Raw genomic sequence first — 205,805 nt, 5'->3', positions numbered from 1 at the left:
ATGTATATGTACATATATATATAGTGAAAACTGTTTAATATCTCAACTTTTCTCACTTTTGTATTTTGTATATATAAAAATTAAATTGATCAATAGTGTGACAGGTTTTAATAAAATATTATTTCTGCCGCTAAGTATGGAAGAAAAAAACTAAAGATTGTATATAAATTAAGATGGTAAGAAAATTAACTCTTTAGATTGTGATCTATTCACAAGGTGGTAAAATATATCTTTTTCTTAACTCTAATATTGACATAGTTTGTCTAACCCTATATCTGAACATGGAAGAAGTGCTTCTGTCCTTTAATTAGTACTTCGATAAGGTTGGGAAACACATCAGCCCACCTTTTAACACTCGTTATAATATGCTCAAGGGCACTTTCGTCACTTTACTTGATGGCTAAACTCCTATATAAATCACCTCAATCATACTTTGAGAAGGAATCAAAGTAGAGATCGAGAGAGAGATAGAGACAGAGAGATGGGTAACAATCTTAGATGTTGCCTTGCTTGTGTCCTCCCCTGCGGTGCACTCGACTTGGTCCGAGTTGTACACCTGAACGGCCACGTGGACGAGTACAGCCGTCCGATCTCAGCCGGAGAGATCCTCGCCGCTCATCCTCGCCACATGTTGAGCAAGCCATGCTCGCAAGGCCTCGTCCGTCGGATCCTGATCGTGTCTCCTGAATCAGAGCTCAAGCGCGGACAGATTTATTTTCTTATCCCTGTCACATCAACGTCAGAAAAGAGAAGAAAACACATCCACAAAAGGAAGCACTCAAATAATGGTAAGCTAGTAGAAGATGATAATTACTTAGCCGAGATCTTATCGGAGAGAAAGCCCGCCCACCGACGGCATCAGAGTAGTCGGATCACAGTTTGGCGACCGCATCTCGAGAGTATTAACGAAGACTCTTGAGTCGATCCCATCAAAATCAGTAAAATTTTCAATTGATATCCGAGCAAATTCAGATCTCGAAAGTATTAACGTAAACCATTGGGTTTTTTTTCCCCTCACTTATGGAAGTGAGTGATGACTGGAATTATTTGTATTTTTACGATGGTCTTCTCTTTGATAGAAGAGAGATCGATCAGCTCGAGGTCTTCTAAAAGGAGAGACTTTTTAAAGGAGAATAGATATTAGATAGGGGCAGATATTAATTGTAATCATATGGGCTTGTACTTAAATAATGGCAAGTAGTAGTATGAGATCAAATTAGTACACTCGCCTCGTTCTAATGTGAGTATTTAGTATTAAATATAAACCTAGTCGTCCTAAAAGTATAAAGGATATTTTATACTAATTATCTCCTATATGGCTATATCAGTTAGCGAGAGAAACTAAAAAAAAACCTTATTATTTTATATTAAAAAAATTAATCACCTTTTAAGCCTATTATGAGAGTTGATGAGAGAGTTTTGCCATAGTCTCTTATCATTGTAATCAGATAGAATAGACTTAAATCTAATTAAAAGTTAATCTCTTGTTATTGGATGATTGTTTTAGATTCAAACAGGGAAATTAGATATGTTTTTAAAAAGGAGGACGTGTATATAGAACTAATTCTCAGTAATTTTTTAGTCTCTAAATCCATGATTAAAAGGGAATTGGAAAACTGGTTTTGGATATTAAAAAAGAAGAGAGAAAGTGACTATATTATATTGACCGTAGGATTAACATTAGAAATTAGAATGGGGTATTAAAGTATTTGCATTTGACTTGCATACTAGAAAGAGCTCATTATAAGTGAAAGACCAAGTGAGGGTATTTCAACTAAGGATAATATGGCAAATATTAATTGTTAATTAGATAGCAACTGAATAAGACTCTTGGATAAAGTATTCACAAGAAGTCATCCATAACATCCCTAAAGATGCAAGTAAGCATGTTAAATATCAGCTTGCACATCTTAGAAAATTTGTGGAAGGAATTGAATTGATCTTACTTATTTTTTAAGGGAAAGCTGATAAGCAGGCGAAGATGATTATAACTTTCAAAGGTTACAACGATAAATCTTAATACACAAAGAGTAAAGGAGATAGAATTATTTCTTTGAACACATCAATCGTCACCGACACTCAGATTTAATAACTAAAGTTGTATATTTTGAACACATCAATTGTCACAAAAAATAATTAACAAGATTTGACACTACAACTAAAGTGCTGAAATTTTCAATGCTTCACCTGATACTTTTAAAATGATGAGCTATATTAGCTTACCCCACCCCTAGCTGAGCCCGAGTGGAGTCCAAAAGTAAGAGCTTACATAATTCAAGGGGGATCGGTCCATTTGGTTCAATCCAAGTCCGACCACAACAAATACATCCCTGGGCACTGGGCAGTGACCCAGTCTGCTACCCTATTTACCTCCCGACCAACATGCTTAACCCGGACACATCGGATACCACGCATGAGACACATACACTCCTCGACCAAGTTTCTGATGCGCCATGGACTAGAGTTCTCGCCCCGAAGAATTCTAGCGGTCACGAGCGAGTCCGTTTCTAAGATTGTTGCCGCCGAATGATGCTTCACCTGATATACAAAACATTGTTTCTCTCGAAGCTTAATCTGTGCTCATGATTCAATCATAGATCTTATCTTACTACCGTGGCAAACACATCAAATCTTGATATAAAAAACACTGATTTATTCTATAGTTTAGCAGATTGTTAGCACTTTTAGATTCAAAGGTAAGATGCAATGCAGCTTCGGATTTTTTTTGATATGTCAGAAATAGACCTGTTTAGATATTTTGGGGAGGAGGCATATTTTGGTCAAATACTCATTAATTTATAGTAATAATGCCAAAATTTAATTGGTTACCCATGAAAAAAAGTGGAACAAACTTAGATGAGATCTTTCCTATATGTTGGATATCAGGATATGTGGCATTCTCTCACAAGGCATACACATATTGACCAATGGAGCTACTCCATGTGTCAGATCTAGCTCACGTTGACTTCCCCGTTCCTTTTCCTTCATTGATAAGCGAGCTAGATTCGTCCACCTCCTCTCCCTTCACAAAATTCTCTCTCTCTCTCTCTCCTCCGCTCTCTCTTCCCTTTCCTCTTCTTCTCTGAGGAATAGACGAATTCTAATCGGAAGAAGAGGAGGAGATGGGAAACAGCCTAATCCGATTCCTCTGTGGGATCTGCTCCAAGCCCACATCCACCAACGACTCACAATTCTTGGGCCCCCACGGCGTCACCGCCGCCACCGTCGGCGTCTCGGCCCTCGCGCAAGATCTCCTGCACTTTGATGCCACGTCTCAGGTAATAATGCTAGGCCCATGATGCATTATTCATTAAAACCATCATCATCATTTCTTGATCTCGTTGGTTTTGTGTGATGGATTCAAGGTCCCAGACGGGCTAACCCAGCATGTAGTCTCCTCAAAGAAAGCACAGGCTAACTGGTACTCCACCATTTCCAATCCTACGCCTCCTTTTTATGCTACTTGGAAAGATTTGAACGAATCTTTGCAATTTTTTTCAGGTACAAGAAGTTGCTAGAAGCTTGGCGGGAGGCTAATCCGCCGCCGAGGACGCCAGAAGAGGCAGCTAGGTTTGTAGTCCAGACTCTGAAGAGGCACCACAAGGCAGATGTGGAGGTCGAAGCTAACTTAAACTTAATTCCTCAATGCAATTAGATGTAATTCGTAGTTGTATACTTAACTCAGTTGTCTTCTTCTTTAGGGCCTCTTGGCTTTCTACGGTCTTCCTTCCTCACAAACTCTTGCACAAGGCTCAGTGATTCCACCACCATCATCTAGGCCTGAGGGAGTCAAGTATGAGCTGCAAACACTCCCTGTGAGATACTGCTCATCATAGCATAAACATCATATGATAGAAGTTAGAGAGAGTAAACACCAAGGAAATGTTGAATCTAATCAAACTCTTTGCTTGTATACTAATTTTAGGTGGATGCAAAGGCTGTTGCAGATGGTGATACAGTAACAGTGTATGTCGACGCGGCCAGCCCGCAAGAGTCTGGGAAAGTCCCGTTAGAAGTACACGAGGCGGCGATCGAGAGGGCTAAGGCCAGGGCAGTCAGGAACTATCAGAAGGCTGATGCACTTCAGAAGATCATAGTTAATGCTGGATATAGGTCAAGCTCAACTCATATACCTTGTCCTGAATTCATCTTCAGAAAATGCTCAAGATGCTTGATCTCTAACTTCTGTTGCAGGGTACTGCCCAACTCAAAGGGTGAAGACATCCTTGCGCGAAAATATCGTATCAGACTAAGGTATGCACCTTCTTTCTTGAATTCGTTATAAATGAGGAGATTTTTTGAGGTAAAATTAAGATGTGGGTAGTGATCTTGCAATTATTGATCATACTGTCTACGATCATGGGAAGGACACAGGGGAATTGATGCACCGGAAAGCTCAATGCCATATGGGCAGGAGGCCAAGGAGGAGTTGGTGAGACTGGTACAAGGGAAGTGCTTGAAGGTCTATGTATTTGGAGATGATAGATATGGCCGTAGTGTAGGAGATATTCACTGCAATGGAGTCTTTGTACAGGTAACAAAGAACAAAATGTTGCACAGATTGACTTGCATAGCCTGATGATTCCATAAACTTCTGCACACAGGAACATATGCTGAAGAAAGGGCTTGCTTGGCACTATCTTGCATATGATCAGCGTCATGAGCTTGCGACGGTAAGGATGATCTATGTAACTAATTTACTCGTAACGAAGTCTTAAACATATTAAATGCTAAAATTTGCTGGAATGATGAGATATTGTAGTGGGAGAAAGAGGCGCGTGCCGCTGGAGTAGGCCTGTGGGCGTCGAAGAACCCTGAGAAGCCATGGGAATGGAGAAAAGATCGACGCAATGGAGCTTAATCAGAAGGCAGATCAGGGGTAACTCGATCCAAGATGTAGAATGAGCTGAGATATCTGAAAGCTATTGTTGTTTATGTACAACTGGAATGTATTAAACGTCGTCATTCATTCGATATAAGATTGCAAGGAAGGATCATTAATGTTGTTGTACAAACGATTGGTATAACGAAAAATACATTTGTGTAATGATTTAACTAATCTTAGAACTTAGGCTTATTACAATGGGAATGAATGCATGTAAAGCTATAATAGAGTTCACTTTTTGTTTATTTCAGTTTGAGGTGCATCAATGTACTTCTAATCTTGCAGATGTTATGAGAAAAATATAGATAATTTACAAATGATGATACATCGTAGTAGATCGACATCTTATCTATTAATGAAATTTTCTAACACTTTTGAGGACCTTAACAAATTAAAAAAAAGGACATCTGCTCGAAAGAAGAGAAGACCATGTAGAAAATATAGGTTATTTACAATGATGATATCCAATTTTAATCCATGTAGTTCTATTGTGCATCTTACTGTACATCTTGGTGTTCTAGTAGACTAAAGTGCAATATTTCTTTCTTTTTGACTGAATGCAAGATTCAGTGTATAATTTGGAGGGTTAAAATGATATCCGACACCGACCGCTTGAAAAGATTTTTTTCTTAAAAAAACATGTCGATGTGATCGACGAGCGCGAGGTTTCTTCCTCTAGTGGCGTCGTAAAGCCTAATTGGACTTCTAGGGTTCGAAGGTAGATATCTCTCCTTGGTTTCTCCTTATCTGAGAGCTACCATTCGCCCATTTCTCGCGCGACGACTCCAGAATATAAGAGCGATTCGGCCTCGAGAAAGCCCCTTCGGAGGAACTCTATAAAGAATCGTCAGTTAACGGGTGTGGTAGATCCGTTGGGAGAGAGGGAGAGAGAGAAGAGAAAGAGAAGGTCAACCGTCGATGGATTTTTCCACTCCGGGGGAGAGCGAGAGAAGAGAATATTTTTCTTAGGTAATCGTTTCTTCTTTTTTTCTTTTCACTTTGTTTCTGTCACTGTTTTATAATGGCGGAAATGACGGCCGCCATGGCCGGGCGGCGCACCGGCCGCCCCGCTTAGCTGTTTGCGCCGGCGAATGGCGGCCATCCGCCTTGGCGGCCCGCCATTTCTTGATGCGGGTGGAAGTAAAGCGGGTCGGGTTTTAATAACCAACCTATATAAAAAAAACCCATCTGGTCTCTCTCGCTTCTCTCTCGATCCCTCTTCACACCAAAACCCTAGAAACAAAAAAAATTCTTCTTCGGCCGGCGGCAGCGAAGGCGGCGACCAGTCTCTCCCGCTGCGAAGTCGCGAGCGGCTGGCGGCGGTCTCTCTCCCATTCGCTTCTCTCAGTCTCTCCCACAACGGTACCTCTCTCTCTCTCTCTCATGCGCGCGCGCGCGCACACACACACACACACACGCACACACACACACACACACACACACACACACACACACACACACATTCTTTCTCTCTCTCCCACTCTCTTTCACTCTCTCTGTCTCTGTCTCTCTCACTCACTTCCGCTCCCTTACAGAGTTACATTTTCTCATTTTTACTGTTTTTAAATTTTAATTTTCCCGAGCTTAAATGTTCAAATACTCTTAATCTGCTATGGTAAGCAGCTAAAGGGATTAATTAGAGTAATTACTAATTACCGAGATCTCTTAATCTGCTATGGTAATCCCGAGCTCTCTTACAGTGTTTTGCTGTCTTGCAATATTAATCGGAGGAATTACTAATTACCTGCTAATTAAGTATATAGTTGCTGATTAGAGGATTTTGAAATGTGAATAAACTAGAGTCAGTCAGCAAGTAATTATCGATTACTGTTATTATTGTTTTAAAATCAGCAATTAATTAGTACTTAGTAGTTACTGTCTTCCTATTCTATACAGTAATTTTAGTTTTTACTTTTCAAAATGTGAGTTAATTGGTGGAGAAAGTAAAAGTGTAAAACAGTAATTAGTTAATTATATATGTTTATTTATTTTTTATATTAAAAATGTTAGATCACCTTGTCACCCGCCCTTCGCCTAGGCACTAGACCGCCGCCCGTGGCCGCCTTTCAAAACATTGGTTTTTGTCGTTTACAATCTGTTTCTGTTCTTATGTGTTGATATGTTGTTTTTCTAGTGTTTGCCTAGTCTGCTGGTGAATAGTGATTACTAATTATTTCTTTTTCTGGTGAATACTATTCGATCTTTTTTTATTTTTTTGGGTATTTGGTACGGCTCAAGATACAGAAATTGGTAGGCTATGCTTGAGAACCACTCTGGGCTCAAGTTGCATAGAACATTGGTTAAAGATGCCAACTTATGTTGAATATTGTGGTGTGATGCATCAGGCATTGAAAGGAGAGATTTTTTAGTGTTTTGGATCAGATCTTGCAATTGGAAAAGAATGGGATTAAATCAACCTTGAAGAATTTAAAGAAATTTTACAGGAACAAAGATTTTTGAGGTTTTTTTGTCTTATACTGGGTTACAACTCTATTAACAAGACGCATGGGAGAATATCTCTTGATAATACAATGTATAGGTCGCAGCATCTATACATTTCAATTTAATGAAATACTATTATTGGTTTACACATTTTTTCCCCCCTTATTGAAGAACCTACTACTTTGGAACTTGGAAGTATTATCACAATTTTTTAAGGAGCGCTTTTGTAAATTCTGACCAATGAATTGCCATCCATTTTATCTATGCAGGTCACTATTTACTTGAAATATAGAGAATTTTGGCATCGAGATATATTATGGGTCCAGAATCTCTTAATGGATACAGTTATGAACATCTTGGCCAGAAAGCTCCTCAAGCAATAGATGTTCACGAAATCTTCATAAGGAAGAATCGGTTGCGGGTCCTCTTATCATATGTTGGCACCATTACTTTTCTTGCAAGTATTTACTACTCAGTAATGGCAAAGGTATTTGACAATTTTTTTATGCTTTATTGTTTTTCTAATACTTTTTAATCTTTATATTATATAGCATATGTGTAATCTACATTTACCATACAAGTTGATGGGTACTAGCATTTTACTCTCTTATAATAGATAGGAACAGTCCTTCTCACATGCCAATGTAGTAGGCTATTAACTTCCATCAATTAAGTTGCAACTTAGGATATCACTTATGTGATGTTAACTTGTTACTTGACTTCAAAACTACAGGAACACGTGTGTGTCAGCTCCATATGGAGTATTCTTGTAGGTGTTCTGGTTGCAAAATGTTTGGAGTACAAGCCTGTCAAGAAAGGTGAGATAGTAAGAATTTATATTTCTTCTTCAGCTCTTGCATTTTCTTGCAACTTTGATTTTCTTGGGCCAATCAGTCATATTTTGAAACGAAAATATTTTTGCAAGTTCATTTTTGTGTATAATCTGCTATTTTGTTACTGTCTTATGATTAAATTCACCTTCCTCATGTTACCCAAGGGTCACTTGTCACTATATTACAGCAGATCAGTTTATTCTAAATATTTGTTACGGAATCGCTGCATGAGGATTAGCAAGTTCTAGATTTGTTTGAAATGGGTAAAGAATGTAGGAGATGAAAATGGCTTATATCTCTCCCATCTGAGAACTGCACTAATGTTTTGCAGAGTCAGTGGTGATTATGCCAGCATTTGGAGTGCAACTTGAAACTCATTTTTGGAGGTAATACAAAATAAATAGATGGTTTGGAACTTGAAATTGGTACAATAGTTGTTTTGCTTTTCTCTCTCTTCATCTTTTCTTTCTTCAAGTTAAGACTCTAGGCAAAAGAAATGTTGATTGTAAACTGTAGGCATTAAGTGTATAAAAGTTAACCAAGAACATACTATCCATGCCATTCTGACCCGACACTTGTTTAATGTGAGATCTTCAGTATACTAGTTCAATTACCAATTTACCAATTAGATCTCAATTTTTTTTCTTAAAATTCGTTTTAGGAGAAGATATAGTTACAATAACTATAGGTGGTGAATAATTTTCAGCTGTTTTATTGTTTATCACAATTAGTATATGCATATGTTCGGATACTCACTTCTTCAACATCATAAATTTTTTGTCATTGTCTTATTAGATTCTTTTCTTCTTAGTGGGAGAATAGACCGCCGATTCGTTCCCATTGGCAAGATTCTAAAACCAGTACTAAATGAGTGTGTAACCCCGGTTACTTGTTACTGGAGCTTGGCTTTGATCCTACGTGATGAAGATGAGCTCATGCTAGTTTTCATGGTAAATCCTACCCTATTTCAATGCTGCGGTAGCTTACTTAATGGAACAACTCTAATATGACCTGAAGAGCTTGTTGATTGGAACCTGCAGAAATTGCATCCACCTGTCAAACTATTGATTCCTGTGTGGAAGGCCTTGTGTGCAGCCTCAGATTGTGAAGATTAAGTTCTTCCATTGACGCTCAATTGACCTAATCGAATCTGAATTACAACAGTAAATCAAGTGATCATTTTTGCAGAGATTTTCAGAATGCGATACATTACCTTCCAATGTGGTGCAATATTTGATACAACTTTATCAGTATGGTCACAAACAATTTATTAATATTTATCATCATTAATAATTGCCTAACTAATGTTTACGTATAATGCTAATTGTTGTTGCATTTCCAATATGGCAGAAGGACAAGCAGGAACGCTAAAAGTGTGCTTATGGTATCATTTGATGATGCTATGTTAAAGCAGTGGCTTGGATCTTGCTGCCATCACACTAATGGCAATGGTTATTCTAAGGCAACAATTAGGTTTTGATTAACAAGGATGCTCTCTATTTGCAACTTCACTATTCTCTCCAGGTGTCACATTAATGTTCTGTGGCTAGTCTAAAGAGGCTCAATTGCTGGCCATGTCTCCATTTGTCTGGTATTCAAGCCCTGGACGTCTTAATAAATTTCTAGTATATAACAAAAGTTTGTTGTAAATTGTAATATACGAACTAACGAGTTCTTGCAATTCACAGATGGTGAACAGGAATTGATATTTATAGAGCTCAACTTTGCAAGTACCAAAAAAAAGTCTCCAAAATTTTCTCACTAAACAGTGCCAGTGGGCTTCACACCCACTTTATTTGTTGTTTGTTGTATTTTTTATTCCATTCGTTGGATGATTTCTTTGACTCTTGTAGATCTAATGCAAAATTCTAAGTTCCTTGTCCTGACATTTTGCCTGCACTTGCACTACAGGCACATCCTTAAATTGCAAAGGCCCTTTTCAGCATCGGCATACTGTTTGTGTATACAAACAATGTAAAAGCTTCCGTTAAAATATGGATATGATCTAATTAATAATAGTTAAAGTCTTCATATAATTGGGTATAAGCCTTTCCTTTTAAGAAAATTAACAATAGTCCAACACCTTGCGATGGACTCCTATGATTCTTTCCCTTATGGAAAATGCTAATCGTCAACAGCTTTCTGGAGTAGCATAAGCATTCAAGATAAACACCATCACCTCACGCATCTTCCATATATATAGAGAGAGTTATTATTAATGCATATAAGGAGCAAATACGCATGGACGTCCGGGTTCGAAGCAGTTGTAACAACATCAACGTGTGCAGCAAAAGCAAGTTCAAGAGGGTAAAGTTTAACTAGATTAAACCACTTGGATATAACCTTACTTACAATTATCGTCACAAATATGCAAGCAGTCATATCAATGTAATCTTTAGAACAATCGAATTGGCTTTTATCTTATGGTGCAGTGCCATGGAAACTGCGGGCAATGCATAGAGCAGTTTGATTTATCTACAACCATTCCTGACTATTATGTGATCCTTTTACTGAGATAATGTATAGACAAATAAACAAGATTGATCCAAATCCTGGAAATCTGTTAAAGAGGATCTCCAGGTTGTAAATATAAAATGGTGTAACAAACCCACAAAATGCCGGTACAAAGAACTTCACACATCTACACCAGTCTAATTGTTGCTTTTTCCAAATCTGTCTGTGAAGTGTTGGTTTTGTTCCATTTTCAGCTATTATATGAACAAAGACTGTCAACCTGCCAAAAGTTGGAAAAGATACAATATAATTAAATGTACTAAAGTTCTGGTTATTTTGCATATGTTACTGAATAGCAAAGCATAATATAAAGCATAGTGAAGGAAATTGTTTAAATTTACTCTACTAGTTATTACCAAAATCAGGGCAGCAACAATTTGCTAGAGAGATCAAATATTATATCAGGTCTTATCTCCTACAAATTTAAGCATCAGTTCTTTCTTTGTTCTGAACCATTGAATACAGGGAGTTACTGGGGAAATGAATTCTAAACTGTCAAAAATCCACACTTGGCCAATCACTGCATTTTCCAATACTATAGATTACACATCTTATTTTTGATACCAACTACAGCCAATTATACTTACATCACAATCCTAACATGTTCATCAACAATGTCATATCGCGTCATAATTCAGGTTGATTGTGGCAGATACAAATCTATCATTATTACATGAGTTTGACAAGAATATAATAAACTTAAAAAATAAGATATTGTTCTACCACAAGTCTTTTAATTTCACAATAAAGGAAGCAAGGAAATCTACAGCTTCAGTGTCATCAAATAATCACAGATATAAAGAGTATCTAGATCCATATCAATGCCAATCAGTAAATAATGATGCCAACCATTAATGCTTCATCATACCCTGCACAAAATTCTCTCTTGCAAAGAAAATTATCATAATTACTAACAGGATATCTCTAGCTATAACGTACCAGTGCTATGAGCAACACTTTGGTGGGGGTTCTTTCTCAGGTTCATCATCTATAATTACAATCCCCTTTTTTTGAGGAGTTGATGACAAGCCCTCAACCATGCTTTTCCTTCTCTGCAGTAGTCCTGCATGAAAGTATCACTTGAATAAGTACCAGTGTACTGCAAAAGGAGGGTAAGAAAAGAAACAATTGATACAGGAATACAATTCATAGTTTCACATATCAAGATCATAGAAAGACTAATTCCAGTTTTAACATGAATAAAGCATTACACTCCTCATATACGACCTAGGCATGAAATCAGGTTGGATAGTGACCAGATACGACCAACTGATATAATATTTCTGACCCAACCTTACTCATTAGTCATATTGATTGGTTTCAACTTTCAAGGTCAGATCTCACCTTGCATTTAGAGGAAATTCAACTGGACTTTGGCTGAGGGTATACATGTGATGATGTGAAGACCGGTATCCAACCTACACCTTTTGGGATTACAATCTGGACTTCCAGTCAAGTAGTTCATAATTTAACACCTTTTTGGAATTACAATCTAGCAACCCCATGAGCTCTCTCTATGCTCTCCAGCAGAGGGAGAGAGAGGGCTAACTTTGTGGCGGTGTGGAGGGGAGTATTTTTCAGTTTTCACTCTTCATAAGTGTATAGTTTATATTTTCCTAATTTTCTATCATTTCTTTTCGGGAGGCTGATTCCGATCCCAAAATCGATACTTAAAACCATTGATGGCAGTCATCCAATGTACAAAAGGAAATTAATCATTTTGTAGACAAGATTATGAACCTAAGCCGGTACAGATCAAGCTACCTTTTGGTATTGGGTGTTTCTACCAAGCCCACAACAAAACATTACTCCATGAGTGCGTAACTAAAACAAATCAGACCATACTTGATCGAGATGGGATTGCGACCAGCTCAGACCCAGGTACTTCACTCCAAATACTAGCGGTTAATGAACCACAGGATGACAGGAATTTTGTCATGATATTAGTCTCTTAAACTGTTAATCTATATCATATATAGTTTCGTTCATATTAAGTTAGGCCTCTAGAAAATCATTGCCCCACTGTTCAAAAATCATTTTAAAACATCCCTTTCCTGCAATATGCGGTTGAGAGCTACCAAACTAAGGACTGAAATATTTCCGAATATAAGAAAACCAAATGACTTTTCACAACACAATAGTGACTAGATAGGAATTTGCCATCTTTTATATTCTCCTGTGGGTTTGACAATAAGTTATGTCATTTCCTAGTAGAAATTTAGTCGTGTAGTTTGCTAGTAGAAATTTTCAAGAATTGAAGGACTCACTGATTAGACACATTATAGCATCCAAATAACTGGAACCATCAACATAAGCAATTGTTATATGTGAAGGAGCCAACTGTACAGTACTCTTAATGTAACCTAAACACAATCCATAATTTCATACAAATCAGAAAGATCAACAAGTTGGATATCTTCCAAAAAACAATTTGCATGTGTACCACATAAGCACAAAGAAGGAAATTTTCAAGGCAATGCACCAAACAACATGAACTTGTTACTATATATAAGTATAAGGAAGATTTTCAAAATTCCATACATCAGAGACAAGATTAAAAGTGACATTGCGAGAACAAAAATCAAACAGTTGATAAATTTCAGAACCAGAGCTCATATACAACAATATATGACAGAGAATTATGTATTGCTGGAGAATTTAAAAAAAAAAAATCTTATGCTAGTTACATCCTAACTTACGGTTTGCTAGATCAAGAAAGATATCATCTATCCCAGTTCCTGATTTAGCAGATGTGATAAAAAGACTTGCTCCAATAGTTGATGCATAGCTGCAACAGATGGAAAAATGACATCAACAACATAGTCTCAAAAAGAGCACTCTGATACTAAACTTTAAAACTCAAGGATCAAATACAGCACTGTGCAAAATCGGCTGCCCTAACTGCATGCAGAACAAACACAATCCAGAACAAAACACCAGTGTTTGGGCATAGAAGCACCAGGGCATCACATAATAGTATGACGACCTAGATGACAATCTTCATCTCATTAGAATTGTGAAATTCAAGCACAAGTACCTCATTCAACATCAATTCTTGCAATTTTCGATCAAGGGAGAAAATAGAACATCCAGTGTTCAAAATATTTTGTGGAAAAAGAATTATCGATTGTTTATCACAATACTCTAAGATGTAATATGGATAAATGTGAAAAATCAACTAAAGAGATAGATCTGAGCCCAAATTAACAATTATAACTGAATCCTGGATAAATCAGACTAATTAGGACATGCAGAATAGGAAAATGCATATAGAAAAAATGGTGTTTTGCTGGAGGTTGCTGTAAGTTGTAATTTTTCTGCATTTTCTGAAGACCCATGAATATTAATGGTCAAAATCACTTGAGCACATCAAACTACCATTAGACATAGCTATCATAATGGGCTCAGAAGCCATCTTCAAAATGCATTTGTAGTATGTAGGCTTTACTGACAGCAGCCTATTGAACTTTCAAAATTTGAAGATTAATGAAGCATGTGATGATTGAAGCATATATGACTAATTAGGAAAATAAGATTTCTTGACAAGCAATCTCATTGTCTAATTATGTTTAGATATTCCATAAGCTGTCTGCCCAACAGGATAACCACTCTTCATAATGCTGCGGGAGGAGAACATTTCCTGAATATTGGCAAAGCACCACAAGCAATATTCACAATGTAGTAGATGCAACAGACTACCTTGGGAACAGAGTCAAAAGAGCTTATTTTCATCTCATTATCTTACTAGTATAAACTTATGTTGTTGAACATATTTCATAAGCTTGACCACAAATATGAAGTGTCTTTTCAGGAATACAGCTGCCTTGCCTGCTTAGCCTATGAAGAGTTGAAGTTAAGCTTCTTATATCATATTGAAGCTAAGAGGATAATACTGGAATCTCAATTTGTAACATGTTGCCAAATAATGGTTTGTGAACCATACTGCATTCATTATAGTTTTCTTATTCTTTTGCCCTCGTTCACTTTAGGAATGACTTTTTCTTTATTTTAGAATACAACTACTATTCCAGAATAACAGTTAAACATTATGAAATTTTTATTCTAGAATATAAATACTATTCATCAAAATTACATCTTATACTACATAATAATCTATTGCTAATTTATTCTTGATATCTATCCTATCAACCTACTTTATATTAAATCAAAGAATATTTATGATAATTTTATATTAAAAAAATACTTTTTCTTATTTTTTTCTTCACTTTATATCACATTAAAAGTAATTATTATATTCTTATTCCAGAATAGAAATGAACATAAGAATAATTAATCCCATAATAAAAACCTCATTTTGGGAATAACAATTAACCTTATTCTTAAAGCAAACAAAGCCTTAAGGAATCATTTGTGATAATTGATACTGCTTAATCCCTTTCCTCTCTCATGAATATCGTGAATTACTTACCTCTACTACAACCGCCAATGCCACCAACTAGCACCACACCACCTAGCACCACCACCACTACCAACATTGCTATCTCTAGCATGATACCCCCATTGTTGTCACGGCAGCCACAGTGGCAACAATGATGGAGGTGGAGGTTGTGTTGGTGGCATCGATAGTTGTGGAGGAGGTGGTGGTAATGATGAAGGCAACGGTGGTATGATGGTAGATACAATGGCAAAGGAGGTGGTGGTGGCAATGGTGAAGGTGTTGGTGGCAATATTTTCAATTCTCAAATGTACCCATACCACAAACCGAACTAATTCAACATTACTAGTTCAACCCAACTAAAACACTAGACTGCATCATTCAAACATGAACCAGTGATTGGGAATCAACCGGCCCATATGATTCAAGCTACACGGTGATTTGAAAACTCGCCAACTAGCACCTGGCCACCTAAATATTATTAGGGTTTCAATGTTTGCTTGTCAACTACAAACTCCTTATAAAAATATTAAGATGAAACCTTCATATAAGTTAACACGAATCTCTCTTTGTCAATTTTATTGAAATATTCATTATTTGAAAGAAGAGGAAAAGGTAAGTTACAAGATCAAGATTCATAGAATATTTATCCCAAAGGAGATTTCAGATATGATGATTGGTTTTTTTCACCATCTATTGTAGAGAATTTTGCTTATATGAATGTCATTCTGTGTACATACATATACTTGAATATAATTTATTTGGTTAAAGAAACTAAGAATGTCTGAAACACAAATAAACCTATCATAGTAAGGTTAGGTTACATTAGATTTAATATTATAACAGTGTCAGCAACATTAGATGTAAATATGTGCATAGTTATTACTAATATTGGTCAGAGGAAACTTACGAACCTCTCAGCTTCCTGAATATTGAATTTTTTTGATCTAACCAAGTCACTTTTATTTGCGGCAATGGCCATAATCATATTCTTGGGTGCCATTAGTTGAAGCTCTTTGACCCACTTCGTAACGCGAAGAAATGTATCATTGTCCATTATGTCATATACTAATATAGCTGCTGCAGACATCAAGTAGAAGAAATGATAGTGGATATCAATAATCACCGAACATCATATACATAAATCATATACATAAATTAAGTACTGAGTCCAGCAACATCATCAATGAGAAGGATGTGAGTTGGCTAAGTTAGATACAGACCATCAGCATCGCGGTAGTAGATAGGGCCCAGTGCATGAAACCTTTCCTGTCCAGCAGTATCCTATGATAGAAAAGACACTCAAATTTGAGTCAACTATATGACAACCTAGAGTCATTTAGCTATAAGGAAAATAAGGAAATGCTAAGATCCAAGCAACTACTTTTATGAGCAACTTATCCATGAAAGCACATGCTATTAACTACAAATAATTCATTCTGACAACCATTAAATGATTAAATCAGGACATCAACGGGTATGTATAAGGATAACTTTTGAACAAGTATTCCAAGTATGGTTCGAAGTTTCAGTTTTGACCCATAGAAAAACTGAATCTTTTAGGCCGAAATAATAATGGTTTTAGCCTATTGTTGTCCAAAATAAATGTCAAAACCAGAAATCTTGCTGGTTGTGGGGCCTTAACCAATGAGTTTTGGCTTTAGTTCTCATTAAATTTCAGCCATTACTATTCCGTCTTGGGTGGAACTTCAAAACATGCAGTTCCAAGATCAGCTATCAATCTATTATACAACAACAAAGATGATCTATAAAGAAAATCATGAAGACCTGAACACAATAGTTTTATATCGCACGCATGTACTCAGTTCGCTTAAAACCACTATAACTAAGTTAAGCCAGTATTTTCCAATCAGCATTAACTGGAAACAGCAAAAGGTTCCAAACTGTAGCTGTAATTCTGTAAATTAGCAAGATGTCTAGTCATCCTAGTTATGCCAGCTGGACATTTTTCCAATCCTATTCTTTTAAGTCTAAATTCTAAACATTCTCCAACTTTCAGAAGGTACCAACATGTTTTCTGTTAAACAATGCATAAACACTTTAGCCTCGTAGCTACTGGCATATGCCCTGATGCATATATTTCTAAACCATGAATTTCTGTGGCAGCCTTGCCACTTGGAATATAGCATGTTAGTTCACCATCAGCATGGTACCACAGCACCTGCAGCACCTAACATGAAATAAAGCACTTTAAGACATGCTGGCAGGACAGGCCATGGTGCTGTACAGACTGGCCACCTCATGCACCATGCTGGTGTCATCTAAATCTTTGTCCCCTAAGCAGCAGAAATTTGCACAGGATTCTCTAACATCATAAAAGCCAACTAATACAAGAAGAAAATCATAATGAAAGTGATATCTAATCTTTACTTGAAGTGTATGGATGCTCACTCACAAACATATCATGACAGTTCTTAGTCATTGGGAGATTGTTATGACCGAGATTTTTTCGTAAGGTGATTCTTTTGGAGGGAAGGTAGTAGTCACTGTCTGTGATGTCATAGTTCTCAAAAGTAATTTAGGATGAGGAGATAGTCAAACTAAATTCAAACTGTTTTCTCCATTTTTCACTTGTTTCCTGCTTGTCCTTGTCTTCTTTTGACTAGCCAGTAGCCAGTAGCCAGTAGCCAGTATCCTCTTAGGTTAGGCATGTGAAGCTTTTCATGATTAAATGATAGAGTTCAGTAAATCTATCATATCCTCTTCATCCACTACCAAAAGAAAACCCAAATGTCTCAAGATAAATGGAAAACTTATCATGGCTGAATGCATTGGTTAGTATTGAACCAAGACATCTTTCATTTTTCGGATACTTCTTCACAAGGAAAGGCTGTAGCATCCTTCATAACTTAAAGACAGATTAATTTGGTATAGGATCTGTCAATGTGATACACCAACCAATTGTACACATTGATAAATTAATATCTTCAGTAATGAACTAATCAGGAATTGGATACAAATATGAATTATCTTGTATCAATAAGCCAATTAGCCATTTTATTATTCTTCTGTGCCTTTGCTGTTTACTTTCTTCCTGTTTGTTCCTGAGTTCTTTTTAGGAACTCTTTCCCTTTTAGATTAGTTTAACCGAGATCTTACAAAGATTTACTTATGGAGTTGGACTTTGTTATACTTTCGTCAGTCATCTTACCCTTTTCATTTGTTGTTAGAAATATCCACCATCTCTCAGAAGGGAACAGTCTTAAGTGCAAACCTTTTGCTAAGTCATATAGAGAAAAGCTGCAAAAACATAACGTCAAGCAAAAGTACAAAACAATAAGCACACAAATTGTTAATGACTTCTAATCTATCTAATAAGGATTTGTATCCACCATGAGTATGTACAGAAGACTATGACTGTGTAGAGTCCTTCTAAAGAAGGTAAGGTGGAACATCAACCAGTATTCATTATGACAAATCATCTTATTATCCACAGGAAATTTTAAAAAATTGGTTCCAATTTCCCAGTTTTAGAGTAAGGTTCTTTGGAAATTAATTTGTACAAATTTAGAAGATTGAAAGAGAAGATAACGCACCCATATAGACAAGGTAATAGGCACACCTTCAATAACAAGACGCTTTGTTAAATAGGAAGCTTGGATTGTAGCTTCTTGTTTCTCAGAGAAAGCATTAGTCACATATCTCAACACAAGAGAGGTTTTTCCTACTCGCCCTACAGAAAACAAATACCAAGCATTATCACAAGCATACTATTAACTCCAAGAAGAAATGAAAGAATATTCTATGACAAAAAGATGACATAAAAGAAAGAATATAACCCGCAACTACAAGAAAAAAGGAAAATGTCAAAAGGATCACAAGAAACATAGATAATGAAATAAAACAGAAAGGAAAAAAAAACAAAACCAAGGCAGTTATAACATTTCAAAGGAAAGGCTATGTGAGAACACCAGAAAATACTTCTGAGTTCTAATATTCCAACTTCTAGGACATGTAGAAAAATAAAGAGCAGAAAGGTCTCTCGCAGCAGTAATCTAGCCAATCATTTCATAAAATCTGTTCTTAGATAAGAAAAACAATGAAAATAGAAGGAAATATGGTAGTTTGGCCCAAATATTACGTCAACAAGCAGCCAGCCCTGTGGATAGGTTTTTAAATGGTTTGGTCTATATTCAGTTGAAACTGCATTTACCAGTCACATTTTATTCTTTTCATGATTGCCATTTATATTCTTTTCTTAATCAAATTTCAGTGTGTAGGCATTGAACATTGTCTTCTCAAGTGAACCACTTAAGTATAGTGCAGTACATAGCCTTTCTTGAACACTTGTGGTCTGTTTTATGTGTAATAATGAATTTAGTTTGAAGAAGAGTATGATTGTGGTGGTTAAAAGGGGAAAAGTTGCATAGCAAAATCTGGAACTGGCTTTGACAGTATATGGCCATGGAACAAGCACTGGAGGATGCGACGGATCTCTGAGAATGAATTCTTGATAAATTTCCCAAAATATAAATGATAGAGGAAGTTAGAAGGATGAATGAGATAGATTAGGGAGTTGCAGTTCTTTCATTCATGCCATGGAGTAGAGAGCATTGGGTAGACAAGATCATATTTGGATTAAACGTATTGGAATTCCTCTCCATTGTTGGAATTACTCTCACTTTACCAAATTGGTTGATCACTTTGGGGTTTTGATAACAGTTTTGATGAGAGGGCAAACAAAAGATCAATTATACATTTGCTAGATTAAAAGTGTTGGTCAAAAGTTCTAGTGATGTTCCTACTAGAATTGCTTTGGTGGTTGATGGGATATACAAAAACAGGAAGAGAGAAAAGCTTGCGCATGGGAAAGGAGTTCCTCTAAAGTCTGAACAATACAGTAATAACCAATGGGGACATTAGCCAGAAGAGGAGGATAATAGAAAGAAACAAAGAGATGCACAGGCCAACTTTACTTCTCCTATGGAGACTTGTCTAAATACTCAGGGGAAATATGTGAAAGATGATACGCATCACATCAGCTAGGAGGAGAAGAATAGTGAAGATCAAGGGGGGTCGAACAAACTTTCTCCATCTTGTTCTCCACCGGTGCATGTCTCAGCACCAGCAATCTACCCAACAATATCATCCTACTACACTTATTCTCTAAGTATAACTTTTTCCAAATTGCATGAATCTTGACCCATTAATGCCAGATTTGTTCTAAAGATACCCTGCAAAACTATCCTTCTACTTTATAAAGAACTGGGCCATATATACCATAATTAGAAACACTTTCTTCTTTTGATTAAACTACTCTACTTCCTGGTGCAACATTATTCAATGATCACTTGAACAATTGAACTAAGAAAGGAACTCCTTTTGTTTTGCTCTATTATTTTCTTGATCATCGAGATTAACCAATAATTCTTCTTCGTCTCATAGCAAACATTCATTGTCCGGATCAGATCTTTGTTCTCCTCATTATTAAAATATTATCGTTTACAGTTTATTGTCGTCTTTCAAGTTCTTACTTAGAATTCAAGATCATTTTGTCCCATCTAGTAGTATAACTACCAAAACAAATACACCACGGAATCTAATAATTAATCTAGTAAGTTCATCCATAAGGATCAGCTAACTGCCCATCAAGATTAAGTAATTACTTGTCTCACTACACTCTATACTCTATAGTGCTTTCAAGCTAGATATATTTGTGCCGTCCATGTCTCTATGATTTCTTACTAACATTTTACATCTGCTCTGTATGTGACTTGTCAGCAAACAAAAGTATGTATGAAGTATGACTCTCTAACTTCTGTCTCTACTTAAAGTTCTCAAATCACACATCTTTGTGCTACAACCAAGATAGACTTGTAATCAATTTGTGGATCTGATACAAAAATCTTAATCTAGAATGATTTTCAAACCAAAAGATTTTCAGTTGATCATTAGCTGCCCAAAATAAGTAATTAGTAATCCCATGCTATCTGACATATCCACCAATTTAGGCTGGACATGAATTATTTACAAGAAGAGTCATTGAATATTCTTGTCAATTCTACTTCCAAATCTAGATATGAAGCTCCCATGACTAATATAATATTTTTTGTTATCAAGTGTTTGTTTTCTTCATTAAACACTTGCATGCTGGAGCATAGCTCTTCAGCAAGACAATTTATAGTGCTCAATCTACCAGATCTAGCACACTGCAAGCCACTGTTCTAAAAAAAACCAACTTGGCCACATAGGCAGACTTGCCTAAGTGTTATCTGGGGCCATCTGGATCCACCTTAACGTTTTCTATAACCTAGGTGACATGCAGTTCCTTATCGCCCCTTTTGCTGTCTACAGTATTTTGAAATCTTGTTTTGAGCTAATGTAATATCACAGAAATGGCACGATCAATAGGCCTCCAACTCAATATCTCCTACCAATGATAAGCTTTCTTATCTAGAGCTGTTAAGCCATGTAAATTTAATAACCCAGAAGCCCATTGCCAAACCTATATAAAGAATCATCATATTTATGTTTATCTTAGATGACATTTTCATTTCTCTTTACCGTCAGATGAAAATGGATATTGTTCAAATCAGCTTCAGCATAGAGCCAGCGTTGCTTGATCACAATATAGAACCCAAATCACGCATATAATATCAGAAAAAATTACCACCTCGAAACCCAAGATAGAGTTCTAGTACCCTAAAATTTGTAAATTACTCCATCCAAGCAAACACCAACCTTAAATGGCATTCCTAATGAAATTAGTCTAATTTAGCATTTCCACAGCCAATTTAAGCCAGAGACAAACAGAATCAAAGGAAAGAATAGACAATCAGTCGATCCTACATAATTGAAACAAAAATTGAAGATTACCGTCGCCTAGGAGGACGACCTTGAAGGTGAGATTGGGAGGTTTCGAGCTCATCTTTTAGGGTTTTCTCCCGCACGAAAAAGAGAGCGACGCGAAGGAAACGACTCGAGATCTTTGGAAGGTGCAACGAAGAGTGATCGAAAGCCGAGAGGTCTTCGAACGGAGGAAGCGATTGGGATCGTCCCCTTCAGTTAGGGTGCAAAACGAAAAACGTGGACGTAGACGTAGTAGAGTACAAATAAGGAAGGATTAAATAGTTAATCTCCAGAAAAGTCGGCAATGCTTATAGACGGATCCTACCAGTAAGACGCCGACTTCTGCAGTACTATCGTTATATATATATCCCCATAGAATCCAGTTCATTTCTTTAGATATGAATTCTACTATTTGGAAAGTAATGGAGTTGAAATAAAATTCATATAATCTGTAGTTATTTGGAAGTATATCACATAAAATATTATATATAAAGCAAAGTACAACAGAGATCCCTGAAGGGAACCAGATGGGTCTTTACTAAAGTGGTCTTTAATAGCTAGACAGGCTAAGTTAGATTAAATGCATAAAAAGATAAGTGGCAAACTTAAATAGTAAAAGAAAATCTAGACTCTCCTTAGCTGACTTTAGCAAATCCAATTATATATTTTTTATATATAAGTGTTTTTTTTTTCAGAGAGAAGTAGTGTCACAAGTAAACTGGTACCAAAAAAAAAAATTGGTACCGCCAAAATTTAAATCTAAGAATATTCATACAATATGAGCATCTTTAACTATCTTAGCATTCTCCAACTTGCAAGAAGATGATTAGTGTTATGTTAAGCACAACATAAGAGTTGAAAATTTTAGGCCCAAACTGTGGAATTAAAGTATTTATATGAGTATATACTTCTACGATGTACTAAATAATGTTTGTAAGCGCAAAAAAATTTATATAATATGAGCCTCTTTAGCGGTTCGAGCAACGCCCCTTTTGACTTTTTATCAGTGAAATTAGTTATTCTCCATTTAGCTCTAAATATACTCTTAGAAGATGAAATATAATCCTAACATTTGATCATTCCCACTCATTTGTGAATAGGGTAATCCCACACATATATCCCTATATTAGATTTATGAACTCTTGCTGTGTAATCACTTACAGCCAAAATTCATAAGAATTCACTATGAATTTGGAACCATTTCTCCTTTTTTTACTTTGTTTGCTACATTAAGATTTAGCAGCCAACATAATGAAGAAATTAATCACAACAAAGAAAAATGATAACACAAAATATAGGCACCTCTGGTTCTGCAAAAAACTATGATCTATTTACATGCATGTCTCCATTTACGAGAGACAAGTTTTCCTAATGAGTTGAAAGTAGATAAATGTAAATGAAATCCATGAGAAGGACTTGCAAAGAATTAAAATCCCCGAGAAGCATCATCAATCATGGTGAAATGTGAATCTCTGAAGTGCAATGCAATGCCATTGCCATTTCACTTAGGAAGAACAATACATAGATAAGGACAACAGAATATACTGGCGTAACATCTATTATACAATTGAATAGACCAATTCCCCTTCTCTCTTTGTCCATTAACTCCCAAAAAGGTCACAAGCATAGCTATAAGAAGAACAGGATCACTTCCAGGATATACAGTAAATCGAAATTTATTCCTCGAATATATAACTTTGCGTAGTCTGTACAAAAGGTTGGCCTGCATAAAAAGAATATGTAGTTAGATACTTTTCCTCTTTTTCTTGACCAACTGTTTCAAATATTTATCCTTAAAATGAAGAAAGTGATAAGCTGAAATTAAACAGGTCAAATGAATTTATGAATAACAGTAGTTCTTTCAATCATGTGTTCTTGTATGCTACGATTCAAATATATGAATCCTAATTGTTAGTCATATCTCACATGAAGGAAATGAAATCAAGTAACTGCAATGAGTACATTACCTGAGCGACAATCGAATCCGCCATGATTATGGTGCATGATCTCCGAAATGGGCTGCCAATTAGCCTCAAACTTGGTTTTAACTCTTTTGAATCTCCAGAATTTTCACTTGTCATGAATACATTCAACTCGTTTTTAAATGCAGAAGTAGATGCCGTTCGTGCTGTAAAAACTATATCCTTCCAATCCATACTGTACCCTTTAAAGGCTTGCCATTCATCCTACAAGAAAATCAAACTCATGGCTGATGAGAAAAAGCTGACGTTATCACTTATGCCAGGTCAAATCTATAAATCTAGAATAATGACAAGAATCATAGGACAATGCTCTAGAGAAGCAAGATAGAAATAATGCAAAAAAAGCAATAGAAGATCAAAGTAAGAATCTTAGACTTTCATGAAAGAAAGCCACATGATTTCTTTTTATTTGTGTCAGTGAAGTTTAAATTCAGGGGCATCAACATGTCTAACATATTACATAATGCAGTGATCGATCATATTTCATTGTCGTGAAATAATCCGAAAGGTGAAGAGCAACGGAGGTGATCCCCAATCACTAGGGGTGTAAACGAGCCGAGCCTAAGCGAGCCGGATCTGGCTCAGGCTCAGGCTCGGCTCAGTTCAACTCGAGCCGAGCTCGAGCTTGAAATGAGCCTATTATCAAGCCTCATTCAAGCGAGCCGGATCGAGCTAGATCGAGCCCAAGCCGAGCACCATTGCAGCTTGAGGAGGAGGCGGCCAGCACCGCGGCATCACCGTCCTCTGGAACGCCGATCTGGTTACCCTTATCCCCTCCTTATTGCCATTGTCACCTCGGCAACGAGTCGGTTCCGGAACGGATCCATCTTGGCTAGCGGATAGAGGAGCTCTCGCATCCTCATCGTCGTTGCCGTGGCCCGATCGGCACTGCCTTCCTCGTCGGAATCTCCCTCGAGCTTGGCGAAGGAGGATAAGGTGGTCGGCACCGCGGCAGCTTGAGAAGGATGAGCTCATGAGCATGGGTGCCGAAGGAGGACGAGGCGACCAGCATCGCGGCAGCTTTAGGAGGACAAGCTCATGAGCACCGGTGCCGAAGGAGAAGGAGGCGGGCTAGGGATTTGGGAATAATGTTTTGTAGGAACCCTTTTATATTGAGCTTATCGAGCCGAGCCTGAGCGAGCTGACTCCAGCTCAAGCTTAGCTAGATATTAATTTCGAGCCTATTTCGACGACTCGAGCTCGGCTCATCTCTAACTGAACTTTAGCTGAGCTAAGCAGAGCCCGAGCTGCTCGTTTATTTTGATAGCCGTACCAATCACCCACAACAAAATGTAATAGAATAGCAATGGATAAAGCTATTCCAAATTGAGAAAATCACAAGTGTGATACTAATAGTAGAATAATATCTACAATGAATGAAACCACAAACAACAACGCCTGATATAAGCAATCCACAAAAAAGATAACGAAAGAGACGAGATTTACGTAGTCCGGTGATGTGCCTACATTCACGGGCGGTACAAAGCTTCAATTCATTAATAAAGATCCAAATACAAGAGTTTCCTCACTCCAATCTTTCCCAATATTATGGATTTTCTTCCTCTTAAGTTTTTCCCATGCTTATATGCTCTGTTATGACTTGAAATAGAAATTATAACTAGCCATATATCTCAATAGATTTGTGATACACGAAGCCTAAACTAATTATCCATAATATAATGAAATTCAAATTTTATTTAATAACTCCAATTCAAAAACTTTCAAAGACATGAAATATTTAAATTATAAAATCAATGTCTTCCAAACATTACTAAGGCAACATTTAGCTTTTCAATTTTAAACTAAAAACCACTATTATACTTAAAACTATAAGAGCCAATATCCTAAGTGGAGGTAGAGTTTCGGTGTCCATGTTTATTCGCTACGCTTACCGGTATATGAAATATTAAAATAGTTTAATGAGCTAACAACTTTAGCTCAGTGAGTGAATCTACCCAAATGTTAGAAAATTATATTTTATCTAATATAAAATATTAATAAAGCTCAATAATTAATAACAATAGACAGTATATCATAATATGAATACTAAGTATAAGCCATAAAAGATGTAATTAGCAACTTAATATCATGCTTTATTTTATTATGCAAACTTCCTCAATCTTAACAGTGCCGCCCACTTCCCAACTTGGGACTATGCCCGTGGATCCACACCAACCAAAAGTTACCTCGAGATGGCACTTGAGTCTTTTCCTCATAATTGATTTAGTTAGTTACAAGGAGGTGTCACTATGGGTTAAATACAACCTATCTTTTTCACTAAGCATAGAGAAAGATTAAGGGTCATCTCAAGAAGATTTTTGCTCTAGTATGAAACTATTATCTAATCGTGACAAAATCACCTAAACGGATTATGTATCGATCAAAAATAGATCTATCCCTTGAACTTTAAGGTAGATTTAAATCTTCATCGGGAGATACATGAAGAATATCTAGCATATATCTATTCCCAAAGTCCTACAAATCTTTAGCCAATATTTCACTATTTGCACAAAGAATATCTACCTTGTGCTTGTTCTCAAAGTCCTACAAACCCTTAGTCAATATTTTACTATTTGCATGAAGAATAGTAATGTACAAGGATCAATATTTCATGAACTAAAGTATTGCACAAAGTAGAGTAGGACACAAAATATAAAAAGATGACAATATATGGAGTATAATATGAGTCGATAATTATGTGAGTGAATTCACTCACCTAAAATCCATATGTAATGGATCAATCTGATAATCGAAGTAAAAAAAAACTCTTCACATGCGATTTGTCTGGTGTTATTCACTTACTCCGATGACTTCCCGAAGACCAACTCCGACAATGGTAGCTCCATCAAGGTAAGGATTCGATAAGGAAGTGGGAGATGACAGCCTCCTCATCTTGGTACTCTAGTACTGCTATAGTGTTGCCCTATAAAACCTAGGTTTTTTCTCACATCTGTAGCACTAATATAGTATTGCAGCTAAAAACTTTTGTTTAGATTTTTTTTTCCTTTTTGTAAGCCTCCCTTTTATAGATCAAAGATATAAGAGTCCAAATAGGATAGGAATTCTAATCTCTTTTCTTAATTATATATATAATATGAATATTAATTTAATTTAATCAAAATCCTAAAGTATTAAGGATTAAAGTAAATATCCCATTATCTAAATAATTATCTCAAATTTCTTATTTCTATATTTATTTTCGAATATGGGTTGTTGCATGGCTTAAAATTTCAATTAGTCTATTTATAGGCATGATTTAAAAGGAGAAGAAATCAACGGTTCATTCGAACGAATTGATGGCATTCAAATGCCTATGCTCCAATGGAACCCATTTGAACGAACTTTGAATACCGGCTTATTCGAAATTCTCAGGTTATCAAACGTCTGGAAGTCGTTCAAATGCATCTATCTTGTTCGAATAGAGGTGAGATCTTTCGAATGCTGGAACATGAATCTAGATAACTAGCAATCTGCAGCAAACTCATTTGAACAAATTCTCTATCTTGGCGGGAACTCTAAGACTTCAAACAAATTTCTCTACACCACTGCAAAGTGATTGAAATTTCCCAAAATGCACTGCTTGCAAGTTTGCGTACTAAGACGCCAAAACAAATGAATCAAAGAAGTGCGATATTGATCAAGTCCAAACAATTGGAACTTGACTCTTGTCATCACTTTTGTCAACATATCTGCAGCATTATATGCAATTCCAATCTTGCAAAGAGAAATATCTTCTTCATCAAAAAATTTCTCATAAAATAAAAATTGGACAACAATGTGCTTTTTTCTAGTATAAAAAACTGGTTCCATAGTAGATAGAGCAAATTGCACTTTGGTTATCATAATGTACTCTCATTTGCTCTTGATATACACCCGAGTCATTTATTAAACCAATCAACCAGATAGCATCTTTTATAGCCTTTGTCACTACCATATGCTCTGCCTCTATAGTAGATAGAGCAACCGTCGACTCCAACATTGATGACTCATTAAATGTGATGTCCTTGCTAATAATCACCTTCCTCAATCTGGTCTCCAAATACAAAATCCTTTCACACATGTGCTAAAGGCTAAGAAGATACCATTCTTAGCTCTTAGATCCAATTGCTTTCCCTAACATGGTAATATGCCAAACAACAAAATATGTGTAAGGAATTATAATTTGAAATAGGTTTGTAGACGATATCTCTAATGAGCTCTTCCTATTGTTAACAGGAAAATGTAAACGGTTGATAAGATGGCATGCATAGGTCACTGTCTCAGCCGGAAACTTCTTACCTAGCCAGCATTGGATAATATACGCCATACCTTCTCTAGTAGGGTATGCTTCAAGCGCTCTGCCATACTGTTTTGCTGATGTTTCTCTCTAATAGTAAGGTGTCACTCTATTCCTTCAGCTTGACACAATTTCATAAAAAGAATTTGATGTGTATTCACCACCACTATTTGATCTGAGCTACTTGATCATCTTGCCAGTCAATCATCTTCTCTCAATTCTAAAATAGTTCTAGCACTTCATGCTTATGGTGCATAGTATATACCCAAAACCTTTTCGAGTAGTCATTTACGAAGGTCGCAAACCAATAGTTTCCACCCAAGGAAGCAATTCTAGTGGGTCCCTAAACATCCATGTGAACATAGTGTAAAGTGCCTTTAATTTGATGCACTCTAGTAGCAAACTTGACCCTAACTTAAGACTAAACACATCCTTTATCAATCCTTGGCTAGCCAAATCTTGCAATGCTTTTTCTCTTGGATATGCTAACCTCATATGCCACAATCTACTAGTGCTCGCTACATCACTTGATAAAGCAGTAGCTACACTACCTATATCATCTATTGAGCCATACAAGAAGTATAAGTCTTTCCTTTTTATACTCTTTATTATAATAAGGGCTCCCAAAGAAACCTTCGATGCTCCACCTTTTAATCTAACAGTGAAGCTTTGCGATTCCAAAACATCAGGTGAGATGGGGTTTTTCTTCAATTTAAGTACGTACCGAACTTTTGTCAGCTCCTTCACAGATCCAGCATGAAGCTTTAAATGGATGGTGCCAATACCTTAAGCTCGACATTGGTTGTTATTGCCCATGAAGACAACTCCACCAGAAGTTTTCTCAAAAGTATAAAAACTAAACTAATTCCAGTAAGGACACATATGATAAGTGCATTCAGAATCCAAAATCTATTCATCTGTATCACATGCAAAAGCTGAACCAATCAATACACTCCATGAACAAAACGCCACTAGAAGTTTTCTCAAAAATGGAAAACCAAACAAATTCCAATTATGACACATATGATAAGTGCATTCAAAATCCAAAATCCATCCGTCTGTATCACATGCAAGAACTGAACTAATCAATACACTCCATGAACACAACTCCACCCAAAGTTTTCTCAAAAACGAAAAATCAAACCAATTCCGATTAGGACATATATATAATAAGTGCAACCAGAATCCAAAATTCATTTATTTGTATCACATGTAAGATCTAAGCCAATCAATACACTCTCTGAATCCTCATCATCATTCTGAATGTGTCACATTAATCTTTTGGAACAATTCATTTTCCAATGCCCTTTATTGCGACAATAGGAACATTGGTCCTTAGCAACTATTTTTCTATCTTATTATGTATCTCGTGTTTTCGAATAAAATTTGCCTCTTAACAAATTTTGGTTCTCCGATCTGCCCCACTATCAAAACATACGATAATGACTCATGAGTAGTTTACTTGTCCAATTTTCGATACTCATTGTTAATCAGTACATTTGTAACATCATCGTAGTGGATGAAATCCTTTCCATATCGTAAGTGATAGTGAGATGGTCATAGGTGTCCAACAATGAACTCAATAGCACCAACGCCTTATCTTCATCTAATATCTCAAATCCAAAATTTGCAAATCAGTAAGTAGTTTGTTGAAGGAATTCAAATGCTCGGCTATAGGTGTTTCAATCTTGTATTGAAATCGGAACTCTTATTCTTCCAAGTAGAGCCGGTTCTCGATACTCCTAGTGATAAATTTGTCCCCCAATTCCTTTCACAAGTTCTTTGTTTAGTTCCTTTTCGTTACAAAATACTTCTGATATTTTGCAAAAAAAGCCAAATTGTTGCACGCTTACCGATTTATCTTCTATCATTCCGTATTCGTTATCTTATCAAGTTTCTACTCCAATGTAATGTCCAATTTTTGTTGAAAGAAGATGTTCATTACTTCATATTGTCACATTTTAAAATTGTTTGTACCATCAAATTTCTGTACCCCAAATTTTGCATTTGACACAATTTTCCTTGATCTGAATAATTTTGACATTTTGCAAATTTAAATTTACCAAGTCTAATGCTATCCCCGAATCCAATAGCCTAGGTTTGAACTTTTGGCTCTGATACCACTTGTTATGAAATAATTCAAAAGGTGAAGGGCAACGAAAGCGATCCCCAACCACACACAACAAGATGCAAAAGAATAGCAATGCATAAAGCTATTCCAAAATTGGGAAAAATCACAAATGCAATACTAATAGTAGAATAATATAGGCAATCCACAAACAATAAAATGAGAGACGAGATTTAGTTATGATCAGAATCATCGAATTGTAGCAACTTCAAACTGTTTGAGTCTTTCGACCCGTGGTGACTAGTTGCCTTAAAAAAAGAAACTAAAAATAGAAAGAGATAGAAGACAGCTTTGTTAGAGAGAAACTAGATCTCCAAGTTTGACTAAACAATCTATTTTCCCCACAGTTACATAAGGGACTCTATAAATAGAGATGGTTATGTGCATGATCCTATTATAACAAATATGGACGTTACACCTCATGCAGCACTACTAGCACTACCCACCTATTCCTATTACTAAGGAAGGAGTTACACATGATCTAAACACACCATCAAGAGTAATAAGACTTGGTAAGCAAGCTACTAAAAATAAGATAAATATGGAACATGTAATGGGCTCCATGATAGTGGCCAAGAAAGTTATATACGTGCATGCATGCACTTACATGTGTGTATCAGATTTATATGGTTCAATAATGTGCCTATAGTTATGGTAGTACTAAGCTTCAATTCACTAATGAAGATCCAATTACAAGAGTTTCCTCACTCCAACCTCTCCCAATATAATGGATTTTCTTCCTCTTAGATTTTTCCCATGCTTACATGCCCTAAAACCTCAATTAATTTATTTATAGAAATGACTTAGAGGAGAAAAATCCATGTCCATTTAAACAGGTAGATAGAGTTCGAACGCCCGCACCCCATCAGAAACCCGTTTGAACAAACTTCAAACACTGGCCCTTCCAAACTCTCGGGTTATTGAATATCCGAAATCATTCGAACACCGGAATATGAATCTGGAACACTAGCATTCTGCAGCAAACCTGTTCGAACGGATCCAATCCCATTTGAACAATTTTCTTGATTCAAGTCAAACTTCAATAGTCATGACGTTATTATGATCATATGTTCACATTACTATGTATTTTCGAATATTTAAGAGCATCATACTGTCTTTTTTTTTCTTTATTAATTTGTCGAATTCTCATATACTACTTAGATATTAGCTAAAGCAACTGATCATTTAATAATAAATCCACATTGATGATGGCTTAGAGAAAGTAAGTTCCTTTACAGATCATTTCACTTACCTTTCTTCGCCAATGGCGCTAGAAGAAGGCGTAATAGCCTAACATTATATGAAATTTACAGTTTACCCCCTAGATTGGCCGGATTTCAAATTACCCCAGATATTAAAAATTTGGATGTGAAAACGTCAAAAGGTAGGGTGTTGAATGAAAATTAATTTAATAAAATAGACAAATAAGAAGCTAATTAATTGACGAGGAAATCTTCCTAGAATTAAAAAAAGGGAGATTACTTTGTTATGGACGATGGTGATCAAGGGATCGCCTGCAGCGTCGAAGAGGGTTCGGACGCGGTGGCTCGAGGAGCCGCTACCTCGGCCGTCGATCCGGTAGAGCAGGTCGCCGCGCGCGTCGTGGACCGTCAGATCGCATCCGGTGAGGGCGAGGGAGGATTTGGTGATCGTGTAGTCGATCGGGATCCGATCAGCCGACGGGAAGGTGGCGTCCTCCTCCATCTCCATGGCCTCCTCCTCCTCCTCCTCGTCGTGTACCGGGGAGGAGGGGCAAGGAGTAAGAAAAAGAAAAAGAAAAAGTTGGAATCTTCCATCTCCTGATCCGGTGCATTCCCTTGTGTAGGAACTCTCTAGGAAGCCAATCAAGAGCTGGAAAGTAACCCCCACATTTGACCAATCTCCAGCATCCCAGACGATCTGCTAGACTGCTCTACCTACCAATGAAACGGGTCAAAAGTCATAGTGTGGACCGAAAGAAAGAAAGCAACGTCTTTTAACCAAAATAAATAAATAATAATAATAATAAAATAGAGGCAAGCTATGGTTATGGGCCGAGCTATGCGTTACTTGGGCCGGCTGGGCTGAGCTGGGCTGGACATAACCTAAAATAATACTCCAGGACATATTTTTAATCTATTACCTAATAATTTAATCATATTATTTAATACGGTATGAGGTTGTGAGGGGTTTAAACCTCGTAACTCAACTCATCTTTATTCTCTATTTTCTATTCTAGCATGTAGTTTGGTGGTATGCACGTCTAAGTATCTACCATCTGTCCACGTGCTAATATATCATTACATGAGGATAGGATGCCAGAAAGTATTCTTAGTAATCAAATCAAATAAAATTGAAGCAAATAGGATGTAATTGCTATCAATCTAGCAAGTTGGATTATATAAAAAGTTTAAATAATAATAATAATAATAATAATAATAATAATAATTTGAAAAGAAATAGTAGCTACGTCCAAAATGCACAACATGGATAGTTATCCCTCTCCAGTATTTTAAGTTACTTGGGCTTTGTTTTCTATTGCCACAATTGCATGTGAATGTACTTTCCAATGCTCCAATCTCACGTGAGCTTTGGTAGTATATCGCTAGAGTCTGCGAGTGGTTCTCATGTCACTACTGCAAAGAGCAACAGATGGATGGGCACAAGCTTGAATACCAGTTCATAATGGTGGAGGATAATGATTTAAATGCCCATTTGTCTTAAAGATAATGAATGTTACATATGCATTCTAGATAACATAAACTAGTTTCAAGAAACTCCAAAAGAGGATTATATATATATATATATATATATATATATATATATATACAGAATTCAAATCTGATAACTATATGAATTGACTTCTCTTTTGCCTGTTAGGAGTTCAAAGAGATGGTGATTTGGACAACCATAATGATCGAGATATAAATTTATGACTAGATTTATTATGTGATTTGGATATATTATCTCTATGTTCTTTCATGGGAAATTTGTCACATTCTTCATTCACTTCGACTGTGCTAAATGAATCAATAAGGAGCACTCAAAATGCAATATCTATAGAGACCTAGGGGTTATGTTACTTTATATTGCCAAACGTATGTGTTATTAAGTTGTGCAATGATACAAAATTATCAGTGTGTATTAGTAGCAGCAGCTATGCTAACAATAATAGCTACACTATACATGATAATGACACTACAAGCAATAAAAAAGAAAGAAAGTTATTAGTACTATTTCACACAAGCAATGGTTGCAACAGAGTGAGAGGATTAATTTGCTTCTTGACCTACATATCGCCATTGTTTGCGTTGATCTTAGCCATCCGTCTATCATATCTAAATCGGAGAACTTTATATTACTTAATTAAGCCTTATAAATCCCTACTTTGAGTCTTGCCACTACCAATTGGCCTCCCCAATCTCTAGACGCACAGTCTAACGCTCTGCATGCACCAACAAAGTAGATCAGTTGATCTAGCATCTCAACCCTGCGTTGATGTGCACCTCACAATTCGAGTACATATCGTCTTTAGAGACCGAGAATGACTATCAGAGCAGGTGCTAGAGAACAATGATATTTTTATTCTTTTATACTCTAAAATTTCTCTCACTTTTGAATTCAAGACATTTTATTAGGTTTCTAAGCAGAGGACAGTGGTTTTATCCTTTTGTATTCTAAGAAGACACAATATATTATATTGATATTGAGGAACTGATATTTCCTGATTTTATTCCATAGAAAAGCTCCAAATTAAGGGGAGCGGGAGAAGGGTAAAAAAAAAAAAAAACCTTAAAAAAAAAAAGAAGAAAACTTTTGAATCTAAAACACTTGTGCAACAACAGGAGGACAAAGAGTTGGTCTTCCCATGGGTATGGGGAGCTTTCTTTTTGGTATCCTAAAGAACAAGCAGAGAACAGGGGGAGGACTCACGAGAGGTCTGTCAAAAATGCAATGCAGCCAAATTAGCATGGCCATGACTGGCAAATACATTGCCAGTGGAGCCATAACCTCTTCTGTAGATGGCTCTGATGGAATGAGGCAAGAGAGAAGAGAGGGAATAGAGCATCTTTCTCCAATAAAATAGGGGGTTGCAGCAACGCAAGGGTTCAAATAGTACCATATGTGATTCCACAAATAGTCTAGCTGGGCCAATGGATATATATCCTCTTAATTAAGCTCTACTAACTTAAAAGATCTCAATGTAAATGTTTCTGGTTAGCAACTTATTCACATTTTATTTGTCCTTGTAGATATATATATATATATATATATATATATATATATATATATATATATATATATATTGAATATTTCATACTAGTGCCATGCATGTAATCTTATTTGTTGTATATGTTTACATGCCTGGACACAAGTGCATGAATACTACTTTGCAATTAGCAGAACAGAATACTTGAGGTAATACTTTAACAGATGTGACAATGACTATTAAGTTAAGTGTATATCATAACCTTTAAAATTTAGAGATATTAGAAGCTTAAATTGTTAGATAACAGATTAATACTGTATGTTCATGCCGTTAACGCAATCCCCTAACATACGGTCCCTGATAGTGCATATGGACAGATGATAAATAATCGGATATGCGGCTCAATCTCTGATATCTAATACCATATTAGATAATCAATTTATTTAAAAATATAAGTTAATAGATAGAAGACCAACAATGAATATCATATCTTTAACATGAGTCCTTTGGATGCTCACTAAGTAATGGTGTTAAGAGATTTCTCCGCGTATGTATGTCGGAAAAGTTTACTACTAGTAGCATTCATAATTGTGTCTATAGTTGATGCTAATGAGGAAGTTAAAATTGCAAATTTGGAGAAATTCTCAAACATTTAAAGTTTTATTTTTCCTATGAGAATCATTAATTTTCTTTTATAAATTGTTTGTGGTGATTGATGGAAAGGAAAGAAGAAGAATGAAACCCTCATGCCAAAGAGCTATCCAAGCAACAGCTAGCAAATCCCTTGTCCATTGTTATGTCGATTGGGGTGGAGACAATAATGCATTATTTTCCGAGAGATGGGTCTAAAATACAACTGGATCCATCCATCGATCTCTATGAGGAAATATGAGGGAAATAGCCAAACATGGTGTCCAAGAGGTCTTTTATATGTCATCATACTCAGTGTGAGGCATCTTTTGGCCTATCCTCTTAATACCTTTTGATGCATGTGACGTACATCCACTTGAATTAGATGATATTATGCTACTTTAGGGAGTGAAAGTAAAATAAAAAACACTTGTAAATACTATGTTGCACAATCTAATGAATAATATTGTGTAAATGATTCAAAGATATTGAAAGTGTTGTAGAAAGATTAACTATAGCGGCATCAATTTATCAGCGACGCATGAAAATTTTCCACTCAGAAAACACGAGAAAGCATTTAATATGTTGTTTCATCTATCTATCGGTGGTTATGATTGTTGTTGTTGTTGTTGTTGTTGTTATTATTGTTGTTGCTATCACGTCTAGCTACCGCTAGAAGAGAGCCAAACGTAGGTTATCAACCAATTGGGACCTCGCTAATCTACAGACCAAGCCATCGACTGACACTCCCGCATCCTATCATTATGATAAATCTAAAAATCAAAAGAAATAGAAAAAAAGATAGATAAAACTTCTTCATCCTAATGAAAACATCTTCGGGTGATGAAAACCCTAACTAAAGATAGAGGACATGTAGGTGAGAACCACAAGGCAAGGGTAAAGAGACAAAGGGAAGAGGTATAGGAATAGAGTTGTTGGTTTGTGATTACTAAATGTACATGAAGGAAGAGAGGGTAGAAAGAGGTTTTGCATGCATGTGAACATGATGGTACATGGCCACAGTAGAAGCCCAGACCAAACCCTAATATTGCACCAAACCCAATTCAAGAATGGAGTAGTAGAGTAGAGTTAAGAACAAAGAGGTCACGAGAAGGCTCTTGGCAGAGAGGCCTCATTCAAACCTTGTGACCGTTAAGGCTGTTCTATCTGATTGGCCAGCAATTTAGAGTTCCAATGAATGTACTTGATGCATGGGGTCTTCTGATCACGATATTATCCTCTCTATAGATTAGATTAAGGTTAAATAGCATACATCTTTATATATATAAACATCTCATTATAATATATTTATATTAATTTTATTTATATTGTTTAATAATAGGATAATTTCAAAGTTTAAACTGCATACCAACAATATATATAATATCTCTAATGCCTTCTCATTATGTGTATCCTATGCGTCGCATTGCACATAGAAATACGATAGATGAATATTGAATTGGCTATATCATGGAGATTTCACAATTTAATTATTTTTTTAATTTAATATATAAAATTAAGTGCATAAATTTTCTATGTTTGATGTGCATTTTGTTATAATGGAGTGTGACTTTTAGAAATACTAGTTAAGTAGCAAGGGTTTAGAAAGTTTGGCTCTAATAAACTAACCCTAAACTTTTGTTGTTAGATAATCCCTTAACAAAGGCTAGGTTCATACCATAATTCTTATTCTAATCTTCTAAGTGTTGTCAAAATCAAAATGTTAGGGTTGAAGCAAACTTTGAGAGATAAATTAGCCAAATTCATTTAGAAGATTAGTGGCCACTAACTTGATTTCATAACCAAACTTAGTTTCTCTCCCCATTTGAAATAAGCTTATAGGTCTCAAAGAAAAAGTTACCATTTTACTCTTAATAAAACAAAATGGCAATATCTATCATTTGGTACGTAGAAACTTCCTTTCCATTCCTACAAACATGCATTTCATATCTAGAAGCTTATATTCGCACCTACTGATCGAGAGACATTGCTAATATATATGTATTCATTGTCTCTCTGAATAAAATATCGATGTATTCCATATCCATTGGCTAGAATTTACCTGACCTGAGATGTTCTCCATTCTCACTTTTTACTATAATTTTAGAACAACTCTAGTTTAAAATGCATATCTTATCACAGGTAGTGATAATATTATTTATTCATAGTTCATGACCAAACACTCAATTCAACTAAATGAGTTTAGAGGTACATCTTGAAGGATAAAAAGGAAAAAAGAAAAATGAGAACGCCACCTTACGTAGATATATCTAACAAGCCTTTTCTGTTTGAGGTCAGCAAACATAATGATAGGTCCTAGCAGCTCAACTAAAATGACAAACTTAGATAATGCTAAGTCCAATATAGATGAAATGGAATCTTGTCATGTACTGTTGTAGGGTGGCCCATCACAATGATGTAGACAAATGCTATGTGCTGGTGAAAATTAATGACCTCCAACAAGGAAAAAGAATGGGGTTGGACGATGTTATATTGAGATTGTGAGAATGTATGATAGAGAGAGATCAGAGGGGAGGTATAAGCAAAGCTTAGAATCATTGACAAATAGCTGAGAAATGATCAAAGGAGAGTGATCGGTTCTATTTCACTCTGATAGTAACTCTGATAGTAAAGTTCCTATTTTCTCCGACATGAACCCTGAGGTCGTTAAAGTGGAGAAGTGAAAGATGACAGTGGTTTCTCTCCCACTAGAGTTCTTCCCATATTGCTGCCATTGGCAGCTCTAGACTTCTGCTGATGGATGTAAGAGAAACTGTAGTCCTCTACAGCTGGGTGTAAATGTGTAGCTTAGTAGTAGCCAATCTGTTGTATAAATTTTGTATGAATCCAGCAAGTCAAAGAGAATGGACATGAAAGAGATATATGTATGTGGTGTTTGATTGTGCATAGATTCAAGCATAGCAATCTAAAAATTCCATTTTGTTTTTTAAAAGAGAAAAAGAGAAGAAAGACGTTACTTAGTTGTATTATTCTTTGTAAGAGAGTGGACAAAAAGGGTGAGGTGATATCCTCCCCGTGAGGGGTATTTTGGAGGCATTCACCACTCAATACTCACAAAATCACACATCCCCTATTAATCCCTGCGTTGCTTAACATATGATATAACCTCAAAGCCTACTTATCTTTTAATTTCTATACCCTTTTTTTAATTCTATATCTGCATGTATGTGTATCACTGTATGTACCACCCTTTTCTATCGAAACCATTCTTAGTTACTTTTTAATAACTATATGCTAAAATCAACAAATAAACAATGGATAAGAGATATTTTAATCTATTTTAAATATATCTAGATTTAACTGTGGGTTAACTTTTATAGGGCAGAAAACCTCGTTTGCTTTGACATTAAGTGAAAATATAGAATAATCATTTTAGATTCTTACTCCTAAAATTGTACCTCTTATCTAGAATAGAGTATTCTAATGTAATTTAGATTCTAGATGTAATAATAATCTTTAATGTAACATAAAGTTGAGATAAAGTAAAAAAATTAATTCAAATGTCATTTAACTTGATATATAAATTTAAATTAAATATATGCAATTTATATATTTGTAAGTATGTAATGAGATAGGCGGTAACAGAAGAGAGAAGATAGACAGAAAAATTGAGCATGAAATAATGAAATAGGTGGATGATAGGAGAGAGAATTTTTTTAAAAATAACTTTAGTTAAATAATGGATAAAATTATAATTGAGCTTATGTGTGTAATAATTTAAATAGTTGTTCTAATCTAAAGTATAGATAATTTGATATCTCTTTTTCAATCTATACTAATACTTTTTAATATCTAGAGCAGAGAGAAAGATAATCCCTAAAGCAAATGGGGAATGAGATTAGCGTAAATATCAACTTTAGAGGCGAAAATTTAGAAGGGTATAAACGAAAACTCATCTCTTTATTAATTAATCATTGCATATTAATGAACCCCACAGCTCCTGCTCTAAGATAATTATCTGGGATTGTTGGTCTGGATCTTCCCAACTTAGCTGGCATTTTTCCACACGCTCTTCTTGCTGTTTTGCTAAACAGGAGATTATTAAGGAGATAGGTATCGATTGATTAATTTAATGTGATAACTCATTAACTTATGGGCAATAGGATGATTAATCCAGTTTAATTTAGCTCAAAAGAGATATTTATGTATATCTAATGCTGTTACTAAACGCTAGCATTACTGGATACGACAAAGTACGCACTTCAAAAGTTGTTTAGAGGTAAAAATTTCACTCGGCATTGGAGGGTGGTTTGAATAATATCTGGCACATAAATTGGATAGTTTTTTGTGTTTTGAAGTTTAACTTGTGGCACTTTATGTGGGTGGCTATCAGGAGTTACATATAGGTTTGAGGCCTCCTTCCCTCTCTTTAAACAACCTAAGCCACCCCCAGACTTGAACACTGCCACAGAGAGAGGGAGAGAGAGAGGGAGAGAGAGGGAGAGAGAGATGGTGTCTAGGGAGCACAAGAGAGCTGATGATCTACATGAGAAGTTGCATCTTCTTCGCTCAATCACCAATTCTCGTGCAGTAATTTACTTCAAGTTTATATTCGTATTCATGGCATCTTAATCTTCTTGTCTAGACATTCGCATCGTTTCATAGTCTTTTCTCTGCAATTCGTCTTCTTCTTCTTTGAATTTTCTTTTCTTATTTCCTCAAACAGCTATACATGTTGTCTGTTTATTATCAATTACTCAGACATGTTAGAATATGAGAGAAGGTAGTGAAATTAAAAGGAAGAAAACAGGATGATAAGCTAAAACATAAACAACCATTGGTTCACAATCAGACTCTCTCCTTTTTCCCCTTCAGTATTACATCTAGAGTGCATAGCTTTTGATTTCCTTGATCTAGGCAATATATATATTCATCTGATTCTTATCTTCTATTTTGTGATACACAGCCAAATGAGATGTCGATCATTGTTGATGCATCGAGGTACATCGAGAAATTGAAACAGAAGGTTGTAAGACTGCATCAAGAGATTGCGTGCACGCAAAATATCGTCGAACAAGAACATGTACCTATGGTAGCATTGATATCATTTATTTCCTTTGTGTTCTCAAATTATTCTCATCTTCTGATATACTTCTACTTGCATCCAAACTCATGCCAGGTCACTGTTGAAACCCTAGAGAGAGGATTCCTCATCAATGTGTTTTCAGAGAAGAGCTACCCAGGGTTGCTTGTCTCCATTCTGGAAGCATTTGAAGAGCTGGGTCTCAATGTACTGGAAGCTAGGGCTTCATGCACTGACAAATTTTGTCTCCAAGCGGTTGGAGGAGAAGTAAGAAGAAACAATCCATGTATTGGCTAACAATTCCAACATATGGTTTCATCTACTTTTGTTTCTTCTTTTATCAAACATAAGATTTGAATATGTTAGTTTTATCCAGGATAAAAACTTTCCTTCATACAGAATATATTGATAGAAAAGAGAACTTGGGTAAAATAATTTGCTCAGAAGTTCTAATAGGTACTGCTTGCTAGTAGTCTTTATCATTTACTTTACAAAATAATGTCCATAATCTACCTGGAAAAATACTAAACTCCAACTAAATTCTTCAAATGCTTTTATCATAAATATCTAGATGTTGCTCACATTCTTAAACAAGAATAATTCTACATTGATAAGAAAACGTTAGTACAAGACTACAAGATTTAGCTTGTAACTAATACCTGTCTCTCCATGATGAATAATAATATTATGATATAAACATAGTTACATACGCAGAATATTCTTCATACAACATAAGTAGATGATTACCAAAGTTTTGTATTGCAGGAACAAACCGAAAGTGTGGATGCTCATGTTGTGAAACAAGCAGTGCTGCAGGCCATCAAGAATTGCTCTGGAAGTGGTTAACAAGATTGAAATGTTCAGCTTTTTTGTTGTGATTGGAAGTTCCCTTTACGAAGGCTATTAAGTTCTCTGTATAATTATCAGATAACTTAGCAAAATGTGAGAGCATGGTGTACCACAAAAAGGAAGCACCTGTGTATTAATGAAAATGTTGTATGTTATTGTACCCAACTGCTTTGTTTCGTTTCTGAAGGATATTAACAGTGAAGAACATTTCTTTAATAAAGTTATGACCCCTACAGTCTGCTGGATAGCAAACTAAGTCAAAAGCTTGTTCAAGCACCAAATAGTATCATCTGATGTGCATAGTAATCATAATTCATTTTGGCAAAAGACAAGCCTATGGTGAGAATAAATCTAATGAAATCAAGAAAGAAATGCTTTAGTAACTCAGGAAAAGAAAGAAAGATGGGATATGTTAATGTTCTTATGGTAGATTATCCCTCAGGTATAACATAAACATATATACATTAACAGGCTAGATTCCAGAAACCTAGTGGAAAACAGAAGCAACGTGATGTCTTTACCTGTGTACCAGCGTCTACACCACAAACTGCTAAGATGGCAGCATTTGACAGAACTCCTTATCTTCTCTGTAATCGAACCATGTAGTTGACAGTGCATGACTATAAGTTGCATCATCAGTAAAGCAAATAGCAGAATTAAAAACTAGGAATTGAAGTGAACTTACTAATATCTTGCCATATTTTTTTTCCACCCATGTGAAAAGGTATGAGTTCAAAGATGTACTTGAACTAAATAACCCTTAAAAAGTGTGCTTATGATAACCCTTAAAAGTGTGCTTATGATAACCCTTAAAAGTGTGCTTATGATAACCTTTAGTCCCAACGAGGCAATGAACACCTCTAATCAAATTGTGATGTGCAGTCGAATCTTGCCTGTCTGGCCTTTATATCTTGTGCTTAGCACCTGATTCTGACTTGTGTAATTGATATGTAATTGCCTGGTTCATGAATTGAAGCTTTTTCCACACGGAAAAAAATATAGAAACTTTTAAAGTTCAGGATTTTACCATTTCAATATGCTTACAACAGTAGCACTGTAATTTGTGAAAAGAATATATATCCAAAAAAGATTATAAATTCTACAAGAGTTCAAAACAAATTTATTGATCATAACTCCATTCCACATCCAGTTGAAGTCACGAGGAACATGAAATGTCATCCCAAATGCAACAAAATGGGGCTTTTATTCCAAGTTCATAGGATCTACGCTTCAGCACTCATTTTATATCCAACATTCCTAGATTTTGCAACATCCCTAGTGAGGCTGCTGTCAAAAAATGCTTCCATGCCACAAGGGAGAGAATTGCCAGGGTTCAAAGCTTGTTACTGCAGACATTGAGCTCATGCTTCCATGGCCAAGATGATCATTCTAAATGCAAATGGCATACATATGGAGGCCGGTCTTTTGTGGGTCCTCCTAAGTGAGATAGCTAGTGATGTTGCCACAGCTGAAGCCTAGAATATCCTGGAAAAACAGCATCACTCAGATGTTTGCACATAGACCTAGCATCATCGCCTGATTTTGGTAGCTTAAGAAGATAATAATAAGTGAAAAATGTGTCTCATATTTGTCTCTATAGATTAGCAATATTGTGCACCACTGGGTGGCAAATTCCACCTTGTTTTCTACTTTTCTTTCTTGTGTTCTTTTTTCTTCTGACGGAGGCATTTTATGAATCTGCATCCTAGATTATACTTACTCCTATGTATGAGGAACCAATTTCCCAAGAAACCACCAAAGGAAATTGAATAGAGAATAACCAGAGGAAACAACCTTTGGATAAATGTAAATCATCAACCAGCATGATGCATGAGACACCTAGCATCGAGATATTTTCCTTATACAGAAAAGTAAACTCAGAACTACATTGATAACACATGATGAGAAAAGAAAAAGATGTGAATCTCTCCAGTCACGTCAAGCCACTGGAGAGGGGAAAAACTTTGCACACTATTCAGAAAAAGGGAAAACGTGGGGGCAAAACATACCTTCTGCAGGTGCGAGATCAGCAAGATCTAGTTACTATTATAACTCAACCTCAATTTCTTCACTTGCACAAAATCCTCTTTCCATACTTTCCATGCCTTTCTGACTTCATCCAATTCTGTATCGGGAATGCTTGTGTATATATCTAAGTTATCCACCCATTCCTTCCATGGGGATTTGGACGCATCTAAGAATTGTGAAACCTGAGGCAACAACACAGTCGAGTAATATTCCTCAATTGCTTTCTGGATTTCTTCAGATTCAGCCATTGTTTGGATTTCAGGTCGTATGATCTTTCCAGGTCGCTTTCTCACAAAGAAGTGATTGCCCTTAAGGATCAGAACCTCTGAAGGGGCAAGGGGTAAAACAATGCGAGAGAACTTTGCAAGAGACAATTCTATGATATCTTTCGGTAACAATCCACGCTTCACTGCTACAGCAGTCCCAACCATTTTCCGGATCTGTGATGACAAGTTTGTTACGAATAATTGAGATATGCACAACCTCAGATCATGGTTGAATATCAATCATCACAATAAAATGACGCTGCTATGGAATGGATACATGGAACATAGTTAAACTCTGCCCATAATTTTGCCGTTATAATGTGTTATACAACAAAGGTTGTATCAGAAACCTACTTTCAAGTTATAATGCTCATCTTCGATAACTGAAATATACGCAAGATCTAGGTCAACAATTTGAACTGAGAAGGGTGATAGTTAAAAACATCGTAAAGAAAAGTAACATGGGTCTGAATACAAGCATAACTAGACTACAGGAAGGTCGAATCAAATCCACATACCAAAAATTTTACACCAAAATTTTTGAAGTTGACACATAAAGGCGTCAAAGAAAGAATGGACATTTAGTCAGGCATGCATAAGAAGAATAACAGAGAGGTTGCATCAAATAATTCAACCTCCAAATAAGGACTATTTAGTACCAAACGTTTAGCTTTTAAGCCTATGTTCTCCAACAGTAGTTTTATCTCTGTATATGATTTACACAGTATAATACTTCATTTAGGTTCATCATAACTACATAGCAGAAATGCAGGATTTGTAACAAATCATCTAAATCTCAAGTTGCTTTAGTTTAAGTTCAGTCCCACAATTTTGCAGATGAAAATCTGAAGTTCCATGTTCTTATCAAAAGAGAGCACAAAAATTTTGCCAGAATATATTACCATCATCTTAAAAGAAGAAAAGACTTTGCATTCTATATGTAGATATATGTACAACAAATTTTGCATATCATCATAGAAGGAGCTCATATTTGCTAGTCAAAAAGAAAGAACAAAAGTGATATGTCTACCTGATGTAGCATGAATGATTCCCCACATATAGATAATTCCACATAATTCATTCCTGATGAGTTCTCTATATTTCCACAAGAGCAGCTAAAGATCTTTCTGAAGTGTGATGCATTTAGTCTATCCAATTCATCAGGCTCATGAAGCCATCTTGCACGAACCACTTGACAACCCCATGAATCTCTCAATTCATCATTTTGTTCCATGGAATGTTCTTGTTCGTTGCAGTCAACATCAGACAGAAGATTTGACTGTTCTTCACAGTGATCTACTGCAGCTTCCTCATCTCCAGTGTCCACATATTGACTTTTCCCAACTACAGAGGACAAAGAGCTCTCTAAAGATATTGTTCTTATTTTTCGTCCTTTCCGAGAAGGCTGTTTCCTATACTTGGAACGAACTGTGTAGTTATGAAATGGATGTTCTCCCTGGATTGGAAACAAATAAGACATTATATTTTCTATCTGCCAATAGCTCAACCTGCACTGGTAATTTTATCACTTTAACACGTGAAGCTCATGCAAAGGCCCATGCATGTATTTCAACTAATTAATGTTAATCATGTAAAAGACTTTCAAAGATGCTGACCATGCAATATAAGCTGAAGAACCAATTACATACCTAAAGCTATGCACAACATATTTACCAACAAGCATTTTGCTACATGTATTGCAAGTCACCAATTGGTCGAGGAAGTTTCTTCCATGAGTATATTCGTTCATTAAAATTTTAGAATAGATGCTTATGCAAGGATTGTTGTGCTAGTGGCAAGGGGAATGTCGACCTTGGCTCAGCACGGTAAGTATCACTAACATATGCCGTGCCTATCTGTTCGCACACTGAATAGTCTTGACATGCCGAAAAACAATCTATGAACTTTTCTACTACCTTAAAATAGATTTTAGAAGCTAAATTTAAAGTCATTCAGTACCATATGTTAGTGTAGCATATGCAATTAGATTCGAATATCATGTTTTCCCCCAATTTTTCTCAAATCCTCTTTGTTGGGGCAAATAACTTGAGTAAAACTGAATTCCAATATTTGAAGTATGTATAGATCAAGCACCAAAATACAAAGAGGTATCAAAAGAAATGAAAGAGACCCCAAATTAGATGTTTTGTTTTAATAAGATATGTTCAATTCTAGTGGCGCATATTGATGAGTAGACATGAATGAGTATCAAGATACTCTCCCTATATTAGTGTCAATAACTTATTGGCACGATGTGTATCAACTTATGCAAACCAGCATGGTAATCCATGTGCTTAAGATTTCCACAACTTGTATATTTATTAAAATCAGGCCATAAAGGACTAGGAAGAGCATCTGAATTGATCCCAACGTTACCTCCTAAGAACTTATGTAAAACATGTCAACTTGAAACAAAGGCATATCTGCACATGTAAAGCCAATAAAACAAGTACCTCAAAGCTTTTCAGTATATTGTTGAAGTCAGCTAAATGATCATGGATTTCTGCAGAGCTGCAGTCACCTTTGATCCCAATAATTTCAGCAGGAAGGAGATAAGAGTACATCCGGAGAGAACACTCGCTTCTTGCATCAAAACCCCTAAAGTTAAAGGTAACATTCTCTTGCATCAAAACTCCTAAAGTCAAAGGTAACTAAGAAGAATATGAAGTCACTTAAAATTTTATTAGAGAGAGAAGTTAAAAACTTCTATTTAACCAGATAGAGAAGTTACTTGTACTTTTACCAGCGACGTTCATGAGGAAAAGCAACAGACCAAGCATCAGATTTTGCAGCTCATAAGGGCAAACTATGATTGAAAACTCACTATATGCCTCACTTATTAGGAACATGTCTTGAAAGGACAAAAATATATGAAACTATATCCGATTGATACTGAAAGATGAGAAAAATATGCGACATAAACAGTGATATATTCTTGGAAAACTGGACAACATCAGGTACTTGAGTGAAAGCCTTCCATTCTTGTGCATGCATCCATGCATATCTAGTTATGGATAAAGGCGGGCTCAAATTGAGGGGAACTTTTCCTTTCAATACTAAGGACTAAATGACAAAAGATAGTCTGGACCAGAGCTTTTCAGAGATACCATGAGATATAATCATTTAGAACTGTGCATGTTTCTCCAGAATCAAGCAAGAGTACAAGAAAAGCAATTAAGGTTTGAAATATAGGGAGTGAAACTGAAATGTCATCCTCAACAGCAACAGGCAATAGCTTTTACCAACAACAGCAAAGGCAGAACAGTTGCCAGCAAGGAATGGCACTGCACATCATATATACTTAGTTCATGATAAACCACGACTAGTACTAGGTGTCATCACCATTTTGATGTGTTACTTGGTTACATCAAAAAATAAGAAACAGATTAAAAGCACTTTCACAGTGGTTTGCACTTTGCAGTATACTTTTTATCATTTTCTATATGCAGTTAAATGTATAAATACTAAGTCGAATAAAACAAGGAATACTTTCTTACTTTTGGGAAGGTAAAATGCTGAAAATTTTGACATCTCTGGGTAAGTTAGAGTTAATATAATTTGCAAGATTAATGCCAGCAGGATCTTCTTTCCATGCATTTTCTGGGATTTCCATCTTCAATGATATCATGGTCGCCAATGAATGAACCTAGCAGATGGAGAATTTGGAACACAAAGGTGATTGCAACCTCATTTAGAGCATTTCATGTTAGTTGAAAAAGGTTAAAAAAAACAATAGAAATTTTCAAGCTTTAAGATCAAGAGAGACGAGAAAGACAGGAAGTGGTCTACAGAAATTTTGACAGACTCCAGCATGACTACATTCATCTTGTAGCAATATTTTGGCTAAACATCTTTTTAATATCTCCATTCTCTAGTTGCATAAATTGAATACAATAAATATTGATGACTAAACTGTGGATATCATCTCATTAATGAAATAACGATATTGAGATATCGAATTGTTATATTGCCAAACTACATAGGTATCTTTGTCAAATGTAGCTGGGATCCTGGGAGTATCTCATTGATTGGAATGCTACCTAGCAAAACTAGAAACATTCATCCAGATTTTTAGTAATGGCATACATCTACTTTGTGATTTATGTGCTCTTATGCATCATAAAGATATGATCTTACACAGATCTAACCAATGAAGGCTAAACAAGAATGATCGTTTTGGGTCAGTATGATGTTGATCTAAATGAGATATTCAGCCATAACAACTTCCCATGATTTATTCAGATGAGCCCAAATAGGATGGTCTGACTTCTGAGACTTCTGAGTTGTTTCAGATTCAAACAGGAAAGAAGACATAACAAGAAGGAATGAAAACATAAGAAGAGGAAGTAACTGGAGATTAAGAAAAGAAACAAATAAGGAGCCTGGACTAGTGGACTCTCTCTGGAATGCCACAGAACTGTCATTTCCTCACAATGAGGAAATGGAAAAGGTCTTAATTTCATCAGCTTATACGATAAAACCATTCGGTAAGCCCTCTAGTAGAGCCCTTCTAATCTAAATGCCATTAAGCTAAAAATTATGCTCCAACCACATTGAAATAAATCTAAGCATAGTCTAAACCAACTAACATTAGACTCAAACAGACCTAAACATATTGAATACCTAAGAAAATGAGTCTAAGGTGGAGACATATTATAAGAAATTTCAGATCTGAAACAAATCAATTCTAAACAGTACATAAGGTCTTCTAGTTCCCATGAAGCTAGGGGTGAAAACGGGTCGGATTAACTCCGACCCGACCTGCTATCCGACCCGACTCGGATCGGATTCGGATAAAAAATTTCTATCCGACTCGGATTCGGATTCGGATACGGATAGAAGTTTTGAAAAAAATTCGGATACCGATTCGGATACGGGTCGGATAAATTTTTCGGATTCGGATACGGATATCGGATATCCGTTTACCCGCATATTTTTTTAAATAATTTACAGTTTTTAGTTTACTTATTTAAATAGTAAGTATTAATATTATTACTAATAATACATTATATATTATTTATAGAGATTAATTTCTTTAATTTTATATATTTGACATACAAAAAAATTATTTGTTGTAAAACTCTTAATAATTTTGTGTTAATTATATTTAAATAAAATATTATAATTATTTTAAATTTAATCAATATCCGTTTAAGATCCGATCTTTTATCCGAAAATTATCCGTATCCGTTTAGTTAGGATATGGTTTTAAATTTTGCTATCCGTCCAATATCCGTATCCGAATCCGTATTCGAACTAAAAGTACGGATCCGGATATGGGTTAAGCACTATCCGATCCGTATCCGATCCGTTTTCACCCCTACATGAAGCGCCTTCTCTGAGTCCATGTCTGCCCATACTTCGAAGCCTTCTTTGAGTGACAATATAGGTGCTGAATCCATCATTATTATTACCACAATCTCCATCAGAGTCAATATTTGACATGATTTGGGAGGGGACATAGACTAAGACATAGACTAAGTTCAAATGTTGCACTAGCAAAACGTGGATATAACACCTAAATCTATTTAAACCTCAAAGAAATGCACTCAAACTCAAACAACAGCAATAAATCTATTTGCTGATTCTGATTAGGTAGCAAAGTTTAGTGCCAAGTGAATAAGTCAACTTTAAAGTGGATCTTCCTCTGATGTACTTGGAAGGCTATAGTTTATCAGTCTTAGCCATCAGTTTTTCCAATTAAATGGTATTTCTATAGCAATTGGGGCTATGGATTTTCAGTTCATGGGAGGTAGTATGGGATCGGTAGAAGGTGAGAAAATCACCTGTTTGATTATGCTACCATCCTCTGAAATAGAGACTCAATTTGTCGTCTAAGTAGTCTTATTATATATCTTTCTTCTATATCTCCTTCTCATTCTTGATATAAGATTGCTTAACACATTATACTATAAACCAATACCCATGAAACTAGCATGTGCCAACTTAATGATATACGACATGACCACTAAGAAAAGTTATGAGATATTATTGAGTCAGCTTTTTTATCATTAAAACTTTATACCTCATTTTTTATGGTGAATGTCCTGTCCTATCAAACTGGATAAGCAAAGAATGAAATGTCCTTACTCAATAACATGGCCACTTTGCAAATAAGAACCAAACTTTTATACAATTCCTCCCTAGATATTTCCTTTTTCTAGGTTGTAGACAACATGGCGGAGGTTTACACAAGAAACTAAATTGCTCAAAGTTATGGTGAGAAAATCCTTATAAGAATTTGATCCATGTAAAGCACATGTATAGACAAAGTGGCCCAACATACCTATCATTTACTCAAGTATGGTGAGGAAGAAGATCATAGATGCCTATTTAATTACTCAAATTAGGTACAGGAGATAAAAATTCTGATGATAGTACTCTTTTGAAAAATCAATGAATAAATGAGGAAGAAGGATAATTCATCTTTCATAGTATGTAAGAATCATTTGGCTAAAACTGATAAGAAATAACATGATGCTTACTCCTTTATCAGTTCTGCTACTCCTAGCCCATCCAATTTTATGAAGATATCCATGATTACTGTCAAGAATGCCACCTGCCTTAAAGATGCCAGATTCCAATTCTGCTTCAATTGCTACATTGGAAGATTGGAAAGCTTTAGCAAAAGCCCATCCACGCTAAGCTGATGAATTGCATAAGGACATTATTACCTTGGTAGGTTAAAGAAATAAATAGGCCACAAAAATGTGAGGTGTTTTCCAATAAAAGTATAAAACTAACATTTACCATTCAAAAATCAAATACCAACACAACAAAAATGTTACGACACCTATTGTACTGATTAGGTAACAACTTGCTCACAGAAGCAAGATTATGAATGACTGATACTCGGAGACTTTCGTGGAGTAAAAGTGAAACATGAAACTTGAAGTTCAAAATTTTCAGCTGAAACGGATCCAAGCACCCCAATTTCGGGATCTTCAGCCTACATTGCGTTTGCAACTTACAGTTGAGAATGAACAGCCTGCCGTCCTGAGTGGAACTCAATGAATGGACCACAAGCTCGCTACTTTTTTTTTTATATAATTTCACCGTTTTCAATAGAGAAGATTTTGATTCTAATTCATAAAAATTCGCATTGGATACGATATCCCAACCACTCTTATAAATTTAGCAAGCTAAGGCATCGGTGGCTCCTCACGCTTGCTATCTCTATCCATAGATGTATATGTAAACGTATAGGTATGCATCAGGATCAAGCCAAGCAAAACGAAGAATCCTAAACAGTCTTACTCGGACAGGAGTTGACGTCTCGCTGCTTCTGAAGGCCTACAAAACGAAAGCAACAGCCAAAACTCATCAAGAACACAAAAGATGTACTAAAAGCGAGGAAGTCTGCGCCTGCGTTACCTTTGTAGTTGGTTCCCACGTACCCGACGCGCATCACGACCTTCTTCTTACGGACGGGCTCCCACCTCAAGCCTCCACCATCGGAGGAAGGCGGAGAAGAGGGAGAGGAGGAGCAGAGAACGGTGAGGGTTCTAGGGTTTGGACGGCGAGAGATGGAAGTAGGGATCCGGAGAAGGGAGAGATAGCTAAGATGAGGCGAGAAGGGGAGACGAAGGGAAGAGACGGCGGCCATTTTTTGGACCGGAGAAGAGCAGAGTGGCGAGCGCGAGGGATGGGTATTCGTCCTGGACTCATGGATAGAGGGGGATTAGATTTGTTTTACAAATATAAGTAAAATAGAAAGACGAATTTGCAAATAAAACAAATATAAGTAAAATAGAAAGACGAATTTGCAAATGTACAATATAGAAGGAAATTAAGTTAATACTTTATTTTCTACGGTAAATACATAGAGTATGTAGCGTAATCTTACTATTACTAAAACTAACTCTTTCTCGTGTGCAAATGTCTCCAAAGAAATATGAAAATTTATATTTAATACTATTTTATAAAAAATATTTTTAGGGTATTTATAATATTAAAATTTTTCTCTTCACCTAAGAGAGAGAACGGCTAACTTAGCTCATAGAAGTTCTGATTAAAAATATTTAAACTTTAAACATTTCTAAAGACCCCGAAAAGATTATTTAAAAAATACTAAATAATTTAGGTTTCTTATTTTAAATTGCTATGCAAGGGAGCAATTTAAATCTATAAATATTTTAATATTAAATTTTATATGATTCAAAATTTGGTGACTTCTTAAATGTGAAATTTAATATTAAAAAATACCCCTATAAATTCGTTTTATCCATTAAATTTAATCGAATTAATATGGAAAATTAAATTAGTTATATGGTTCACGTTAATAATTTTTTCTAAAAAATGTTCGTAGATAGATACTTTTTTAAGCATTATAACATGATACACAAATAAAGGAAAGATAAGATGAAAGACTAAAAACAGTCTCACCTAAGTACTTGGGGTATCATTGTAATAAGTATGTAATTATGAATAACAGAAAGAATAGGACATATACACTAGAGCAAGGCTTCGACTTGGCCTTTAGTGGTTGTACAACAGTCGAAAGAGACTTGGACTTAAAGTGTTTTTCATTAAAAAGTCGACGTCCTATAGCTTTTTCGTCCAAACTAGACTCAATACGCACAAAGACCAACCGACACAAGGATGCTAAACAAACCAAGTCAACAAATCAAATAAGAAATAAGTCACAAGTAACCCTATACCAGCATGAACTCAGCAGCAATAGGCCAAGGCAGTGGATGTACCATTACCCAATAGCAAGACAACCAACCATTTTCAGCCTTAGTAGGTCTTCCACTGGGCAGTAGCCAAAGCACTAGAGAGTCAACCATGGGGTAGGGTGGCCGAAGAAAGCAGCAACGCCGAAGTAAAGCGAAATAAGGTTGTTACTTCGAGCTCTAATCCACTAGAAGACCAACGAACAATGCGGCTCAAGGGTTAGAAGCAACGATGGAGAGCACGATCGGAGAGAGCAACAATTGGAATTGTCAAATAGTATGCCATAGCTAGAGATTTTGATTGGCGAGGTGGTGACCAAGCTAGAGATTGTGGCATTGAGCGAAAAGAGACAGATCCCGACATATGAGGAGAAGAAGAGAGGTAGTGCAAGGAGCTGACGAAGATGAGAACGAGGGGGTAGCAGAGTGAGGTGCCGATGAGGTTGGAGACAAAGTTAGAGAAGAAAGGGGTGGCAAGGCTTGGCCTATGTGGCTTGGCTCTACCCCCCTAACACCCAACTGTGCTCGAGGCCGGCAAGCCCCAACATCGACAAATAAGGGGCAAGGGGGAGAAGTCGAAGTTTGTGGGAGTAAAAAAAACCTTAGTGGCGAAAGCTCTTTGGGAAGAAAAACCCCCTTCCCTCCCCTAGCATTCGGCTAGGAATGAGGAGGAGAAGGAAAGCAGCAAGGGGAGAAAGGGGTGACAAAACTTTAGTAGAGAGCTAGTACCGGGACTAAGAAAAGAAAAATGAGAGGCCTTAGAATACAAGACTACTCGTTATATTTAATATTTCAACCCATTCAATTAAACTACAAGTTTATATTTACTTGAAGTCAGACTTCAACTTGAGTCAACCTGGTCTCTCTTAGAACCACAATTTTTATGCTTAAGATTGGAAAAAGGCTTTGTGATTTTCTTTCGGTTGCTTGTATATGAGTCATTTATCTCATCAATTATATATATAAATTGGTTTAAATCTCTTACTAATTAGTCGATATGTCCGAGTGGTTAAGGAGACAGACTTGAAATCTGTTGGGCTACGCCCGCGCAGGTTCGAACCCTGCTGTCGACGAATATTTTTCAACTTACTTAAACTATTTCTTAATCTTAATAGCCGTGAAGAATAATTAAACCAACTCCTCAGTTTTTATACATTTTTCTAAATAACCACCTCTGTGAGCATAGGAAATAAACTCACTTTTGCGAAGACACATATACGGATATACCGAACTACATACAGTCGACTACGCAGGCAGAGATAGTCTTTTTGCAAATATACTTATATATATTAAAAAAAGAGAGTATATGTCTACAAAGAATAAATTCGAAACATAGGCAGTTATCTGCAAAAATACCATTCTATTTTCTTCGAATTATGTAATATACCACCAAACGGAAGGATAAAATTCCATACATTTTTATTACCTTCCCGCCCGTAGACGGTGAACGGTAGATGGCGATGTCAAAGTCTACCATATTAAATCTTTACGCTTCAAGCAAACGACAAAGCAAGAAGGAAGAATAAATCAGCAACCAATTTGGTGATGGCCCTCGCTCCTCGCCTCCCGTCGTTGTTCTTCCTTCATCCGTGGTAAAAGTCAACCTCTCCACCTTATCAGAACAAGAGGGAGGAGGAGTTGTCTTTGTCGCTGGTCAGCCAATTCTTCGATTCGTATCTTCTTTTATTGATCTCGATCTTGGAAGTTTTAAGTTCAGACCGGAGCGTTTGATCGAGTATTTTGTGTTTGATTTTGCTTGTATTTTCCACACGTAATCCGATTTCGAGAATTTTAGAGTGATTCTTGGGTCCAATCTTGCAGAGAACTGCGAGTAGGTATATGGTTAGAAACCATCAGGAGTAAGGTGTACACGATAAGCAGTGCATTAGAAATTATACTTTTGGATTTCATCAGCTTTTTTTTGTCTTTGAGTGGTTTTATTTGGCATTAGCTTTTTTAATATGATGTCCTTTGTGTTGTGGATGACTAGTTTTGGGATTATAGAAGACCTATGTCATTCATATTATGTTTGATGTTGTAAAATCTACAGTTGGATTGGTCTGGCAGTTTACCGTGGGTCAAATTAGAAATCTTCTTCTACTATTACATTTTTGACCAAAATCAGTTGGTAATTTCCAAATGGATTTATACTGTCCTGCACAGTTCGAGTACATTAGAGATTATGTAAATTTACAGATTGTATAAGATACTAGTTGCTTGACATGGAAAAGAGGAAGTGAGGGTATTTCCTGTTACGAAAGTCATATAAGTTTTGAAGCAAGTCGAATTATTCCATCACTGACGTTTTTCCTTCAGTTCTTGTTGAGTTAGACCTAACATATGGTATTGTTTGAGCAGAAACTTGAGAAAACAGGGTCTTTTTTGTAGATAGTGGAAGCAAAATTGTAATACGATAACATAACAAGGTAGAGTTGAAATGGAACTTTTTCTGTTATACAAGGAAATGGGATCTGTAAACTGATATTCTAAAGGTCACATACTTACACTGATTTGTGCATTCTTTTACTTCTAACTATGTATACGATCATACTCTGGTAAAAGTTAGAGAAATGGCAAAGTGAACATGGAATATCTATGTGAACTAACTTAATGCATCTTATAAGCTTGTAGTCCACTGTATGCCAGCTATAGTCATAGTGTTTCTTGTCATTTGTTAATCCAAAGTTCACAAAATGTGGTACCAATTAATTATTTCATGTAACAGGTGTTATGGGTTCACCAATAGGGTTTGCCTTTCTTCTTATGCTGGTGATTAGCTGTACCAAAGTGGGTGCCAGAGATTTGGTTGCCTCAGATATTGTGTGTAAGTTGTCACTATACTTTGCCAAACTGACCTTTGTCATTTCTCCTTCATGTTCATGTTTTGATCGTTTGATACTTGGATCCTTTTTCATCAGTATACTTATGTTCCATGACTTCCAGCAACATCTAAATTCCATGCTCCAGTTCAGTCTTACATTGTTTATTTGATGCACTGTGTGATTACTAGATTTTCACCAAAATGTGCAACATTTAAAGAATTTATGGTTGTGCTTCTTAAGTATGTATTGCTGGATTCTTTTAAAGCTTATATAATTGATGCAACTAAAAGATGACAGACTGTAAGTTTGAACGAGTCAGCATAGTGTCAAATTGTAAAGGCATCTTCTACACTGCTTTCTTGTTGTGTACTTTGTCTTGCGTCTTGTCATTAAGATACTTGTTCCTGAAGTCCTAATCTCAGTCTTTGGTTATTTTGATATGATTAACCAGCACTGACATCAATAACGAATTTCAGTCATTCACTCTTTAGCTTTCTGAAGTAAGATACTATGTAAGTGTAATCACTCTCTCCGTCTCGCTCTCTCCTCTTCTTTCTCTCCCACAGCCTTCCTCCTTTCTCTCCCTCCCTTCCTCTCTCTATCTATCTTATATATGTATGTGTATGCATGTGCATGTGTGTGTGTGTGTTCCATTAAGGTGAAGCCGGGTCTCAGGTATTATTCAGGCACCTACTTATGTAGTATGATGCAATGAATAGTGGGATCAGTAATTCCAATACTTGTGCATCTCTAGTCATTTCATATATGGTCCTGCATTTAGAATGATGCAGCAAATAAGAAATTGCAGCATTGCATATAGAATTTTAACTCATTTTATGCACCAGAACAATTGTTTTCCTTGTTTGAAAATTAAGTGTCTCATCATAAATTCGTCACAGATTTTATGTGTATGTACTATTTACTGAGAGGCACTTCTTTAACAAAACTTCATTTTGAGGTTTATAAGCTTTTGAAATATGGCTCACAACTCTCATTCTTTTCTATATTCAAGAAGAATGGTCTAGTTTGATTTAACAACGAGTTGATGATTTATCTTTGTGTTTCCAGTTATGCCAGTTAGTAACAGTAGACCAAGTGAAAGTAAAATATCTATAGGAATCGAAAGAAGTGAACTTTTATGCGAATTGTGTGAGGAGTTTACAGCTGAAGCACTCGTTTATCTCAGTGAAAATGAGACCCAGTCTGAGATTATAAATGCTCTTCATAAAGGATGTTCCAGACTACACACCCTTAAACAACAGGTATTCTTGCATTGACACACGTGAGACACATATTTATTATACGCATTTCATTCCAGTGTTGTTAACTAAGGTTGAATTTATCAAAATTTATCATTTCTTGCAAGTTTTCATCGGATTATTTCATGGCAGTGTATTACATTGGTGGACTATTATGCACCTGTTTTATTCATGGAAGTTTCTACGGTAAGCCCTGAACAGTTTTGTGGAAAGGTGAATCTCTGTGGGCCGATGACAATGGTTCCTCTTCCAACACGTGATGATTCTTGCACACTCTGCCATCACGTTGTTGCAGAAATTATCAACAAGCTAAAAGATCCTGATACCCAGGTGTTCTAGTATCTTTTTGAACTTCACAGTTTCATTCTCATATTCTTACAACTTACAGGCATCCCTAATAACTTTCTTCAAGGTCAAGAAATGAAATTAGCATACAGTCATTTTGTATGCATTATCATTTTCACTTCAGCTCAGAAAACTGTTTGCTAATCATACTTCAAGTCGATTTTATCTTCTTCCTTCCATTCTCTTGTAATAAATTCGTCTTCATCAGTCAAGAATCACCCAACATAGAAATAGAAGAATGCTTTGTTAGATTGTTAGACCAAATATCATCACCAAGTGTCTATCAGCTCCAGGTATGCATTGCAAACTATTATATCGCGTCACATAGTGCTAGGAAGATTCTTGATATTTTTTGCTGTGATTACTTTAACATGCTTTAAAAACTTTCAAAATCCCTGTTTATCTTCCATAGATGTGTGACTTCTCTTAAACCAGCAAGCTCGTGCCATTTGTGATACAATAGTGTACTTATGCTTATTTGATTGCTAGACATTGACCAGTTGGTGGTCTATTAACTTGAGGGGGAGTTTCCTATAGAGGGGAAGTTCCTTGGATGCATCCTTCCATGCTGTGGATTTATGTTGATATTGTGGATTATATCTTATAGGCATTTCTTACCTTTTTTAGAAACATCTCTCTGGCCTTCTTGGTATGCAGTCGCATGGAAACTTTTCTTTTTTTCCTGCTCTTTGTTGTGCTCTGTCATATATGTGTGATTTAAATCAGATGGTTATTCCAAATAATTCTTCTTCACAGTTTAACTCAGAGACCTTTCAAGTTTCAACTTTTACTACCCAATTTTTTTTCTTTACAGAAATTGTTCTTTTCTCGTATAAGCATGTGCAAAATAGTTGAACAAATTTCTCCACATTATGGAAGTATCATGATATTATCCTTGCTTTAAAATAGTCAGAAAGCCTCGTTCTGACAGCTATTCCTGTGTATGATTATTTGCAGCTTGAGATAATAGAGATACTTCTGAAGGGATGCAGCAGGTTGGAGAATTTCACGCAAAAGGTGAGCTATTAGTGCTCTGATGGAGGATGAAAATTTAGTAGATTCTCTATAATTTTAGACTTAAGGTTTATTAGTTATATTTTTATTTTTTCTAAATTTACTGCCCAAGTTCTGTAGCGCCATACTATTCACGGTACTATAGCAGCATTCCTATTCGTTGTGAACAGTAACCGATACATTATTTTATTAATATTTATGTAGGAATCATGGAGAATCTAGATTGGGGTTTGTTTAGGTTATTTAGATAGCCATATAGATGAGAGGTTTGTTTTCTATGAAATTGGTTGGGGTGTTCTTATAAAAGGCTATTTGAGGCTCAAACATATAAAAAATGGATGATGATTTATGAAGATGTTCCCTTTTGGGTCAGGTGTTTTCTGTTATCTCCCTCTCTTTCTTTCTATCCATTCTTTCTCTACAATATTATAATACCTCCCTCATTATCTCCATCTTCTACATTTTCTCATCTCTTTGTTCTTTACTTCTTTTGCTATCAGAAGGTCCATCATCATATCAGCATGCTCATATGCTAGGATCTAATTTTTGTGAACTCTATAACCTCCAAATTATCTCAAATGATTTCATGAAGTTACAAAGTTTCAATAGCTGAGTTTTATTTGATTGTTAAGCCAATTTTGCAGTTTGTTATTTCATAATGATGTCATCACTGTCTAAGATTAAGATTTGTCGAAGTTTCTGCTGCCTCGATTTCAATTAGTTTGAGTAACTTAGTTCTAGCTGAAGACTCTGGTCATGCTTGCTGGAGCTTTTCCAATAATTGCAATGATTAAAACTTTTACTTGTATGATCTAATATTTTTCTTCTGCAGTGCAAGAAGTTGGTCTTCCAATACGGTCCGCTGATCCTAGCGAACATCGAGAAATTTCTTGATGCAACGGACATCTGTACTTCTATTCATGCATGTAAGGCCAGCACAGAGGTTGTGATTGAAGCAGTAGGCTTGTTCACTGCCTGAAGCTTATCAAGCAAAACATTGGTTTACCAGAAAGAAGAATGCTCATCTTACAAGATGAACTCTTCACCTTCCATTGGTGTATCTGATTATCACACTGCGCTCTTACTTTGCTGTATTTGTAAGTAAACTAGTTGTCCAGTGAATCAGGCAGTGTAGACCTTAGATTTGTGCATCTGTAACATTAGGTTGCTACGCTACGATATTAAGATGTAAATTACTCCTGTATGATTTGTGCCATGTAATATATCAATCAAATTGCTCATCTCCAGCTTTCCATTCTTAATTTTTGCTGACAATTATCACAGGCTTTTGACCAATAATTTTTTTTATCATTTGTTATAGTTTTTAAATTATTTGCTAAAGTTCTATAATTAACGTTTCCTCCATATGACTGCTTATACTCGATAAATATTGTAATAATAAAAGTAATAAGATTTTTAAAAGTACTATTTCAAATTTTCAATTATACCCCTTTGGTTGGACTGTCTACATGAGTACACCCTCGTTTTGGCTTCTTAGATGCCACGGTCACCATCTCCACAGGAGTCAAATATATGCACTCTGATGATATTATAATTGACAATTACAGATAACTCCCTCTAATTTTCCAGATGGAGGCTTCGATCAGGGCATGTAGAGGTGGTTGCCGCACTTGCACCGCCACGCCTCCGGGTAGTACTCCGCCGTCACGGGCGAGCCGGGCGACACCGCCACGCGTACCGGCCGGCACGGGGTGCAGCTACCGCACTTGGTCGCGCACCGCGGAGGACGCGACCCGGGCCCGACTAGGCTCCTCCGCCTCCTGTACCCGCCCTGGCGGTGCGTCGGGGGGGGGGGGGGGGGGATACCGTCACCGGATGAGAACAGGTTAGTGGGAGGTCGTTGAGAACGCTAACGTGCGCCGAGAACGGTGCTTGGGCTAACGTGCACGAGCGCGCACGTTAGAGCACTCGGTCCCGTGCGCTTTGCCAGTCCCAGAGAGATTTATTTATTTATTTTTCAACTGATAAATTTGAAAAACTTGTTGACATGGAAACTGTTCGTGAATAATCCTCCTATGATTATTTCTATAAAGAAGTACCTCTTGTTAGTTCATAAGGGCTACTGTTCATGAATAGATAAGAGGTGGATTATATATATACTTAAAAAGAGGAGGTATTAATTGAGAATTGAAAAGGAAGAGCACCTCTGGGTAGGTTCTTAGTTTCGTTCTCCGGCTTCTAATTTCTGCAAGAAGGAAAGTAATAAGTTAACTCAATAATTTATTTTAAGAAAATTTAAGTTGTTAGGTAACAGGCCACTATAAATTGCACATAATAGAGTACAGCTACTGTCTCGTTTACTGCAGAGCATTGTGTACAAGAATCTGTCCAAAACTTTAAATGAATCCTTCTGTAACTCAACTCATTGGTGAATGCAAACATGTTTGGTTTGTAAACAAACAAAGAAGTGACAGAGGAAGAGTATCTGTGTCTATTGAGCAAGTAAATTAATGCCACTCTGTCAGTATTTTGCATAAATCTTATACTGGTGTTGAGTTACGAATTGAGAATCTGGGAGGAAGAAAGAAGAAGCAATGTAATTGCTCACCTGAACAAGCTTGAAAGCTCAGGGCACTCATGCTAACAGTACAAGCAACAAAGAACCAGAAGGCAACGCAGTAAAACATCACCGACGTTGGCATCAACCCTCTCCTCCTCCTCCTCCTCCATTCCATCCACGCCGTAGAATTGCCTCAGAAATCTACTCTCCTTCTCTCCTTCTCTCCTTCTCTCCTTCTCTCCTTCTCTCCTTCTCTCCTTCTCTCCTCAGAACAAACTACCTAAAGACTACAAGTTAGAATTGAATGACTCTCTCTCTCTCTCTCTCTCTCTCTGTGTTCTCTTATGTATCTCTTGTTTTGCTATTTGAAAGAAGAAAGAAGAATCTCTTGCTGCAGTAGTTAATCGAAAGCTCCTCCTGCCTTTTTCTTCAGAATTGAAACACAATTCCTTTTTCTTTTCGTTTCTTCTTTTCTCTTTGCAGACTTGGGTGGATGTGAAATGACGTAAATAACCTTGTCAGTGTAAATAACAATATCGATTTTATACCTCTGAGTTGCTGAAATAAGATTCTAAACTTGACAGTTTGTATGTATTACTTGGCCAACCAATTAATTTTAGCAGCGACTTTTTAAGGCCATATTTAGTGTGCAGAGCTAACTAACTTCGAAAGCTTGATTTGATTGTAATAACCAAGACTTTTAGTAATTTCTATAAAAAATTAGAGCTACGCGAGAGAAATTAGAGATAAATATTGAATGATTGTCTAGGCCTATGAATAAATATATACATTTTTTTTTTAAATTTTCCCCTCTTTTTTTAATGTTGAATAATTTTCTTACCTATGATATTTAATAATCTATGTTAATATATGAGTCTCATATTAACTACAAGAATCTAAGTCGCTATATTTTAAATCAAATCTCGCGTTTAATTTCTCTTCCGGTCGCCTCATTTGTCTCAAGAGTTTCACTCTTCTACGCTAAAAATTTACTCAAAACAAAATAAAACCCATACCAAAAACATATTCAAATCCAAGATCAATCATAAATTCTTGCACAAATTCTTGCACTAGTTCTAGGGGTTCAAAGGACTGGAAATGGGAAATCCATTCAAAGAAACGCATAGGGCAGTAGAGGTGGGAAAAGAGTGCAGCTTTCACCAGACCATCATTCCATGGACCATGGCAAGCAAAGCATCCTTTTCAACCCCCATCACCATCACCATCTCTGCCATTGCTAGTGTACAATTCTTTCCTCTCTGTTTTGAGAGATAATTACACTTAGAGATCTGAATGAGTTTAGTACCAATAGTGATATTTTGAATAATGTAGTAGTAATTATGTATTTAGTTGAAATAGGAATAATATTTTTTATTATCAAAATAAAGAATTTATTGTAAGAATAATTATTTATATATTTATTAATATTTTAGAATAAAAGTGTAATCATCGGCATTCTCGATCTCATAGATACATATAAGATTATGTGGAAAGTCCTTTTACTATCCCAGGCTTTGAGACATTTCGAAATTGTTATTATCGAAATGAAGAATTTATTTTAACAATAATTATTTATATGTTCACTAATATTTTAGAATAAGGGTGTAATAATTAAATTTGATATTATATAAAGTGAATAAAAAATAAAAAATAAATTATTTTATTTTTTATAAAATTATGAGAAATACCCTTTGATTTGAATTAAAGTAGTTTGATGAGATATATATTAAGTCTAAATTGGTAAAATAGTTAGTATGTGGCATAATATGGAATTTTATTGAATATTGTTTATATTCAAGAATAATACTATTATGATGTTTAGTTTTTATTCTATAATAATGAATTATATTTTATAATAAAAAAAATATTATTTCTGAAGTGAACGGGTACTTAGTGACTAAAGCAAGCTACCAACTGAACCTCGACATTATTGGAGGTCTACCTTACATATAAAACGCTAACTCTATTGACCTTTTGTTTGTATATAAATTATTTAAGATTTTGACATAATCATCATTAACAAAATCTAAATATTATAATTACCACCGAGTAACATTGCCCCTAATACCAATACTATTTTCATGTTATTATCTTATTAAGTTTCAAATATAGCCTAGAAAGTTTGGTAGGATATCTATTTTGGTCAAAAACTCTAGAGGATCCTAGGACGTCCTGATGCTAATCATATTGGAGGGGATCCGAGGTTGGATTTGCACTGCATCAGGTCATGGGTCATGAGTCATGGGTCATGGGTCATGCCTCATCATTGGAGTTGATAAGTATGGATTGTGTGCTTAATACTTCCTCCTGTTGGATTAGTGGAGCAGCCCAAATTCCAAGGCAAGCAGATGATGATATGGAATCAATTTGTTACCCTTTCCCTGTCAACATAGTACCATGCAATCATTCACTATTGGTTGATGAGATGTGGAAAGAAGTAGATGGATCCATTTGGGAACATGGAGATTAGAAGTTTCAACACTAATAATTTGACCCAATAATTCCAATGTTTGGTCAGATCTTGAGATAGGGAGCCAATTTATCTTTTCTTATTATGTTGTTATAAAGAAATTACAAAAATAAAACTATTAAAGACATGATATATATAAATTGTTAAGCTTCTTAACATATCACAATTTAAAGCCTATTCAGTTCAGTTTTTGCTCCTTAACATGAGCATGGCTTCTTCATCTAAGGATAACTATTTGATTACATCAGTACTCTTACAAGATGAGAACTGTTGGTCTTACAGTTTTCTAACAGGAAAAGTTGGATCTGAACATTTTTACAGAGACCCACCTTTTATCTCTATGATTTTTTTTTTCAGAAAGGCCTAAGATTATGTTTGAGTTTACATGCTTCAGATCACAACACATAAACCATTCCAACCTCAAGAAGCGATGCGGGGGGCACTCGCAATGCGACATCCGGCCCTCGACAATTTCTCCTTAAGAAGTTGTACCCAAAATCAATCGCCACCTTCTTCAGTATTGATGAACCAGGCTTTGTTTGCACATGAGAATGCCCAAGTATAAATGCAGTCCCAGATTCTTGTGCCATCCAAAGCTCCTCAAGCTCTTCTCTTACATGCTTGTTGAAATTTGAGTTGCTGTCGTTCTCTATAAAGAACCTAACCTTCTTTCTTGAATGTTTAGGTGCTAATTCTATTGCATCACGCTCGTTGCACTCAATCGAAACGCTTCTATGTTGGATTGTATGATCAACATCATAACTTGGACGGCCTTTGAGAGCATTACTGGCTATAACAGTTAGCCCATGACCATCTTCATGCATCAACTGTTCAGACTGACCACCGCCAGATGATGCATCAAGCTTTATGAAATCAGATAAACTAGCAATGAGCTCCGCTTCGAAAGAGTCAACATCCTGGTGGACATCACGATATCCATATCGCACAATGCAGCGGTATGACCGATGATCTGGCGGCCCAACTCTGCCAACAAGATATCTTTCAGCAGGAGGCACATAAGGTACAGGAACAGATTTGACGCAGACAAATACTAGGATGCGGTGGAAGGCCGGTAGATTGGTGACGAAGCGTGAGAAGTTAGCAGGTATGCCAGATATGAGATCAGTGTAGACAAGGCCAATGCCAGGTACGCGGGCAATACCGAGTTTGTCACCGAGCGCAAGAAGCCAGTCCAAGGTAACCTTGTTGTGAAGATCGAACTCATACTTCTTGATTGTGGCATAGTGCCAAACAAACATGATTGTCATGAGGATAAAGGCGAGGAGGATAGGGAGCCATGCACCCTCAAGAAACTTGATCAGGGACGCAGAAAAGTAGAGAACCTCAATGGAGCCAAAGAAGAGGAGAAAAGCAAGTGCAAGGAGTGGCGGCTTGCGCCAGCAAAGAATCATCACTAAGGATGTGAGGCATGTGGTAACCAGCATCACTGTGATTACGGCTAGTCCTGCAATATAATAGACATTTGCACAGTTACAAGGACAGGGAGTGATCTTATATAATAGCAGAAAGCATGAACAAGATAAAGGATTACTGAACACATCTATAATTCCAACTTCCAAGTTGTATTTGAATCCAAGATGCTTGCATTTATCAATTATTGGCACCTTTGGATGCAATCCTTTTATGTTACATGAGGAACTTGGTCATGATTTACAGGCAAGTTTTGCAAGTTAAACAGAAGCAGGCTAGTTCATTTAGGTTCTAGTGCTAAACTAGTACTCCAGAAATAAAGGATATACTTGCAGATTAATGAAAGCCATACCGAAGGAAATAACAAAGGACATGAAGTAATGTTGTTTAAACGCACCTGATGCATTCCCCATGTGTTTTGTATCTCTAAACCCAACAGTTACAGCTATGCAGAGAATCATGAGCATCCAGTTGATCTCCGGAATATATATCTGACCATGAATTCTTTCAGAAGTATGGACTACTTTGACTCTAGGAAAGCAAGCGAGAGACTGGCTTTGGTTTATGATAGAGAAAGTCCCGCTGATGATTGCTTGGCTTCCCACCACCGAAGCTAATATCGCTACTCCAAGCACGGGCCATCTTACACTCTCTACATCCAAAAAATGTGATTTAAGAATCAGAAAATTGTTTCTTATATCAAACAAAATTGGTAGCTAAATAACTGCATTATTAGACAATGGCTTCAGATAGTTAAAAGGCCAAGATAATGAAACTAGTTGAGACTAAAGCCACATTATTTTTAGAGAGATCAAGAGAGATTACTACCACATGTTTGTTCAGTTTGGTATGCAAAAGCAAATATCCGATAGCTATATGATTCAATTGATAGTTCATAGAATCTGGTATGAAGAAAGAATTTTGATGCAATAGCCTTATTATTCAGGTGGACGTTCATAATATACTTCTATATTTAATCAGACATACACAATTTCTTTTATGTTTCTATAAAATATTCTATGTACATCATTACCAGATACTGCTGCCTATAGCATGTGAAATTTTTTACTTGGATGCAGTTCCAAACTCTTATATAGTTATCCTGACTTTTTTTTGCTATTATGATTGTTCTCTTTATCTGATGAAACCATAAATATTCAATCCCTTCAAATGAGAAATGTAAGACAAACCTGGAACTGAGACATAAAAGCCAATCTGGTAACTTGAGTAAATCTTATGATGTCTTGACAAGTAAGCAGCTTGACCCATATATGCTAGAATAAGAGCCGGATAAACTGCTGAAGTGAAAGCAATCTACAGAAGGAAAACAACTTGGTCACACTAGAAACAAAGAAGAAAACTACTATCAAACAAATGAAGTGCCATAAAAAATTACCTGAATTGCAGTATAAGAGAAGTGCCCAAGATCTGCAAACATTGCCTCCGATCCTGCAACAAGAACATCAAGCATTTAGGTCATACAAAATTATGTGAAGTTCCTGAGAAGTTCTACAACTTTAGAGATACTTGTAATGAAAAAGAGAAAGAAAGATTTCTAAAATATCATAATTTACCTGTCATGCAAAGAAGAATTCCACCCAATGACATCCAACCATCCTTTTTTGTCTTCTTCAAGAACTTAAACATGTAATATGGAGAAAGTGCTTGATAAACATGAGGGTTCCAATGAAAGATATTGTATATTCCAAGTGCACTGATGCACAGTAGCCAAGCTAGAATTATAGGTGCAAAGAGAAATCCAACTCTTTGAGTACCATAGTGCTGAAGCGCGAATAGACATACTAGTATAAAGCAAGTTATTGGGATTACAGCATCTGCAATGTTAGTAGATACTAATCAGATACCAGAAGAATAAAGCATTATTGAAAGAATGAGCTGATAAAACCATATAATACTAGGACATTTAAATATAGCTGGTCATCAATGTTACTTGTTAGTTCACATGAGCAGTTTATTTTGCAAAAGTTAAATTAAACCCTGAACTAGATTTATATACAAATTCTTCAAACACTAACTAATCCAAAATTTTCCGCCTAAGGAGTTGACTCATCGAGACGATCTTTTTTTTTTATTGATTATGTTATTAAGGTATGAAGCTGTAAGTATAACATATCAGAATCTGAAAATGCTTTTCCTCCCAAGATCAGAAAGCTAACTATCTTCTCTTTCATGGAAGCCAGAAATATTACACTACTTTAGTGGTTTTGCTCATAATTTCAAGGGCATAGAAAGACTGATAAGTTTGCAAATCTCATACATTATATGATATATGTCTGTGGATCAAAACACTCCAAGTTGATCAGTTGGAAGCATGAATAACTAACTATTCTTTACCAAATAAACGAAAAGAAAAATAAAGTTCAAAAGTTATTTGTTATTCTTACAAAAGCTCTTAATTTCTTTTTAGATTTTATTTTCCAGAAAGGTTACCCAACATAATGAGCAGAGTTAGTCACATTGAGGAAATTACATGCCCCGCTCTCGTCAAGAGGATTCTCCCATGGGGTGCTGATGCTACCAATTATCAAAATAATCTACATTCAAGAAATTGCAGGAACACTTACATTCGTGGTGCTCTTTGGACATGGACAACTCAAGACCTGAAACTGCAGAGAAAACTGCGAAGAACAAGAAACCATAAAGATCGGCAAATTGTGCGAAATCATGATGATGAGGGAAGCAAGGGAAAAAAGACAGGTACCTGAAATAGCTGGAGTGAGAACACCATCTCCAATCACCATGCAAGTTCCAACCATAACCACTACTAACAGCGCGGTGTGCAAGTTCTTATGCTTCTCGAGACACATCTTGATCCTTGACCTGTCCTTCGTTTCAGGAGGGCATTCTAATTTGTATGTAGAGAGTTCTTCATCTGCAACCTGTCTATTCGGAAGAAGGCTCACATTGGCATGCCTGCATATCAAAGAATACAGCGCAAAAGTCCCCCCTGCCAAATTCCAAATAGAAAGTTAATAATCCAAGAAGCTCTTCACCTAAAGAACAAATCCATAATGAAGTTATAAATTCCCACCTTGGCCATTGTCATCAGCTCGCAGCACTATGAAGACGTATTTGAAGAGAGGGATAAGGGTAAGAGTCCAGAAAACGAAAGAGAGAACGCCGTAAATCTCCTCATTAGTCTCTGAATGTGTGATGTCTTCTGCAAAGGTGCTCTTGTACACATACAAAGGGGAGATACTCAAGTCTCCATATACAACCCCTAGACTCTGATACGCTAGAAGCAAGATGGTTTTCCATGAATCCTTCTGAAAGTTATCAGTATCGAATATTTCAGCAAACAACTACAATAAAACTTTGAAGAAAACATAGTATTATCTGGTACATTTGTTAAGAAACACCAAGATCCCAAAATATGCAAACCTTTGGGGATCCCAAAACATTTCCTATCTCAGGATCCATTATCAAGCTTGGAACTTGATCTTTTTTCTATACTTTTTTGCTTTCAGACAAATTCTGCAAAACATAAACGAGAATATTTCAGGCAAGGCTTAAAAAAGAATAGCAAGCAACCAAGCAGTCAAACAAAAGATTCCCACCACCCTTCATTAAAACCTGAAAAGGACAAGAAATCACTCCAAAAATCTCTCTATCCTCCTTTGCAAACTCGCGAGCTCATCCACTGAAACAGAAACCGAGGTGGCCGGTAGGAGCTCACGAATCCGAAAGAGCATGACACATGTAGAAGCAGACAAGCCACAAGGAGCACAAAGATATCATCCACACAACCCAATGCGAGTTAAAACTCACATGCCCAACAATCCTACCTCCCCCAGAGGACCAGATACACGTCAATGGCGGAGTTCAAGCAAGAGAGAAAAAAAAGAGGAGGAGGTGAAGGTGGAGCCCATGGAATATTAGGCAATACTGGGTAAAGGGAGAGGAAGCAAAGCCACGTGACGGCAAGTGCTTTTAACTGGTGAAGGCAGAGAGAAGTAAAACTTGGGAAGATCTAAGGAGACCAGAGGAGATTTACGACAAACCCATATGGAAATGGGAGAGACCCAAATGGGATATATGGGATTACACCTGAAAAAAGCCAAAAAGAAGCAACTTTTGACGCAGTTACCTTCACCAAAAGCGTGGGTAAGCAAATGAAGCACGCACAGCGTGAGGGCTGCTAAGGGAGGCTGGATTTGAGGATAGTAATGGTGTGGGGCCAAACCATGTGGGAATGCTCCAGAGCCACGAAAGGGATTGTTTCCCACATCTCTCTCTCTCTCTACCAACCTTGTTTTTACCAATACTTTCCGAAAAAATTCGACCAGCAACGCGACACTAAAATCGTGAAATGTGGCTGTTCCGACTTCATCTAATACGTTCAATCTAAACAAAAATTATTTTTTTTAGATACAGAGAACTATCTAATTTAGATTTTAAATCATACATATCGAACTATTATTCGGAACTAATTGCCGTCGAAATCTACTATAAGCCGTCACCTACCAAACTGCTCCTCTTAGACAACTGCATCGATAAATAATTAAATCAAACTACCGAACTACTAAATAATTTTTTTATTATTTAAAATCAAAATTAATTCTATTACTCGATAGTGATAGCTAAAAATTCCTATAGTTAGTTGGTGCGGAGAATCCAATAAAACGCGAGAGTTGGAAGGTGGGAAGATAAAAAGGCATCGGCTATCGTTTGATAAGCTGCAGATCGAGATGTTGGAATTTACTGTATTTAAAATACTTGCCACTCCTCGATTGGTTAATAGTAGGGAAAAGAGAATATTTAAGTGGTTTCGTGCAGTCGAGGTTTCGGGAAGTCCGAAGAAATGTCGGACCACCACTTCCACAAATGTCACGTTTCTAGATTGTGGGGCCCGAACACTAAGCCAATAATCTCAGTGGTGTATCACGCACCCCTCAGGGCTATATAAATATATATTTAGAGTAAAAATAATTTTAAATTTTAAATAACATCCTATATTATAATTATTTTTTTTCTAATTAATACACCATCTTCTAATCTGACTCCTAATTTTTCTATATAATTTTCATATAATGTGCGTAATCTAACCACTTTCAAACAGGGCGATATCAACCAAATAGAATCTATTAAAATAGAATCAATGATTTCTAAAATACATATTTAACATGTTGGTGGTAGGGTGATTAAATCTAAAAGAGGTTTTTAATTTGGTGTTTAAGGTGGAGTATGGTTTAATTAGACAGGGTTTGGCGAGTGTGGATCTAGATTAAAAAAAATTGAGCTCTTTTATGTGGCTGTTTAGCATGAAATATAAATCTAACCATTGATAAACCTTCGGGCATAAATGAGATTTTGTATTAATTGCCTCATAAATCAGTTAGAGAGAGTGATTAAAGAAAGATTATATTTTTTAAATACTGAGAGAAGAGAACATATTTAAATTAGAACATATTTATATTAGATTTTAATCCTATCTGTCAATATAAGATTTTGAATTTAGGTTTTAAGTCTATCACAGGACAAAAGAGAGATTTGAAGTAGACTCTCATCATTTAAAAACAAATGATATATTTGACTCTAATATCTTATTAAATAATAATCTTTTAAATTCAAATAGAGAAAGTAGAATTGTTTTGAAAAATTAAGTGTGTAAACTTACTTAACTACACATCTTAATAACTTTCTAGTTCTTAAGGCCTTGTGGCCTTGTTTGGTTTGAGATGCATAAAAGACTCTCTCCGTATAGATAAATATTTTAATAACTACCGACAATATATATATATATATATATATATATATATATATATATATATATATATATATATATATATATATATATATATATATATATATATAGTCGGTTTGTCTCTTTATTAATTTTGTTTTAGGTTTTGTTTGGTTTGAGACTAAGCTTTAAACTCGATTAGTTAGTCTCGTGTTTTAGTCTTCATTTTTTTAAGAGTAAACTTGATTAGATATAAAAAAAAGATAAAAGGATGTTTAGTTACTGAACCAGTTTAGTAATTTCTGAACCAATTTAAAGAGGTACTTAAACTCAAAACAAATAAAATATATATTATATTGTTGGTAGTTATTGAAGTGTTTCTATACCTAGATATTCTTTCATGTATTAAGTTTTTAGTATCATTTGCAATGTCGAAATGAGATAAATGTGGGTGGCAATCTTTTCCTCCATGATTTGTGGTTATGTGGGGGGTATGTGATTAATAATTGAGATGGTTAGTAATTAATAATTGAGATTAATAATGGAGGCATGTGATATAAGCAGTGGTAGAACCTCTTCCACTGCTTACTTGATTATATCTTCCTACCTACCTCTCAATTTTGGTGGACCTAAAGAAGAATTCTCCATGCATAAGCAATAGTACCATATTATTCTTCTGGTCTCATTCATTTTATGAATTTGGAATTTGGATAATTTTAGAATAAGATATTAATGGTAAATTTGTAATTGAGTTAGTATATAGTATAAGATATAATTTTGATAAATAATATTTATATTATAGAATAGAATAATTGTAATATTTTTTTAAAATAAGATATTGTTTTTCATAATAAGAAAAAAAGCTAATATTCCGATGATAAACGATATAGAGTCAAGTTCGAATTTGACTCCAAGAACCCTGCTACGATGTTATATTAATTAATTCATTAGATAATCTAAAAACTTAAGCAATTTAAAGAATAAGATATTTTTATCTCCTTCTCCAACCATTTCCAACTTAATTGCATCTTTCTTTATTATAATAAAATATATATCGACTATAAAAAATATATATTCACTCAGTTTTACTAATTAAAAAGAAAAAAAGCTACAATTAAATTATAAAAACCCTTCTCTTCTCCTAAGAAACAACTTCACCCTTGTGATGATGACATGGAAAATGACATAGAGGTGGTATCTCTTTCCACTACTAGAATTGTTTACACTAAATTATAAGTTCATCTTTTAACATGAGCCACAAAGTATAGAGGTGATCTAGATACTTTACTTAATCTATGATAAACTAATTGCTTTATCTAAGTATAGCTTTCCATGCCATAGTGCTCTTTTGTGAGCACTAGCTAGTATCTTGGATAATCATATCTTTTGATGTATAACAACAACCATTTTTGGATGAAGGAATTATCTTCAAGGTGTGACATTTTAGAATGGCTAAGCTTCTCCTTCTCAAAAGTCTCCTTGATTACCAAACATATTGATATTGACATATTAACAACAGAAAATGACATATTATCATTCGGCCCTGATGTTAGTCTTCTAGATTATCCTCACCTATTTTTTTAATATATTTTTCGCATAAATAAAACATAAAATTAATCTCTTTTAGACCTATTTACAAATTGATGATTTATAGCTTATCCTACAGGGTTTGATCTGATTTTAACTTAGCTCATATCATTCGCCTTTAATTTTAGGTTTCTAGGATAGCATCACTTTTTTCTTTTAATGAATAGAACATCGAATTGATGTTTTAATGCTTGTGGTTTGACTTGATTTCAATTTGCTCATATGTACTTTAAATTAATGCACTTAAATCTCCTATGATCCATACCAAGTTGCAACCATTAATTAACTATTAACAAAAGTATGAAAAAAGACTTAAATTATTCTCATAGAATATAATATGATTTTTAAGGATTGATTTTTTAACAAATTTCTTATGGCAGAAAATATTAACACCAATTAAGAGGTGCAAATGGAAACACTGTAAGATGCATTTAGTTGTGGAATAACTTCGAAACTAATTTATATATACTTATTTTTTTAACATACATAACAAGATTTGTATCGGTATAATTTTCAAATTAGTTTGGTTGTAAAATATAATTATTATATTTGATATGATATGAAAAGTAGAGATATTTTGACAAATAACAATAATACACTTCATTGTAGATGAGTGAGGAGAGAAGAGAGAGAGGAAAGAGTTGAATAGAATGTTTAAAATAATAGTTAATTAAAGTTATGTCTTTTCAAGAGTTTAATAATAATTAGTAAAATATAAAATATTAGATGGAAATATGAAATGATAGAAAATTAGGTATTAGTAAATCACTATTATAAGTTGTTGTTTAGTTAGTATTTCATATAAACCTCACTGTACTGGAATAACCAAAAGAGGCCTAATAGTTTAATGAGTCTTAGTATAATTATCAATACATCAAGCTTTCTACTTCCAACTAGTTATTAGAATTAAGAATATTACTTATTAGAGTTTTGTATTAGCAATTCATGTACAAAAATTCTTTATGGGCGTATTAGAATACTCTATAAGAGTATAACTTAGAAGATTTGAATTTTTTTTATGTATCTCACATTAATAAGATTGGAATCATTGGAAGGGCATTTAAATACCTTTATAATGTTTTAGGTAGTATGAAGATCGTTTTAAGTGTTTGAATGGTTGGAGCAGTACGAAAAGAAGAACAAAAAAACTGTTTTATGTTGCAACGAATACTCTGTGTTTAAATAACCAGATGTTTGAATGGATATTCGGGCGTTCAAACAGATACTCAACTGTTCAGATAGACACCTAGGCGTTCAAGTGTCTAAGATGGGACAGCTGAGTCCCAATCCGACTAAAAGTGGATTTTGAGTCTTTTTTTCTACACTTATATAAATCAAACAATCGATGATTTATAGTAACCCCGTAAGTTTAGCTGAATTTTCCACGTAAAATCTTATGGTGCTTATCATGTTTGCTTGGTTTTATACTTCTAATTATATATGTATTATTGAGTATTTGTCGTAGGCTCCTAGATTAGGATTAGTCTAAAAAATTAACATTAGTCAATGACGTCCTTTAGATTAGGATTAGCCTAAAAAATTAACATTAGTCAATGACTTCACTATGGGTCTCACTTGAGTTCACAAGAATCTCCTCCAAGAGCCAATCATGAGATTCGCTGACTTCTTGGTGGTAATAGGATAGCGTCAAGCCTCATCTAGAGTATCAAATTATGCACTTAGTCCTTGTTCAAATAACCCAAAGGAACTAATAAATAAAACCCTTAGGACTTTGTTTGGAATCACACATTCATTAGAAGATTCGATTCCCTTATTGTGAGGAACTCAGTCCTCTTGCACCATGCATTTATTTGAAGATTTTATTCCCTCATTTTAAGGATATGGTTCCCTATGGATTATGAAGATAACATCACCAAACTTCTTTTCAAAGCCCCCCCCAAAAAAATTGTCCGGTTAAGCAAGTGCCGTTAAAAATTTAAGCCAAAAGTATACGAAAATAACACCATTTTTATTTTGAATTTGATCTACGCGCGCGAGCTAAGTCGGACAGTGCTCATGTGTGTGAGTTAATTTGCATCGATATCTTTATCCACAATATATGTACTCCTTTTGATACTTATATACCATACTAACATTTCTCAAATATTTAATGTGATACTAAATTCACTTTTTTTTATTTTTTATTATCATGATACTCACTTTAAAATTAATTTTTATTCACTTTTCTTCGTAGATTTAAATAAAAAATTTACATTGCTCTTAAAATATACAACACATCAGGCATAAAATGAACGCACTACATAAAGGTAAAATAAACCCCCAATTGCCAGCAACAAAGGTGGTATCTTATAATTTATTCATTAAATGTAACAATGGAGAAGAAGGATCCTTTTTCTTTACATCCCATGACACTATAAATCATATAGTTTTAATGACACCTCTAGAGAAGATATAAAGTGGAGGTCTAAGAATAGGTAGAAGAACATCCTTTTGACATTTTTATATTAGTTTGTATACTACTTTAGATTATCTTCATATGTATATACTGCTATCTGACCAACTAACACTGTGGATATGCTTAGAAAGTTGGTGGCCTGCATGAACTAAAGCATCCCAGATGTCATAAAAGATCACCTTAATTCCTCTACTGGGGAAGGTTTGCTCCATGGATGATATCTCTGCAATGCATTAATAGTTATGAATTACGTATAAGAAATTAGTTGGACATTAAAAAATAGAAATAGAAAAGGAAAGAAGGATAACTAGGAATATGTTTGATCGCCTACCGGGATAGCAGTATCCATCTGGGGATATATGGATTCAGCCTGGATAAGATTTTTTTTAAAATATTTTATTTTACTAAACTAGCTTTTTTTATTTATTATAATTTTATATAAATAGATTATTATTTAAATTTAATACTAAAAAAATTATATTTAATATGAAAACTTGTCGAGAAACGCTGACAAGTTTAAAATTTTATATACGGTAACTAAAATAAAAGTAAGATAGGCTTAGCTGCATCTATCTATGTTATATTTAAAATATCTATAAAGTGTCGTTGATAATTTTAGTATTTTATTTCGTTAATTTACATATACAGATATTGTTTGTACTTAAAATTAATATTTTACTTGTAACTTTGGAGCAAATGGACTCCTTTGTATTGAAATTTAAGGATTAGTCTATTCCGAAAAAAAAGTGTGGGATAGGGCTAGTTGGATCAAAATCTCTTTATTCAACCTCGGATAAGAATCACTATTATAGCATAACATCATTAAACGTAACACTAGCTAAGAAATTTATGCCGTTTAGATTTGTGAATCAGATTACAAACTTATTTTACGATCCTGTGCATTTTTTGCTTTAATTTTGATTGTCGTCGGTCTCTAATTTTTAGCGTAGTTTAACATTTGCCTGCGATGTATGCATTTAACTACACACAAAATTTGTAATCTTTGTTAATTTTTATGTTTTAAATAATTGGAGTGCATCGGAATAAATTGGACACACTTAGATTGAAGCCCCTTTAGCATTGCACATAGTAGAAATTAAGATCATAGAAATATATATATATATATATATATATATATATATATATATATATATATATATATATATATATATATATATATATATATATATATATTGGGTTAAATATATTTTATCCTCTTGTATTTTTGTCTAAAATTATTTTATATTTTTGTACTTTAAAAAATCTCAAACCAGTCCTTATAGTTATGACTGTAGTTTTTGCTGCATTATATCAAAATTTGTATTTCTTCTCTAACAAATATGATAGGGTTATTTTAGTCATTCAAGAAATATAGAGACTAATTTGAGACTTTCTGAAATACATGGAGTATAATGATTTTGGTGGGGGGGGGGGGAGGGGGGTTTAAAAAATATGGAAAAGGGAGCAAATGAACTTCATTGGGCCTCCAGTAGGGCCCACTTCGTCGGCCTCAAGTAGGGCCCATTACGTTGGGCCTCCAGTAGGCCCATTACATTGGGCCTCCAGTAGGGCCCACTGAATTGGGCCTCCAATAGAGCCATGAGCCATGTAGAAATGGGGCCTTCGAAGGCCTAAAAGGAAATTGGTGTCGCTCTACGTTAGTTTATCAACTTGCAATTTTTTCCCAGTAGAAGAATTATAACGAAATAGGCTAAATATAAACTATCTTTTGAGTCAGGGACTGATATATAAATTTTAAAAATTACTAAGAAAATTAATTTAAATTTTGAATATTTAAAAACCGAAAAGTAATTTATAATTAAAAAAAGAATATCGTCAACAGTTTAGGCTGATGTTGTAGAATATATACTTAAGTTTTAAAATCTAATTAATGCGTAAAAAAAATGGTCAAAAACTCTCGTGTTATTGTCATCCAAATGGATTAATTAATTAATTAATTAATACGAAGTACGATTAGTCTTCACTGGCGGTGACCATAACCTGCCATTGCCAATGATCTTATACCTGACTCCATCCGTTTCGATCTCCTCGTTTCCTCTCGCTCTCTCTCAACCATGGCGGGAGCAATCGTTCGCTTCTTCGTATTATTCGTCGCCTTGATCTCATCCCTGTCTTCGATTACTCTCGCGTATAGACCTGGAGACATCGTCCCGATGAGCAAAGTAGGCCAATACCACGGAGTAAGAACCTCGCAACCAAAACCCTAGTTTTCCTCTCCCTATCTCCCCCTTAATGACATTTATTTTGGTCCGACTTGATCTATTTTGGCGCAAATTGCAGTCGAGAACCATGTGGTTTGATGTCATCGGCAAGCACTGCCCCGTCTTTGCGGTCAATCGGGAGGTGGAACTCGCATAAATTCTTTCGATCTTGTTAAATCTTGTGCTCTTTATTTGATTCTTTTGCTTCTCTTTTTGGTGAATTGTGCAGGTGTTGATTCCGATACCCAAACCTACGGGTTATACTGGTGCAGATCCGTATAAGATGTAAGCTTCATGTGATTTTGTTTTTGGATTTCTGCTCTCATTTGTCAAGATGATGCAAAACAACATGCAATGCCACTTACACTGGCTTGTTGTTTTGATCCGTTGAACTTAGTGACCTCTACTCTGCTTTGATTAACCTTTGATCTTACTCCTTAATTGCTTTAAATTTTCCTTTATCCAATTAGAAAAGTTGCAAATATAGAAGTTGGAAATTGAGATAACTTTATTTCTTGTTCTGTGACTGCAATATTACTACCTTAAGGCTGTGCTTGCGTCTTGACTACGCTCTATTTGCTAGAGCCTCATGTACATGAATTCCCTTTTTTTACACCAATAAAGATAAAGGCTTATGTCATTTAGTTATATGGAGGGTAGAATCCAAAATTCTTCAAAATGCAGGAATAGGCCTGACAAGTTATCTGCTTCTTAGTTAGCTTTTGAATGACATGACCAACTAAGGAACGATTTTCCATTTTAGGTTGAGCTGCGAGCACACATCTGAATGATTTGGTTGCTTAGTTGGGAGCTTAGTACAATAAGACAACATAACAGACTCATAGAGGTAACTAACTAGAGGAATAATCTTTGCTAACTCTCTGTTTGGTGAGGGCCTTGTAATTTGCCATGTTTGACTGATAGTCATCCAATACTAGTTGTGGCCTTGGACATTATAGGGCAGTGATCTATTTAGAAGATGAAACATGTGCTAACTAGTCCAATATCATCAACATAAACAAAGATGCCAAAAGATAGCAACAAAACAAATTTCATTTTCTATTTTTGATCATCAGATAGAAACAAATGTTGAATGACTTGATGCAATTATGTCCTGAAACTTATTTATTAACTGAATGGGATTAATTATTTGTTCTGCCCCTCTATTTTGTGCTCATTAAGTTGACATTCTCAAGAAGCATTCATATAGATGTTCTATTTGATCATTAATGTGCAGATCTTTTCAAGTTGGTCATGAAAAGTTTCATGTTCCTTGGCTTTTTGTAATAAACCGCAAAAGCTCTGAAGTTCCAATGATAGATTTTCATTTGGTAAGGATGCCTTAGTTTTCTATCCACTATTTTATAGCCATTCCAAATGTCTGATTTAATTGTCTTTCCCTTAGTGTACAGAACTAAGAAGGGGAAATCATTATAAATAGATTGTTTGGGTGGAAGAAATAATTCTGCAATTTGATATTTCCTGCAGAGGTACACTGGAAGCGATTTACATGGTGTCACAGCTAAAGTTGTGGACATGCCTCATCATTGTATGCAATATCATCAGCTTCTCTTATTTTTCTTTTGTACTTTTCACTTAAGACAGTTGGTTCTATGAGTTTTATTCCAATAATTTGCTATCAGGTAATAAATATGGAGCATTTGTTCCTTTTTTGCTTTTCTTTTAAACTAAAGCGATCAGCATGTAGTAATGTCAAGTCTTATTTGTTAGATTGTCCATGAGTTCCCTTGTGTGACCTTTGTTTACATGCAAATATATGCTGCTAGAATGAAAGGTCACTTTGAACAACTGGTATCTTTTGTAATGGACATACTTAGCTAGTCACTAGTTGCTAGAATATTCACCTCTCTTGTCGCACTCAGTTTAAAAATTTCCTTTCTTCTCCATCTTACTATTGCAAAATATATGCTTTTAAATTTATTTAAGTTTGTCTTTGCCGCTTGGTCCCTGCATTTAGAGAGATTGAGAGTCAGATGACGTCACGGCTAGTTTGGGGGTTGTAGAGTTCTATTTCAAATCATAGGCAGGAGGTAAAGGGAGAGAGATTGAGAGTGAGATGATGTCATGGCTAATTTGGGGGTTGTAGAGCTTTGTTCAAGATCATATCATACCTAAAACCTTTTTACTTAGGTTTTCATAGCTAATGGGCTCTGTCCAGATTCTTAGTTGCCCCTAGCCTAAAACTGACTCGTAAGCATTTTCTTCCTCACAAATCCCTCTGTCATGCCATTCTACTAATTGCCACCTCTCTCTCTCTCTCTCTCTCTCTCTTATGTAGACATGATTATCGGGTGGGCCGGGCCAAGTTCAGGTTGGGCTTTTCGGGCTAACTGAGTTTAAATAATTGTTCACGGCCCGACCCACCAATCACTCGGGCCAGGCCGGGCTAGAATATTCTAGCCCGTTACTATCCAGTAGCTCATTAAATATTGAGCTTGGGTTGGGTATAATTGGTCTAACATAATGGATTAAATATAAAAAATTATATCTTATTGGGCCGAGTTTAATGAACTTATATGAAGGCATTTTAGTTATCTTTCATGGGAACATACTTATATATTAATGTATAGTTTATTAAATATCTAATGTGGGACTAAAAACAATATAAAAATATGCATGCATTATGTGTCGGGTCATAGATGAGAGTAGTAGATCAGGTTTTCGGGCCTGGCCAGGCGGGTAAAAGCTTAGCCCATGCTGCCTACTACCATCTCGGGCTCGAGTCAGGCTGAGCTTAGCTTGATTAAAGTCGGGTGGGTTTGGGCGGGTCAAGCCTAATGATCATGTCTACTCTTATGTTGTGCCTGACCATAGCTAGGATTGGCAAATATTGACCTGATCCGATAATTCGACACGATAACCCGGCTCCTAACTGGTTTTGTGTTTAGTTTAATTGAGTTCGAGTCATAAACGAGTTAACCCGCCTAACCCGATTAATAATCGGGTCGTATTCGGATTTATACCAATGGCCTGTTTTAACTCATTTAACCGGTTTAAATATATGGGTTGGGCCAAATCAATCCGCTAACCCGTTAATATGTATAAACTAAAATTTTAACATAACCTACCCTACCTTACTCTCTCACTTCTCTACCGATCGCTCTTTGGTTCTTTCCCAAATCTCTTCTCTTCCCTATCCCAAATCACTATCTCCACGCTCATTCTCTCCCATAGGCCACAATCGGCAATCGACTCTCCAGTTGCGCCCGTGTCCCTTTCTCCGCCCTCCGCTACCTCTCACTCTCCTCCAACCAACTCTCTGGCGGCGTTGACCTGGTACTTCTGACCTCGAATTGCCTCTTTGACCACTTGCCACCACTAGATTTGAAGATCTGGGGGACGCTAGAGGAGCAACCTCCTATCCAACGACATCCCTACCCTCTTGCCTCGTCTTCCTTGACCTCAGCATTAACCTCGGAAGATCCGGAGATCTCAAGGATGTTGGAGACAATGCTTGCACCGAGAGTGATAGACGATATGATCTTGCTCTCCAACGGTGAGGAATTGCTAATCATCAACGTCGCAGCAGTGGGGACAGCTGGGTGGGAGCTTGGTAAGAATCCATCCCTCGCGTCAGTAGTCTACCACGTTAGAAATTGTGCAGGAGAGCGCTTTGACATGCGAAGTGCGGCGGTGACTCCTCGGTTTTACCGCTCTTCGGGGTTGTTGCTCCACGATGGTCGTGTGCTCGTTGGTAGAAGCAACCCTCACGTGTACTACGACTTCCCCCGCGTCGAGTACCTGACGAAGCTTAGTCTCGACATGTTCTCGCCTTGCCGCCATAGAGGTCCACTCCTGGAGCCTTGTCATCGGTACCTCAATCTTTTCACTGCTTTGCCAATTTCGACGACACCTCGATCACTGGAAGTCGGTGTTACTAAATATTGTTACTATATATTGCCTAATTCTGGTAGATATGTGTGTGTTATATTCTTTTTGTTAGTTGGGTCAAAAAATGTGGTATTAATTTGGTAAATTGGTGAATCGGATCAGTGTAGTACTATAAACGGGTTAATCGGGTTGTGTAAACGGGTTGACCATGTTGTATAAAGAATACAACCCATTTATCAAACGGGTTAAATGAGTCATGTCGTGTTATCCATTTAATGAACGTGATCCGACTCAAATCTGATCCGACCCGAACTCGACTATCCCGACTTGATTTGCCACCCATAGCCATAGCTCATGCTGGCTTGGTGCTTTCATGGCAGCATGGCAGCACTTAAACCTGGAACCATTACACTAGTAGGAATAGAAATTGTAATACACTACTAGGAATTGGATATAATCATAAGATGGAAGATATGCTTTTTTGCAATTACAGAAAAGCATATAATGACAAAGATAGGGTCGATAAATATGTCGAACCTAATGACAGGTAGCAACAGGCTAGTTGATTGGTGTTGGCGCCATATATTAATGGATGCTTTTGGTTTCAGAACAGTAAATTTGGCATACTCTTAGGCATGCATTACAAACTCTTAAGACAAAAAAAAGTGTATTTGCTTTCTAGCTTCTCTTTTCATATTAATTTTGATGCTGATTGTTTACTTCCCTCTTCAAGTAGATCAAGATGCTTCCTTTTGTTAGCATCAGGGAATCCATTGCAGTGACATAACTATAAAGAGTTTTGAGATATCGGAATTGCTCTGAGGTAGACAATTGTGATGGATTTTGTGAGGAAGATGTTAAGGTTCTGGTAAATAAACTATTGGTCTGGAGCAGCTTGGCAGGACCATGCTTTAAACATATGTTAATCCCTTACTAGAGAGTTTTTGGAGTCATGGGAGTTGTGCAATCTGAAGGTTCTGATAATTGATGTTCAAGATTTAAAATGATATTGCATTATTACTCAAGAGCAGCTTGGCAGGACCATGCTTTTTATATATGTTTTCTTAAGTCTGCAACTCTTCTATGAAAGACTGGAATGAAATATTACTGGATAATTCATTATTTCTTGTAATCGATAAACTCAGACCAAATCTTTTGAACATTAATATCTTAGATAACTAGTTAATTAATGTTGCCTTCATATTCTAACTCAAGGAACTGAAACACATTTTTTTCTTCAAAATTAAGGATCTTTTTGTGACACTTGATGTAATTCTTTAAAAGAATTTCTTTTGCAGTTTCTTTTTTCAGTTAAACCATCTTAAAACTGATTAATTCTATGCTGCATTGATGCTAAGATCTGGTTGCTTGCTTTTTCATTTGTTGTTGTGAGCAGATATTGAGGTTCATCCAGACATCCGCAAGAACTTCTGGAATCCCCAGCATTGGCCGAAGTATGTACTTGTTAGATACACATGGTGAGTGTGGTTATCTTCTTTCTTCTAAAAAAAGTTCTCAAATTTCAATCATTTTGTCAGCAGTTGTCACCAAAGTTTGTATACCGTGTTATGTTAGTGTATTAAGATATCCTACTATAAATAGCCATAATTATAATGTTTTACTTGATATTCCTTCATTATATGAGGAAATACATGGCATCTTTGAATGATTAATTGGTCTCTGTCCTTTTGATTATATTTGTTCAGCTTAAAATTCTATGAAAAATAATAGAAGCAATAGTATTATGATATCCTAATTATCTAGATCTCTCAGCCTAATATTTATGCCTGCGAATGCCCACATACTGCTTTTATGTTCTATTCTTCTGAGAATATTCTCTTACTTTTTGTAGTTACATTCTTAATCTTTTGTCTATGATTTAACTTATAGTAAAGAGCCAGGTATTGTGCATTTAGTGGCAAATTTGTGTGATTCTATGTGAAAGTATCCTGTGCGGTTATATTGATGCCACTCTTTAGTGGGAATTTGTGGAGCAAAAAAATAGAGGCTCCAGTTTTTACCTTTTCCTGAATTCTGGTGAGGTTACATTGGCGCCACTCTTTAGTGGAATTTTATACGCTGGAAAAAGAGATATGTTACATGAGTACAAATAGATGGAAATGTCTTCTCTGGTTACTCTTGTTATTCCAAATGCATCTCCCTCAAAATTGTCCTCTACTTTCTTTTAAATTATTGTATCTTCAGAGCGTAGTAAATGTACAGTATACATATCTTGTCTGGATGTTTGTTGATACCAAGAAATATATTTTATGACAGGGAGGAGCAATCAGAAATAGATGTTGCAGGGGGATTTTACGTGATATTTGGATCAGGTATATTCTCTATCTATATAATTTTTGTTTGCCCTTATCATTTGGCCCAACTCTCCTTTGCTATGTTATTTCTTAGCTTTGCTATCATGGATTTGACATAGATGCACATTTGTTGACAAAAAAGTTTTATTTTGCATTACTGTTCAGGCAAATGTACTCTCTTATTTCAAACTAAAAAGTTAGTCCCCATTTATTGCAAACAAAATTAAATGTTCTAGGATAGCTGTATGGTGTTGATATGCAATTTAGATTTAATATTGTGCTACCAGTTTTATATATTCACAGTATAAACACATTTTCCATGTAATATATAAAGAAATTATACATACATATTACATAGTATATACTATACATTAATCATGGAACTAAATAGTTTTACCCATTTCAAGATAGGGCTCTTATAGTTTCCTTTCCCATGGCAACTAAATTCTATTGGATTCTTCTTATAGCATTTCTAAACCTACCAATTTAACACGGTTATTTCTTTTTCTATTAAATAGATTATGAGCCTTTAGGTTAGTTAATTGAGCCAACTCTAAAGATGCCACAATGAACCTAAACCATACGCACATAGCCCCTATGTAGAATTTCTACTATAGATCACCCCTTATGCCTAGGTAGAATTTGAATTTGTGACCGCTGTCATGGTAAGGTTGAATTGTAACCATTTGTACTAGCGGTTGAGCCTATTTAACAAGGTCAGTTATCAATAATGCTAAGTTATCTTGTAGTTCTATGTTCTAGGCTTCTAGCATGGTTGTGCATTCCTTCAATTGATCAAATGCGACTGCCAATAATGAGTTGACACCCTTTATTTGCTTTATTTTTGTAATAAATATTTGTCTTTTCTTTTTTGTACTTTGGATGCAGGGCTTGTTTTGTCTTTTATTCTGGCAATTTACGTCCTGCAATCATCTCAAGACAAGTTAGCAAGGTATTCATTCCTCCATTTATTACATTTTGGCTGTTGGAATCAACAATATGGTTCTCCAAATTTTCAAGAATTGAAGAACATAAAAGCACTAAAGAAAATTTCTCTGACCTCAGCAAGCACAAGGTTGTCTTTGCCCAGAAGTGCTGATTTCAACTCAATATTTGCAGGTTTGTCAGGGAGACTGTTGCAGAAAGCAGTATGCCAGAGGGAGGAGTTGCAAAGGTTGAGTGATCTTTCCCTGGAGTTGCAGAGAAGACTTCCAATTTTTGGCACATGGGAAGAATGAGAAAAAGATCTGTTTCATCTCCAAATCTGAGCTTCGCAAGCAGCATAGCTGTTACAGAATAGCAGCTTGAATGTTTCTCTCCGTCGGTTCTTCCCTGAGTATCAACCTTTCATTTAGCAAAGGATCTATAACCTAGAAAAAGACCTTGTAATACTAGTAAAGTGAAATGTGCTAACAGAGGCAAGCATTTAGAACGCATTGCCAAGAACCTCTCCACTTGTTTGATCCATAAGTGTCAATTCTTCTGAAAATAAATCTGTTTGCGTGGACCCTTAGAATTTTAACTTGGTTTAGAGCTGCAGTACCTTCAGTAGTATGACAGGAATCCTAGAGTAGTGAGATTGTATTTCCTAGCTTTTTTTTTTTTAAAAAAAAAAAATTTGTTGGTATTCTCCTAGCCTTGCAAATTTTTTTTTAATCATTCGATGAGCTCGAAGACTATATATAGGCTAGATAAAGAGTAATTCTTTTTAGATACAAAGTAACTTAGGTTCTATTAAGGTTGTTTACTAATATAGTAAGTTGTATAGTTTAAGTTTTAAGCTATATGTGTTGTTGAATAATTATTCTGAACTAAATAGATATGTTCCAAGCTGTTATGCTATCTAGATGTTTCTCTAAGCCAATAGCACTGTCGAGTTATTAACTGAGTCGAGTTGTTAAGTTAAACTATCAAATCACTAAATAATTTTTTAATAATATTATTTAAAGTTGAAGTTAAATTCTTGATTATTTTCATCATGAGAAAAGTACTATCAATTCTACTAGAATCAGGTGGTCCTAGCCTTCTAAGTTCTTACTCGGTTTTACACTGCTGTTTAAAGCTTCCTCCAGGATCTAACATTATGCCGTTCGTGTACCTTTTAACTGCTGGGCTGGACATATGAGAGATGTTCTCTTTTGAAAAACTCAAAAATTCAGATGATGACAACGATGCTAGTTCATACTGCTACGATTCCCAAGTTATTTATTATAGCCTCTTGTAATAATGGCCATGCATGATGCAAAGCCCTATTGGGCCATACCATTAGGCCTAGACTTCGGTGCATTAGTACCCAGTTTTGTCACATAAATTCTTTACATTATATGCCTCTTGCAATTTCAATATATATATATATATAAAGATAGTACTCTTTGGCACACGGATTATAAGAAGGAACCGGACGAATGACTGCTTCCAAGCTGCAATATATCCTCACGACTTCACAGCCTCGGATACCATGCCACCCCTACGGTCAGGTCCTCCCTCCCCAGAAGAATTAGTCTCATCATCCTACCCGGGATAATGAAACAACTTGGTAGATTAAAACACGACAGCCCTCAAATCTAGTTCATTATTGATGTGGTCCTTAGAGCAAATTAAGGATTCTGCACAAAGATACATAGCCGTCGTCTTAAGATATCCTCCCATCGTGACCAAGTGGCTCCTAAATTAGCACCTCTACGGAGGGCTGCTGCTTTTCCACGTATCGCAACTTAACTGACCTAATATATCTCACGTACTTTCCCATCTCAGATTCAACGTGAACCACTAGATACTCTGTCAGAATCTCCAAGGTAAACAACACGATTCGACTTAGATCCCAGAGCCAATGAAGGATTCGCCCTCCCTCTTTCTTTTGATATCTACAATGAGGTCCCTCACCTTTTCTTTATGTGTGTTCTTTGCATGTCTACCTAGCTACAAATTTTATACACTGATGCTGTTTAACTAACTTAAGAGTTCCACTTACGTACTTTTTATTTCATTTTTTTTCTACTTCTTCTTCTTCTTCTTCTTCTTCTTCTCTCTCTCACTCTCTTTTTTCTTTCTTCCCGTTTTCGGGCACACCGAACAGTGCCTCTTATGGTTGTCATTATCCAAAATTTTCTTTGTTGATAGTTTTGGTTAAGTAATCATTTTAATAACTTCACCTTGAGAGTCATGTTTAAATAATATATGCAAACATTTACTAACTATATAAGCCTATGATGATGTTGTGGTCCAATAACTCAACTAACAAAACTTGGAAAAGTTCACAAGGAAATTCCACCATGGGATATTTAACTCCCAACCTCTCATATAGACTTGGGACATCAGTAAGGATATGTAATTATTTTAACAAGTAGGCCTTTCGGGATTCCAACCCAGGACTATTTCTGAGTCTTTCGGGATCCAAATCCAAGACTTATATTCTAATATTAACTCATCAGTTAATCTAATGGCTTAAGCTTAAAGAATGGTGGTCTTTATTGTTATACTCTAACTTATAGTAAACAGAAAGAAAATAGAACAAAATAGGAAGAATAATATGAGATATAAATTATTACCTAAAACAGGGAAAAAAGACTTTCTAGATATATTTGTTAGATAACCAGCTTTATGGAACAATAATGTATATTATACTTTAAACACACTTCTTAATATGGTATGTTGGCAGATGATAAATACCTCACATAGTATTACTATAGAAAAGCTTGTTCAAACACCATATTAAATAATTAATAGATTCATAGCTTAAGAGGTTTATATATATCTATATATATACACATGTCATTAAAAATATTAATATTAAGAAAGTTTACAAGTAAGGATTGACAAAAGGGAATGCAACTCTCAGGAACTGAATTAAGCTTTTCTTTGCCATTTTCTTCTAAAATATTCCAAGCATGGAGCTCTCAAGAAATGTAGCATACTTAGTGGGGCCTGTAACCTATCCAATAAGCTCATCTAATCGGAAAAAGAATAAGAAAGAAATATTCTATTATTGCCAACGAAATTATACTCAAATGGTTATAAGAGGCATGTTGCATGAGTATTTTGGGGTTCGAATCTTTATATGCTATAATACTTTGGTGCAACTCGAGCTCAATAATGCTTCTATTTAGATATCCCAATAATGCATAGCTTTGCCCCTGGATTATCCTCACAAGTTTTTTTTTGTCTTCTCCATCTCACTCCCTCGTCTCCCTAACAAAAATACTGAATTTATAGCCCTCGCCTGATTCATGCATTAAGGTTTTTGAGAACAGCATTTATACGTTCTCTTTAATATAAATTAGGTACATCTATAAACGTTACTTATATTGTATTATTTAGTTTTAAAACATAATAATTAACTCAAATAAGTTTATGTAAGAATTGGTATTTGATTACTAAACTGTGAATAAGTATGTTGACAGCAATGAAAGTAAGTTTTTAGTTATAAAATATATTTAAAAAGATATGATTTCTAAATAAATATTTCTTATGCACGAACCAAACGACGGTACTTACTTCGCTCTCTCTCACGCCTTTATAACTTTCCCCTGTAGTTTTTTGTTCCCCTCTCTCAACAATTTCCTAGAGAGCCTCTCTCACTCTAAAGTTTTGTCACAAAGGAAAGTCTCACCATCCCTCACATTAAAAACCACCACTTTCCTTTATCTCTTCTTCTATCCCCTCCTTTATTCAAAGTCTATAAAACCAACGCTGAGCCCTTTCTCTCACTTGCTTTTATTGTTCTCTCGATCTCCCTCTCTCTCTCTCTCTCTCTCTCTCCCCCTCCCCCCCTTTCTCTTCTTCCCTTCCCCAAAAAGGAGAGAAAAACCACCTACACTTCTTCCTAGAGATCACCATGGGCCATATATACAGCAAGAAGCCCGAAAGAGCCCCATGCGACGAGTCCTTGGTTGAGAGAGCAAGGGATGAGCGGGAAAAGAGTGAGGCAGGAGAAGAGGAGATGGTGGTGAACGAGGTAACCCAATGCTCATCTCGTCTTTCTCTTCTACTTGTTATCTCTTCTCCTTTTTCTTTCCATCTTACTCCCTCACCAGCCTTTTCTTATCATCTTTTTTCTTGACTTTTATGGCATGTTTTAGTTTGCATTTCCAGTTGTTTAGCATGGAGATGGAGAGAGAGAGAGAGAGAGAGAGAGAGAGAGAGAGAGAGAGGTAAAGTGGCAGTCATAACAAGGGGTGACAACTGCCAAGAGAAGCCTCCTCACGTAGGATTTTTGGCTCTTGTCTTCTCTTGTGTTGCAACTCTCGTTTCTCTGATGGTGCTCCTTTGCACCCCCACCAGTGCTAGAAGCATCGACTAGCGATACACCCGAAGCTGCACCCACGATCTTGCATACGTGGCAGCCTCGTCAGCACGGTCATAGGAGGTTTATATAACACACACACACACACACACAGATTTGTGAAGCTCTGGGTGCATGCATGTACCTGACCACCATGGAATTGGGCCTAATTGGCAAGTGAGCTATTGGGCCCATCTTGCTAATTTCGAATTGCCTTTGATAGGTCAAGGGCTTGGTTGATGGCATTTATATTTTGTGTTATTTTAGAAACATGTGGGCTTTTATTGATTCATTATTTTTAGCCAGTACACATGCATCGTGTGCGTTACACGACACGCGGCCGTGCTCTCACATACACTCATGACATGCCTAGAAAGTTGGCGTTACAACTATACCAGTCACTACCACGTGTAACCGCATATTTGCGAGAGGTAGAGGCAGAGAGAGAGACAAAAAATTTGTTGGATTCTTACCTGAAATCGCGCATATAAAAAACGCAAGTTTCATTAGTTATACTTGTTTGTTTCCATTCATAGGATTAATATCCAATTTTAGATCTAGTAATATAAATGAAGTGAAATAATTTCCCTTTCTTATGGGGCATAATAATATAGATATATAGCCTTTGACATGCATTCTTGAGTTTGAGAGTGTTGTTAGACATATTCCTTGACATGTTTCTCAAGTTAGAGAATGTTCTCATACATATTCGTTGATACATATTTCTTTAAGTTTGAAAGTTTACTTATACAATAGACACATTTGAACTTGCAAATCGCTAGGTCAACTTTAGTCTATTCTTTGACATAATTGGTGTATTTCCTTTAGTAGCTAGTACTGAGAAGATGTAGGTAACGAAGAGATCGAAGTGCATCCTACTAAGTATTGGCATCAAAACACTTCTTAATTGTTGAGAAACAACCTCCACATTGTAGGATTATAGTTAATAAATATGATTATGCAACTCTTATTCACCTCCTTTGTTATAACACCAGTACCTTTAGGTCAGTACACCAACTTTGTTATTATAGGACAATGTTATTCTCGTGCATGTAACATGCACGTAGGTTTGCGACATAGAAATAGTTACACTTTTATGGGCTATGGCCTGTGGGGTGGTGGGGGGCCCATTGTAACATTGTTCGTATCTTTTGCTATACGTTAATATCATCATTTATTATGGATTATGGCAACATTCGCATTGATGTTTTCTGCCCCCTCCTCTTTTTATTATTTTACGTAGATGTTTCCCAATGAATTGATACTATGCAGGTGGTTGAGGAGCTACATCTACTGGGCCGAATAGTGTTGCCCATAATGATCACCAGCTTTCTCCTCTACTCCAAGTCAGTCATCTCCATGCTCTTCCTCGGCCACCTCGGCGACACCGCGCTGGCCGGCGGATCTCTCGCCATCGCCTTCGCAAACATCACCGGCTACTCGCTCCTCAAGGGCCTCACCATGGGCATGGAGCCCATTTGTTGCCAGGCCTATGGTGCCAAGAGATGGGCCGTCCTTAGCCATACCTTTCAAATGACCCTAATCCTCCTGCTCCTCTTCATAATCCCCATCTCCCTCCTCTGGATCAATCTGAAGCCCATCCTCTTGTTCTTGGGTCAGGATTCAGGTATCACTGGTGTGGCCCAAGACTACATCCTCTTCTCTCTGCCAGACCTCTTGGCCCAAGCCTTTCTCCACCCATTGACGATATTTCTCAGGACTCAAAACCTCACCAGGTCCATCACCTTCTGTGCCGCCTTTGCTCTCATGCTCCATATTCCTATCAACTTCTTTCTTGTGTCGTACTTGGGGTTTGGAGTTAGAGGAGTGGCTCTGGCCTCAGCTTGGAATACGATCAATATCAATTTGGGACTGGTGTGCTTTCTACTCCAATCTAACAGTGCTTTGAAGCCATGGGCCAGATCATCGTTGGCGGGCCTAAAGGGCTGGGGCCGCCTCATCGGGCTCTCCTTGCCGAACGCCGTGTCGGTCTGCCTGGAGTGGTGGTGGTATGAAGTGATGCTGATCCTCTGTGGCCTACTAGCTGATCCACGGCCCAGTGTGGCTGCCATGGGCATTCTTATACAAACCACCGGCCTCATTTACGTATTGCCGTCGTCTCTCAGTATGGGCCTCTCTACTCGGGTGGGCCATGAGTTGGGGGCCTGTCGACCCGCTAGGGCCCATCTCGCGTCGACGGTCGGACTTGCTGTCGCCATAACCTGTGGGCTAGTGGCTTTTCTTTTCACCTTGGGAGTGAAGGATGCATGGGGGAGGATGTTCAGCGATGAACCGCAAATCTTGGAACTGACCGCGGCGGTGCTCCCGATCGTTGGCTTCTGCGAGCTTGGTAACTGCCCCCAGACGGCAGGCTGTGGTGTGCTCAGAGGGAGTGCAAGGCCCACAATTGGAGCTAACATTAACTTCAGCTCGTTTTATCTAGTCGGCCTTCCGGTGGCCGCCGTGGCCGGGTTCAAACTTGGTTATGGGTTCATCGGGCTGTGGATGGGCCTCGTGGCGGCCCAGGCCTCATGTGCATGCCTAATGATGTATATAGTGGGGCACATGGACTGGGAGGCTCAGGCTGGGAGGGCAGAGGAGCTGACGAGGGCTGGAGATGGAGAAAAGAATGACTTGGAAGCTAGCCTGCTGGGATAATTTTACTCATGGCATAGTAGTAACTGCTAGAAATAATAGCAAAAGCAGTACTATGTATATGACTTTAGAAAAGTTCCTGCAATAAAATATGGAAGAAGATATGCAGTAATAATGTTTCTCAAGAGAGGTCGAAGCAGGGTAATACGAATATGCAATGATCAAGATACAAGTTCACTTGAGGATGCCGAAAAGTTGACAGCCAACACAGTGAATAATGCTAACTGAGAAATCTCTGACAACAAAAAAAAAAAAAAAGAAAAAAAATCAGGAGAATATTGAAAGTACTTTGCCAAATATTTTAAATGGTACATAGTTTACCTTTGAAGATAGGTAGAGAGAAAATAAATGAAGAAAATTACAAAAAGAAGGGCAAGGATGCAACAAAGTTGCAAATGAGGGAAGAAAGTAATTATACAGAATATAGAGCCACGTTCCCTGAATAAGAATTAATTACTTTACTATTAACTTGTAAAAGAACAGCCAAAAATGCAGAAGGCAAATGATGCAGTTCATTGGAGCTCGTTATAATGTGCTTGATAACTAATCTGATTGCGTAAAGCAAACAGGGTTCTCTTCCAACCCCTATACTGATTGCCTACAAACTTCTGCTATGAGTATTATAGTGTTGACCACGGCAAATTTCACGCATGCAAATCTTTGTTTGAGCTCCATACGGGCGCTTTTACAGCAGCACCATCAGCAACTAAACCAGATCCATTTTCTACGGTGATCAAAGGGTCTGACTCGCTTTCTTTTACCTGTGACATAAGTGCAAAAAGAATAAGAGAAAAATATTTAGCAGGAAAACAGAATATTGTAGCTAAATGCATTGTTAGCTCAGATCATCTTTGCAATTCGCATGATTGTCAACTTAAATAATTTCTAATAGGTAACAACCATTCAGCTATTTCTTTTGGCAATAGCCATAAAACATATTTGAGGAACCTCACATCAAGCATCTACTTCTTCATTGTTGATTGTGTATAAATATAATAACAGCTATGACCAACAAACTTATCTCAGTTGTTGATCAGAGAGCTATTCAAAATCATGAATAAGTTGGCAAAAGAAAGCAGTTGTTATAGGACAGATAAAAAAACAATTAACAGATTGAGATGCCCTAATATGGTAAGAAAAGCATATTTATAGAATAATAGCCTCTTATCTATTGGAGACTTGTTGGACCTCGGAAGATGATAACCTCCAAGCTACAAGACAAAATTGCTTAGCTAGAAGCTACACCAAAACAAAGTAATCTGAATGCTGGATATGCAACTCACATTCAGACTTACATGATCTCACTGCTAGTCATGCTTATGTGCAATACAAAACTAGATACACCTGCTTTTATATGCTATCACAATTACTGATTGGCGCACACTGTTATATAGTCAAAACTCTCAATTATCAGAATCCATCTTGCTGTACTCTTATTATAGCATTGAAAGTGAAAGTAAATTAAGTATGATAATCATGAACTTTTAAAGGTTAGTTTTGCAGGAAATATCAAAACATGGAAAGGAGATTTAACTATAAAAAAAATCCATCAAAAGTTAAACTATAGGAGTATATCTTAAAAGTACAGAAATTCATGATAACTGAATGAAACCTGTGATATTTGAGCAGATGCTTCATTAGCTTTTTGCTGGCTCTCAATTGTGCAGAAATATGAGTACGAGATCATCCCAAACATTGCAATTAGAATTCCAAGTATATTTCTCCAGCTAAATGGATCATGAAGCAAAACATAGCCAAAGGCCAGGACCAGGCATGTTTTAAGATGACCTAAAACTTGATAAGTGACAGGAGACGTCTTCCCAATCACAAGAAATGTGCTGAAGTTGACAGAAACTGCTATTAAGCATGAAAGCACAATGAAAAACTGCAGAAGAAAAGAGGGAAATATAATTAAAATCAGATACAAGGAAAAAGCAAAGGAAATTACAAAACATTGCTTTGTTGCTCACCAGAACTTGAGGTGTGTACTGGAAAGCGAAGACATTTTGGTTTGTCAAAAAAGCATCAAGAAATGGCCCACTGACAAACAGGGTTAATGCTTGATAAGGGCTTGACTGGTAGAGTAGCTGAGTTGAAGATACCTTAAATTTCTTCTGAATAGTATTTGTCATCTAGGAACTGATTAAGGACCAAAAAATAGATCACACCTCTAGAGCTTCAATTCAAGTTATTAGATCAGATAGACATGCCATCTGAACACGAAAAACAAAAAGAGAAAAGTTTGGCTGATATCCCCTAACAAACCTGCATGAGCATGCTAGATTCAATACTTCACACTGTCTTGAATCTGCAAACTTGTAAATAAGCAAACCTTATCCTTTCCAGTGCTTCTTCAGGCTTTCTTTTAAAATCAGTATGTGGAAAAGCATTAGTTATGGAAATCCAGTTACCAACTGTGAGAGGTATTCATTATCAAGTTGGCTGAATAAATAGATTGAAAGCTCCTCATTTTGGCGTACCACACTCAGCTATCTTGCCATTTGATCCATTCGGATGAGATTATCCTTAGGGTTAATGATAGTATCATCATGCAAAGCACTTGGTATAATATTTAGAACCAGAAACAATATTCCTATATATTAAATGAAGAATGTTCTCAGATACAAAACAAAATGCTCCAAGAGCAGATTGATGCAAGATATGAGTTGGAATTAAATTTCATACACCTTTACCGATGCGCATCTTATATTGAGTGAATAATTAAGAAGAATTGGTGTACCGTGAATACTTTATTATGTTAAATATTTATCGCTTAGCTCAAGTTAACCCCGTTGTATAGGCGAAATGAAGTCATATTCAAGGATACAATCTGAGCAATGCAAGTTGTAACAACTGCAAGGAGAGATAATATAGATCCCAGAACATTGAGTTGCAGATCTGTTACGGTTGCTATGCCAACACCTAGAAGGAGGACAGTAAGTGAGAGCTGAATAGTCCTACTGCAGTGACAGGTGAAAGAGAACACATCAGACGAAGTGGTAGAACTCAAATCAAGGTGCATAAAAAAACACTCACTAAATCATGCACAAATTAATAGTTTTAAATCTGGTTCAAGCACGACAAAATATCAGAGGAAATTATTATCATGTTTCAGAAAATAGCTGCACTAGCTAAAAAAATGTATATATTATATGCAAGCACAGAGTGCTTAGTGCGCATAAAGAAGCAGTTAAGAGCAAAGGTGGATGTGCCCGAGAAAGGGCAAGTACTTAAAGCAAAATACCATTATTTTCTTCACCTCTCCTCTTTTCCCTCTTTGAAAGTACATAAAATTATAGAATGATAAAAATATCTTCTAATATCCAAGCAGTGGCCAACAAAGCAATGTTAGTATTACTGTGATCAAATAAGATCTAAGAATTTCCTAAATATTTGAAACACCTTTGCCTACTATCATAAACATCCTATAATAACAAATATCCAGTTACATCTTCTAGAAGCATTGCTCCCCTACTCATTCTGATGAAGACCTCATAGTAACATATTGATATATTAAAACATATAATGACGATATAGATTATGCTATTCAAGATTAAAAAGCTGATTATGCTAGTGACACAGGAAAGAAAACAGAAGTTCTATTTATCTCTTCTAAATGCTTTAATTCACTATGTCTGATCGTCAAACTCATGTATTCCTGACAAAATGAATACTTATAATACATTCAGACTGTGTACATTATAATAACAGAGGCTACATCTCCAATGATTATATTTGATGCAATCTAAATAATTCATTGATACCATTGTTAATTCATTGAAATACAATGTGCTTAACAAAGGAATTATGGTCCATGAAGATATGAGCAAAAGAAATCTAAAAGATCTGATAGATAAGTTCTTCCTCGAAATCTATAGAAGGATTGGTGCATTAAACCATCTTCTGATCTATATTAATGATAACAAGAGAACCTCATTCAAATTAAGCTGTAAACTTGTAATCCACATTCTGAACAATAAACCAAGTCATGTTTGTTGCAGGCCAAACTATGTTTTCCTCTTAAATTATGATGTAAACAGAATGACAAAGCAGAGGAACTTTAGTCATTTGCTTTGCTTATCTGTGTGGTATCCAGTTAAATCTCTCTTTTGTATTGTACAGCCCATCTGAGATGATGAAGCAATCACCTCTTAATATCTCAGGATCACCAAATACAAACTTTTGTTTACTTATTCTAAATTTACTTAAGTTGCAATTCAATATGCTCAAAGTTAACCTACTAATTAAATCTTTATATTTAAGTGTTCTCTAAAATTTGACTATGAAGATACTGACATTCTCATCTAGCCAGTTAGAACTATTTCATTGGAAAATAACGTGCAGCATGTTACAGCTTTAGCTTAGTTAGTTAACCAATAACAAACATATACAAGTGCGGATGTATGCAGATCCTCAGTCTAAAAACTTATCGTCGTAGGTATATAAATTGTTCACCCTACCATGGTACGCAACATTTGCCACTAGTAGTTCTCAACTAGTCAACTATATCATGCATCTCCTTCATTGGAAATACACACATAATTATATATGCTAAAGAAATACACATATACACCCAAGACATATACAGAACGCGACTTTCTTTTAGAAAATGATAATATTTAATCTCTAGGAACTCTCTTCTTATATGTTCTTAACTAGTCAACTATATCATGCATCTCCTTCATTGCAAATACACACATAATTATATATGCTAAAGAAATACACATATATAGAGCACGACTTTCTTTTAGAAAATGATAATATTTATTCTCTAGGAACTCTCTTCTTATATGTTCTTTCAACTTTCAAGTCCACAGAATATGTATATATCCATATTTATTTATTTATAACAAGCTTAAGTGCTCTATCATGCAGATATGGACTTTCAGACTTTTGTTCACATTCTCTTTAGTCTTCACATGGCATAACAGATATGAACTCTCCATTTTTCGAAGGTCTTAATGTATCATTATACTTAACAGAAGGAAACAATGTGGTGTAATAAACTAAATTTAAGAAGCTTTATGAGGTTATGGCAATAAGAAAGAACCATTACTTTCTATCAGTTATGATGTGAACTTCAAGAGAAGATGTCAAGATGAATAGACTGACCTGAACTTCTTCAAGAAGAAAAGGGTCTCCAACAGCACAGTGCAAGGAATAATAGCCAGTTTCGTCATCTGTAAGAAAATGGTATATTAGAATTGCATCCTAGTAGTAGGATGAAGTCCAATTTCAGAAACTTTATACTGCAAAGTGGTAACATTTATACTACAGTAGCACAAAATAGCTCATCATTATCATCAAACTCCTTTTTCACCAAAGAGATCATAACTCATGTTGAGAAGCCTATTATGAATGTTACAAATGTCTGCTGCCCTGACATCAAATTTGTAGAAATTCCTAGTAAAAATAGGGAAAAAAAGAAACATGATAGGGTTTCCCACGGAAGCTATAAGTCTTGTTAGTTGGCAAGCTATTTTATCGACTATTAGCGACTCATGCTTATGCAACTTATGAACAACCATTTAAAGGATCAATAGTAAAAAAAATTCATGATCACCAGAGTGTTAATATAATAAGAAACACAAATAATTTTGTTCCTCACATATAACAAAAGGTTACATTCCAATAAAGAACAGGAATATTGTTCTCCAATATGATTGGCTTATTAACATAGACAAAAGGGATGAAACAAGATGAAGGACACCATTCCAAATATTGGAACTCCAACCATAACAGACAAGCAGAAATAAAAGTTGGATAGATAACTGGTTCTCATTGTGATTGGTGATATATGATCTGATTCAGCATTCACTAAGTCTAATTAATAATTTAATATCACCACTACAAAATAAAGAAAAAAATGAACAGTACAAATTGAGCAACGAATTTTCCTACTACAACTTACGAGTAATGCAGTAAAAAAGTGGAACCATAAATGATGCAGACCTGATAAAACCCAACAGAATTGAAACCAAGACTCAAGTTCAATAGCCCAATAGAGATTCCATTAAGTATTCCAAATCCCATAACTGTCCTTGCATCAAAAGGCTTGTGTTCAAATAATTTCATCCATAATGCCACATGAAGAGAACAGAATGTAACCAGGAGATGCCAACTTGTCAAAGTAGTGGCTGCAAAATACCAAATAGGAAAGTAATCACAACTTTGGCATCTATTAGATAAAGAAAAAAAATGTAAAACTGTAAATATGATCTTCTCCCCATGCGTTGGGGCTATATGATTGCATATCATTGTCTGATACATGCAGAGAAATGATATATTTTAAATTACAAACATATGGAACACATGGAGCCATCTTATTGTATCAGTCTTACGGATGACAAAATTTAACACCTTATTAGGCAAGAATTACAATAAAGTCGACCTTATTAGAACATAAATCATGACCACCTATGGCAACTGAGAAGCTGAATTGGGAATCCAACCTTTAGGGTCTGAGAACTTAATATTCCTTAAGAATTAAGATATAACATGTTGACATCATCTAGGCACATGTTACAACCTTTGATGACTGAACCCCATAATCTAGAGCTAAACTATATCACTATAAGTTCAAGATAGAATATGCTTGCCAACAGAATATCAATCCATGCAAGTTTTTCCTCTCCTCCTTATGTGTGTTTGTGTGTGCATATGTGTGTGGATAAGACCAAATAACCATTGTACTAATTTATCAAAGGAAATAAAAGAGAGGTCTTGGCATAAATAGGTATATTTCTTTCAAGCACTAGTGCAAATTGTTATGATCCAATCACGTGGGTTAGATTAGTTGAGTTGGTTGAGTCGATTCGAGTCAACTTGAGTCAGTTAGTTAGTTTTACTTATTGTTTATAAGAATTTCAAATAAATGGGATAATCCGTATGTGGATCCGATCCGCTAGGATTTTTACTTTTATAAGTAGGAGTGGACATGTATTGATTATGGAGAATCAGTTATTGAATGAATCTAAGTTTAGCCAAATCTTTATCTTTTACTGTAGCTATTAGATCGTCTTTATCTTTTTAGGAGTAAATCATATCCGTAGAAGTATCCCGATCTTTCAAATTCTAGCCATCTTCCTCCACTAGCAGCTACCCTATCTTAGGGCTGTCCTCCACCACCCTTGGCCGTTGCCATCCTCCGACAGCCGCTGCAACGTTAGTTATTTACCGTTCTGTCATGTTTCGATCTTTCTCCATTGTTTCATTTATGACTTTTCATCCTGACGTTGGATTCTCATGAAACCAGAACAATTGGAACATTAACACACGAGACTACCACCACATAAAATATCATATTTTCTTACGTTCAGATCGGTCTAGATCTGGTCCGTAACACAAATCTTGGAAGTTCAAAGAAATATAGTTAAGAATGAAGATGATATGTTCCAAAATCTAGCAACTTCCATTGGTATCATCAACAACGGCTTGCTGTGACTGTTGTGTACTAGTAACCCCAAGTAATCTTTCTACCTAGACTTCAAACTTCCTTCACCATTATCTTTTAACATAAGCATCAAATTTATAGATGCAAGATTTTTTGAATCTTATAATTACCATCAGAAGGTAAGGTAACTCTCCGGTTCATCTATTCAAATTGTTAAAAAGCCAATGCGAGAAGCACTATGGAATCATATGAAAAGCTATTGTGGCAACCTCAACTAAACAAGAATCATATCTTTCCATCTTTTGCTGGTTATTAATTAAACGATGCATAACTGCTAATCTTAATTGTGTCATTCACATATCTCTGTTAGAAGTCAGATTTTCAAGGGTGGAAGTTATGAGCACTCAGCAGCTTTTTCTCCGTAAGTCCACTCATATATCGGTTGTCTACATACAGCAACCCTGCGCCCAGTTGCCACCACCCAAGATGGAAATTTTATTTGTAGTGTATACACAATAATCATACTGGTCTTCATGGGATTGAGGAGTTGTCGTTATGCCAGATCATAATGAAACGATGGAGAAACTTGAAGATAAAGAAGAAAAAAAAAATCTATGTTCAAATAGTGCCACCAAATAGCTGAGTTGAGAGATGCTGATCCTTTGATATCTCCTTCACTAATCGTTATTTAGATACTGATAACCTGGTTTTGGAGGACTTGATGACCGATTGTGTCACTAATTAAGTTTCAATAGAAACAGGGGCTGTGGCCTGTTTGTCAAGAAAAAGATACTGATAACCTATCGGCTTTAACGGATGTGCAAATGAGAAGAATTCATTCTCTTTACATACCAAACCATTCTAAACATTTCATGACCATCTCTAGAAGTATCAGTAACCTCCATTAGATCCATCCGTTGAGTGTTCCCTAAAGTCCAATCTACAATAGTACCGAAGATTAGAACCCAAACGACAATTGAAACAAAACAAACAAAATACAGCTACCAACAGATCTCCCCCATTCTTTATATGCTACAGGACAAACGGATCCAATAGCCAGTAACATCGCACCTTAAAGCAACAAATATCCAAGCAAGTCATTAAATTTCAGATAGCAGCAGCAAGAAAGGATCAAAACCCAACAAAATAAATCAATCAGAACTCTCACCGAATGTAAATCCCAATGAACTGATAAGCGCCTTGTTGCAAATAACGATCGACACGGATGACACCACCGACAAGCTCAGCGCGCCAACTGTGCCCAATTGGAATCGCTCGCCTTCGCCCATCTTCACCACCCGATTCGATTCCGCTTTCACCTCCGTGATCTAAAGCTAATCAATTGGCGCTCATCATTTCGATCTGAACACCTAAAGCACCTAAAGAAAAGGAGAAAAATAACAAAAATAAAACCGACGGAATGAAACCTACCTCAGCTCCAAAGAGATCGAGATTGGAGGAGGAGTCGTAGCCCGAGCAAGACAAATCGAGGGACAATTCAACTTTTCATTTCTTCGCTTTAGATCTGAACAAAGGTAGGCAGAGGAGGAGAAGAAGCGAGAAGACTACTTAAAGCCTTCTATTTCTTCTTCGAGAGAAAGAAGAGGACTTCATTATATGCTCTCTCTCTCTCCTCTCCTCTCCTCTCCTCTCTCTCTCTCTCTCTCTCTCTCTGATAATAAATAGGCAAATTTGCATATAATATCATGTATTTTAATAAAATTGTGATTTACGCCACTATTTACAAATCTAGTTTATAATTTAATAAATATTTACAGAAAACACCATACTGTAAAATCTATTAATTAAATTAACTATACTAACAAAATTACAAAAATACCCTTAATTCATACTAAGAGTATTTTAGTTCTTCTAAAAGTAAAATACTTTTACTTAATGAAAGTTTAATTTTAATTGGAGTATTTTATACACGTAATCACAAAATTATATAGCTCAATTTATAAATAATAAATATGTAATATTTAAATTATAATTTCGTTAAAATATATTCTTTATAAAATTTTATAATAAATATATAATTACTTGGTTGATTTGTCCTTGTAATTTTTTATTTTAGCACCCAAGTCAATTGAAATGTTATTTTAAAATAAATTATTGTATAGAAGGACTAAAGGAGCCCCCACCACTTTGATTCTTTGGCACTCCGGGTGTCTTCTTTTGCAATAAATTAATATTTGCTCCTCAAATTTCACTCCAAGTTTCCGTTGGGCTGCTGCATAAGGTTAAATAAACGTGCTTAAATTTTATAGGTGGTGTATAGAGAGAGAGAGGGAGTTGTGATTTAAAAATAGTGTCTTGGTGTAATTAAAATTCACACCAGGATATAGGTCAAAAAGTATGAAACGTAACAAGGAAAGAAAAGAAATATAAGCCAAATTGCCCCCAATTTCACTTAGACCCAGAATTTAGTTCATTATTATTGACCCTTTAACTATGTATAATCTCTGGAATGTCTCTATTGTTAGTTGCTTGTTAGGTTTTCTATCAATTAAATCTCATATGCTAGGCACGTGACCCTTTTTGTTAATTGTTATGGTCATTTTATTATGTATACTGAATGGAAGATATAAATTCTCTGGCCTACCACTCTGGCCTATTTAAATTGAGAGTTTTATATATTTTTTCTTCTATCTATGTTAAGTTAAGAGAGGGTGGTCAATATGTCACTAAATATGAATGAGGGATCTATAAGTGAAAATGAGCCATAATTCAAATTATCCCCTCAATTTTCTCCTCTTAATTAAGTAGTATAAAGTTTTATTTTTCTCTTTTATCTCTTACACTTCACTCTACCAATATTAGCTTTCTCAAGATCCAAGAAACCAAATAGCTTTGGAGAGGGTAATCTTGATGAACTATTTTAATAATTATAAGAGTTAATTATAGTTTGACTATCTCAATTATCGCTTAGTATTATTTTCACGGTCTAAAGAAAATTAGACATATACTCCCTAAATTATTTAAATGTGTCACTTAGCCCCCTTTGTTAATATTTTATCAAAATTCTTTAAAAGCAAATATTAAATTATAAATCTATTCTAAAAAGAGAGGAAAAGAATAAATAAGAGTACTTTTACCAATCTAGTTAGTTAGTTAATTTTGTAATAAATTTTCTAACAAAATTTTTAACAAAGGGGACTTAGGGATATAATTAGATAATTCAGAAGTGTATGTGTCTACCTTTTTTCTCTTAAGAAAATAAAAATTAAAATATAATTAAATTATAAATTTGAATCAACCACTATAACTATCATGTATTATGAAAAAATGAAAAATAAAAGGAGAATTTGAAAGGTGTTGAGTTTTTGGCATTGTTTGTTCTGTCTATAAAGGTTTTTAAAGATAACTTTATATATATCTCTTAAATATAAATTAGATATATTTATAGTTTTACTTATATTTTATTGTTTGATTATAAAACGTAATCATTATCTTAAATAAGTTTATGTAATAATTTATATTTGATTACTAACTATAAATAAGTATGCTAATTTTATTACATCTTTTACTTATGATAAGATTTTATGCATAATTTATTACGTGACTTATCTTATACAAAATTTGACCAAAATATATATAAATAAATACTTAATTACAAAATATATTTAAAAGAGTCATAACTCATGAATAAATATTTTTAATGTACACACCAGATGCCACCTTTACATTTTAAAATATGTGCAAAAAATTAGGTGGCGTAAGTTAGGGAGAAGCTGGGAAAGTAGCACCGTCAATAGTGGAGAACAATTTGGGCCCAATGCTGTCTAAATTTCTTTATGATATATGGTCCCAATGTGGGGGGAACACCAGACTTTAGGTGTACCAACCAAAGGAGCATCAAATGGTTGGTAAGTTGTTGATTCCAGGATGGTTCATTCACAAGCTCATTGTTGAGCTTTTAATTGCCTCTTTCTCTCTCTCTCTCTCTCTCTCTCTCTCTCTCTCTCTCTCTCTCTCTCTCTCTCTCTCTCTCTCTCTCTCTCTCTCTCTCTCTCTCTCTCAAGTTATGCCGGATAAAATAAGCTTGGCATGCTGAGAGCTTACTTTGTTGATCTAATTGCAACGAAGAGTAATCTTATCCTCAGTCAATTTCCTTGTCAGAGGTTGCCGTTTATTACCAGCGATTTTTTTTTTATTGAATAACTATAGTTCTTATCATTGAATTCTCTAAGTTAAGTTAAAAGGACCGTTTTTTTTCCAAAAAAAATCATGCATGCATTATGCTTTTAAAATAATTATGATTCAGGGAATAAAATTATATATATATATGTTTTTTAAAATTCTAAATAACATGTAGTTATAAGCAAACCGTCAATTTTCCTATTTGACGTCGAGTCCATGTCAAGTGGGATTTGTTTTCTAAAACCTGTACACAAAATTCTATTAGTCGAGAAAATCTCATTTGCTCATAGATAACATAGTAATTAATCTACGTATCTATTAGAGAATCTCATTTGTTAAACTAACTAATTTACGTATTCATTAAGTGGCACACTGTCTCATATTCACTAAACCTAGTCAATTTAAGTTTGTTATTATTCCTAATTTATTGGAAAAATTTTTATTTCAACGAACTCTCTACATACTCGTGACGGATAGAATACATTAAGGATAAATAGTTGTGATGGTAAAAGGGATATATCGACGTATTGCTCGCTATCCAAGGAAAGTTGGCTTAGTTCCTCCTCGCTTGATGATAAGTGCATACAGAAATTGGCTTAGAACTCTAATGACCCGCTCCCTCATGTGGAAACCTTTTTGTGGAGGGATTTAGTTCGCGCTCTTCTGGTCAAAGCAGCAATTTACAAATGTATCCCGGCGTTAGATCCCAATTGCACATTTTGCTTTTTCAAAAGTGGAGATAGTGGATCACTTGCTAAGGCAGTCTCGTTTCATTCAAAACTTAGGTTGAAGCTGGAGGAAGCTTGGAGCAAAAACTTGATGCTTGGATACTCTCACTAAAGGCCCAACTCACTGTTGAACATCTCAAGTATGCTTTATTTGCTTCCTCTAGGGCATTTGGAATGTAAGAAACAAAGTCATTTTCAGGGATATTATGTCATGACCCAAAATAGGAATCATGATCGGCCATGCATCTCAAGATGCTTGAGATGCACGAAGCCTTATTAATACTCTCTACGTGTATGATGGCAAAATAAATAAATTAAATGAGAATGTGTTTTATTAAATTTTATAACTAATTGCAATAAAAATAAAACAATGTTAATGTTTTAATAAAAGTCTCTAAACTAAAAAAATAAAACTTCTAATCTAAAGCATAAAATCTAAAATAGCAGAAAGGTAAATAGGTGAATCCTAAGTGGAGGAGTCCAGGAACATCTCGCTCAGCCGCCCCGCTGACTATTACCTGAAATAAATAAACAAATAAAAAAAAATAATAGAACCCATGAGCCAACAACTATAGCTCAGTGAGTGGAATCCACTCACTAACCAAATAAATTTTTAATTCATATTAATACTGAATAAATTAAACTAAAAGCAACAATATCCATCACAATATGCAATAGGCATGCTCTCTAAATAATAACAATGATAAATTATTAAACTAAAACCCACTCACCTGAGTTTAGGCAAAACAACCGAAATCTCAAATCTCTAGCTTACGTACTAAAAATCACCACTTTAATTAAAATAATTATTAAAAATCTTTCTACAATTTAACCCAAGAATAATTAATTTGGGCTAAAATAAGCCCAAATCAATTGGGCTGGGCTGTAGTTGGCCCCGTAGCCCACCCAACTATTTCTTAAATGGATTGGGCCAAGGCCCAATCCAATTAGATAATGGAACCGGGTCGGGTTCCTTGGATTCGGATCCAACCTGACCCGAATCCAAACACTAAAAGGGAGAAGATCAGACTCGGGCAACCCGAGTCTGTCTTCTCCAAGCTGAAGAGAGAGAGAAAAAGAGAGGAAAAGAGAGGAAAAAAAGAGAGAAAGAAAAAGAGGAAGAGGAAGACGCCGGCGACTGCCGCAGCGAAAGTTCGCCGGCCGCACCCTTAGCTCCCCAACATCCATACGGTGTCGTCGTCCTCACGAGGTGGAGGAGAACCCGTGAACGGTGGTCGGAGCCACGAGGGCTCCAACGGTGACTGCCCATGGCACGAGGCCAACGACAAGGTGCTTCCAGAGGTAGCGGCTGCGACTCGAAGCCGCCGTCCGGCCAGATTTGCCGATGAAGCCGAAGAACCCCCAAATTAGGTATTTTCACTAAACTCTATTATTCTTAAATTAACTTTGAGGGGTGAGAGAAGGCTTACGAAGGAGTCACGTGGTGGTCTTCGCTGGCTCCGACGATGCTCCGGCAGGCCGATTCCACGGCGTGACTCTGTCGGTAAAGGAGGAAGAAAAGAGAGAGGAGAGAGCTGAGATCGTTAAGCAGAGAGAGAGAGAGAGAAGAGATTAGGGTTTAATTTATAGATTAGATGAGGATCAAATCTAATCCGATTCTAATTAGATGAAATCCCCCTCTAACAGCGCCTCATCGCGTGCTGGAGAGGGAGAGGGGAGGGGCTGCACGTGCACCCTCCTCTCACAACCCCCAATATTTTTTTGATTCTGACATATTAAGCCTAACCCTAAAGAGGCTAGCATAAGAGTGGAGGTTCTAAAGTAGTGGTCCCATCAATTGGACCATCTTTCCTATGAGCTTCCTGAGTGAATGCAGGTGGAGATACCAACGTGCGGTCCAAAATCGGGCAACGTTATATGCTGGTTAAATGTTGCTTGTCATGGAGGTCATAAGGGTGGTATTGGGATATTTATCAGTTCTTTTCCCGATCACTGCATCATGGGCAAAGCAGTCTTCTTAGATGTTTGTGAGAGTGCTCTTTTTGTAGGCATTTGTGACGGAGAACTGTTGGATCTATTCGGACTCACAAAAGATAGTTAAAATGATGAATAATTACAAGTATGTATTAACTGGACTATTTGACTGATAGTCTAAGAATCTAACAGGCGGATTGCCTCTTACCCCTCCATTAGATAGGTTTTAGGGTAGGTGTAATAACACTAATACCCACTCTTTAGCTAGTCTAGCCATTTGAGAGCGTGTCTGTGTAAAATGGACTGATCCATCTTTTAAGTTTGGAATAAACCCCTATTATTCAATGAATTTGGTCTCTAGATAGGGGTGACAAACATTGACCCAACCCGACCCAACTCGATAACCCCAACTTCGGGTTTGTGTTTAGTCTAATCGAGTTCGGGTGGTAAACATGTCAATTTCCCTAACCCAATTAATAATTGGATCGTGTTCGAGTTTATACCAATGATCTGTTTTAACCTATTTTACTCGTTTAAATATACGAGTTGAGTCAACTCACCAACTCATAATCCGTTAATATATAGAGACAAAACTTCTAACCTAACCTGTACTATCTCACACTCTCACCATCTCACATAACAGCCTCCACCAAATCACAGTCCACCATTATCCTCTCCCCTCCACTGTCTACCTCTTACTCTCCACAACCGCCAACTGCCAACCGCCTTTCCTAATGCTACCTCTCACTCTCCTATTTGGCCCTCCTCTCCGGCGACATCCCCTCTCTCCCTACCTCCCTCAGCTACCTCTCACTCTCCTCCTCCCTCCCCTATGCTACCTCTCATTCCTCCCTCCCCTCTACTACCTCTGACTCTCCTCTCCAGCGGTTCATAAGAGAAAAAGCTCCTCTCCGATGACATCCATGCCTTCCCTCCTCCAAAAACCTCCTCTTTGGCAACATCCCTGCCTTCCCCTCCTCCATTTGCTACCTTTCACCAACCGGGTTTGTCCCTATTTCTCCAGCCTTGTCTTCCTCGACAAATCCGAGAGGACACTAGAGGAGCAACGTCCTCTCCGACATCATCCATGCCTTCCCCACTTCTCCATCTCTGGCTGCACCGACTGTCTCGCCTGCCTCATCTTCCTCGGTAGATTTGAAGCTCGCCATTACGGGAGTCAGAGTTGGGACTCCATGGAGGTCTGCTCCTAGAGCCTTGCCATTGCCAATACTTTGATCTTCTCTTTCGCTTTGCCAATTCGACAATGATTCTATTCCTAGATGCCGAGCCAGTTAAATTTTTTTTACTAATATTGTTGTAATATTGTAAATCTTCTGGATTTGAATTTGCATAATTGTGTGATATTTTTTTATTAGTTTAGCTAGTGATCTTATAAATGGGTGAATGATATTAGTGTTAATGAGTGATTCGTGTTGTATAAATCGGTGATTAATTGTATATGTAAATATCGTGTATGTTTACATATTAATCATATCGTGTGTTATATAAATTGGTTAAATGTGTTGTATAAAAAATACAATCTATTTATTAAATGAGTAAAATAGGTCATGTCATGTTATCCATTTTATATATATATATTGTGTTTGTGTTTAAAAACATTTGACCCGTTTGACCCGTTTAATAAATGAATTGTGCCTGATTGGTACTATTTTGATCTGATGACCAGTATGCCACGACTATTTCTAGACCCTTCAAAGATAACTTTATGTTATAAGAATAAATAAAAGAAATTTAGCGCGAAATTTCATATTTTTCAAACTTTTCATATGTTTATTCTCCAAAAAAGAGCATCGTTCTCGTCGCCTATAAAAGCCTCGTCCTAGCAACCGTCTGAGAACCATTTCCCTCCATCACTCCCTCCCCTATATTCGAAATCGAGTCCCTTCTCTAGAAATCTACGACCGCGTCAATCTTTCAAGGTGCGATTTCTCTTCCTTTCATTTGTCCTCACTCATCTCTTAGGTCAATCGAGGTTTTCGACTGTTTCGATCGGATCTCTCTGATAACTTGGATATATCTCGATAGAGTTAATTCGAAGTTTGAGATATATCCAGGTCGTGTAGAAGAAAAACTAAGGCATAGATGACTGGAGCTTCTTGATCTGTCTCTGCTGCTTGAAAGATGAAAGGAGTTTTAGATTTGAAATCCTTTTGCTATGTTTGGACTTTAAAATAGGTATATTAGGGCTTTCTTCCGATATTTTCACTTATTTGCAGCTGTTTTTTCAAAGAAATTTACTTTGTTGAAGTAGATTTTCTTGATTCAGCTTCCTATGAGTGTTTCTATCTGTAGAGAAATGGTATTCTGGTTTTAGATTTTGATGCATAACTGTGATAGTCCATCTTGTATTATACCTGAGGACTGAGATGGATGTATTAGCCTTTCTAGTGTTTATTTCTAGCAATTCTAAATTCTTGTCCTCTAGGTGTCATCTTTACAGATTTAAACTTGAATTTGTTTTTACATGTTCACGGTCATTTATCATGCAATGCGGCTGTACTGGACATTTATCTTTACTTTATAAGAATTTTTTGTTTGACATCAATTTTGCGATTTCTGTTCAGCAAATCCTACATGATTTATATTGCATTCAAAAGGTTCTTCGTTTCCCTCTTTTAACTACATGAGATTAGCTTATGTGTCTTTTTTTCCTCTACTAACAATTTATGGTTTTATTCTGTCCTTCATGAAGCATTTCATTTGGGATGACATGTGGACATATATTAGTTCTAAAACTGGAGCTTTTCTTGTGGCAGAAGCCAGAGGGTACCCACTACCCTGCATTAACTAATAGATATCTGGATAGATTTCATCGTCCATAATGTTGCAATGGATGGGGGGTTCCAGGAGGAAGGTGATTGCTGTAAGTACGCTACCAACTAGAAATGTAGTGCATTAACTCACTATTGTAGGTGATATTTTGAAGATATGGAACACATTTTGTTGAAATTTCTTTTAATCAACCATGCATTATCAATCAATATTTAAACATCTAATTTTGTCACTTCGATGCCAGCTTAGAAATCCAGCAAAGCACTACTGGAATAAAAAAAATCTAGTGGTTGTCCATTATATCTTATTATAATAGCCCTTTACTTCTTTTGAGATTAGAGATTAGGTGTATACTGTATTTTGTGCCCCCCCATGAAACAAGTTTCCTTTACTATTTTCTGCAGTGACAATTTTGCTAACCATTTATTATTCATATCCTTTGACATCCCAAAGATCTTCTGCTTTTATGTCTAGCATCAATGGTTTAAGCAGTCATTTTGCTTCTGGTTCTCCAGGATAATAACTTTCAATCTTGCTTTTCCTGTAAATTGGTGCAATTTTACGTATTGTTAATAACTTGCTAACATAAGACCTTGCCGAACTTTTTAGCTTAAATTCATGTCTCTTCTCTTCATATTTGAAGATTTTGATATTTAGAAGAGTGTTGTTTTGATTTTAAATCTTTCACTTGACTTGGTATTTCTTCTTCCATTTCTAGTGAGGTGCCTACATTATGTTACATCTGTATTGGAGGATTCTGGATTCACTATGTGCTCGATAGTGTCTGCATATTTTGAATACATGAATATTTTGTATCGTTTTGGGTATTCTAATATATTCTGTCTATAGGTATGTCCTTTGTGTATTCTAATATATTCTGTCTATATGGTATGTCCTGACTCCTGAATATTGATGGAATGAGGAAATGACAGTCCAGGAAATCAGCACATAAAAGGTAGCTTACAGATCATGTCCTTTTGGTTTAATTCCACAGTATCGATGGTAGTATTTGTTTAAGTGAAGTGAAAAGACAATCCATTCTAATCTACTTCAGTCTATATGTTGCTGCAGGCAAAAGCAGTACTTTGAGCAAAGGAAACGTCAACAGCAGGCACCAGGATTTGAAAGTCAAATTGACATCAGAAACAAGCAGGTTCATTACCATGAGGAGCCTCGATCACTTGATATTGTAAGCCTGACAAACTTGGCAACAATTGCTCAGCATGGTTATTGTAATTTTACCAGTGGTAAGTTTCTCTTTCCTTTTGAACTTGCAATTCATTTCTCTTGTCCCATGTTCTATGTCTGTCCTTTCTCTGTCTATCTTAGGAGTTATTAATTTTTTCTCTGCATTAACAAAAGGACAACTAGATGTAAAGTCTTTGTTCCTTTGAGTACCAACAGATGAGGCTAATTTGGTACCTTCTAGAGAAACTTGACAACCTTAATTTATCTTTTCACGTCACCCAGATAGTCAGGTCGGCTTGATTTACTGCCATACCTTTTTTATAGGAGTATATAATCATTATCATGTATCAATCTTGGAAAGTCTTGCAATAGACAGCTGTAACCATGCTTTATTTTGTCTGTGGTCCTTCCTTTACCTGTCAGTAGGTCTTCCATTAGAAAAACCTTAATGACACTAATCATTTTGCATGTTATTTATTCTGGCCCCAGTCAAACTTACAGTATACATACTCATGAGTGTATTAACTATAACCCTTCTTGTATCTATGATTCATTTAGTCTATATCTTTTCTTTTTCACTCTAAATTGTCCTCTTTTAACATGTCTCTTATATCTTCCTTAGACATGCATATGCAATCTCACTAGATTTTTTGTTGTTGCATTGATAACTGTTGCTCCTGCCAATAGGTCGTAACTCCTATTTTGAGATCTTAAGCATCATGAACCAATAACTGAGAAAATGGATGGCACACCATGAAACCTGCATGTATGATGTATTATTAAGAGATAGATTAGATTAGACCCCTTTAGCTGAGTACTTGTTGATAGATGGACTAAGATACTGTGGCATGATCAATCTTCACATGAATTTCTTATTAGCTAAGTAGTTTCTACTTTCTAGTCAGGTTTTAGTATTCATCGTTTACCTTGGAGCATCTTGAGAGGTACGGAATAGAGATTTATATAGATTTTAGAAGGCTCAGACTAATAAAGGGCAGTTTTGTTTCATGATCATAGCTTATAGACGTGTAGTATTGTGGGTTGTTTAGTTTGAAAACTTAGGGGTACTTCTCTCTGGATTGAATTGAGCTGTAATCTGACTAACTGGGTATAATATAAATGATGACATACTAAAAGTCTTGGAATGCAATGAAACTAATTATATTATTTTCTTGACCATATAATTAGTTCAAATAGCCAAATAGATTTGAGCACTACAAGTGGGAGGAATCCAGAGTATACAATTTCAGATGGCATGTACGGTGGAACTACAATATCAATATTCAAAAGGCATTGGGCATTGAGGCTTTCTGTAGTGTGGAGTATCTATTTGTTATCTGAAATCAAGCTGACGAATCATCTGAGAGGCATAAGGCTGATCTCTTATAGTTGTTGCAAAGAAAAAGTGGTGATAAGTGGAACCAAATTCGTTTTCTCATTTTCTGTTTCCTCGTTCCTAGTTCCTACGAGAATATATAAAGGTTGCTCATATACCTGATTGACATCATTAATTAAGATCAGAACATATTCATAACTGTGTAAGGGCATAAATGGAGTTATATGCAGGAAAAACTCAGGAAGGACACTCTATCTTGTGCCCTCTTCATTTTATTTTTGTTTCAAAGTCATCTGTCTTTTTTTGTTTCATTTAGTAACCAGTTTCTGCATATTCAGAGGATAAATATTCAGAAGTGGATCCTGATGTCTCAAAGCTTTCCCCTGCAGCAGTGTTGAGGAAAATCACCATGGGATATACTAACGATCTCAATGAAAAATGTAAGGCATTAAGGCACATATTTCTCACTGTCATCATACATAACTATAATGGGTGTAGAAGTGGATAATGCTCCTACTACTCTGAGGGTTGGGAGGCTGTTACCATATCTTGAAACCCACCAGCAGAGTGTGAGGCAAATCTTATTCAGTTATGTGTCACACCAAGTGATTCCCTCTACATGCAGAAATATATATTAAATTAATATTTACATGTATAAATATGTGTGTACAAGACAGGAAGTAATATATTCTAAATAATGTACAGAGATGCATCAGTAATTGTAACTGAGCAACTCTAATACATCAAGCATCTCTTGTAGTACTGGATGCCAAGATGTGGCATTATATTTGTCTTATGTTATATTTCAGGTTCTGAACCAGGGATTTCATCAACTGAGTAAGTTTTGATAAAATTCTAATGACTTTTGTGTATAAATACTTATCTTACCTCTCCATGAAAAAGGCAAAGTTGCATACTTGCATACTTCTTGACAGGATTTCTGTAGCCATCGGTTATCAAGATGAAACAGCTGTTTGTAACGCCCGTAACAAATTAGCTGATTCTAGGATGTCAGCTTCTTCAAGCGCATCTATTTCCAGTAATATTGATTTTAAGAAGAAGGAACAAAAGGAAGAAGTTCAAGGTGGCAACTTCTCTAACTGTCATTCAGGTACCATTACTTACTGAATGCTGTAATCATGCACCCACACTACTAAGTCTTACTAATTTCTGTATAGTGGTCCGCCTCGCAGCAAAAAAATACTGAACTTAATAGCTTTTTATGTAAATTATAAATTGCTAAAGAGTTCACAGTTTTATTCTAAACATAAAATACTGATATCATTGGCGCTTTATACGTGTAGAGAATGAGAAAATTATTCCTTGATTTGTATTTTCCCATTAATTGGATAAACTAGAGAGGTTATCATGTCACAATTGGATAAATTAGAGAAAAATATTGAATTGAGATTTTGAGAAGATAAGTACAGATCAAATCTTCTCGCTCTTCTAGTATATTCTTATATTTGTACGTAAGTCCAATATAAAGCATTGATGAGATCGATGTTTTATATCTTACGTAAACTGCCGATGAGATTAGTATTTTACTTCTTACATAAAAAGTTGATAAGTTTATTAGCTTTCTAGCAAACTTATATGCTGGTAATGACGTATCCAAAATATTTCCATTTAGGTAATAAGTTTGGAATGTGGATTGTTTGGGCAAATAACTTTGTGAAGAGGCCTAATTTGATCAAATACTTCATCTGAAAAGATTCAGTTTACTATTTTGGAAACTACTCGTTATTATTAGAGTGAGATTGATTTGTATTGAGTATTTGGGTTTTAGGCTTGAGGGCTAATTCCATTATTTTTTCCTTTTCAAATAGAGTTTTATTTTTATAATTTTGTACCACTATTTTTTCTTTTTTTTTTTGGCTTTAAATCTTATTTTCAGAGGTTTCACTTCTGGATTTGCTAAGTGATGATGAATCAAAATGCATCTCTAGTGGAAGGTCGCTCCCTGAAGCTCATGTTGCTTTTTCAGTGAAAGGTATGAGCCTAAATCAAAATTTTCAGTATGTTTTTCACCTTTTTTGTTTTTCCGATTGTTCTCCTGTTATGTTTATATTACAATAATCTATGCTAGAATTATCTTCCTTGCATCGCTACACCAATAAAGTGATTTTATCAGAAGAATGAGCTATTTGTAGACAAACTACATACACTGATAAAGGTTCAAGAGAATTTTTAGTTGTTATTCCTGTAAACTACCATCTTTGCTACTCTGGTTGATTAGACACATTTTGGCATTAAGATCTTATCAAAACACCATTTTGCCAAGTATCTTATTGAAGTGGAAAGCAGAACATTTCAGAAAAAGAGGAGAGCATGTGGTGTAAGTGAAAAGCAATGTTCTATATATACTTCTTTCAAAAGGTTTGAGCTATCTGGCTCAGAGTATCAATTGACATAGTTTTTAGAATGGTACATTTATCTGCATGACTTCTATGCATCCCTTTTTTTTCTTTTTGCAGGTCTTGGTAAAGTGGGGATGGAAACACCAATACATTCACCAAGACAATACCAAAGGTTCCACCATGACATTTATGCTTAAGTTCTTATAGCCTTCTAAATTATCTTGTAGTTGCATGTTGATAAGATTTTGAAGAACAAAATCAATTATTTGCCAGTATGATTTCATTAAAAAAGTGTCATGATCCGAAATAAGAATCATAGTCAGCCATGTATGCCAATAGGCTTGAGATACACAAAGTCTTAACTAATTATCTAACTTTATAATATAATGAAACTCAAAATATTTATTTAATAACTCTAATACAAAAACCTTCAAGACATAAATTACCTAAATTATATAATCGATGTCTTCAAAATATCACTAAGGCAACATTTGGCTTTTCAATTTGAAACTAAAGAAACTACTATTATATTTGAAGTATGAAGGCCAAAATCCTAAGTTGAGGTAGAGTTCGACACCCCCATTCATTTGCCACGCTGACTAGCATTTGAAATATGAAAAAAAAAATTTAATGAGCTAACAACTTTAGCTCAATGAGTGAATCCATCCAAAAGCTAGAGAATCATTCTTTATCTAATATAAGATATTATCTAAAGCTCAATAATTAATAATAATAACCAATAAGCTCATAATATTAATTATACACCACAATATGCAATTAACTAGCTAATATCATGCTATATTTTATTATGCAAACCTTCTCAATATCAATCATATCAACTGTCTCAGCTTGGGACTGTGCTTGTGAATCTATAGCAACTAGAAATTACTTTGAGATGGTACTCAAATTTTTTTCTAGTAGTTAATCCATGTAGGGTTACTAGGAGATGTCATTGTATGATAAACGCAACCTGTTTTTTTCACTAACTAGAGAGAGATTAGGATCACCTTAGTGAGATTTTTAGTTTAGTCTGAGACTAATCTTGTTAGAGTCATCTAGATAAATCATAAGCTAATCAAAAATAGGTTTGTCTCCTTACCTTTAAGGTAGACTTGAATCACTACAGGAAACTGTATAATAAATATCTAGTATTTGTTTGTTCTCAAAGCCCCACCTATCCGTATCCAATAATTTTACTATTTGCACGAAGAATAGTAATTCACGAAGATCAACATTTCATGAACTAAAGTATTACACAAAGTAAAGTATGACACGAAATACGATATAATATAAACAGATGATAATGTATGGAGTATAATACTGCACGAATAATAATATCAAGGAATCAAAATATAATATTCGAGATGATATTTATGTGAGCGAATTCACTCGAACTCCACATGAGATAGCTCAAATCCTCCACATGGGATAGCTCAAATCCTCAGTTTAGGTACAAGTATAAATCTTCATATTTATCCTTAAATAATTCCACACTTTAATAGTATTTTTAAAATTTAAAATAACTTAAATCCCTTTAGTTGAGCTGACATAAAATCTAATATTTGGGTTGGCTTACAACCCACAACATTAAACAATTTGTTGGGCCAAGACCCAACCCAAACCAAATTATGGAATGGGCTCATAGTCCAAAACCCTATCCATTTGTGGGTTGGGCTGTGGCCGGCTCTTAGCCCAAAACCCAAAAGGGTGAACTAGGTTGTTAGCCCATAAGACAACAAATTGGATTCGGCTTGGACCTCATCGGACCCATCTGACCTAAATCCAACCCGCAACTCGAACTAGGGGGATTGGCTCATGTTGAACCCTAGATCTACCCTGTAGTCATCGAAGAATGGAGGAGAAGAATCCAGATAGCTGATCCAAATAGTTGGGACTGTTGTTGTTGTTGTTGTTGATGGGTAATTAGTTTCAAAATGTTCTTGGGTTTTGATCTTCATTGGAACTTGCCAAAACTACTTGAGTTTGATATATGCGAACATTGAGCTGATTGGTTTACATATCTTGATCATTCTAACTCTTAAGTCTTAACATGTATCCTATAAATCAAATGAGCGATTTGACAAAGAATTAGTTTTTCATCTTCTTCCAAAAGATGTATGAATCTTATGAAGAGTTCTTGTCTGTGAAAGTCTAAAAAGACGTACTAGATTTTTTGCAACAAAGAACAAGTTAATCTTTTTGACTATGCAAATAAAGATTAAATTAATTTTTATAAAGTAATTGGTGACCTAGGATGAATTATTGAATTGTGTCTAAGAAGATCGAGTTAAATCATTTTTCCCTACTCTTTTTCTAAGAAAGTGAATTATAATTGATTGGCAATTCTTACATGATAATAATTGTAGATATGGTGCTCTAAGATGTCCAAGCTTGATATAGCTCATTATTTCTCTATTTCTTACAAAGTCTGTTCTGCAAAATATTTCTCGAGTTCCTGGAGATATTTCTACTTCAGGGTAATTTCATTATCGGGATTCTCTATGTTTAGTTTACTTGTTTATTTTTTGTACTATATATTAAAGTATCTTCCATAGCTTTGTATGTTCCGTCTTCTTTAGTGCTTTATGTTTCCTGCAATGAAATGTGATTTTCTGAATTAAGGAGGTATAATTTTAGCTGAAATCCAAATAATGGAAACTTGTGTGCATTTTCCCATAGGCACCTAAATTGGCAGTTTTCCACCTGAAATTCGCCAGTAATTTTCTGTTGCAGGATTTTTCTTTCACCTCCAAAGGCCTCCTCAACGTGTTTTCGAACTGATGTAAGCAGATCTGTGGCATTTGATGTTGCAATGGAACTGGTTAGGCATCTAGTACTTTCCCATTCCATCAATCTTCTTAGTTTGCCATCAATGCATGATGTGTTTAATAGGGGACATGAATGTCTAGTAACATGGATCTGGTGATAAAATAATCCTAGAAAATTGGATATGATATGGAGGAAATATCAAAGTTTCTTGCTCAATCTTTTAATGGTTGCAGCAGGAGGACATTCATTGGCTTAATAAGTTCCACAATTATCCCTTAGCACAAGGTTTTGAGCCTTTTGGTCATTTTAATTATTAAGAGAATTTTATCAATGAAAAAATTGAGCAATGCACATTGAACATATAGGCATACATGATGGTCATGTACAATACTACAGGGTATTGAATTGTTTCGCAAAAATACGAGTTTCTGAGACATAAGCATCATCACATGCCATCGAAAATGTAGACCACCAAATAAAAATGTCCTAGTAATTAGTGTGAGTGAAATGTGTTAGTTATATTACAACACTTGGCGGTTGAAGAAAGGTTATAGGTATAGTGCAATTACCTGATATTCTCCGAGTTTGACTAATCATTTTCTGTGATGTATTGAGTGCTGTAGTGCCAACTGCCAATTCAATGAAAACCACCTCATCCCTGAATTTGTCAGTTAACTCCAATATATATTTTATCCTTCAACTAAATTAGATGCTTCAAATTATTCTGATCTTTGAGGATGTATTGCTTCATGAGTTCAATTTTTTGCTATCCCTATTGAGAACAAGCAGCTTATAAGTTATAATGTCCCAGTCCATGAGATTTCATTATTATCTTGCTTTAGAGTGAGATAACTGAACCTCTAATACCAGTGATATGGTACTCAATGAATGTATAAACACTTTTCTTTGCCTCACTAACACTTCAACTCAGATAGTCTAATAATTGCTCAAGCAAGCTCCAACTAGTAAGCAAACTTACTTCTTTATAAAAGTGAGAATAACCATTATAAAAAGCCTTTCTCATTCACTCTCATTTCGTGCAATTAAATTCAGTTTGATTGAACAAGTTATAATGGATCATAAATTAAGTTTGTTACTCAATTTCGGGTAAAAGCATAGATATACTGTTTGCAAATCTTTGAACACTTCTTTCTGCTATGGATGCATTGTCATGCCTTCACATGTTTTGTGGAAATACAAGAACTAACTTGATGAAAGTTAATTCAAGTCTTTCCAGTTGTGTTGTGAATAATTTAGGTCAGAAATTCGACCTCTTCTCTACTGCTTAACAGGGTCTATATAGTGGTGTACATCTTTCAAATAGCCCCTTGGCTTATTACATAATTGCATTAATCTAACTCTCAACATGTGTGAAACACTTTGCTCCTAACAGATGGCAGTGCCATAAGAACGAAATGGAAAGAGTTTGACAGCTAAAGATATGTTTTATCAGCACCAAGCTGGCAAAAGTAGTAAAAGTATACAATTTATAATGGTCTTTATTAGATAATGGGTATGGACTGAATATATTTCCTGTCTTTGTCGCCTTGATTTAACTTCTTTTGGGGTTTTAACATGTTGATTAATCTATGTTTTACTATTTACTTAAAAGAGTTCATTTGACTTATTTCAACTACCATGTTAGTTTTAAGCTCTTCTGCCTTCTGTTCTCTGGTTGCCTAAATGGCATCCAAGCTCGTGACAGGTGTTGTAGTGAGCTGAGGTCCATTATAGCTCTACTTTTGTAGATTAGAGTTATGTTGTCAGACCTGTCATCTAACCAGTTTCTTGGTCTTTATCATTGGTGGGTTATGCCATGCATATGTTTTGATGGTAATGTTCTTCCTTGAACTATATATAAAGATTTTGCTTGTGCTTTTCTCTAATTTTCTTCAAACTTCTTTTCATACTATCATTGGTTAAGTTCTAGATCATGTATGCCTATTAGCTTGTGATTGAATTTCCACAAATATGACTCTTAGATATTTAATGTACTCTAGTAGCCTGCTTTAGGCTCAGACAATCACCACCCTTTAAGCTTAAACAGCATAAGCCCTCTCAGCTGTCATGTACCTGCTAAGCATTTTGCAAAATTAATTCTATTGAGTAGTTTGTACAGTCAGCTGGTCCTTTTAGCATAAGTTGTACACTGTTCAAGTTTGAATTGCTATAAGAACACAAAAGGCATTTAAATTAACTAGGTTTGATTATATTTTTCCTAAGGTTTTGTGGTTTGCTGACTTGCTTTCCTGTGTTGGCCATTCTTTTTATTTTTATTTTTTATGAGTAGATAATTACTGTCGGTACACCATTTTTTTCTCTCTTGCTTGATTTCCTTTTCGTTGAGAATTAAGGGAAAAACTGTAGTGGTAGCTTCTATTGAAAATTGATTCTTTTGTGAAATTTTTTCAACTCTGAATTGTTCTTTCAACAATGGCCATGCTAGTCGGCACTTACCATGCCGTCGGTGTACCGACTCGTGGCATGAGGGGTGTTGCATGACACTCCTCCTAGTAATGATCTGCTCGCTATTGCTGACGATCTCGTCACCACCGATGACGAGGTCAAAAGGTGAAGGTGAGTAGTCCCCCTCCTTTTTTTCTCTCTCTCTTGCGCTACTACCGCGGCACATACCGTGCCACGCCGTGCCTAATGGCATGATCATCCTTGGGACTTCTTTAACCTCCCCATACTGTTGGGTAAAGACTTGGATGATGATGAGTTCTTGCCCGTGTGGACATTAATAATATGAAAATAACAATGCTTCTTTCAGCTATTGGCCCAAGAGACTTGTACATAAATATGATTTGTGAATTTTCTTTTCAGAACTCCGTAATGCTTGATATTAGTATGATCTCAGATGGAAAACCAGTTGAAAGAATGGACGATCTAAGAAGCATTTTAGATGAATCAGACTATAGAAAAAGATCACCATTCATCGAATCATCTTCTCCAGATTCATATGAGGGTTGCAACAATAACTTTGATGACGAGGATGAAGACAAGTACAATGGACTTAGATATGAAGGAAGGTGGCAATGTAAGTTTTTCATAACATTGTTTTCCTGAAACTGATTTCCTCTTAAGCTCTATTTATTTACACTGTAGAGGAATTTGAGACTTGACTGAGAACAAGTTGCTATTCTGAAATAAAGCTCTATCTATTATGTTGATGAGCAATATTTTACCTGTGTCAATAATATGTTACTTAAATGAGCATTGTGTTAATACCTAGACCTAAATGTCATCGTATGGAAAACTAGTTGAGTCTCCCTGTGCTAAATTAGTTCTTCCATGGTTGTCAAGGTGGTTTATTATTCCAAACATGCTTTGAGAGAATTATATTTTGTAGTATAATTATAGCTGTCTCATATCAGATTTTAGAAAGGCATCGACTGATATTAGAGGTTCTTTGATAGAACAATAAAAGAAGAGATTGACAAACTACCTTTGATGGTTTACCAGTTTAACCTTGTATCTTGTGAAATTGATAGGATGAAAGAGTTTAATTTGACAAAAGAAGTATAATTTCAATTTAAGTTGTTTCTTCAAAATGCTTAAGGAGATCTCAGGTTCTGGAGGATTTCAGTTAATATGAAAAGTGGATGTGATTCATGTGTGATAATTAAGTGTGCAAGGGCTGAAGGGAGCATCATCTAAAAGTTAACTGGTATAGGAGGCAGTGGATACTAGATGTTCTAGAGAGCCATATTTCATTCCTTGAAAGAGATTAAAGGTAATCCAAAGAGCAAATGGATAAAGGCGTCGAGAATTACTGAATTAGTTTAATTGCCTTGGACTTGCTTATTTTTCAAAAGCTGAAGAAGTAAGAGGACATATAGCAAAAGCTATAATCAAGTGCCCTCTTGTATAATCTACATCTCAGGTTTTGCCTATCTTGGCTAGCTTGAGTTTTATTGCCTCAGGAGCATAAGATTAAAGCAAACTGAACTTTTTAATCTTACAGGACCTAGAAAAGGAAAGAGCCATCTATATCTAAAAGATTAAAACAATGAGAAACTCTTGACTTGGGGCAAGACAAGAAAAGAAACACTTCCCTTTAGAAGATGATCTTATTCAAAGAATAGGGTTATGCCCTTGAGAATGGGCCTCTATTTATGACCCAGGAAATGATTATTGCAAAATCACATTGAGGCTTCTGAACACAAAAGAAGAGAGATATTTAGAGAATAAGTTATCCTTTAAGATACTAAGACCTATAAAACCTTTAAGAGAATAAGTTATCCTAAGCTTGGTGGAATTCTAATATATTACATGGCTTATAAATCCTGCAAGAGAGCTAGTATTTTGTGCAGGACATCAAGATACCACAAAGATACTTACTGTTGAATCTTCTCCTTTGCAGGGAGTAACTCATATATGACATTATGACCTTGCCCTTTAAACTTTCTACTTTTACCTTTTCTTAATGTAATGCATGCAAGCGAGAAAATTAAATTCTTACCCTTTCTGTATGCTTCTAGCAAAGGGCAGCCCTTTAGATGGCAATTTACTTGATAAGGATTGTGATGGATTATGGAAGGCTAAACCATTTCCTGTGGAGGGCTTTTTTTCTACTTCCTCACATGCTGAAGATTCCAATATGCATGACTTCAGCTTCAAAGATCAGGATTTTCTGAAAATAAGGTTGCCTATCCTGCATATCTGTTTATGAAGATTGGGAGCAAAGGACCATAATGAGATGTTTCTCTTGTAGGACTGCAGAAGTTGCTAACAGTCGATTTGATATTTCAGGTTCTTTATTCATGTCTCATATTTTATACTTTTCTGAATTTAAATGCATCCAATTTATGGCAATGGTGATAGATGCAACTTTATTGTAGTCCAATATTGACAGGAAAAAGATGTTTCCAATATAATCTTTATCCTAGTTTATTTTTCTGAGCGAGAATAGTCTAAATTTTTTAACTGATTTGCTTCCTAATGTGTTAGTTGGGTGTCATGAGTATTGTTACCTTATTTGCAAAGTATTCTTGCTGTGACCATATTAGCGAAATATTGATCAGTTGCAACTTAACTTGCATACTCCACATATTCTTTATGTTTATCAAGGGTTGTCTTACCATGATAGAAATGCCTAACCATGGGTTCTGACTTCTCATTGTTATGTAAGAGAAATGCCTACAGCACCAAACAGAATCCAAAAGAACTCCAATCTTGACTGTCAAATTAGTTAACTTCAATGTATACAACATCCATCTGAAATTATTTTATTATTCTAATTGTAGTGCTCCTTTAGGCTATTTGTCTAACCCTTTCCTGTATATGACATCCAAGAGCTACATAACTTTTAGAAATGCAAGTTATTATGTTTTTTATAGTAAGACCAAAAGACTCGGTGTTTATACTAAAGGACTAAGCTTCATACGCTCATAAGTTAAGTCTCAATTTCCTTCTTAATTCATTTTCTAGTTCCTCTATAACAGCTAGAAGAATGAATACTGGATTGCTCTAATGTTGGAACTCTTGTATAAGAATTCTCATACATTAAAAAAAAAATCTGTACATTGGAATATCTGATTTTACTACAAGTATTCATCACTAATAGCTAGGCCATTTATCCAAGCTTATAGCTAACACCAGAACTCCTACCTTTTTACTCACTGTTACCAGCAATATCTACCCCTTGTTTCAGTCATTCACCATCAGAAAGAAAGCCCCACATTGCAACTTTTGACTGGGAAAGGTAGCTAACTTGAGTTAACACTACTTTATATCAAATGCTGGTTTTAGTACTGTCATACAACTTATGATCAGGTCTCCTACAAGCAAAAAGAGATCCAATCTGGACTTCATTTTAAGTCCATCTACTTGGTCTTTTATGGAACCAGAAGACTCACAGGATGGCATGAGTTTGTTAAGGTTAATGCTTCACTCCTTTGCCTTTCCCTTACAATTAAAAGTACTATCATCCTCACTATCTACCTTCTGGTGTATATTACAGCGAAGAGTCATGCTCATCCACTGGAGGTTCCTTAATGATTTTAAATACAAAATCTGATTTTGCAAGACTATATTGTTCGAAGAAACACTTCTTGACTTCTACGTCACTTCTCTTTTGCAGTGAGAGAAGAACGAAGTTACAACTTAGGATCACAGTCTGTAAAAATGGGAAAAAACAAGATAAACCAAATAGATGACCTCCAAATGAGCTTAGATAGGAAGTACAATTTGCATAAAATTGCTGCAGATGAAGTGATTAACCTAGATGAAAAACTCCAAGGTGGGGGTCCAGCAGGTGCACTTAACTGTAGAAACATGACCAATCAGTTGAATTCAAAAGCAGGTTATTGCAGCCAAAAGGCTTCTGGTCCTGCAGGAATTCTAGAACCAGAGTGTCTCTCCTCGTTGAAGGAAAATTCTGGAAATCAGGCCTCACCCAGTTCCTGTCCCAAGGGATCTAATGGAAGAGATACCATATCCTCAGACTACAAGATTATCTCTGAAAACAAACTGTTCAACCTATTTCCTGATCTGAAAATAAATCCAACTATAGATTTGTCCAACAAGAGATCAAAACTGAAGCTTGCTGCAAATCATGAACCTTCTAGCAGTATCAGTTGCAATGGTGATTTATTGAGACAAAGATCAGGATCTGGCATTCGTTTGCAAAGGCCTGTCACTCATCCATCTATGTCAGATAGTTATATTCCATATTCATTTTGTGCTGGAGCTTCTACAAAAGATATTGAAGTGTATGATTTGTCAGGAAAGAAGAATGTTAGAAAGAATAATGAAGTAGAGGATGAAACTTATGAGACACCAGAGAACAAGATGACATTGGCAACAAATTCTATAAACTTTGTAACTTGTGGACCTACAATTGCTAAAAATTACAGGGACAAGTCCAGTGAGCATGAGGAGGTAAAAATGGAAGAGAAAAAACTATCTGATGGGTCAGAAACAAGAAATCATCATGAAGTAGGTAAAGAAATTGCAACTGGTATGAAGGGAATTCCCTCACAACTTCAGGGCTGCATTAGTGATGCACTGTGAGTGTTATAGTTAGATTTCCGGACTCTTCTCTGTTTCTTTTCTCACATGGAAGAAGTTCTATGAGCTATTGGATTCAAGGCACCTTAACTTTTCTCCCATAATATTACCAGGAAAAAGTTTCCTAGCACTTCTCCAGTTGAATCTCAAGTAAGCACGAGAGATCATCATGACAGCACTTCTCCACTTCCATCTCAACTTAGCAGTAAGATTCTTTAATCTATTCTGTATCCCATTTTGTTCTTCATATATCATTCGGAAAATGTGCAAACAGACATGCAAATTAAATTCTTATACAATATTTTATTTTCTTTGTGATTTCAAGACCCCTTGAAAGGAAAGTTGGGATCTGAAAGTATGAATAATGCAAGCATTGGAAAGAATAGCTGCGATGCAGAATATCAGGTGATGCTTGAAAGCTATGTTCTTCAACTTCTCTGTGTCCAGAAAGTACTCATGGAAACAACAGACAAAGATGATTGTAAGAAAGAAGCATAACAAAAAGGGCATCGATGACCACCAAATATTATGGTTTGCCATTGATGAACATAATGGGTGTCTCATTTCCCTGGTATATTAAGTAGTCATTTTCTTGTGGACAAATGGATGAACAAAGAACTATACAAGTTTGGAGCCTGCCATTGCTTTCTGAATATACGTGGAATACCAGTTCTTTGCTTCTTCTTGTCAGATGCATATACATATTACGAATATATTAGTTGTCTTAAGAAGTTAGTCGATTTGCAGATATATTGTGCATGTGTGGATGTATGTGACAATGTGTGTGTAGACAATTCTAAACGTGATACAGAGATACTCCCAGTTCTTTAACACCTCTCAATCAATACTTTGTTACTAGTAAAAATAAAAGGGAAATCAGCCTCACTAAAACGACCAAAACTTATCTTGTATGTCCGTCATATTTAAGCAGTACACTAGAAGGAATGTTAGAACCAGAAAAAAAAAAAATTGGGGGTTGAGAGAGGAGGGTGCACGTGCAGCCCCTCCCCTCTCCCTCTTCGGTACGCGACGAGGCGCTAATAAGGGGGGATTTCATCTAATTCGAATCGGATTAGATTTAATCCTCTTCTAATCTATAAATTAAACCCTAATCCTCTCTCTCCTCAACCCCCCTAGTCTTCTTCTCTTTCATCGTTTTCTTTCTTTTCTCACCGTCGGAGTCATCGCTGTGGGAGCGGATCGCCGGAGCATCGCCGAAGGAAATTGGGACCACCACACTCCTCCCCGGTGAGCTCTCTCTCATCCCTCTAGTTTAATTTAAATTTAAAGGGGTAAAACGAAAATACCTAATTTGGGATTTCGGCTTCACCGACGACTCACGTCGGTCGGCAGCTTCGGGTCGCTGTTGCTCGTATGCCAAAGACTTGCGTCGTCGACCTCGTAGGCGCACTCCCCTGAAGTCTTCGTGGCTTGAGGTGTGGAGGAGACGATTCCAGGGCCGCCGGCCATGGAGTTGAGCTGTCAACCGCCATCTACGGTTCCTTCACCTCTCATGGTATGCTGGGTCGTAAGAGTGTAGAAGAGGTTAGGGTGCGGCCGGTGGTTCATCGCCGGCGATGACCGCCGGCACCTTTTCTCGTTTTCTCTCTCTTTTTCCTTTCTCTTTTTCTCTCTCTCTCTTCGGTTTGGAGAAGACAGACTCGGGCAACCCGAGTCTGACTTTCTCCCATTAAGTGTTTGGATTTGGGTCGGGTTGGATCCGAATCCAAGGGACCTGACCCGAACCATTAATTTGGTGGGCTGCGGGTTAGTCCGAGCCCAATTCAATTAATTCGACTGGGCCTCGGCCCAATCCGATTTAGTTGATTTCCAATGGGAAATTTTAAACCCATTTTTTTTAGTTCTTTTGGTTTGTAAATTTTAATAAATACTGTTATTATTTAAATTAAAAATTTGAATATTATTTATTATTTAAGGTGGTGAATTCTAGTACGTGAGCTAGAGATTTGAAGTTTCGGTTGTCTTGCCTAGACTCAGGTGAGTGGGTTCACTCACATGTTTATTTTATTGTATTTCGTATTTTTTTCGTCGGACCATGTAAATTTTCTATGTGCAATTTATTTATTTCACCTTTATGTGTAAAAATTAAATTGTTGTAATTTCTGTATGAAAATCTATTTATTTCATCCGTACGTGCGAAAATTTAATTGTTTTATTTTCTGTGTGTATTTAATTATTATATTTAGTGCATTACCATACTTTGTGCAAATATTGAAATTTGTGAAAAGAAAAATGAGACTAGTATTGATACGACTTAGAGAACAGTCCCGGTATAAATCGTTTGCGATTTTCCGTGGTGATTCTAGTCTATCTGGAAGTCCAGGGGAAAGTCCTAAATTAGATCACTGCGGTGACTTTCTTAGGTGACTCTGGCGGGGTTAGAGAACAGTCCTAGGATGAATGAGAAAATTTCCTATGTGACTTTAACTTCTCTGAACAGTTAGAGGAAAAGACAGAGTGTGTTGATCACAGGGTGATACCCTCTGATGACCCTAACCGGATCAGCTATGAATAAAAGTTCCGAGCGTCATCTCGAGGTGACTTTTAGTTGATGTGGATCCATAGGGTTTAGACCCATTGAGACATATGACAGTATAAATATCAAAAAGATGTTAATATATTGAAAACGTGCAAGGTTACAAGTTGTGACATCTCTCTATTGTTATCATTGTTATTATTTAGAGAACATGCCTATTGCATATTGTGATGGATATTGTTGTTTTTAGTTTAATTTATTCAGCATTAATATGATTTAAAATTTATTTGGTTTTCGAGTGGATTCCACTCACTGAGCTATAATTGTTGGCTCATGGGTTCTATTGTTTTTTTGTATTTGTTTATTTATTTCAGGTAATAGTCAGCGGGGCGACTGAGCGAGATGTACCCGGACTCCACCTCCACTTAGGATTTACCTATTTACCTTTCCGCTCTTTTAGATTTTATGTTTTAGATTAGAAGTTTTATTTATTTAGTTTATAGACTCGAAAACATAAACATTGTTTTATTTTTATTGCAATTAGTTATAAAATTTAATAAAACACATTCTCATTTTATTTAATTATTTTGCCATCATATATTAGAGAGTATTAATAAGGCTTCGTGCATCTCAAGTATATTGAGATGCATGGCCGATCATGATTCTTATTTTGGGTTGTGACAAAAAAAGAAATTAGTCACTGTACGCAGACATCATATTAGCATGAACGAAGTGATTTATCTGACAGACGGTGCAAGAGTTGGTAACAACAATCTGTATGAGAAACGTAAATGGTGTCCATCTGTATAATAAAACACATTCTCATTTTATTTAATTATTTTGCCATCATATATTAGAGAGTATTAATAAGGCTTCGTGCATCTCAAGTATATTGAGATGCATGGCCGATCATGATTCTTATTTTGGGTTGTGACAAAAAAAGAAATTAGTCACTGTACGCAGACATCATATTAGCATGAACGAAGTGATTTATCTGACAGACGGTACAAGAGTTGGTAACAACAATCTGTATGAGAAACGTAAATGGTGTCCATCTGTATAATATTTTTGTTCTCTGTTCTAGCTCATAATTCATTTTAAGCTGTAGCTGAACTTTTAGTATCATCAGATGTTTCCAACTAGTAATCTTTTTAAACTTCCAAGTAGCTTACGTTGCAAAAAAGTGATAATGGCTACAAAATTTCAATAAATTTATCTTTGGTATTAGAAAAGGCATGAAATACAACTTGCAAGAAAGTGCTAATGGCTACAAAATTTCAATAAGTTTATCCTTGGCATCCATTCTTGTAGAAAAGGCATGAAATATTTGCTAATCTCCTTTCCCCAGAAGTACGCGGATGATACATAGACACCCAGTGCATCCATTGCTTTTGGCTTACCAAGCTGCCAAATACGAAGGTGGAGAGTAATAGTTATCAGGATCTATCCAATAACCCAATTATACCTAACAGAAAATAATAGAAGATGACATGTAGGAGCATATTTAGGAAATCAGAAGATTTATTTAGTTTCCTTTACACTCAATAGGATAGAAAATATGCTCCACATTTCCCGTTTATGTAAAACTTTAGATCAAAGCTCAGATCTTACTAGATCAAGTGAACGGAACAGATAAACATTGTCATAACTCACGATATGATTTATAATAAGTTATTATCTATCAAATCCACCCCGGTAGATTCAAATCCTCAATTTGTTTTCTCATTGAAAAAGCAAATAAAGAGCTATTTATATATAATAAGTTATTATATATCAAATCCACCCCGGTAGATTCAAATCCACAAATTGTTTTCTTATTGAAAAAGCAAATAAAGAGCTATTTATATTAAGTTAAATTAACTTACAATGTAGGAGAAAACTTGGCTGGTGAAGAGGATGTTCGGGATCCATGCTGTACCAGCATATATCATAATTCTTATGCTTTGAAAAATAATAGCACCATTCATCTGTATAAAAAGGATATGTAAGAAACAATTTAACATGTACTAATTGGATGCAGAAACTCATAATTGATCAGATTGGTAATTGATTCCCATTTTGCAAATATTAAAGGCATTCATCTAATACATACAACATTAAACGAATATGAATTGGGACTACACAAACTGTCTCCTGATACATGTGAAACAAAAGATACAACAAACTAGTTGTAAGAGATGAGCTTGGAGGACATGCCTACTTCATCAGCCTCCAAATGTAAAGATAACGGTAAACCAATCGGCAGAGGACACAAGGCCCAATTAATTAATAATGTTGTTGATATTCAGAATAAATTCTTTTGAAGTCTCAACTGCACAAAATCAGTCAGTTGATGCCAAATAGTATTTGAGCGCAAACAATATTTACAGCTCCTGAGTCCTCTCAGGACCACCCGAAATACTAAATACCTAGTTCTCCTCTCTTCTGAGCATTCCACTTTGTGGTTATGCTAAATGTGATTGGAAGGATAAGGCACAGCAGCTCATGCTCCCAGGCCACATTACTGGTATCGCATTGGACAATTTACAATTAACTAATAAGAATTCCAAGACAAACTTTTCTTGGCCAATCTAGGTAATGTAAGAGAATGAGCATTATAAGTTACAAGTAATTGCTTACCTTGAATAGGATAAGGAGAATTGAAGTAAAAAATATGAATAACATTATCCATCCCCTCTCAAGAGCAAGATGGTTCCTTGACAATACAACCTGAATTCCAACATGCAAAATATAACATCAAAATTTTATTATGAAAATAGCATCCATATACAAAACAAGCATTCAGAATCCCAGATGAGTCAATCAGTCAATAGTAATCTGTCCAGTAAAACTTGGTCAGACCAAAGTCATATTGATTGTGTCTAAACAAATTGATATAGCTCCTGAGATGGAGAAAAGTTCTCCCTGTTCCAGTTTAGGGCATTTGATCTAATCCATGTGCCAAAGAAAATTTATCAGGAAGTGTCGAGAAATTGCTGGCTACAGATTTCACCATCACACTATAAGCTCCTCAGAAGGGATTACTAAATACCAAGACATATAAGAGAGGCTCTTATTTTCCGTAGTACTTTCTAGATGCAATCTTGATACCCTGCCTAACCCAATAGTAACTACTCAGAAAATCATAATGCAAACTTTTCAAGCGATTTAACGGCAAAGTTCACATCATTGGATCAATACAGAGAGCTAATCAATTATAAATAATATTTCTATAATATGCAATGTATTTTTTATTTCCATCAGTTATGGATTGAGCTCCAAGACAAAGTTCGAGTCCTAGTTGCTTAGATGGAGAAAACTGAGATGCATATAAAATTGTGGATTACACGATCAGTCTAACTTGCAAACAAAATCATCATGTGGAAGCCAAGGAATATTATCTAACTGGAATGTGAGAGGATAATCATCCATCACTAGTGGCAATATAACTAACTCCGTTAAGATGGCATGATTCTAATGTATCATCTACACGGAAAAATGTTGAAGTTACTTAACAAATGGAAATCCCAAGTTAAATTGAGTAATTTGTGTAGCAAATAACTTTGACATATCTTTTGATGCTCGACATCATATTTTCCTCTGTGAAGCTCCTAATGTACATCATATTTTCCTCTGTGAAGCTCCTAATGTACATCCCACTAAGCTCTACTCCATCTCTGAGAACCTTATTATTTGAAAAATGCCCATTCATGCTCTTCTCTTTGCCCAAGAACTTTGGTCAACATAAGGATTTTCTTACTGAACATGAATCATCAAATTACCTTTTCTTTATTGCCCAATCACAGAAGTACCATATTCAACAAACTTACAGTGTCTAATGTTATGAAAAGAATGTACTTGCAGGCTTACTCTGTAATGTAAGATAGCTATTATGTGTGAAGTACACTACCATATGATTTCAAGATATGGAGAAAAGCATGCAGAACATAATATTGATTTTCCATAGTTGAGTCTTTGAACAAGTTCAAGCATCAAATAATGGCTATTCATATGACCACTTCCATCTATTGCCAAAAGTTACTTGACAGAAAGGCAAAGGTTTTGAGAATTTACTGACTTGAGAAAGCGCAAGTGAGCATCCAAAATGTACAAGTTTGGTCCAAACCAACCAAGCAGCTTTTGAGACAAGATCTGTGTAACTCAAATAACTCAAAGAAAAACCAATTAAGGAAACCAAGTTCGTGAGTAAAATTGAAGAAAAATGGGTTTTCCTTGTTCTAAATAGTAAAACTAGGTAAAAGATATAAGACAAGGCATAAATTATAATTCCTCTGCTATCCTTCTCAGCTGCTGAATGAGATAGAAGATAAAGATTTCCCATTATTACTGCCACTGGACCCTGCACATTGAAGATATGTTAATATTGATGTTTCTTCTAACCAAAAATTTGTATTACTTGGATATAATTAAATTGCTACTTTATTTCAAATGAAAAGCAAGCTGTAAGCATATGACTGTCTTATTAACTTAGGTTCTAATCAAATCATAGATATGATTATTAGACCTTGGCTTTAACAAAGCTTAATCTGGTGTGTACATTGACATGGATAGGCCACATGCCGCATTATCATAATATACATATGCATACTATAATTACTATCCCGTGCTACCAACTGCACAAGCCACTCAATGTCCAATTAGCGAAATAAAAGGGAAAAGCCTCAAAATTTCATACATTTCCACTGATCCATTTACCAAAACTTAATAATAAAAACAGGAAAAGCGTTACTTAAATTGGTGAGTTTCTCATTTATTACGTTTCACATCCTACATAATTAAGTAATTAACATGTCCACTTTGAGCCTAAATTGTCATTTTATTTACCAACAAACATCCTTCATTATGATCACTTCGAGAACAACGAAGATGATAGAATTTGATGGAAGAATTCTCCATCAGGTTCAAAAGTGAAATAACGACGACAACACTAACCACCTCCACCATCACCAACGATTTAGCCCCAACTTACCAGCTATATACAGCCAGTTTTATGGATCCTTTTCCTACATTCAATCAAAAGTGAGATTATGGAATCCCTAAAATAATACCAATTTGACATGACGCAATCATGCAAATAGGTTTATATAAGTTCACCTTAAGAATATTAACGTAGTTTCCTGCAATAATAAGTAACGCTAAGACATGGGAGGTTCATTTTTATAAAATAAATTGAAATTATAGTGCCCAAAGTAGACAGATTGAAAATGTAGGATGTATTACATAATAATCACAAAATACATTGTGCTATATATATATTTTATTTTCCCAAAAATTTAAGTAAACTTTCTTTTCCCTTATCCAAGCTTCCTTCTTATGATACTACGCTTATTTGAGATATATACCTGCCAATGACGGCGACCATCACTAATCTGCGGGGGACTAGCATTCTTCGATCTCCTACTGACGCCTTTACGTGTTCCAAATAACTTCCCCAAGAACCGAAAGAACCTTGCTCTTGGCTTCGCGTCTGGCACAGCTTCTCGGTTCTCGCACTCCACGGAGAGGATGAGGAAGAAGAAGCGGCGGAGGAGGAGGAAGACGGAGATCCTCTCGCCGCCCTTCCCCCAGCTCGGGAAGACGTTGGCGGCGCTGAAGCGGAGATCCAAGCCCTTGGATCTGGCTTTGACGGTGATCCGCCACGATCGATGCTTCGCGTTGGAGGATTCCATAGGAGCTGGAAGTGGGAGGTTTTGGTAGATTTAAATGGAACAAAGGGCGCCTCTGGGAGGGACGGTAGTGCTGAGATCCCGTCACCGCCAGTGTACTTACCTTCCTAATCTGCAATGGTATCCTGGTAGCGGATCCGGATTCGGCGCATTTGGATCCGGATCGAGCTCTTGGACTACGGAATACGTACATCTCATCAGTTATGGTAGGCCCGAGGGCGTAAAAAGGAAAATATGATATTTTGTTGGACTTAAGAGCAAGTGCTATATTTGAAACTTTCTTTTTAACGGTGCTTATGTAAAAAGGCCCTCTCTCTCTCTCTCCATCTCTATCTCTCTTTGCTCACCCCGTGAAAGCTCCGAGGGAAGAGGAGAAGGCTTGCGATGCAACCCAAACCCCCAGATCCACCCAAAGCTACAAACTTCAGCACGAACTCGAACCCTAACCCTAATTCCAACCTTATCTACCCCATTGCCCACAATGCTTCGACGGCGCCGGCGCCGGTGCCGCCCACCGGAGCTCCGTTCATGTTCCAGACTCCCAACACTGGCCATCCAACTTCAATCCGCGGGGGCCATCACCGGAGGGCCAGATCCGAGTTCGCATTCCGGATCCCGGAGGATCTCGACCAGAGTTCCGGCGACCCCGTCTCCGACGAGATTGCATCGGAGGACGACCTCTTCTCCACCTTCATGGACATGGATAAGCTCGATAGTAGACCGGAAGGAAGTGGATCGGGTTCTGATGGCGGTGTTTGCCGGGATCGGATGGCGGAGGGTGAAGCAGCTGCGGCGTCGAAGCCCAAGCATCGGCATAGCAACTCGGTTGATTGGTGTTCAATAATGTCTTCGCGGAGCGGAAAGGGGGAAGGAGTGTTTGGGGAGGTGATGGAGGCGAAGAAGGCGATGACGGCGGAGCAGCTTAAGGAGCTTGCTGCAATTGATCCGAAACGAGCAAAAAGGTGGCCTTTGCTTTTTGGAGTTCAAAATTTGTTTGGTTGCCCCTTTCTGCTTTTATAGCATTTTGCCTCCTTAATTTTCATGCTTCTTTTTTTACTTCTTTAAGATTAGAATGAAAGGGCTGTTATACATAGGAAAGGCACGATAGAATTTTGCAAAAAATATTGGGTTTCACTTGAAAACTTGTTGATAAATTGATGAATCCTCCTAGATTCCTCTATGACAGCTAGGCAGTAAAGCACCTGAAAATTCAAATGAAATGTTTCAGCAGTTTTCTGTAGATTACTGCCTACAAGAGATACCTCTCGTTCTTAGAATTGAAAAGAAATTGCTGAATATTTCAGCCGTTTGCTGCTATAATAAACCGCTGACTTGTTCAGTGTTTACAACACTGTATAAAGCCACTGTCAAGGTCAGTGATTCTTTTAGTGATGTCTGATATTCAACAACATCAGCTTATTTGGTGTAAAGCCACCTAGACTGGTTAAATGTTGAGGCTGCATATATTTTAGTAAAAATTCGTGTGGGGAACTTATCAGAATAAGAAGTTATAGAACAGCTGCAAATGTTTTTGATGCCGAAACTAGGTTTGTACGGAACTTGAAGAAGTTCCCTATGGACAAGTATCAAATTAATGTACTACTTTGAACATATGAACAAGGACAACTTTATGGTCCTTGCACTGACTTACTAAGGATCTTTATGAAGATCGAGATTAGCAAGGTATGTTGGTTTTAATTTTAATTAAAGGTGAAGGTGAATCATTCCATTCATTTGGAGACTTCATCTCTTGGCTGAGGTAGAAGCTCTTAGTCTCTGAGCATTATATAATGTGGCCAACTATTTTAACACTCGTGTGACTCAATCATGCATTCAGGCTGTTTGCTGATGGAAAATTTCGAATAATTGTAACCAAAGGGATTCAAGTTTTATCCAAGTTTTAATGAGTTATTATATGGAAGTATTATCATGCAAAAGTTTGTCAGAATTCTGGATTTCTTCTCACTAGCTACAAGAAAATTAGAAACTTCCTTGTGGCTTTTACTCTCAAGATCCTCTTTATGTCAGCATTCTTGTTTTGTATCAAATATTCTGCATGCTCTCATATAGATGATATCTAATTGGCAAGGTTGACATTTTTTGTATTGCTCTATTGTCCTTGAAGTTTTGCTAACTGATTTAAATAAAGCAGAATTCTAGCAAATCGACAGTCTGCAGCTCGGTCAAAAGAAAGAAAGGCCCGTTACATGTCAGAACTTGAGCGGAAAGTTCAAAACCTTCAAATTGAAGCTACAACGTTGTCTGCTCAGCTAACATTATTCCAGGTCCTTGCTGATCTAGTTTTATAAACAAATCTGGTATTTCATGTATTTGTGTCTCACCAGATTTATTATGATCTCATTCTAACTCGCTTGAAGTTCTCCATTAATTGCTTTTGCACTAGCATTAATCAAAGAAATTTTCAGTACGTGATCTGCTTTAGCCTGTTTTATTGCTCCTTCCTTTGGTCCTGACAATGTTCTGTGACTTCTGTCTAGGCCATACCATCACAATTACTTCTCATTTCTTTATTTTTTTCCCCTTTGCGTTTTGCGTAAATACAGGTCTAGTAGGTAACTTATCACTAGTTGTTGCCTACTGCATATACCTTGATAAACCTGCTGGCATATTTGAGGGACTAATAGAGTTGAAGACTTGAAATTAACTGTCAGATTTCCAAGTAGTCGTTTCAGCTCGTAGATGTTCTTCTTGTGAATTTTGACTTTAATGTGTTGTGTTATATTCACGAACATCCTCTTACCATTGGCTTTATTTTCAGAGGGATACAACTGGGCTTTCTGCAGAGAATGCTGAGCTTAAGCTAAGGTTACAAGCTATGGAACAACAAGCTCAACTGTGTGATGGTAAGCATATTTGTGTTTGTAACTGTTAATACTCTAATGCTCCTCGGAGTATTGCTCCCATTTACATGCTATTTTTTGTGAAATGTGACTGATTGGAGATGATGCCTAGGCAGCTAGCTTATGTTAGTCATTTTTCTCATTACTATTGTAAAAAGGAGCTTGTCTACTCCCAAGACGAGAAACAGGGTGCACGTACATTCACCAACACTTATTTACTTTGCACATGGAAAATTGAGTTTTTCCAGAGAAAAACATAAGTTGTGACTTGTGATGTGTCTTGTTCAAGGAAATTGCCTTCTAAGTGGGTTAACTTAAAGCCTGATTTTTTTGGCTATACTTGGATGTTTCGTGGATTTAAATGAAAATTTGCAACTAGCTGAAAATGCTTTATTTTCAAGCTATTCCTATCATGCTCTTGTTGTTTGTTTTCACGTACATGAAAGGGCCAAGATCTTTTTTATATATAAAAAACTTTGTTAATTATTAACTTGTGATCTGTGAGGCAAAAGCAGGTACAGAGAGTTTTTAAGAAAATTTAATGAGCCTTGCCACAAGGCACTGCTACCATTTTCTCTGTATAATCAATGTAAAAAATCTTGCTGCGTGCAAGATCTTGAAAAATCAAGATGGAACTTTTAACTTGTGGGATGTCGTATATCTTCCATTTTCAATAAGAGTATTGTTTCATATAAGACGATCCAAGTATTTTTCATATGTGAGAGTATACAGCACCATTATTACTTTTGATTGCGTTCAGTCTCGTATATAATTTAATTAGACTTGCTATTATTTGTGCTCATTCTTTGAGATGGCATTTAATGATTGCTAACAATTGTAAATTTGTGATGTGTCTGCAGCACTAAATGAGGCCCTAAAGCAGGAAGTTGAGAGGCTCAAGATTGCAACAGGGGAAATCACAAACCCTGGTGAGACATGTGATGCTGAGCTGCAAAACATGCCCTATAATCCTTCGTTCTTCATGCTTGCCCAGCAACAGCCAGTCCAGCACCAAGGCTTTCAGATGCAACCCCAATTCAACCAGTCTCAGCCAAATGTCCCAAATAACCAGTTCCCTCATTCAATCACCATTCCAGATGCGGCAGCACATCATGATCAGATTGGGAGGCTACAGGCGTTGGACATAAGTAAAGGTTCTTTTGCAGTGAAGTCAGAGAGTCCATCGATCTCTGCCACTGAAAGCAGCAGCAACTTCTAACCTGGCCTACCCAACAACCGATGATTTTCCTTGATTTCATTGTCCATAGCCTGACTTCATCGTGCAGCATCTTCTATGCATGCTCATTTTTAATTCTTTCATTCTATTTACTGGAGATTGTTCGTGTGTAATCCCAGGACTACTCTTTCTTCATTCCGGCCATAAGCCAGACTGCAGATCTCATTGTCATACATTGTAGATTTCTTACATCTTATGTTTGCTTGAAATCATTTCTTGAGTGCTGTAATGTTGGAAATTAGAGCCTCTCCCAGAACTGTATCATTTTGTTGTATAAAATTGTTTATCATGGGTTTTCTTTTCACATGATAATACTGTGTTTGCACCACATAATCTTGTTAATTTTGCTTTAGTTTTTATTTGATCAAACTCGGATGATCAATGCCCCCATCTTGACCCTATCTTATACAAAAATATAAGATGTACGAGATTCAACTAGATATTGTTCTCTGTTAAGGTATGGCGATCTCCTTCCCTGTCGGCCTCTCTCCCCCATCTCCTAGCTTTAAGGCTAGGTGGAGGGGAGGAGTTTTTCCTCTGTCAACTGTGATCAGTATTTTCTTTCTCTGAGCTTTTCCCCGCCAGCAGTCACCAACGTTTTCTTCCTCCCTGCTCCTCTAGCATTTCGGCTAGGCGGAGGGGAGGAGTTCTTTCCTCCGTCGGCTTTATAGTGCGCCTATCATGAACCCCATAATAAAGCTTCATATGCACAGTCATTTTTCAAATTAAAAGAGAATTCCAACTTGTTGTAAGAGTTCGATCGATGCAGTAGTAGCTCTTATTTATTTCATACGGAAAATATATAATAAATATAAGCTAAATGAATCATATAGCAACAGCCGACTCCATCTACCTTTTCCACGGCCATCTCATTTTAGCTACGAGAACGGAAAGACCAGTACAGACCAATACGATAGCCGTGACCAATGCCACTGGCAGTAGTACCCCCGGGCCATACTTTGGATCAAGAAGACCACAGCCAGCTCCAAAAGCCACAAGTACCAAAACCATGTCAAGTACTATGGTCCCTCGCAAAGCGACTGCTCCGATCCGTGAAATGAACTTCTCCGATAGCATCAAGAAAACTATCCCCATGGAGAAGGCGAAAGCCAAAAAGTTGCACCAAGCGAACAGCGAAAAACGATGGGAACTCTTGGTTGCTAGTATAGGGGAACCCGCTGAATAACTATTTTCTGTGCTACGGATGGTACTATTATTGATGATATGAGTCACATCATCCTGCCAGAATCCGCCGGGTGGATTGATCCCCGCTTGGAACGTCATCGAGGCGAAGAGGGTCGCCAGTATCATCATCCAACCACGCATTTGCTTCTCGAATACTGCCTTCATCTTCTGATGCTCCTTCTTCACCGCCTCGCGTGTTCTCTTCTTCTCGGCATCGCCTGGGTCTTGAACTGACAGCACTGTCTCTGTGGCTTCTTGAGATCTAGACGAGTCGCCTATCGGAGACTGAGATACCGCCTCTAATACCGGATGTCGTGGTGATGGTGATGGTGATTGTGATTGTGATTGTGTTGGTGATGGTGTTAGAGGCATTGGATGATCTGCTATATTTGAGTTGAGATTTTGCTGGAGGAGTACGTCCAGAGTTTTCGAGCCGTCTGCGTGTTGCTTGGTGTTTAGCTCCACGATGGTTGTTCCTAGCATGAATCTCACAGTCTGCCACTTCAAAATTGTTGGTCACTAATAGATAAATGCATAATCTAGGATTGGTCATCGGGTAGAACTATCCGAGCTGAACTCATTTTTCTTCATTTGAGGGAATTTTTTAAAACTAGATAAAATTATAAATATCGCCCAACATTTAGATTATATTATAAATAATGTCCTCTTTTTTATTATTTATAATTAAGCCTCATATTTGCTAAAATAATATTTAAATTTTTATTTAATAAGCACCTCATGGGATTGGATACAATTTCAGAATTTTAAAGGCTTGACTCGATCATATTTTATTGGAAGTCGGTGTTTTAGTTTGTCTACAAATTATTTTGGAGCTTTAATTTGGATCTACAATTAAGTTCTAATCAATTATATATCTAACCAATGGCAGTGTGGCTTAATTAGTATTTTTCAGCAAATTGTCGAAATATAATATAGTCAAAATACACTGTGCTTTTTATAATTTTATCTTAAAATTATGAACCTGGATCTCGTTGGTGGCAAAGAGTGGCTTTACAATGCGACTACCATCAGTGGCTTCGAATTCCAACGACATCTTCCTCGTCCTGCATGCAAAAGGTTAGCTCTATATTTTATGCTCGCTTCCACGGATCTCTACAAGCTAGTGTTTACCAAAAAACTCCATCGTTTGTTAGATATTTTAAGTATATAGGATTTAAAGGAGATCAGGAGATTGTAAGGTTCCATATTTCTTTAGAATCTCAAATGATTTTGGTTGATTATTCTCATGAACGAAAGAACCTCCTATTAAACTGTTTTTGTAGTATGAAACAATCATCAGCTTTGAACAAGAAACATGCAAGTTAAATAGAAGAACTATATTAAAAAAAAAGCATAAGATTCTACTAGTGTTCGTTTTAGATTGAACAAAATAGTTGTCGTTACTTCTTGAAAACTATAAAACGTGTTTAAAGTCATGAATACAAACATGTTATTCAGCAGTTTAGATCGTGAAATTTCGTATAAAATCATGATGAAACACATCATTTCATTCAACTCATATAAAATCATGAATTATCATCATCCTTCTGAGTTATCTGAGGCTTTTAGTCCAAATAGGGCGGATCTGAATCGGTAGAGAAACTCATCCGACACTTTGCTTCCTCGAATGAGTAGTCCCACGTCCTAATTGCTATCTATCATAAACCCGTGAAGAAGTATAAAAGAGAAAAGGAAAAGTAAAAAACGAGAGGCAAGAGAGCAAGTCCCGTAGTGCGAAATATATAGCAAAGACTCAGTTAGTTTCTCGAAGAAATTTATCCCTATAGAATCAAGGTCATGAACAGCTTGTTATTACAACAAACTATCAACCTGACAAACACTCAAAAAAAGTTTACCTTCGTCTCGCTGCTTGATCTCTTTGGGCTCTGAGAACTTCCTTCCTCTCACTCCCGCTGCACTTGCGTTGCCTTGTAAATGTTGTTTGTTTCCTTATTATATAGGCCACAGCGCGGGACAAGAATATAAATTTTCAATTTTGAGGTTTTTATTATATGTCCTTGTAAAATAGTGTTTGTTTTTTTCTTGGTATTGGTTCTGGTGCAATGGGCCATTTGTTGTAATAGAATAGGTTAATCTTATGTCATTTGATGGTAAATCGCGTATATCGCTTTTGCAGAAAGAAAGATTTTATCTAAGTTTTATTTGGTCAAACGCTTTGGATTGTTCAATTACTTCTTCTTTTAATTAGGATGTTAAATTCCTGGTAACATCTAAGAAGGAACGGATCCAGACTTTGTTCTCCTTATGTTTATTGCTGGTCAGATCCTATCCACTGCAGAACAAGATATACGAGATTCGACCAATTATTGATTATCGAAGTCAATTCTAAAATATGATAACTGAAATCATGTGGATTCTAGCTGGTTTGATTTAGTTCCAAACTGCCCAAGTCATATATTATATAGAAAGTCATTGCAAAGATGCAGATGATGCTGATGGGTTTTAGTTTAGCCCACTGGAAGCATCCTCTAATTTTATTCTACAACTATCTAGAAATCCCATTGTGTTATTATATTTTACAACTATTAGAATTTAGGAGTCCCATATTAGATTATCTATCAATCATAAACCCATGAAGAAGAAGTATAAAGAGGAAAATAAAAAACACATAATAGTTTAAGGAAAGAAGTCGTATCCAGTAGAATCACGGTCATGAACAGCATGTTAGTATATCAGATTATTAACCTAAAAAAACACTCTAAATAAGTTTACCTTCGTCTCGCTGATTGATCTCTTTTGGATCGGAGAACTTCCTCCTTTCTTTCTCACTCTCACTGCTCGTGTTTCTTGTAAATATTCTTTGTTTCCTTACTATATAGGTCAGCGTGGGACATAAAATTTCATTTTTGATTTTATTTATTATATGTTATTATAATTTTTCTATCTTTTTTTTCTTATTTTTTGTTGATTCCGATGTAGTAAGCCATTTTTTGTTGTAAAAATATGGTAAACTTATATCGCGACACAATATGTTATCAGATAGTAAATCACATAATCGCTTTCTCAGAAGGTGAGTATTTATCTCAATTTTATTTGGTCAAACATCTTAGTTTGTTGAATTACTCTCTCTCTCTCTCTCTTAAACTACAATTATCGAGGACAATTTTAAAATATAATAACTGAAATCATGTGAATTATATACAAGTCATTGCACAGATGCAGATGATCGATGCTGATGGATTTTAGGTTAGCCCACTGGAAGCATCCTCTATAGAATGATGACTTAGCATAGAAGGGATTTATCTTCAATAATATTTATTGCTGATGGATTCATTCTTAAATTATTTTATTAAAAGGTTGTTTGGTTTCCTTATATCTACAAAAGCATATGCATTATATGATACATCTTTATAAATACTAGAGAAGCAAATCACTTGTTTATTTGGTAGGAAGGACATATAATACCGATTTACTATCAAGAGGTACAAATCTAAAAGGAAGTAAGTTAAATGAAATGTTAGCTGAACAAATGAATTGAACAATTTTTTAAGCCAAAAGTTGGAAAAATTTATAGACTTTATTCTAATCTAAAGAGAATAGATTATGAGCATAACATGAGGGAAAAAAAAAGATAGGATTTAATAAAGATGATCAAGAAAAGTTGGGCAATATTTCGACAGTAATTTATGAATGATTAAGTATTTGAGTTGAGATAAATATTATAAAAAATTATTTTTGATCTCTTACTTCTATTATTTCAAAAGCATGTCAATGTTATTTTTCAATTTACTCTTAAAGATTTTGAAAAATAAAATCAAGAATTAAGCAAGTCAAATGTTGTATGTCATCACGTGCTCATCAAAGTCTACAAGAATAAGAGACATCATGAACATTGAGGAGAAGAAGGATGCAACAAAGGAGACTCATTTGATCATATTTTAAAAATTTTTATTGCTTGTAGGATATTTTACATGCATTCAGTGTCGTTAGTTGTTACATAGCCAATCGAAACCATATTAGCAGGTAATAAAATAGATACTTAGGTATTTTGCTGACGGTTATCATATGTTGGATTGGTATTTGACATGGACAATAATTTGGGCATCACATTCTCTCGTCATATTGACTCAAATTTTGCAAGTGATTTGGACAGACGGAGATCTTTGACTGATTTTTTTTTTTTGACCTTTCCAAATAAAGCTATCGGTTGGAAAGCAATATTTATGTAGGATGGCAATAAAAATAGTTTAAAAAACAATTTTGTTAAGAGGAGGAAAAGCCGTTAAAGTTTTATAGAATGATTAGGATAGAGAACTCATCAAAGCTTATCTTAGACTTGCTTAATTGAAAGTAGGGGATACATATAAACCCAATCTTTTAGTAAGTTGTCCTCAAGCTTGACATATAAGATATGAGTCTAGAGAAATTCCAACTAGGTATTTGCATACCAACCGAAGAGCTCGTGAGGGTCACGTGTGTTTCCAAACCTTTGGACTATAGAAGAATCACATTGCCTTGATAGTTGTGGCTTTGTTATAGAACTTGAAGAAGGTGGATCTCTAACGATAAATTAAGAAGCTTTCTCACCGAAGGAATAAGGATCAAATGTGACCTCCTCTTAATTTAGGATCATGCCAAGCTTCACTTAATGGGACGCTAAAAGTAGCAATTAATTTCTCCTTAGAAGTAGAATAAAAAAAGATGGCAATTATAGAAGTCTTCATCGTTCTCCTCTTGGAAAGATGAGATGTTCTCCTCTTTCAGTATGGAAGAAATGAAAGATCCAAAGTGCTTAAATAAGTAGACATCAACAAACCAATAAGATATGATCCATTAGTTGAATACTACCACTTTAAAGATCAACTCGGAGAGAGTTAAGAAACTCATCAAAGTGAAAGAAAAAAGAAAAAAAAAAGGTAAAGTGAAGTTTGACTAGAAAATGTAATGTGAATTTAGTTGGTGTAATGATTTTGTTTTTCCTCTTTTTGTGTTCGTTCCCATTTCATTTCGAATGGTAATTTAGGTATTTTAAAAATTATTAAAAAGAAACTTTTTCTAAATCTAACCGGATTGTCATATTTCACAGAAGAGTAATTTAGGCATTTTAGAAATTATCTTTCGTTATTCTAATAAAATATTTCGTCTAATAACAAAAATCCTCAAGAGACAGAGAATTAAAAATAGGGTGTTATATGAAAATTTCCCATTTCAAATGAAATCCGAAGAACATGTGTAAAAAGATTAGAACGAGGGAATTATGTATTTCACTAAGATGAATCAAGTACATAAATAGGAGGAGATTACAACAATCTCTCCTATAATTAAGCTTGTCTATCCAACATATTAGGATAGTGTTGCTATATACAAGGAAAGTAAATAACAAACAGATTAATCAAATCAATAATAATAGTAACAAAATCTGATTTTAAAATTTCTTTCCTGATTTTGATATTTCTTTCCAATATTCCCCTTCAAGTTGGAACCAAATCTGATTTCAATATTTCTTTCCAACAAACACCCTTCTTAAGTTGGAATCAAATATATTTTCAATATTTCTTTCCAACACTCCCCCTCAAGTTGGAGAGTGGATATCTTGCACGCCCAACTTGCGTACCATAGGTATAAATATTTCCTTTCTCAAAGGTTTAGTTAACAAATCTGCCAATTGATTTGCTGAGCCAATATGCTTGGTAATTATTGAACCATCTTGAATCTTGTCTCGAATATAGTGACAGTCCATTTCTATGTGCCTTGTGCGTTCATGAAAGACTGGGTTTGCTGCTATATGGAGAGCGGCCTTGTTGTCACAATATAAGGAAGCAGGTCCTTGGTGAATAAGGCCTAAGTCTCCTAATAGGCACCGAAGCCATGTTAACTCACATCAAGCTCCTGTCATTGCGTGATATTCCGCTTCGGCTGAAGATAATGATACAGTTTTCTGCCGTTTTGATTTCCATGAAATTAGTGAGGACCCAAGGAACACATAATATCCTGTAGTGGACCGTCTAGTGAGAGGACAACCTCCCCAATCTGAATCACAGTAGGCCCGTAATTTCAAATCATTTTTTAAAGAAAAGAATAGACCTTGACCTGGGGCACCCTTTAGATATCGAACAATGCGTAAGGCTGCTTCCATATGATGTCTTCTAGGTTGATGCATGAATCTACTCAAGACATGAACAGAATAAGTGATATCAGGTCTTGAAACTGTCAAATATATCAGGCGGCCCACCAATCTTCTATATCTGCCTGGATCTTTAAGCAATTTATCTTTATCTGACAGTTTTAAGCCTCTTTCCATAGGAGTGTCCACTGGAGCAGCATTTAATAGACCTGCATCTTTGATTATTTCTAATGCATATTTTCTCTGTGACATAAAAATCTCATTCCTAGATGCAGAGATTTCTATTCCTAGAAAATATTTCAACTCGCCAAGGTCTTTAAGATTGAAATTTTTATGCAAATGCTTCTTGATGGCAGCAATACTGTTTGGATCATTTCCAGTGATCAAAATGTCGTCGACATAAATTAGGAGAATGGTAAAGGACTTGCCTTTCTTTTTGGTGAAGAGGGAGTAGTCGGCTCGTGATTGTATAAAGCCAGCAGAAGTGATGACAGAAGAAAACTTTGAAAACCACTAGCGGGAGGCTTGCTTCAATCCATAGAGCGATTTGTGTAGACGACAGACGAGATGTTCCTCCCCCTGTCTCCGAAGCCCTGGTGGTGGAGACATGTAAATTTCTTCAGTCAAGTCACCGTGGAGGAATGCATTGTGGACATCAAGCTGATGAAGTGGCTAGCCCCTGGCAGCAGCTAAGGCAAGAAGACAGCGAACAGAAATAATTTTTGCTGTGGGAGAGAAAGTCTCATGGTAGTCGATGCCCTCCATTTGGGTGAATCCTTGAGCTACCAAGCGCGCCTTATGTCGCTCTATTGTGCCATCAGAGCGACGTTTGATCTTGTAAACCCATCGACATCCTATGGGTTTCTTGCCAGCCGGAAGAGATGTCAAACTCCATGTGCCGTTGGCAGCAAGAACATCTAACTCAAGCTTCATTGCATCACGCCATTGAGGGTTGGTGATAGCTTCATTGTAAGAGGTCGGCTCTCGCTCTTGACTGATAGAAGCAATAAACGATTTGTGTGCAGGTGTATAGCGATGATAAGAAAGGTAATTGGTCAGTGGGTACCTTGTCCCTTTGCACGAATCTGGAGAGGATGAGGTGACTGGATCAGAGGGAGGATGCGTGACGGCAGAGCAGAGGTAATCGTTGAACCTCACAGGTGGATTAGATTGTCGAGTGGAGCGGCGGAGAGGAATATTGGTTGGTGGTGGAGGATCGGATGTTCCGGTAGAGGGAATGGTGGTAGTATGGCAAGGTGGTGGTGGCGGGGAGGAAGTAGAGGGGAGAAGGTTCATGGGTGAACAAATTTCAGGTGGTTGTATGTGTGATGGTGGTGGTAGAGTTGCGGTGGAGGGTGGTAAGGTGGGAGGGTTAGATTCAAATGATGGTAATGTGGTTGAGTTGGGTTCAAAAGAATGGTCATATGGGCTTATGGGACTTGTATCATCTCCCTTTGATGGGCTTGTTGTTTGGATCAAAGGAAAGGGTAGAGAATAGGTATTATTTGGAGAATAAGGAAAAATATCTTCTTTAAAATGGACATCTCTACTTGTGAAATTTTTTTGTGTTAATAAATCAAAAAGTTTGTAACCTTTTTGACCTATCGGGTATCCAATGAAAATGGAAGGTGTGGCTCGGCAGTCAAATTTATGAGAGGTATGAATGTTTGTGGCATAAGCCAAGCAACCAAAAACTCGTAGATGGGAAAAAGTAGAAGGTTTTGAGTAAAGAAGCTCAAATGGTGTCTTATCGGCTAAAATTGGGGAAGGTAGCCGATTAATGATATGAACAGCAGTAAGAGCACATTCTCCCCAAAATTGGGAAGAAAGATTAGCTTGAAATTTTAATGCTCTTGCTACTTGAAGAATGTGACGGTGTTTGTGTTCCACAACCCCATTTTGTTGAGGTCATGACTCATTAAATCGCCATTCCAGCCCCAATTCAACCAGTCTCAGCCAAATGTCCCAAATAACCAGTTCCCTCATTCAATCACCATTCCTGATACGGCATCACATCATGATCAGATTGGGAGGCTACAGGCGTTGGACATAAGTAAAGGTTCTTTTGCAGTGAAGTCAGAGAGTCCATCGATCTCTGCCACTGAAAGCAGCAGCAACTTCTAACCTGGCCTACCCAACAACCGATGATTTTCCTTGATTTCATTGTCCATAGCCTGACTTCATCGTTCAGCATCTTCTATGCATGCTCATTTTTAATTCTTTCATTCTATTTAGCGGAAATTGTTCGTGTGTAATCCCAGGACTACTCTTTCTTCATTCCGGCCATACGCCAGACTGCAGATCTCATTGTCATACATTGTAGATTTCTTACATCTTATATTTGCTTGAAATCATTTCTTGAGTGTTGTAATGTTGGAAATTAGAGTCTCTCCCAGAACTGTATCATTTTGTTGTATAAAATTGTATATCATGGGTTTTCTTTTCACATGATAATACTGTGTTTGCACCACATAATCTTGTTAATTTCGCTTTTGTTATTATTTGATCAAACTCGGATGATTAATTCCCATCTTGACCCTATCTTATACAAAAATATAAGATGTACGACATTCAACTAGATATCGGCAGTTAATACTATTCTCTCTGTCGGCCTTAGCAGTTCTCTACTAGGTTTGGCGATCTCCTCCCCTCTTTTTTCTTCGCCAAATTTCTTCCCCGTCGGCTGTCACCAATGTTTTCTCTCTCCCCCCTCTCCTAGCTTTAAGGCTAGGTGGAGGGGAGGAGTTTTTCCTCTGTCGACTGTGATCGGCATTTTCTTCCTCGAGCTTTTCCCCGCCAGTAGTCACCAACGTTTTCTTCCTCCCCGCTCCTCTAGCATTTCGGCTAGGCGGAGGGGAGGAGTTCTTTCCTCCGTCGGCTTTATAGTGCGCCTATCATGAACCCCATAATAAAGCTTCATATGCACAGTCATTTTCAAATTAAAAGAGAATTCCAACTTGTTGTAAGAGTTCGATCGATGCAGTACTAGCTCTTATTTATTTACTACGGAAAATATATGATAAATATAAGCTAGATGAATCATATAGCAACAGCCGACTCCGTCTTCCTTTTCCCCGGCCATCTCATTTTAGCTACGCAAACGGAAAAACTAGTCCAGATCAAGAAGATACCCGTGGTGAATGCCACTGGCAGTAGCACCCACGGGCCATACTTTGGATCAATACTACCACAGCCAGCTGCAAAAGCCACAAGTACCATAACCATGGCAAGTACTATGGTCCCTCGCAAAGCGACTGCTCCGATCCGTGAAATGAACTTCTCCGATAGCATCAAGAAGACTATCCCCATGGAGAAGGCGAAAGCCAAAGAGTTGCACCAAGCGAACAGCAAAAAACGCTCGGAACTCTTGGTTGCTAGTATAGGGGAACCCGCTGAATGACTTTCTTCTGTTCTACCGATGGTACTATTAGTGATGATATGAGTCACATCATCCTGCCAGAATCCGCCGGGTGGATTGAGCCCCGCTTGGAACGTCATCGAGGCGAAGAGGGTCGCCAGTATCATCATCCAACCGCGCATTTGCTTCTCGAATACTGCCTTCATCTTCTGACGCTCCTTCTTCACCGCCTCGCGTGTTCTCTTCTTCTCGGCATCGCCTGGGTCTTGAACTGACAGCACTGTCTCTGTGGCTTCTTGAGATCCAGACGAGTCGCCTATCGGAGACTGAGATACCGCCTCTAATACTGGATGTCGTGGTGATGGTGATGGTGATGGTGATGGTGATGATGGTGATGGTGATGGTGTTGGTGTTGGTGATGGTGTTAGAGGCATTGGATGATCTGCTATATTTGAGTCGAGATTTTGCCGGAGGAGTACGTCCAGAGTTTTCGAGCCGTCTGCGTGACGCTTGGTGTTTAGCTCCACGATGGTTGTTCCTAGCATGAATCTCACAGTCTGCCACTTCAAAATTGTTGGTCACTAATAGATAAATGCATAATTTAGGATTGGTCATCGGGCAGATTTATCCGAGCTGAACTCATTTTTCATCATTCGAGAAATTTTTTTAAAACTAGATAAAATTATAAATATCGCCCAACATTTAGATTATATTATAAATAATGTCCTCTTTTTTATTATTTATAATTAAAGCCTCATATTTGCTAAAATAATATTTAAATTTTTATTTAATAAGCACCTCAAGGGATTGGATACAATTTCAGAATTTTAAAGGCTTTACTCGATCATATTTTATTGGAAGTCGGTGTTTTAGTTTATCTACAAATTATTTTGGAGCTTTAATTTGGATCTACAATTAAGTTCTAATCGTTGGCTTAAATTATATATATCTAACCGATGGCAGTGTGGCTTAATTAGTATTTTTCACCAAATTGTCGAAATATAATATAGTCAAAATACACTGTGCTTTTTATAACTTTATCTTAAAATTATGAACCTGGATTTCGTTGGTGGCAAAGAGTGGCTTTACAATGCGACTACCATCTGTGGCTTCGAATTCCAACGACATCTTCCTCGTCCTGTATGCAAAAGGTTAGCTGTAGATTTTATGCTCGCTTCCACGGATCTCTACAAGCTAGTATTTACCAAGAGAAAAAAAAAATTATTTTGCTAAATATTTTAATATAGAGGATTTCAAGGAGCTCAGGAGATTATAAGGTTCCATAATTTTTTAGAATCTCAAATGATTTTAGTTAATTATGTAACAATGAGAGAAACTCCGATTAAGCTGTTAATTTAGTATGATACAGTAATCAACTTTGAAGAATACTGAAGAAAAAAAAGCATAAGATTCTACTAATTAATGTTCGTTTAGATTGAACAAGGTAGTTGTCATAATTACTTAAAAACTATAAAACGTGTTTCAATGATCAAATTAAAGTCATGAATACAAACATGATATTCCGCAGTTTAGATGAAATTTCGTATAAAATCATGAATTATCATCATCCTTCTAATATTTTGAGGCTTAGTCCAAATAAGGCGAATCCAAATAAAAAAAAATAAAAATCATCCAGCCCTTTACTTCCCCCTAAGATTGATATCTCCTGTCCTATTATCTACTTATCATAAACCCGCGAAGAAATATTAAAGACAAACGGAAAAAAAAACAGGCAAGAGGGCGAGTTTCGTAGTGAGATATATGCAGCAAAGATGAAGAATACTCGAGTTCATTTAAGAATATATATACATATATATATATATATATATATATAGAGAGAGAGAGAGAGAGAGAGAGAGAGAGAGAGAGAGAGAGAGAGAGAGAGAGAGAGAGAGAGAGAGAGAGAGAGAGAGAGAGAGAGAGAGAGAGAGAGAGAGAGAGAGAGGAATTTTTGTTTTTTTTTGACACGCATGCAGAAAACTGTATATGAGCTCAAAATACTATCTTATATGTTACATATATTAAAGTATTAAGCCAAACAATGCCTTTTAGCCACTTTTAGAAAAATCAAAACCAACCAGCCCCTAAAATGTCTAGCAAAAGAGAAAACAAGTAAGATGACAAACCCGGCCGTAGTGAGAAACATGCACCAGACTGGCGGTTTTGAGCTTGGATGGAGAGAAGTAAGTTCCGAGATATAAACATGTTCATGACGAATGCTCTTATCACCATCTATCAACTTAATAAACCTTCTAAGAAGTTTCTATCCAATTCTCAAGTGAAAGAAAAGTCAAACAATGAAGGCCACTGGAAGGAGAGGTAGATTCGAGTTGTTTTCCTTGTGGAATTCTATTTCCCCTTAGCCGACAATATATCACCTCACACTAGAACAAAGTATATTAATGTCCGTTTTTATTTTGGGACCAAAATTTTGAAGGAAGAAGATATTTCACCTTGCAAGATTGCGACTGATAATTTTATAGATATGTTGACAAATCTGGTAACAATAGTCAAGTTCCAACATTGTTTGGACTTAATAAATATCACACATATTTGATCCCTTTAGATTTGGTGTCTTAGGATGCAAATTCAATAGCGATGTATTTTGGTAGGTTTCAATCTTACATTAGTGGAGAGGAATTTTATTAAAGTCTTGATGTTCTCACCAATGTGGAGAATTGTTGAAGATTGGCTTAAATTAAGATATTCATTTGAATGGGAGTGGATCTGTTGTGGTTCTTGATTTAGATACAGATTAGACATGATTGTATCATTTTCTATTTGTATTTTATGAAAATAAGATGACTTCTGGCTAATGCATTCAAACGCAAGTGGAGGATGTTTGAATGCCTGATTCGCATTCGCATATCTAGAGCTCTATTTTTTAACATTCAAACGCGATCGAGGAGCGTTCGAACGCACGTCGAATAAGTTATTCGTATTAAAATTTTGTTAGGTTTTTATTTGTTGGCAATTGTGTATAAAATATTCTAAGTGTATTTTTTATATGTATATGAGCTTTACACAAGTCTAGAATATCTCTGGTCTGAAGAATTGCAAGGTTATTGGAGAAAAGCTATTGAGTTCACACCGCGTTCACAAACGCGTTCGAACGCGGTGCGTTCACAAACGAGTTCGAACGCGGTGCGTTCACAAACGAGTTCGAACGCGAAATCTGCGTTCACACAGACAGAGAGCAGCGTTCACAAACGCGTTCGAACGTGGGCACTGCGTTCACACAGACAGAGAGCCGCGTTCACAAACGCGTTCGAACGCAACCTAAAGAATTCAAGCTGTCGCGTTCGAACGCACTCGAGCCCGTTCGAACGCACCAACAAAGTTTAAAAATATTGGACTTTCATGAGTACGGATAAGATTCAGATTTGGCTCTATCTTGAAGATCATGAGTACGGATAAGATTCGGATTTGACTCTATCTTGAAGATCATGAGTACGGATAAGACTCGGATTTGTCTCTACCTTGAAGATCATATATAAGGATTATGAAACCCTATCTCAAGGAGAGTTGAAGAAATATTATTGAAGGAATATTATTGAAAGAGACTTCTTGAGGCTACATCGATTCTTCAACTAACAATGTTCCACTCATCTACAAGAATTTAATCTTTCGTCTTAAGGGTGATCTAGACGAAAGATCAATCTCGAGGGCTACTGAGATTGGACTTCAATCACAAGAAGCAGTGAATCGTGGATTCTAGCGATCAAGACTGAGAGAAACAAAGTCGTTTGGATCGACGGGGTGTTTTGTGAGTCAATCTTATAACTGCTACTATTATAGTGATTGGTTTTGATCCGAGTTTGGATCCGTGGTTTTTTTTCTCGTTTTGGGTTTTTCCACGTTAAAATCTTGGCGTTCATCTCTACTTTCGTTTTTAATATTTCTTCCGACTTTTACTTAAGCGAACGAGAAATATCATTGCCTAGAGATTAGATACATACGTGTGTCTAGGGATTTGTTTTTTTCAAATTTATTTAGAATTTTTTAATAATTGGCTAGCCTCCATATATATGAAAAAATAACCAACTTAGAATTATTGATTTTTGCATCTAAGCTTGAGCGAGCTTCTCCTTCCTCCTTCCTCCCTCTCGGAATCCAACCAGAGCTCTCCTCTATGGCCGAGGTTAATCTTCTGTCACTTCTCCCTCCTCACTCTAGCAACCAGTCATATCTAAAAACTCTCTTCTCCTACCTCATCTTATTCAAGGCACTAACCCATCCATCATGGCCATCATCATCTCCTCAAATCCTAACCATATAACCCATATCCATCCCACTAGCTCCTAGCCCTTAGTCACTATTTTCTTCATAATTTTTTATCTACTAGCCCGATCGATGAGATTCTGGCTGCGTTGGATTTATAACTTCTAGAGGAACAACATATCTGATCTCAGATCATTCCAACGATTAAATCGATTCATATTGCATTCGCAAGTTCCGTGTTGAAATCTGTCTAGATTAACAAATCAGATAGACAATCATCTTTATCGAGAGCAGCCGTAATAGAATTTGTTCGAACAGACTTGCTATAGATCAATCATTTTAGGCTTCTTGTGCTGAGGCATTTGAATAGCCTCTCGAGGCATTCGAACGTGTAATGCCCAAAAAAGTAAGAAAGGGTGGGGCACGTGGCCACCTTCACATCTCCATTCTTTCTGCCCCATGCTTGACCTGACAAAGGAGTCCCTTTATTAGGCCAAGGGAGAGGGAGGGGTAGGTCAGCCCCTTATGCACGCCACCGTCGATGTGTGTGGAGGGCGGGTCTTAGGTAGTGGGCCGCCACCCTTCCATCTCTCTCTGTCTCTATTTCTTCCTCTCCTCTCGATTCACTCCTCTCACCATTCTTCTCATTCCACTATTTTTCCCCTTAATCCAATCGTCGTCGTGGTTGTCATTGTCATGGTCAGGCCGGTGAAGCTGTCATCGTCGGTGAGTCCTCCTCCCTCGCTCTTTCTTTTCTAGCTGGTGATGGTGTGGCGCTTTGGGCATGGCGCCTCCATCCTTATTCGGCCTTCGAGAGTCTAGCAATAGTTCGTTGCTGGCGTGGGTCTTCCCCCTCGTGTGGATGATAGAGGTGGGGAGAAGGTGGAGAGTTTGGATTCTTTGGGGGGAGGGGAGGAAGCCCCTCCCTTCTAATGCAGCGCCCTAGTCGATTAAGTAGGGGACTACTGCTAGGGCTTAGGCTGGGTGGTGCCAACGAAAGTGCGCCAGGCACAAGCTGCGTAGTGCCTAGCTCGAGAGTGCCCGGGTTTGGGCTGGGTAGAGCCAGCTTGAGCTTGTCGGGTCGAGCTGGGCTTGCCTAGTTTAAGCGTGCCTTAGCTATGGGCTGAGCTTAGCCTAGCCCGACAGCCTTATCTTGGGCTAGGTTTTGCTATTACGAACCAAATCTAGATAAATCCAAACGTAAGAAAATTAAAAAAATTTAGGTGGTGGTATCCTCGTGAGTTAGAGTTCTAATTACTCTAGTTAAATTGAAGGTCGGAATGAAAAGTTAAAAATAAAACAGCGGAGATTAATTAGAACGGGATAGAATGATAAATATCCAACGTTGCGGTGGTCGTCGAAGGGTGGTGGTGGATGGTTGTAGAGTAGGGTGGATGCTGGAGAAAAGTGGTGGATATGGTTTGGAAGCTTTAGAGGTTCTACGACTATGATCTACTTCTAAAAAGGTAAAGACGATCTAACAGTTACAATAAAATAGTAAATACAGTAATAAGAAAATAACTAAACTCAATTAATTCTTAATGCTTGGATACTTAACAAGGAGCCCAACCCCTTTATATATAGAAATAGGTTACTACGAGTCTCACTAAGACTAGCACTAAGGACTGACACGACTCGAATAAGAATTACCTTAAAAGCTTACTTGACTTAATGAGACTTGCCTTAGAAGCTTACATGACTTAATGAGACTTGTCTTAAAAACTTACATGACTTAATGGGACTTGCCTTAAAGACTTATTTGACTTAACTAGACTTACCTTAAAAGCTATCATGACTTATTCCGACTTGCCTTAATGGCTCACGTGACTAAACTAGACGTACCTAAAAGGTTTATATCATAAAATAATTAAATAATAAATAGACTCGATCAATCGAGCCCAATGTCCCCGTAAATTAGTCCGATCAGACCCGATTCGTATCAATCTACCACGCTTCCGACTACCTTGTCCTCAAGATGTCCATGGTGGTTTCCATACCTATTGACGCTCTCGAATTGCATGTCCTCGATCTGCATGTGAATCTCGTTTGCCACAAGGAGGAGGGCCCCATGGTAGGTTCTGCTCTAGGGCCCACTTATTTGAGCCATAATTTATGCTAGCCACGGTTGGCTCGGACCAAATCCTAATCGCTAGTGGTTCGAGTCAAACTATAGCTATAGATGGTCTTGCCAAAATCTTAGGCGTTGTCAAATCAGAGCATACCCTAGCCATCGGATGAGGTGGGTTTTCAGCTAGTGGCATATCATCATGTGGTGGGGCCGGGCCTTGAGGTGCGCACTCAAGGGGTGCATCCACTCCAAACTCTAGGGTGATTCCATATTCCACCAGTTCGATGCACTCTTGTTCGACCATCGTGGTGTGTGTGGTTTCTCCCATGGTCGGTTCGTGGGTGGTCTATTCCAGCGTGGCCGACGACACAAGTGGTGCGGGGTGGTCGTAGTGGACTAGGCGAACTTCTATCAATGCTGAAATGAGTCATTGAGGATGGTTTCAATTAAGTCCTTGAGGGCAGTTTGGATCTCCTTCGACTTGACGAAAAATTATTTAAAAAATGCTTTCGTCCACGATGGCGACTCATCGTCGATAGTTGCTAGTGGTGCTGAGGAAATCTCCACAGGAATGGAGACGAGTTCTTGGTCCTTCATGACCGCGATCTCCCCTAGGTTAGCTTTGGATCACGTGTTCACTATTATCCGAGGAACGTCGGCTTTAATACCAATATTACGAACCAAATATGGACAGATCCGGACTTAAGAAAAATATAAAAATTTAGGTGGTGGTAGCCTTATGAGTTAGAGTTCTAATGGCTTAGTTTTACCTAAATCGAAGATCAAGATAAAAAAATTAAAAATAAAACAGTGGAGATAGGTTAGAATAGGGCAGAATAGTAAATATCTGACGTTGCGGCGATCGTCGGAGGGTGGTGAACGGCCAAGAGTAGTGGTGGACGATCGTAGGGTAGGCTGGCTACTAAAGGAAGGTGGTGGCTAGGGTTTGAAAGCTTTGGAGATTCTACGGCTCTGATACTTCTAGAAAGATAAAAACGATCTAACGGCTACGATAAAACAGTAAATACGGTAATAAGAAAATAACTAAACTCAATTAATTCTCAATGCTTGGATGCTTAACAAGGAGCCCAACCTCTATATATAGAGAGGTAGGTTACAACGAGTCCCACTAGGATTAGCCCTAAAGGCTGCATTGACTCGAATTAGGATTTGTCTTAAAGGCTGACATGACTTAATTGGATTTGCCTTAAAAGCTTACTTGACTTAACTAGACTTGTCTTAAGGGCTGTCATGACTTATTTCGACTTGCCTTAATGGCTCACATGACTAAACTAGACTTTCCTAAAAGGCTTACGTCATGAAATAATTAAAAGATAAATAGACTCGATCAATCGAACCCAATGTCCCCATGAATTGATCCGATCAGACCCGGTTCGCATCATTTGGCCCACCTGTTAGCCCAACCTTTTCGAGTTGTTGTTCTATCATTATTGTGCTAGGCAAGGTGTGAACCCTATTTTTCTTCATCTCCTTTATTGTTATTTTCATAGTATTATTTATCCCCTTTTTTACTACCCCTTAAATTTAGAAATAGGTGCTGACTTAACGATTCTATCTTAGAGCACCCTAGGACTAGCACTCACCTCAGAGCCGCCATGATTAAAGTGAAGGCTACTTATCCCTAGGAATTATAGCAAATCCAAAAAAGTGGTCTATCAACTCTTGTATTATCACTTTATGTGATGATTGATAACATGAGCATCTATGAAATGCTAATTTATTTATCATATTGAAACCTATATGATTAACATATTGTTTGATATAACTTTTTTTAATTTAATTATGATGTACATTCATCCGCATGCTTAGATACCCCTTCTTACGATTAAGTTATGCTAGTCATGTGTATCTTATCAGGCCATTAGCACTAAGGCACAATTATAAAGGAGGATGACTTCTACGTCTCAATAGTACCCGACACCTTCTCAATTAGGGTCAGGCAGTTGTTTTGTCGGGCAATGGGTGTGATGCGAACCAGGTCAGATCGGATCACATCAAGGAACGATTGGGCTTAATGGATTAAGTCTAGTTATCTTATTTTCTTATTTGGTTTAGTTAGAAGGTTAGGATTTTATTTAATTAGATAAATTTAGTTTTGCATAGTTTTAAAAAAATATTTACAGAATATTCTATAGACATCCGAATAATATCAAACAGCTGAATAAGATCGTCAACCTCCAGATATACAACTTTGATATTCACGACTTCTCCAGATTCAGAATATATCTATGGCAAAATGAAGGATTAATCCGAGAAAGATAAAGAAGGCTGATTTAGTTAGTTAGTTAGCTTTATTTTGTTGTTTGAATTTCAAATAAATCGGATAATCTGTATGTGGATCCAATCCACTTTGGATTTTTACTTCTATAAATAGGAGTGGACATGTATTGATAAATATATGGAATTGAATTGAGAGAAATATGAGTTTAGCCAGTTATTATTCTCGTCCTTATCTTTTTTACATTAGTCGTTAGATTGTCTTTATCTTTATAGGAGTAGATCATAACCGTAGATCCCCTTCAAGTATCCAAACCCTAGCCACCTCTTACCTCTAGCAGCCACCCTACTACACGGCCGTCCACCACCCTCCGACGATCGCCACAACGTCAGATATTACCGTTCTGCCCTCCTTGACATATTTTCACTATTTTATTTTTATCCTTTCATTCCGACCTCCAATTTAGGTAAAACTAGAGCCATTAAAACCATAACTCACGAGGCTACCTCCACCTAAATTTTCACAATCATCTTACGGATGGATCGTTCCAAATCTGGTCCGTAACAGGGTGATGAGTGATATACTATCAATTAGCAAGAGTCAACCCTTTTAGAGTGTTTAAACTAGAGAGTAATGGTAGAATGACATAGACCTAGCAGCACATAATAACGCAAGGTAAGGACATCCATGAGCGGCGACTAAGGGTGAAAACAGGTCAGTTTAAGTCTAACCCGACTCACTATCCTATCCGGATCGGATCGAATAAGGATAGAAAAATCTTATCAGATCCGGATTCGAATATGAATATGGATAAGAGTGTAGTAAAATATCCAGATATGGATAGTCTGTTAAGAAAATATTCGGATATGGACAGTATGTTAAGAAAATATTCGGATCCGGATACAATATGGGTATAACTAATATTATCGAATATGAATTCGGATAATGAATATCTGTTTACCCGCTATTTAAATACCCAACTCATCTATTACACCCTAGCCCTACCCTCTCCATCTCCCACAAAATTGATCCCATAGCCACCTCCACCCCCAACTCTAAAGTCTCTCCTCGGTGTCCTCGCCATCACCAATCACCAGACACCGTCACCTCCCCGATCGTGGCATCACCAACCTCGCCTCCTTCGATTCCTCCTCGAGCTCAACAGCTTGCCAACCTAAGCTCTCCGCCACCATCGCATCTCTGTCGTGACCAAGCTTCGTCGCTATTACCATTTCGTTGCTTCACCAAGCTTATCCTCCCTCTAGCTCGCTGCAATCAAGCTCCACCGCCATCACCACTCCGTCGCCGTCACCAAGCTCCGCCTCCTCCGTCACCAAGCTCTGCCGATATCACCACTCCGTTGCCATCACCAAACTCCACGGCCATCACCATTCCGTCATCGTCACCAAGCTCCATCACTTCACCAATTTATATGTAATTTGAGTTAAATTATCTATTTATAGGTACTTTAATTTTAGCTCAGAGTTAAATTATCTATGTTTGCTTGTCAATTAGCAATTTGTTATTTTAATCTTCTTTTTTACTTCTTTAAGTAGCATTTGGTTTATTTTATTGTTTTGGGTTCAATGCAGTTATCTAGTTATCTGATTCTGAATTTTATTTTGAAAGTAATATTGTAAGTTTACATCTAATTCTAATTCTTGTTTTACAATTATCTGATTCTAATTCATTTTTTACCCAACATCTAATTCTTGTTTTAAAAGTAAAATTGTAAGTTTACATTCTTCTTTATTAATCTATGCGTCTCTTAGATCGTGTTTGTGTTAATTTAATTTTCCCGAAGTTAATGTTAACTTTTGTCTAGACTTTGTATTTGAATATGTGTGAATTTAATTTTTTAAAATTAATGTGAATGAAGTGATTGTACGTTGAAGTTAATTGAAGTTTGTTAAGTTCTATTTGTATAAATGGACAATTGAAGTGGTTTGTTATTTTTTCTGTTAATTGTGTCTAAAAGAAAGGTCATAATCCATTTAAGATTCGATACATGTTTGTTTTAGATCCAATCCGTATTCAAAAAATATCTGATCCCTATTTAAAAATTATCTTAACCATATCCAAAAATTATCTGTATCTGTTTAATTAGAATATGGTTTTAATTTTTGCTATTCGTCAAATATCCGTATCCGAATAAAAAATATGGATCTGGATGTGGGTTGAGCATTATTCGATCCGTATCCGATTCATTTTCACCCCTAGCGACGGCTCATGAGTTTTCGCATAGTGGTGCCATGATGTGGAGCCGCAGACTCAGATGGTCATACCAATGTGCCATACTAATTTATGTGATGGGCTCACGACTCGGGCTCCTAGTTTGTAGTGGCGGATGACTAGTCATGCTATTCGTCAAGTAACAGGTAAGAAATTTTACCCCTAAGGTCTTTGTCTCAAGGAGAGCCGTTATGATTTTTGAGCATTGGTTGGTGGCCGAGGCCTGTATGAAAGGCATGTCATATATAAGTGATGGATAAAATAGATATAGTATTGCCAAACCATGCTAGCCAATTATATGACATATATATTTCAATTTATGTTATGTTCAGTTGCATAGTGCACGTGTATTTTTTCATGCTGGGTGTATTATTATCCATGATACTTAACTAGTGATATTGGCACTTGCTGAGTGTTAGGCTCATTTCGTGATACTTGATGCAGATTGATTAGTACCCTAGCAGGATACATGGTAGCAATTTATCTTGTAAGGCGATAGCTCTTTCCTTTCATGCTTTAGTTTGTACTTAGGTTTAACAAATTTATGTTCCCTTATTGTATTTTATTTTGATAATGTATTTATGTAAGGGTTCTCACCCTTTTTATTGTATTTGGATGGATTTGCTGTGGCATATAGGCTTTTTCTGCTTCCGTTTAATTTTTTAAGTCTCTTCGTTCTTGATGATGTGTTGTTGAGCTCCTAAATCCCCACTTCGAATGGGTCCTAGAAGTGTAAACGCCCTCTTGTGTTCCGAATTAGCATTCCAGGAACGCCTCGAGGGTTTTGTTCTCCATCAAGTCATCCTTGTAAATAGTTAAGTTGAGGCTTTAGGATTATTATGCAAGGAAAAAATATGAGAGATATAACCACCATTGTACTAAGGGAGATCGGAGTTGGAAAACCTTTTGTATTTAGATTTGATTAGTAGATTGAAGTTTTGCACTGCCCATGAATATAGGCGTATTATTGAACTACGTAAATCTTATATCTCTCTTTATTCTCTATGATTACTTATAGTAGGGATTCTTATTCGTGATTAGATTGATTGTTTGCTATTAATCTACCATTTGTCCGTTACTATTCCATTGGATTTATTTGTAGGTGATTGGGATTGCTTCTGCTGCACTCCATCCATTGGAGATTTGCGCAACAGTTTCTATCCGATTATCAGGTGAAAGAAGAATCAAATAATAGAGGTCACGAGAGGTCCATGTGAGGTGCTTTCCCGGTGGAATACTATTCCTCCTCACCCGACCCCACATCACCTCACATATGCTTTTCAAAATTAATTTATAGATTTGATTCTAATCTAAGGTGTAGAAAATTTGAGCATAACATGAGACAAAAGGATAGGATCTGATGGAGATGATCGAGAGAAATTTAGGTATTATTTCAACGGTAATTTATGCATGATTATGTATTTAACTTGAAATAAATATTATAAAAGATATTCTCTTATTGTCAACAAGTTAGTTTTCATTATTAAATAGTGAGCCCTGTTAAAATAAAAAATAAAAAATATATAAATATATGTTGTATGTAAAAGAAAAACTATAGTTTTTAGTGATATTTTAAGCAAATAGGTATTATTTCATTAATCATAATATAAAATTTTATTATTATTATTTTAATAGTTTAAGTATCTTGATAATTTTGCCCTGCCTCATAAAAAATCTACAGGGGTTACTTGACTGCATTTGAATTATATAGGGCCTAAATCAGAAGAGTCAATCTCCTTTCAATTAAATCGAGAATTAATAATAAAGATGGGATTGGAATAATCATATCATCTATCTTAATTAATCTAATCAGTTATTTAACTTAATCGGATAAATGAAGAATACATGGCGGCAATGAAAGCGGTTAAAAGAAGCAATTTTGTTGTGAGGAAGGAAAGCCATTGAGGCTTTTTACATAGTGGTTAGAACAGAGAACTTCAAAGCTTATTTTGGACATGCTTAATTGAAAGTAGGAGACATATATAAACCCAATCAATTAGTAAGTTGTCCTCAAACTTGAAATATAAGATATGAGTTTAGAGAAAATCAAACTAGCTAGTTTGCATACCAACAGAAGAGATAACGTAGCATCGTTGTATGGGTTAAGAAACTCATCAAAAAAAAAAAAAAAAATCTTGAGGATTGAAAAGTTTGCATACCAAATTTTTCGTTGTTAATGAGAATCAGTAGATGAGTGGATAATCTGGATTGGTCATCAAAGCAGATGGTCAAAGAGAACATATTACATCTTAATTTAGCATTGGTTGGGTTTTTGTATTATACTTAGTGCTGATGGATTCAATCTTAAATTATGTCATCAAATGCCTCTGAAAGTGTCAAAAAAACAAAAGAATAAACAAGCACCTGGGCAAGTCCAAAACAAGAAATATGCAGCAAGCTCTCACTAAGAGAAAAGTAAGATCCCAGTAGAAACACGGTCATGACTCATGACCAATGCTCTTATGATCAAACCAGCAGACCCTCTAAATTGTCTGTTCCCAATTCTCAAGGGAAAGAAAAATCAACCGAGAGATGTATCTGACAAAAATCTTATAAGATCAGTTCGCGATAGAGAACTATACAATTTTAATTGCAGCTTGGACTCGAACAAAAAGATCAAGCGCCAGTCCAAGATGCCATAGTAAATATGGCCACAACATACAAGCAATAATAGGTGGTGCATCCATGTTGGTCGGCACGAACAATATCGCATAATTCATGCTCGTACAAGTCAAAAGCAACAATATGCAGATAACATCTAGACATGAACATAGAAATCTGGAAGATGACACCCTTTAAATTATCATCTTTGTATCTAAAGGAACAATTAAACCCAAGAACAAATGAAGCTTAGTTACATGATCATCACTTTAAGTACAAAATACTCTCGGTAACTTACTCACAGACGCAACTGCACACAATTGCTATTCTTTCTCCAAGTAGCTTCTCTTCCTCAACAGAAGATATGTGCACAATGGTTATGGAAAATACTATCAACCTAAATTTTCCAAGTTCCAGAAATAGCAAAAGGTCACACAGCAGGAACTAACCTCGTTATCAGATGAAATTTGAATACATTTTACTCAATGATACAAAAGATTGGAAAAGAAAATGTAAGAGGAAAAAAGAAAACCATGTAATTTTCTCACAACTATGTACCCTAACTTCCTACTGCGCCACTGTTCCAGCAGATTTTTGCATCATGTTTACATCTTCCATATCTGTACAGATGGTCCTGTGATTACCAACATTCACAGCATTCACAAGTCTAAATGTCTTGGAGGCATTCCGTCGTAGATAGGGCTCTCTTATTACAAGCGCACCAATAGCTCTAGCCTTGCCTGCCTATGGAAAAGTTTCCAAAAGATTGGGAAAGCATTAGCAATATTCTCAATCACATTTAATTCCATACGAATGCACAGACAAGACTATCGTATATATATGTACTTTCCACTAAGAAAAAGTTGCGTACATGTTTTCCAATAAGTAAATACAACGCAATCGTGCAGGATACATAGACAAGAGAAAAATTTTTGCCAGCAATTAATGGGATAAAGACATTAAAGAACCCCACCTACTCAGGAACTTCCTCACTTCTCTGTTAGATTAATCTACATAATAAAGACAAACCACCATGATTGAATGTTTGCACCACTAGATCACCATGCAGTTCCTTTCTACTACATTCTAGAAAGGAACAAAAAGGTCAGCTCTTTTCTGAACTTTTAAAGAGATTGAGAGAGAGTACAAGGTATCAAATGTTCCCTCTTATTTCCTTAACCTTTATAACAGTTTATTAGTTTATTTCTCCTTATTGATTCCTTCAAGAGAAAATTATCACACAGATGCCCTTAATTTGCACTTAAAGGACTATGCCTGTGAACTTAGTATATATTATTCATTTGTACCCAAAGATACTTGAAAGAAATTTCTTAGTCACCTCTATCTGATAATAATACAAATGCCCTTAATTTGCACTTAAAAAATCTATGCCTGTGAACTTAGTATATATTATTCAGTTGTACTCAAGGATAACTTGAAAGAAGTTTCTTAGTCACCTCTATATGATAATAATTTTATAGGGGGGAATAAATGTAGTTAGGTCAACTTCCAAAATGCTTTGTTGAACTTTTATTTGTCACTTAACCTATTATGCGAATCATTAGTTTTTCTATTAAACTAACAGTAAAGATAATTTTCTATTAAAATTGCTAATCATATGACCATTTTACATTTTATATTATAGAAAGATTAAGATTTAATATTCACAAAAGGATCATTTTTAAAATTAGTAGCTATAAAATAAAAAGGACATTTTGGATTCTTTATGTTAACATATGTGAGATAGTTATATTTAAGTTTGAATTATAAGAGAGTTAAGGGAAACAAACGTAAGTCCAAGTAGGCACTCTATATTTTGGTCTAACCAAAGGGTGTAAATTATATTTTCCCCAATTTTATATCATAATCTTTCATCTTGAATGCTTGTTTTCATTATTTTTTATTGGACATCTTTGAATTGGTCGTTTTCTACCAAAAAGTTAAAAGGTAAAGCATTATTTTAATCATTGTCACTAACTGAAGCAATGTGTAGTTTGCTTTTGGCATGCAGCATGCTGCCAATTAGTCAAAATGGCCCCATAGGGATCTCTTTTCATGTATTGCCAAGATTTAACACACTGCATGGCATGGATCAACATATGCTGCCAACAAACTGACATTACAATCATTATCATTATTGAAGCCTTCTCCCAACAAATGGGCTGACTAGAGCATAACTCAAACATGACCAGGACGGCAACTCTGACATTAACCCTCTAAGACTGTTGAATCCCTAGCCAAGGAAAATCATATTGAGATATTTGCCAAGTAATCTCTAAGGCTAATTGCTTCAATTATTTCTACTTTTAGTTGCAATTAGAGTGATGTGAACCAGGTCAAGTCGGATGTTACGATCCGACCACATGAGTTAAGTCGAGTCGAGTCAAATTATTTACTTAACTTTATCTTTCTATTTTGAATTTCAAATAAATCAAATAATCCGTATTTGGATCCAATCCGTTAGGAATTTTACTCCTGTAAATAGGGGTGAATATGTGTTGATAATTATCATTGGAAGAAATATGAATTTAGCTAATTATTATTTTCGTCCTTATCTTTTGTCTAGTCGTTAGATCGCTTTATTTTTCTAGGAGTAGATTATAGCCGTAGAAACATCCCAACCCTCCAAACCCTAGCCACCTCCTACCTCAGCAGCCACCGTACAATACAAGCCATCCACCACCCTCCGACGACCGCCACAATGTCGGATATTTACCATTCTGCCCTCTCTGACTTATCTCGACCTTTTTATTTTTATCGTTTCATCCCGACCTCCGATTTATGTGAAACCAGAACCATTAGACCCTAACTCAGGAGGCTACCTCCACCTAAATTTTCATAATTTTCTTACAAACAGATCGTTCCAGATCTGGTTCATAACATTAATATCAGAGCTAATGTTCCTCGGAAGATGGTTAACACATGTTCCAAGGCCAACGAGGAGGGATCGACCATGGAGGACCACGATCTCATTTCTGTTCCTGTAGGAGTTGATCTGGACCCCCTCCAACCCCAGCAACTGTCAAAGACGAGCGACAAGCGTGGGCAAAAGCTTTTTTTAAAGCATTTTCGGTCAAGTCGAAAGAGATCTTAACCGCCCTCAAGGACTCGATCTAGGCCTTGATGGAGGCCTTACTAGCCGTCCTCCACCGACCTGTGCTGCCAACATCGCTAGCCATGGCAGAAATAGCCCAACCACAGCCACCAACTTCAAATCATGAAGGAGATGAAGAGGAGACCCAACTGCCAGCAAGAACCCTTCCTCTGGTCGTGGAGGAACGCCTTCCATTCCTACAAGCCAAGCCCGTCGCCGCATCGGCGCCGGAGCAGCCACCAGAGACGGCCCCCGAGTTGTCTTCCCCACCCGCGGTGGGAGCTAGGGCTGAAAACCCTAGCCTTTTTCAGCCCTAGCTCCCACCGGCGGCCATCTAGCCGCTCCCGGCCCCCGCCGTCACGTCTGGTCCCTCCCATAGGACCCCCGGACCCGAGCCCCGACCACCGTTCGCGTTGGCACCGGTTGGAAGACTGCCAGCAACGGCAATTCGCGCTACTGGTGGCACGGGTCCGACACTCCCACGCCCACCAGTGACCACAACCGACTTCCTCTGGCCAACTGCCGGCCGGTGGTGGCCGCCGCAGCCGCAGGCGACCGTTGAGTGGCTCTGCTGCCGCTGCTCCCCTACAATGGGGCCACTAGTCCCTTCCGCAGCCGCCGAGGGCCGGTGTATCGGCCGACGACGCACCAGGGCCTCCGCTGCACTAGCTCGAGCTCGAGCTCGAGTTTGGCCCTCCACCGCCGCTCACCGCCGTTCCACCGCCACGAGGACCAGCCAAGGGTCAACTGTCGGCAACCCCTGACCGATTCAACCACCTCGTGCGAACCAGTTTGGAACCCATGAACAAGACCCCGAGCACGAGTACGAGCCTGAGGATGAATGGTGGAATGCACTGGTGGGCCCACGTCATTAGACTGAGCTAAACCCGCGTGCAGCCCGGGGGCGACATGAGCCAAACCCGTGGGCCTATGACCCACGAGACCAACCTCAACCCCAAGGTCACTTCGCCCGTGATGGCAGACCACATTTTGAGATCCAAGCTCGGACCGTCAAGCTTGATTTTCTAAAATTTTCTGAAGAAGACCCGCTAGATTGGACCTATCTAGAGGAGCAATTTTTCACATACCATGGCACGCCCGACCACCAGAAGGTCGGGCTAGCCTCATTTCACTTGGAGGGCGTGGCGATTAGGTGGTACCAGTCGGCTGAGCAGTCTCAACCATTGGAGTCTTGGCAGAACTTTGCTAATGCGATTGTGCTCGATTCGGTCCGACCCAGTACGAGGACTTTCAGGCCATATTGACTAAGCTGACTTAGTCAACAACAGTTCGAGCTTACCGGGAGGAGTTCGAGCGGATATGCAACCGAGTCACTAACTGGTTTGACTCGGCCCTGAAGAGTACCTTCATTAGTGGGCTTAGGCCTGACATTCAAGCTGAGGTCAAGGCTTTGAGGCCCACTACTTCTGACAAGGCTTTCTCCTTAGCTATTCTGATTGAGTCCAAGTTGCATCAACTGAACCAGATCCGCGAGGAGAGAAAAAAGGCGGCCCAAGCCCACGGCCCACTAGAGACGGCATCTGCCCTGACTCAGCCTACACCAATAGCTCAACTTAATCGACAGATGATCAACCACCGCTTTGTGCCCAACGACTTGGAAGAACGCCGAATAAAAGGCTTGTGTTTTTACTGTGACGACCGATTTACCCTCGATCATAAATGCAAGCGTCAGCAAGCCCACGTCATGTTCCTAGGCGGACTCGAGGAAGATGAACCTAAATCCACTGATTGGCACAAGTTGTATAAGTACAAGGATATGAGAGACTAGTCACCTTGAGGACAAGGTGTCGGAAGCATGATGGATTGTTACGATTCGACCACATGGGTTAAATCGAGTCAAGTCGAATCGAGTCAAATTAGTTACTTAGCTTTATCTTTCTGTTTTGAATTTCAAGTAAATCGAATAATCCGCATGTGGGTCCGATCCGCTAGAAATTTTACTCCTATAAATAGGGGTAGACATGTGTTGATAATTATCATTGGAAGAAATCTAAATTTAACCAATTATTATTTTCGTCCTTATCTTTTGTCTAGCCATTAGATCGCTTTATTTTTCTAGGAGTAGATCATAGCCGTAGAAACATCCCAACCCTCCAAATCCTAGCCACCTCCTTCCTCCGGCAGCCACCCTATAATACGGCCATCCACCACCACCCTCAGACGACCGCCACAACGTCGGATATTTACTATTTTGCCCTCTCTAACATATCTCCACCTTTTTATTTTTATCTTTTCATCCTGACCTCCGATTTAGGTGAAATCAGTCATTAGAATCCTAGCTCATGAGGCTACCTCCACTTAAATTTTTATAATTTTTTTACGAACGGATCATTCCATATCTGGTTCGTAACATTGGATTACATCAATAGGAATATTGGGCTTGATGGATCGAGTATATTATCTTATAGCTTATGTGATTTAATCAACTCCTAGTAAATTAGCATTTATTTAATTAGCTAAGTGTAATTAAGCTCCACGCAGTTTCCAAAAAATATTCAAAATAAATTTTCTCGAAATGGAGAATTAAACATTTAAACCAGTTGGATAAAATCGATGACGTCATGATTTAGAACTTTCATATTCAATGTTTATTCATATTTGGGATCCATCTGCAGCGAAATGCAGAATTAATCCTAGAAAGATAAGGAGATTGGTTTAGTTAAGTTCATTAATTTATCTATTATTTAGTCTAGAGTTAGACTCTCTCTCTCTCTCTATATATATATATATATGTGGAGTGCAACTCTAATTAAAGAATATTGCATTGCCTCTATCTCTTAATTTTGTCCTCTCAAGCCTCGCTCACGTTCTCTCAAGCCAAGCTGATGCCTTACACCAAAGACCGAAGCTTCTCCTCCCTTCTCAAACGCCAATACGCCTAGTCCCGTAGTGCCAGCCTACTTCTTCCTCATCTTCTCTACTAAAGAATCAATCTACCTATTCATCACTACTAGCATCAAATATCCATGCCATCTCTATCACCATTTACAAGTTGATCCACCATTCCTACCGTCTAAACCGCAATCACAAACACATCTACCACCAACGCCACTGTTGGTCTCTCGACCAAGTTTGACCTAGATAGATTGTGAATCTATTGAGGGGCTGAACATCAAAGACGTAGATAGGAAAGTCACGAAGCTATTTCGACCGATTTTGTAATTTTTCAACGTCGAGAGAATATTTAGCAAATGCACAGAAATGTTCATGATTCAGATCGAGCACAACTCGGTTCACATCATAAGGCTCATACAACAAGTTATTGTAAGGAAAATCTTCTAGAAATGTAAATAGTCTAGTTGAGAAGGAAACACTAACATTTTATTGTACAAAACAAGTTCCCTTTAGGATTTGTCTTCATATCTGCATAGACTACCAGAAGAGCAGAGCCAATTGAAGCTCAATTGTACATAGGAATACATGTACACATTTATACGTATATACCCATGTGGGTTTAATTTATACATGTATACGTGAATGAACATGTAAATGTGCATGTACAAATAGATGGAGCTGGCTTGAGCTCAGCTTGAATTCGACTCACTAAGGCTCAATCAAGCTCGAAATTAATTTTGAGCCAAACTTGATCATGAGCCGGGTTGATCAAGCTCGGCTCAATCAGGCTCCAAAATAATTGTATAATATTTAATATTAAATAATATATAATACATACAATTAATATGAACCTTTAGATCAAGATCAAAAGGCTCCAAATAATACTATATTATTTGCTACTCCCTAGGGCTTGAATTTAGAAACTTAAAGCCCAATGCCCATCTCTAATCTCCACCATGCCACTCCACCTCCATTGCTCCGCAACTCCACTCCCTATCTCGTCCACAAGCCAGCTTGCCATTGTCACGGTCGACCCATTAGCCATCATTTCTCATGGTTCTCCCTCGCCACTGGCTACTGTTTGGATTTCCCTCGATAGTTCGACTATCTTACTTCATGTCTTCAAGGTGAGATCGACCTTTCTTCCACCATTCCCTTTTTCCTCTTCTTTTATTTTCAGGGAACAAAGTTTGGGGAGTATATGAGAGAGGGTAAGGTGACGGGGTTAACTGGTATCGATTGAGTCCCTAGACCAAGTCTTTCTTTGCTTGAGAAGTCGTGATGGTGTTGGTAGGATTAGGCTGTTACTAATTTTAATGTGGGTTTAGATAGTTTTGTAAATAATAATGATCGTATATAATATAATCCCTTATCTTGACCAACCATTGTCATTGTTTAATAGGATAGTGGGGCTATTTGTGAAAAGCATTATTACAGATATTGAGTCCTTATCTTATCACCTAATGAAGTATATTAGAGGTGTTTAAGTTCCCTTATAAATGTTTCTTATTTGAATGCATGTATAAAATATTCAATTTACTATATGTATATTTTTTTCTGAATGCATACTTGGTAGTAATGTGTGCTATTTTTTTTAATGCATGTAGAATGTCACATGAGTTGTTGCATTCTCAACTGTCTTCTCAACTGCCTGTAGAATGCAAGTAGGTGATTATGTACCTAATGTTGATGTACAATTTGAAGGGAAAAACAATAAGGTTACACAGGAAAGGAGCAGAAGAAAGACATTTGAAGTATGACAGTCTTTTAAGAAGGTAAAAGTGATGGAAAAGGGAGTAGATAGAAACATTTCAATGTATGCATTGCTCAACAAACTATTATGTGCCTAAATTAGGCACCACTGCACATTTGAAGAGGCACAAAAGAATGCATTGGACTATTGGCTAAGAAACAAATGATTCTTTCATTTCCTTCAGCTTCCACTAGTAGTGGAGTTTCTATTGCAGAAATGCAATATCACAAGTTACTTGCATTGGGTATAATCAAAATTTAATAAGGGAGATTATACACAAAATGATTACGGTACATAAGTATCCCTTTAGTATGGTGGAGCATAATTAGTTCCATATTTAATTTAAATATCTAAATCCGCATAATAAGGGAGTGTCCAGAAACACAATTAGAAATTGTCATTGAAGTATATGAGACTGAAAAGCAAGAGCTAAAAAAGCTTTTTAAAGATATTAGTAGAATCAATTTTTATCTCTGCACATTGTTGTTGCTATTGAAGATGCTATAATTGAATGTTTGATTAGTTGGGATATAGAAGGCAAGGTATTACGTATCACTTTGGATAATATCACCTCTAGTAATGTTGCAGTCAAAGCTATTTTGAAGAATTTAGAGCTAGAGGAAAATTATTCTTTAAGGGACACATTTTCATATTAGGTGTTGTGCAAATATCGTTAATTTAATTATTCAAGATGGGATAAAATGTTATTGGTAACACCATATGCAGTGTCACTTATTCAAAAAAATTACCTTTATGCCTTCACAAATTCAAAGAAATTGCAAGGCTATTATCCATTTCTACTTATAAAGGGTTGGATTTAGATGTTGCTACTCGTTGAAACTCGATCTACATTATACTAGGACATGCATTGGTTTATAAAAATGTTTTCCAATAGGATGGAACCAAAGATGCAAATTATAAAAAGCTTCCTTCTGAAGATGATTTAAAAAAGGCCCAAATGGTGTGAATATTTCTTGAAACATTTTATAATGTCACTAACATATTTTCTGGAAGTTCATATCCAACAGCTAATCTTTTTTTGTCTGAAGTGTGGAAGTGAAAGAATCACCGAACATTGCATCTGAAAGTGATGTTCCCTTTTTGAGAAATATGACCGCGGAGATAAAGATAAAATTTGACAAATATTGAAGAGTTTGCAACATGTTGATGACAATAGCAATAATATTAAATCTGTCTTAAAATGAAGCTTGTAGAATATTATTTTCCTAAGATATATTTTATTTTGAGGCTGAAGAAAATATTCAGAAGGTTAAAGAAGTATTACATGATATTTATAATACTTATGTACTTAAAAATCATCAAGTAGAATTGTTGAAACTTTGTTGTGCCTTTTCTTCCTGCCTTTAATCCAGATGATACAACACTACCACTTGATTCCTCTCATTCAATTATTTTTATGAATCATCAAAATCAAGCCAACCTATCAAATTTGAGTAGATAATCTATTTGGACGAGCAAATGTTGATGCTTAATTCTGATAAAACAATAACCAAATTTGATGCTCGAAAGTGGTGGAAATTAAATATTTTAAAGTTTCCTACTATTTCAAAGATGGCACGTGATATCATTTCTATTTCAGTTATTATTCCTCTGAGTCTACTTTTAGCGCAGGAGTAAGGGTTCTTAATGATTTTTGTAATTCTTTGAATCCTGACGTGATAATGGCATTGGTGTGCTAAGGAAGTTGGATTCCGAAGTTAACAAACCTGCAAATTAATTGCACTAACATATGTGTATCAATATTAGTCTGTTATCCGCTAGTTAAAAGTTGATACTTGCTCTCTTGTTTTATACTTGTAGAGTAACTCCTTTATCATGGAGAATGTTTTTTGTGAAACTTCTAGAGTCTACACTATTTTTCTTATACATTGTAGTTAACAAAAAAGTTTTACTATTGTAATAGGTGGCTTCATGAGAAATTGATGTTATTGAAAATTCACTGCATACTTTTGGTTGTATTGAACTTAGATTTGCATTGGCAATGATGTCATATATGTTTAATTTGGATTTGTGTTGACAGCATTATGTACTTATGTTCTAAAATTTGCCTAAGTGCAATGTTGACTGTTGAGTATCAGAGCATGTTAGCAAGGAGTGAAGGGCATGTGACTATAATTTATTAGTTTCAAATTTTGCATTAGGTAAGCTCATTTAGAAAGTTTCTAGCATTACTTATACAGATTAATGAATTTTCTATCTCTTCTATATGGTGCAAGAATAAGCTTCATATAGAGGACTCAGATCTTGTAGAATTGTAATTCTGAATTCTGATAATATCTTCTCTTCTCCAAATGCATGGAGATTTCTATTAGTTTATGTTTTTGTAATGTCTATATTTTTATAGTTCAAGTTGTTTGCCTACAGTGATACAGATTATTGAATTTTCTGTCTCTTCTATATGTTGCAGGAATAAGCCATACAGATGACTCTCATCTTGTCGTTTTGAATTCTATCACATCATCTCTTCTCCAAATGAATGGAGATTTTAGTTCAAATACTTACCTACTTGTTAGATTATTTTTCTTTCTAAATTTTAGTGTGATATAACCTTCACTATTGAAGTAGGCCTTATTTCAAGCTTGATCAGGTTCGATTTAAGCTTGAATCTGCTTATTGATCAACTCGTTTAGGTTCGAGCCCAAAATTGGCTTGAATTGAAATTATATCAATTCAAGCTTGATTCTACGATTAGAACCAAGCTGATTAGAGCTCGGCACAATTACACTCATGTATATATGTAGATCTAGATGTATGTGAATATTTATGTCTATGCATATGCATATGTGTGTGTACATGCATGTGCATATGTATGTGTATGTGCATGTGCATATAAGTATATGCATATGAATAATGTTATAGCATATGAGTTAGTATATTTAGATATCTGTATTAAGGACCTGCAAACGTGTGTGTGATTAAAGTTCCTTACAAAACAAATATTCTATTTCCAGAAGACCAAAGTTGATTGCTTTATATTCTATTACAATTCTGGGTTTGCCTCCTTTGAAGATACAGTAGTATTACAAGGACCCCAACTGTTATAAATCGCCAGTTAGAGGAACAAAACTTTTTGTGAAACCTTAAAAACATCTTTTGACTTATAATTTAAGTGGCCAACTAGGCCTTGAGTTAATTCCTTGTTTATGAATCCTACATGGTTAATAAAGGCAGTCTTATTAGACCATCTTAACCTAGAAACCCTGCCAGTAATCTTCCTTAAATTTCTTTCTAAATCTTCGCGAAGGACACAAGAAAAGGATAAGTTCAAGGAAGAATTTCGGTCACTATTAAATTTATTATCTGACTATAAATATAACAATATGCCACAGGCAGAATAAGTTTAGTGGAAACTGGAAAGTTAGTACTTCTGTAAAATATAAGGCTGGCTAAAATTGGAGAGATGTTAGACGAACTAGGTGTTATCAATAAACCAATTTTGGTGTTTGTCAGACCAGAGAAGCCCACCTTGAAAACTATTAAATTAGAGCTCTTTTTGCATCACAGCTTGTTCTTCTGTTTCTCAAGGAGAATGAATGGCTAATTTTAAACACCAAAGATTGTTTGCTAGTGGCCGAAAAACTTGAGTACCTGAAGTAAATAACATAAAATTTTAATTTGCCATGTTCCATTTAAAATTTTTAGTTTGCATTTACGCTACTGCTTTCTTTGAAATATTATATATTCTTCTGTAACTTTATTACTCCGTAGTTATGTCATTGCAACAAACAAGGTGTGGGTCACTTCAAGCCAAAGCGCTTATGAATGGTTCAGAGTTGGGTTTATCACCCTTGACTGGGATTGATCTTCTTATTCCAACCTAAATAAGATGGTTCAAATTCAGGTTGAGGATTTTTGGACCTAAAAGCAAGCTAACCTACGTGTCATCTAAATTTCAACTATGGCTACTCGGCTAGCATCCGGTACTTTTTCATCTAAGGCAGTTATAGGATAAAGTCGTGCCCACATATAAGGCACCACGGTGAGTATATTGTGTATAGCCTATGCTCTAAGCTAAGAGTAAGATTAAGCATTCATAAACAATGTCAAAGTGAGATAACAAGCATAAAATTAACATTTATAAGAGAAATTCAAAAGATGATATTTGTTAATAATTTTAATATGACACTACGTAAGGAGAAGGAAAGAAAGAAATGCTCAAATGATAGTGGTAATCAAAAATGCTAACTTCAACTTACCAAGAAACTATAGGGGACAACTGAACAACGTCAAAATTGAAGTCATATAATGTCCCAATTATTAAGCCTGGTGAAGTTAATTGAAGCACACTGAATCTGTTAGCTGACATCATCATCAGGTGTCAACCCCAATTGCTTGGGTAGCTTTCTCAGGATTTCAGCTTCCCTAGCTATTTGAATATCAGAAGGCCAATATATCTGATGGATCACTTTGTAAAGAAATCGAGGAAGCAATGCTAGAATTGTTATAAGGAGAATGCTGAGCCAATAAGTTATTGTAGTGGCTAGATTGTATATTGTCCTGCCACATATAATAGAGCACAATAACTAAAACAGCTGTTGAATAGAAACATGCACCCAAAAAGGAAGAAATCAGTGGAAACTAACCAGAAGTTGGGGAAAAGTGGAATGGAATCTATTATCACCATGCACATAAATGTAATGAGTATAGAACCCCATACTGCAACATGGGTAATCAATACCCAACGCTGGATATCCATTGCCAAGTGAGCATTGACAAGCACAACTACTGCTATAGTCCACAAACTTCCCATACTCCATATGTCAACTGAACTGTTCCTGTAAATGAAGAATGGAACATAAAATAGAACAAGACTTTGCCACAATGTATCAAGCATTGTGATCCAGAAAAGTTTCATATTATAGCTCTCCTGTCTATGCCCTGCTTCATAAAGTTTTGGATAATGGAGGAGCGTCTTATGACCCAGGTCCTTGTCCAGAATACCAACCACTATTGTTGGTACTGATGTATAGATGACAGAATAGAAGACACTACTCCAATCCGTTAAAGCAGAAGTGGCAGAAAATGCTGTGTATAAAATATACCTGCATATCCATGTTGAAATGATAACTATAATAAACTTAGCATCCTAAGAATTAAGAAAGCAATAATTGTTGAAACTCCATTGTTTATTGTACCTAATAAAGAAGCACCATTATTTTGTACAAGTATATTTTCTTTCACTTAGAAGTTAGAATTTAAAACATGGTGAGGAAGAAAAAGAAGAAAGACTTTCTCCAAAAAGAAGGATATGTATAATAATGTAAATAACAATCACATTTAAGTGTCAGAGAAAAAACATAAGTATTTCTCAAAAAGAAAGAATAAAACAAGTTAAATTACATTAAAAAAAAAACTCTATTGATGCCTTCAAAAGGGAAGCAGTGTATACAACAACTGTTCATAGATGTGATCTCTTTTAATTCACTTCACAGGATTGAATGTAAAGGACCCAGATGCAGTAAATGTTATCCACTTAGCAGTCACTAACTCATTATACTGTTCAACAATTAGCAAATAGCAAACGCCTTCCAAGAAATAGCTGCAGTTGTATTTCAGGCAATTCATGATTTTGAAAATTTTGAGAGCTTCAAATTGAGCCGAGTAAATTTACATATGCTCCAAGTAACAGGTCAATTAATCATTTCAAAGATTAGATTCATAGACCTTTGAACACGGCAAACTAGATATGCATATAAAAGGAATCCCTTTCTTATAACTTCTAGCATCCAGTTCCATGGAACTCTGGAAATTGGAAGAAAATAAAAGGAATCCATTAGAACTTCTAGTGTTCAATTCCTTCAAACTTTCTTGATGAATAATAAGATCTCCTGTAGTAAATCTCTTGCTCTCTCTGGTTCAACGTTCCCTAAACAGCAAACGGTGGACTTCATTTTTCATTAATTCTTCTGTTATATGGCATCTTAGTAATCAAGCATCAACATGATTAAGGAAAGGCAAAAGAGATATGCATATTAAAAGTTTAAACTACTTAAGTGAATTATAAAAAATACACCCTGAAATAATGCACATATCCAGTCCTTGAATTAGTGAGATATGTATAATGTAACCATAAACAAAAATCAAGATAGCACTATCAAGTCGATATTGAATGTTGATGTACATACCAGAACAGCATTAATACAAATACAGCATTCCGGTAGAAGTTGTACAAAACCAAATAGCCAACACGCTGATAATTCCAGTGTCCATGTACAAGAAGCAATCTCTTCAAAAAACGGAATTGTCCCATAGCAAAATCTGATGCCATCACTGCTTGACGACCTTCTTGACCAGATATCCCAACACCAACATCTGCCATCTGGATCATGGAAACATCATTTGCCCCTGTGCAGGAAAAAGGATTGAAGTCAAAGGGATAAGCTCATTCCCTTTAGTAACAGATTTTAGATAGTTGTGAGAGATAAAGTATATAAGCGTTAACCAATATTTTTTTAAAAAGAAAAGAGTGTCCTAATGCATGAAGCTTTCGCCTAAGCAAGGTCTTTGGTAAAAAGATATAAACAGTCATAACCTCTCTGAGAAGTTTTTTTTCCAAGACCTCTGAAATCATAACCTCTTGATGCAAGGAGCAAATCTTATTTGTCATATTAAGTACCATGACATTACGCGATGCCCTCAAGTGGTAACAGATAGGACTAACAAAATGAAAGGCACACTCAAAGTCAATCATATTTCAAGCAACTCTATTAGAAAACCAAACGATCAACCTTTTGATTACAGGACCAAGATAATCAAGCTTACAGAAATCCATGCTCGCGACTCGCAAGCTTACCTATTTTAAAAGAAAATTCATATACTACAAACTAGAATATATATATATATATATATATATATATATATATATATATATGCGTACATATATATATACATACATATATGTATGTATGTAATGGAAATGAGGGTGATTATTTGATGCAGGCAACATGTTTGTTGTTTCAAAGGTATGCACAATGTTATCAGATCTTTATGCTTCTCTGTTGAAAGAGGAACCTATCTGAATTAAAAGGTTTACAATAAATTCAGGTAGAGAGAGTGTAGATGGAAAGAGGGTTATTGGTCAAATGGGAGACTTGCATTAACCAGCAAAGGCTTCAGAAGATGACAAAAGAAGCATGAAGTCTTGGAATCCTTGAAATAAGATACACTTTGCTTAAGTGAATTTCCTTGATTCATGTCTAAAAAAATGAAAGGAAAAACACAGCAAATATTTCCTTGGGTCTCAGATTAATGAAGGGAGATATTTCCTGGACTGACTGACATCACACAAAAAGAGAGACATAAGTTACAGTTATGTAGGTGAACTTTTCATATACTTAAACAGAGATGTAAAATAAGGCAGTGTCTGTGATGACTCAAAAAAGAACTAAATTTTAGAATTCATAACTGTGGTCTCTTCTCTCCTATGAGAATAGAATTTTCTGGAATATTCTAGAGATGATAACAGACAATAGAAACAATATGTGAGTATATAAAATGAACATATACTCCCATTATTCCTTTTACAGTTATTGTTATTCAGTATCCACTTTATCTTTTAGTATTTTTCACTTTTTGTATTTAATACTAGACAAGATAAGGAATCTGTTTCTCAAGATAAAGCAAAAAAGCTCTGTTATTTGACATCCTTAACATCATATAACTGAGTCTGAAACAACTCTCCAATCTTTCATGCGTTGGTTTATAGGATAAAAAGATAAGTCTAATCATCTTTATGAAATGGTGGGCATAATACCAGCACAAATCATAAATGACAAGCAAATCCATGGAATGTTGCACCTCCAATAGGTGATCCACCCAACGGTGGCCGTGCCGACCAGCACGGGCATGCTGGTAGCTACCGGCAAGTGGCACAAGGGGTGCCGCACGGCACCCCACCTAGCAGCAACTCGCTCATTGTTGATGTCGTCATCGAACTCGTCACCCATTGTTCGCGTGCCGGAGGTCGTCAATGGAGGCACCGCTTGCATCTAATGACCTCCGGCAAGCAAACTATGGGCGGCAACGAGCGGCGACAGCGAGATCAAAGAGTGAAGGTGAGTAGTCTCCCTCCTCTTTTTCTCTCCCTCTCGTGGCACGGCCGACAAGCGTCGCAGCTCGTGTTGTGCCGTCCGGTGATTGGCACGCTATGGCATGACCACTTTGGATCCACCATTGCCTAGAGGAGATACAAATGTGGTGGATCACCTTAGAGCCATTGCTGTTCCATGCAGCACAGCCCAGGCAGTGCCGGCCACCCAAAAAGGTCCATGCTGCGAGCATCATAATTCTTGAAAAAAAATACATAACCAGCAGCTTGTGGTCAACTGAGCTTGCACATAATTTTCAAGTAAAACAAGGAAATAGTTTGAATTAAAATCTCACCGTCACCGATTGCCAGAGTCATGTCATTCGTTCCGCTTTTGATTAAGTCAACTATTCCAGCCTTTTGAAGAGGAGCAACGCGACAGCATAGCACAACTGCGCAGGAAGTTGCCAAATCAAATAGCTGCAGAAACAAGGAAGTTTTAAGTCCATATGATTGGAAAGGCAAAAGACAACTTAATATGTAAAGTACCCCTATTTAATTGCAAAGGTAACCAGACATTCAATAATCAACTCAGCTAATGCTGGACTAAAAAAGGCTTTCATGCCCTCAAAATCTTGAAATCATTCATATCCAATAAATTTAGAAGAAGGAAATAGATTTCATACCTCTGACTCCAGATCTTTCTCTAATATGTAGACAAGGCTGTTCCCGTCGATTATGAGGGCTAATGAGTTATCAATCAAACCTAACCCTTTCTCTCCACAAAACTCTGAAATATCAGTGGCAGCACCAGCATAGTTGAGGTTTTGTGGTCCATTATCAGGTATTAAACTAGTACGTGTCCTTGATTTTGGAATGTTAAGAAATTCACAGGCTGAGCTCGTCTTCAGCTTCATGATTCCATTTCTGCTATCTGCAGATTTTATTCCGTATTTGGCTTTAGCATCAATCAGAAGACGCCTGCACTCATCCTCTGAAGTGCCATTTATAATAATCTGATTCATGCTTTGGGTTAGGAGTCGACATGAGAGACCAATTGATATTGCAGTCTCTTGCTTATCTCCTGTGAGAACCCAAACCTTCATTCCTGCTTGCCGAAGGGCTTCAATAGCTTCAGGAACGCCATCCTGCAATTTATCCTCTATTGCAGTAGCCCCAAGAAGATTTAGATTGCACTCAACCAGAGCTGCTGCTTGCCGGAGCTTTGCTGATCTCTCAGTAATTGAAGTGCTAGCTTCTTCATACTTCTCCTGCCATTCCCTGAATTGAGCATCATTCAGATCCCTTGAAGCAATTACCAGGGTTCGTAAACCTTGTGATGAGTAATTACTCAAATGGTTTTCTGTTGCATGCCTTATTTTAGCAGCCAATGAATTTACAAATCTGCTATCACTCTTTATGTCCAGAATACTAAGCATTGAACTATCAGCACCCTTCACAAGAACCTTCACAGAATTGTTAGGAAACCTTATCACCACAGACATTCTTTTCCTCACACTATCAAATTCATGGAGACCAAGAACATCCAACCTGCTTTATAGTGAAACCATCAGTAAAATAAGCTGATGCAGGTTGAAAAAATTTTAAATAACAAGAAAAATAACCAGTATCAGAAATCCAAAATGGTCTCATTCTCTGTTCATAAAACGGAAGTTTACTGGAAAGAAAAACTAATCAGCATATATGTAAAACAAGTGAGAACTCTACCTTATCTTCTCCCCGTTGACATCAATAACAATGTGACCAGTTGTCCGTTCAACAAGAGTGTACCCATAAGCTGAAGCTGCAGTTACAAGAGCTTGCTCATCAGGAGACTCACCTTGATAATCTATTGCTTCTACTTCATGTACTTCATTGGCTGAACCGGGAGATGAACACCGTGAAGTCATTGGAATGACGGTGTTGCAGGCTGCCAAAGTAAGAAAAAATTCATGTGCAGCAATTCTTTCATCTTCGACCAAATCTCTGTGCAATAGAGCCACAAGTTCTGGGTCAACATTCATTTCTGACTTAAGCTTGCTTCTCTGACCTCCCAATGCTTCTGTATAACCAAACAGAAGGTAAGGTCATCACAAAGTACGGAATAAACGAATAACCCAGTTGATGAGCAACAGCCGAGCATTTTGTTCCATCTAGTAACACTCGCTAAAGGAGCTGATTATTTATTTTTATTGACATTCCCCTATTTTATTATCATCAATTAACAAATTTACTCAAAGGATACTTACCATCTTTGATGGACCAATGGCCATCTAAGACAACAACTGATAATATTTCAATCAGAAATATAGTATGGAAGGCACAACATATCACAATTAGGTTTGAGCAAAGATACCACAACAATGTTCGTGAGAAAAGAAAGTTATAACATTAACAAAAGTCATACACCTACGATCGTGGCAGAAAATTGTAGGTCTTTTCACATACAATACTAGTAACAGTTGTACTTTTGGTGAGCAGCTTGCAACAAATAGAACAACAACAATAATCAAGCCTTTAGTTCAACTATTTGGGGTGGAATTTATAGATCCTTTTTCTCTATTCATCTCTACTTGTGTTGGTTCATGTTGAAATCAAGAACTATCATATTCCTTCGCACTAATTCCCCAATGTAGTTTTTGTCCTTACCATCCTCCTAAGGAACCTTCTATTTGTGTAAAATCACTCCTTAGTACCGATGTACTACATGGTCTCAGCCTCTCGAGGGAATATAGCCCCAAGAAGCTTATAAGGAACAATACTGATGAACATTACAAATTTACAATTAAAAATAACTATGACCACTGCAAATACAGTGATCAGATATGATGTGCCTGAACTATTGTCCTTTTGCTAAGTAATACAAGGTTCAAAATTTTCAACATCTGCAACTTATGAAGACTATTGAGTAATAGATCGTAGAGCTTTTTTTCTCGTTCCGCCCTATAACTTATTATGTTTATTCAACAAAAACTGAAAAAAATGAGGCAAATAATTATAGAGTAACTTGACCAATTAATCAGTGTATAAATTAACAGCTTACACCGGCACATACATATTTTGAGTATACTAGTTAAAAATCTATCAAGCTATTTTAAAAAAACTTCTTTGTCCCAAGTGATACATGTCCAACAGTAATACTTTTTATCAAGTTAAGAGCATAGAAAACAAAATTAAAGGAATTAGATCTGACAATTTTAGGAAGTGAAGGCATGAGAACCTATAGTATATAGCAATGATGGTCATGTCGTGGCACTTGCTGATCGTGTCATGAGAAAAGAGACTCCACTGCCAGCCAGAGGGAGAGAAAAAGAGATGGAGAGAGTGCCTGGTCGGCACAACCATCATTGGTATATAGCTTATGTGTAGCATGAATTAGATAGGTGGACAGAAAGCCTTTGGTGTCAGGCACTAGGGAGGAGGATAGGCTGGCATCCAGAAGTCAAAGGGAATTTAAAAATTAATAACCACAAAATATTATATGAACTTAAAGTATAATGTATGAAAACCATATGCATAACGACTTATATTTCTACCATGGATCCCAGTTTTGGCCGATCCCGAGACGGATCAGCTGAAACATGGGATTGGCATCCTAACTCGAAACCAATCTACTTACTGGTTTCAGTTTGGGATTGGCCAATAACTCGGCTAAAACTAGTTGAAAACTTCAAACAGGTTTGTTTTAAAGATTTAGGTCGGATCTAAATAGATCCGACTTGGGAACTATCAGTAATTGATGTCTTCAGCTATCTTCTTTTAAATTTTTAACTTTTACTCTCTATTTCTCTCACACGCTCTCCTCCCACTCCTCATACTTCACCGAGCTCATCCAACAGCCGATCCAACGAGCTCTTCTGGCGACTCCATACTTGATGAATTCGAGTAAATGTTTTTCAACTTTTTCTTTTATTTTTTTTCTATTTCTCTTTTCTCTCTCTTTCTCACTCACTTTATAACTCCACATTTCTTACTGTTACATTACAATAATAAAGAGAGATTGAGATCTCTCCTTATTTTATTTTGCAACACTAATTTATGAGCATAGAAATTTATTGATCTAGTTCAAAATTCGTCACGATTTTGAATGAGTATTTTTTTAATTTTAGACTTCATATGTGGGTAATATTTATTTTCTTATTTTTTATCACTTTCTCTAAATATTTAAAAAATTTCATGCATTTTTAAATAATATTTAGAATTTTACATAATAAAAAATAGGTCCAATCTAATATGGGTGTCCAATACAATCGATACATATCATTTTTTTGGGCGACCAATCCCGAGTTTCAAAACCTTGGTTTGATATTAAGCAATTAGAAACTTAGAATGTCTTAATCTGTGAACATCTATAGTTAATTCGAAATTTAAAAAATTTTATGTAGGACATCATATGTAATGCTAGCGTTTAGGTAGTATGTATAGTTACAAAGAAGCAAATTTTTTGAAGCATCCATGTCGGGCACTTTCTAACCACTTTTCTATAATAGTGTGAACATTTGAGCACATTAACATGACAACGTAACAAACTTTATGATATAAAACATAAAGAACCATCACTAGAAGCACCTAAATGGGATTGCAAAAGCAAATGATAAACCATTTTATAACATAAATATCCCTAATACCCTCAGCTTAGCACCAAGTTTAGTGAAAATGAAATCTCGAAGACCATTTATATCAAAGAGGCAAAGTCAAAATGTATCAAAAATAATTAAATAGAACAGGTCATTGCTGAATGTTATAGGATCACAACCTGTTGGTTATCACAAAAATAACAGAATGCACATAGCAAGGGAACCCATATCAAATCAGGCTATGCCCAACAACATATATCATACTACAATGCGAGGAAACGGGCATCCAGCAACTACAGCATGGGAACCTATATCAAATCAGGCTAGAAGTTGTCACTAGATACTGAGATTCTTTTGTAGATCCTAAGCACAATTTCTCAATATTTACTAATCAACACATAAAGAACTAAAAAGAAGAGATGCAAAGTATTGTACAACATAATAATGCCTTATTATATGCAGCTTAGCACCAAGTTTAGTATATATGAGATCTACAGACATGGAAACATCGAACATCCTATTTGTGGTCCACAATTTTGTGGAATGTAGGTAAAGGCGTAATGATCTGGGCACTATCTCAAAGAGAGACTTGGTGACATAGACATGTCAGTGAAGATGCAGACTACCTGCACCTGGACAGAAAGACCCTATGAAGCTTTACTATTCCCCGGGATTGGCTTTAGGCCTTTCCTGCGCAACTTAGGTGAAAGGCGAAGAAGGGTGGGCCTTTCCTGCGCAGCTTAGGTGGAAGGCGAAGAAGGCCCCCTTTCGGGGGGGGGGGGGCGGCGTGAGCCATCAGTGAAGATACCACTCTAGAAGAACTAGAATTCTAACCTTATGTCAAGACCTACGGGCCAAGGGACAGTCTCAGGCAGACAATTTCTATGGGGCGTATGCCTACCTTTCACAAAAGACGAGATAATAAAATTATCATAGAACAGCGTAAAGTAAAAATTATAGGACTTTAACCTTGTTTCTTGACAACAAAAGGCACAAAAAAGGTGAATATAGCAAGTCCCATAATATATGATGACAAATCTATGTAGGTTATAAGAAAAATAAAGTTGACAAATGACAAAATGGGTAAATTAAATATGCAACAATGATAAGATAAGAACCTATTTAAAACTACACAAGTACTTTTTGTTAGTAATAATGTGATTCTTTTCTAAATTTCAAGCATAATTTTGAAATATTAGCTAATGTTCAAATAAGAAACTGTAACCGGAAACATAGATTCTCATGCCAATCAGCATGTGTACCAATCAACTCTTATCATGTCGCCATATTAGTGGCACAAGAAGAAAAGTATCATGGATGTCAGTCCATATACTCTTCTTGGGTGCATCTAATTATCTGCTTAGTGGATCATCCAAACCCTAGCGTCTGCCACACCTCAACTGCCTACATTTAACAAGCCTCAACCTACTAGGTACCATGCTGCCTATGCTTGTCATACAACTCTCTTTCCCTACTCCTCTCTCTTTGCCTCCCTCAAACTGCATTTGGTGATTGGGAATTCACAATAGGAATGAAGATCAACAGGTGTAATGAGGCTACCTAGCACTTTTCTAGTCATAGGATGACAAAATGCCTTACCATGTAGACCATCAGCATGGGCATGCCACTAGCAAGTAGAAGTTTGATCAAAAAAGCCGTCTTATGACCTAATTATCTAAATCGGCTAGATAAATGCTTTTTCAGCAACTCAGAAGGAGTGATAGTCGAGAGAAATAAGATTTTGGTGGCCATGAGAGACTACTCAGCCTTTACTTCAGTAGGAACGAATGACATACTATGTCGACCATCAATCGGCACAATGTGCGCCAATAGGAAGCCTATCCCTGATTAAAAGATCCTTACACATATGCACTAAACGCAATTCAACTCTATCTGTGCTACATCATTATCACCCATCTTGCAAAATGTAAACGTGTCAGAATTAATCAATTATGTAAAGCAGAAGTGAAAATCAATGTATCATAATGAAACAGTTGAGATAGACAGATAGGCAACCACATTTCCACATGGTTATCAGAATAAAAGAAAGTATGGCTACCGATAGGACACAATAATTCAAGGGAGAAGATGACTGAGAAAAGGCAGAAAAAGTAACCTTGCCTTGAGTGTTTGTTTGGCACAATGAATGACTAATGACATTCAAGGGGTTACCATAATCTTTTCCATAAACACTGGCCCTCTGGAATTCCATTTTATTCTCAGTCAGTGTGCCCGTCTTATCTGAAAATACGTATCTTATCTGACCCAAATCCTCATTAATGTTCAGAGATCTGCATTGAAATCTTGAGTCTGAACTGCTGTCATACATCCGTCTATCCTCAATCATAAAGTATGACTGCCCCAATCGAACTAGTTCCATGGTGATGTACAGAGATATAGGTATCATTATTTGGAAGATGATAACAGAGCTCAAAAATGAGAAAAATATCTCCATAGGAATGTCATAGAACTTGTAATCTTTTCCATTATCTCGCCCACGTGTGAAGAATTTTCTCCTGTAGTAAGGGAGGGTGTCAAGCTGATGCATGTGACTTTTAAGCCATAGACCCATACCAGTAGCCACAACTGCACACATAACAAAGAGAAAAACAGATAACCAAAGGGTCTCCCTGTTCATGTAGCTTTCCAGCTTGCTTCTTTTGGAAGGTGATGCAGTACTGTTCATCATTGCCTTTGTCTCCTGACCAGCATAAACCACGACGCCAATAACCCAATCAGTGTTTTTGAGCTGGCAGCCACGTAAAATAATGTTTGATTGACCAAGTGGTATCCTCTGACCATTGAACTCCATAGTGGCTGTAAATTCATAAATGTTCCTGTTTGGTTGCTCACATTTGATCAACCCTGAAAAGGTGCCTTCTTCGCAGGCCATGGAAGTAGTTTCCTGCCGAGCATATCTTGTCTTTAGGTTTGACTCACCATCTAAATTCATTGTTTGAATATATGCTATTCCATTCGGATCACTAGTTCCTAAAAGGACTATGTCACAAGGGATCATTTCATCGGAATGGATTTTTACAACCTCTCCAGCACATATACTTTTCCACTTCTTTGTCCGAAATTCACCAGATTGCATAACAAGTGCCTCCCGGTTGTTTTCCTTCCTATCAGATCTGTGCCTCCGCCAATCCTCATAGCCATCTTTAATAGCAGTCACAAAAAGCACAAAGAGGAGGGGGAAAAGAGAGACGGTTCTCCCAAATACAGCTAAAGGAGGAAGCTGATTTAAAGCAGCAATGGCCAAGAAATACAGGTAAGCTAGTCGGTGAAATTGGATGAATAAGTTTTTGGGTAGGAAAGTTATTACGGTGTATTTACTAGTTCGTATCTCGTTGCCTGTGAACTCGTATTTGTCATTTGTTCTTCTTGGATCATTTATGCATATCAATCTAGGATCGTCCTCAGAGGTAAAGGGGTCTTCAAACTGCACACTTTTATGGCGGATCCTCAGAGGTTTGTTTGGCTTCTCCTGGGCAGGTATAGCCACAGAAATTTCATGGGAGGATGGAAATTGCTGTAACTCCATCCTAACCCAATACAGCAGTTTCTTTTTTTCTTTTTATGAGCATTCCAGCAGAAAATGCTGAAGAAACAGCTAATCTGCCCGCTGAATATGATCTATAGTCTTGCTCAAACTAGAGTCATATAGATGTCTCTAATAACAATTGTAATATTCAAGAGAAATGGCCTCTCTTCCATCCACAAAAATCAGAGAGAAGTTCCAAGAGCCCTTAAATGTGGAAGAAGTGAAGGAAGTGGAAGAACCATATTTCAAGACTGGAGATGGCCGTTGTTGAAGTTCAACATAAAACTCTGACAAGACCAAGGGCTGACCCGAAGTCGTACATAATCATCCATCCCATGCATTTGAAAGCAGAATCTCCACGCCCTAAAGCTTCTCCAAATTCCATCAAGACAGTTCCACAAAATGGTATGTGCCTTTTCGACCTTGAAAAAAATCAGGACGAGAAGGTTCAGATATTGTAGTCCATCTAAAACTGCCACAACTTCAGCAACAGTATCTGACAAATAAAAGAACATCTATTCTCTTGCTTTACCAATGATATCTTATACCTTCCAAAATTGTGATAATTGAACAAATAATGTGAAGCACAGTCAAGAAAAAACTCCAGTCATCAAAATGATACAAAATTGGAAAAGCATACCGTCAAATGAATAATGAAAAACCAGTGTATCGTTTTCTCTTTTAACATGACTTCAAATATTTTCTAGTTTAGACTAGAAGTCCCTGTCCCACCTTTCCTCGAATTACCCAAGAGGTAGGTTTTATTCCAAAAAAGTTAGGTGCTTTCTGTACAAAAAACACAAGTACAGATTAAAGCAGTAAAATTTCACAAAATCTTCACGAACAGTATCATGACGACCTTCCGTAGCTAACTCGAAAAATTCCATTCAATTCCCGGAATCAGAAAAGGAGTATAAAGCAAGTCTACAACCGCATCAAACCCGTCATTAGGGACCCTAAACTATTCAACAATTCACCTTTGTTCATCTAATAAAACCAATAATGTACCGAAAACACACCCAAGACACGAGCAATGAAAGCAGCATTGGATCGAAAACAATATCAAAGATCCAAATCTGCCTACCTCAAGGGATTGAGCACTGAAAGACCTCAGAATCACCGACAGGCGCCGAATTTGATGCCAAATCTCGCAGATCGAGCCTTTCCTTGCAGCCAAAAGACCAGATCTTTTGGATTCGAGGGCGAGGCTGAGATTGTATTGGATCTTCTGACTCAGATCGTAGGGGCTTTGGAGAACGAGAGGCTGTTCTTTTCGGTTCCCCTCTTTCTCGCTACGCAACAGAGGCGAGATCGGAGAGAGAGAAAGAGAGAGAGCGAGGGGGGTGGGGGAAGGGAAACGGGTGGAGGAGCGCGGATCTCTCTTGGCTCCTACCAGGATTTATACGGTGTACGTGCTGTATTCCGTAAATGTATCTTGACAGGAGTCGCTGGACCCAAGACTTCGTTTAGAGAAATTTCTCGTGACTAATTTTAATTTTGCCACGTCACAACAAGGTGTAAAGGTTTCTTTTTAAAAAAGAATAATGATGAATACTCTTTAATATAAAGTAAATCGATAGAACATATATCTTTCGTAAATTAGTAATTAAGTTAATTCTTCGTATAAATATAATTTTGATGAATAATATATGTATTCTAGAATATAGTTATTATAATATTTAGTTATTATTCTATAATAAAGAGTTATATTTTATATAAGAAGAATTATTTTAAAGTAAATTGTGCTTATAAGAATAAGTCTATTCTAGAATAAGCTTCCTTATACTTGTATAATAACTAAATAATATTTTAAATTATTCTAATATACGAATTCAACGTTCTTTCTTATCTTATTCTATACAACCTTCCAAAAATTTATTTATTAATAACTCAAGTTACTCATTTAGGCACTCGCATAATCACGCACATCCTAGTGCAGGGTTACTGCTGGGTTATTACTCTACACAATCGAGTGAGAGATTATAACCCCTTATACTTGTGTAGTGTGAGGTATTACCTCCCATACCGACACAATGCGGAGTTATAACCCTTAAACCCACGTAACGTGGAGAAATTTTTGAAATATTATTTCCTGTCAGCTCAAAGGTATTTTTGTTATTTAGATTAAAACATCACCAATTCGTAATCAAATATATTTATTGCTCCTTATACTAATATTGAACTAAATATTTGAATAGCTTATGCTAGTATTAACTTTTATTTCTTCTAGTATTAAAAATTAAAATAGTTATACATATTTCATCGTTATTATTTCAGAAAGGAACAAAAACCTAAATGAATACCCTAGGATGTGAAATGAGAAACGAAGAACCAAAGAGAACAGTGGGTCCGAGCTTCTACTTTTTTGCTCACTGGAGTGATGGAGGCAACCTGCGTTGGTTTGACAGATTGCTTGTAGCAATGTAGCTCTCTTTCAAAGAGAAAAGACTTTTTGACCAAACATACTATATCTATCTAGATTAATACTAGAGTCTAGTTTAAAATGCTGAATTAATTAATGTAGTAAATAAAACAGCGACTAGTTTAATATTTTATTTAAAATTGGTAATCTTATAGGTATTTTTATTGTGGCAAGCAACCATCAAGTAGTATAAATTTGATACCTTCGCCATATTTGTCACGCATTAAAAAAGTCTCCGAATAATTTGAGCTGTCGGCGAACATAATAAGGACTTTGGTCCAGATCGTGATTCCACATCCTCGGGCAATAATTAATTTGCAGGCACGAGAAGCCTACATCTACATCCCCCTCCCCCTCCTCTTCTTTTATACTCGTTTGACTCCCTTTCCTTTTCTCCCAGTTCTCCACCAAACCACCCTCTCTCTTTTGTTTTTCTTAATTTTATTTATCAAAGCTAACCACACCTAAACTTAATACTAAAGACCTCTAATCTAATTCAGTAATTAAATATTCTTTTATACATAATTGAGTTCACAAGACTTGGCCTCAAACCAAACAAGCCCAAAAGGAATATATTATTAGTGGCTCAACATTTGTGTTATAAACTCCCCAACTTATCATTATTTTACTTTTACATAAAAATATGAAGAGTTCAATGTCTTACTTTTTTTTAAAAAATACTAAACAGTTCAGCATTATTTTATTTTTAATAGCTGTGTTATTCCAATCCATCGATCTTTTTCATATTTTCATTAAAAAAAATATTTTATAACTTAAGCGGATAACCAAGAATAAAATTAGATGCTTCGTTTTTTTAATATTTTTACATATATTTATTTCATTTCAGATTCAATTATGCTCCACTTAGAATCATTATGCTTGTTTCTCTTTCAGCCTTGTAGCGATATATATATTATTAATTATAAATTATGATATTATAAATAAAATAATAAGACGTTGTATAATATAGTGTATTTAACTTTAAGACACTTGTTATATATTTTATTTGGAAGAGATTAGATCTTATTCATGTTTAATAAAATATAAATTATTCGGCCTTTGTTTTTGCCAAACCCTATATGTCATGCGTGTACATGTATTTGTATAATAAGTATACTTGAAGATTTATATGGATATAAACATACATATAAATATTCTTTCTTTTTTATTATCTACATAATTAAATTAAGTTTCTAAATTATTAAAAATCTTTCACCCACGGTATCAATAAAAGATATCAGATAATTATTTTATCCGTAAATAATCACGTTGACGCTCACTTACGTCTAATTTCAAAATATTATAATTGCTTAACAAAATTATTGTACTCTATTAATCATAATTAAAATGAACTTAAATATTATTCTACCTTTTTATAAATTAGTAGACACAAAATCACAGTAGAAAGAAATATATTTTATTTTTATTTGAGATAAAAATTAATGATTAAATATTTTACACTCTAAGTTTAAAAGAGAGAGGTAATTTAGTCATTTACATATATTTACTAATTTTAATAATAAATATATTAGAGATATTTTATTAAAGATTTTTAGAGACAATTATAATTTTTAAAGAATATAGTGATAATTATGATATTTTAAAAATAATTAGTGGCAATTATGTAAAAATGATATCCACCTACCGACGGTAATATAAATCTATAAATTTACTTTCCGTATTAACGATCGTCCTCTTTTCTGCCATTCTTACCCTCGAGCGAAAACCCGAGTAGGTAGGGCCCTCCGCCGGAGGACGAGCCCGAGTCCGAGTTCCTTTCCAATTTCGGCACTTCTAGGGTTTACGACTTATTACATTTACCCGTCGATCTCCTTGTATCTCTATTGCCGAGCTCTCCTCGGATTCGGCCATTGGGTTCTCGATTTTCCCCTTTTTTGCTGTTCTATTTGCGATTTTTTTTATCCGTGATTGAAATTTTGGGATCCAATGGAGAAGGAGCTCCTCGAGACCTTCGATGCCGCTAAGAAGGCAGCAGACGCGGCCGAGGTGGAGCGGTGCGTTGACGCGCTAAGGCGGATGAAGAAGATTCCGGTGTCGACGAAGGTTCTCGTGGAAACTCAGGTAGGCGCTTGTTTTTGGCTTATAAGTATAGTTTTGGTCTGTTGATATCCACCGGTGGGGTCCTTTTCCTTTCTAGATTTGCAAGAAAGTTTCCACTTTTATATCTGTCTCTGTAATTTGGTAGTGGAGAGGGCATCGGATAAAGGCATTTGGCTTACTAAAAGAGCGAATATTTGGTGGTATATGTTAGGATGGTATCTATCAAGCAATGGAATGACACCATTTATGTATTAGATGATCTCGATAATGAAAAGAAGCTACAGGTGTTGTTCCTCAGTGGCATGGCGTTCTGCGTATTTACTTCTCAGAGTTTATCTTTTCAGATTCTGTAGCGATTTGACACTCAAAACTAACAGAAACCTATGAGTTTGAAAAATCCTTTCTGTTTTTTGGGTATTGCCATTTAGGACAGTGGAAAGGATGGTTCTTGTAGCTGTGACTTTTGTCAATGATATTTTAGGTGGTATTAGTGGAATTTGGGATTCAGAGGAATAAGAAGTTTTGATTTGTCATATGAATATAAGATTCTTGTGGTGTTTGCTTGAGGCTGTTCTACAAAGAATAGAGTAACTTTAGCTATGGAATTGAACAGAGGGCTTTTATATGATATGCTGATTAGTCTGGTATTAGCCTCTTCTCTCATCGATCAGATTCCCTTAGATGGAGACAATCTTCCCATAATTGTCTTACTATATAACTTGTGAAATTTAATTTTTCTTTTTGAACTTAATCTTTTAGGTGACATTTTGTAATGTTATTTTTTTATGAATCATGTTTCCCTTAAATATATTTTGTAATTACACAATCACTTATGTATTTTTTTGATAAGATAAGTCACGTGATAACTTATTGGACAAAATTTTATCATAGATAGAAGGGTTTAATAAAGTTATGCAAATTTTTTAAGCAAGATTTTTATTAAAGGTAATATATTTATTCAAAATTTAGTAACTAAACACGACTTCTTACTTAAACTTATTAACTTATTCAAGGTAATCATTATGTTTTACAACCAAGTAACAAAATGTGAGTAAAGTTAAGTATATCTGGTTTACATTTAAGAGGTGTGCATAAAGTTAATCTTAAAAAATCTTATGCACGAATTAGACAAGACCTTGGGGTATGTTTGTAATCAATTCTAGATGGAATTCAACTTATTTAATTTAGATAGAATGGAAATGAATTCAACCGTTTGGAAAATAATGGAACTGGAATGAAATCTATCTAACCTCATGTTTGGAGGGACGCAGGAATTCATTTCATTAGATTCCTTTCCCTTATTTTATCCTTAGGCCTCAATAAGAATGTAACAAAATAACATTTAGTTTTGACTCGAGGTTTAAGATAACAGAATCAGGATCGAGATCGGTAACTTGAAAAAAATGATACATATCACTAGTAATGATGGCCGTGCCACAGGCACGGCTCGTGCCCATCGCCGGTCGGCACGGCACGTGCCGTAAGAAAAAGGAGAGAAAAAAGTAACACTTTCGCCGTCGCCCAAGCTCGCGTCGGGTGCCTTAGCCCGAGGGAGGGGAAGAAAGAGATTGAGAGAGAGTTTATTGTTTTAAATTTAAGTTGCGGACCTGGATCTCTCTCCATCTCTCTCGATCTTTTTCTTCCCCTCCCTTGGGCTAAGGCACCCGACGTGAGTTCAAGCGACGGCGTACGGCAACGGCAAGCTCGACGATGAGGTCGATGGCGAAGCTATTAGGAGGGGTGCCGTGCGACACCCCTCGTGCCATATGCCGGTATGCCGCTGGCACAGCCATCCATGTATATCAGCTGTTCCCACCGCCAGTATTGGATTTCGGTATCAGATTATTTTTTAATTATGTAAAAATTCTAAAAATTATTATAAATTAAGAAAATTTCTAAAATTTAAAAAGTAATATATATAAATAAATTTCAATTAAAATTTTAAAAAGTACTACTCTCTCCATCTCTCCCACTCACTTTATCTCATGAATAAAATAATTCTCTCTACTGCCACGTCTCCCTCCTATCTCTCTTTTTTCCCTCCCAATCACTCCCCTTCTCTATTCTTTTTATATCCTCTCCCTTCCTCTCTTATTTCCTCTCTTTCTCTCAGGACAGTCCCTTTCTCTTCCTCCCCCTCTCTCGCTCTCTGTTACTGTAGCGCAAGAATTGCTAGAGTAATAGAGTCAAGAGAGAGAGTGAAAGGGATAGGAGAGATAAGGAGAGGAGAGAGAGAGAGAGAGAAAAGAGGGGAGGACTCGGATAAAAACAAATAGGAAAGGAGAAAAAACATACTTGAGCCTGATTGTCATCAGAGGAGCCCACCAGACGTCTACTGAGGACGAATTTGCGTCGGACGGCTTGGGAGAGAAAAAAAGAAAGAGAAAGAAGCTTTATCTCTCATATGCTACGTTTCGGGTTGGGATCAAGATCAGCTATGAGAAGCGAAACAGAGAAGTTTTCTCTCTCACATGCTACTTCTCGGGTTGGGATCGGAATCGGCTTGGCCAATCCCAGTTCGTATCAGCCGATTTGTCTCAGGATCGACCAATGCTGGAATCCATAATTTTGAGATTTGGAAAAGTTAACTCCAGTGGCAAATTATTTCTATCCAAATCTGACCTTTGGATTCATTACATAAACTGAAATACATCCAAATCCATCGGAATCTCATCACCTAATCATTCCAAATAATGGATTTGGAGAAAATAGAATTCCAAATTAATTGAAATTCCATGGATTTGGGGTTTCCAAACAGGGTATCATGATGTTTAACATTATTGATTCAATGAATTCTCTCTATGTATCATGATGTATTACTAAAAATAGTTCCTTGCCTTTGCATTCTGATGATTATAGGTATTGCTGGCTTTGTGCTTTTGCTACCATTTTTTAATGAAATATTCAAACATTTGTGCTATTATTTTACTTCTGATATTTAAGTTTTCTCATTATTAAATATTTGCTATCTCAGAGCTCGCTAAAAATCTTCATTTAGATCTCCACCGGGGGCAGTCTCTTAAATTTTTCCTTCTAATGTGTTATGTTTAATTTGCCAAGTTGCTAATTTGTCCCTACTATTTTCATCCTTGCTTTTATAGGTCGGTAAGCGTCTTCGCTACCTCACTAAACATGCTGAAGAGAGGATCCAGACTGTTGCTTCAGACATATTAAATTTCTGGAAGAACGTAGTTATTGAAGAGACATCAAAGAGTAGTACAAAAAATAACAGCCCACGAGAAAAGAATTCTTTGAAGGTTGTGAGGAGTTCTGAGAAAGAAGAGAACATTAAGATTGAAAAAAATTCAAATGCTTCTTGGGCTGTTAAGAGTGAGACTGTCTTAATATCTCAAAACCTGAAGGCTGAGAAAACAATTGGTGATGTGGAATTGAAGGATGACAAGTTGACAAAATCAGACATCATGAAGATAGAAAGAAGTGACTCAGGGAGGGTTGAGAAAGTTTGTGCTGGTAAAGCTATTGTGGCAGGGAGGATTCTCAAGGAAGAAAAACAGGTGTCTGATATTAAGAAACCAACATCAGACCCTCTTCGCCCTCCAAAGCTGACATCAGTTATAAAATGCAACAATCCTGCTAGAGATAAGTACCGGGAAATTCTTGCTGAGGCTTTCTCTAAAGTTTTAGACGAGACTAGTAAAAGCCAAAGAGAAGAAGTTAGGAATATCCTAGATCAAGTAGATGCATGTGATCCATTCCGTGTAGCTGTTACTGTTGAATCTGTTCTCTTTGAAAAATTAGGACCTCCAACGGGAGCTCAAAAGCAAAAGTACAGGTCCATAATGTTCAACCTGAAGGATAACAATAACCCAGACTTCCGAAGAAAAATTCTCCTTGGACATGTGATGCCTGAAAAACTAGTTGAGATGAAACCTGAGGAAATGGCCAGTGATGAGAGGAAACTTGCAAATCAGCAAATCAAAGAGAAAGCCTTATTTGAATGTGAGCGAGCTGGAGCTCCTAAAGCAACAACTGATCAGTTCAAATGTGGACGGTGTGGACAGCGGAAGGCGACGTACTATCAGTTGCAAACGCGCTCTGCTGATGAACCAATGACTACATTCGTGACATGTGTGAATTGCAACAACCATTGGAAGTTCTGTTAATTGCCATTCTAGGTTTTTAACCCATAGTTGGGTAGGTAGTCACCTAATTGGTCATTATAATTATGGTGTTTTTAACTTGGTTTCTTTACAACTTCTCTAAAAAGAAAATAGGTTTCTTTGTAATGACACCTAGGAATGACAGTTATTGTCTCTCTATTGTATTAGTGAAATTACATTTCTAGATTGTTCCAACCCTGCTGTGTAATTGCCTTGCCTAACTTGATTTATGAATTTAAGTGATATGAGGATTTAGTTCCAATGTCTTATCTTAACACCACTTATTCTATCTGCAAATAAGGTATTATCATACACTGGCATGTCCTGGGCGTTTTTAAATATCTTTTGTGACTGCAGACTTCTGATTGTCTCCATTTTGTTCTGAGAATAAAGCTGGTTTTTGCTCTGACTGGGATTTGTTCTCAAGTTAATCCCACCTGTACTGTTGAGTACACAGCTCCTTGACACTTGATATGGCATGCCTGCTGTATTTTTCTGTATCATTGAATTACTCGTGAATCCTTAATAAGAGTTAAAGATTGCACGTGAATGCTGGGTGACATAATATTTACTTTTGACCTTTGAATGATGACACAGATTCATTGAGAGCACAACGGAGATAATCATGGAGTATAGGCTAATCACTGACTAAGTAGCTACTTTCTATTATTATAAGCTTATACTCATATGCACAGTCACAGGAGAACATACCCTCCCTGGCTCGTGTGATCTCTTCTCCAACATAATTCAATGCAAATGCAGTTATCATTATAAGATAGAAGTGCTATCAGATTGATTCTTCTGTGTGCATCCATCTGATTCTTTGGCAGTGAATAGATGAGTTGACGAATGCAGTTCCCCAGAAGTGATTGATGCTACATCCTTGAGCATATACTGCAAGACTGACTTGGTATGTTAGACAATTTTCAAGTTGGAGCAAACTTACCTTCACTGACATGAGTTGGGCAAGTTGCACCAAGTCCTTTGCAATGTTGGGCTTAGAATTATTTGGTCACACGGAGTTTTTTTTTTTCTTTTTCTTTTTCTTTTAAGGCATGGAAACTGTCAATTTCTGTTGGCTAGTAATATCATCAATCGAGTTGTTGACCAAGATATTTTTTTTTAATTTATTTACTAAAGTAGATGATCTCTAAATTTAAATACTAAAATGTGTCTATTTTATTATAGTCTTAAGTAAAATGTTTAACTATTAAGCATTTTATTTAAAATGTTAATCTTATCAGCAGTTTTATTAAAATATTTTGAATAATAGTTCATATCTCTTGGCCCAGAAAATCTTTACTTATAAAAAAATACTCAAGAGTTAAGTGTTTTAATTATGACTACAGTAAAATAGACTCTTTTGGTATTTAAATTAAGATGTTGTCCATTTTGATAAATAAATTTTATAGTAGAGCTAGTCTGGTCAAAAAGTCGTGAGTAATCCACTTAAAAATCCAAAGGAAGAGCAGGGACTGCAGATATGATGCTAATTTAAAAGAGTGAATGATGCATGAGGTAACAAATAGTGCGTATTCTCATCATGACAGACAGTAAACAACATGCTAACCCAAATAACAAAAGAGAATCACAAAGACAAGGTAATCATCATGACCACAACTGCCCCTATGTTAATAACATAATAGGAGCTAGACGTTAACTAGATTCTTATGTTGATATTCTGCTAGGCTGTTCAAGAGCAATAAGGTCTTCAAAATTAGTGCTCAGCACCAAAAGAAACATAGGTTGTGTAACCAAGATATGAACCCATAAAAACCACATCCTCGCAGTGTTACTTCTGTTCAAAGATCACAGCATAAGCGTTAAACTTCAGGATTTATATAACTTCGAAACAGTAGTAATAGGAAATTAGCTCCTTTTAGAGAAAAAAAAAACCAGCAGAAAATAGGAAATAGAACAGAAGAGCCTCAAAGATAAAAAGAAAGTAAAGGAAAGACAAATAGTTTATACTTAAATTCAACTTAGAAGTTCTGCTTTTTGTACATCGAATTTTTAACTATCATCACACCATCCACTTCACCATCATGTCCTTTGTCAAGGATAAGGATTTAAAGCAAAACCTTAGATGATATACTTGATCTCCTACCTACAAACCTGCTGATCAATAACATTAACCCCATTCAACGATGGATGACTGATGAATCTCAACACCTGCTACTACCATGATATAATCACATTCAGAAAGTGAAAAGAATAAAAGGGTGCTAATGACAGTTTAGAGCTTTAAGTACAATAAAGCTAAAGGACAGGAGCATAAATAGTCAAGAATTCAAGTATATTCCACTATCACAGGTAAGTTCAGGTTGCCATCACTAAAGGCCGCTTGTGCCCTTGGAGCAACTGCCGGAGTTCACGATATCCATCACGATAATAATCAAGGGAAAAGCAAAGCTGCCTTATGGCCTCACGCTTACCCTCAGCACTATCAGATATCACAGCTCTCTGCCTATCGACCTCTTCTTCTAGATCCTTCACTCGCTTCCCTAGCACTGCACTAGCCCTTTGTGCCGCCTCAACCTCTGTTATCAGCTTTGCATGTTCCAAATGCAACTGATGCAAGTGTTCATCCATCTGGTTGATTTTATCATCACGACACTTCATGTCATTCATGAGAGCAGCTACTTTATCTCCAAGCACCTCCTTTTCAGATGTGAGCACTTCAAGTTTCATAGTAAGATCAACTAGGTTCCCACTTAATTGGGAGACTCGTTTTTCATTCTCAAGAAGTGCTTCATTCTTCTCAGCACCAAGCTGCTTAAGCTGGGACTCCATTCTTGCAAGCTTAGCTTCAAGGGCAGCATTGAACTCTGATAGATTAAGGATTTTTGCATTAAGATCAGACTTCTCCTCTAAGAAATTTTCAGATGAATTGGCAACCACAGTTTTCAAGTCATAGGCTACTTCTTCCAACTCCCTAACACGGTCTTCAAGCAGAGATTTCTCCTCTGAGATTTTTTCAAGTTCTGCTTTCATATCCTTGGTAACACGTTCTAGCTTTATGACATCAGCCTCAAGACCGGACTTATCTTGCGAATATCTTTCAAATGCATCAGCAAGCTCCTTTTTGCATTTATCAATCTCCAAATCACGAACAGATAAATCAATTTCAAAGTTTTTAGCTGCAGTGGAGATTGCTCCCTCTAGGTCCTCAATTTCATGCTTATGCGTCAAGTTCTCAGCTTCCAATACAGTGAATCGGTCCTCTAACTCTGAAACCTGCTGCTTTTTTAAACTCAGCACCATAGTCTCATTTTCCACGGAGTAGGTTCTTTCATCAAGTTCTTTTTGAAGATTGATTATCTCTGCTTCTGAATCATGTAGCTTCTGTCTTGTTACGGTAAGCTCAGCTTCCAGTTCTGAAACCTTCGAACTAATATCAGAATTGCCATTGTCCATGTAATCACATTGGCACCGCAAGTTCTTTTCCTCTTGCACTTGAAGTTTCTCCATCACTTCACGAAGCTCATCTTCTAGCTCAAGGATCCTGTGATGCAGCGTATAAGAAATGCCATCGCCATTTTCTTCCTTGGTATCATCAGATTCGGAGTCAGATTCTGAAGATGATGAAGACCCATCACTATCCTTTCTAGAGATGTCAGAGCTTCCTCCAGAGCCAAGAAAGACATCAAAGCCAGCAGCTCTTGCCCCTGGTTTCTGATGTGGCAATTTGCTATCTGGCGACAGTGATGGTGATGGAGAAGGTGGTTCAGAACCAATATCTGACCCACTGATAGAACCTTGTGATTGGAGCCCTGATGGGATATTCTTGCGCAGCTCCCCTGTTACATTATCATACCTCTCAGCTAGAGCACGGTACATGCGATAGAAGTTCTCAACATGAGAGACAAGCACCGGACGCTTTTGGTAATACATCTCAGCTTTCTTTGCAAAAGAATCCCCTTCCTCTTCAATAAGTTTCAGCATCTCTTTGACTTGTTTATCCATCTCTGTTATGCAAGTTTAATAGTGTATTCAGCATACCTCATGCAAATTAAATAGTGTTTTCAGGATAATTATACATTGATTCCTTTCTACTTATGTGCTGGAAAGGGTTCAAATACATACCTTCAAGATTTTCAGCAAGCCATTTTGAGTTTTTAGGACTAATATGACTATCCCACCACCATGAATGTGATTTTTTGGATATCATCCGCTTCATTGTTGACAATCGATAGTCCTACTATAACCAATGCAGTGCCTATGAGAAGAATGCAAGTTCTTCTGTGGTCAAAAGAGAAAATATCAGAACTGAAAAAGGAATCATTATAGCCCAGAATGGAACTTGGTAGGCGAGCACAAAACATGTGGGTTACTGTTGGTACCAAAAGTTACAGATCAGAAATTATGTGAACATCAGACCATTAGCAACTGAGGCAAATAAATAGGTGCAGTAATTATAGACCATACAGAAAATATCATTAAATAGATTCACAAGTTACTTCAGAACATTGAATTTATTTTACTGCAATAAAGATACTTCTTCATGTACACAAGTATAGAGCAATGAGTTACTCTGACATAATAGTCTGTATATGTGAGTAAATGGCTACTTGTCCTGCACAAATCCAATTAAATTATGGCACATTTTCATAAATTTTCAAAATATTCAACGAAACAACAAACTCAGTGACTTTTCCGAAGAAACCAAGTGAAAATAAAGAAGACTCCTTCCTACCTAAGGGCAGAGTCGTGTTGAATTACCTAGAAGAACATATTTGAGTCCAACATAGCTTAACAAAAACTTAAACTAAACAAACAAAAACATTAACAACAGCAAAACCATTAATTAGCATCAAGCAAAAAAACAAAGAGCTCCTGCAATAATAATATGCCAAAGAGCCATTATCAATTTATAGCACCAAAATCAACCTCTTTCAACTTCTTATTACACGAGTAAATCACATAACTAGAATTCACATGCATTACAACTGAGCACATCCAAGGTGAAAGTGACATTTTTAATTCCTGAAACTGATTATGACACAAACTTGAACCAACCTGGTAAATAAGTCATGCAATAAAATTTCACCTCAAAAAACGAGAAACAAGGATAAAGATTCCTGGTCTGAACCGCTTGGTCAATGAATCCAAATAAATGAGTGGACCCAGCTATCATGGTCAATTTCACAGCTCACACCCATATGGACACATGCAAGCAGAAGAACAACTAAAGATATATTAAAATGACCTTCCGGTAATCTAATCTCATTTAATATAAATAGGACAGAAAACAGATGGCCAACTACCCAAACCCAATTCATCTGCTTCTCACCGTCCATTTTTTTTCTCATATATCTCTATCCTTCATACAAATTGAGTCAACGAATTTTTGCTACGCTCTCCATTCCTCCATCATTCTTAGGATGCATGTGGGTGGATGTCAATTAAATGATAAGATAAGATTGTGGCACCCATCCCTATCTAAAATAAATAAATAAATATATAAACAAAGGGTGTCCAGTGTTTTTGCATATCGCCACCTTACACTTTATCCTTAATTACAAAAAAAAAAAAAAAACCTGCCTTTTGATTCCTATTTTCAGGCAAATTCTACAAAAATAACTCATTCGATTCTGTCCATTTTTCCATTACCCTGCACAACAAAGACAAACAAATTTGGCCAAAAAATGGAGTAAACGGAGACTATTCACCATGAATTGACAAGGGATGGGTTGTTTTTGTAGCCAAACAGATCCAACAAGGGACTAAAACAAATACACGGATTTATTCTTGAAATGCTCATTTCGACTAACAAACACACATGAAATTCCTAAATTCACTCTTCACATGAGAAACATCAACTCATGTCCAGAAAAAAGAAAAACACAAAAAAAAAGAAAAAAGGAGTAATTATCCACAAACAAGAACTCCTCTTCAAACATGAAATGAACTAGATTAAGGTTAAATTTTAAGATCACACAAAAACTAACAGCAGAAGAGATTACCAAAGTAGTGGAGCTTACCCGATCAAACGGCCGCTAGAAGAGTAGAGATGGAAGCACAAAGTTGAAGAGAGAGAGGGAGAGAGGGTCACTTTGAGAGCTTTCTCCTACCATGTCGGGGTACTTTAAATATAGTCAAATCAAATGACCAAAATGCCCTTGTTCAAAAGGTTAATATTTGGCAAGTGTTGTAGTCATAGCTTTAGTAAATCTGTGGCTTTAATCATGTCGTTAGGCAAAAGCTATGAACCTCTTCACGCGGTATCCAATCTCCGAGGCAACCCACTAGGTTGAGTAATTGGGCCAGAGCCAACTGCTCTAAGCCGTCCGATTTGGGTTTAACGGAGTATCCCAACAACACGAACGGCCGAGATCGACCCTGTCCTGATAAGAGCAGCGAGGTCCACATAGTTAACAAGCAGTGAATGATTGCCCCAATACGTGACATGTGAAAGGGATATAAATTGCTATAATTTTATTTTCTTTTTTAAATTTTAACTCTATATTTCATATACACGAAGAAGAAGAAGAAGAAGTAGATTTTCTTCTGCCTAGGATTTAATCTGGCGAGGGGTAGTTTCGGAAACGAGGAGAAGCCTCGTGTATCGCACCGGGAGGCGCGGGTGGGGTCCACGTGGCGCTTGACAGGTCGGCAAACCCTCCGAGATCCGGCAGGCGCGGGGTTTTCAAAATTGAAAGCAAAAAAAGGATCTCGTTTCTTGGAGCCAGCAGACGTCCAATTATTTTTTTTTGTCATTCTTTTCCACGGGTTTGCCCCCTTCTTGTCACCATTAGGCATTAGCTATGGAGGGGGGAGGTGTAATTGGGGAGGACTGTGAGGGTATAATAGTCAAAGTGGGGCGTGACGTGGCAGCGATAAATTTGCGGGAGGATGGATCCGGCGGGAAAAGAACGCGGCCCGGAGGGAAAGGAAGTGGTGGGGTCCAGGAACAGGGGGGTGGAGGAGGACGGTCAAATTGTAGGGTCAAAGCGTTAGGTGAGAGGAGGTAAAGGGTCAAGACTCGAGATGGCTTTGGACCAGTTTTGGATGGATAGGCAGTAGTAGTAGTAGGCTCCTCCATGATAACAGCCCAAAGGGCAAAGGCTCATCCATGAACTTGCTACTATTGTCATTTAATTCAATTATAATTATTAAATCTCTCATTAAAATCTAATGGCATGATATTTTTCAGCAGTAAGTAAATCATATGATAGTTGAGTTGGCTATAGAATTATGTGAGAGGTTGTGTTGAAGTGCGTGGGATTTTTTACTCTCTCATATTTGAGTTTCACAAAAGATTTCCTAGTTAGAGTTTTGCATATAAATCTCACGTCAATTTTTGTACTTTCCATTGTCACTTTATAGCAGCAGCACTCTAGAGTTTCTTTCTTTATTCTTTGCCTGTAGATTTATCTGGTTGAACCCAAGTAGAGTCCAACCAAATATAACATTCCACAATCAGATTCAACATAAAATGGAAGATGAACTGTCACAAAGATAAGTCTCAATCCCAACAAAAACTCCGCTATCTCGGAGTTCAACAAGGTCATGACAGTTGCATCGCAATCAGCAGCACTCCTGTAAACCAAAATGCTAACAGTTGCAAACTTGCAATGAGCCAATGAGGGTAAAAAGTAGTCTAAAATTATATGAAGTCCCTCTCAATTATGATCCAATATTACCCAAATCACTTGTACTCTCTAAAGAAACTGAGCATTACATTAAGACCTCTGAATTATTCAATTGTTTCAAAATAGCGTTTGTGTTATCTTATTGCATGTTTTTCCATCCAGAATTGCCAAAATTGATGTATTTATACTCAAACTTCCTCACAATCTTTGTCGGTTTTTTTCCTCTCCTCTACTTCCAACATTTCCCTCTACGATTTCTATTACCTTCATTTCTCTTAAATTCTTATTCTCGCTCAACTTCTCTTCCCCTCCCCTTCCCTACCTTTCCCCCTCGCAATGTAAGTTCTATCATGACAATGCTTCCAATTTCTCTTCTCCCTAACAACGTGTGCATAAGTTATAAAATAATTTTGTAAAACCAATTTTTTTGCCAAAGATGTAACCCCTATAAAGATTATGATAGTTCAAGGAGTCTTAAAGTAATATTTTGAAATGGCCGTAAAAAGTAAAGAGAGTTAATCATGAAAAGATATCTCATGCAACAACCTCGAGTGCTGAAAATTTGAAACCAAAGAGATAGAACAAGTCAGGTGACAATTTGAAAAAGAAAATCTATAGCAAACAACCAATAGTCTCTATACCAAAAGGATTAAACACCATTATGAGTAAAGTTACAGGAAAAAAAACTCGCGCAAAAATTCTGGTTCATCTTATCATCCTGTTATGCCTGACCGTTTATATATCTTGAAATGAGCCTTGTATGTTAATAACATCACATTCCTCTGTAAATGGTCAGTGAACATTAATATAGACTATATTAGCATCAAAGTGGCGTTGGCATTAGCAGGATGAAAATCATGTTCCAGCCTTGCGACGACCAACACGAGCAACAAACCCAGCCTTGATGGGTGCAACGGATCGTGCAGAACCACACTGAATGATAAAACAAAGTTACTTGATTGAAGAGAAGTTGTAAGTACCAGAAACAGCAGCCATTACATTTAAGAGGATCAACATCGTCACATTTGTCAACTGACAACAATAAAGGGGTCATTTCTTCTCGGGGAAAAGAAAAGAGCTTGTTATCAAGAATGGTTCTTGATTGGTAAATCTAGAACAAACAAAAAGAAGAAAAGGAAGAGCAGGAAAAAAGAACAGTGTGATTTCAAAAGAAGAAAAAGAGAATTATGGCATTTGAAAAAGTGACTCCTTGCAGCATCTCATGACTCTGTTAAGGTCAGGTACAAATTTACCAACCCTAACAGATCCACAAATCACAAATGCATTCCAAGAAAGGAGGAGAGTAAAGGAGACACCAGTTCCACTGAATTGGTCGTCTTCCCCATCAAAATAGAGAGCTATTTCATTTCCTTCCCTTTCTCAGTTTTTACAGAGTTGTATTTATACTCTTACCCCAGCTCTCTCTCTCTCTCCTCTAACCAACTGCCACGAGCGGACAGCGACATCTAACAATTCCTCACGTGCTAATCACATGGGAATTAAGGACTCAAATGAAATTAGAAACAAAGCAGGACTGAAGTGAAAATAGTTCATCTTCCCCAAAATCATCTTCAGTTTCTATTGGGCCATGACATATTACCCTCCTCTCTAGAGATCCTTGACCTCAAGGATCAAGCGCTGGAAACTGGCGAAGCAAGGCGTGGTAGTCCTCCCAAGTTGCTTCCTCCTCTGACGAATTGCTCCACTTAACCAAAATTTGGGTGATTGATTGATCTCCTCTTCGTATCAGGCGTCGCTGGAGGATCTTCTCAGGATGTAATAGAGACTCACCATTAGAGTCAACTTGTGGAAGGGATGGTTGTGGGTGGATAGCTGGGCCCAAGTGTTTCTTTAATTGAGAAACATGGAAGACATTATGAATTTTTGAAGTTGGAGGGAGTAGTAGCTTGTAAGCAACCTTGCCAATACGATCAATAATCTGAAAAGGCCCATAAAATTTTGCTGCTAATTTCAACGAGCTCCTGATTTCAACAGATGATTGCCTATATGGTTGTAATCTTAGGTAAACCCAGTCTCCCACAGCAAATTCCCTTTCCTGTCTGTTTTTGTCAGCATAGCTTTTCATTTTGGATTGTGCTTTGGCCAATTCAGCTCGGAGGAGAGTTACCATACGATTGCGCTCCACTAAATAGGATTCAACAGCTTGCAGAGGAGTAGTAGGCTCAACGGAGAGAGCTAACTGTGGAGGAGGATAACCATACAGAGCCTGAAAAGGAGAGATTTGCAAACTGGTGTGGTAGTTAGTATTGAACCACCACTCTGCAAGGGATAGCCATTGATTCCATTTTTTAGGCTTTGAGCTGGTCATGCATCTCAAGTATGATTCAAGACAAGCATTTACCCTTTCTGTTTGCCCATCCGTTTGTGGGTGATAAGCTGTAGAAAACTGCAAGGTAGTACCCAATTTACTGAAAATTGCCTTCCAAAAAGAGCTGATGAAGATAGAGCCTCTATCACTAACAATGCTCTCGGGTAAGCCGTGCAATTTGTAAATATTATCGAGGAAGAGTGTAGCCACCTGAGGAGCTGTGAAAGGATGAGCAATAGAAAAGAAATGTGAGTATTTGCTTAATCTGTCAACAACAACCAAGATCACCTCTTTCCCTTCAGATTTAGGTAGGCCCTCTATAAAGTCCATGGAAATATTAGCCCAAAATCTGGTTGGTATAGGAAGAGGTTGTAGTAGGCCTGCGGGGTGGGTTTGCTCATGTTTGTGTCTTTGACACACATCACAAACTTTGATGAAGTCAGTAACCATTCTTTTGAGACCTGGCCAGAAGAAAAATTGTTTCAAGCGGTGATATGTAGCTTGTCGACCTGAATGTCCTCCAAGAGGTGTAGCATGCAGTGCTGTAATAACTTTAGATCGGATGTCAGTAGTAGCTCCAAGATAAATTCTGTTTTTGTACCTGATAATACCTTGGGATAGAGAAAAGTCATTATATGGGGAAGTGATAGCAAGCTTAGGGAGGAGAAGGGATGCCAAACTATCATCTTTATAAGATGCCAATACCTCCTCTAGCCAACTTGGATTTACCACAGATAAGGAAGCAAGGGAAGAAGTAACAATTGGTACTCTCGATAAGGCATCTGCAGCTATGTTCTCTTTGCCTTGTTTATAATGCAATTCATAGTCAAATCCCAATAACTTGGTTAGCCATTTCTGCTGCAAAAGGGTGTGCAAGCGCTGCTCCAATAGGTACTTGATGCTTTGGTGGTCCGTATGGATGATGAAGTGTTGTCCATCTAGATATGATTTCCATTTGGTAACAGCCATGACTATGGCAAGTAGCTCTTTCTCATAAGTAGAATAGGATTGGAATTTGGTTCCTAATGCCTTGCTAAAATATGCTATAGGATGGCCATCTTGACTGAGCACAGCACCCACACCTGTACCACTAGCATCAGCTTCTATTTCAAAAGGCTTATTGAAGTTTGGAAGTGCCAAAACAGGGGTACTAGTCATCACTTGCTTCAAAAGTTGGAATGCTTCTTCAGATTCTGAAGACCATGAGTAGGAGTCCTTCTTCAACATGTTAGTAAGAGGCTTTGTAATCAACCCGTAGTTGAAGACAAATTTTCTATAGTAACCGGTTAATCCCAAAAAACCTCTTAATTGCTTCAGAGTTGTCGGTTTTGGCCAGTTTAGAATGCAAGCAATTTTTTCTGGATCAGCAGCCACCCCGTCCTTGTTTATAATATGGCCCAAGTATTCAATTTGTGAGACAGCAAAGGAACATTTGGAAAGTTTAGCAAATAAGGAGTGCTGCCGCAGTAATTTCAGAACTTGTTGTAGATGGTGTAAATGTTGTTCCATGGAAGAGCTATAAACCAATATATCATCGAAGAATACCAAGACAAATTTCCTCAAGATGGGTTGAAATATGTCATTCATTAAAGATTGGAAGGTAGCTGGGGCATTGCAAAGTCCAAATGGCATTACTCGAAACTCAAAATGTCCATGATGTGTCCTGAATGCCGTCTTTGAAATATCGGCAGGATGCATTCTGATTTGATGGTATCCTGACCTCAAATCTAACTTGGAGAATATAGTAGAGCCTTCCAATTCATCAAGTAACTCTTCAATGATAGGAATAGGATACTTATTTTTGATGGTGAGGTCATTTAATTTTCGATAGTCAACACACAATCTCCAACCTCCATCTTTCTTTTTGACTAGCAAAATAGGTGAAGAAAACGGACTTTGGCTTGGTTGAATGACCCCTGACTTGAGCAATTCCTGAATAATAGATTCCACTACAGCTTTTTGGGCAAAAGGGATTCGATAAGGCCTCATATTAGGTGGGTTTGCTTCTGATTTCAGATGTATGCAGTGGTCTTGGGATCTTATAGGAGGGAGATGATGCGGTTCTTCAAAGACATCTGCAAAATCAGCTAGTAAAGAAGAGAGTATTGGTGAAGTAAGACTTGGTATTGCAACTTGCTGAACTGAATTAGCTAATTCAAGGTCTGAATTAATAGAAAATAGCTGCCCCAAGAAAGCATTATGCCCTTTTTGAAGTAGTTTAGCCATAGAAGAGCCTGAGATAAGTTGACAAGTTGTACTATTGTCCATTCCAGAAAGTGTAATCTCTTTGCCATCCTTTTGGAATTTCAGCATGAGTTTTTCAAAATCAAATACTATAGGACTATATTGACGCATCCAATCCACCCCAAGTACCATATCACAACCTCCTAATTGCAAGATTTTCATATCAGCTATGAATGTAGAACCTTGCATAGTCCAAGTAAGCTTTGAGCAAGTAGAAGAGCTAATAAGCTTGTGACCATTGGCAACAGTTACATAAAGAGGAGCTGTACATTCAATGATGCAGTGACTTTCTCTAGCAGCATTAGGGTCTAAGAAGCTATGGGTACTACCACTATCCACCAATATACAGATTGGCCTCTTATTGAGTAGTCCATGAATCCGAATAGTGTGAGAAGAAGTGTACCCTGCCAAGGCATTGATGGAAACCTCCACTGCAGTTTCAGCAAGATTATCAGTGAGTGTATCAACTATTTCTTCTTCACTATCAATAGGAGCAGAGTCTTCTAAGTTCATCATATATAGTTGCTGTCTCACACATCTATGCCCCTTCTTCCAGATCTCGTCACAGTTATAGCAAAGATTTTTATCCCTTCTAGCTTTCATTTCTGCCCAAGTGAGTTTGTGGATAGGTGGGTTAACTGGGTTGTTTCTTGGGAGAGTAAAATGATTAGGTTGTTTGGAAAAGTTTGTATGAGGTACTGAAGCCAATTGAGATTGTGAAATTGGTTTGGCTGTAGAAGTTGGGATTTGGGTGGTATGCGAACCATTCAAAGATGGGTAAAAAGGTTTAGTGTAGGTGGTGGGTCTAGGTAAACTCTTTTGAGATCGAGGGTCATTAGCAATGGCACTTTCATGCATCTTAGCTAGATATACTGCTTGGTGGAAAGAAGTGGGATTAAACATATGGATCAGTGGCCTAATGTCCTCCCTTAAGCCACTTAAGAAACTCTGAATAAAGTATTCTTCAGTGAAATATTTATTTTTGAGTATCATTAGAGATCTCAATTCTTCAAATTGCTCTTGATACTCAGTGACACTACCTTCTTGTTTCAGTTTATTAAACTCTCCAATGACATTGTCATATCCTAGGTCATCAAACCTAAGACATATTGCTTCCTCAAAAGCATTCCAATCCAGGTAAGGTTTTCCCTCTTGGTAGTCATGGAACCAGGCTTCTGCCTTACCATTCAAGTATAGTGACACATACAGAACCTTTTGATGGTCAGGAATATCAGTAAAAAGGAAGAATCGACGACATTTCCTAGTCCAAGCTCTTGGTTTATCCCCATCAAATTGTGGTAAATCAACTCTAGGAAATTTAGGAGTGTTACCTGAATTTGAAGGGACCCATTCAGGTTTAGGTCGTCCAGGTATGTAGTGTGGTGAATCATATACTCCTTCACGCCCACCATCTGAATTCAGCCTGCCTTGATGACCTGAATAAATTGGTTCTGGTGACTTGCTATCAGCTTGCTTGGGTTGATTAAACCTGTCAGCAAAACTTCTAAACATTGACTCCATTTGTGACCCTATTTGGTTTTGAAAGTTATCCATGGAAGCTTGCATAGAAGCTTGTATTGCATCCAGCTTAGATGAGGTATCTAATGACTGATTTCTGAGTTGCTCAGTGATTTCATGTATCTTGGCTGCGTTACTTTTAGATAGATCGGACACAGCAGCAAGCCTTGTCGATTCCGCCATTGCTGAAGCTGTGTCAGTGAGATCGACCTCAAAATCCCCAAATCGGACTGCTCTGATACCAATTGTTAAGGTCAGGTACAAATTTACCAACCCTAACAGATCCACAAATCACAAATGCATTCCAAGAAAGGAGGAGAGTAAAGGAGACACCAGTTCCACTGAATTGGTCGTCTTCCCCATCAAAATAGAGAGCTATTTCATTTCCTTCCCTTTCTCAGTTTTTACAGAGTTGTATTTATACTCTTACCCCAGCTCTCTCTCTCTCTCCTCTAACCAACTGCCACGAGCGGACAGCGACATCTAACAATTCCTCACGTGCTAATCACATGGGAATTAAGGACTCAAATGAAATTAGAAACAAAGCAGGACTGAAGTGAAAATAGTTCATCTTCCCCAAAATCATCTTCAGTTTCTATTGGGCCATGACAGACTCAAAGTGAGAAAGGAAGAGCAAATGAGCAAAAGCTGATAATTTTATGAAGGTATGATTCCTAGCAATCTTTTGGAGAGCACAAAACTAAACTTAATTACGATCTATCTTCAGTAGCTAATGTTTTCTGCTTGACAAAGACCTAATACTTGTTGTGCGTTACTTTTCAAGAAAGACAAAGGTGGTTACTTCCAATATGTGCTTGGTTTTAGGATTCCTAGCCCAGAAATGGAACTGACTTCAGGATATAATTCCTTATTTGTGGTATAAAAGATCTATAATTCCTTATTTGTGGTATTTTTACATCTTTAAAGAAGAGAGAAATATGCAATGAAAGGTGGAGATAGTCTAATGCCTCAGAAAGCTTGAGGTTTTAATGCAATAAGCTTCTTGAATGATGTAGGCCAATTAGGGGTGAAAACGGATTGGATATTGCCCATATCCGGATTCATATTTTTTGTCCGGATACAGATGTGGATACAGATATTATACATACAGCAAAATCTAAAACTATATTCTAACTAAAATGGATATGGATAATTTTTGGATAAAGAATTGAATCTTAAACGTATGAGAATCGAATTTTAAAAGAATTGTGACCTTTTCTTTGGAGACAATTAACATAAAATATTAAGAATTTTAAAAGAAATTGCATGTCAAATACATATAGATTTAGCAAAATTAATCTTTACAAATAACATAGAATGCATCATTTATAATAATATCAATATTCATCATTTAAATAAGCAAACTAAAAACTATAAATTATCCAAAAAAGATATCTGATATCCATATCTAGAAAATTACATCTAACCCATATCCATATTTGTATCCGAATTTTTTACTCGTATGCGAATCCATATCCATATTTTTTTTAAAAATCCTATTTGTATCGAAATCTATATCTAGGCCAGGAATATTTTACCCAACTCTGATCTAAATTGGGTCCGATAGTGGGTTGGGTCCTATCGGGCTGGACTAATAGGCACACTGAGAACTCAATGAATGGTTTTCAGAATACAAACTGTGCCTCCACAATTTTTACATTAAAGGGTCTCTATATATGTCTGTTGATCAACAGATAATCTCTTTTCCTGAGAAGGAACCAGGAAAAGGTTCTAAAAATATTAAAAACTTGGATCCAGAAAATTACCAACTTGTACTGAAAGAACAATTTGGTCAGTTAGAAACAGAATTCAGCATCAAATATGATGAATGTAGGAGATTGATATCATTGAAGATCACTATTCCTAGACCTGAATTGATCAATCAATATAG

General features: G+C 36.5%; 20 protein-coding genes and 1 non-coding gene across 45 annotated transcripts; 11 read left to right on the top strand and 10 right to left on the bottom strand.

Annotated features, from left to right (window-relative positions):
- Nucleotides 1-456: 456 nt before the first annotated feature.
- LOC140779171 (uncharacterized) lies at nt 457-1,236 on the top strand. Its single transcript, XM_073124156.1, has one exon. It carries the CDS (start codon nt 482-484, stop codon nt 917-919), a length of 438 nt encoding a protein of 145 aa, XP_072980257.1. The 5' UTR covers nt 457-481; the 3' UTR covers nt 920-1,236.
- A 1,776-nt stretch (nt 1,237-3,012) lies between these two features.
- Nucleotides 3,013-5,089, top strand: LOC140778173 (uncharacterized 38.1 kDa protein-like). Of its 2 annotated transcripts, XM_073122758.1 has the most exons (9): nt 3,015-3,278; nt 3,366-3,421; nt 3,502-3,616; nt 3,702-3,815; nt 3,926-4,113; nt 4,195-4,254; nt 4,375-4,534; nt 4,605-4,673; nt 4,763-5,089. In XM_073122758.1, exons 1-9 carry the CDS (start codon nt 3,123-3,125, stop codon nt 4,859-4,861), a joined length of 1,017 nt encoding a protein of 338 aa, XP_072978859.1. In that variant the 5' UTR covers nt 3,015-3,122; the 3' UTR covers nt 4,862-5,089. The 2 variants fall into 2 exon arrangements, with proteins under 2 accessions (XP_072978860.1, XP_072978859.1); XM_073122759.1 differs by lacking the exons at nt 4,605-4,673; nt 4,763-5,089 and having other exon boundaries at nt 3,013-3,278; nt 4,368-4,518.
- Nucleotides 5,090-5,517: 428 nt separating this feature from the next.
- Nucleotides 5,518-10,104, top strand: LOC140778460 (uncharacterized). 6 transcript variants are annotated; one of them, XM_073123182.1, is made up of 8 exons: nt 5,866-6,247; nt 7,597-7,814; nt 8,061-8,145; nt 8,492-8,546; nt 8,972-9,110; nt 9,201-9,410; nt 9,511-9,751; nt 9,849-10,104. In XM_073123182.1, exons 2-6 carry the CDS (start codon nt 7,644-7,646, stop codon nt 9,273-9,275), a joined length of 525 nt encoding a protein of 174 aa, XP_072979283.1. In that variant the 5' UTR covers nt 5,866-6,247; nt 7,597-7,643; the 3' UTR covers nt 9,276-9,410; nt 9,511-9,751; nt 9,849-10,104. The 6 variants fall into 6 exon arrangements, with proteins under 6 accessions (XP_072979282.1, XP_072979285.1, XP_072979287.1 ...); XM_073123181.1 differs by lacking the exon at nt 5,866-6,247 and adding an exon at nt 5,518-5,854 and having other exon boundaries at nt 9,511-10,104; XM_073123184.1 differs by having other exon boundaries at nt 5,863-6,247; nt 9,178-9,410; nt 9,511-10,104.
- Nucleotides 10,105-10,443: 339 nt separating this feature from the next.
- Nucleotides 10,444-22,123, bottom strand: LOC140778458 (uncharacterized). Of its 2 annotated transcripts, none has more exons than XM_073123178.1 (7): nt 21,908-22,123; nt 18,628-18,764; nt 16,294-16,354; nt 15,985-16,150; nt 13,374-13,462; nt 11,614-11,737; nt 10,444-10,894 (listed from the first exon to the last, which is right to left on the bottom strand). In XM_073123178.1, the coding sequence occupies exons 1-6, from the start codon at nt 21,957-21,959 to the stop codon at nt 11,619-11,621; spliced, it is 624 nt and encodes a 207-aa protein (XP_072979279.1). In that variant the 5' UTR covers nt 21,960-22,123; the 3' UTR covers nt 10,444-10,894; nt 11,614-11,618. The 2 variants fall into 2 exon arrangements, with proteins under 2 accessions (XP_072979279.1, XP_072979280.1); XM_073123179.1 differs by having other exon boundaries at nt 15,985-16,147.
- A 1,052-nt stretch (nt 22,124-23,175) lies between these two features.
- LOC140776973 (protein LURP-one-related 7) lies at nt 23,176-32,041 on the bottom strand. The gene is made up of 3 exons (XM_073120855.1): nt 31,749-32,041; nt 23,848-24,066; nt 23,176-23,603 (listed from the first exon to the last, which is right to left on the bottom strand). The coding sequence occupies exons 1-3, from the start codon at nt 31,974-31,976 to the stop codon at nt 23,382-23,384; spliced, it is 669 nt and encodes a 222-aa protein (XP_072976956.1). The 5' UTR covers nt 31,977-32,041; the 3' UTR covers nt 23,176-23,381.
- Nucleotides 32,042-39,424: 7,383 nt separating this feature from the next.
- LOC140777864 (transcription factor bHLH61-like) lies at nt 39,425-41,025 on the top strand. Of its 2 annotated transcripts, none has more exons than XM_073122264.1 (4): nt 39,425-39,636; nt 40,013-40,129; nt 40,226-40,396; nt 40,895-41,025. In XM_073122264.1, exons 1-4 carry the CDS (start codon nt 39,556-39,558, stop codon nt 40,973-40,975), a joined length of 450 nt encoding a protein of 149 aa, XP_072978365.1. In that variant the 5' UTR covers nt 39,425-39,555; the 3' UTR covers nt 40,976-41,025. The 2 variants fall into 2 exon arrangements, with proteins under 2 accessions (XP_072978365.1, XP_072978364.1); XM_073122263.1 differs by having other exon boundaries at nt 40,013-40,138.
- Nucleotides 40,456-50,945, bottom strand: LOC140777863 (putative tRNA pseudouridine synthase). Of its 4 annotated transcripts, none has more exons than XR_012107108.1 (9): nt 50,647-50,945; nt 50,530-50,565; nt 49,758-49,870; nt 46,770-46,918; nt 45,726-45,870; nt 44,303-44,728; nt 42,988-43,446; nt 41,500-41,565; nt 40,463-40,961 (listed from the first exon to the last, which is right to left on the bottom strand). XR_012107108.1 is itself a non-coding variant. In XM_073122262.1 (8 exons), exons 1-7 carry the CDS (start codon nt 50,876-50,878, stop codon nt 43,015-43,017), a joined length of 1,533 nt encoding a protein of 510 aa, XP_072978363.1. In that variant the 5' UTR covers nt 50,879-50,945; the 3' UTR covers nt 40,456-41,565; nt 42,988-43,014. The 4 variants fall into 4 exon arrangements, 2 of the variants coding, with proteins under 2 accessions (XP_072978363.1, XP_072978362.1); XR_012107107.1 differs by having other exon boundaries at nt 40,464-41,041; XM_073122262.1 differs by having other exon boundaries at nt 40,456-41,565.
- Nucleotides 50,946-52,938: 1,993 nt separating this feature from the next.
- On the top strand, nt 52,939-53,020 carry TRNAS-UGA (transfer RNA serine (anticodon UGA)). The gene has a single exon. It is a non-coding gene; the product is annotated as a tRNA-Ser (tRNA).
- Nucleotides 53,021-53,445: 425 nt separating this feature from the next.
- LOC140778051 (uncharacterized) lies at nt 53,446-58,634 on the top strand. 5 transcript variants are annotated; one of them, XM_073122576.1, is made up of 6 exons: nt 53,446-53,600; nt 54,673-54,771; nt 55,838-56,031; nt 56,161-56,358; nt 57,331-57,390; nt 58,220-58,634. In XM_073122576.1, the coding sequence occupies exons 2-6, from the start codon at nt 54,678-54,680 to the stop codon at nt 58,364-58,366; spliced, it is 693 nt and encodes a 230-aa protein (XP_072978677.1). In that variant the 5' UTR covers nt 53,446-53,600; nt 54,673-54,677; the 3' UTR covers nt 58,367-58,634. The 5 variants fall into 5 exon arrangements, with proteins under 5 accessions (XP_072978677.1, XP_072978680.1, XP_072978678.1 ...); XM_073122579.1 differs by lacking the exon at nt 53,446-53,600 and adding an exon at nt 53,634-53,682; XM_073122577.1 differs by lacking the exon at nt 53,446-53,600 and adding an exon at nt 53,645-53,782.
- A 3,850-nt stretch (nt 58,635-62,484) lies between these two features.
- Nucleotides 62,485-67,895, bottom strand: LOC140777729 (putative potassium transporter 8). 3 transcript variants are annotated; one of them, XM_073122053.1, is made up of 10 exons: nt 67,388-67,895; nt 67,212-67,304; nt 66,862-67,096; nt 66,532-66,777; nt 66,395-66,448; nt 65,384-65,644; nt 65,206-65,258; nt 65,000-65,123; nt 64,207-64,461; nt 62,485-63,843 (listed from the first exon to the last, which is right to left on the bottom strand). In XM_073122053.1, the coding sequence occupies exons 2-10, from the start codon at nt 67,248-67,250 to the stop codon at nt 62,774-62,776; spliced, it is 2,337 nt and encodes a 778-aa protein (XP_072978154.1). In that variant the 5' UTR covers nt 67,251-67,304; nt 67,388-67,895; the 3' UTR covers nt 62,485-62,773. The 3 variants fall into 3 exon arrangements, with proteins under 3 accessions (XP_072978154.1, XP_072978156.1, XP_072978155.1); XM_073122055.1 differs by having other exon boundaries at nt 67,391-67,895; XM_073122054.1 differs by having other exon boundaries at nt 67,404-67,895.
- Nucleotides 67,896-75,515: 7,620 nt separating this feature from the next.
- On the top strand, nt 75,516-83,427 carry LOC140779244 (uncharacterized). Its single transcript, XM_073124249.1, has 9 exons — nt 75,516-75,717; nt 75,818-75,880; nt 75,968-76,023; nt 76,976-77,069; nt 77,227-77,287; nt 80,987-81,068; nt 81,868-81,923; nt 82,794-82,857; nt 83,025-83,427. The coding sequence occupies exons 1-9, from the start codon at nt 75,592-75,594 to the stop codon at nt 83,086-83,088; spliced, it is 666 nt and encodes a 221-aa protein (XP_072980350.1). The 5' UTR covers nt 75,516-75,591; the 3' UTR covers nt 83,089-83,427.
- Nucleotides 83,428-88,222: 4,795 nt separating this feature from the next.
- On the top strand, nt 88,223-89,978 carry LOC140778027 (protein DETOXIFICATION 49-like). The gene has a single exon (XM_073122540.1). The coding sequence runs from the start codon at nt 88,453-88,455 to the stop codon at nt 89,842-89,844; it is 1,392 nt and encodes a 463-aa protein (XP_072978641.1). The 5' UTR covers nt 88,223-88,452; the 3' UTR covers nt 89,845-89,978.
- Nucleotides 89,979-90,108: 130 nt separating this feature from the next.
- On the bottom strand, nt 90,109-98,879 carry LOC140778029 (UDP-xylose transporter 3). 3 transcript variants are annotated; one of them, XM_073122544.1, is made up of 8 exons: nt 98,666-98,879; nt 98,403-98,596; nt 95,794-95,978; nt 94,954-95,021; nt 92,669-92,801; nt 91,812-91,973; nt 91,454-91,726; nt 90,109-90,602 (listed from the first exon to the last, which is right to left on the bottom strand). In XM_073122544.1, the coding sequence occupies exons 2-8, from the start codon at nt 98,521-98,523 to the stop codon at nt 90,486-90,488; spliced, it is 1,059 nt and encodes a 352-aa protein (XP_072978645.1). In that variant the 5' UTR covers nt 98,524-98,596; nt 98,666-98,879; the 3' UTR covers nt 90,109-90,485. The 3 variants fall into 3 exon arrangements, with proteins under 3 accessions (XP_072978645.1, XP_072978643.1, XP_072978644.1); XM_073122542.1 differs by having other exon boundaries at nt 98,403-98,568; nt 98,666-98,878; XM_073122543.1 differs by having other exon boundaries at nt 98,403-98,562; nt 98,666-98,878.
- Nucleotides 98,880-105,842: 6,963 nt separating this feature from the next.
- LOC140779899 (uncharacterized) lies at nt 105,843-124,508 on the top strand. The gene is made up of 20 exons (XM_073125225.1): nt 105,843-105,980; nt 106,818-106,924; nt 107,766-107,788; nt 107,905-108,080; nt 109,696-109,797; nt 110,167-110,194; nt 110,293-110,468; nt 111,255-111,350; nt 111,835-111,889; nt 114,451-114,538; nt 117,313-117,526; nt 118,971-119,133; nt 119,204-119,241; nt 120,121-120,193; nt 120,265-120,369; nt 120,452-120,477; nt 120,572-121,499; nt 121,614-121,705; nt 121,826-121,905; nt 124,372-124,508. The coding sequence occupies exons 2-20, from the start codon at nt 106,883-106,885 to the stop codon at nt 124,474-124,476; spliced, it is 2,610 nt and encodes an 869-aa protein (XP_072981326.1). The 5' UTR covers nt 105,843-105,980; nt 106,818-106,882; the 3' UTR covers nt 124,477-124,508.
- LOC140779900 (uncharacterized) lies at nt 121,058-129,715 on the bottom strand. 2 transcript variants are annotated; one of them, XM_073125227.1, is made up of 5 exons: nt 129,340-129,715; nt 128,055-128,336; nt 126,617-126,706; nt 125,863-125,964; nt 121,058-121,183 (listed from the first exon to the last, which is right to left on the bottom strand). In XM_073125227.1, the coding sequence occupies exons 1-5, from the start codon at nt 129,664-129,666 to the stop codon at nt 121,139-121,141; spliced, it is 846 nt and encodes a 281-aa protein (XP_072981328.1). In that variant the 5' UTR covers nt 129,667-129,715; the 3' UTR covers nt 121,058-121,138. The 2 variants fall into 2 exon arrangements, with proteins under 2 accessions (XP_072981328.1, XP_072981327.1); XM_073125226.1 differs by lacking the exon at nt 121,058-121,183 and adding an exon at nt 125,156-125,401.
- A 245-nt stretch (nt 129,716-129,960) lies between these two features.
- LOC140776977 (transcription factor RF2b-like) lies at nt 129,961-134,065 on the top strand. The gene is made up of 4 exons (XM_073120863.1): nt 129,961-130,625; nt 131,816-131,948; nt 132,443-132,527; nt 133,385-134,065. The coding sequence occupies exons 1-4, from the start codon at nt 130,048-130,050 to the stop codon at nt 133,741-133,743; spliced, it is 1,155 nt and encodes a 384-aa protein (XP_072976964.1). The 5' UTR covers nt 129,961-130,047; the 3' UTR covers nt 133,744-134,065.
- A 545-nt stretch (nt 134,066-134,610) lies between these two features.
- Nucleotides 134,611-136,005, bottom strand: LOC140779296 (uncharacterized). The gene is made up of 2 exons (XM_073124313.1): nt 135,929-136,005; nt 134,611-135,441 (listed from the first exon to the last, which is right to left on the bottom strand). The coding sequence occupies exons 1-2, from the start codon at nt 135,998-136,000 to the stop codon at nt 134,611-134,613; spliced, it is 903 nt and encodes a 300-aa protein (XP_072980414.1). The 5' UTR covers nt 136,001-136,005.
- Nucleotides 136,006-143,994: 7,989 nt separating this feature from the next.
- On the bottom strand, nt 143,995-154,149 carry LOC140779289 (uncharacterized). The gene is made up of 4 exons (XM_073124306.1): nt 154,045-154,149; nt 146,516-146,652; nt 145,446-145,527; nt 143,995-144,946 (listed from the first exon to the last, which is right to left on the bottom strand). The coding sequence occupies exons 1-4, from the start codon at nt 154,147-154,149 to the stop codon at nt 144,071-144,073; spliced, it is 1,200 nt and encodes a 399-aa protein (XP_072980407.1). The 3' UTR covers nt 143,995-144,070.
- Nucleotides 154,150-157,916: 3,767 nt separating this feature from the next.
- LOC140777557 (phospholipid-transporting ATPase 1-like) lies at nt 157,917-182,997 on the bottom strand. Of its 3 annotated transcripts, none has more exons than XM_073121748.1 (9): nt 182,709-182,997; nt 180,199-182,046; nt 175,229-175,562; nt 174,187-175,054; nt 173,857-173,980; nt 171,600-171,819; nt 170,058-170,516; nt 169,671-169,971; nt 157,917-158,494 (listed from the first exon to the last, which is right to left on the bottom strand). In XM_073121748.1, exons 2-8 carry the CDS (start codon nt 181,622-181,624, stop codon nt 169,770-169,772), a joined length of 3,633 nt encoding a protein of 1,210 aa, XP_072977849.1. In that variant the 5' UTR covers nt 181,625-182,046; nt 182,709-182,997; the 3' UTR covers nt 157,917-158,494; nt 169,671-169,769. The 3 variants fall into 3 exon arrangements, with proteins under 3 accessions (XP_072977849.1, XP_072977850.1, XP_072977851.1); XM_073121749.1 differs by having other exon boundaries at nt 157,917-158,490; XM_073121750.1 differs by having other exon boundaries at nt 174,187-175,051.
- Nucleotides 182,998-185,753: 2,756 nt separating this feature from the next.
- On the top strand, nt 185,754-190,507 carry LOC140779621 (transcription elongation factor TFIIS-like). Its single transcript, XM_073124783.1, has 2 exons — nt 185,754-186,128; nt 189,209-190,507. The coding sequence occupies exons 1-2, from the start codon at nt 185,994-185,996 to the stop codon at nt 190,229-190,231; spliced, it is 1,158 nt and encodes a 385-aa protein (XP_072980884.1). The 5' UTR covers nt 185,754-185,993; the 3' UTR covers nt 190,232-190,507.
- A 1,873-nt stretch (nt 190,508-192,380) lies between these two features.
- Nucleotides 192,381-196,363, bottom strand: LOC140778265 (protein NETWORKED 4A-like). 3 transcript variants are annotated; one of them, XM_073122899.1, is made up of 3 exons: nt 196,213-196,363; nt 194,315-194,470; nt 192,381-194,196 (listed from the first exon to the last, which is right to left on the bottom strand). In XM_073122899.1, the coding sequence occupies exons 2-3, from the start codon at nt 194,406-194,408 to the stop codon at nt 192,548-192,550; spliced, it is 1,743 nt and encodes a 580-aa protein (XP_072979000.1). In that variant the 5' UTR covers nt 194,409-194,470; nt 196,213-196,363; the 3' UTR covers nt 192,381-192,547. The 3 variants fall into 3 exon arrangements, with proteins under 3 accessions (XP_072979000.1, XP_072979002.1, XP_072979001.1); XM_073122901.1 differs by having other exon boundaries at nt 194,315-194,447; nt 196,213-196,338; XM_073122900.1 differs by lacking the exon at nt 196,213-196,363 and adding an exon at nt 195,279-196,154.
- Nucleotides 196,364-205,805: the final 9,442 nt, after the last annotated feature.

Source organism: Typha angustifolia, chromosome 15, assembly GCF_048772165.1.
Source record: "Typha angustifolia cultivar Huaian chromosome 15, ASM4877216v1, whole genome shotgun sequence".
Classification (NCBI taxonomy): domain Eukaryota; kingdom Viridiplantae; phylum Streptophyta; class Magnoliopsida; order Poales; family Typhaceae; genus Typha; species Typha angustifolia.
Note: the sequence above shows the minus strand (reverse complement) of the source record. Positions and strands in the feature narration are given on the sequence as shown.

Coding starts and splice junctions, on each gene's coding strand:
- LOC140779171 (XM_073124156.1), top strand. CDS start 482: ATGGGTAACAATCTTAGATGTTGCCTTGCTTGTGTCCTCCCCTGCGGT.
- LOC140778173 (XM_073122758.1), top strand. CDS start 3,123: ATGGGAAACAGCCTAATCCGATTCCTCTGTGGGATCTGCTCCAAGCCC. Junction 3,279..3,365: donor ACTTTGATGCCACGTCTCAG/GTAATAATGCTA, acceptor GATGGATTCAAG/GTCCCAGACGGGCTAACCCA. Junction 4,535..4,604: donor GCAATGGAGTCTTTGTACAG/GTAACAAAGAAC, acceptor TTCTGCACACAG/GAACATATGCTGAAGAAAGG.
- LOC140778460 (XM_073123181.1), top strand. CDS start 7,644: ATGGGTCCAGAATCTCTTAATGGATACAGTTATGAACATCTTGGCCAG. Junction 8,146..8,491: donor GTACAAGCCTGTCAAGAAAG/GTGAGATAGTAA, acceptor AATGTTTTGCAG/AGTCAGTGGTGATTATGCCA. Junction 8,547..8,971: donor CTTGAAACTCATTTTTGGAG/GTAATACAAAAT, acceptor TTTTCTTCTTAG/TGGGAGAATAGACCGCCGAT.
- LOC140778458 (XM_073123178.1), bottom strand. CDS start 21,959: ATGAGCTCGAAACCTCCCAATCTCACCTTCAAGGTCGTCCTCCTAGGC. Junction 18,765..21,907: donor GGTCGTCCTCCTAGGCGACG/GTAATCTTCAAT, acceptor TGTTTTCTGTAG/GGCGAGTAGGAAAAACCTCT. Junction 16,151..16,293: donor CTACTACCGCGATGCTGATG/GTCTGTATCTAA, acceptor TGATGTCTGCAG/CAGCTATATTAGTATATGAC.
- LOC140776973 (XM_073120855.1), bottom strand. CDS start 31,976: ATGGAGATGGAGGAGGACGCCACCTTCCCGTCGGCTGATCGGATCCCG. Junction 24,067..31,748: donor TCACCATCGTCCATAACAAA/GTAATCTCCCTT, acceptor ATTTTCTTGTAG/GATGAATGGCAAGCCTTTAA. Junction 23,604..23,847: donor CGGATTCGATTGTCGCTCAG/GTAATGTACTCA, acceptor CTTTTTATGCAG/GCCAACCTTTTGTACAGACT.
- LOC140777864 (XM_073122263.1), top strand. CDS start 39,556: ATGGTGTCTAGGGAGCACAAGAGAGCTGATGATCTACATGAGAAGTTG. Junction 40,139..40,225: donor AACAAGAACATGTACCTATG/GTAGCATTGATA, acceptor AACTCATGCCAG/GTCACTGTTGAAACCCTAGA. Junction 40,397..40,894: donor TCCAAGCGGTTGGAGGAGAA/GTAAGAAGAAAC, acceptor TTTGTATTGCAG/GAACAAACCGAAAGTGTGGA.
- LOC140777863 (XM_073122262.1), bottom strand. CDS start 50,878: ATGGCCGCCGTCTCTTCCCTTCGTCTCCCCTTCTCGCCTCATCTTAGC. Junction 45,871..46,769: donor AGCATTTTACCTTCCCAAAA/GTAAGAAAGTAT, acceptor CTTTAACTTTAG/GGGTTTTGATGCAAGAAGCG. Junction 43,447..44,302: donor AATCATTCATGCTACATCAG/GTAGACATATCA, acceptor TTGTCATCACAG/ATCCGGAAAATGGTTGGGAC.
- LOC140778051 (XM_073122576.1), top strand. CDS start 54,678: ATGGGTTCACCAATAGGGTTTGCCTTTCTTCTTATGCTGGTGATTAGC. Junction 54,772..55,837: donor GGTTGCCTCAGATATTGTGT/GTAAGTTGTCAC, acceptor TTGTGTTTCCAG/TTATGCCAGTTAGTAACAGT. Junction 56,032..56,160: donor TACACACCCTTAAACAACAG/GTATTCTTGCAT, acceptor ATTTCATGGCAG/TGTATTACATTGGTGGACTA.
- LOC140777729 (XM_073122053.1), bottom strand. CDS start 67,250: ATGGATCCTGAGATAGGAAATGTTTTGGGATCCCCAAAG. Junction 66,449..66,531: donor TCTCACTCCAGCTATTTCAG/GTACCTGTCTTT, acceptor TGTTCTTCGCAG/TTTTCTCTGCAGTTTCAGGT. Junction 65,259..65,383: donor AATTCTTCTTTGCATGACAG/GTAAATTATGAT, acceptor TTCTTGTTGCAG/GATCGGAGGCAATGTTTGCA.
- LOC140779244 (XM_073124249.1), top strand. CDS start 75,592: ATGGCGGGAGCAATCGTTCGCTTCTTCGTATTATTCGTCGCCTTGATC. Junction 76,024..76,975: donor GGTGCAGATCCGTATAAGAT/GTAAGCTTCATG, acceptor ATTAATGTGCAG/ATCTTTTCAAGTTGGTCATG. Junction 77,288..80,986: donor TGTGGACATGCCTCATCATT/GTATGCAATATC, acceptor TGTTGTGAGCAG/ATATTGAGGTTCATCCAGAC.
- LOC140778027 (XM_073122540.1), top strand. CDS start 88,453: ATGCAGGTGGTTGAGGAGCTACATCTACTGGGCCGAATAGTGTTGCCC.
- LOC140778029 (XM_073122544.1), bottom strand. CDS start 98,523: ATGGGCGAAGGCGAGCGATTCCAATTGGGCACAGTTGGCGCGCTGAGC. Junction 91,974..92,668: donor CAACTTGCATTGCTCAGATT/GTATCCTTGAAT, acceptor ATCAGTTCCTAG/ATGACAAATACTATTCAGAA. Junction 91,727..91,811: donor AGTACACACCTCAAGTTCTG/GTGAGCAACAAA, acceptor TTTCTTCTGCAG/TTTTTCATTGTGCTTTCATG.
- LOC140779899 (XM_073125225.1), top strand. CDS start 106,883: ATGTTGCAATGGATGGGGGGTTCCAGGAGGAAGGTGATTGCT. Junction 110,195..110,292: donor CCAGGGATTTCATCAACTGA/GTAAGTTTTGAT, acceptor ACTTCTTGACAG/GATTTCTGTAGCCATCGGTT. Junction 121,706..121,825: donor ACTTCCATCTCAACTTAGCA/GTAAGATTCTTT, acceptor TGTGATTTCAAG/ACCCCTTGAAAGGAAAGTTG.
- LOC140779900 (XM_073125226.1), bottom strand. CDS start 129,666: ATGGAATCCTCCAACGCGAAGCATCGATCGTGGCGGATCACCGTCAAA. Junction 125,965..126,616: donor TTCTCCTTATCCTATTCAAG/GTAAGCAATTAC, acceptor CTTTTTATACAG/ATGAATGGTGCTATTATTTT. Junction 125,402..125,862: donor GCCAAGTTTTCTCCTACATT/GTAAGTTAATTT, acceptor CGTATTTGGCAG/CTTGGTAAGCCAAAAGCAAT.
- LOC140776977 (XM_073120863.1), top strand. CDS start 130,048: ATGCAACCCAAACCCCCAGATCCACCCAAAGCTACAAACTTCAGCACG. Junction 130,626..131,815: donor GATCCGAAACGAGCAAAAAG/GTGGCCTTTGCT, acceptor TAAATAAAGCAG/AATTCTAGCAAATCGACAGT. Junction 132,528..133,384: donor ACAAGCTCAACTGTGTGATG/GTAAGCATATTT, acceptor ATGTGTCTGCAG/CACTAAATGAGGCCCTAAAG.
- LOC140779296 (XM_073124313.1), bottom strand. CDS start 136,000: ATGTCGTTGGAATTCGAAGCCACTGATGGTAGTCGCATTGTAAAGCCA. Junction 135,442..135,928: donor TTGCCACCAACGAGATCCAG/GTTCATAATTTT, acceptor TTGAAGTGGCAG/ACTGTGAGATTCATGCTAGG.
- LOC140779289 (XM_073124306.1), bottom strand. CDS start 154,149: ATGGTAATAGCGACGAAGCTTGGTCACGACAGAGATGCGATGGTGGCG. Junction 146,653..154,044: donor AATCGAAGGAGGCGAGGTTG/GTGATGCCACGA, acceptor AGAATTGGATAG/AAACTTCTTAGAAGGTTTAT. Junction 145,528..146,515: donor ATGTTTCTCACTACGGCCGG/GTTTGTCATCTT, acceptor TTTTGCATACAG/GACGAGGAAGATGTCGTTGG.
- LOC140777557 (XM_073121748.1), bottom strand. CDS start 181,624: ATGGAGTTACAGCAATTTCCATCCTCCCATGAAATTTCTGTGGCTATA. Junction 175,563..180,198: donor GTGCCAAACAAACACTCAAG/GCAAGGTTACTT, acceptor TTGGTTATACAG/AAGCATTGGGAGGTCAGAGA. Junction 171,820..173,856: donor GACTCTGGCAATCGGTGACG/GTGAGATTTTAA, acceptor TTTCCTGCACAG/GGGCAAATGATGTTTCCATG.
- LOC140779621 (XM_073124783.1), top strand. CDS start 185,994: ATGGAGAAGGAGCTCCTCGAGACCTTCGATGCCGCTAAGAAGGCAGCA. Junction 186,129..189,208: donor AGGTTCTCGTGGAAACTCAG/GTAGGCGCTTGT, acceptor TTGCTTTTATAG/GTCGGTAAGCGTCTTCGCTA.
- LOC140778265 (XM_073122899.1), bottom strand. CDS start 194,408: ATGAAGCGGATGATATCCAAAAAATCACATTCATGGTGGTGGGATAGT. Junction 194,197..194,314: donor GCTTGCTGAAAATCTTGAAG/GTATGTATTTGA, acceptor CTTGCATAACAG/AGATGGATAAACAAGTCAAA.